Here is a 288,358-nt window from a genome sequence, read left to right on the forward strand (position 1 = left end):
ATTTGGAGCCAGAGGAGGCATGGGAGGCAGTGGGACTTGCCACCTCTTCTGTAAGGGCTTGAAAGGAACTTGGTTCCCAGGATTTTCAAGTATGAGTTGCCTGCAAGAAATTTCCTGAACGAATTCAAATGGACTCTGTCAAAGAAACTCGGCACCGTGGATCTATTAACAGAAAACTGCATGGTTGCACAGAGACTTGGGTAGATTGATGTATAAAAGAAAGTGAAAAGAATCACATGTGTGTCTGAGAAAAAGAGTGTTACACAGTGCTTTAGTTGGTGCTGTGGTGTCAGCTGAAATTAGGTTTTGTATTACCTCGGATGCTAAGAAGCCTCCAGACAGCCTGTGGGGTATCTCGTTAAGAAGCAAGATCTCACAGGGATGTGCAGAAGGACACACAGCAAATTATTATCACTAATTATCTTGCCAAGTGTGGTCACAGGAATACAAACTGGTAGAGGTGATGGCGGCATGATAAATTTAAGCTTTTTCATTTATGCATTTTTAGTAGTCACATATCAAAACAATTAAATATTAAGAATAGTTTAACAGGAAGGTTTTATTTTCTTCCAAGACCTTTAACTATTAAGTCTATGATATGAAGCTTCAACACATGTTCAGTGGCATGTTAAAATGTGCAGACATATGATCACAATGAAAAAAATCATATCAACAGTCATCTTCTCTGTAAGGGGAATAGAGAGGCTTCCAAGCACATACAACAATCATTCTCTCTGTAAGAAGACAGAATCATCCCCAAGTGCATACAACCCTCATCCTGCCTGTAAGAGGAACAGAGTGGTCTCCAAGTGTACACAATCGTCATCTTCTCTATAAAAGAACAGAGTGGTCTTCAAGCGTACACAATAGTCGTCTTCTCTATAAAAGAACAGAGTGATCTCTAAGTGTACACAATAGTCATCTTCTCTATAAAAGAACAGAGTGATATCCAAGTGTACACAATAGTCATCTTCTCTATAAAAGAACAGAGTGGTCTCCAAGTGCTTGCCTTCCAATGAGTTCTGGTGCTTTTTAATTTTCTTTTTAGTTGTTACTATGTCTATGACCATGGTGAAGGGAGCAGGAAATTATGCTTGCTTCCATTTCAGGAGGAAAAGAATCTGAAGATGGAAAATTGCCTAGAGAATACTTGGGTAAATTTTGGAATTGTTGTATGATGCACTGAAAGAGATGGATTGATTCTAGAATGATTCTGCAAGAAGTTGTGTAATGTTAAAAGAACAAAAGAAAAATGAACAAGTTGCAGATACTATAAATATTTGCCTGTAGTGGTAGAAATACTTGTGCTATCAGGAATTTTGTCGATACAAGTAATTTCACTTGCTTTAATTGTATTGTGAAGTTTAACATACAGAAAAGGATAATATATACCCCCCCACACACCACATACTTAAATTACAAAATCTGGTGTGCTCACCCAGTTCTCTAGAACCCTCCAAGGTCTGCATTATGTTTTCCTCCAAGATAGTTGTTCTTGTTCTGCCCTCCTCTTCAGGTAACCAACATCTGTCTTTTGCCTAACTCAGTCCTTTGCTTTTAAAATGTTTTACTTTTTGTATATTCATTCTAAACAATATATTTATTGGTTGGTCGGGAAAAATCACACAGTGTATCAGAATCTGTTTCTTTCAGGTAAAGAGTTTCAGGAAAACATAAAATGAACAGTCTGGTTCATTGGATTCAAACTTCACAGTTCTGCCAGCCCTTCTAGTCTGGTAGCGCCCTGGGAAAGCAGGACTCACAACAGGGCATCTAGCAGAACTGATATTCTACAGAAATGCAGCCAGAAACATGAACTACTTTATCTTTCCTTCATGATTGCTATGGCTTGCTTTGGAAGTCTCAGATTTAGCCAGGACAGAGAACAGTTTTTTGAGAAGAAATTAGAGAGCTGCTTCAGAATTCATGGAATCCATAGGTAGTAGGAGTTCATCAACAGATAGTCAAGGCAGCAAAGAAGACATGAGTCACGGCCAGCTTTGCCTAGGAATCTGTCTTCTGGTACCTAGATATAGTTGCTTTGTGTTAGAAGATATTGCTGGCTGGTCAGAGGTCACAGTCTCCCCATGGCCTGGCAGCTTATATCAACAGCTCTACAACATGGGACTCCCTCTCCCCAGCAGAACTTCATGCTTCTACCTGAAGAATATCCCTGGGCCTGGAGTGCTGACCTTACCTGAAAATTGTCTCTAAACCAAATGCCCGACTTATCTTTAGCTTGAACCCTGGCATAGATCCTTGCTAGAAGGTTCCTTTGCTGCACACATGGTAACTAAGACTTGTATTAGGAGTCTTCTAACGGTAGCATGCCAACTAATACAAATTAGAGTTTATCTCTCAGTTCCTCAATCCCATATATTCCTTATACTTTGGAATAAAGTTGAGCTGATTCATGGAGGTCTGTCTCCTGAAGAGCTGTCTCCATTTGTGCTCGCAGGACACACACAAAGCTTTCTGTCACTGGTACTGCCTTTTGCCCTCTCAACCTGGTGGCTGATAAGATGAGGGAAAATAGGAAGTCCCCTCCCACCATGTCTTTTAACACTTGGGACCTTCTTAAAGGACACTTCTCCAAGCTCTGCTTGCAACCATGGGCATTGAAGAAACTCTGGTCAGCTTGTGTATGCTAAGCATGGATCTGGCAGGTCTTGCCCTTCTCTCCCATTCCCTCTGCCTTGCTAAAACTTGTAAAATTACAGTCCCAAAGCTATCCACCAAGATCTATCCCCTTATTTGACCACTTCCTTTTCCTGAAGCTGACTACCGAGGTTCAGCTATCAAAGTATTGAAGCCCAGATTTCAAAAACCTCCTTTGGCTTACCTAATTAACGTTCCCAATTAAAATTAAACATCTCATCCCAACACAAGGTTTTCCTTTGTACCTTTATAAACTGCCATTTGCCTATGTTTCACGCTTGCCTCCTCTCTATCCAGAGACAGTGCCTTGTCCCTCTGGGACACATATCCTTGCCCTTTCTCACCTTTTCCTTTCCCCTTCTTCTTTATACTCTGTCTCCTGTCTTTGTCTCTTATTCCCTGTCCTTCTGGGGCAAATAAATCTCCGTTGGGCTGAAAACTTGGTCTTGGTTGTCCTGCTTTGGCCTTTTGCAGGGCAGAATAAAGACAGGGGGGAAATCAGAACAGAGTTATATAGAGAGTAGGTGTAGTCAGAGAGGTGCATTGTAGTTACCAAAGGAGAAAGACACCAGTACCACAGCCTTGTGGTGATACATAGATTAATAGAAATAGGTTAATTTAAGATGTAAGAGCTAGTTAGGAATACACCTAAGCCAGTGTCCAAACAGTGTTGTAATTAATATAGTTTTTGTATGATTATTTGGGTCTGAGAGGCCAGGAAACATAAATACAGTCTCCACTTAACATTTGCATGTGTCTTCTTAAATGGCATTAGAATTGGTTGAATAAAATATAAATTTCTCCAATTTTTTTTAGTGTACTAGTTAGGTTTACCTATCAAAAAATTGATAGGTGTAAGTGGCCTGACAGTGAATCCTATTGACTGACATTCAACACACATATGTATAATAGGCATACAACTGCATATATTTACATATAATGCATATATAATATACAGCTAATGCCACAGAATGATGCTTTCTTCAATGATGTACCACATATAATCAAAGTCCCATAAAATTATATTATCTAGTGGCATCAGAGCAATAAGTTTGTTTGAATGTTCATACAGTGATGAAATTGTCTATACATATTTTCAGAAAGTATCTGTTATTAAGTGATATATGACTACATATAAGAGACAGAGGGTATTATGAAAGATTATTTTGCAAAAACATAGTCATGTGGAACAAGCTACCAGGTCACTAAGAGCACTCTCTAGTCTCATGTCAACTTAACACAAACTAGAATCATTTGAGAGAAGGGAACCTCAGTTGGAAAAAATGTCTCCATAAAACTGGACTATAGGCAAGCCTGTAGGATATTTTCTTAATTAGTGAGCAATGAGGGAGGGCCACCCCTGAGCCTGTGGTCCTGGATTCGACAAGAAAACATGATGAGCAAGCCATGAGGAGTGAGTCAGAAGGCAGCACCCCTCCATGGCCTCTCGATCAGCTCCTGCCCCTCACCCCATGTTCCTGCCCTGTTTGCGTTCTTGCCCTGACTTCCTTCAATGATGGGCTACATCATGGAAGTGTAATCCATTTAAGCTCCTTTCTCCCCAACTTTCTTTTGGTCATGGTGTTTTATCACAGCAATAATAAACAGAGAGATTGGTCCCAGGATCATTGGGTATTGCTGTTACACACCTGACCTTGCAGTTTTGGGAGGATTGTGGAAGGTCTTTCAAGGTTTGGGCTAGAAAAGTCATTGAGTGTTCAATGCGTGGTGAACTGTTGTGAGAACTTGGAAGACTAGATGATAATGCTGAGAACAGAGCAGATGATGGAGGCCTGGTTTGTGTAGGTTCCTAGGGAAGCAAAGACTCTACCAGGTCATTTGTGTGAATATCTGGTATCTGGTCAGATAAAGCTGAAGAATCAACTGTCATTAACAAGAGACAAGAACCATTAAAATGAAAACTTTGCTTGGGAGAGACAATGGATGCTGGTCAGCTGGGGATGAAGAATAAGCATGTGATTAAGAAGAGACCAGAATCACTGCGGTGAAATCTCTGGGAAGTGTTTCCTCATGGTCAGCAAATAGAAACTGTGTTTCTGAAGAGGCCAAGGTTTTACCTCCTTCTATCAGCTGTGTTTAATAGTATAAGAATTACCGAGGTGGTACTCATTTTAATGTCATAAAGGGGTCATGAAGAACCATTGAGATTTGACACTGTGTGGCAGAGCTGGAAACTCTGCCAGGAGAGGGTTTTTGTGAAAATGCAGCCCAGTTGCTGCAAGAGACCCCAGTATTTTGGAGATGGGATGACCACATCTCCAAAGAATAGCATCAGGTAGAGTGTAGCCAATCAGCATCCAGAAGACAAGTTGGGTTTTTCTGCAGAAGGTAGAGCCAGAGAAGTAACCAGGCTCTTTGGAAGAGCCCAAAAGAGTTGACTGTGAGTGCTTCTAGACACGGACACTGAGCTATTTACACAGTGGGAGCTTGGTTTTACGTTGTTCAGGTTGTGACCATGCCTGGGATTTTCCCCCTTGATATAAAGTATTTCACATATTTTTAAGTTTATAGAAGGCCATAGTTGAGACTTTGAACTTTAAAAGAGATTTGGGATATTTAAAGAGATTGGATATTTTAAAGAAACTAAACTTTTAATGTATTTGAATTTTTAAAGACTGTGGGACTTTTAAAGTTCTTTATATTTTATATTGTGATATTAATGCTGACATGCCATCTTGGGGATAAATGAGAAAGGAAAGGCTCTAATTGAAAAGTGATGTGTTTGTGTGTTAATTCAACAGAGGCTCAGTGGTGCTGGCTAGTTTTATTTAAACTTGACAGGTTAGAGTCATCTGAGAGGATGGAACCTCAGTTGAGAAAATGCCTCTGTAAGATTGGGCTGCATGCAAGCCTGTGGGGCATTTTCTTCATTAGTGATTGATGGGGGAAGGTCCAGCCCAGCCAATTGTCAGTGGTACTGATAGAAAGCACTTACTGGGTACTGTAAGAAAGCAGCCTGAGCAAGCCATGTGGAGCAAGTCAGTAAGCAGTACTCCTCCAGGGCTTCTGTCTCAGTTTCTGCCCCCATGTTCCTGCACTGTTTGAGTTCCTGCTCTAACTTCAATCAGAGATAAAATACAACATGGAAGTTTAAGCCAAATAAACCCTTTTCCTTCCCAACTTGCTTTTGATCATGGTGTTTGATCACAGCAATATTAACCATAACCGAGACACTGAGTCAGCTGTGGTAACAGATATTCTTCTTGTAGCTCTTGCACAATAGATAGCCTATTACCCATACTTCCTCATAAAACCCCATTTCTCGTTGCCTCAGAATATTTTTTTTGGTTGACCCTTTGGTCATAAACATTGCTAAGATCTCCATTGTTGCCATTTATTTAAGATATTGCTATTCATGTTTCATACGTTTTTTAGTTCACCAGGGATTTTGTGGAAATGATGTTCCAACCTTAAGGGGACCACCAATGGTATTTGTACCAGGAGGTAACATGAGACAGGCTTGCATGGGCTAACTTGATATGCTAAAAGGTTCATTTCAATAGCGTTAGGTTTCTGTACCGCTGCTTTAAGTATCTTAGCATTGCCAATCCCAGTTCAAAGCAGAAAACCGATTTAGAATATTGTTCAGAAATTAAGGGGAGGATTTCAGGAAGGTTGGTATGTTTATGAGCATTTTTAGGCATAAAAAGTTGATAATAGTGAAATTTATGATTTATAGCTGGAAGGCACTAATTTGGAGCCCATGTGAATATTCTATGGTTTATTTATGTATTCTACTGACTATAGACATTTAGTAATTTTTCATCTTGGAGCAGTTAGGAAATTCTTACTTTCAACACTTTAGTATATGCATTTTGGTGAGTTAATGTATATAATTTGGTCACATATGCTTAAGAATAAAAGGTCTTGGTAATAAAATAGACATGTTTTCATCTTTATTATATATCACCAAAGAGTTTCCTGAGATACTTGAGTCAATTTCCATGTTCATGTAGATATTTTTTTTTGTATTTTACAAATTATAACATTTATTCCTTCCCTAAAATGACCTTTCCTGGCTGAAATAGTTGTAGACATAAGTAAATTCCTATCTTGATCTTTCTTTCCCTACATAAAAGTAAACTAATTAATTTAAGCAGAACTTAGCTTAGAACATTTACCTGATGGAAAGCACCATCTTGGTTGGCTCTAGCTTACATGATTTCTCCAACTACTTTTCTTAGTTTAACCTTATAATTAGTGATATCTGTGTCCAAAGTATTTTCATACTTTATTCTTTAAAAATGACACATTAGTTTTTCATCGTTTTGACAGAATACATGAGCCAACTATGAGAGTTCTGTGAACGAATATGAAGTATTGCTCCATAAGGCTCATGTATTTGAATAGTTGGTCCCCAAATGGTGGCTCTATTCTGGAAGTCAGTGCAATCTTTAGGAGATAGTTCAGATAGAGGAAGTTGTGGCTCACTGAGGTTAGGATAGGCCTTACAGATTATGGCCTGGCTCAGTTCCAACCTTAGTATATGATTCCTAATCTGCCAAGGTGTGAACAAACAGCCTCATGGTCTCTTGATCATAGACACTGTCTCTGCCACTACTATGCCTTCCCTGTCATGATGGATACTACCTTTTACAACTCTGAGCCGAAATAAATACTTTCTCCAATTAATGTAATGATATTTCATTTGTATTTTAATAGATGAAGCTTGCCTCAAGTTCAGAGAGTAAAACAGAGGTACTGATTAGCCTTACAGATCAGGCAGTGGTGACACATTTTAATCCCAGTAGCCCACTAGTTTGCCATGAAAAGCAGGCAGTAGTGGTGCACACCTACCTGTAGAGAGGGATACAAGACAGGCGGAGACAGCTCTCCCACATAGTCTCATTCTGAGATTCCCGGAGACAGGATCACCATTTCAAACGGAAGTAGAGGTAAGAGACTGGCTGTTTTGGCTTTCTGATCTTCAGGTTGAACACCAATTTCTGTCTCTGGTTTTTATTAATCATGCTACAGATTAAGTTATATTTTTGTTAGATATTAGGTCACAGTAATAAGAGAAGTAACAAATATGAAGAAAAAAATTATTTGGGCTCAAGGGTTCAGTCTGTCATAGCCGTTTTCAATCTGTAGGTCACGACCCCTTTGGAGGTTGAAGGACCCTGTCACAAGGGTTGCATATCACCTATTTACATTACTATTCATAACAGTAGCAAAAATTATAGTTATGAAGTATCAAAAAATAATTTTATGGTTGGGGATCATTAGGACATGAGGAACTATGTTAAAGGATCACATCATTAGGAAGGTTGATAAGCATTGGTCCATCATGATAGGGTATGGGTGTGTGATGGATGGAATAAGCTAACTTGTACATGGTAACCAGGAGAGAGGAGAGAGGAGAGAGGAGAGGGAGAGAGGGAGAGAGGGAGGGAGAGAGAGAGAGAGAGAGAGAGAGAGAGAGAGAGAGAGAGAAGGAGAGAGGGAGGAAGGGAGGGAGGGAGAGAGGGAGAGAGGGAGGGAGGGAGAGAGGGAGGGAGGGAGAGAGGGAGGGAGGGAGAGAGGGAGGGAGAGAGAGAGAGAGAGAGAGAGAGAGAGAGAGAGAGAGAGAGAGAGAGAGAAGAGAGGGAGGACGGGAGGGAGAGAGGAAAAGAGGGAGAGAGGAAAATAATATGAGTGAGAATGCTTCTTTCTCCTTCTCCCCTCTCTTTGTGCCATTCCAGGTCCCTAGACTAGTAGACGTGCTACCATATTCAGGGCTGTTCTTACCGCCTTAGTAAAACTTCCTGGAGTCAGCTTCACAAACACACCTAGCAGTGTGCTTGATTAATCCCCTGGGTGCTTTGTAATTCAATTGAGTAGACAATCAAGATTAATGTCACATGTCCATGCAAGAAGAACTGCAAATGTTCTTTGCTTGGATCAGAATTAAAATTGGTCATATCCTAATCTATAAGCTATTTGAAACTTTCTGGTTATTACATATTTACAGCTTTAAGGTCTGACATCCTTACATTTCCTGTCCTGAAAATTCCCTTGAGATAAAGCATCCCATTAACTTCTGCAGACACACGGAACCTTTACTTTTCAGAGGAAAGCATGATTAAGCCAAATCATGAAACATGTCTGGTTCATTTAATGAAATCTGGATAAGTATGAGAAACTTTGGAAAATTGGACTTATAGTACATGCCAATTAAATTTAAAGGGGAAGATGACTCATTTGGAATTAAAAATAAATAAATAAAAGGTTTCCCCAAATTGAGAGACTGTCTCACCATCAAGATGCATGATAAGGGCAGATGGGATAAGGCAATTTAATACTAAACATCTTAAAATGATCATTAGCTAAACTCTGTTTTTTTTTTCTAGAAATGAATTTTCCTTTGAAATATCCCAGCACAGTCCAGCTATTAATGCAAATGAGTGTGGTTGATTAAATTTAGTCCTAACAATCTTGTGTGTAGACAGGCTTTAAAGTACCGAGGAAACTTTGGTGAACTTTTACCTCTTCTGACCCTCCATGATCTGCAAGTCATGGGATTTGGCATGGCAAGATAGTAATTCAGAGGCCATGGTTTGTTTGTTTTATGTCTTAAATAATTTATCATAAGAATTTAAATATTCTCAGAAATAAAGTGAATGGTATAATGATTCTGATGTAGCCATCAAGTAGTCTTGGTTTTTCTTTGGCCAGTCCTATTTTAGACATTAGCTCCTTCCCTCACTCCAGCTATGTAAAAGTAAAGCCTAGATACCATAAGTATTTCATTTTGAAGTGTTTTTGTATATCTTATAAGATAAGAACTTTCCTTCCAAAGTCACCTATGACTCATCATCACATCCAGAATAAATTTTCTAGATTTGTGCTTAGCACTTTTTCTGCTATTAAGTAGGGAAGATTTAAACATAAATCATAAACTCAATAATTATGTCTTTTGAAAGTTGCCACTATATTCACTACTAATGAACATGATGCACTATATTCAAACCCATCCAAGTTCATGACTGACTTTTGTTCAATAACTACTTCCTTAATCTTGTATCAATATTTCTCTTATGTCAAAATTTCTCTAAGTAGTTTTTGACTGATAAAAATCTGGATGAGTCCTTTTATTCTTTTTTATGTAGCAAATTTCAAGTTTATTAAGAAAAATTAGAATAAGTTTAAGCATGGGGACAAGAGAGAAGGAAGGGGAGGAGAGGAGAGAGAAGGGAAGGGTAAAGGGGAGAGAGGATGGAAAGGGAGAAAAGTACTTCTCAGGAAGAAAAGTTACTGGGGGCATCCTTCCCTCTCACTGTGTCTTTATGGAAGTTTGACCTGAGAAAGGACAAAATAGCATGGTTGAGACTTCATTTGGCAATTTGAAATTATTTCTCAGTAGTCCTCGGAGAAGGATTCCTAGAGTAGTCTTTCTATGCTTGAGATAAATGCTTGGAAGCCTAGATTATATTTTCTAAGCAGTGGCATTGCCAGAGTCTGTTTAAAAAAACATTAGCCATGGCTCAGTGCCAGCTAGAGCTTTGAAAACTGAGGGTAGCCTCTTCAGTTTCTGCTGAGAGTCAGTGAGTGGTGGTTAAACATTACCCAGTGAAGGGAAGTAGAGACAGCTCCGTGGTGAATGTCACTTCCTGCTATTCCAGAGGACCAGAGATCAGCAATGGTTTGATGGCTCACAACCTCCCATAACACCAGATCCAGGGGGACCCAATGCCTTTTTCTGGCATTTGCAGGTAGGAACCTGCACACATGTGGCATATGCGCACAGACAATGAAAATGGAATAACAGTATTCTTGCTATCAGGGTGCATTCTTCTTCTATGGGTTTATGCTTGATTTACAGGAATCCTGTGGAAGGTTCAGATACATTAGAAACACACAGGCGAAGCATCTGATGAATATAAAATAGGCAATTGAAAGGACAATAAAAAGATCAGTAGCTCTATGAGAACTTATCCTTTCCTCCTAGACCCAGAAAGGTCTACTATCTCATTTAAGAAGCTTTAACTCAAGGTATGATATTGGGTTATGGATCTACACTAGCCAGAGTGACAGGTCACAGGGAATTTTCAAGACACACTGGATGTTTTATGGTGACATTGGTACCTTTGAGAAAATACTGTGCCAAAAATATAAGTGCTTTGTCTTCCACAAAGCAATGGATAAATCTTGCCTTTCTTTATGCATTCCATGTGTAGACAGCCAGTTGCATCTGTCAGCAGAGGTGAGGTTATACTGACATAATACAACCCCCTGTCAGGGAAACTTTTATCTCACTCACATAAAATGTGCTGAGGGCCAAGAATTCTGTATGAGGACAGCTGTCATCCATGTGTTGGCAAAGTTATTCTGATTTACTTTAGATTTCTTTGAATGTTTCTAAAACTCTATACTCAGTATCACTAATTTGGTATAGAGACAAAAATGGCATCATTTGTCCCCTTCTGCTTCTGCCCCCACCCCATGTCCTCTCCACGTCAATATGACCTTCCATGAGGAATTCTGAAGCAAAAGCACAGAGAAAGGTGTGCTACCTGCCTAGTGCCACCACAGGGGAGTGGCATGTATCCCTTCTACTCCCATTTCATCACACATAGTAACTCCTTCCTAGCCACGTCACTGTGAAGGAGACTGAGATGCAGAACAGTGTGTGTCTGGCAGTCTTAGTTGGCCTCACTGATGACTGTCACAACAGCTGAGTCTAACTTGTTTCTTTGAGCATTGCTGAAACTCTCTATTTTTTTGGCCACCATTTTTGATGAGACAGAAAAGAGGCCTTTTTGGCCTCTTTCTTTTTCTTTTTTCCTTTCCTTTTCCTTCTTCTTCTCTTCTTCTTCTTCTTCTTCTTCTTCTTCTTCTTCTTCTTCTTCTTCTTCTTCTTCTTCTTCTTCTTCTTCTTCTTCTTCTTCTTCTTCTTCTCCTTCTCCTTCTCCTCCTCCTCCTCCTCCTCCTCCTCCTCCTCCTCCTCCTCCTCCTCCTCCTCCTCCTCCTCCTCCTCCTCCTCCTCCTTCTCCTCTTGTCTCCTTCTCCTCCTTCTTCTTTTTGGAAGCAGGTGTTTTCCCAAGGGCTATGTATGTCTGTACGAGTTTTGATAGTTTCATATCAAATCTTTCCCAAGCATTTATGTTGGTAGAAACTACCCAAGATCTCATTAAAGTGCAGGTTCTGGTCAGTAGGCCTAAGGTGAGGCTCAGCTGATGAGGACTTCACCAGCATAAAGTGCATACTTTAGAGAGTCAGACGTTAGTTCTATCACACCCTTTACAAGCAAAGCATTGTGATTTCACTTGGATTCACATAGACATTGAGGTTCTTCCTTCCTTCTTCCCTACATCTGGATCAGGGACAGTGATTCAGAGTGATAGTTGTCAAACATGTGGGAAGTCTGTCAACACAACTCAGAGCAAGCTTGTAAAGGATAATTGGCTTTGCATTCTTTCATTTGAAAAGAGGACAGTTAGGGATAAAGGAAACCCAGTTGAACACTCCAAGTGTTCCACAAAATGCCAGCATCTCATTATAGTGCAGCCCACACAGCAGGGACACTGAAGAGGAGAGGAGATACCGAAAACATCTTTAGACTCTTGTCTCTTAAGAGCCCTTCCTCGGATCAAATGTAATTTGTGCTGAGGAGGTAGCGGCTGTCTCAGAGTCTAAGCACTTGTTATCATGTTTCAATTTTGCCTAATTATTAATAGAGCACTTATTTGTTCTGATCCTTTACTAATTAAGATTTTTGCATGTTTTCAGCATCGCACTTACCACTTAGGATTTCGGATGAGTTGCCTTTTGGCTCCAAGATGCAGACTGACTGCCGAGAGCTGTATTAGGGCTGTGTGGATGTGTGTGTGTGTGTGTGGGGGGGGGCACAGAAATGAACCTGGACACCGTGCGAGCACTCACAGGCACTTTTCATTATACCCAGAAGCTGTTTTTTTATTCCTTGCTCATTTATAATGCTGGCCCATGATGGAAGAATTGGGTGTCTCACCATAAATTAAAAGACCTGCTTCCGACTTCTTATTCTGTGGGTGTAATTCAAGGAACTGTCTCAAGGAATACCAAAGCTATATATTCTTCTTTATAGCAACTGTCATAAAAAAAATCCCAATTACTCTAAATTACCACAAAATCACTTTAGAATCCACCCCAGACCCGTGGCCCTTGATTTTCTTGCTATTAGTTCAAAGGGCAGGAGACAGAGTAGTAAGTGTGGGACTTTATTATATAGCAGTTACATTTTTCATGATCAAAGAAGCTTTCGTTTTCTGCTTCCTTCCTTTGAACTAATTCACCATTGGAAACAATAACTCCAGGTCCCTGCCTTATTAGGCTGGCAACCAATTTCTAGAACGCAGGCATATTTCACTTTCCTTCTATATTAAAATATTTAAAACTATAATTTAAATCTTAGGAATTCATGATTTTATGTAATAGACTGAAAGTCATGGGTATGAGCCTAAAGGAACCTACAATGCATGCAGGTAGCCTTTGAGGAAGTCACTCATGAGATGGATGCAAGGACAATGACAAAGGCAAGAAAGCACACCAGAGTCCTCATGACCAACTAACCAAGCGGGAATCCTTGTCATACCAGGCTGCATTGAAAGACATAGTCTGGAGACTTAAAGACATTGCTCTTATCCTATGAAGGTTAAACCCTATTTTCCCCATAAACAGACTGACAGGGGAAGAGCAACCCAAGGACTCAGATCATTCCACTGTGTGTAAGCAAGTTAGGCAAAGACAGACTGAAGATGGTTTAGAAGAAAAGGCTTTAGTGTGGTATTTTCTTATATAGAGGGTGGCTCTACTTTTCCTGGGTTTCAGCAGCTTACATGACCCAAGCGCCTGTTGCCCAGCCTCCTTGTTCACAGAGTGCTGCATTCTAGAGCATCATGCACAGACCCTAGAAAATCTGAGGAAAGGCTAGCTTTAAATCCTAGAATTCTTTAAGGTACAGTCATCCAAGGAGCAGAGAGATTTAAGAACTTGGGGGATTTCAGGTTTCCAGCTCAGTCATAGATCCAGGGGTAGTTGTGAGTCTCAGCTGCCCTTTGCGGTTTGTGGTCTGAATGCTGAGGCAGTAGGTAAATCCTGTGTGTTTAGCAGGGGCTTAAGAACATTTGGAAGGGTCCCTGAGAGGCAAAAACATAAACCTGGAGCTGCTGTAGTAACCCCTGGAACTGTGAGATGGATGGAGCCAAGGATGCTGGAAGCTATATAGGTATAAATTCCAAGCTTAGTGAGAAAGTTCTCTTTTGCCACTTATTGATTGTGGATAAAGACGCATTAAGTTAGACAAAGACAGAAATTCTATCCATGCATCCTTCTAATACAGTGACCTAACCTTGCATCATACATTTCATCTATCAAGAGAACATGGACATTTATGGATTATGTTTTTCATTCTCTCACAAAAGTCTCTATTCTGGTATTTTTTTCTCCAAGGCATAATTACATGTGCAGTAATTGATTTTTTGCCAATTGCAAATGTGCTTTCATTTATAATATGTATTTCGGCTGATATGTAAAACATCAAGTTGGGAATATTAATGGGTATCAGGCAATATGTCATTAAAGGTATGCAATAAATGATGCTTAAATCAAGTTATACATACATGGGCACAAAATTCTTGAATCCATTTTTTCTAGCATTTAAAATTCATATTATATTGTTATCTATAGTCATCCTACTGTGCAAAATAGCCAATCAGAATGTCTTGCTTCCATCCAACTTTGTACCCATTGAGCAGTCTTTCCCCATCTCCCACTTCCCGCTTTTCTTCTTGTAACCACCACTCTATGTCAATTTATGTAAGATGAACATTTTTTTTTAGATTCTATATATGAGTGAGATCATGTGATGATTTCGTGTCTGGATTGTTTTACTTAATATACAATTCCTATTTTCATCTGTGTGGTTACAAAAGATAAGGTTTTATTCATTTTATGCCTGAATAGAATCATATTGGGGATATATTACACATTTTCTTTATCTGTCCATCAGGTGATAGATGCTGAGTTTGTCTCCATTTCTTGGCTGCCGTGAATGTTGCTGTAGTGAGCATGGGCTGGTGAATGTTTCTTCAACACAAGGACTGTATAGTCTTTGGGTATATAAATCATATGATCATCCTATGTTAGCTTATGTGAGGTACCCCCATACTGCTTTGCGTACTGGTTATATTAGTCTACATGTCACCAATAGCATGAATTTAAGAGTTTCTTTTTCTTTCCTTCCTCAACAACACATGCTATCTTTTCTCTTCTGATAAGAGCCGTTCTTACTGGGGTGCTGTAATAGCTCACTATGGTTTCCCCTGACATTTGGTGCCATTGAGCAGTTTTTTATGTGCCTGTTGGGCAAGAGATATGTTTTTGCAAATGTATTTTATGAGGAGGAAGGATAAATAGTGCACAGAACTTGGATCAAATAAACTTTTCAGAGGCTTTGTATTCCCGAACCCCAGTTCACTTGGTTTTCCTCCACACTTGGAGTAACAGGCCTTCCAGTTCCCTGTATTTGTGAAATCAGCCATCCTCAGATCAAAACTATGAAAACAAATGGTAACATATGCGTGCAACATGCACAGATTTCCCTCTGCCGTTACACCCCAAGCTATATTAACAGCCATTTGCTTCCCATTTACACTATGTTAGTCATTATAAGCAATACAGAGAAATTTATTTATTTTTGTGTATCAGCCTGGCCTTGAACTCCTGATACTCCTGCCGCCACCTCCTTAGTATTGTGATCATTGGCATGTACCATGACCAGAGCCGCATTTTAGCCTTTGTATTATGGGTAATATTTCTTGCATATGTTACGGAAGTGCTCTAGCTTAAACTACTTCCCAGCCTCCAGAGATTTTAGAAACACACAAAAGAATGTGACATTACATGTGACTACTATGACATTAAGTAAGGACGTAACCAAAGGGGAATCTAGACCAAATCCATCACAGATACTGAGGAAAGACTGCATTACACAGAACTGCAGTGTTTAAGATTTATTCTCATTTATAATGGATGAAAGTCTAAATCCCCTCAAATTCATGTATAAACTCCTAACACCCAATATAATAGAATTTGACTATTATAGAGATAATTAACATTGAGATCATAGGCATGGGCTGATGGGGGAGGTGATGTATGCTGTGAATATGTTTTATTTCCATTGGATAATAAAGAAGCGGCTTCCCGCCAATGGCTTAACAGAGTAAAGCCAGGCTAACAGAGATATATGAAGAGAGTAAGCAGAGGTAAGGAGAAGCCATGGAGCTGCCACAGGAGACAGACACTGGGGGTGGAACTTTACCTGGTAAGCCACAGCCACATGGCAATACACAGATTAATGAAAATGGGCTAGGTTAGGATATAGGAGTTATCCAGCTATTGGCCAAACAGTATTACAAATAATATGGTTTCTGTGTGATTATTTTGGAGCTGAGCAGCTGGGAACTAATTAGTGGCCTCCTACAACAATAGGCTCTTGGCCTGACAGATGTAGTTCTCTTTCTGTCTGCATCAGGGAGCACTGTCTTCCCACCAACATGTATTCCAAGATAAGGCCATACTGGCATGCATAGGGCTGGGGTCATGGAGAAAGTCTGAGAATGAAACCTGTCTTACCAAATCATTCAGTTTTACTCTGCTTGAGTACCAGCATCATAAATCCCCTATCCTCCAGAACTGTAAGAAACAAATTTCTGTTGTTTAGGCCACTCAGCCTTTGCTCGTTTGTTATGTCAGTCTGAACTGATTAATGTATCACGCTTAACTCTCAAGGCATGAACTACACATGGAAATGGCAGATATTTAAGACTGAGTGCTATTTTTTTCTGAGTAATATCAGAGAACCTCAAAGGAAGTTATTTTTCCTAGATACTCTGAAACAGCCACTTACACTTCAGAAATGATGAGGAAATATTAAATATTGACAGGAGTGAGATAGAGGAAGGTATCAAGAAAGTGAAATGCAGGAAGGCCCCAAGAGTGGATGACATCACGGTGGAGGAGCTGGAGGTGGCTGCAATAGGCTCAGGGGCAGAGGTGCTCCTCAGACTCTGCAGAAAGATATGGGAACACGAAGTGATTCCCACAAAATGGAAGCATTCAGTCATGATTCCCATACATATGAAGGACAAGCTAGACTCTTAAACTACAGTGGCATTAGTTTGTTGTGCCATAGCAGCAAGATCTTCTCCTCTATTATCCTGCAAAGGATCAAGGGCAGACTAGAGGAAATCTTAACAGATGCCCAGTGTAGATCAGATCTTCACTTTGAGGCAACTGGCAGAAAAATATGAAGAATTTGGAAAAGACTCATATGTCTGTTACATCAACTTCAGGAAGGCATTCGATAGCATTTGGAAGAAAGGACTTTGGGAAACAATGAGGCTCCATAAGTATCCAGAGAAAATCATTAAGAATACAAAAAAAAAAAAACCTATGAAGATTCCTTTGCATCAATCAAAATCTGTGGAGACCAAAGTGGTCAGTTTAAGACAATGGTAGGAGTGTTTCAGGGATGCATTCTCTCACCCCTACTCTTTAATATATTCCTAGAATTAATAACAGCAATAGCTCTAGTGGACGAGCAGATAGGTGATGTGTGAATCAGTAACTTACAACGTTTCACCGACAATAAAGCACTACTTGCTGAAAGCTTAAATGAGCTGCAGGCCATGGTAAACAGAGTGGTGGAAGTCAGTGAAAAGCTTGGTATGAAAATAAACATTGAGAAGACTGAGATACAACTCATGGGAAGAGTGCACAAGGATTCTAACACTGTAATAAAGAATCAGAACCTCAAGCAAACAGTCAACTCTGTCTATCCGGGAGGAAACCTCAGTTCAAAGGAAGGAACTGTTTCAGATGTCAAGAGGGTGATAGGGATAGCAAGGGCTGCATGAGATGCTTGTCTTGAGCTGCCTTCTTTGCAACTGGGAAACCTGGACAATGAAACACTCCTCAGAACACCAACTAAATGTATTTGAGATGCCATGTCCCAGGAGGATTCTGGGCGTCACACTAAGAGATAGGCTGTGCAGCGATGACATAAGAAACATCTCCATCTACAGAAGGAAGTAAACTATAGGACACAGCAACGACTCCTGAGATAATTTGGCCATGTTCTGAGAAAGAATGAATGAATGATGGCAGATACGCGAAAATAGCACTGCTTGGAGCAGTGCACAAGATAAGGTGAGGAGGAGTACCCTAAAGATGCTGGATAGCAAAGAGGAAGACTGTGAAATTTTGGATATGACAATAATACAAGCGTCTAGGACTGCCCAGGATAGAAACAACTGGAGAAACGCTATAAATGGGTTGCCCATGCATGCATAAGCATTGCTGGAGCATAAATGATGATTATGATGATGATGACGATGATGATGATGATGATGATGATGATGAGATACTCTAAAACAACCAATTTGATACAAGTTTGACATTCTGAGCAGAGAATTTCTCAGTAGAGAGTGTTTTTGTGGATGCTATGACTTGTTTTTGTTGTTATTATTTGTTCGATTTTTGATATTTTTCTTCATTTTCCTACATGTTTCTTGATGATTTTGTCTACCACATACTTTGATATCTTGAATCTGCCACATGTTTCTGAGGACAGTATTTCTAATATTGATACTACTTGGATAGAATTGAAATTCTTAAGAGGCTTTGAACTTGATCAGCACTTCTCTGTGTTGTTTAGGAAATCTTCTGAATGGCTGAGTGCTTCTCTTTGGCCTTTTTGGTCACTTGTGCCCCTCTAAGCTCTTGTCTAGCTACCATAGTATGTTTCTTCCTGACTGCATGCCACATGGCCATGGTACACTATATACCAACTGTATGCCATGTGTCCACTATATGCTATGTGTCAACTATTGTACCACATTTCCACTATGTGCCTCATGCCACTGCATGACATGCATCCACTAGATGCCATGTGTCATCTCTATGCTATGTGTTTACTATATGCCTTGTGTTCCTTATGGTATGTGTCCACAATATGCTGTGTGTCCACTATAACGTGTCTACTCCTGAATCATGTTTCCACTGTATACCATGTGTGTACTGTATATCACATGTCCACTGTGTAGCATGCATCCACTGTATACCATGAGTTAACTTCATCACTTATTACTTAATCTCGTATACAATTTTGATACTGATAAACCATAAGCATTATTTCCGTTCTCATTTTGTGTGACTTTCGAATTGCACTCAACATGGTCACTGCCTTGAAACAGACTTTACCTTGCTTCCCCTAAGTCTTACCTGTGAGTACCTGTACGTCTCTACATGTGCTTCTCCTCTGCAGACATAGCTGCTCTGTTTCTCTGGGTCAGAAAGATTTCCAAGCTTGTTTCACATCTGGTCCTCCTCTTACTGTGGAGGCTCTGCTCAGGAAATAGCGTTTATGTTAAGACGTTAATCACTTCCCATCAAGGAGTGACTCAGAAATGTCTCTCTACTGACAAGATCTCTTGGGGCGCTACATTGCCCTCTCTCTCTTTTTTCTGAACTGCTATTGACTGACTTCAGGATATATCAAGATCAAAGAGGTACAATTAACTTATGGGCTCTTACTTCAAGCCTGCCTTTCTTTTGGGGCCTTTGGTTTCTTCATGACCTCACTGTTCATCTAAGATAAGCCATGCAGAATCTTAGGAATTCTTCTTACCTCATTTCTCCTCCTTGTTTTTACCAATTCTAAATATTGTTCATTCTGAAGCATTTGAGTGCTGTTATATACCAGGCACCATTCTTAGTGCCCGTCACACTCAATAAATGGAGTCCCAGCTGTATCATCATCTGTTTCATCATTTCCATCTTCATGCAACCTGCCGCCTTATTGCCATCCGTTCTACTCCAAGCCACCATCACCTCTCACTCTAGAGCAATGATCTGCCAGGCTTAGCCACGCGATTACTGGAACAGCCTTTCCAAGAGCTGAAAACCATAGTCCACTTCACCCAGCACAGCATTATCTAAAGCCTCATCAGTATTCTCCTGCTTTAAATGAACGTTTGTATGTTGGATCTTTCCATCCTCAGTATTACCCCTTCCGCTGTCATATCTAAATGTGTTCTGCCTTCCTTTCCTTATGTCCTCCCTACTGGCTCCTTGTTGGCCCCCTTCTATCTTTAGGGTCTTACCCTGGCTCTGGGTAAAAGTGCCCCAGCTGCTCTTCCCCGGCCTTCTTTCTAGCTTCATCTCCAATCACACTCTGTGTGCTCCTTCTGCTCCTGTCTTTCCATCTCATGTGCACAAGTACTTTTAACACTGTTCCTTTCGCTGTACCATGGGTAACACTGCTTCACAGCTCCCCGTGCAGTCATCTCTTGTGAGTAAATGTTCTTCTCATCTTCTTCCCAGACTAGTGCTAACTGTGTTTCTACACAGACTCGTGGAGCAGGGCCAGGCCTTTAATTTCCCTCTGCAGAATCTGCAATGCTACAAGCAAAACCTGATGCATATTAGAAGTTAATTAATATTTATAAATGAACAAATATTTTTCATTTCATTTTTATGAAAATGAATTGTGCAGGACTTTGGTTGCTTGCTTGCCACGAGGACGGGCTCTGGGTTTTGTGAGCCTTCACTGACACTTCTCTGAGGTTCCATCTAGGTGATTGTCTTTGTCCTGAAATGACCTTTTAGCCAGTCTCATGTAGGAACTGTCATTTCCAGTATTTGAGATGCAGCCCAGGGCCTCAGACTGCTTACCTGAAACCAATGATAATCACAGAGGAACATGTAAATTAACATCAATTACTTGCATTTATCAAGATTTTCATTTAAACTCATACTTGAGTTGCATACAACTGCATAAATTATTTTTAAAACTGATTTTCACAGGAGAAAGCCTTGTAATTAGACTGGGGTGAAAAGATGACTGACAGATGGAATTATTTCTGTTCCTTGATTTAGAAAAATGCCCAAACAGTTTGGTTATGGTCGTGTGAGTTTGCCAAAATCAGATGCTAAAATTTGACATGCTTGACATGCGTGAAATTGTACACACACACACACACACACACACACACACACACACACACACACACAGAGACATATACACATGCACACACACATACACACATTGGGTCATATAAGATTGTTGAACCTGGATGATCAATCAAAATAAAAAATTTTCTAAAGATTTTTAGAAATAAAAAATATTCCACCCAGTTGTTTTACTCAGTTCCATGTGTTGGACCCCTGATATTAGAAGTCTTCTCTTCCTGATTAAATTTCATCATATGGGGTGTGAAACAATCAAATAAGACAGTTCTTATACTTTGAAAAATGATATACTACTATTAATTTAGGTGATTAAAATTTCTTATTTTAAATTGTATGCATGTGTGCCTATGAGAGCAGGTGCTCAAGGAGACAAGGGATATCTTTGCAGCTGAAGTTACAGGCAGTTGTTGGTTGTTAGATATTATGACTACCCCATAGCAAGGGAAGGTCAAATAATGTTTGGAAGACAAAAGTTACATGCTTAGGAAGCAATGCCTTATATTGGGGAAATAATGACCTCATTCTAGAAAGTTCTGGCTCTTCCTCTGAACTGTATATTAACTTATCTTTCATTATCACGCACTCTCATGTAAAGCATAGCAGCTAGGGGACAAGATGCTTTCCTGCTCCTTTGAAATGTCCCCCTGTGCATCTCCTGTCAGGCTCAGGATACAAGCTCTTACTTCAAGGTGGGATTTGCTGTGCTGTTTTAATCTCTTTCACGATACCTTGCCAGCGTGCTTTTGAAATTTTGTTTTTCTCTGCATCAATGATTTGTCCTTTGAAACAGAAAAAGAGCATTTGTCATCCTGGCATTTGGAGATTTCGCTCTGCCATGTGTCCCTTCTTAGTCTTATTTTAGGTAGTAAATCAAGCAAAGTATTGGCTTGCCATGCTCAGGGAAGGGTTCTCTCAGTGTTAACTGGCTATGAGCATACAATTATTTTACCCCATGTAGAAATATAATTTTGCTTTTTAAGATTTTTAAGATTTGTTTATTATTTTTTAGTGAGGTTCAATTTGGCATTCTCCATATTTGATATTAGTGCCAATGGTTATGTCTTTACCTCTTCTCAAAGATTAGCAGCAGTGTCTACCTTAATTCAGGTCCATTATGTCACCAAGGTGACTTTGTGGATGAAAGTCCAGATCTAATGATTTGATCTGACATCTAGGTGATGAATTTAGACACTTTTTGCTCAGTTTTTGCTGAGTAGACCACACTTATTTGTGCGCGTGGATTGTCTAGATTTAGTAAACCATTTTTTTTTCACCTTAAAGATTTCACATATTGAAGCAGAGTGCTAGAGGTGTGAATAAAAGAATAATAATCTATTTTTTAATGTTAATTCTGAAACACTTTAAGAATAAATAATATGCCAATGTTTAAGACTTTTTGAAGGTTTGGGCTCAGATTGCCCAGTAGACCAAGGTAGCTAGTCAAATCAGACCTTAGCTAAAGAGCGAATGAATTAAAAACCTCAGTGTGTGCCAGATGCCACATGGTGTAAATTTGTACTGATGCTCTTGCCGTGGACAACTTACATTTTATTTGCTAAATTTGCCAACTCTCTCCCAGCCCTGCTTTGTACAGGTTTTCCCTATGGAACACTGACACCTTAATCATAGCCAAGAATTTTAACATTCCTATTAGTCAAGTGAGCTTAGAAATGGGATTTAATGTACTTATGAAAACTATCAAATAGAGAAATACTTGAAAGGGACTGTGCATGGATCTGGATAAAACCATTTATGTCAAGTTAAGGCCCATAATGAAAAGCAATAAAATCACCTTGTACCAGTTTGCCCTGGAGACAGGCTAGCAGGCCTGGAGGGAAGCCTGAATCATCATCCCAGCAGCTAAAGGAATATTGCATCCCTCACTCCATTCTGTATTCTGTACCTCTCAGACTGAGCTAAGTCTAGAAAAGTTGACAGTAATACAACAAGCTGGGATCGCAGCTCAGAGATACCATATCGCTTCCCGCCAATTCTATGAAGATGCAAGCTCCGCCCTTCCTCTGCCTTGTGCCCCTGACTCCTTTTTTTCCCCCCAAAGCATCCTTTCTCTATCAATCACAAACACTAGGAGGGACTGTTTTCCAAACTCATCCTCAAACTTCGGCATGGGATTTTGGACTTCATAGATATTAAAATATCATGTAGATCAAAAAGCTATAAACCAATAAAGGCAGAAACATCACCTCCCCCTCAAATACTCAAAGCAAACCAAACATTACAGCAAGTATTTAGATTTTACTTGAAATCAGATTTTAAAAGCAGTTTTTGGAACTTCGTATGGATGTGTGGGCCTAACCCAATATCAAAACCAATCTCTACCCTGGGTTTTCAACCTCGATAATAGGCAATGAAAGATACCGTGGGCCTCAAGCTTCTGCTGATGCCTCTGGGAGATCTTTATATCCATGGATTAGACCATCTCTCAATTACCATGGACAGGGTTCTTTTTGCAGTAGAAGGTAAGTAACAGAGAGATCTACAACTGGTCCACATGAAGAGACAGGGACACCTTGGAGGGCTCAGCCCTAAATTCTATATTTATATCACACCCCTTTCCTAAGTCTTGGGGATCGTTACCAAGGAAGGGGTGGAAAGATTATAAGAGCCAAAGGGAGTACACTTCTGCAACATAACAGTGTTCACTGATCATGACAGCAGCTGCGTATAAGATCTCACAGCATCTGTGACTGTGAGACCCGCACAGGATTAAGCCACAATCCCAGCACAGACCAATGAGGGGCTGTGAAGTCCCGTTCCTGTCTGAGAAGCTATTGACAACTGCCGATTGCTGGTGAAGAGAGAGTCTGTTTCTTCAGAGATGTGGTTCCCATGAGGCTGCCCATGCTCCAGGGAATGGTCCTACACCTGTGCACGTACAGACAGCATTCAGTGATCTCTGTGGGTTAAAACAAAGGTCACAGACGGTTGGGAGGGAGAGGTAGAAAGGGTAGGAATTGAAAGAGAGGGCTGGGATGGTGGATTTGATCAAAACACATTATATACATCTATGAAATTCTCAAACAATAAAAATAATTATAAAAAAAGTGTTGTTTGAGAAAATAGTACTTGGAAAGTGCTGTACATTGGGCTTATAATTGTATTTTCAGCGATGAGATTGAATTCTGCTGTGGGAATGGCTCTTTACAGGGACGCTTAAATCAACTCAGCCAGCCCCATGCTAATTTATGTAAGCAGTGGCATTATTAAAAATCTTGATAAACATCCATTTTCCCTCTTAAGTGCAAATTGATGAGAGTGGATGTGTCTCCATTAGGAGGCTACATAATGGGGAAGCTACTTAATTTACTGCCCCTTTTTCCTTTTGTATCACAGCAGAGTTTTCTTAGTTCCATACCTCCAGGCTTTTTCTTTCAACTTCTCTCCTGTTCCCATAAAACCTTTCTATTGAAAAACAAACCACTCTGAAATCAGTCTTGATTAAAAAAAAAAAAGGACCTGTAACTTCATTTGGATATGCACATATAATGTACCTGCATATGCATCCACGCCTCTAAAGGCCAGAGAGTCAATGTCAGGCTCCTTCATTGCTTTCCACATTAGGGTTCAAGACAGGGTCTCTCACTGATCCTGGAGACCCCCCCCCCCCGCCCCTGTTTGTCAGTTAAAATGAATCTTCATTGAGCCTCAGGAAGCTTCCTATCTCTGCCTCGCTAGTACTGGGTTACACATGTACATCACTATTGCAGCTTTCCATGTGAGAATTAGAGATCTAAACTCAAGTCCTCATGAATCAAACTCTTTACCCACTGAGCCCCTGGTCCAAAGCTTTTATACTTTATGAAGTATGCATCTCCTGTAATGAAACAAAATGTCAGTGATCTGAGTTTTAATTCAGAGACATACTCATCGAAACCCCAGGATTTTGTTCCCACGCTAGAAATCAAATGCAGATCTCATAAATTCCAGGCAAGCACTAGCTCACTGACCCACAGCCTCAGCCCACCCCTTCCTTTTGAGCATATGCTGCACAGATTCTAACTTCTAGTTGTCAGACACAAAGGAAAGTGTACTCCAGAAGTTCTGATGCCCATTTCCCTCTACCAATGGAACCATTTTCTTATCAGTCAGAAGGGACAAATGGTTATCTGTGGTACCTATTAACATACCACATCACATCCTGGCCTCCCGGCTCACTAGCACCAGTACCTGGTGCTTCTCAGGTCTTCTCACCTCACCCCTTACCTTCTGTTTCTCCAGCTCAAGGACTTCTTTTCTAGTATTAGCTTCTCCTTCCCATAGAACCTTCCATTTCGGGCATATGCTCTCTTTTGTCTAGCCCTTTGGTCTTCCTCTCGCACCCCCTTCTCTCTTAGGTTTCTCTGTCTGTACTCTGTCTTCCTCCCCCTCTCTCCTCTGAGAACTACCTGTAGTCAGCTGACCAGGTTCAATCTACTACTTTCTATCCTTGCTTTGGACTGTTTTGGGTTTCCCTGACTATACTCTCCTGTAACAGGAGGGATTGCTTGTTGGGGTTTCTGTCTCGCCCAGTCCCCCAGCCATTTTAGTCCCAGAGAAAATCACACAGAGGTCTCCATAAGATTATAAACTGATTGGCCCATTAGCTCAGGCTTCCAGGCTTCTTAATAGCTCTTGTAGCTTATATTAACCCATTATTCTTATCTATGTTAGCCACATGCCTTGGTACCTTTTTCAGCGGGGCAGGTCACATCTTGCTTCTTCCATAATCTGGGCAGGACCGGGGAAAGAGCTTCCTTCTTCCCAGAATACTCCTGTTCTCATTGCCCCACCTCTACTTCTTGTCTGGTTTTCCTGCCTATACTTTCTGCCTGGCTATCAGCCAATCAGCATTTATTTAAAATATAATTGACAGAATATAGACAATTCTCCCATACCACTTTCCCTCATATCTACAACAAAAACCCTTCCCTTCAACCATGCTGTGTTGTCATGCCTCAGTCTACACATCTGGTGCCCAAATCTTCGGTTTGTACACCAGTATCCATACTGTCATCTAAACAGTGATTCCCAGTGTCACACTTAATCATCTTCAAGAATGTCATGGATACAGCTCCTCGAAACATCTATAACCTTTAGGTCAAAACAAACAGGTTGTTGATAAAAGAAACTTCTGAAGAAACTTGATCTCTTTTAGTTCCAGAAATGACTACCCACTTAATGGTAAAAACTGAGCTAAGGAAAATGTATTCAGAACACTGACAACTTCAGTCAAAGTTGTTATTGTAATGGAAAAATATTTGAACTCTAGGCAAGGACTTTGACCTCTGTGCCCTCCCGCCTCAAACATGCTGTCTGGCTGTCAGATACCCAGATAACTTTCTCTACCCCATGACAGCTTCTGCAGTGGGAATGACAGGCTGTCTGCTGTGTGGGACATGTGGCCACTTGATATACTGGAGCAGGAGGGGGAGTCTCTGTTTTCCTACAGCGTTCCTGTGTGACTGGTTAAATTAATAGTGAGAGTCATGTATATCCTATCACTCCCTGAAGCTCTGATGGTTCAAGATGAGATACTTTAGTTCAACTCTGCTGAGGCAAAAGCGGGCAGGGTATTTTTATTACTGTTATTATTGTGGTTAGACTTCAATTTCCGCTCACAGGTTTACCTCGTGCTAGGCACCCCAGTGAGTAGTAGCATTTCCCTCCAGAGGCTGTGGAGAAATAGGAGAAACTCAGAGAATGGCCGGTCATCATGGCCGGTGTTCTCAACTGTGGTTTTTGGAGGCAGCACCATTTAGAAGTTCCTACAACTTTTTCTTCTTTTCCAATTTACTTTTACTTATGGGTATGTCTCTGTGTGTGTCTGTGTGTGTCTGTGGTTTTATACCACACACGTGCTGGTGTCTATGGAGGTTGGATGGTGGCTCCCTTGGAGTTAGTTACAGGTGGTTGTGAGCCCCCTGACTTTGGTACTGGGAGTTAAATGTGGGTCCTATGCTACAGGAGCAAGTGCTGAGGCATCTCTCCAACAGCCAGTATTTTTTTCTTAAGTAAAATATAAAGACATTTTTCTCAGGAGCCTTCATCTATATCCACATGTGCAACTGAGTGATTGGCATTCATGAAAGTATTGTTTGTATAGAAAACATTCTTCCAATTTCTGTGTGCATGCTCCACAGGAAGCCTAGATTACTGCTTACTGGCTGAGCTCTTGTGAGTCTTAAGTGGAGATCCAGTCATGCCGGGATCCTCACCTCATAATAGGTCACTGAAGTTCTTGGTTTTGTCACACAGTTGTTTTAAAGTCTGAAGAAGTTATTTAACACCAGCTCTGAGTTTTCTCATTACTGAACAAGCAAGGTCAACTAATGCTGCCTAGAGACCTCCCAGCGGGGTTGTTTTAACAGTTTCGTCTGACCTTTGATGTTTCCTGTTCACAAGACTCAACTGACCTTCCCTCTGGGCCCTGGTGCTGGGTCTCCTTTTCTCCCACCATAGTCTTTTTTGTTTTGTTTTCCAAGACAGTGTTTCTCTGTAGCTTCGAAGCCTGTCTGGAACAGACCAGGCTGGTCTCAAAGTCATAGAGATCTGCCTGCCTCTGCCTCCCAAATGCTGGGATTAAGGGCATATGCTACCACCACCTGGCTCTCCCACCATAATCTTTAGGGGCTTGTTTAAGGGCCCTTGTAGAGTCACTGTGTTCAAAGCAAAATATTTGTGTCACTTTCCTAAATACCAAAGACTAGCATTATTCAAAATGGTCTACTCAAAAATGGATTAAAATATATGACCTTTATCAAGCATTCTCTGTGCCTATGATGTTCCTAGTGTTATATACTGACTTTTTCTCCTAGAAAGTAGCCAGTATGTTCTTGTTGCTCGTTGGTATAAAAACAGAAGAAGCATTCTTTTCCTTTAGAGGCAAAGGGTTACAGTGAGAAGGGTGAGGAGGTGTGTGTTTGTGTCTGCTCAGGGAGGTTCAGGGAAGGGTTATCATTTTGTGAAATGTTTTCCTGAAGGAGCAGTTTAGAATTTGTTTTGGTGTAAATTGAGCCAGGAGTTTGAAAACAGGATGAGACTCCATAAACACTTGCTCTCCAAGTAACCATCTTGTTAAATAAACGCAGCATTGGGACCAGTTTTAAATAAACACAGCATTGGGACCGGTTCCGTTTTTTTCTAATTCCGTTGTCCACTTGGGAAAGCAGAAGGTGTTTTGCATTATGCAGAGTCTGGTGTTTGGTTATTTGGAGAAGAGGGCTGCTGTTCCCATTGGGTCACAGTGAGTGACTTCAGATGCAGAGGCTGGGTTGATGGTGTCAGCACTGAAACCATCGCCACCCGGATTGTGAAACATTACGGGAGGGCAGGAAATAATTTATTTTGCTAACCCTCTCTGTCCCATGTGCAATTTGTACCTGTTGAAGCTGAAAGTGCTTGCCTTGTTTGAGTCTGTCCTTGCTTCCCCTCTGTGCAGTCTGTCTCCTTTATTTGACAGACGTGCAATGCTTGAAGCCTTAAGTTCAGGTGAACATTATTAACGGCAACCTTTATGGTCCACTGGGGATTAATTTCGTTTTCCTGGTCTGTGTTTCTTACGACAGCTTCAAGATGGTGGAATGTACATACAGTTCTTGTGGAGAAAGAAAAAAATAAAAAAAGAAAGAAAACAGTTTAGACAGGTTGATTCATTTAGCTACCCAGCATGAACTGATCACTTTTCCCCCTCTCTAAATTTAAATTCCAAAGAAAAACAAAACACACACCCATCCACATTTACAGGCACCACTAGCCCACAATACACAAACACATAAAAACAGTGTGGGACCAATTTGCAGACCAGGCAACAGGCACTTTCTTATGTATAAATAGATGGAGTTTTAACAAAATATCTTAAATCCCTTTTGCTTTGGTTAATTGTCCCCTTGATGAGACATATTAAATAGATATTTATACTCCAACATTCTTCCAGCGTTGTAATTTTTCTTTTTTTTATTGATTTTATTGAGCTATATATTTTTCTCTGCTCCCCTCCCTGCCTTTCCCCTCCCCTTCAACCCTCTCCCATGGTCCCCACGCTCCCAATTTACTCAGGAGATCTTGTCTTTCCTACTTCCCATGTAGATTAGATCCATGTATGTCTCTTTTAGGGTCCTCATGATTGTCTAGGTTCCCTGGGATTGTGAATTGTAGACTGGTTTTCTTTATTTTATGTCTAAAGCCACTTTTGAATGAGTACATGTGATATTTGTCTTTCTGAGTCTGGGTTACATCACTCAATATGATCTTTTCTAGACCCTCCATTTGCCCATAAATTTCATGATGTCATTATTTTTTTTCTGCTGTGTAGTACTTTACTGTGTAAATGTACCACATTTCCCCTATCCATTCTTTGGTTGAGGGGCATTTAGATTGTTTCCAGGTTCTGGCTATGACAAACAATGCTGCTATGAACATCGTTGAGCACATGTCCTTGTGGTACAGTGAGCATCCTTTGAGTATATACCCAAAAGTGGTATAATGGTTAAATTATATGGTTAAATCCTCCAAATTCATGGAAATCAGGAGACTGTTTACGCCCTGTGTCTGGCCTGGTTGCTTGCATTTTTGTTTTTTCACAGCATCTGCTGTTGGAAAACTTCCTGCTTGTCTAAGCTGCAAGCCCCTCCCCCTCATTGTTGCAGATATGCTAATAAGAATATGTTCTTTTCTTATGGTCTTTCCAAGAAACCATTTAGAAGGAGAGGCAACATGGAGTGTACCTTGCTGTTTTTAGAGCACACAAAACATCACTGATACCCAGAAGAAAATGAAAATGTTTAATTTTAGCACTTTCACCTCAGCTTGAAATGCAGATGAGAGTTGAAGTTTTACTTAAGGCTTGAAGGCTGGCAGGACTGGATGACACATCATAAAGAAATATGGAAGCCCCAATGGCAAATTTCATCATTTGTCATTTATCAAGTACATAAAAGAGGGAGAAAAGCCTTGAACAGGAGCAACATTGGACGCTAAGCAATACTAGAATGTTTACGTGTTATCTGGATACTTGAGGAGCGCATTGTAAAGCATTGGCTTCTTCAGGATTAAAGAACAGTGCAGGGAAGTTGAGTGTTTGGGACATGTAAAAATTATCAAATCTATTGACATTACAAAGCTCTTCTCTAATACTGAATGTGCCTTTGGACCACATGAGAACCCAAACTTTTCACGGGAGGACAGGGATCAAGAAGAGGGCTAAGGAAATTGAATCACTGTACTCGCTGGTATCAAGGTGAGAGGGCAATGGTCTCAAGCTTTCCCGCGGTCACCTAAGTGGATTAGCGCTCTGTAGCATGAATTCAATTTAGAGTAACTAGACTTGAAGAAGATAGCGAAATAGGGACTTTTTCAACACCTCCTGCCTATCTTGTGTCCTTCTTTCCATCTCACTTTTGACGCTATCCACAAGAACCCAAAGACAGACATGGGCAGACCCCAGTTCCTATTTGTGTTTGGACTTGAGCGCTTCCCCTGCTTCTCCTTCCCAAAGGAGTCACTTGGCATTATTCAGATGTGGAGCCCATTGGTCAGGGTGGCCGCATCACCAAGAGAATGAGGGAGGATAGGACTGACGTTGTGAGCTTGGGGGGCGGTGATCACACACACGGTTACCTTCTCTAGAGCAATGACAACATTGCCACCATCAAAGCGTGGTAGGGATGGAAAAGGTAAAAACATAATGTAGCTTTTCACTTCTTAATATAATCAGTATATTGTAATGCAGGATGGTTTCATTTAATCTTTATTTTTTAATTCTTTTTTTTCAGAAAGCCATACTTTATTTTATGTATATCAGTAGCATTTGCACATTAATTAATACTCCAATGGAATGATTTGATATCATTTTAAACAGGAAATAATTCAGTCTACAGATCATTTTCCCAGAACAATTTATTATTATTAGTTTAAGATCACTTTTCTAATGTAACAAATGTACTCAGTGACTAATCAAATGAAATTTCTACTACACTAATGACCAGTGGGACTAAAAGAAAGCATGATTTTCAGAATCACTTTCTCAAAAATTAGTATATGAATTATGTTTCTTTAAAAGTACATTTTTTGGTCATTTTCTTCAAAGCGTTTAAAAACATTTGAGCAACTAGATGATTACATCTACATTAATAGGATCTTAAATGTTCATTTTTTGGGCTATGATACAATTAATTAATTGAGTGGCACTGACATGGATAACTTGGACTCAGTTTCATTTTTTATTTGTTGGGTGACTATGAGCCACTCACCCAGCCTCTCTGAACATTTTCTTTTTTGATCATTAAATAGAAACACGGTCAAAGTATCCTTATGGCAGATTTGTGTGCAAATCGTACGAGCATGAAAGATGCGCCTGGATGTTAGATATCATTAATAAGTAGTTTCCAGCAGGTTCTCAGGAAGCATCGCTTGTAGGTTAATTAAAAATCTATTAACCATGTTATATATAGTGGGAAACAAAGTGGGCAGGGAGTGGCAAACAGACTCCTGAAAGATGGGGACAATTATGTAAATAGCTTGAGTGTATTGATTTAATGCTACTTATTTTTAGCCTGAGTGAGTTAGTTAGACATTTAATGTCACATTATGTCTTAGCTGGTTGGATCGGTTTAATTTTCCGTGTAATTTTCAAGGCAATATTAAACAGCCAATAGCTATGATATGAGATAGATTTAGTTATTTTACATGAAAGTGTTACCATTTGGGGCAATGGTTTTAGAGTAATGCACTGCAATAAAATAATCCTTAGATTTATATTGTTCCACCCCACTGGGTAAAAAGATGCAGAGGAAAGCAACAGCAGGACCAGCAGCCTTGATGCCATCTACTTTCTGTCTTGATTTGCTAGCGTAACTTCCCCTCTTAACACCATCATGAAAGAGACCAGTATATCCATACTTGGCTGGAGAAGAGGATGACAGTGTACAATGCCCTTGTTTGGAAACAGAAGAATCATTCTGCACTGTAGCCTGGTCATCAGGATATCATTGACTAATATTCACAGACACTAGGGCAGGATTTCATTGCTGAAATATATACATTTTTAACAAAACTTTTAGAAATCACTCGGCTTGTTAGGAGTATCTATGTGGCCTAAGAAATAAGAACAAGGAAGCTGTTTCTTTGGAGGGTTATAAGCTGAGTTTTAGTGGGACTCATGTAAGGCAACAGTGCTTTGTGAAAGACCAAGGAGAGGCCTCTGGGGCTGCTCCTGCTGAACTCCAAAGTGCAGACATGTTTACTTTGTACAGAGGAAATTCCAGTCACTTCCAATGTCAGGGTGCTGAGCCCCAGCAGAAGGGAAATGCCACAGCACCTTTTCCAGCCCAGCAGGGGCTTTGTAAAAGCATCATTCCCTCAGTTCACAGAGTGCTGGGGACATGTCACAGCATCTGCTTCAGCCTCCTTGCTGTTGGTCAATGAAATAAGGAGACTAAAGTAGTTCATCCGAGTTTCACAAATATTTATCATCCCAAATAAGCTCAAAGAAACAGAGTAAGGGTAATGAGCTTCGCCTGAATATTTTTTCTTTCTTATGTTTTTTATATTTTTACAGGAGATTACACATTCTGCCTTGGGTATTATTATATCTACTTAACAGACGAGAGAAAAAAACATTTTAAAAAAATCTCTTGCTAAATATTTGTACCATTTGAGCTTAGAATGATTTTGCCTTTCTGCTAATCACACTCCTTAGAACTATAATAGTTATGGTAAATTCACCTTTAGATCATCATTTTTTTTTTGCATCAAGATTTTCCACTTTTAAAAATGCTGAATATGTCCAGATAAAGGGGTGGGAAGGATCCTTAAGAGAAGGGAAACAGGAGGAAGATTCAAATATAAGTGAAAAGTAATCAGTGCCAGGATGAGAAAATTAATCAACAGATGAACATGTGGGTGGGGCAGGGGAGGCAGTTCTCCTGGGGCTCAGTAAATGTCTGGAAAATGAAGTTGTACTTTTCCTGGATGTTGCAAAATACTTTATAGACTGTAAGAAAAATCCTGATGATGAAGAAGTCATGGGGTAAATATGAAAATGACTACTATGAGTTAAGGATGGCTAGCACCTTAGGATAGGAAAGTCCAGAGGCCGAGAAAACACCAGAACCAAACTGAAGTGCCTATTCAGAAAGAGATCTGGCCAGAGAGCCACAGATCTAAGCCAGAAATGAGGCCTGCGTTGACTCATTAAATCCTAGCAATCCATTTCAGTGGGCACAGGGAACAAGAACATCACAGCATTTCCAACAATGTTTCAAAGAAATATCCAAAAGAAGGGGCAATCACTTCAAAAACCCCTGTGGAAATAATCGCAGACGTTGTCATGGGCTTCGGCTTTGCCCTTGGAGAGTCTCAGCAAAGAGGTCTCGTTAGCTCCTTGGGTAACCCCAAAAGGCTCCAGAGTTTTATCATATCTAGGGGACACCTTTCTAGTAAAATGTGTATTAACATATGAAACAAAGTTCATCAAGCCTTCATGTTTGAATTCCCACTGATTAACTGGCCTATCTTTTGATCTGATATTTATAAAGAAGACAAAGGAAAGAAATACTTTTATTTGTATGTAGTTCACAGAGTTAAGGTAGAAAATTAGTTGCTCAGTACTCTGGAGTGGCCTTGCATTTGTACAATCTCAAATGTGTTGAGAGTTGGAAATTGATCACACAGTGGCCCACACTCAGGGTATCTGAATGAGGTATTTATACATTGTTTCTTATTGCTTAAGTGTTCTAGTTCACACTAGTTTCCACTGTTGTTTCAAATTTTAGCCCACTTCTTAATCATATATTAATGGATAAAAATGTTTGAAAAAAGCAGTAATAAATGCAGGGTAAAAGACTCCCCTAAAATAATATTAATATAGATCATAAATATCTACAGTCTCAGAAAATAATCAACTATGACAACTTCAAATAGGCATACAACCAACCAACAAACAAAAAACTGAGATATTTAGATGAATGGAATATATAAATGTACAAATGATTTTTTTAAAACTTGTATTTTACTTTATTGTCCTGTCCAACCTGGATCTTCTTGGGCTCAGATTCACAGAGATCTGTTGTTCTGTGCTCTTCAAGTGGTGCGATTAAAGACGTGGGTCTTCAGGCGCTGCTACAAATGAATCTTATTTTAACTAATGCGAAAATAACTGTGTATGCTTGAGATTGCATTTTTCAAATTATTTTATAGTATCACTATAAAATAGTGCTGAAGGTAAAGAAATACTAGTGCTGAAGGTAAAGAAAAGGTTATTTGTAAACCCTGGTTTTAAAATCAAACAACACTCTCTAAGATCAAGGCTTATGACTTAGGAAGTGGTTGCCATCTTGTGCTTACTAAATATTCAGCAGCTTTGGTAAGACAAGTCCAAGGAGGCATGGACTGAATGCATTTGTGGAGACTATGCAGAGTGTCTGAGAGAAAAGTGCTCAGAGCCTTGTGCTGGTCACCATTGACCACAGAGAACAAAGTTTTTAGAGAACAGGGCTAATGATTGTTTTCTGAAGTTTCTCTTAACACCAGAGGTGTTCTGGATTAGCATGTATAGGAGCAACAGTGGTACTGGCTGGATCAAAGAGACCTCCCGGAATGCCAGGAGCAAACTGCTTTATTCATAGCATACACTTGACTGGATACAATTTCTCTTCATTCAGTCAATGAAGTGTTGAAAATTATCAAATGCAACAAAGTTACTGTCAGAGTTTGCCCTCTGTTCAGAGTGGGTTGGAAAAATAGAGATAACTTGTAGACTAGTTTTTCTTCGAGATACACTGGCTATCTTTTGGAAACATATTTTCCCTCGTTTTTGAAATGAAAGTGACACAAAATCTTTCTTTTGATATTTGTTATTATATCCACAATTTCAAATGATAAATAATTGTAAAACTCACTGCTTCAAAATGAAATAATTAGTACTTTGTTTTTATGAAACTGTATACCCGAATTTAAACTAAGAACTGTGGAAAAACGGCTCAAATTATGAATATGATTCTTTCTCACTACCTGATGACATAGTTTACCCAATACAATAAGTCATTGATCACCATGATGAGATTTACAGACCTATATTTAAGTGCTGTCATGAGGATGACAGATACTAGATACTTTCGAGGACCAAATGCAATGAGAAAGTAAATCCGTTTCTTATTTTTTTTAAAGTATTTGTAAGTGATGTGATAGACTAATATTGTCTTTAGAATCATGGTAAGCAGTGGTTGGTGTGAACTTTCTTTCTCCTTCCTCCCTCCCTCCCTCCCTCCCTCCCTCCCTCTCTCTCTCTCTCTCTCTCTCTCTCTCTCTCTCTCTCTCGTTCTTTCCTTTTCGAGACTGAGTTTCTCTGTATCTCTGGCTGACCTGGAACTCACTCTGGAGACCACGTTGGCCTAGAACTTAAAAAGATTTGCCTATCTCTGTCTCTCTAAGTGCTGGAATTAAAGGCAAGGGCCACTAACACTTGCTAGTGTGGACTTTTTTAATAGTTTTTTTTCATCAAAGTTTAGTTATTTATCCAAGACTATCTAAATTCTATGCCATTTTGGTTGATCTTTAGATTGAAAAACATAAATCATAAATCAACACAGATGGACACTTAATCTATAGATAACGATTTACCCCTGAAATTACAGAGAGAGTTTGGTGGAGTAGTAGAAATAGTATTGTTCCCACCATTGACACAGAATTAGTGAAAATACTACCTATTAGTGTTTGAATGGGCATAGAAAGCCCTTGGCTTTACTACACCTCTACTATCCACTTCTGCTGACCCTCTTTTCCCTCTTCATCACCATCCTCCTGTACTTCCATCAGTTTCCAAAGTGAGCAAAGATGCAGAAAGCCTCAATAAAATACCTACAAACCAAATTCAAGAACATATGTAAGACCACACACCATGGCCAAGTTTGTTTCATCTCAAGGATATAATGAAGGTGGTTGGATAGATGCAAATGAGCAATTGTATTGCAGCAGACCAATAAGGTTAAGGATAGAAAGTATGCCTTTACCTCAATAGATGCAGAAGAAGCAGTTGATAAAGCTCAATATACCTTCATGACAAAGAGTCCTGAAGAAATTGGAAAGAGAAGGACTAGACCTCAAAATAATGAAAGTTTTATATATAATAAAATGATAATATTTTACTAAGTGGAAAAGACATCATTTCCATTACAATATAAAAATAAAATTTTAACATATGTTTCAATTTTGTAATGTTTAATCATGACACTTAATTCCCAAAATTAGTGAAAATACATTTATGTTGAGTAATTAAAAGTATTTTGTAGACAAAAAGTTTTAGAAATATTTACACTTAATGAGTATGATAAAAAAAATGCTGGAGGAAATCCCTGAACTTGGAGGCACAAAAAATAAAGGTCACTTGCAAGGGAAATACCATGGACTTTAATAACAAAAGTGAAATAAGAAAGAAATCAGGACACTCAGGCAACTGTATAAACAGAGATCTACTTACGAGGGCAGATGTGACAAGGGCAAGGTATCCTGGGGAAAGCACATAAATGAGAAGCAAGAGGGACTGAGAAATAAGGGACTGAGATGAAAACACAACCAGTATTTGTTTTTTCCTCATGCGAAGTACTGAACCTAGTACCTTGTGCTTGTAAGGCGAAATTCTACCACATAGCTATATCCCCAGCCTTTGAATGCTTGAATCATTAATCAAACTAATAATATTCATATTTTTGAATATTTTAAATGTTAAGTAAATGGTTGATATGCCTGTGAGCTAAACCTAGAATCTAGATGTATCTCAGTTATAAACAAATTTTGGGTCCTCATTGATGGTTCCTGACTAGGACTTAATTGTAACACATTTTTAAAGGAAGTGTTACCCGTTACAGTCTTTGTTAAAACAAATGGCTAGGAAATATCTTTCTAGGGTATCAGTTATGCCCTTGAATTTGAATGTCTTATGCTCTAAGGAGTTTCTTAACAGAATGAATCAAAGTTCCTAATCATTGTGTTTCCTTGAGATTACAAGGAGAAAAGAGCCTTCAAAACTACTTAAGAATTTTAATATTTGAAAATTAGAGTAAAACCAAGGAAATACAATTTATAAGGTAAGAAGAATGCCCTGCAGGATATGATGCAATAGAATTTAATGGAAAAGAGTCTAAGACAGGGTAATTCTACTTTGTTGAGAAGTCAAAACAACAAAAACAACAACAAAAACCCAAACCAACCAACCAACCAAACAAACAAACAAAAAAGCAAAACTGGAAAACTCCTGGTGGATTTCCAAGCACAGAGGTGTTCTTCTGATCTCCAGTTGGTGGAGTCCATAATTGCTCACTAGGAGGACGAAGGAGGACTCAATCTACCAGAAGAGGTCCACCGAGTTTCACTATAGGTAGGCCAGAATGAGTCTGTATTGGCACCTAGACCCCCTGGGTCCTGAACGAAGAGTGATAGGAGGGGCATTCTGAGCAGCCAAGGCTTCACCTTTCTTTGTACAATACCACCATTTTTATTCTGGGTGGACAAACCCGAAACCCAGACAAGGTATCCTTAATCTGTCTTTGTCTCTTTGGCCTTTTGCTACTCAGTGTGCCCTAGTCCTGGAAGTTGTCTCTGTCACAGAGAGAAATGTGTGTAGAGGCAGATGGGGCAGACTTCAGCACACTATAGGGGGTATTAATGTTGGAATCCTGAAGTAAGAGGAAATTAACTGGTTTATTTTGTGGGATAGTGGAATGATGAGTAATTTAAAAGCAAATTTTCTTGTTGCATGCTTTATGATCTCATCAATAAAGTTTTTCATTTTTTTCTGATAAAAATCTTTGTAGTATTCTTTTTAAAAATAAATTTTAAATTTCATTCTGAGTGAGTTGCAATTATAATTTTAGGAATATATTTATATACAGTTTTTAATTTTTTTTGAAACTAGGGTGCTTTTATTTTTCCTGAGTTGTAGTTGGACAGTGGGCTATTTAATAAGTATCTTCAAATATTCATTTAAATGGAATTATAGCATTTTCCCTTCCCTTTTGCTCCTCCCATTTCTAGCCCCTCCTACATTCAATAATTTTTAAGATTATAAACTGCAATATCAAGTTCAAATTTCATAAAAATACTGATCTTTAGAAAAAAAGATACTGAAAGTCTGCTTCCTATTTCTGCAAAAAAATATTATGCGTACAAAAGCTTAATTGAATGCAAACCTTCTTGTTGACTGTTTAACTTGATCTGTAGACAAGGATTTATTTAATATTACAGTTGCAGAGGAGACTCTCCAGAGAAGCCAAACCAATACACAACTAGATGGACGAATGGAGGGTGAAGAGGTGTATGAACAATCAAAGTAACAGCGGAGTCTGCCTGTTCAAACATAACTTTCCGCCTTGGTGAAAAGGCTCCGTTCTGTCAATCTTACAGTCCTCACAAAGGCAGAATCCCTTTGACCCAATGAGCCCCTTGAAAGGTTTCTGTACCCTGATATTAAGTCTCCCCACCGATACAGTAATCCAAATCAAGATGAATTAAAAATAAAGACCAGATTTACTGGCCAAACGCTCACAGATGGCATTTTCTGCACCACCTCCCTCCGCCCATCTCCCGCCCCTCCCCCGCCCCACGCGAGATGAAACGTGGAGTGGAGACCTGGAAAAACTACATGGCCATTCTCTAGAAGGCAGTTAAAATACCCTGTAGGTGCTGTCTTGAGACGCCCCTGAGAAGGAGCCACCACTAGGCCGGCTTTCTGAGGTGGGTAGGATTTGGAAGGGGTTGGAATGGGATTTGAGGGAGATGAGGCCAAAGCCAAAGTGGAGCTTCCAACTGAACACCCCTGAAAGTTTTCTTTCAAGGGATTAAGATCAGTGTCAATTTTCAGGAATTACAGACATCTGCACAAGTCCGGGCCCTCCACCTGAGCATTATGGAGCAGGGAGAGGTACTCTTGTGGCTTCATCCCTCTCTGAGGAGGTAGTGACTGCTAATGGTTTGTGCAGGGGAGAGTGTTATTTTCTTTCATGGAGAGTAGTGAGGAAGACAGTGGTCCAAGTGGGAAGGAAGTGAGATATCAGAGGATGATGGGAGACAGCTGAGTATAATCACAAGACACTGCATTTTTGTATGACGCTGTCGAAAATATCAGTGTGAATTTTAGAGGGTCGCATGCATTCAAATGAATCACTAGGTCCCAGTCGGCAGCCCCCTGCACTATGGGGTTTACAGCATACTACGTCACTTTATCCAATATTTCAACAATTTTACTTTTGACACGGTAGATATGATATATAGATTTAATGCATTCATGATTAAGTCTGGGTCACCGGTAATGCACGGGTGTCACACTAAGGGAAGTAATAAAAGAACCTTACCCTTGGAATCATTTAACCAAGAGCAAGTCCAGATCTGAATCCTCTACTTCATGTTCCCGGTGTCTTCTGTTCTCTGTCTGTCTGCTGTATGAGTCTGGATTTGTGTCTGCTTGAAGGCTGTCTTGTGAATCTGTTTGTCCCTGCGTCTGCCTATTGTATGAGTTGTGTGTATCTTTGTGTGAGTGGTGTTTGTGTGTGGTCTGTTATATCTATGTGTGCCTGCGTGTATGTCTCTTCCCAACACAGGACTTTGCTCTCAACAACACAGAAAGCATCATATGGGGAGGGGATGAGACACTTAACAGAAATCTTTAACAGAGTTTTTACAAGGGATTAACTCACTGGCTCCAGCTGACCTCAAGTGACCCAGATAACAAGTATCACTGTTTATCAGCCGATATCCATAATGGATGTTTTCAACTTTTATGGTAGATTTTAGGAAGTTGCCTTCAACTTCTGTGTCTTCTGTTTTAAGTGAATGATTCATATGAATTATCTGGATCAGGGGCATAACTTAAGACCACAGCTGTGCATTAGCTTAGGTTGTAAAAGTTGATTATACAGGAAATCTGAAGCAAGAAAGGTTGACTGTTACACTGTTCTCTTAAAGACAGGTTAAACAAACAGTTTGAGTACTCAGTAGGCTGGAAGTGTTAAATGATCTTAAGGTATGTTATTAACTCTTGCTCTGGGGTCCAGTGAAAGTTCCCGGCTCTTAGAATGTCAAAGATATGTTCATAATAGTGTATTGTCAAAATTGCTTTATATGATATAATTTCCAAGAAATTGAATATAACACATAAGTGTTTTGGTTTCAAAACAAAAAACACATTTGGTTTCATTTGCATAGAAAAGGTGGTTTTGAATAATATATTCATTATTTTGTCCCTTATGTACTTTGCATGTAACATGTCCTAAGTTCCACTTTTGGCTCTGGGGAAGGAACGAGGGACGATGTTCGGCTCTAGCCTTAGGTTGCTTATATTTCTACCAGGAAGATACATTAGACAAATAACTCATCTGCTAAATGGTGAACACACAGGAAGAAAGAAAAGTGAAAGAGTTGATCAAAAGTTCATAAACCAGGTTCATAAGAAGTGACTCAGGGGAGGCTAAGTTAACTCTGGGTAGAACCAAATGGTCTGGGGAGGGGGCTGCTGATTGCACCTTGGAGACTGAGCTTGGGAATTCTTACATTGACTTCTGCTACTGCATCCCTGCTTGTGTAATCACTCCAGCATCACAGCCTGGACCAAGACTAGTGATAGCTCAGTCCAGGTCTCCTGCCCTTCTTGGGCTTTGTAGAAAGATGGCTGCTGTCTCTTGCCATTTCTTGTGAAAGGGGGGAAGGGTAGAAATATCTACCACTATTTGGTTTCCCTTGGAATTAGGGCTGACAGATAAAATGCAGTGCAATCAATCATACTTGAATTTCTTATTAATACAATAAATGTTTCGTATGCTCACATTTAACAGGGTCTCTTGTGTTTAGCTTTTGAAGTCTGACAAACGTTCTTCAAACAGGAAAACCGTCTTGATGCTAGGCATCTCAAAATACCACATTCTCATTTAAACCACTCAAATGTGAAGATTTAAATGAGACCAAATGCACAAGACATTACTAATATTATCCTGCCTATCAGTATTATAATAGGGATATGGATGGAGGTCCTCAGGAGAGCAGCTCCGAGAGCAACTTGATTTTCTATCTAGAAGTGGGATAAATATTTTTACCGAAGCTGTAGAGTGTTGGTGAATTTGTAGCTAAGTTTTAAAAAGACTGGAGGTTGGTAAGTAAGAAAATGGAATTTATTAAAAGAATAGGGTGAATCAAGGAATAGAGGCATGAAGTGACTGACAGGAATCGGGTATGGTTTGCACAAAGCAGTTATTTGTGTGAAATGAGGAGCTTGGAGTGAGACTGAGCAATTCTATGTAGGGGGATAAACAGGGATCTTTCGGATGCTTTTGAATAAGAGTGATATTTTGAAAGCATTCCTTTGCTACAAGGCTGCTATTGATGAACTTAATCCTAGCTGTATTTGTAGTTAAAACATCTTGATTCCCCAAGAGAAGAAAAATTACCATAAGTCAGGAAGTGGAGTTATCTGCATGTCATGGTGTGCGCGTATACTCAGAAGAAACATCTTGATGTGTTTGACAGTTTGGTTGTTAATTTTTTGAGGAAACTTCAAATCATTCCTGTAATATTTTAATTTACGTTCTCATCAATGTGCATAAGCATGCTCATTACACTACAACCTTTCCAGTATCTGCTATTCCCAGCATTTACCCCTCTCTCACACTCGTTACTTTATTTTTATAATGAAAGGTATCTAATAGGTGCCGAACAAACTCTTGCTGGCTTTTAAATTGTTCATTACATTTTTGTTAATTTAGTTTGTGTATATGTAAAGGCCTGAAGAACTCAGTTTTCTCCTTCAACCACGTGAGTCTTGGGAATTGAACACAGCCCACCAGCCTTGGCAGCAGTCATATTTACTAACTAAGCCATTTGACCAGGCCCTCTTTGGAATTTTGATATGTGTTTTTCCCATATCAAAATGGGAACTGAGAACCTTTTCATAGGCTGTTTCTATTTGTTTGATTTCTTTAGAAAAATGTCTGTTGATGTTGATGGAGCATTTAGAATGGACTGTTTAGGTTATTATAGGTTATTTGTAGAATGGACTGTTTAGGTTATTATAGGTTATCTGATTTTTGGCTGCTTATTGGCTTCTTAGGTATTTTAATTTTAGCTCTACATCATAGGCAATACAAGTCTGTCCTCTCAATGTGTGTGTTCTCTTTCATTTGGACGTATCCTTTGCTGGCTGTATGAAGTCTTTGAGTTTGATGATCCAATTGTTCAGTTTTGCTTTTGTTGTGTCTGGGGGCAAAGATGACTGCACAGGAAGTTTTTACCTCTGCCTCTGTCTAGGAGTTTGGAGCTATAGCTAGAGTTCTGTTGCAGTCTTAGGGTTGACCCTGAGGATTGGTTCTGGGGGTACAGAGAGAGGTGAGGTGAGAAGGTCCATGGGCTGTCTACCTTGTCTTTTGGAGGACATGGCCTTCAAGTTTACATCTTCATCTCTAATTCTGAAGAGATAGGAATTATATTTTTCTAAATTGGGCTATGCATTCTTATTCCACTTGGGTAATTACTGCTAGCTACTCAAAACTTGTCAGTATGGTTTACATGTCTAAAAAGGCAAGCATTGTCTACAAGCTCCTTTACAGGTCTAGTAGATATTCCCAAAGCTTTACAGCCTCATTGGAAGAATTAGTATTGGTATTTATCATTTTGATGGACTTTGCTCATAATCTGGTGGTGAGTCCTTTAGATCCTGATATCTGATTTTGTCTGCCTTCTAAGACATTTCTCATCAGAGCAAGGCATAGAACTGATATTTACACCATGTTGTCAGCTGTTTCTTTATATTAATAAATCTTAAATATTACTGTAGTAAAAGAAGAGTTAGCCTACAGATATGTGGATGGTACATTCTTCAGTTTCCTACAGTCAAAAAAACTTATTCAGAGGATATTGCGAGACCTTTCCTAGGTAAGGTAGAACATGTTAATAAACAAGTTTGGTTATTCATTTGCTGAAGACACACTAGAGAATGACATTCATATCCTATGAAACTAACTGCATAGCAATGGAAATTTGAAATGTGTAAGATCCTCACATTGTAGTTCCCTGTGGGCACATCAACATAATCAACTGCTAGTTGGCGTGCTTAGAGTAAAAGGACTTGGCTAATATATCAGCTTTAGACGAATGCATATGCACAGCAATAGGTAGTGCTGTGTAATTTTCTGTTTCTTTTCCTTTGAGCAAGGGCACAAGAATGGTCCCTGCTGACATATAGAATAAGAAGCCCATGCAAATAGACTCTTTCCTTTAGATACATATTGAGTACTCCCCAAGTCCTTTTGACTTTGGAGTTATTCTGTTTCACTCAATTATTTTGAGTTAGATCTATTGTTTTTTTTTTTCCTAGAAGACAATTTTAAATAGTATGATGAGGTCTGTAATATATTCTAATTCATAGTTTCCAAGTTTTTTAAGGGGCCAGGGAAGAGGCTTTACAATTGTGAAATGTAAATTTTGTTTTCTTCTTTATGTCAAAAGTGTTTATGATTTCAACCTAGCTTATATTAAATCTCTTTCAGAGAGTGCTTTTAAAATTTGTTTGTATCATTTTGGTGGTGTGAATGCTTTTTTTGTCTGTCAGTTTAGGATCAGCTGCTAAGAGTATGTGATGTAGTGAGTTCTTGGTGTGCAGTTTAGGAAGAAGTAATTTACAGATAAAATAGTTTTACCTATGGGTGTACCATAGGTGTATTCAGAATTATTATATGCAAATAAATACTTAGTACAATACAATGAAGACATTGAGAATGGTAATCTTAGGAATAATGCTTTACTGATTTTTGTATCCACATTTATTTCTGCATTTTTACTTTAATAGAGTCATGTTTGTTTTCCTTGTGTTCTGTTATTTAAGAGAAAGCTAGGGCAGAGATGGGGCCAGAGCATAGGACTGTGACTGTACCATGTTTTAACATCCGTTTTTCAGTAAGGTGAGAGTATGGACACATTTGGCATACAGCAAGCTTTTATTTCATCCAAATGAAAGCATGCACTAAACTGCACTGGGAGAAAGTCTGAGAGAGTACAAGCGTTGGTTGAACTGGCAGGCTGTCCCTTGACTGTGTGAAACACCTGATGTGTTAGCTGAAACAAGAGCCTCAAGAACACATGAAAACACATACGGCTGAGCCCGAGTTGTCAGAATTTCATGGCTAGACTCATGAGCTTCCAAAGTCACCTGGGATGAAACTCTAATTTTTCCTCCCAAGTGGACTCACCATGCGCATCCAACGTTAGCGGTGGATCCGGAGAAAATGGGCTTATTTCTGCATGAGCATACAAGATATGTGATTTCACGTCACGGGAAATTTTCTGAAAGGGATGAAATTGATATTGGTTCTCCTCATCTGCACTTTCTAGAGAAGCTGTCGGGAAGAGACACAAGGTAAAACAAATGAGTAGGGTCCCCTCAGCCATGAGCTGCTGAGGAAGCAAGGAAGGCCACAGAGCCTCAAAGCTAGACCGTCAGCATCTTCTGTTGGGAGTTAACTCAGTAGCTGATGCCCAGGCCTCAGTTCTGTGTTGATTTATTGGTAAGAAGAGCAAGCATAATTTGGTATAAATGTAATCTCTTCATCAAAATGAGCAGAGCTATGGATGCCATGAAATGCAGAGGCAGACCGACAGACAGGAAACTCATCGCAAACTGCCAAATCTTTTTCCAAGCCAGGCAGTCTAGGGAAGACATGAGTTCTAAATTTGCCACTTTTAAAATGAAGTGTGTGTGTGTGGGGGGGTGTCATATGCTTTATGTGCTAACATAAACCAACAGAGAAATGGCTATAAGGAGAAGCATATAATGTGCACACAAAATTGTAGATCGTTGAAAATATAAATAACAATGAGAGAAACCATTTACATTTCTGTCTTTCAGTAAATACCTGCTTGTTTTCAAGATGAAGGTAATATACGTACATGTGCCCTTCAAATTCCACAGAGATTGAGGTTGTGTGATTTGTGTTTACAAGAAGAGATTTGTGTGTGTGGAAGCCGGGCACTGTGAAAGGAATCTATAACATTCTTCAATCAAGACTGTCCCCTAGTCATTCTGAACCTGAACGACCTGACATTCAGTCATTTACTATCCTAGATTAAGTCTTCAGGGAAAACTGACACCCTGTAATTCATGGCTGCTGTCTATAGGCCTGTCTTCCATCAAATGTGCCTTCTGTAAAACTGGGAGAAAGGTCCCCGTTCAGCCACTCACAATGAGTTCTCTCTGTGCCTTGTAGTTTAGAGAGTTCTAGTTCAGTAATCTTTTGAAGAAGCTATCTTAACCATTCTCCACTTACCGTGGGGAATTCAAGGGTAGAAGACGCATGAGAAGTGTTTGAAAGCAAAGATGAACACCACTTGCTTGCCAGTTCCAGTTTGGGAAGGAACAGAGATGAGACAAATCTAAGAAGTTAGTGAATATATTGGAAGGGAAGAGACAGAATCAATAATTCCTGTTCTTGAGATGGAGGAGGCTATCATGAATCCAGTGACATATGATCTATGAGATGCCAGGGCCACTGAGTGAAAGCAGAATGCCTGAAAAGGAGGAGTAGTAAAAACTGGGGAAGGACTAAGTAGTAGCAGGAGCAGGGTGGGTTTCGGTAATCGGATCATGGGCAAATAGAGACGGCGAGGGAGGGGGGGGGCGCATGTCATTTCCAATATGACAGCCCTCAAGAACTTCCTAAAGATCCATGGAGCCAAGAAATTGGCCTGTGATTACTTTAGGGTGTGGTTGCAGAGCTGCTGCTGGCTCCTTGAGATAGCGGAACAGTTGCAGGCAACTGGGCTGTATATAAGGGACTAGTAAGATGCTGTCAGAGTTCAGAGTTCTAGCACAGATATGGAACGACGGAGGGCTACAGTAACTTGGTTCTCTTATCTCTTGCATCTCTTGGGAACTTTGGACCTGTGTTGAAATTTCACGAGAAGTGTTGACTGGCTTTCTTCAGACACAGCAAATAGTTTTATCACTGGTACTATTATTTGTTTGTAAAGACATTCGTCTATTTTTTCATTCTAAACTAAAGGCAAATTTAATCATAAAATCTGTTGTCATGCCTGTTGAATCAGTTTTTTTCATTGGTAAATTTTAATGAACGTTTTGCAATAACAAAATCATTATGATTGTCTAATTCTACATTTTCTTTTGTTACTGAATAAACCTAGGTGATTTGATAAGATCCCCTTAAAGAGTACATTATCAGTTGAAATTCCTAATAGGAAAGAAGTCAATCTTTTTTGAAACTAATATTTCTATAAGGAAGGTCACCCATGTGCCATGGGTGACAGGGACAGCTTTTATCTCTTGGCTAGGGTGTCCCCAATGTTTATTGTTCAATTACTAACTCCCTGGGGCAGTATGAAGTCTTCCAAATGCAAGATCCCTGATCATTTTTTATAACATCATGTCTGTTACTACTGAAAGCTGGAGAAAGGATAGTAATTGTGATGTTACATCCAGCAAATTGATCAGTTTTCTAGATGCCAGAAGTGTCCTCCTTATCTGTTGACAGCAGCATAGGATAGCTGGACACTGTGTGTCACAGCCTGAGAAGTTCCTTTACCTACTTACCCCATCTTGGGTTGACAAAGATCTGGAGTTAAGCTAGAGAAAAGAATTTCAGGGTGAGTTGGTTGCAAAATTTAGTTTATCTATTTATTCATTTAAAATATAAGACAAAGAGATATTAATGCATATATTTAAACAAGGGTGTTGTGAGGCATACATACATACATATGTGTGTGTCTGTATATATATTATATATATATATATATATATATATATATATATATATATATATATAGATAGATAGATAGAGGGAGGCAGAGAGAGAGACAGAGAGAGACAAAGAGAAAGAGACAGACAGTCACATACAGAGATAGAAAGACAGAGAAAGAGAGAAGGTTGAATAATAGCTATAAATACGATTTTCATAGACTTTAAGTTACATTATTGGAAGGATATAATTTACAACCAGATTCAAAGATTAAGTAAAGTTCAAGTGAGTAAGGTTTAAAAATTAAGTAATAACAAAAACATGAACTGTTTAATCTACTCTTCTGATGCTTAAAGAATTTCCTTTAATCAACACAAGTATAAAGTGCTTCAGGGATGCATTTTTTGTACCTTAGAGATGAAAAAGGAGTGTTCAGAAGACCTAAGAAAAGGGTCACAGGCATGTTAACTGTTTTAACACTCTCATTTGGGATATTGCTCAGGTAAAGCAGCATCGTTGGTTTAGGCAGATTCCATGGTGATTTTTTTTTCAGGTTGTTTTGAAAATAGCTGGTGAGAAATATGTCAGATCTGGAAGCAAGGGCTTCTTTTACTTCACACATCGCCTTTGCTTTCCTTGTCTTTCAGTCCTACCTCGCATGGACCACAGTGCAGAAGTGTGCCTGGTCCCTCAGGCACACTCCAGCAGAATGGCCACATGTCCTCTGAGCTGTGATTTGTCATTGTATCTTTTACCTTTATTTTAGTATTCAGGGATTACTTGATATTTCTGGGTACCTTTCGAGAACTCTTAATTTAAGGGGGCAGACATGGATTTAAGTAATAGATAATGTAATTATTGGGGACTTGATGGCATGTACATTAACTCAGCCTTGTTTTATCTAAATCCTGCAAGCAATGTGGATTTCATTTCTCTCAATAAGTCAATTTTAATGAAATAGGGCTGTATTTCTGACAAAGTCTAAGTGCTCCGTATACACATCAGCTTCTACCCTATTTTCTTTTTTATTATGTTTTGGCATTCTTCTCAAATCTGATTAGAGGCATTATCTGTACTAGCTGTACTTCTCCAAGGCAGGGGGAGGTCCAGTCAAGAAATAGAACAGGGAGAGAGGGACCAGATGGCCATTTACCTTATGAGTCACTTGCATTCTGCTCATTTCTCTTTTCTCCATTTCCTGAATTTCCTGGAGTACACGTGAGCTGAATTGGCATGCCATCAGTAAACAGCCACAGGAATATAGATGCCATTTCCATTTTGGGTCAACAGAAATGAGCGTTCCAGATTAGTAGTTAGCTGGCTGGAATCCGATGCTATGCTGCTTGGTTAGGACTGATTTCGTGGCCTTCAGCGCAAATGATTTCTCCATACACCATTTAGTTTAAATCATTGTGTGACGTTACAGCATGTCCTACTTAATACCCTACCTTAGGGACTGTTTGTGTGTGTGTGTGTGTGTACACATGTGTGCATGTGCCCTATCAAGTGATTGAGTTTGGCCATGACTGGATATTTTATATCCTGGGGAACCCCTCACTCCAGTGGAAATTTGCGTTTAGGTTTAATCTCATATTTAGCTACATTGTGTTTAGCCTTTCACTAGACCAATAAAATATGTGTTTTCTGTAATCTAATTCATTAACATATCTCTGGTAGCAATACAGAAATCACATTATAGAAGCTCAATTCTAGAAATACCTGCTAGTTTAGAGTATTCAAATTCTTTTGCCCAATGCTATATTATATGTGGCAGTTAGATGAACTTTTAGTCTTATAATTCTGACAAAAAAATCTCTAAGATTGGCAAAAAAATGTTCCCAGTTTATTAATTTAAAATTTATGTTGATTTCAAGTTATAACCACCCTCTGCTAAGTTCCTTCTTGTCGAATGTTTGATTTCCTCAACAAGGAGGGGAACCAGTGCTGTGTTTGTGCTGAAGTGAGCCGCTGACATAGAGGGTAAGCACAGGAAACTGTAATCCTGAGGATACCAATAATGTAATATTCAGAAATGAGTCAATAAAATACATATTTCAACTCCATCTCTTATTCCTAAAATGTTTCTAAGATGTTTGCAGCAGCTGCTAGCCCGGAAGAGATGGTTGTAAGATCCCTGGGGCGGGCTGGCGGAGCCGCCACGCGACAAGCGGCTACAGTTTCCTACCAGCGGGAGGGCACGTGCTGCGCAAGCTGTGGCGGTGGGTAACAGACACATAAACACGAAAGATAGGCATAAGGGTCAAATGTTTATTACATAAAAAGGGGAGAGAGAGAGAGAGAGAGAGAGAGAGAGAGAGAGAGAGAGAGGAGGCAAAGCCGTGTGTACACAGGGAGAGAGCAAAAGAGAGAGAGATGGCGGGCGGAGGTCAGAAGTAAAAAAGGAGTGGGCGTGGCTAGGGCAGGGACCAAAAGAATAACATTCCCACATCTTGCTTTTAATAAAAAAGCAAATTAGACACTCCAGTTTGAAGGAATTGGGGTGGCGAATTCTCAAGACTGCTTCCAGCTGATTGTGGGCATTGTCTTTTGTAGAAGGGGAACCCGACAGAAGGCTGGGTGCTGGTCGCATCCTGGCATGGCTGGTCTCCTTTCGACGGTTTTTATGGCATGGGAATGTCTGGTGCCCCTAAGGTATTGGCAGAACAAACAACAAAGTTAAATTAAGGAAAAAAAATTTTAGGGCCAGGGAATTGAGGGGGTATCTGACCTGTTTAAGATGGATTTCTTAATTCGGCTCCCTAGAACTCATGAGAACTTCTTGGGTTTGTGAAAACAGAAGTTTTAGACATATAATGACTGTGGCATAAGATATAAATTTGATTTGAAATTTGTTTGGTGAGGTCACCTTGCAAAACCTCTCAGCTGTCAAACTGTCAGAGATCTTTGAGAAGGATAAGATTTTACTTGAGTTACTGATTAAAAAATGACAGAGAACTTACTTGGTTGGCACCAAGAGCTACTCTTTTTGGATCCCCCATGGTTGTTGAAGGTTGCATTTGACCTTTGCTGTTTAGCGCAGGCTCCAGAAGATCCTGTGGGCTAAGAAATCTGTAGGAAGACAGGCCTACCTTGCCCTGAGCAGCTAGGCTGTCGATTCCAGTGATTCCGTCCACGTCTAGAGGTCTTTACTTTAGACGAAAGGCAGGTTTGCCCAATGGTCAGTGCTCTGCCGTGGAAGCAAAATGCAGAAGGACGTTGTTCTGTGCATGTCTGTCTTCTGTCTTCTTTGGAGGTAGCAGAGAGCTGCTGCTAGGAGCCAACCTGTCTCTTTTGTTGTTGTGAAAAGTTTTTAGTAATTAAATATTTAAATATTACATTCCCCAGATCTCTGAGCAGTTGAGGGCAAAAAACTGTTTGTAATATAAGGTTAGTGGTGGAACCAACAATGATAGAGAACAGCTTCAGAGACTTAAGAGGAATTTAGTGAAAACTGGGTGAGAAGGCAGGGTGAAACTGTGAGTAAAACCGGGAGAGTGTGGTCACGTGACCTGACCCTCAGCCAAGAGGGCGACTGCCGCACGTAGTCTGCTCTGTTGGAGAGCCGCCATGCCATAACAGAAGCCGCAGAGGGGAGGAGCAAAAGGCTGGAACTGAAAAAAAACTGCACTATGCCACAGCTGGAACTGAAAAAGCTGGAACTGAAAAAGCCGGGGAGCTGGTTGCTATCCAGAGCCAAAATCATGAAAACCCGCAGTACGAAGACCCAGGACCACGTGGAAAAGCATCCTTTGTCCACGGTTGGGATGCTATGGCCTAGCTGGATTCTGGCGACCCAGAAACCAGGAAGGCTGGGGGCGCATAACCGTAACCGTCAACAGAAGAGAAAAAGGAAAGAAAGGAAATGGAAAGAAAAGATAAAGAAGCTGAGGACCCGGTCCCCAGTCAAATGCACTGCATGGGAATGTGCTAACGCGTGGGCAAACCGGCCCCCTGGATTGATCCAAACATGGCTCTGGCAAGGGAAAGCAACCACAGCAGAACGAAAGCGACCATAGCAGAACGGGAGACACTCACCGATGGAAGCGCCGATTGAAGCAATTAGGGAAGCGGCGAAGTGGAAAAGAACCCGGTTCAGGAGTCACGTGGCACCAATATTATTCCTAAAAATATGGGAGTTCCCCCCGCCCGGCGGGCTCACAGAGCAGCAGCAAGCTCTGGTGGGTCCCCAGCAGTGCTGGGCACTGGCTCCAGAGTCTGGCACCCGAGCAGTGGCAAAGTTCCCATCAGCGGGAAGCCACGCGGCAGAATTCCCAATGCGCAGTGGTTGTGAGCAGACCCATGGACACAGAAAGTAGCCATAAAAGCAGCTGCTAGCCCGGAAGAGATGGTTGTCAGTCCCCAGGGCGGGCTGGCGGAGCCGCCATGCGACAAGCGGCTATAGTTTCCCACCAGTGGGAGGGCAAGCCACCCGGGCAGTGGCGGTGGGTAACAGACACATAAACACAAAAGATAGGCATAAAGGTAAAATATTTATTACAGAAAAAGGGAAGAGAGAGAGAGAGATAGAGAGAGAGAAGAAGAAGAAGGAGGAGAGAGAGGAGGCAAAGCTGTGTGTACACCAGGAGAGAACAAAAGAGAGAGAGAGATGGGGGGCTGAAAGAAGTGGGCGTGGCTAGGGCAGGTATGGAAAGAATAACACCATCAACTTCCCATTCTAGGAAATCTGCCCTGTGTCTGAGTTTGAAAGCTGATGAATGGATTTGTATGCCTGTAATTTCTTTTCTAGGAAGCACAAACTAATCTTTTGATAATATAAAAAAAGAGCCTTGTTTCTTTAAAATTGTATTGAATTGATATGCTTCTTGACTTGTGGAACTTCAGGACAAAATTTTGTTTTTAGGTTTTTTTTGACATCTCAACTTTATACTTTTTCAACAATTCTATTTTATGTTTTGAGGGGAATGATGGGATTGAAACCAGGCCTTTCTGTATACAGGCTAGTCAAGCACTCTGCCATTGTGCTGTATTTCTAACCCTTAAATTTTAAGTCATTCATTGTTTTGAAATTCTCTTTTCTGTGCTAGGACTCTTAACTAATATTTGTTTGGTAATTATTGCAAGCCACAGAGAAGATTAAAAACTCCATATACTTAATCTATTTTAGTCTTTGCTCATGAACGGAGAAAAAGGGTAGGTAAAATTGAGAATTTGGTCACTGAAATTTGCTATCCTATGGATTCCAGAGCACAACCGATCATGTTAATGCTAAACCCAATTGCCCTTCATTTTGTACATTGCTGTGTAACATGTGGCTATTCACTACCTACTTGATGATGGACAGGTGGGCCTGATGCCCACTTACAAAGTTCAACAGATATCTCAGATAATCTCCTTTCTGCTTTTAAGATTTCATGTGTGTTCCCTTTAGCAGAAGAAATCTAATAAGTCTCCCTGACTTGCCTTGGCAGACCTTGAAAATCAAACTGGACAGCAGAGCTGGAAGATAGGTAGTCCCAGGGTCTTGGGGTGACAGAACAATGATTGTGAGGGATGCTTATCCATATTTCCTACTTACGGTTTGACACTTCTCTAATCTTCATCTCGGGAGAGGTGACTGCTTAACTAATAATTGGTTAGTTCGGTGTTAACCGATCAGTTTGACAGTTTAATTAGCAGGTTTGGCCAATCATCCAATCTTTGATTAATAGTCTACAAATTCAACTGGCCAAGTTAGGCAAGTTGCACCGTTGACAATAAGCACTGCATCACTTTGAGTTGACAGTCACATGATCACCATGGACTTTTCATTAACGTTTATGATACAGACACATTTTGTTCATTATAGATTTATAAAATGAACAAAATTACGGTGTTTCTAAAGTAAATTGGGTTCATCATGTACCTATTTGGTCTTCTCCAAGTGTTCAGAACACAGCCTTGGCAGTAGCTTATTTATCACGACATGCAAGAACAGATCCTCACTAAATCTTATCAAAATAGCATATGTCTTCCAGTCCATGTTTTACCATTCATCTTGAGCTGACAAACACACAAGACAGTATCTGAAGGGTATTTATGCAGCTGTAATTGTGATTATTGTCATCGTTTTCTTCCTATTCCTGCTGAGCAATCAATCTTTCGAAAGAAACTGCAATCACCTCCTGCTTTTTGATCAACACATGCTGCACAATTTGATTTGAAGTTACTGAGGTAAATATACTATTTTCAGTTTAATAATTCACAGGAATCATAATTTCCTATGCTTAATGAAAATGATTTCAAAAGCAAAAAAAAATCAGAAAACAATTAGAAAACAAGGTATATTTTAGAACTTCAGAGCTCTCTCCTTGATGACTGGCCAGCGGTAGACCAGGTTTTGTTAAGTCTAGCCTAATATTCAATAATATTACACAGTACATATGGCATTGGTAATGGAAAGAAAGGAATCAGATTCAGACGCAAGTTTTCTTATGTGTTGTGTTATTTGGAAAATTTCTAAAACTTTCCAAGCAGACATCATGATAGTCAGTGAATCTGTAGCTGATGTAGAAAATTACATTTGGTAGGTCTAAGAATGTTTGGAAGACAATTTGAAAACAAATGGAATTTCTGAATTGCTGGCGAGCTCATTTTCAGTGTAGATTGATGATAATAAATGGTTGCTCAACAGAATCTCAGAAATAAAACATGAAAAACATGCATTGAATCTCCTGTTCTGCACCCCATCATCTGTCATGGAGGTTCTTGAAAGGAGATGGTGCTGTTTTGATAAATTTTGTGGTATTGAAGAGTTTCTTTCTCTGAAAGCATTCTATTCACCTTGTGTTTAGGAGAATTAATTCTAATGGACTCTCAATTCTACAAACTTGGCATACGTTTTGAATCAAAACAACATATCTCAACTCTTATTTTGTAATTGTATACAACAATCATATTGTACTAGCATAAATTCTATATACAGTAGATCATTCACTTGGCATTTTTATTTTATAAGTGTTATTGTAAAAATTTATTGAAAATAAATAACAATGTAACACACCAAAATTATGCAGACCCTGCTTATATACAGTTAGAATTGACATTTGAAATGGAAGTTATGAAGCTTTGTATTGAATTTTACACTTCAGGAATCAAATATATTGAGCTTATACACTCTCACAACAATAGGGCGTGAGACCCACTGCAGCTGGAGTTACAGGTGGCTTTAAGCTGAGCAAGGTGGGTGCTGGACACTGAACATCAGACTGCTACAAGAATAGCACTTTTCAATGGCTGAGCCGACTTTTCAGCTCCTAGCTACCTGGTCTTTATTTACATCTACTTATCTGGAAAACGAGGCTAAAACAGCTTTTGCTTGGCTTATCAGGTTGTTGGGAAAATTGAGATAACTTATTTAAGGTGTTGCTCAGTGGAGTGTACGTCAGAAATAAACTCCCATGGTTGGCCTTGTCTTTGGGCTCACCCATTAGTGTAGGGCTTTCCAGACACTGTCATCTTCTGGTCATGAGGTAAGTGTTTTCACTAAGCTTATAGTAAGGTTATATTAGAATACATTTCAGAGCTCTTCAGATACATTAAGCTGTTTATCCCAAGATTCTGTAGTTGAGGCCACAAGCAATAATAACACTGGGCCATGAACTTATATATTTGGGGGTAAAGCATTAGAAAGCCAATGGTTAAATATTTAGTCTTTCTTTAGACTGGGCACCATGAAGACATAATCAAAATCTTTAACCAGTCACTTGTTATGTTCCAGCTCTTTCCTGTGGTTACTTTATTTTTGTTCTTTATCTCAAGTGACCCTCAAGATTATCTTGAAAGGTAAAGATCTAGGACTGAGAAAGGTGAAATTCCCTATGAAATTATTATGCCCTTAAGTAATGGAGTTTGAGCTCAAACCCATGTCTTACAGATTTTTACAAAGCCTTTTTTTTTTTAAAAAAAAGACTTTTCTGGAAAACACAAGTTATTTATTTAACATATATGCAGCTCTGAGGAGTGATCTGTGAGCCTCTTTGGATGTTTACATTTTGAACAGCATAGAGAGCCAGTTGTAAATCTTAGAAGAGATGTGCTAGCAGTTTAGTTCATTTTCCAATTCTCTTCCCCTGTCTGTCAGAGAATTTGGTATTGTTTGTTGATAAAATCCCACTATTAAAATATCAAAAGTAAGCTGAAAGCGAATCCAAATTTGATCATCCAAGCAATCTATCTAAATTATGGAGTTATTAACCCTGCTTTGAAAGTGATTTTACTCAAGACTGTGGTAATTTTTTTCTTCGTACTTTGGTTGTCCTGGGCTTAATAATAAACATTCCTTTAAGTTATATATAAAAAGATTGAATTTTATTGCAGATGTGTAAGAAATAACTCACATGACATAGATCTCTTTGTGCAAGTGCTCTTTGCTGCCAAGTTTCCAAGTGGAAAGTAGAGCTGGAAGATAGCTTACTCAGTGGGCTGAAGAGCAAATACGTGTTTGTAATTTACAGCAAGGAGGAAGAGGCAGGGGTATTCCTGGAATTTGCTGACCAGCCAGTGGACCCAGTGAGCCCTAGGCCGATGAGGGACCATGTTACAATTAAAATAAAATAAATAAAATGAAGACAGTACTGAGGAACAGAAGCCAAGGTTTTCATCTGGGCTGCATATGCACACACACACACACATGCACACACACATGTGCACACATATAAACTTGCACACATACACATACATAAATCTAAAACAAAATATATACTAATCAATAAGTTCTTAAATTTTAAAGACTAAATGACCTTCTTTCTTTGGACTCTCTTTGTCTCTGTCATTCATGAAAGCAAACTGTCTAAAATAGTTGCAGGTCACCTGGACCATCACAGATTAAAGGAGAGACTCAGGCTGGAAAGAGAATTTTGATCTACCAGTAGGCACTCTTCTAACCCCAGTGCAGCTTCACTCTGAAATACTCTCCAGTGTTGTATCTCACACATGCTTTTACAGCTTTCTTTTGATAGCAGATGCTAAGAAAAAGGTATGATATGAAATTATACTTTCTTGAGCTGATATCCTTCTTGACATCTGATCTGCAATATGATTTTATTCTTTTTTTAAAAAAAAACACAGGGTTTCTCTGTGTAACAGCTTTGACTGTCCTCGAACTCACTCTGTTGACCAGTCTGGTCTCGAATTGACAGAGATCCACCTGCCTCTTCCTCTTGAGTGCTGGAATCAAAGATGTTCATTCACCATCACTTGCTTCCTGAAAGCCCTGCCTAGTTATGGATATATATAATATATATTATATATAATATTAAGTAAGCAATGCTCAAAAGCTACGTGATTTGAAGGATGCCTGTTCAAAGGAAAAGTTTCATACCCTGAAACCCTGAAGAAAATGTAAATTACATTTAAATAAGTTTTTCGCTTTTGTCTTTAATATTAACCTGATGAGTTAAATTGCTTTCAGAAGTTAAAATAGAGATCTAAAGGTTATAATAATATCAATGCAAAAATAGCCCAGAGAGAAGAAGAAATGGAAAGTTCATTTAAATAAGTGAATGATTTGTGGAGATGTAATGGCTCTATTAATATTAATTATGCCATTTTCCTTCACTGCTCTACAAACGGGGGAATTTGCCAGCCTCCACCTCAGTGACAGACATACTGAAGTGTAAATAGAGGTCAGCAACTCTGTCTCTCCTCACCTAGGTTTCTTTTGAAGAAGTTCTCTGTCATTGTTGCAAGGTGTGGAATAGGCTATCTTCTGCCTCTGTGACATGGTCACTAGGATGAACAACTCCAAATCGGAAGTTCTTTATTTAGGGTCTTTGTTTCGGTCATTTTGCTGAGTTCCATTGTAACAGCCTGAGCTAGGGCAGAGGGCCTCCATGTAGCAGCAGCATGCTGTAAACAAAGCTCTTTACCTAATGCAAGCTGGGGAGCAGGGAAGCAGAGGGAGGGGTTGGCTTCTCCATACCCCTTTTTGAGAATGTCCTGATAACCTATGACCTACTTTTTTTTTTCATTAAGTTCTGCCTTCTCAAGGTTCCACAGCCTCTCACAAGCACCAAGAATTAGGCGTCTAGGTTTTACCTGGAGGGTCTTTGCAGGGATAGTCTCTGGCCATCTCAGTTTAGTAGGATACTCTGGAAGCAAAGAATTTTCTTCCAAGCATGGCTTTCCATTGATGTCTGGTTCCTGGCCTCCAACTGGTGTTTACAGGGCTTAACCTGCCTATTCTCAAGTTTTGATAATAATCCCGACGTCTGCACACTCCCTGTGAGAAGGCCAGAAGGAAACAAGAGGGCTCTCTCAGCCTCTGGAGTGGCTCCTTTCAGTCAGCCCAGAGCCAGATGGACTGATAGTATGTTTGGGACTAGCTGGGGCAGAGCGGCCTGCCTTAGTTAAAAGCCATTCCTCAGACTAAGTACTTTCCTTCTTTTAGAAATGGATGGGAGTGGAGAGAATAATTTTATGTCTAAAAATCTATCCCATCAATGAAGGAGATGTCTTTTAACTCTGTACTTTGCTGTCTTCTACTTAAAGCAATTGCCATTTAATGAGGAAGAAAACATTTTGAAGGTTGTATTTATTTTTTTTAATGTTATGACTGCCCTAGTGTTTGGAAGATGATGTTTTTTTATGTGCAGCTTGAAATGTTTGATATCAATTTGAGTCCTAAACAGATACATTTCATTAAATTCTCATGACTTTGGTTTTACCCCATTAAGTTCCATTATCAAAATTACCAGGCGATATCTTAAAGGCTTAAAAGTTGTACCTCTAATAATTGCACAGGTCTCTTCCTTCTTAAATGTAAAATGCTATTACAAATGAATCATAGCACCAGTTTGCTGCCAATTTGAATCCCCACATCTGGGAATCGTCCCAAGATTACATACTTCCTGTCTGTAGGAGGTAGCATTCTCATTATGAGCATCAACAGCAGTGATTTTGTACAGTCATAAAAAGAGGCACCCCGAGTGAGTCCATGTGATAAGACAAAAGAGAAGGGGTATGAATGTCTTGGCTCCTCAACATATGAAGATAATTAAGTTTCCCAACTAATTTCTTCTCTTCTTTTTATAACTATGCCTGGCCTAAAGTATAAATGAAAAAATAACAAAGAACCAAAAGTTCTGAAATATGGGAAGGAGGGCGTGTGGCGCCATATGGTAGCCCAAGCAAAATTACTCACATACTTCAAAACCAAGCAGGGCACATTCATATCCCTCACCAGTAACCATATGTGAACATCAAGAAGCTGACTTCAAGTTGATCTAAAAAACTTGTCATTTTTTAAATAAAAAAAAACAAAAACCAGAAGACTTTCAGAGAGGAACCACAGCAAGCTGCTTCCAGGTTTGAGCTGAACTTTGCCAGGTGTGGTAGAACTCTTTAGAATGAAAGGACTTTCTGGAAAAAGAAGGGAAGTTCTATAAAAGACAGCTTGTCACCAACAAGAGACATTGGGGGTTTCTGGGAGTGGTGGGGTGGGGGTGGGGAGGCATTGCTGGACCCTGGACCCCTCTTTAGACTTGACCTTCCGTTTCCTTCTCCCACCGTCTGTAATCGCTCATTTATTCTTGCTGACTCCCACCATAGCATCTCCTCTGACCTTTTACTTTGAAGTTATCCATTCATCTTATTTAAAACATACGTGTGGCTCTAGGGCCAGGAAGCCTTGTGCCATATGCGGGATTATATACACAGTGCATAAATGAAAGGCATAAAATTTAATTGATAATTTAATATAATTCATAGGAAAGGAAATCCTGATCAAAATTTATTGGAAGTCAAAGCATGAAGGATTTTCTAGAGGTCTAGAAATGAACCTGTGAAGCTGAGCAAGACAGAAATCACATGTCTAAGACATTCTTGTATTCGTTCTAGACTTCGTTTTGCTTGATGGATTTTCAGTTTTTAAACTGTACTGATTTGAATGCTTGGTGAAAGCTTTAAAATGCCACATTAACAAATAACTCCATTAACTCAACAAACATTTTTGTTTATTTAATAACTTAGGAAGCCAGTTTACTTTCAAGTGCTTTCATTATAGCACAATTGAACAGAATAAAAACCATTGGTTGCTGTGTGTTGTTGCTATTATCTGTACTATTACCAAGTCACGTAATCACTTTTGGAGTTTTTTGTGTATCTACTTCACATTCTAAGGTTCTTATATTCAACTTCACAAATTAATATTGATTTCTTTGCACATTTGGACTATATAATGCAAAGTATTTTACTAAAACAATAGTTGGATTGCTCCAATACATTATTTATTAAAAAACCAGGGTATCAGCTATTTGCTTCTACTTAGGTTGTAATAGGTTAAATTTTAAAACATACCTGTACCCACAATATAGCATATGCACTTCGCTCCAAAAACAGCCATATATCAAATATCTTTCATTACTTTAAGCTGACTTCATTTAAAAATTAATAGCAAAGGGCACTTTTATGTCTGGTGGCTTATAAAATTAATTACTGCAATTTTAATCATCAAATGCTTGCTTTCTCTTACAAATTTCTTATCTGTCAGTAGCTTTCAGCAGAAACTCCCAGAAATCCTGTTTTGCAAATCATTTGGGCTTACTAGTGTAACCTAATAACCCCACATGCTGGGGACACAGAATGAAGCCATCTGTGAAGTGACACAAGCTCATATGACTTGGGGTCATTGGTGTGTGGCCTAGGGTGCAGCAGCAGGACTTCCATCCCCTGTCTGTTTGGATGTTCCTTTTTGAAAATCAAAATATGCAACTGCCAAAGTAGTTCAGCAGTTCACTGTGACATAGTTCATCTCAATTGATCTGAGGGTTCAGGAGATTCACTTTCCTAAGTGGCTGGCCCCCATTTACATGTCGGTGCAAATCAGCATAGCTCAGACCAGTGAACCAGACTTCCAAAGCTAAGTCTCCAGATCCCATCTACAATGTTATCGGGGTAGACTTGCCCTTTGGTGAAGATGCACTCGGGTGGAATAATGTCTCCTTTGCCTGCAGACAAGCACTCAAATGTTGTCAGCCGTGTGGAAGAGGGCATTAAAACATCATCTACCTCAACAAATGGAGCAACAGATTCTGTTAGCAGAATAAAGTTGCTCCTTGGAACTCTGATATGCTTTTTGATGCCTTCAACCACTTCCCTCCCCCCACTTACGATTATTTGCTGATAGTTTCTTTAGTATGACTTCAAAATGTTTCATGATCATTATATGATTTTAAAAGTTATGCGTGTTTCGCACATTGATTTTATTTTTGGAAAAGCAATATGTAACAGAGAAAAGATTTTGTACATCAGTGAAGGGTTTGTAGCAATGAAATGATATACTAAATTATGCTTTTAAGTTATAGTTTTAAATAACATCATATTGTAGAATAATAATCACCATGAGCTCTAGGTCATTAGGTGGGTTTACCTAAATGGATAATAATCCTGGTGACATGAATATTATGTATAAACTTCATGTAATTACAATATTTTGTTTGTCACTTTATCTTCAATTTTTTTATCTGAAAGTAATTTTTATTGCCAAGCTAAATCAAAAGAAATTTATCACATGCTTTTCTCAGGTCTTGGCCATGTATTGAGGACTCTGAAAGTTTGACAGGCACTGGCTCCTGGAGAGATCATACTTTATAGTGTTGTGCCTATTTCTGATAATTTTATACAGGCATCACTATATTGGTTGAAACTTAAGAAATATGTTTTGTACTTTTAGATATAATATATTAGACAGGAAAAATATAAAATAAGGATATTATAAATGATACCCAACAAAAGACTTCAGCTCCCAGGACCCCTTTATTCATCTGTCTGCCAAGCTTTAAGATTACAACTCTGTGGTTGGTTTTATGTAATTAGTTTAATATGTCCTGAATTATTCTGACCCTCAGAGCTGTAAGTGTATATTTATGCAAGTGATGGACCACAATCCTTAAGTCTTCCCCCATCGGGAATCCCAGACTTACTGTGAGTTATCTTTAGATTTATAAAATGAGTGTGTCTCCCATAAGCAGCTTCATTGTTGGAGGAGGAAGTTAGCAACATTTCCCTAATTACAGAGTTGAAGGAGATCCCATCAATGAGAATTGGTGAGGGTCAGATTAGAATGGGGATAATAAATTATATGATTTGAGTAAGTACTTATCTTGGATAAAGCCTTTGTTTCTCACTCTCATACTATCATTTGTGGGTGTGTCACAAAAGTATTCTTTCAGTGTTAAACCCCTGTTCATTCTTCCATAAATTTGGAGCTTGTCGAAGCTTCTTTATTAGATTCAACAGAGCCTCCTTTGACCCAGTTGCACAAACCTAAAGCCCAGGAACCATACTGAAGTTCGAAGCATCTAAATATGTTGTAATTTATTTATGGCTCATTCTCTCACCATATCCCTGAGTCTAGGGACACTTTAAGTATAACTTTTAGTGTCTTTGTAATGCATTGAATTCTTTCCAATTCAACTTCTATAAAGCACCAGTAGCTTTTTAAAAGCTATTAAAATGTTCCAACAATTTTTAATATATTTGTGATTAAGAAACGATCACACCTAAGATGGCTGTATTTGCTTTGTGCAATCTGTTCCTTACCTTCTTTTCTGTGCATGTTTTGAGTCTTTCACACCTTTGATTAATTACTCTGGCCTTAACTGACTTTCCTAAAAAGCCTGAGCTCTTTTCACCTAAGAACCTTAACACTTGGATCTTCTTTTGAAGCACTTTGCCCCCTACATTTTATATACTTCTCAGTCTAGGGTTAGTGTTACTTCTTCATTTACAGGCTCTAAGTACCTGCATATAGGTGTGTACATATAGATGTATATATTTGTACATATGAATATGTGAAATATATATGAAAATCAACAATAGGAAGGAACATGGGCAAAGTCATAAAGAAGACGGCAAACACTTACACATGTCTGTCCCAGTGGAGTTACATTAGAAGGAGATAATTCCCTCTGCAATATTTACTCACACTCATACATATATATGTGTGTGTTTGTGTGTATGTGTTTGTATTCTCTTGGTTTATTAAATTAAATTATAAATTTAATGATAAATGTGACATTAAAATACATGCAAAAAGTTTACATGACTATTAGCAAGTGAAGAAACATACCTGAGAATTTTATATAATGAAGGTTTCCAAAAAAAATAATGCTTGGGAAAAGACAAAACTATAGAGAAAAAAGATCAATAATTTCCAGGGATTGGGAATATGGGAGGAATGAGTAATTGGAGGACAGAGGATTTTTAATCAGTAAGGCTACTCTGTAAGATGCTGTCATGGTGAATATGAGCGATTGTTTATTTGCCTAAGTCCATAGGATGCACATCGTCAAGAGCCCACGTAGTTAAAGACTTGGAGAGATTACAGTCAGTAGATACTACCAAGTTGTAACAAATACAAGACTCTGGTGGGGAGATGGTGATAATGCAAAGACTTTGCAGATGTAGAGTAGAAGGGATGTGAGAAATCTCCATATATTCACTTCCATTTTGTTCTGTGTACCTAAGTTTTTCTGAAACACAGAGTATGTTAAAAATTGACTGCCTAGAATTTTGTAAAGGGAAATATCTTTGGAGAAAAGATTTAATTATTTGATAACAATACTTTCAAATCTGACTCCAGTCTTTGTGTTTAGTTTACTTCTCTACATAATTGCATATATTATTGGGGATACAAATTCACATGAATTTGTACAACTGATTTGTAGTAATTCCCAGCAACTGTTTCACCCAGTTCCCTGAGATTACATATATTAGTGCCTCTTTGGTATACAATTTGTATGATAATTGTTGTTGGATCTGGACGGTTCTGTAATTGCTGATAGGGTTAAGCAGGGGAAACTGACAAGAGTGGAATAGCTTAGTTTGGCTAAGTAAAGTGAGGCCATCACTGGGAAGAAATTTCTATTGCTTAAAGCACATAATTCATTGAAAGGATTTGTAATGTGCTCTTGACCCACATTTTGAATTGCAGAGCATAAGTAAACCAGGACTACAATTCCCCAAAGATATAAAATGGAATAGACAATAGCTTTACTTATAAATAGGAAGGGAGTAATGAAAATTTAATCTAGGAGATTCTGCACCATGAGTGCTAAGTGGTGTCCAGCTGTGATGTGCATGCCTCTATGTTTGTCTGTGTTCTCAGCAACTTGAAGTCATTCTTCTTTTATTGGTTGGTTCAGTCTCCAATTGATGGAAACTAAATGGGAGGTAGTGGAGGACAGAAGCAAAGGGGCTACTAGAAACGAGTGACAATATCAAATTGGCCACAGAAAAGTATGCACTTATTTCCAAACTCCTTAGTCCTGAAAACTCAGAATACACCATCCTAAGACATTACAGTCACTTGCCTTTCTAATTCTCTCCTGGACATACTTCGTTTCATGGTAGAAACGCTTATTTTCCGTCTATAAAGGATGAAGTCACTAGGATGTTTTGGGTTTTGTTTTTAACCTGGTTGGCACTATTCTTTTGGTAGTATCAAGGTTTCCCATTGAAGAGCTATCCTCTCCTTGCCACAGTTAGACTTGTACTGAAAATTCAATTCCTGAGTATAAATACTGGCCTGGAACTGTTGGTTGCATGTCCTAAACCCTGAGAGGACAAGTTCTAAGTGCTAAAGGCTCTGTTCTCAGGAATGCCATCCTCCTCTGTCTCTTCTGAGGAAAAATTAGTTCTCTGAGTCTATGCAAAATCAAATACCTATAGATAAGGTTAAGAAGTGTTCATCTTCTGTTTTTAAGAAGACTCGTTCATAGCTTTGGAAACCTTTGCACACAGAATGAGATTATTTTTCTTATTTTAAAAATATTTTTTTCTATATTTGAGATTATAATATAATTATATCATTTCCCCCTTCCCTTTCTTCCATCCAAACCCTTACATGTACTGCTTTGCTCTCTTCCTAATTCCTGGCCTCTTTTTAAAAAAATTGTTATTACGCATGTATGCGCTTAGTTTATATATATATGCAATTTGCTTACTCCTCACAGTGATGCTTCTATGTACATATTTTCAGGGCTGAGCATTTTGTATCAGATAACCATTTGGTATGCTCTTTCTTGGGGAGGACTACTTCTCTCTTACTCTGGCTTGTTATCATCCCTTTCTTTCGCTAATTTATTCCTCTAAGTCCCTCTCCCTCTTATTCTCTGAATTTCATAATCGTCAGTAGGTCTTTGTTACTCTGATACCCAAGCTACACAAATATACAACTAGGATAGAGAAGTACAGTCCAATCTCCCTCAAGAACATCAATGCACAAATACTCAATAAAATACTGGCAAACCGAATCCAAGAATATATCGGAAAATTATCCACCATGACCAAGTAGGCTTCATCCCAGAGATTCAGGCATGGTTCAACATACAAAAATCTATCAATGTGGTACACCATATAAACAAACTGAAAAAAAAAACCATGATCATCTCATTAGATGCTAATTAAGGTCTTAGAGAGAATATGGATACTAGGAACACACCTAAACATAATATAGGCAATATACATCAAGCTAACAGCTAACATCAAACCAAATGGAGAGACAGTCAAAGCAATACCACTGAAATCAGAAACAAGACAAGGATACCCACTCTCTCCATATTTATTAAATTTATATTTAGAGAAATAAAACAACACAAGGAGATCAAGGGAATACAAATTGGACAAGAAGAAGTCAAACTTTCACCATTTACTGATGGTATAATAGTATACATAAGTGACCCCCAAAATTCTGTCAGGTAACTACTACAAATGATAAATACTTTCAGTAAAGTAGCAGGATACAAGATGAACTCAAAAAATAGTAGATTTCCTATATACAGATGATAAATGAACTGAGAAAGAAATCAGAGAAACATCATTCTTTGCAATAGTCACAAATAGCATAAAATATCTTGGGGTAACTCTAACCAAAAAAGTAAAAGACCTATATGACAAAAACTGTAAATCTTTCAAAAAAATTTTGAAGAAGACATCAGAAAATAGAAATATCTCCCATGCTCTTATAATAAAGCTGGCTTGGCCAATGGCTTTGCAGAATAGAGCAAGGCAGAAATTCTAAGCAGATAGAGGAGCAAAGAAGGTGGAGTAAAAAAGAGATGCCCTGTAGTTGCTGGAGGAGAAAGATGCCTGCCCACATACCAGTACCAGTAAACCACGAGCCTCATTGTAAAATATAAAATAATAGAAATGGGTTGATTTAAGATGTAAGAGCTAGCTAGGTATATGATTAAGTTGTTGGGCAAACAATATAGTTTTTGTGTGAATATTTTGGGTCTGAGTGGTCAGAAACAAAGAAGCAGCCTATGCCTAAAATATGGGGGGAAAACCCAGGATAACAAAAACAATCCTGTAAAATAAAGAAACTTATGGAGGTTGCAACTATCCCTAACTTAAAACTCTACTGTAGAGGTATAGTAATGAAAATAGCTTGGTATTGGCACAAAAAGAGACAGGTAGACCAACGGAATTGAATCAAAGACCCTGATATCAATCCACACACTTATGAACATCTGATTTTTGACAAAGAAGCTAACATTATACAATTGAAAAAAGAAAACATCTCAACAAAAGGTGCTGGTATAACTGGATGTTGACTTGTAGAAAAATGCAGATAGATCCATATCTATTGCCATCCACAAAGCTCAAGTCCAAATGGATCAAAGACCTCACCATAAAACCAACCACACTGAACTTCATAGAAGAAAAAGTGGGAAATAGTATTGAACACATTGGCACAAGAGACCACTTCTTAAATATAACACCAGTAGCACAGACACTGAGAGCATTAATTAATTAATGGTACCTGAAACTTAGAGGGTTTTGTAAAGCAAAGGACATAGTCAACAAGACAAAATGGCAGCCTACAGAATGAAAAAATATCTTCAAATTAGCAAAGAACTCCAGAAACTAGACATCAAAAGATCAAGTAATCCAATAAAGAAATGGGACATTGATAGAAACAGAGAACTCTCAACAGAGGAATCTCAAATGGCCAAAAGAAACTTAAGGAAATGCTCAACATTCTTAATAATCAGAGAAATGTAAATCAAAACAACTCTGAGATGGTAATCTTACACCTGCAAGAATGGCAATGATCAAAAATATTCTGGAGAGGATGTGGAGCTAAGTGAACACTTCTCCATTGCTGGTGGGAGTGCAGTCTTGTAAAATTGTTTTGGAAATCAGTATGGCAGTTTCTTAGAAAATTATGGATCAATCTACCTCTAGACCCAGCAATACCACTCTTAGACATATATCTAAAAGATGTACACTCATACTACAAGGATGTTTGTTCAATTATATTCATTAAGGCATTATTCATAATAGTCAAAACCTGGAAACAACCTAGATGCCACTTAACTGAAGAAGGGATAAAGAAAACATGGTACATGTACACAATGGAATGCTACTTGGTGGTAGAAAACAATGACATCTTGAAATTTTCAGACAAATGGACAGAGCTAGAGAAAGCTATCATGAGTGAGGTAACCCAGACCCAGAAAGACAAATATAATATATACTCACTCAGAAGTCGATAATTGGCATAAAGTACAGGACAACCAGCCTTCAGGCCACAACCGCAGGGAACCTAGGTAACAAAAAAAAATTCGTAAGACTTACATGCATCTGCCTAGGAAGGGGAAAAGAGACAAGATCTCCTGAATAAATTGGGAGCATGGAGGGACAGGGGGCAGGCAGAAAGGGAGAGGGGACAATGGAAGGAGAGTAGGGAAAAATATATAGCACATTCTATCCAAACAATTAAAACGAGAAAGATTAAAAAAGATGTAAAAAAGAAGTAGGATCGTCCCTTATAATTTTCTTGGCTTGTTGCCATGTGATAGAAAAGTATTTTTTTAAACCTTTGCTATTGATGTGATGTTTTTTATAAAATTCTGAGACCTTCAGCACATTTCCAATCAATAATTGATTGATTTTTGAATTACCTTGGCTTGAGGACCAGGCAGAGCTGTATGGGATCAGATGTGGGTTATGTATATGGGATGATTCCTATTCCTGATTGTATCTTGTAACTGAACAAATAATAAAGTAAAAAAAAATAGAAGGGTTTAATCACAATCACTGAATTATCCCCCAATTAAGCCAAGTGCCTGGCCAAGATGATCATGGTTAGTGGCCTCGATAGAGTCAGAGGTTTCACATTGTGTGTTATTCTGTGCTGCAAATTCCCATCTGGCTGTGGCCTGCACGCAACAAATGAAAACAGCACAAGGATACTGAGCAGCTCACTGGGACGTGATGCTTGAGTGGATGACTCAAGAGAGGGATGAATCATTCCATGCTGATCTGAAGAACTCGAGAGTACATGACACTGTGTTTTGAAATTGTGGACTAGAACATCAGCCTCTGAATCCAACAGATTTGAGTGTGATATCTGCTCTGTGATAACACGGTCTTAGAACCTTAAGGCTAGGATTCTGCTTGCATTTCTCTGTCCCCATGTCTCCTTCCCTCTGGTGGCTGGGAAAAGAGTGCTGGCCCAGCTTCATTGTCATTTACCATCTCACCACAACCTGGGCAAGTGTTAGTTGTCAGCCTCTCTTTGGTTTTACTTCATCTATGTAACTATCATTTGAAGTAACAGGTGGAATTTAACACACTTGCTTGATAACTTGGATAAAATACACATCCAGAGGAACTCATTGCCCCTCAGTGCCATGTTAACCACCTTTTAAACATCCTCATCTATGCCCTCTCTAAAACTTTAAATAGGGAGGATTAAGATTATTCCAATGGTGCCAAGCTTCCCTCATGGTTGGCATATATATGGAATTGACTGGGAATTTGTATCAGTAGCTAAATGACCTCTCAGCTTCAACACTTTCTGGGGCTACTGTCCTGGCAATTTGATATCTTAAGGCTCAAGACTAGGGTGTGTCAAGGGAAATATCAGGATGCAAAATTTAAGGAGCCCTCACCCCTTTTATTCTTCAGTGCCCTATTCTTATCTGATTTTGTTTCTCTTCTTTTAACTTATTCCGTTATTATGGCCTCAATTTTGTTTCTTTCAAACGTCTATGTTAAAATAATAATGCCTCACTCATACTTCAGAATGTCAACATAGGGTCTTTGAAGATGGTAAGTTTTAAAGCAAACCATATGGTAGGCTTTAATTCACTATGGTTGGTGACATCCTAATGAGAAAAGATACAAGTCATGGTCAGAGAAAAGGCCATGTGATACGTCCAGAATGTGGTTTTCTGCAGACATCAGGAGAGAGGGGTGGAGATTAGTCTTACTTGCTAACACCCTGGTCTGAGACTCAGCCTCAGAGAACTAAGAAAATGTTTCTGTTGGTTGAGCCATCCAGGCTGTGAAATTTTGTTGTTGCAGTCCAGTAAATTAATATAATTGTGTCAGGGTATGCTAGCCCTGACCATAACCTTTGGAGTTACTCACATATAAAAACTTAGTTTGTGTTATTTTATTCTTATCCCTTTAACTTCAGAGAAACTATTTTTGGTTTAAGAATTCACTTTTAGTATTATATTAGAATTCTATGACAAGTAAAGATATCTCTGGAAGTTATAGAAATAGATCTGAGAATTTTACTTTTTTGTTCAAGTTTAAGGCTATGGTCAGGCCCTGCTATTATTACCTATGGTTGAAAATATTGACTGAATGACCTTTTTAGATAGACTATGCTTTTTGTTTTTTAAAGCAAAGCCTGGTTAATTTTCATAATTTGTATTTCATGATCGGAACTATCTGTCTTCTCAATCCTTTTAGGTTAAACCACATTTTCATCTTCCTTCTTAACTACACATTCACATACACAAAATATGTATATCCCATAAATTCAAAAACCAACAAAATATTTTAGAATGGACAAAAGGGGACTTTTTAAAGACAGAAATGACTCTAAACAGCCATTCCAAACACTTATGATTGTTGAAAGCCAAAGATGTATGATGAAATCAAAAGTCTCTAGTGACAGGAACTCCCTTGTGCCACCTAACTCAAGAATCCATATTTATAAGGAGAGATTGACCCAGATCATCTCTAGTTCTGTCATGGAAGCATGATAAAGACAAAGAAAAGTAATTTAAAACCACATGTTCAACATTTGACTGATTATCTGTATTATTTGAACCTCTACTTTCTCACAATTGAATTGAAATTTCAAAGCAAACTTGTTTTGATATAGTAATGGTCTCAACCACTCTTCTTCATGGTTTTTATTTAACATTTTAAATATGCCTACTAAGTCATTCTTTTTAAAACTCCTATTCTGTTGGGCAAGAAAATAGATGAGCGGGGATGGTCATGAACTAGAGAACAGAGCAAGTAGACCATGTGAAGGGCATGTGATTTATGTGACAGGTCAGTCAGATATGACTCCACCTAGTTTCTAGACCCTCTCATGTTCTGAAAAGACAAACATTATACTTTTTTTTTCTTTCTGAGATAAGGTTTCTCTTTGTATCTTTGGCTGTCCTGTAACTTACTCTATTGTTCAGGCTGGTCTCAAACTCACAGAGATCCTCATGCCTCTGTCTCCCGAGTACTGGGATTAAAGGTGAGTGCCATCATCACCTGTCCTGATATCCCAACTTTAACACGGAGTCTCCTCGGTTATCAAGCAATCGTTTTTAGAACTATACAAGGCAAGTAAACTTATCTGTTAACATTCTACAATAGTCCCACAGCTCCCTAGGAAGAGTTGTGCTAATATTCGCTATCATTGGGTTTGTGATTTCCACTATAGGAAATCTGTAATAGTGGTTTTTCAAAATATTTTTTTCAGATCCAAGCTGATAGATTATCCATGGTTCTTCATCCTTCTTATCAATTTGGTTGTTTGGTTGTTTTGGGAGTCAAAATATTTCATTTGAACATACATTTATTTTGATAAATATCTGTTAAATTGTTTAAAATAATATTTGGCACACAGCAAGCACAATTTAAATGCCAGTTATTATTTTTAAAATGTCTATAAGATATTTTCTGTAGGAATTGTAAATTAATGTCCTGACAATTCTATCGTGTTATGTCAAAGAAAGATCACCCTTCATTTTCAAAAAATTCAAAAGCATTTGAACACATCTTTAAAGTGTTCATTCTTATGTTATCCAGAAATAGCTATATCTTATTTAAGGCTTTAGTGTGCAAAAATCTAAAGAGAACTTTGCTAGTTTGAAAACTTATTTTTTTTTACCTAATTTTGCATTTATATGAACAAACCTGCATAGCTTCATTTCTTATCTCGGTCGCTCACAGCAGGGCCGACTTGAGGGATTTTACCTTTGCCTCTGAGAGCACAAATATATCCATCAATATTCTAGTTCCCAAAGGCATGTAATCCTCATGAATAATCACAGCAATCACAGAAATGTTTAGAGGTTATAACTGAGCCATGCCTCTGCTACTGCTGTCAAGAAGGTTGTGTCAGAAAGTACGGAGCTTGATAACCACAGGCTAGCCCTTGGCCCACCTTTCCCATCATGGACCCCAGCACTAAAGTGCTTTGCTTCCTACCTTCTATTTACATCCATTCTGTTTTCCAGATTCCTCTTGTCTCTCTTGAACATCAATCTTTTCCAGGGTTCAGTGCTGTTTTCAAATCCTTTTTCCTCCGGAAAGCTTTTCTGCTCCTTTAAAGTTGCCATCATTCGGTGTTAGTCTTAGTGTTTTCTTCCTTGAAGTTCTCAAATACTTTAAGCCTTCATTGGCACATATTAGTTATGCAAGCTAATTGAGCTTCATTGTGAACTTTTCATGCATTTCTATAGTACAGTTTGACGGCAGTCACCTGTTGTGCTAGTTCATCTGTATTTATAAAATAAAACTTGCCTGAAGTTCAGAGAGTACAACAGCCGCACTGATCAGCCTTACAGACAGGGCAGTAGTGACACACAACTTTAATCCCAGGAGCGAGACTAATTTGCCATAGAAACTGGGGTGTAGTGGGGACACGCCTTTAATCCCAGCCCTAGAGAGCAATATAAGACGGAAGGAGACAGTTCTCAAACACAGTCTCATTCTGAGGTTCCTGGGGGCAGAATTGCCATTTAGTACTGAGGTAGAGGCAAAAACCAATGACAGGCTGATTTGCTTTTCAGATCTTCAGGTCGAACCCCAATTTCTAACTCTGGGCTTTTGTTAATTGTGCTAGAGTCACCCCACTATCTTCTCTTCCTCTTGTATTTTTGAATCTACTCACCAAGGCCATATTATGCGTAAACATATACCTTTGATAACTCTCTCCTGTGCCTTTAGGATGCTCTCTAGTTAGCCATGCATTATGAAGTAACATTCCCCACATAAATAAATCATCTCTGTGCTTTGATTTAACACTTGCTACCTGCTTAATTTTATTAAACAAGCTCTCCTAAAACCCTTAGCTGCATGGTTGCCTCCTAGGTTTTCCTTTTGTTACATCTGAGTTTCACGTGAAAAAGGTACTTAATGAGTGATTCTTCAATTAATCTAATCAGTTTAACATGAAGTTTTATTACTTATGATCTCATAAAATGTCCTGTCTATTTAGCTACGTTCCAAGTAATACGTTGAATTCTTGATTAGGTAATAATGTGCCACAGATTTTTTTTTGGGGGGGGTTACAGGAAATTCAGATTGTGAAATTTACCATTGCCATAGTTTCTCATAGAAGGCTGTCATAGTTACTGTTATAGTGCTATGATTAAAAACACAATGGCCCAGGAAATGTATAAAAGAAAGGGTTTATTTAGGGCTTACAGTTTCAGAGGGTTAGAGTCCATGGTCCATAAGCATCATAGCAGGGAGCATGGCAACAGTCATGGAGGTATGGTACTGGAGCAGTAGCTGAGAGCTCACATATTGGGACACAACTATGAGAAAGAGGTGGGGGGCATATATTGGGAATAATGAGTCTTTTGAAACCTTAAGGCTACCTTCAGTGACATATCTTCTCCGATAAGGCCACACCTTCTAATCCTAAAACAGTTCCATCAATTGGGGACCAAGCATTAAAGCATATGAACCCACAGAGAGCCATTATCATTGAAACCACCACAAAGACTATGTAAATCTTGATCTCCACTTTGCCTATGGACATTTGGGAAGACATTTCGGGAGTAAATTGATTGAAGACTGACTTTCAAATGCTATTCCCCTCTGAGGACTTACGGGGGAGTGATATGTAGACAAACAGCCCTAAAGCCAGTGCTCATGTTGTGCTGAACTGACATGTATCCTCCTGCCTTGCCACGCATGTGCTCACACATCCCTGTTTGTCTGTTGTTGCACTTACCTATGTTTGTTGTCCCTGTGTGATTATTAACAGTGATCCATTTACCATTTAAAAGTGTCCCAGTTTAGATATTAAATAGTCTCTCTGCTTTTGATGTCGTTGTATCTATTATAGTAGAATGTTAGTGTGATATTGGAAACCTATGAACTGAGTACTTGTAACTGAATCAAAATGAAGAGCAGACTTATTCCCTAGAGCTAAAACTTCTTTGATGTTGCACTTAGTGGCATTTAATAGAATAACTTCCAAGCAGAGTGTGTCATTGTCTTTGTAAAGTATGCTTAATGACTCCACTAAGGTTATAGCAGTGTATATGAAGTGATCGGATGATTGGTAGGTGTTCAGACTGATGCTATTATGGGAATGGTACAATAATAACTTTTAGCCCAGGGAATCAAAAGTCTTTGGAAGCTTTAGCTAACAATGAGAAATTCCTCAATAAAATATCCTAGTGGAATGGGTCTCTTCAGAAATTTTCCGTCTCCTTATAGTAAAGCATCTTGGCATTCTGTTGTAGGAGGCCACTTGTTTGTTTCTGACTTGTCAGCCCCGAAATAATCACACAGAAACCATATTATTTGCAATATTGTTTGGCCAATAGCGTAAGTGTATTTCCACCTAACTCATATCTTAAATTAACCCATCTTCATTAATCTGTGTATCACCATGAGGCTGTGGCTTACTGGGTAAAGTTCCAGTGTCTGTCTCTGGGGAGCTACATGGCCTATCCCTGACTCCACCTTCTTTTTCCCAGCATTCGGTTTAGCTTTACCCACCTAGCGAAGTTCTGCTTTGTTATAGGCCAAAGCAGTTTCTTTATTCATTAACCAATACAAGCAACACGTAGACATAAGGACCTCCCACACCAGCATTCCTTTTGAGGTGAACCCTGAAATTGACTTTGCTCTGATCATCTTGTAAATAACCAAGAAATTCATGATTTAGTCCATTTTTTTTCTGAGCTTCACATGACAGCACTTTAATGTCAGCTATTTATCCTTTCAATGCTCTTTTATTGCTTTATCTATCTCAGGACCCGATACCAAAACACTGCAGAGGGTTGTCATGTCCCATTCCTGATGACATTATTTAAAGTAGCCAATATGAGTCTGTTTAGCATCCCTCCTGACTCCTTCACCTGAATACCATAGTAAATGCCCATCACTGCAAGATCACAGCTCCCACTTCAAAATCAATAAGAACATTTATTCTGGAGTGAAATATAAATGAACATGTACTGAGAACATGGACTTAGGGTACTCTAAATACCACCTTTTGTTGTGTTAACAATTCCACAAGTTTTCATAGTTTCAGAAAAAACAACAAAAGTCATAAATACATTTGAGGGACATAAGTTTGGCAGGTTACAACAAAATAGGGAAGTATCTATTGTAGTCAGCTGCTATCTGATGGCATTCCTAGCATTTGGGTTGGGGCTCTGTGAGTAGATTTAGGTCAAACCAAGGGTGACCAAAAATAAGTTGACTTTCCATCTGTTAACACTCTAGTACTCCACAGTCTCTGATGTTCTAGTCGGTTAATCACCCTCAAATAGGTATGGCATATTTCCTGTGGGATGTTTGGATCACAGTCTACACTTGTTCCCTCTGCCTCCTTGAATGACCCAAGTGTTTACCTACATGGCCCTTCTTTTTGTCATATTAGTAGGGATGAATTTAAAATTGATTCAGTAATCCTATAGCTTAAAGAATGTACACTAATATTTTCATGTTGATCATCAGAAAATTGCAGCACTTAGAAGCCAGATTTAAATTCTAGATTTCAGAATATTACTATATTTCACATGAGCAAATCAGTTTTTTGATATTATGAATTCCTTGCTTTTAATATAAATTAAATATTATTAGTAGGTCGGTAAAACATGATTATTAGGAGTTTAAAATGGCAAGTTTATGGAAGGGTTTTGAAGTGTTTTTATGCTACATAGAGAAATTAGGGACCCACTTTGTAAAAAGAACCCTCCTCTATCCATCAAAAAGAAATATATATCTTCATCACTTAATACATGGAAATAGTGAAACAGAGCTAATACAGAACCACATTTAGAGAAGTGAATGCTGAAGTACAAATGAACAATGCATATGATGAATTATGCATGATTTTAAATTAGTTAATCAAATAGATTCATATTAGATGATAATGAAGGATGTCTAGTCTTAGTTTTGAATTCAATACTCAAATAAATCACTGTGCTAGAGTTCCCGGAGACAGCATCACAGTGTAAATCTTTCTAGGTCTTATTCCACGTATCCTCCCTAATGAGGAGGGAGGAGTAGGCTGCTGCTAGTATTACAACATGTCAGACAGAAGGTAAACTTTAGGTGCTAGAGAGAGAGATCATATCAAATGACAACATTTAACAGCAGTCCAGTCTCTGCAGGGCCCTGCACAATCTGAGCTCTCTTTTCTCCCTAGATGATCTGAGCCCTCTATAGCTAAGACTCTTCTACTTTCTTCATCATTTCTGTAGGAATCTGATACTTTGGCCCGAAGGTTTCCTAGATTCTGTGGTATATAATCATTTAGACCTGCTTACGGCAATGTGGTTTTGGTTCATACTAAATGTGGTAGGAAGAATTGTTTGGCATTATGCTTTTCTCTTTATTATTTTTTTTCTGTTTCCTTTTTAGTAGTTAAATCCTGCCTTCAGACTTGATCCAAAAAGAAACATCTAGTTTTTAAATAAACTTGTTAAACATCAGGTGTTTCATGTGAACTATCTACTTGGGTACTCATAATTGCCATCTGCCATGCCAAAGGAGCAGCGAGTTGCAACGGAAGTTCCAGGTGTCAGTCAACCAGAAGGGAACCTTCTGATAGGAGAATCTCATTTAGGCAAGGCCACAGGACTGCAGACCCTGGAATGCCTTTTGCTTTTGCTGTGCCTTTATGTGTTTGCTGCAGCTCTTTTTCTCTGGTATCTAGCATGGTGTGAGTGGATATAGAGAGATCCCTACTGCCTGTAATATAGTATGTTATCTCTTGGGAACTTCTTGGAAATGAGAGCAATATTGAATGTTTTAACCTGTGGATTATCAAGAAGATGATCACTCCCTAGGCTGTACTGTCTGAATTGATAATAATATTCATAGCTTATACAGGATTTTGATGAATAGAAATAAATACGAGGATATGGTTCACAGCCAGGGTCTGTGAGTCTCACCTAAGGAGCCACATGGATTTTAGCTCAAGTTAATGACTAACAGTTGAGTCCCAGTAGCCCAGTTAGTTTAAATTTTTTTAACCTTTATATTGGAAGATGTGTTCACAGGTCTCAGAGTGCATCACAGATAAAGCAAAATTTTGAAAATAACAAAGTGAAACTAAAATGTTTTTGTTACAGAGCTTTGAGCTGAAAAACTTAAGAAGGCAATCTAAAGTTTTAGAAAGGCATGTAGTTGAACGCAGAACTCTTTAAGGTCAGGGCAAAAGAACAAAGCAGCCCAATTATCACTGGCTGCCGTACTCTCCTTACAAAATTTGGTTGATTACCAAACGTTATGATCCATTCCTTATACCCATTTCTGCCCTCAATCTCCTGATATAAAAAAAAATTAATGAATGGATATGTACCCTAAAGATTTAAGGCAGAGCTGATTGATTCTTTTTCATATTTAAAAGTTTAGGTTTACTATTTCTTTAAGATTCCTTATAAGATTATCTTTTAAGAAAAGTAGTAATGAAATTGGTCATTTTGTTGTAACTACAATATGTGGCCTGACAGTAAAAGACTTGACAAGAATACCTTGCTTGCCACATGGTTAATCTATAATAAGTTGTTTGTGTATGGATGTATGTGAGTTCTTGGGATAATTTTTTTTACCTGCAATCATGTTTAGTCATGTAACGGAGATGAAAAATATGTTTTTACCTATAATCATTCACTTGAGAAATGGAATGCAACCATTTTGACTCTTGTACTGCCTAAAAAAAAATCTGTTGGAGTATAAAAGAAGTTTGTGACAAACAGAGAGAGAGAATAAAGAATAAAACCATCAAGAGAGTTTATGAGCGTGTTTTTTTTTTTAACTAACACCTTTCAGATAGAAAGTTTAGTTTCACCAACTCTGTGGATTTCCATCAGAGTTCTATGCTGCTGGAAGCTGCCCCCAGACAGCAGTACACAATTCTCCTTTGAGTTTTATTTACCCTTCAGATTTTATTAAACAGCATGACACATAGAGGAGAATGATTTTGTCAAGGTCTCATGACTAGGAATGACTGAGCTAGAATACGAGATACGACATGAATTACTCAAAAGCTTGTGCAACTAAACAACAACATTCCCCAGATGTTGGCCTGGTCACAAGGAATGATGAGAAAAACAGAACTAAATAGATCAGAAACAGGTGTCACTACTTGGATAAAAAAATAACTGATCTACTTAAAGATATTTTATTTTATACATATGTTTTGCTTACATATGTGTATTATGCAGCATGTGTACTTGTGCCCACAAAAACATTAGAAAAGTATATTGAATATACTGGAATTGGAGTTACAGATACTTGTGCGCCATATTATGGGTGCTAGGAATAAAATTCATGTCCTCTGCAAGAACAGTTAATTGTTTTAACCACCGAGTCATCTTTTCATCCCCCTAAAGTTTAATTTTATACATAGCATGTGCTTTATTCTCATTTGTCTCCATGTACTGATATTTAATTGACATTTTTAAGTTAATTTTTATTATTTATTTGGTGTAGGAGTTCCTTCTGTTTGTGTGTTGCTTTTGTTGGATAAGCAATAAAGAAACTGCCTTGGCCTAGTTGATAGGGTGGAACTTAGGTAGGTGGAGAAGACAGAACTGAATTCTGGGAGAAAGAAAGCAGAGTGAGAAAACCACCATGGAGCTGCCAGAATAAGACATGCTAAATATTTCCCGGTAAGCCATGACCTCATGGTGGTATACAGATGAATAGAAATGGGTTAAATCGAGATGTGAGAATTAGCCACTAAGAGGCTAGAGATAATGGGCCAGGCAGTGATTTAATTAATACAATTTCTGTGTAGTTGTTTCAGGTGTAAGCTAGCTGGGAGGCCAGGACAAACAAAGGGCTACCACCTCCTCATGTAGCATTTATTTACTTATTTATTATCTTGGTGTTTGTGTACATGTGATAAGTCTGTGTGTGTGTGGTCACATGTGCATGTGAGAGAAAAACTTTGAAGAATCCGTTCCCTTGTTGCACAATGTGTTCCTGGAATCGAACACAGGTCATCAGTCTTGCTTACAGATGTGGTTCTACAGTAGAGTGCTCTTGCTATTTTATAAATAGCTTTCAAGATCTTTTGGATCCCAAAAGACAGAACAACAACAACAAAATGCCAATAACAACAGGTCACAAAAACTTCTGTAAGGAAGACAAGTGTCTCAAACGCATCAGAGTTTGTTTCTTGTCAGAATTGGAAAATTACATACATTTTCAAGAATGATTGCTTCTGTGCCCAAAACTTTCTTTCAGATCATAAACCAGGGAATACTGAATTATACCTTCAGATACTCTCTAGGACCAAGTTCAATGTGTTAACCTATTCTCCTAACTGAAGTTGTGGTCTGTAAGTAGAATTCCTGGGACATCAATTTTCTGTACCATATATTTGACACTCAATATTTAGGGAAGCACATTGCTAGCCATTACTGTCTGTGCGTTGTGTGCTGAGAGTGCTTTGAGGACAGCATTATCTCATATTCCTTCCCATCCCAATGAATTTTTATTTATTCTCCAGTTGTGTGTATAATGAGTTTTGATCATAGGTACCACATCTTATCCATCTCTCTTATCCCACTTACACTTCCTCTGGAATCCTTCCTCTCAACATATTCTCCTATGGCTTTCAATGTCCTTTTTATTTTTTTAGCCCATTGGGTTTAATTAGGATTGCTTGCATGTGCACAGTGGAGGAGTTATGAATCAAAGGCAACTTATCAGTGGCTAGATCACCGAGTTAAACTGACTTCTTTCCCATGAGAACCATTAACTGGCAAGAGCTCTTTAGGTAGCACTGGGGTATGGTGTGACCTGCCCCACCCATACTGGAATCTTGAAGGGCTTGACTTGCTTAAGCCCTGGCCTTCAACCACAGCCCTTGTTAGTTCCTGTGGGCAACAGCCGCCCTGCACCCAGAAAACAGTGTTTCATAGCACTTTTCCCCATTGTCGAGCTGTTATATTATTCTCGTACCCTCTACTATAAAATCTCAGTCTCGGGGAAGGGAGTATGATATAATATCCTGTTTAGAGTTGAGACCTCAGTAACCAATTATTCTCAGCAGTTTGACCCAATATGAATTTCTATATTAACTGCTGCCCACGGCGAAGCTTCTCTGATTAGGGGTGAGATCAACTCTAATCTACGGATTTAAACATAAATATGTAGAATGCAGTTCAAAAGTATATCCATTTATTAAAAACAACAAAATAAAGTTCCCTATTATGACCTATGGTCTCCCCAGCTGTGGCTTTTTAACCAGGCTTACAGTACACAGAATGAACTCCTCCTGCGGAGGGCCCTAAAATCCAACCGGAAACTGGCCGTCTATCCTTACAACATTCATAATACTATTGGACCAGAGGCAGAGTTTATCTGGAAGGTCATCATCATAGCAAGCAGGGTCCATCCCTGAGCAAATTCTTTAATGATTTTTCTCCCCTAGTAGTCTGTGTATCACCTTCTAGCATTATGGAGACCAACTAACAGGGAAGAATTTTTGTTTAATCTCTTTCACCTCCTCCGCGCCTCATCCCCACTTGAACCCATTGCATCCCAGTATGTCCTCCTGTACTTTCACATCACATGCATTCTGGTCTTCTCTTCCACCCTTAAAGCCTCTGTCCCTCCTTGTCTCATGTGCCCTTCCTACTTTTTGGTATCTGCAACATATTATGCAATGGCTAGTGATAGATGGCGATATGCACTGATGCTTTTGGTCAATCGGAAACCCAGTGGGGAGACGGGAGTAATTCTCTAAGCTCATCCATCAGTTGATAGATGTCTAATTCTTAACTGCTGATCTGACATAGAAACATGTCTTATATTATGGTCAGTTTAGGATTTCCAGCACAATTGTATGATTGATGGGAATGAACAAGCTGTTTCTGTTAAAGCTCAAAAAAAAGCCCTTATGTTTAAGTTACAAAAACTAATAAGAGTTGAATAAAAGAATGAAAAAGAATGTTTGTGTTGATAATCCAAAAATCTCTGTCTAGTGTGTCCCCATATGAACTCTATGTCTTGCATGTCCAACATGTTAAGTGTCCTGGGGGATTAAGCAAAGTGCCTTTGTCTGCATGGGCTTAAATACTTGATAGTCTGAAAAATCAATATTTATTGTGTAGTGAGTGCTTTTAGCTCTTCATTGCTTGTATAAACAAACAGTATCCAAGTAGTAAATGACTTTCCCACTTTCTTTCTATTTTAAAAATAATCACGTTCTTTGAAGATTATGCTACAAATTCAATGACCTCAAGCTTATATTACTATAATTAAAATGTGAACCAAAATATAACTTCTATTTTTTACCTATAGGTCTTTGAATTCAAGGGAAAGTCTGTCTTGAAGGTCCTGACTCGGTCATTAATTTGTTCCCTTGATTTATCATACATATGCTTCTAGGTTATTTCCACAGGCTTTCTGAATGAGGCCTCATGAGATAGAAGTCAGATTTTCTCTTTTACTTTATGACTATGTTGACTGTGTGCTTCTTTTTTCCCTTCAAAATGTCTCACAAACATCTATTAACAGATTCCCATTATGTCCTGGTGAAAGAATGTAATTGAAGTAATTTAAAATTTAATGGAACAGAAACACTGACTATACCGCTCTTTTTTTTTTAACCTCCTCATACTTTTCAGTTATAAATCCATTTTCCATGCATTATTTCTGGAATCATACATTGTGAAACTTTATGATTTCATCTTAGGATGATTTCTTAAAAGATGTTATGTTAGAAGCATCCGAAAAATGCCTCTGAGAATAATGCTTTCACACAGCATGTCGTATTAATTCTTGAAAATGCCACCTTAGAATCTATTGCGTTTGTCACATAGTGATGAAAATGTTTATCCTGGAAATGTTGATAGGGCCATCAAAGTGAGAATCTTCAGAAGCTGAGCCCTTGTCATTTCTTTACCTGTATAAATATCTTTTCCTGCCTGCCACTGACTTTTGTCATGTGACTGATACATGGTGTGGTGATTTGAATGACATACATGTTCCTATAGTCTGGGCATTTGACTATGTGGTGGTGCTGTTTGGGGGAGGCTTAGGAGGTATGGCCTTACTGGAGGAAGTATGTCACTAGGGGTAGGCTTTGAGGTTTCAACAGTCGCATGCTATTCCCAGTTTGGTCTCTGTTTTCTTGCTGTTTGAGACAGGAGGTCTCAGCTGTTATTGCTGCCACACTTCTGTTTGACCATGATGTGCTCTTATCCCGCTGGAACTGTAAGCCCAAACAGACCCTTTCTTTTTTTTTAAGATTTATTTATTTATTATGTATACAATGTTCTGCCTGCATGTGTCTTTGCAGACAGATGTTGGCATAAGATCTTATTACAGGTGGTTGTGAGCCACCATACGGTTGCTGGAAATTGAACTCAGGACCTCTAGAAGAGCAGTCGATGCTCTTAACCACTGAGCCATCTCTCCAGCCCCCCAAACAGACTCTTTCTTCTGTAGATTGCCTTGTCATGGTGTCTATCACAACAAGAGAGAATTAACTAATATCCATGAGTATGTCAATGGCAACTATAGGTTTTGCTTTGCTCTGTTTGGAATATAGCATTTTTCATGAACCTACAACTACTCTAGCTATTACAGCTAAGACACAGAACCAGTATTTCAAAGAAGCATGACTATGTAGCCAACTTTATCTTTCCTCCACGCTTGGCCTCCTTAGGTCTTTATCATCCATCTTTCTATAATCTAAATGGTCTCAACCTGTGCTTAGTCTGTTCCCTTTATTGACTGCTTCCAACCCTTCTTGCGGTCGTGTTCACATTTTGCATGCCATTCAACACACCTTTGAAATGCCTCCCCCGAGGTGATTTCTGATCCTCACAATCAGAAACCACTTATTTATACTCTGCTGTCTCTGATATTTTTAAGTTGAAATTGATATCATCACTACTTGATTTCAACTATGTGATATCATCACATACTTGATACTTGGTATGTAGCCCTTGTTTTAGCTAGGTGTGCAATACACACAGACATAGAAATTATTATGACGTTAGATTTCATTGCATGTATAGTCTGTAAAGGTAGAGCCATCCTGCCATGCAGGGTTTCGTGGGGAAGCAGGAATGATGAGTGGGCAGAGAGATGGGACCAGTAAACTGGTCAGCCGAAGTGTTTTGGTTTGTGATGTAAGGGTGTTTGTGCAGGTGAATATTCACGTGTGAGCACATGTGGAGTTCAGATGTTGACTCTGGATGTCTTCCTCTGCTATCTCCGTGTGTGTGTGTGTGTGTGTGTGTGTGTGTGTGTCAGTGTCAGGCTCTCTCACTGAAACTGTTGTTCACTGGCTATGCTAGACTAGCTAGCTGTCAGGCCTTCAGCATTTCCTTGTCTTTGCCTTCCAGTCTCGGGATTAAAGACACATAGTCTTCTGTGAGGGTGGGGGATTCACACTGGGGTCTTCATGTTTGCACAGCAATTATTGTACCCACTGAGTCCTCTGGCCAATTCAAGCTGAATTCTTTAGTGTTCTTGAAGGAAGCAGAGGTAAAGTCAACTAAAGACCTTTAAAGTTGGATAGTTTAAGTACTTGTCCTGGGTTCTGGGCTGTAGGTTATATGACTATAGATATTGGACAATGCCATGCTTTAAGTTACTCCATATTGTTTAGAACTGTAGTTTCCCAAGACATGTGTTAGTTCAGGACTCCATTTTACAAGCAGCTTTGGCTTCCACTTTGAGGCAGAAAGCTCACCACATCCTGTGGGGGGACCCGTTCCTATGACTAGAAAGGGAGCCGTTCTTTGAGTTTATTGAGGTCGATTGAAACTGTGGGGACACATGGGTATACTAAAATAATATCAGGGAAAGCAGGCTAAGAACTTATTGAACATATTAGAGCAAAGAAGAAATAATTACCTCACCTGGACCCTAAAAAGTGTTGGACACCCGACACCGAAATGGCATAGCCCCACAAATCTGTCATGTGATACCTGGTGTACCCATCAAGGACCAATAAGCAGAAACCTCCCTTGGTGTCCCTGGAGCTTTGTCAAGGCTTAGTTCCCACTATTGACACAACCTACTTGACATGCTCTCTGTCCACCTGTTTGCCTGTCTGGACCTGAGCCTGAATCAGAATCTGCTATTTCCTGTTCTCTCAACCTGGTTCAGCTTTTAACTGACAGCTACAACCGCTTTGCTCTCGAACCCGGACTCCAATAGCCTCAGCAGCAGCTTCCGCCCAACACTTGCCCCATTCATTTTTTAATTCGTATGTCTCTTTATCAGCCTACTCTACTGAAACCTCTTGAACTTGTATTCATTCTGTTTGCTATGTATCTAAATACACTTTGTGCTATGTTATAAAAGTTAATATTAATTGTTAAGTCTGCAATAAAAAAAAGACTACATTGCCTTGGCCAGTTACCAATGTAGGCAGACTTATATGATAAAATGCTGTCATTGAAACAGCTAAACTTTGAGAATCTATAGCTGTCCAATAAATTCTGTCATTGTGGAGAGACACAAATAAGCACATCTATTTCTGACATACTTTACTCATAATAATTTTTTTCCTTGGGGGTGATTAAGTCACTTAGTCTTAGTTCAGAGAATGCGTTACATGAAAAGTAGTTCACATTGTGGGATCTGAGCTGCTTAGTGTGGGTATGACTGGCAAGCCACAGGCCAGCTATTTACTCCCTGGAAGCAGCCATAGGATGCTCAATCTTTCCTGCTCCACAGGATCCCAGGAGTCAGAGTATCAAGAATAGAACTAAGAAACCATAGTTACTATAGTTTGTCAGAAATCCCTCATAAGTATAATCCATTAATTAGAATGTTTACTGTGAAGATTAGGAATGAGGATGTTCTACACTATGACATATTAAAGAAAACAAAATGTCAAGTCTTGGTGGGTGGGGTGGGAAACCCATTCTTGGGCCCTGTCTTTTGCTTTCTTACAATGCCGCCGCTCCCACTTGCAACAGGTTTGCTCTGCCTTCTACTTTTTTTTTTTTAACTTGTGCTTCCTTCTCTTCATACATGTCTTATATTCCTATTCAGACAGCCATACTCCAAACTCTCGGTGTCGTGTACAATCCCTATACCACCCTTCAGCAGCTGCTGATCTGATTCTCTTTCTGTCACACCGCTTCATTTCTTAGAAGAGCAGCCATGCTTAGTTTCACAATCTTAGTTCAAAGACGCAGGACTGAGTGGGCTGAGGAGTGTCTCTAGAGGAGTCTGTGTTACTTCTTGTCCCAGGTCCCGTGGGTGATTGGTATAAGTTTAAGGACAGAGAAGACACACACCTTGACTGTCTGGGAGCTCACAATCCTGAAGAGAGGAAATGGGTCAGAGGAACAGCATTATTTATGTAAAATGGCTCCATGCAAGTAGAAAGTTGGTATGTCAATAAAATCCAACAAAAACATATTACTAAAAGCCAGGAAGTTGTTCCAAGTGTTTTACACATGTCTTATGACTTACTTCTCAAAACAACAACTCCTTTGTCACCAACAGAACTGGGGTTTCCTTTTTGTACTTTCTTAATCTCATTAATAATAGAATTTCAAGCACAAACAATAGGAGGATTAGGAACTAATTTTTTGGAGTTGGAGTGAAGAGCGACAGGACAGGCAAGCTGTAAATCCCAACAGCTGCCAGGAGAAGGGTGTTGACCAAGAGGCAGACTGTGCTGTGCTGTGCTTTTTGACAGAAAGCAAATGGGCTGCAGAGGAGTGGGCAGGGTCCTTGGGGGGGGGCGAGGGGCGGGACCCAGAGTGGTGGAGTAAGCACCCTTAGACTTTTGACTGCTGTAGGAGAAAGGATTAAAGAGAAGCAAAAGAAAAGCTGTGCTTCTTGAGTTCGAACTCAGTGGAGCAGGCAGGTTTGAAGGACAACTTGCCAACAGTTGCATTAAAGAATGTGTGGCTAGAGGAGTCTATTAATCTCATTAAGGGGATAATTGTTCCCCCATTGCCTTAGCATGTTTTCAGGTGAATTAGATTTTCTGAGCTCCACTCTCCTGGTCAGGTGATTAGCTGGTCCAGCTGAATTACTCTTAAGGAACAATACTATGTGATGCTCTAGTCTTTGGGGCAAATCAGGATCTTGTTTCTACTCAGGCATTTTGTAGAACTTCTATTTTTTGGCCAGGAGAGAAAAAGCTTTTATTAATGGGCATTTTTTAAGGCCCTGATACCTCCAATTTTCCCATATCATATTATCTAAGTAGAATGTTTTTTGAGAATTACATAAATGACGACTGTGTTGACTTTATTTCTATCCACTTTTTTCCCCTCTAACTTCTTTCACATCCTCCTTACTCTTTCTTGTACTCAAGACCTCCCCTCCAGTGCTTAACATTAAGAGAGCCTATTCCATTGGTTCTGTGCTCTGTAATCGGAATGTAGCTTCTCCCCAACATTCCTATATTGGAACTTTAATCTGAAACAAGATAATATTTAGTGAGCGGACTTTAGAAAGCAGTTTAAGGCATGAATGTGTGGTCTCTTGATGTGATTTCTGAGAATAAACAAAGATCCCTTTTCCCACATCATGCTCACCTAATCAGGAAGGGAGCTCTCACAAGATAGTCTACTGACTTCTTGGTCTTAAAGTTCTACCCTTCAGATATGTTAAAAAAATAAATGTTTTGTTGCTAGTCAGGGGTATTTGATATTTGTTATAGTAACCTGACACGACCAGGACTACATGTAATCATGTAGTCTTATGAAATAACGTAAACCTTTAGGAAATGAACATTTGAGATATAGTGTTTCTGGAGAGTTGGGCTGACTCTTCCCCAGGGAGAATTCATAATGCCAAGGAACTAGGATTTGTTCACTTCTTCTTAGGAAGCAACATAGCTTTCCATACAGGGGAAATATTATGGTAATATGTAATGGAACATTTTTGCGTTGTGAGCTTTGTTGAATGAGGGAGAAATCTTAGTCCTTCATAGTTCAAACAAAAGAACTCTCGCCAGCATTCAACTCAAACAGCCAGATGGTAAACCTTTGCTTCTTATACAAGTTGTTGCTCAAGTATGTTTTCCAACATCTCGGCTGTCAGGGGATGCCAATGCTAGTGTAAATATGCCACTGATAATTTGTCAGTGTGCCCACTAATGACAGAAACTGTGATCATCAAAATGACTTCAAAAGTTCTTGGAGAAGTAGCTGACAAGCCAGACATTTTGAATGCTATCCTTGCAAAGGAGAGACATGAAGATGGTTAATAAGAACTGAACCCTTCTGGACCTAAGCAGACATTCATTCTTAATTTATATGGAAGCAAAAGAAGGGACTTCCACCAGAAATGCCATGTGTTCAGTGCTTCTTGCTTCTTTATATTCTTTTACATGTGTTAGAAAAGGGTGAAAAAGAAGACTTCCATCAACATTTAAAATATTCTAGGAGTACATTCTCACTCTTATAACTTTTTTCTAATATACAGAGATCAATTATTTAAAGTCAGAATTATTTTTATTGTTATTGAACCTGTTATAAGAGGGCCCTGTCCCACATTTCATAAAAAATATTCTTCTTATTGTATGTGTGCACATATGTGTACCATTACACATATATGAAGAAAAGTATTTTGCGGTGTCTGTTATTTCCATCAGTGTTCATTTGGGTTCTGAGAATTGAGCTTAAATCTTCAAGCTTGCACTGACAGCATCTTTCCCCATTGAGCAACCGCGTCAGCTTACATTCCATGTTTTGGTTGTGGGCTTCTTTTGTGGGATAGATGCAATTGTGTGCCTTGAAGAAAGCCAGAGACATATGACATTGCCTCAAGAAACAGACTATGTTGAATCACAAGCAGAAAGTAACCCAAGGAAAGATGCATTGTTTGACAAGCAATTTTGGAAGCTGAACAAAAAGGGGTATGGAAGAGAAAAAGATGTGCATTTGTAGCAAATAATAATCAGAAATGTCTTCCCATTCAAAATCACTTTCAGCATCCAGTGGAGTGGATGGAAATCTCCTTGACGGGGCCTTCAATGTTTTGGAGACATCTGACATGTCCTCAGAACACTACTGAGTTCTACTAGGCAAGCAATGCCATATAACTATATGCTATAACTTCTTGCCTGCTCTAACAGATCTCTCGGCCTTATTCATGGGCTTGATTATAATGGCAATAACAACCCCAACAAAACCCAAATAATATGCTAGCCTGTAAATAAGGCATTCAACCTGCAAATAGATGTACTTAGTAGGATATTATTATTTTGAATCAGAAGTACATGTTATAATATGACTGCACTGCCCCTTTGATGAAGAAGTTGGTTTTGTTACTTTATTTACCTATTAGGTTCTATTGAAGGCCATTTTATATTTTGACAGTTCTATAGTGAAAATGTATGCTGATCCCACTTAGGACTACAGAACGGTACTAAATTTTCAGATGATGGGATAGAACTGCTTGGGGAACATATGCTTAAGTCAAGTGTGCTTTATCGAGCTTGCTTTATCCAGAGACTTTGCCTCGAAAGGAGGCAGTGCCATTCCATGGAAGAGCCGGCTGCAGTTTTGTCATTGCTTTGTTTAGTTTTTCCAGTGGGGCGGTGGTTCAAAACAATAAGTCTACCTTTCAGAAAGAAAGGCAATCAAAATGAGAAACCAAAGACTGGAAGGCAGTAGTTTCCTGTAGGAACAGCAGGGTGGAGAGCAGAGTGACCAGCAGGGAATGTGATGTCTTAACACAACCCTCCTGTTGACTTTGGGGAAGGTCCCAAGAATGTACAAAAATACCCCACTTCTCAAATCCCAGCTTGTATGCTGCCAGTACAAATCCAGAGGACTCCTGACGTTATACTTTTAAGGCCTTGATAGACTTCAATATCTTAGGATGTTGAATGTGGGTTAGGGGTCTTGGATGCTGGTCTCTCACTCTCTTATCTATTACACATTAGTCTCTTGGTCCTGGTCTTAAGTTTTTCAGATCTGAGAAGCAAGTGTTCATCTCCAGTTCTTTAATCTCCTCTCCCTAAAAAAGGACGTAGAAATATCACTAGAATGTCCTCTTACAAGTCCTATGATGAAATGAAAAGTCAGCAGTAGCATATAAGATCCTTGTCTCTTATTCCAATTTTTTATTCCAGTGTCAAACCCTTGCTCTGAAATTTAACAACTGTAATTTTCATGAACCCGTGAAAGCCAAGTGTTATCACTTACTGACAAGAAGTGCTAACTATAAATTGAGTAAGTCGAAATTAGTTTAAAAATAAATTTATTTGACAATGAATATATAAGTGCGATACAAGTGACTAAGATTTCTAGTCATTATGCTTGATTTTATAGGTATGGGGATTCTTCTGAGAGAGGCTTGGTAAGAAAGTGATGAAATAACGCCCTGAAATGTACTGTGAATGTCTTTCTCTGAAACCATACCTAGAGTTTCAACGCATTTAAAAGCACCACTAGAGTCAAATTAAGCTGCCTGGTTAAAATAGAAATAAAGCCTCAATGATTATAGCTTGGAATCAGTCATATATTGGAATATATGACTGATAGTTTCTGTTTCTAACTAACATTTTTTACTTCAGTTCACTGTTTTAGATGTGAGGGATGATGAGTTTTCAGTCATACAGTATGGTTGTATTGTAATTATATTGGCAAACTTCCCTGCTTCTAGATGTACGGTGTTCTTATTCGATGCCTTATTAGTTGCTCCGTGTGCATATGACCTTGAAAAGTATTTGATAGTAGAATGTGGCAGGTGAGAAGGCATTGAAGGGTAGGTTAAGTATGCAAATGCAGTGGATTCCACAGTGATTAGTGATAGGGGCAGCAAAGGCTCCAATGCACAACTGTCGAGAAGTCATCAAATCTATTTATTTCCTGGAGTATTAGCACAATGAGGAGTTGAAGAGCAGGAACAATTTCCTAGAGAAGGCTTATGACACAGCAAGGACTTAGGAAAAATAGGATGCCTTCATTATTTTAGAAAAGTTTGTAAAAGATATTCCTGCACTCTCAACTACTCAAGAGGAAGAAGCGAAAGAGAGATATGAAAGATAGAATAAAATATAAAATTACTGCACTATATTGGTTGATTCAGCCAAGCTCCGAGCAACTCGTGTCAGGTGCATAAATGAAGGACATTGTGGTTTTCTGCAAAGAAGCTCCCCAAGTGTGTATGTCACATCCTATAAGAACCTGGTCATTATAGGTCATGAAACAGAACATAGGATGGTTTTGTCTCTTGACTAACACTAGGAGACAGATTGTTCTTACCACCATTGATAACGATGGGTGGTAAGCCCATGCCAGTTCACCAGAGTCACCGTTCTGCGGATTGTATGCACTTCAGGTATCATCTAGAAGGAGAAACCATGTGATTTTAATCTGTAAATTTAAAAATACATTTTGAAAAAAGTGGGAAGAAGATAAGTGATTCCTTGCTTTGCCAAATTTTGGTGGGCTTTTGTTGTCAGGCCGACTCTATAAGATCTTGCTCATCTTTCGATGTTAGACTTGGAGGATGGGCACACATCCTGTAAAACAAAGGACAAGAAGGTAAACATCCAGTGGTGATGCAAAAGTAGTTCTGGAATTCTCAGGCAACATAGGCTCTTCTGAGTTTGTGCAAATGAACCTACATTAATTAAAAGTCTGGCTGGTAAGCAGTTCTGCCTGGATCCCCTGAGTTTTCTTATGCTCTACAGAACATGAACTGTCCACATGTACTATGGGCAGTGAAAGCAATGTTGAAAGCTCCTAGGAAAAGCTTACTGTAGTGCTGGGAAGGCCGAAGAAGAAACAAAGTGCAGGTTGATGTCAAGATCAATGGGAGCAGGGGACAGGAAAGAAGTGATGTCTTTATATATGGCTACATATATGAACTCTACTGGGACATAATCTTGGGCCCTTGACTGCTTCAGAGAAGATAGAATGAAACAGCTATAAGGCAGTAAGGGATGATATAGCTAGTCTGGAGCATTGATGTAACTAAGCAGAGAAGATTTTTACATAGTCAGTGGCTTAAACAGTGTCAAGTGTTCTGCTGCGACGTGTGCCCGGCAATAACCGCATCATGAGAAAGCATTTATGAGAAATAAGGCAACTGGCATGTGCTTATAGCCAATTTATGAAAAACTGTAACAGGGCAAAGATATTTGAGAGGATTTGAGAATTTTATTGTTTAAGCTGACTGTAAAGAATTGAATGAGAATTTTCCCTGACAGCATTGGTCAGCAGAGACTTGATTTCCAGCTGATGGTTTGGGGAAGTCTAGGAGGAGTGGCCTTGCTGCAGGAAGTATGTCACTAGAGGCGGGCTTTGAGCATTTAAAGAGTCTGCACCATGTCCAGTTGGCTCTCCCTACTTTGTTCTGTGGTTCAAGATGTGAACTCTTAGTTCATTGTTCTGTTATGCCTACTGCTTACGGCTATGATGGACTCCTTCCTTTTGGCATTTTATCACAGCAACAGAAAATATGGCCTCTTCCACAACTTACAGGAAATTACAGAAAATTGTTTTAAATTAAATTTATTCACATTTATGCATAGTTACTATTAATGCTCTAATGTATTTTCTTCTTTTAAAAAAGTACATATTTGAGTTCTTTTTTTTTGGGGGGGGGGATTTTTCGAGACAAGTTTTCTCCGTAGCTTTTTGGTTCCTGTCCTGAAACTAGCTCTTGTAGACCAGGCTGGCCTCGAACTCACAGAGATCCGCCTGCCTCTGCCTCCCGAGTGCTGGGATTAAAGGCGTGCACCACGACAGTCCGGCTCATATTTGAGTTCTTTTCTTGACATTCCACCATGCATGTAATTTTATAGCTCACATAATAGCATTCATTGGTTTTCACATTCTTTCAATTATTTGTGAATTATTGTTTTAGGTGTGAGTTACATTTTGTCACATGAATAGAAAACATGTAGCTGTGATATCTATATTACTTTAATTTTATTCTATTATCATTAATGCCACGACAAATATCTTTGATTAACTAGAAGTGATATTGGAATTATTTCTTGGATGTGGCTTCTTGACATGGAATATTCAGTCAAAAAATCTGTTAAAGAGACTCTCAGTTTATATGACAATTTACATACGTTTTTACTCTTTTTCTTCAGAGACATCTTTCCACAGATTTTTAGAAGAACCTGCATCTCCTTTTTTCTTTAACCATATTGAATATTTAAATTTCAAAGACTGTTATTTAATAGGAGAAAAATGCTATTATTTCTTTGAAGTATTGTCTTTGAACATTCTTCATATATTTTTTTCATATCTTAGCATACACTTCTAAAGGTTTATTCCTTTTGGATAATGACTCAATCAGGGTCTAATTCTATGACTCATACTCTGTAGAATGCAGACAACACAGAAACATGAAGCAGGGGTAAGGAACAATGGCAATGGCTAATTTTGGAAGACTGGTCAGCCTTCTGGGGTCCCAGCCTAATCTAGAGTATATTATCTTTTGACACCATCCTAAGCAGACTCAAGGTCATTATCTAAAGACTCAACTTTAGCCCCAGTTTTCAAATTTATGTAAATGCCTCCAGAGAAAAGCAACAAGGGTTCTCTGAGGGCTAGATCTTTTAGGCAGAAGATGACAGAGAGCATTTTCTGCTATCCAGGGAACTGCAAAGGCTTTTAGATACACTGATGCATTGTTAAGTATTTTCAAATGACTTTAATAAAAAGAAAAGGGGGGGTTCAAAATGTAAGCTGTAAAATAAACAAGGAGGGCTGCTGTCAGACCAAAAACAGCAACAATATACTTTGCAAGTTAATGGGAGACCAAAACAGGAAAAATATCTCTTGCAGATTAATGCTTCTGTTTGCAGTTAAGACAGTTAAGAATAAATTCCTGTTTGCCCTGTGTGAGTTAAGGTTTCTGTTTATGGTTAAAGAATAAGTTCTTGTTTGACCTGTGTTATGCCCTTGCAAGTTAAGGTTTCTTTTTGTAATTAAGAATATGTTCCTGTTTCTTAGACCTGATGTAAACTGCTAGACACGTTTTTCAGCTTACACTAAACCTGCAACTGTTTTCCGGTGATGAATATCCTTATGCTTGTTCCTTCCCTTTCATTGTATTTTTCTAACAACTGTAACAACCAACTCTCTTACCCCTGTAAGCACCTTATCTCTCTTATTAAAAGGACCTCAAGAGGTCAGCAGGGGTTGTGCTCCTGAATTCTGACTTTGAGTGAGATGGCTATCTAGCCAGTCCTAGGTTGCAACACAAAATACAGTTTGCTTTAACTGGGCAATCATAAATTTGGTTGATTTGGCTATAATGACTCTCAAGTTTAATACTACCTTTTACTTCTTAATTTTAAAGCTAGTTCTGGTGGAATCTTTTGCAATTTTTGCTTAATATTTTTATCTTCAAGGAATCTATCTTTCCATGTGTGCTTATGATAGCAAAGTTAACTTATGTTCATATTTCTTTAAATTTTGTATTTTGTTTTGGCTTATTTTTACAGTAATTTATTTTGTCTTTTTTTATGTGCAATGCATATACTGAAGAATAAAATGAATCTTTCTCCTAAAGGAGCTCAAAATGTCATTGGGATGGTTGAAATTTTTTTCCAATGCTCTATTAAGTTTTAATTACGTCTTATATTTCTGTCACTTTTTCCCATCGATGTTTGTATTAGAAGAATATCAGCTTAACTTCTGCATTTTTGGAGCCTACTTTACTCTCTAAGACCAGCTTCTGTGTATTTCTCTTAAGCTAGAAGCTAGTATGAGTTGTTTAAAATCTCTAACTTTTAAATATTAATTTAATAAGAAACATTAAGAGCATATTTATTTATAATTTTGAAAGAATGCCCTTTGGCAAACAGTCTTGAAATATTAAAATATAACTGATATTCTAAAACTCCTTTTGCTCATTCATGCTTATTAAAAAGTGAAAACAGCAACACATTTTAATGCTTCTAGGGCATATTATTAAATTATTGCTCTAATTAATGTTGACATAAACAAAATAGAAACACACACTGAAGCACACACATAAAGTGCACTGACTCCTTTTTCATTTCCACTCAGCATTCTAAAATAAGAATATGAAGAACAAGGTCCCTGTTTTTCTTGATGTTTGGATACATGAAAACAGAAAAAAAATATGTTCATACAAATGCTGTTTTAGGTAAATTATTTTAGCTGTTATCCTACCTGTAAAGAATGGTTCTGTTGCCTGGCATGGTGGTGTATACCTTTAACACATGCAGGTGGTTCATTGTGAGTTCAAGGCCAGCTTGGTCTATATAGTGAGTTCAGCCACAGTCAGGGCTGTATAAAAAGATTCTGTCTAAAGACAAAATGAAACAAAACATTGCTACTGCCATTTAATTTTAGGATTAACACTAGGATGCATTTTCTTATTTCTCATAATTTTTCAGTAAATGTGATTGTTACTCAGAAATTGTTTGCTTTGTCATGGTAAATAAAGAAATATTAAGAAATAAATATTAATATAGATACCTATAAGACACCACTGCCTGCTTTTTTGATGAAACAGAGAAAGATATATTAATGCTTTTGTGATTAAAACAAGATAAATTCTTTTTATTGAGGCTGACAACCCCGACATGATAATAAACTTTAAAAGATATAATTACACAAAGCACAAAGCCCATTCTGTACAATAATCTTTAATTCAAAAGGATCATATTTTAGGTAGCTTTAGATGTTTTCTGATTTGAAAAAGAATCTAGTAAAATTTACGGTAAATCTGTGGTCAAGTTACACCATCTTTTAATATATGCTCCATCAGGATATTTGTTTCCCTTTTGTCTCAGATTTTTGACCAGTTTAAGAGTTCTATTAGGAAAATCAGAATTTTTTTTAAATGTTAAATTTATATTCTGTATTTGTAAGAGAGTCGTTTCAAGGAAGGCTTCCTGTCCTGACCCTGCGGTGAGCACAGAGTGACTTCTGGGGAAAAGTTAGACTGTAACCTAAGAACTTGGGGTTGTGTAATCTAAGTATTGGGGTTCAGAATCTCACTTGGAAGAGTTATGACTAGGAGATGGATCATAATAGCTGGTAGACAAAAGTTCTGGCTCTGTCTTTTCATTTCCCACATGTATACTGGCAGCACCTTCATCTTTAGCAGAGGCCAAATACAGAGTTAATGTCTTTGGACAGGTTTGTTTCATTTGCGCTAAACTCCACCAATGCATTCCACGATAGTATTCTATCTCTGCCTATAAAATATAGTTCATTAAATTCTACTGGCACAATAAAAGTGCAACAATAGAGTGAGAACAATAGAAGAAATAACACTTTTTAAAAATAACTTTTCCTTGAATTCAGTCCAAATTGGGCCGGGTAGGCATCAGTTTCTAAAAGGACTCCTGTAAAAATATTTTTATGGCCTCCTGTTAGCGTGTGGCAAGGCAGAACTTTGTGACACTGAATGAAAAAACTAAATCACTCTAAAATATTTACCAAAGTTCATGGTCACCTGTGACAATGAGAATGGGGTACGAGTCTATCCATACATTAGGGGTTGCAAACATGACTCATGACAGGAACCAGGCAGGTAATTAAAGAACCGAAGTTGGGCGGATGGTGATTTAATTTAAATTGTTGGCAACTAATTAGAATGTTGAAAATGTAACATGTAAGTCAAACAAAACACATCTGTGAACCACATGTTCACGGGTGACCCTAGAGCAATCTCTGAAATACCACTTATTCTCAAGGCTTGCATTGTGGGCCTGCCCTTCCAAGAATTCTATTACAGCAAACTTAGTTTTAGCAGATATGACATCTTCAAGCCTTTCATGAAGTAAGCAATCAGAATTATAAGCTAAAGCTCTTGTACTCTCTCATCATTCCTCAGAGAGGCTTTTATTCCTTTGAGACTTAGCATCCTTGGGGATGGACACCATGTTTCCTTTTGTCCTTCAGGTGAGACACGCTTTGTGAGAACTCAGCAAGCACTGAGGCTATTGATTATGAGAAGGTAGCTGATGTTTATATGACTTAGATGCCTTCAGGGTTCTCTAAATATTTGCTAATCATTTAGGAGGGTGAGTTGCTCTATACTGAGTATAAAAGTAAGTTTTTACTCTTCTTTGATTGCGTGATAATAGTTCTGATGGTGTACTATCCAATGACTGTATTTTTCGTCTCTGAGCTTAACGGTGAGAATTGGTTGCTCTTGCTGTATTTGTTCATATATTCTGACACCATTTGAGAATTGGCTGGTTCTATGACTTTTGAGAGGTCCTGTCTACTCCACTACCTTTCTCGGCCCCATAACCTCATGGGTACAGCTGCAGACACTTGAGGCATATAGTATTAGGACACAGCCTTTGTCATGGATGCAAGCACATGGAAGCAGCTACTTGATGTTTTTAGTCAAGGTTTCCCACTGTTGCTAAGGCAAAAATTCTACCCCTGCTCCCAACTGCATATCTCCACCCAACATTTTAACATCATACCATGTGTTGTGGCCTTTAGCTGGCAATCCACACTTTGTCTGTTTTAAGACCTGTTTCTTCAAGAACATGCTTTTTTTAAAAAAAAAATAGTAATAGAAACTAATGGAAGTAGTTTGATAGACTAACCTCTGACAATGATACTCTTCTCAGGCAAAAGTCAGTATCAGGCTAGTTACAGTGTACAGCACCCTTTAGAGGGTCTTTTAAGAGTGAGGGGTTGGTGAAGATCTTTTTCATTCTGTAGGCTGACATTTTGTACTGTTGACCATGTCCTTTTCTGTACAGAAACATCTCAGTTTCAGGAGGTCCCATTTATTACTTGTTTCTCTCAGTGTCTGTGCCAACCCAACATCGGACAGAGGGCTGATCTCCAAGATATACAAAAAATTCAAAAGAACAAATAATCCAAAAAGGGGATCCAGACATAACCAGAGAACTTTCAATAGAGGAATCTAAAGTGACTGAAAGATACTTAAGGAAATGCTCAACATTCTTAGCCATCAAAGAAATGCAATCAGAACAACTGTGAGATTTCACCTTATACCTGTAAGAATGGCCAAAAACATTAATGACAACGTATGTATGCTGGAGACGTTGTGGGGTAAAGGGAACACTCCTGCATTGCTTGTGGGAGTGCAAACTGGTACAGCCCCTTTGGATAGCAGTAGGGCAATTTCTCAGAAAATTAGGAAACAACCTTCCTCAAGACCCAGCAATACCATTTTTGGGTATTTTGAGTGAGGTAACCCAGACCCAGAAAGACAAATATCATATATATTCACTGATAAGTGGCTTTTAGACATGAGGCAAAGAAAAAACAGTGTACAATTTACAATCCCAGAAAACCTAGACAACAATGAGAACCCTAAGAGAGACATACATGGATCTAAACTACATAGGAAGTAGAAAAGGACAAGATCTCCTGAGTAATTTGGAAGCATGGGGACCCTGGGAGAGGGTAGAAGAAGGGGAGAGGAAGGGAGGGGAGTGGAGAAAAATATATAGATCAATAAAAACAATAAAAAAAGAGAAAAAAGGGTGAGGGAAAAATTAGACATTTCTGAATGGCAAGTCAAGAGGGAAAAGTTCAGCGAGGTCTTTGCAGACCTCTTACTCAAGACTACTGTGCAGAAAGTGGCTTCCTCAAACTCTTAACTGTGTACTCTTGCTGTTATCACATGTGCACACACAAAACCAATCGAGGGTGTGTAAACATTAATTTATGTCAACTCAACTAACCAAGAACATATCAACAGAAACATCAATAACAGAATGGAAAATGGACATAATATCATCATGTTGAATTTACTCATCATCTGTGGCATTGAGTTCTCCCCTGTACCCAGACTGTTCTGAAAATTGCTTGTGGTTCCATCTGGCTTTGAACTTGCAATCAAATCCTCTTTTTTCCATCTCCTAAACTACTGATATCATATTGGTGCACTGCTATAACCAGTTTAAAAAAAAACTCCTGAAAACACCTCCATTGAAAACCTGTTAAAGCTAGTGCATAGATTATGAAGGAATACTCATAGAATTCAAAATGTGTAAATACAGAGTAGGTGGTCCGAGGAGAGTGACTAGCAGGCACTGTGCTCCTACTGTGTGTAATGCTTTGTGAAAGAACCTGTCATTAACTTGTATGCAGTTTCACATATTGATTTAGTCAGGAAGGTGTTATTTTATACATTCCAGATGAGTTTGAGGTTCATAGAAGCCTAGTAGCACACATGGGGTTATATAAAAGTAAGTGTTTAATATTAGGACGTGGGTGGTTCTCCCTATAAAATCAGGTTTCTGGAGAATAAATGGTATTTCAAAATAGGTGAACTTTAGAATTTTAGTAGTTAAGGAACTTGGGCATATTTATAACATGGACATCTGTCTTCATATTGAAAATATAAATGACTTATAGATGGATAAAACATTACAATTCAAAGAAGGAAGCAAAGACACAGGAGGAATGAATCACACCGTAAATTAACCAATATTTAAGGTACAGACTCTAATTTAATAGTTATAAAAATCCACATAGCGATGAATCACAGTTTAACCACTCTAAGTGATAGAGACTCTAAAAATAATATAATATTGAAGTCTGGAAGGAATGTCATGAGGTATTTATAAACACTAATGGGCAATTTAGTAGGTACAGAAAGCAAGAAAATGTGCCCATGACTCATGATCAAATTGTCTCTCTTAAGTATCCAACTTCTTTAGCAAATAAGAATAATAATATAAATCATATTGGTAAATAATTAGAAGCTCACACAAGTTTTGTATAAAGGCAATTTGAGGAAGCCCGAAAAAGTCTTAAATTGCTAGTACTTGGATGATTGAGGACTCACTAAATATATTTTGATGATCATTCATAAATGTTCCAGAATGCAGTTGTTTTAAATGTGTTACAAAGCAAAGTAAAAAAAGATTCAACGCTCTATGTAGGCACGTGTACACGATAAAACCATGCACAATCTGAATAAGATTAGAAGCCTCTAGTATATTTGAATAATTTTTATTAGTATGAAGATACTTATATTTACTTGAATTTTGGATAAATTGCTTGGATATAGGTCCAGCAGAGCAGGTTGTGCTGAAACATAGCTTTGGAGAGCTCCTGAGACGGGGGTCTCTTAGTATCCAGGCATCTGTACTGGCCTGCCCTTGGGGTTCTGACAGGTTCTTCCTCAGCTGTAGTCACTAACAACACCTCTTGTTAGTATTCACTAAGTTTTAAAAGGGCCCTGCCCACCTCCCATCTCTCTCTTTTTCTCGCTCTCTGTTTCTGCCTGCCTGTCTCCTCTCCTATCCTCTCCTGTCCTCTACTCTCCTGTCCTCCCCTCCCCTCCCCTCTTCACTTCTCCCCTCCCCTCCCCTCCTCTCCTCTCTTCTGCCATTCCTGTCCCCAGGGACGGATTTCCCCACTCCCCTTCCCTCTTTTTACTTCCCTCTTTCCCCTAATAAAAAGCCCTCTATGTGAAGTCTGTGGCATGGCAACTTTCTCTATCATGCTGCTTTCCCCCCCTAAATTATAACATTGGTTCCCTGATGGGGAAAGGCTTTCCCAGAGCTTCTTCCGGTCCACATGCAGTTTGAGGCATTCCAGAATCCTGGAACTTGGTCCACATATGGCAGCCTTGCTTCTCCAGGTTACTGGGTCTCTTCATCCAAAACCAGTGTGTTTGTTGAGCCCCTCCCTTTCCCCCACCTCTGGCTACTTTCCTAAGTGAGTGCTTGTCTCTTGAGGATGTGGTTTATTTATTGTTTTTTGTTTTTTGCCTTTTGGGTTCATTAAGTCCTGGTACCAGGCAACCACGAATTTCCCAGGCTCAGGATCCTTGGGCTCAGAGCCTTGGCTCCCCAGTTTTCACGAGGACTCACTCTGTGACCTGTGCCCTTCTGAGACCCTTGGGTCCTTCAGGCTTTGCTCTATGGCCCAGGCTCCTTGAGTGATAACTCCCTAGGGCGGCTTATGCTTTTCTCGTTCGATCCTTGCTTGATAAAACATATTGGATCTCATTCTGCCACACTCATGGGGAACAAGCCTACCAAAAATCTGCTTCCCGGCACTTTATATCCTAATATTTTACAGGACCTTTGCAACATTCTGCCAGTTTCCCTGATAGATAGGGGGGAGGGATTACCCTTTCACCTTTTCAGTCTCCTGCTTTCCCCCTCCCCCAATAAGCCTCTTACTCTAACTCTGTTGCATGTGGCATGTCTGCTCAGTGCCAGGGCCCACTACAATGTAATCACTTCACACTGGGACCCTACCCGCCTGCTCAGCCCTCAACAGATCCACTCTCTTCCATCTGCAGTAAATCTGCTTGCTCTTCACTGGCAGCTTTGCCTTCCATTCAATATTGGCAATTGGGTCTCCTGCGGGTCTATCCGCTTCTGACCATTCCCAGAGATGAGAGGTTCATTTTCGGAGCACAGTCCTCTCCTCGCCTTCTGGCTTTTCTCAAAGTCCTGGTACCAGGAGACTATGTCTTTCCAGCTCAGAGCCCTTGGCCCCTGCCCTTGCATGGACTCACAGGGTGGCTTGTGCCTATCTCAAAATTGACTCTCTCTAAATTCCTGGGATGCTAGAGCACTTCCTGTGCATATTAACTACATTACCTTATAAAAGGGCCCTGCCCACCTCCTATCTCTCTTTCTCTAGCTCCCTGTTTCTGCTTTCTTGTCCCCTCCCCTCCCCTCCCCTCCCCTCCCCTCCCCTCCCCTCCCCTCCCCTCCCCTCCCTTCTCTTCTCTTCTCTTCTCTTCTCTTCTCTTCTCTTCTCTTCTCTTCTCTCTCCCCTCTCCTTCCCTCCCCTTCCCTCCTCTCCTCTTTTCTCCTCTCCTCTCTCTTTTCTTCTGCCACTCTTGTTCCCAGAGGCTAGTCTCTCCCTTCCTTCTTATTATGTTCCCCTTTCCCCTAATAAAAATTCCTCTATGTGAACTCCATTGTTTGGTGTCTTTCTTGCTTGTGCTGCTTTTTTTTCTCAATTATAACAGGGTCCAAACATGCTGTGTCCTGAATAAAGGTGCAGCAGAGCAGGCTGTGTTTCTGGATGGGAACGGTGGCAAGCCTGCATGGACCTGAAAGTTGCTCTGAAACAAAGTTGTTTTTTTTTTCTTAAAATATATAAGAGATTTTGAATAAAAATGACCAGAATTTTTCCAGATTTGATAAAACGATAAGCATTAATGTTCTCATATATACACAAACGAGACTATACTGTGAGAAACCCCAGGGAAATTGTTTATATCCAGTAAGGAGGAAACATCTGAAAACAGAGGAAACTGTATAAGACAGAGACCAGGCATTTGATCATCAATAATGCCAAGTGTAAGAAGTGGAGCATTTCTACAATGCTAAAAGGAACAACACCCTGCCCAATCTAGAGTTCGACATGCCCTGAAAAGATATTTCAAAAATAAAAATGGGAGGGAGAGGGAATGAAATACAACTTCCTTCAGGAATAAAACAAAAATGCTAGAAGAATTTATTACTAGCAGACTTGCACTCCAAGAAATGATAAAACAGGTGCTTTGGGCAAAGGGAAAGTGATACCAGATACACATTTGGATCTCCACAAAGGCCAGAAGACCACTGGAAATGATAGAATCTATGGAGGGGGAAAGTCTTATCTTTCTTACTCCAGAATTTCATTTTGAGATATAATTGCTTTTAGTCAGTAACACTGTTCTGCGCAGCATTGTGCCATGCAGAAGTAGGTGGAAGATGTATATTAGGAAAACTACTTCAAGTGATGAGGGCAGGTTTTTAGCATGGGAAGTGGGTGGGTTTCCACTGAAGGGAGCCTATGGAAAGCTGGAAAAATACACCTTAAAAACACATTTGGCAAACTGCTTGGATCTTAACTTTAAGCAGAGCTCTAATAACTCAGTTAGATAAGCAACTTAATTTGAAAATGAAAAAAAAAATCAAAGATTCTTTACCAGATAAGATATATGGGCACGATGTTAGTACTATAGAAGTTGCTCAATACCAATAGATTTCTTTTTGGTGGAAAGGTAATTGAAAACCACAAGGAGGTATCCACATTCACCTCTAAAATCATTACTAAATTCTATTTTAAATGCTGGCCAGGGCACAGAGGAGGTGGTATTCATATATGCTCCTGTATCTTAGTTTGGGTTTCTGTTGTTATAAAACAGTGTAACCAAAAGCAACTTGTGGAGGAGAGGATTTATTTCAGCTTATACTTCCATGTTACAGTCTATCGCTGAGGAGAGTCAGGGCAGGAACTAAAAGCAGGAACTTGGAGGCAGGAGATGAAGCAGAGGTCATGGAGGGGTGCTGCTTCCTGGCTTACTTCCCATGGCTTGCTCAGCCTGGTTTCTTTTGAAACCCAAGACTATCAGCCCAGGGATGGCACCATCACACTGTGGGCTGGGCTTTACCACATCAATCATCAATCAAGAAAAAATGTACCCTAGGCTTGCCCACCGACCCATCTTACAGAAAGAAGCATTTTCTCGATTGAGGTTCCTGCTCCCCAAAGAACTCCAGCTTGTAGCAAGTTAACAAAAAAAACTGATCAGCATTTCCTGGTAGAATGTAAAGGGCTGAACCACACTGGAAAAGTTTGCCATCATTCATAAGCAAAACCACATACTTACAAAATGACTTTGACATTGTGTTCCTAAATATTTATCCAAGAGAAAGGAGAGCATTTTTCTACACTAAGTTGTGCTTATGCATCTGTTGCAGCTTTGTTTGTAGTAGTTAAAAGTGGAAACATCCCCAGCACCCATCAAGAGCTGAATAAATAAGTGCTTCATACAATGCAAATCTAACCATACAAAGAATAAATTTTAAAAAGTACAAACTCTATGTTAATCTAAAAAATAATTATGTTGGGGGCAAGAAGCCATGTGCTTCTTTATAAAGAGAATAGACTGCCTGATTTCGCTTCCACGACACTCTAGATGATGAAAATTTCTAGAACATAAAGCACATTAGTGGGTTGCCTGGAGAAGGGTTTGTGGAGTGGCGGGAGAGATGGATGGTGATCACAGGACTTCAGGATGGCGTACAGGCTTCGCATGCCAACTTAGATGATGCTTTCAGCACATAAGCCTTTGCCAAAGTTCACCAAACTATACTCCCATTTGCTTTTAGGCAGTGCTAAGAATAGACACCAAGGTTCTGCACATTCTAGAAAAAATCTGCTAAAAAAAAAAATCTGCTCTACTACTGAACTACCCATGCCCCGCACCTCAAATTCGTATTATTCAAGGAAGTGCAGGCTTTTATGTAGCAGTTATACCTTAGTGAATCTGTATCGTTTTTAAGGTGTCAAATGAGACTTTTTTTTAGAACGTGGAGGGTCTCCCATTATGTGGTTACCAGATTCCAAAGCATTAATTCTCCTAAAGCAGATTGGCCTCCACACTGGGTTGTAGAACCAAGGTTTGTAGACCCAAGGCAAGAGATGCGAGGTGAGAGAGCTTTCTTACAGGAAGGCTCAGGATTTCTGCCCTTGGGAATCCTGATACACATATGTGAGACATGCGTCCGAGAGCATGTGCAGAAGCCGGAGGAGGGCTTCAGGGTTCTAAGATGTCATTCTTAACCTTATTTCCTTGACATGGTGCCTCTCACTGAACCTGAAGCAAGCTGGTGACTATCAAGCTGTAGCAATTCTCCTGTCTCTCCCTCCCATAACACAGGCATACACAAAGTCACATCCAACCTTGTATACAGATTCTTAGATTTGAACTCATGTCTTCATACTTGCTCACTAAGTGCTGTTACTTACTGAGCCACTTCCCCAGCCCCAGCGCTTGACAATTTTTAGTAGTGTATTGTACTACTCTCGTGCATTGTTTACAAACAGAAATAAATCATGTGGAATGACTTGTTGGGGAATTTTGACACTGTGTATATAACATATTCTTCCCCAATGCTTTATTTATGTATCTGATTGCTTTATATTTTTATCTAGAATATAATTATGAATACATAAGACTTGTATACATATAGACTTGCAAACACATGAATGCATATTTTTTAAGAAGTGTGAGAAATGGGGAAATGATCATAACTCATGTTGACTGGGTGTAAAAATTAAGCTTATTTAAAAATATCCTAAGGTACACAACATAGCTTAGTGGATAAAGTCACATGCTGACAAAACGATGCTATGACTTCAGTTACTGGAGCTCACATGATGGAGAGAACTGGCTTCTGCATACATGCTGTAGTACATGCACACATCCACCACACACACACACACACACACACACGTAAACACGTAAATAAACAAATAATGCCCATCTAACTATGACCATAAGAAACTGGAGTATACTACTTGACCTGAGGGTGGGGAAAAGACAAGTATTCTTCAGTTTGAAATGGATTAATTTTATACAAAAAAATCAGCAAAATTTATATTTTACATATCAATTACACTATATTATATGATCCTGAGACTGTAATGTAGCAGCTACCCACTTGCAGGTATGTCCAACCTGCAGCTCACAGGCTACATTCATTACAGGATTGCTAAGAAGGTGGCCTAATAGATCTGTTAATGAAAATGTCATGTCACAATGTCAAAAGATTGGAGAGGGGTATGAGGGAGGGAATAAGGGGAGGAACAGAGAGAAATACTATAATTATAATTCAGTCTCAAAACTAAGCGAAACTTACACTGTATTTAAATATATTAATGAAAAAAAAGAGATTTGACACCCCTGCACAGATATTTTGACATTTTATTTGAATGAGTTTATGGAGGAACATGTTCAGCAACTAAGATTTTTACAATGTATTTTCTGTGTTGTCGACTATGCCCATGTTTGCAGAGTCTTCAGAGTGGCACATTAAATCATCGCGTGGAGGCTTGTATTATGAACACCCAAGACCATGGTGAAAACTATAGGAAAAATAGATGGCATATGAGCTTAAAGAGTATGACGGAAATTGTTGTAATGAAAACGCTAGGCCGGGTGTGAGTCATGGGTGTGCCTAAGGCTGTAGGGAATGTTTACAATGGCCTCGAACACTAGGGAATGTGCAGTTCTTTATGGTACAGTTTGTTCTATAACATTATAGAAATTAAAAATTTTCACTCATTAGTAAAAACTCAAAAACAGTTCCATACACAAACCCCAAATAATTTGGATATAGTCCACCTCTGTAGTGTATGCGCCATGTGTTGATCTGTGGGTTTATAGCAACTGAAAACAGCCACTTCTGTTCAAAATGCAGTTTGTGTTGACTTTATTAATTTTGGCATGCGATCAAATATTTGTTTTTAATGCAGAAAAAATATGTTGCGAATGTGTGAGTAGAAGTCTCATTTCTTCTTTGGAAATTCTATGTTCAAGTTAGTAGTAAAACTTCCAAGTACAGAAATAACTTCATATCGAGTCATATTTTTGGTGAAAGTCTATGTGCAGTGACTTTGTATAGCTGAAATTCACAGATCTGATCTCATTTGCCACAGAAAGAATTTGAACTACTTTGCATCAAAGGTTCAATGGAGGTTTTTCTTTCTAAAATTTTTGCTCAATTAAAGTAAACTAAGTCTAACAGACTGGAATTTTAATAAGGGATATTTTCAGAGGATTTTTCTGTTTCATAATATTATATTCTTATGATCCACTTATAATTGTGAAAATACACTCAAATATTCAAAATGAGCTCTTTAGAAAGTTAAAACAATAAAATTAAACTTCAAGGTATAAACTGTATTATTATGTAAAGGGTACCTGCCTACCATGTTATTGAGTCCAATACTATCGTTGTGTATCGATGGCTACAGGGCCAATTTGTTGGCTTTGACATGGGGAATTATATTTGGTGTTCTAATTATTTATCACCTTCTGGTATATCTTTAGAAATAATGGCTAATTGAACAATATATTCACACAGAATATTGTAGAAGATTTTAATGAGGCAGAGAAATGTCAACATTTCAATGGGTGTTAGGTTTTGCTGAGAGCAGCTGGAAGTTATGAACTGCCAATTAGAAAAACTCTGGAAACACGGCTCATCTCTGTTGGCTGTCCAGAGTGTATCTGAGTCTGGCAGCCATGACTTGGAAACAGGAAGATTTAGAGCAGTCCCTGTGCTGTATAATACATTAGAATTTTCAAGTGTATTTGAAAATTTCCAATTTCTGGTCTTATAGATTGAACTAGTATATAATTCAGCATTAAAAAGTCGATCTTAATTTAAATAGCTGACTATATTTTGCTTTACTGACCTTTTGTTGTCTCTGTGTTGCATGGTGGGAAATGAATGAGAATTACAGGGAACACATAACCGTTTGGTCTGCTCGACATGAACAACTTGCATAGGTAATTCAGTTCTAGAGCAGATGCTTTTCTCAAAATGATTTATATGAGAAATGGACAAAATGACCTTAAAATAACTTGTTCAAACTGCGTTGCTTGAACTTAATTTTACCATCCGTCCATTGAACAATGGATTTGTCAGTAGTACACAAGAAAATGCTCATTGAAGATTTTATAATAGGATGTTTGTAATTATAACATATGTATGGATAACTGAAACCTTTTGTGTTCACTTTTGTTTCTATAATGGCTCTTTAGATTATCAGTTGTTAAATTACAAATAAAGCAGTACCGTTGTTTTCAAGTCTGAGAATTTTCTATTAGATGGTCTGATCTTAGATGAGCAGAAGATAAAGATAAAGAGAGTGGATGAGTGTTTGGTCAGAAGGTACATTTATTCATCATAATGTGTGAAAGACAGTGTATTCTGTTCAGCTAAATTGCCTTCATTAAAATGTACAAACTCTGACATGAAAACCCTGCTAGCTTCGTGGAAAGTATTTCTGTCCTTGGCCCTTGTTATAGTTATTATAAAGGAGTATTGTAAAAAGAAAAATAACATATTGCATTTTGTCACAGGGTCCATTTTTTCCCTTGTATATCTAAGAGTCACCTGAAGGGAGAACCTTTATTATTTACCATTAATGCATACGTTTTCCTTTTCTGTGGCTCCCTATATGTATGTGGGGCCCTCACTGTTCTGCTATGAGTAACAATAGTGATTAAATCTAATTAGAAAAGATTAAAATGTCGCAACACAGAGAAAGAGTGTTTTATACAAAGCATATACCCCAGGCCTACATTTTACACGTGAAATTAGCTCACAACCTGCTCAGCAGCATCATGACAGAGGTGTGAATGTCCACCGTGCTGCTGTTTTGCACTTTCTAATGTGCAGTGTCTCTTCTTTGAGGCACAGGAAAACGAGCTCAAGGCTTTAAACAACATTTGGTTTTATAATATATTAATTTTATTTATTTTAAGTATAGCAGTTCAGAGGGAAAAGTGAGAACTCTATGGCATTTGTGGTTAAATGAAGAACAAACAGGATCCTCGATTTTGTTCTTTAACAGGTTCAGAAATAATACATTGTTTTCAATTTTAGTAAAATATTTTAAAGTGAAACACCAGCTAGATGTGATTTAGCTTTTCTTTTAAACAATAAGGAACTGTTTTCTTTCTGTATATGCCAGACTCAGCATGAATGTTTTCAGCGATGGTCTGTCTCATAATGGTCTCCTTTACACACAGGGATTGTTCACTAACATGCAGTTTTATAGTGGGGCAGAGGGAGCCATTACACAGAAATAGATTTGTGCTATAAACCCGTACAGGCATAAGGGAGTGCGTAGATGGAAACAGAAAGAGAAGCCTCCATAAAAACTTCAAAAGGACTGAGCTGTAACTGTAGACTGTAGTAATTTCTTACTTACCTGGTTACCTCTCAGACGTGGCAATCGTAACTTTCTAAATATAACACATTGTAATGTAAGTCTGATGATCAGAGACTTTTGATGGTACCCAGGAACATTGGGCCATTTAATCAGAAACTCTCTTGAGGGGTAAACTGGTGGGTGAGGATGGTATGCAGCTCGGTCATGTGGATCCAAGTCTATGGTTGTGATAATGAAGATGAATAACAAGACTAGATGTCATGGGGTGTATTTATATGACTGCAATGTTACTGTGTGCTCAGCATTGAATAGAATAAGTTATTGAATCTTCTATAGATAACTTTGTGAGCAAACATCAGAAGCATGAAAATGAAATATGTATTAAGAATTGAGCTACTTTTAGAGTCAAACCTGAATGACACTACTTCCTTCTGAATAAAGAGAAGGCAAATATCATGCCTTCAAGCAGGTGGGATGACATGTTTAAAATAAGTGATTTTTTTCATGAAATATTGTCACGTATACTTACTTTTGTTTCTTTTCCATATACTTTCACTGGGAAAATGCATAAGCCAAGGGTAACATTTCCAAAATGATTCTGTGGAGATCATAATAAAAGTTATGTTAGAAATAAAAATAGTCACTACTTGCTCTCAAGTACCATTTAATGTATATGTGGGCGGAGTTTGTGTACTCCTTCCGAGTGTATTCATTCGCTTGCCCTAACTCAATGCTCCATCATGAAAATTGCACATATATTTTGAAATTGATTGTTATGACCATCTCTGTGTAATCACCTCTTTATGTCACATTATTTAGACAAAAATATACCCTGAGAAAACCCAACTTCTGTCCTTTGGCACTGCACATAGTGTAAGAAAACTCGAATACAGCAACACAACTTGGCCATCTTCCTCAGTGTACAGAGCTCAGGGCTTATGTGGGGTTCTCTCTCTTCCCATTCTCTTCCAGCTCTTCACCCTGCCTGCAAATTCTTCCCAGCTTATACAACCTTGATACTTATTTTCTTGTGAAAAGTGAAATGAAGAGAGACCCCACAGTTTTCCTGATCACACACGCTGATTCTATGTTTCATAGAATGAAATCTGAGTTATTCTTTAAAACCCATTCCTCAAGGCTTTTAAGAGAATTGCTCCCCACTTCACCTGTTCCAGGAGGCTGCTCCATCAGTGCTGCTGGCTCCTGTGTCATAAAGATTCTCCTCACCACTGGGTCATTTTTAAAGAATATCTGAACCTAGTAATGTTATGATTCTTTGGGGTTTTTTTTTTGTTGTTTTTATTGTTTCTTCGAGACAGCATTTCTCTATAGCTTTGGAGCATGTTACGATTTCTTACAAAACCACTTCACTTCAGTTTTGGTCTGTGCATATGACCATGTTCAGCTTTTTCCCACTCATCCCTGTCAAATTCTCACTTCTCCTTCTCTATAAAAAAAAATGTTACTATAAAAAATGACTAGGGCTTACACACAGAAAAAAATTGTTATCATTTCTTAGTTTTTATAGTTTGGTGTTGTGGAATGTTAGTTTAAAATGTGTAAATTTGTTTATTCTGTGGAATATTTGTTTAATGACGCAAAGATATGTTGCATTCCTCTATTTGCTTTTGTTTAACTCTGTAAGGCTGGGTTACTTTGCCTGCCTGAAACACCTGATTGGTCTAAGAAACAGCTGAATGGTCAATAGCAAGAGAGGAGAGAGAACTAGGTGAGGCTGGCAAGCAGAAAGAAGAAATAGGAACAGAGGAGAGCAAGGAGCAAGAAAATGAGGAGAGGAGGACAGTGGGGACAGTCACCCAGCCACACAGCCAGCCAGGGAGCAAGAAGAAAAGAAAGATACACAGAATAAAGAAAGGTAAAAAGCCCAGAGGCAAAACATAGTTAAGGAGAAATGGGATAATTTAAGTTAAAAAAGCTGGCTAGAAATAAACACAGCTAAGTCTGGGCATTTATAAGTAAGACTTAGTCTCTGTGTATTCATTTGGGAGCTGTGTGGTAGAGTAAAAAACAAACAACAGCAACAATAAAGCAGCCAACTACAGTTTGGCCTATCCAAATCTGTTAATGGTTTTTCTTGAATTGGCCCCTATGATGATACATATTCACAGATTTTTTTCTATGTATAATTCTCCGTTTCTAGATCATATCTGTAACTTTTTTATAGGATAGATTTCAAAAGAAATGAGAAGTAGACTAGTGAAGATGGGACTTCATCTAGGTGCAGGGGGAGGGAGATAGTTCAATATAGATGAGAAACAAATAGTACCAAGGTTGTTAGATAAAGCCTCAAAAATATTCTTATTTTATGTTTACCTAATATTATACACAATGCACATAAATGTCTGCCTACATACACATACACACAAACACCATACACACACACACACAAAGTTAAGCCACTTGAGCTGAGAATGCTGCCTACAACAATCATAGACCAGCAAAGCCCCAGTACCAGGCATAAACATCCTCCCTTTGAGTGGTTGGTAGGGGTATTCCAAATCACTCTCCAAACAGTATAGTTTATCAATGTAGCCCTTGGTTGCCTCTTACCAGTTGGGAATTAGCCCTCTTGTTGAAGACACTGTACATCCAGGACGTGTCAGATTCAAGCTGAATCTGACCTGAAGTCCTCTTTCCTAAAGCCTAACTTCCATGATTCCAGAAACTATTATGCCAGTTGCCAAGGGAGAGAAATAAACAGCCCTGTCCAGCGGCAGTAACTCTGAACTTTGACAATGACCAGCATGACAGGACATGCACAAAGGTGCACTAAGTGGCACTCATGACCAGCAGCTGCCTAATAGGACTCAGGTCCATGCAACAGGAGGAATGTCATTCCTAGTACTGGAAACCACAGCAGCTTCCTGAGCTAGTGAGGTCATGTCCTTAGAAAATAATCTATTGCTGCAATTTTGCTCTGTCAGCACTACTCTTCACTAAATTTTAAATCTTTCCTTGTACCCAAAGGTAAGTGTAGCTATCATCCTTCATGAAGGATGCCTCTCTTTACAGCAAATATTGACCATCCCAGAAAATCACAATTGGATACAGTGTGGGATCCACAGATGACAGGGAGCCCAGTCCCGTGGGATCCATCTATATCACAGCATCTACAAAAATGGCTCAGCGAACACAGCGGAAGTAGTGCAGAAAGATCTTAAGTGCGAGAACACCAGGGAGTCTGTTGTTAACCCATTTCCTCTAGAAATATCTGCATAATGGAATAATGGCAATATCAATAAACATGTTAACATTGAAGTGGGGATATCTCAAAGGGCTGTCTCCCCCAGACAGAAAACTACAGGCAACTAATGCCTGGTAGGAGGAGAATTGACTGTTCCCAGGGAAGAGCCTCCTTGTTGGTTACCAAATGAGTGGCCAGTACTGAATACACACATAAAGAAAAACAGACTCGGCAGGTTTATTTGTGTGTATTTGTGGATGCACATGCCCATATACCCGCTGTGCGTGTGCAACAATAAAAACTCTAAAAAGAAGCTTAAAGAGAGTGAGGGGGTAAATGGGAGGGACTCAAGGAAGCTGGAAGGGGTTGGAGAGGAGGGAAAGTGATATAATTCTAAAAAAAAAAAAACAAATGTACATAGACCACTTAATACTAGCTTTGCAAACTAGAGAAACAACAACCAAGAGTAACCCATTTTAAAAGTTAATAGTAAGGCACAGTCACTGGATATGTTTAAATGTCCACGAATCTTTGCAGCAAGGCAAATGTGCTTTTGCTCAAGGCATCCTCCTCCATCCTTTCTAGAAACAAAACAATACAAAACAAAGGGAAATATTCCAACTTATTTTACTTTTAGATTTAAAAATGTAATAGACCAAATCCAGCCTATTCACCATCCTTTCCCCTCTCCTCCATTTCCTCCCATGTGACTCACCTATTCCCATATAACTTCATGGGCTCTATTTTTTAAGCTGTTCATTTAGAGTTGTTAATATGCACCTGAGTGCAGGGCCATTGGCTGCAGCAAGAGCAGCCTCCCAGGGTCTCCTGCATGAATAAAACCTGATTGTCCTTCCCCAGGAGCCACCAATTGCTAATAGATCCCCAGCTAAAACTTGCAACATTCTTTGTTTAGTCTTGTGAAATGTGTAGTGTATTTTTGCTGCCTGTACTCATCATGCAGCCGCACAACAGAACCTCTTCTCTCACGTGTGTGTGTGTGTGTGTGTGTGTGTGTGTGTGTGGTGTACACAGGTGGTGCATCCACATGATGTGCAGGTGCATGGACATCTTTCTTCTCTCAAGTTGCTTTTGATCAGTGTTTTACTGATGCAATAGAAGACAAAACCAGTACAGTCCCCCTACGTTTAATTTCATATTATCATGCAGCGTGTGGCATCACCATTTCGAGTCACTCACCAGAGAATGGAAGTAAAAATGGACATCGTTTGCTAGAGCCCTGTTGTGAATGAGCTGTAGAAGAAGTTGACTGACATGTTAGAATGGGCGAATAAGTGTTAGAAATGCTGAAATAAGAACATAAAGGAGAGCATGTAAGAAAGAGAATGGGGGTAATATAGGTGGGTACAAATGTATCCTGTCGTATCATACCCCCTGCTATTCTTGCCTGGAAATTTATGTGTGTGCTGTGCCACGGTTGATGTCTTCTGGGAACGGTAGCATTGCTTTTAAAGAGGAACACAGAACCCATTATGACCACCCAGCTCACCAAAGGTATCATGGAGCTTTCCAGATGTGCTTTTAAATAAAGTATTGGATTAAAATCATTATCATGGATAGGAAACATAGGACAGCCCTAATATTCTTCTGATAACCTATTTGTGCTACACACAATTTATAGCAGGTATTAATTATCCACATTTTGCAGGTGAGAAAAATTATTTATAAAAAAGAGTAACTTGCGGAAGTTCTACTATTCTGTTAGTCTTTCAGTTCCTTCTAAATATGCTTGAGCAAGAAATCAATATTGGGCATTTGGCCTGAGAAGACTGCTTGACTAATGTTCTCTATTAACACACCTCATGTTAGTAGACCACTGATGTTAAGAGCGGAGAGAAAGGCTTTGTATCTTTGTAGCAGTTCATACCCACATTAATGAGCTGCAACCCAGAGAGCTGGATTCCAGGTGTTTGAATATTTTACATATATGATTTATTTTCTTCTCTCTTTCTTCTTGTACCTCAGAGGTTCCAGGTACACTTTCAAATGCAGACTATTATCTGCAAATCAAAAGACTCTGAAGTGCAAAGCCTTCTTCTATTCCATAAACCAGGAAAGATAATGAAGCTTCATTGGGAGGCTTGGCAAAACACTAGCTCTCACTCGGCCAGGAACATCTGGGTGACTAATTGCTGTGATCCTCAGCCTGCCTTCTACTTAGTACCGGTGATTGCAGAAGGTCGTGGGATGTGCTGACACAGAGTGAGCAAAGGACCTCTGAGCTTAAATTTCATGAAGATGGCTTATACTCTGTGGTACATGTCACCCCATCTAGCTTCCCTGGGTGTCAGGTTCCTCTCCTGGTGTCAGGTAGCAATTCTTTAGACACCTTCTAGAAGGATCAAATGAAGCTGCAGTCTAGAGTCTCTGCACACATGAGTTTTTTTTTCTGGAAAGTAGAAACCCCACCTGACTTAAGGTCCAAGCATTTTGTTTTCAATGATAAATTATGCATTAGTTTTTATTCTCCTGCAGCTATAATATCCAGTCATTATATTCTTAGAGAAACACATTTTCTTGTATAGACTTTAATGGTTATCTCTCAAACTGCCAGATGGTTCCTTAAACAACTTAAGAAATTTATGAAATTAATCCCTTCTAAACTTCACATGTAATTCTGTTTCAGTGGCTTCAAACCACGGCTTTCATTTGAATTCTGAGTAAATTAAAGAACAATTTTCCTCATAAACTCTAAAATGCTGTTTTGCTAGCCTCCTTTGAGCAGAGCCTGATATTGCTACAAAGGGATAAACAAGGCAGTGCACAGCGCCGTTGTGCAGCCTCAAATGCTTGCCTCTTTCTTCATAATCCTAATAGAACTGGCATTCCGGGCAGCAAAGAGCTGCTCATATTTTTCCTGAAACCTTCTTATCCAGTTTACTCTTAGATTAGTTTTTGTTAGTATTCATCAAGTAGGAACTAGGAAGAAATAGAAAGCTTTGACGTTTGCTCCACTTAGAAGTCATTTCAGTACTAATTTAGGCCAACGATAGCAGTTGTACGCTACAGGAGTCCTAGGGATTCAGGTAGATTGGATGGAGTCCTAGCCCATACCATCATATATCAGACAGACCCTCAGAGTGAAAGGATTCTGTCCTGGATATTTTATAAAAATCTGACTGAAGGTGATGGTTCCCCTTTTTTGTATTTTACATAAATGGGTCACAGTTACCATTGGATCTTTTGCTTACTTTGAAGAACTATTACAGACTTGGAAAACTAAGACAGAGTTCTATTCTTAGTTTTAAGAATTACATCTAAGAAACTTAAAACTCAAGAGTCTTCAATCATTCCAGAATATCATTCTTCAGAATTCATTTGTTTCCCTGATAATGGAATTTGTTCAATGTAATACCAATGTAAGCTTTTAATTAGACTTCTGATGTCTCAGACTCCTTACTGGAAAGTTGCAGGCTGGCTGGAAGTTACCTGCAGTTCTGTGCAAATGCCGAGTGGCAAATCAGCTCCTATTTAAGAGCGACCAGGCACTGGAGATAAGGGGGTAAGACAGTGAATAGATGCTTGTTTACTGCAACGGATGCAATCATAACAGGGGGTGCAACTGCAGAATCAGTTTGGGGTCTTCTTCCCCTACTGAGGACCACGAACCCACCACATTCCTTCCAACATTCTTATTCAAGGCTTTCCCCCTCTGCCGTTCCTGCAACAGTGCGACCTAAATAAAATAAATAAATAAATAAAGTCACCTGAGTTGACTTCAAGCTTTGTTCTGCAGCTCTTTCTCCTGTTTTCTCACCTATCTTATGAGATGAACCAAGAACAAGATGCTATCTGTTCTTTGAGCTTATCTGCCATAGGCTATGGGGCATTTCTCTAGAAACCTTTACCTCCTCATTTGCTGTTGACAGCTTCCAAATGTGTTTGTGTTTTTGATACTTTTTAAACCAATAAAAAATGAGAAATTATTATCTTTTTCTTCCAACTATCTTTGCTGCTGTTTAAAAGTCAGGCACTCCTCAAGAGAGTGGAACTCGTGATTTAGTTTTTCTGGTTCTCCTCCTCTGCTTTATTAGCATGCCATGGTCTGACACGCTGAGTTCTATACCACAGAATCTGTTGTCTCATGAATCACAGTTGATTTCCAAGACACAGCTTCCCAGTTCATGTCAGTCTTCACCCACCCACTGTAATTTATTTTCCCTGGAGACTTTTTTCCTTTGAAACACCTTCCCCATATGACTTTTCTATTAGGTTTTCTGTGACATCATGAATATTTTGCTCCTTACTGACTGGCTCCTTTTCTCTTCATATTCCTTTCAAATACGTACCTTCCATGGAATTTTTTTTTTGGTTTTTAATTCTACTTATTAGTTTTTGTCACCTTGACAGAACCTAGAGTCACCTGGGAAGAGGGGTTCTCAACTAAGGAGCTGACTCCATCAGACTGGTCTCTCAGAATGACTGTGGGACATTTGCTTTTATCCCTTCCAGTACACAATACCATCTCTGGACAGGTGGGGTGGGCTGTCTGTCTGAGAAAGGTAGTTGAGCCACCCAAGGGAAGTAAGCCAGATAGTGCCATTACCCTGTGGTCTCTGCTTCAGTTCTTACATCCAGGTTCCTCCCTTGCCCTCCATTGATAATGGACCATGTAACCTGTAAGCTAAAATAAATGATTTCTTCCCTCAACTTGCCCTTTGCCAGTATATTATCATAGGCATTGAAAGCAAGCTGAAATAATAGGAATGAAAGTTTGTATCTATTTTTTTTAATCTCTAAGCCCATCACAAAGTAACTGGATCTTTTATTTTATTTTTTTTTAGAACAACCTTTTTTAATTTATGTACCAATCACAGCTCTCTAACCTTCCCCCTCCTACTGCTTCCCCCACCTTCTCCCCACCTCACCCCCCCCCATCCATTCTGGGCACGTGAACTTTTTCTTCTCAAATTTTGCCTTCGTCAGATTGGACCAATTTAGGAGCTGCATGATCTGAGTTGGGCCAGGTAAAGATGGCAGATGAAGTGCTTGACTAGACCAGGCAAAGATGGCTCTCGAACCCTGCGTCTAGAGGGTTAAGAAATGTCAACGGACAGAGGAAAGATAGGAGAGCAACGAGTATCTCACCAGTCAAAGCTGGCTCTTGAGCAAAGCAAGTTTGAAGGTCACGTGTAGGGGGCCCACAGATGTGAGCCTGTTTCACCTTGATTAAAGTCAGAGAGTTTGAGCTTACTTTTACTCTTTCAAAGCTGTTGATAACAGGTGTGGCTACAAGCAAGAGATCCTGAGTTAGGGTGTGGTTAATTTAGTATTTTGAGTATAGAAGTGGATGCACTCCACTTTGCTGTTCCTGTTCCCACAAAGGAATTTTGCAGGAGATTCCAGAAAGTAGCTGCCTGCAGTATACTTGACCTATTCCTTATATCGTGTTAATGAAGTCTATTGTCTTCCCCTGCCCTTTGGAATGAAGTATATAAGCATGTGGAAAATAAATGCAGGCAAATTTATCATTCACTGAATTTCCCTCCCGTTTCTGTTCTGTGAATCTGCATTTTATTTTTCTCATGTCTTTGTTCCTTTTGCTGAATAATTCTAATCCTTATATTTCTACCCTGGAATATGTGAGTTTCATCGAAGTTGGACCCAGACAGCCACACATCTGGACTTAGACCGTGGGAATAAAAATGGCCACAGGACTGTAAGATGCTGATACAGAAAAGGGAAGAAAGAACTCAACCAGCAAAGATATTTACACAATGGATACTACATAGCAGAAAAAAATAATGACATCTTGAAACTTTCAGGCAAATGGATGGATCTAGAAAACATCATATTGATTGAGGTAACCCAGATCCAGAAAGACAAATATCATATGTACTCACTCATAAGTGCCTTTTAGACATAAAGCAAAGAAAAACCAGCCTACAATTCACAATTCCAGCGAACCTAGACAACAATGAGGACCCTAAGAGACATACGTGGATCTAAACTACATGGGACATAGAAAAAGACAAGATCTGAGTAAATTTGAAGCATGGGGACCATGGGAGAGAGTAGAAAGGAAGGGGAACAGAGGAAAATGTACAGCTCAATAAATTAAAAAATTGAGTCTCATAAACTGCTCTGAACGAAGTTGGAACATGCAAAAAGAGAAGTAACAATTCTTAATTCTTCTTTTAGTTTAGAGATATTATTTGTCCTTATGAACAACAGAAGTTGATCTGGACTTTTCTTAGGCAGAGAAGTCAAAGCACTGAAGAGACACTCTTCCTGGTTGCCCACTGACTGGCCTCTTTCTCTGCTGTCCTCACAAGCCTAAAGGACTGGGACAGCTCTCCAGCCTTTAGTAAGGACATCAATCCCACCCACAAATGTTCTGCTTTCCTTGACTAAGTCACCTTCCAAAGGTCTTATCCCTACTATCCTCATGTTGAAAATAGGGTTCAACAGATGAATTTTAAGGTAACAGGAAAAAAAATCAGATCAGCATATAGCATTAGTTGTTCTCCAAAATCTATATGCCCCATTCATGAATAATTTGTTGTTGCCTTTTGTTGTTGGAGACAGGGTTATGTGTATAGCACTGGCTGTCCTGAAACTCTGTTTGTTGACCACGCCGTCCTTAAACTCAGACATCCATCTGCCTCTGTCTCCCAAGTACTGGGATTAAATTCATGGGCCCAGTTTACCATCCAGTTCATTCATGGATAATTTGTTATGAGAGATTTCTTACCAATATTACATACTTATCTGAAGACTTCTAGTGTGTGAGAAAAATGTTTTGATTTCTGCCATGACATCTTTGCAAAGCCAGCCAACACCTTCTTTCAGCTTTGGTTCTCCATAAAGATCATGAATTCATGTTGAGGGGAGATATTTACAGAATAACTTTAAAAAATGATTTAGCTAACCTGGTAATGGACATTAATTGCTATTTAATGGTTATTCAGAAATTTCTGGGTGAGTTATTAAGTAGTGTTTACAGCCTGTGTCTTTTCCCACCTAATTTTGTGTTACCTCCAAGTTGATTTTCCTGTTTTTTATCTTCAAGTCTAAGAAATTCCAACTTCGACTTGCAAATCAGGCTGAACTTCTGAAATATGAACAGAAAATATGAAAGATTGGGCAGAAAGGAGAACTTTGATTATGTTTTAGATGGCTCTCTGCTTAGCAAACCATTTTGTAGCTAGATATGATTTTCCTGCAAGATTACCACGCTACTCAATTACAATACCAAGTTCAAGCCGTTGCATGCATTCTTTAAAAAAAAAAAAGAGTTGTTTTTCAGCTTGACTTCTGAATAGTTGGCCGTGCTCACAATTGCTCAATTCTTTGATATATGAAAAAAAATTAATTTCTTATTCTTCTTACGTACACAAAAGACTTAAGGCAAAATTAAATTGAATAGCTATGACTGGCTAACCTCTCTTCACTACTCACTGATAGAAGTCTCAGAAAATCTGCTTCCTGTTTTTTTTTTTTTTTATTTCCACATGGAAATGATGGAGGAAGGTCATTGGTTAAATAATAAAGAAACTGCTTGGCCCTGATAGGTTAAAACATAGGTGGGTGGAGTAAACAGAACAGAATGCTGGGAAGAAGAGAAAGTGAGCTCTTACGCCTTAGCTCTGCTCTCTGGGGCAGACACGATGAAGCTCCGACTCAGGATGGACATAGGCTAGAATCTTCCCGGTAAGCGCACCTTGGGGTGCTACACACATTATTAGAAATGGGCTAGTCCAGATGCAAGAGTTAGCCGATATGAGGCTAGATACAATGGGCCAAGCAGTGTTTAAAAGAATACAGTTTGTGTGTTGTTATTTCGGAGCATAAGATAGCCAGGCAGCTGGGAGCTGGGGCAGCAAGAATGCAGCCTGCAGCTCCTACAACATGGGAACACCTATTATTCATTGTATCATTGACAGCTGTCACAGGTGAGTCCTGTGATATCCCAATAATAGTTGTGAAAATTGCTGTCATGAAATTTGTTTCTGTTCTTAGTAGTTGAAATCAGTAGGACCTGAGATCAGCCGTTACTGGGTCAGTGGTTATTAATTCAAAAGGAAGTCTTAGCATTCTATCTTTGCCCACTTAGTAATAGAGTAAAAAAAAACATAGGTTAAAAAATTTCTATTGTTTCTGGTATTTACTTATTTGTTATCATTTTCTTATCATTTCTCTATAATTCATCCAACATTTCACTTGTTTCTGTGGGAGTAAGAGTGACTGCTGTTAGCACATTATGCATTTGAAGTCACTTTTTCTTATGCTGACAAATGGGATATGCATTGTTTTACTTAGAATGATAAAACTATTAGAGCAGCACTGTTCATATCACACAGGACCTTTTAGTCCTAGTGGTTGCTGCTGACTCTATGGACCATATGCTATTGCAGAATGGTCTTAAAATAAAATGCTATGTATGCCTAACTGCTTTCACGTTTGCCTATGGAAAGTGGTGGCATGATGAATCAAAGCAAGCTACCTTGATGTCACTGATATTACATATCTAAACATAGAAATAAAGCTGGATCTCATTCCAAGCTACTAGTTAAAGCCATAGTCACAAAAATACTTAGCTTTAAGCATTTAATTTATCATTCAAGTTCATTTTGCATCTGGGGTTACAGGTTTATTAGCTATCAATAGTTTCCAATGGACAAGCCAACATAAGAATTCTTTAAAAGCAAAAGCCCAAACTGCCTTCAGGTGAACTGTCTCCAATCAGCTATCTCTCTATCCATCTTTGGCAGGGCATTGTGCAAGTTCTAACTGCTTCACATGAATTTAGTTTTGCCTGAACTCCATTACTATCCAGATTGTGCTTTTAAAGAAATAATTGTCTTTTTAAACTACATTCAAATAAACATTATTTTTTGCATTCACTACAACCTGATTCTGATTACACAGCGTACAAAATTCAAGGGATCAAATCACCAGCAATTTGCTTTCCCAAGTTGCTTTCTTAAATCAACTTTTAATAGATTTATGTTGCCTGTGGATACAAAGCGGTGGAGTAAAACTAAACCTTTCTGATTTCCAAATCAGCATTTAAAGAGCTATAATTCATATTTAATGAAGAAAAACAGCTAAATAAGCATCCACAAGCATTTAAATAGAGACTTTATGCTTGTAAAGTTTTTATCCTCTGCTAAAAGCCCCTTCACCATATATTTTTATTATACTTTGATTCAAAGCGCTAAAAGGAAGTTGGATATTGTTAAATCGCTATTAAATTATAGGAGAACAAATATTACGAATAAATTTCAACTCGGTTAACTAGGACAAGATTGGCATTTTTCCTAACGCGAGCTCAGCATTTAGTTTTCAACCAGAAAATGTTTCATTGCCAACTGAACACGAAACAATATTGAGGCCAGATGTCTCTGACCTTTTGTGTAAGAATGAAGCGCTTTATAGTTCAAGGGTAGGCGTCCTGTTTATAAATGACTCCATTGTGGTGAAAACTGACTTTGTTTTACCTGGGAAATTGAGTTTGTTCCTTTTCCCTGGAATAAAGATGGGCTGTTGAGATTTTTTCTTTCCTGAAGGCAAAGTCATATAAAGTTCTAGTATAGTGCATGAGTGTTTGGGACTTCAGCGCTGCTCAAGCAGAAATGTCTTGAGTCTCCACCGTCAAATGCATCACATCCGTGCTCAAGCCAAAGGCACGACCAGCCAAAATGACTGCTGAGATACTCGCTGACCACCAAAGGCAATTTCCCTTTGCTTTATAGGTCTCAACTTTACTTCATACTTGATCTTATTTCTTACCTTTGATTGATACTGAGAGGGGATGGTAAATCAACTGAGAATGTGCTTTGAATACCAAGAACTTAGCATTTCTCTCGGGGTACTGTTCTGACTACATGTATGAAAGGCACATCTCATCTTCTGGGCAGTAGTGTATTGTCTTCCACATTCCATTATTCTAGACCAAGAAAATAATATTATTGACCTCAAATTCTCCAAGTTTAATCAGCTTTGAGATACAATCTTGGTATAATAATAAATTGGCACATTTAGCTTCTTTTGTATTTTCAAATTTTATCAAGTTCCTGATTATAGAAATTTGTTAGTTTAATCTCACTAAATAGAAGAAATAGAAATAAATGTTTGTCTTTATTTCAGTTGTTTGATAGTATTTGTCTTTCCAGAAAAGATACCAGTATCCTCACTTGTACTTTTATTTTGTTCTATTTTGGTCTAAAGCATAATTTTGATCAGTGCCCAGAGAGCAGATGGTTGGATGGGATGGTTCTCCGTATTCGGTTCCCACAAACTGACTGTGACTCAAAGTCTCATGCAAGGAAAGGTAACTTTTTATTTGTTCAGATTGAATAACATTTTATTGATTTCTGGAATAAAGCATAAGAGGCACCCAAATGGACTGCCTGTTATAATAAAGCAGAAAAAATTAAATGAATTGAACAATTTTCTGGGGTCCTATAGAAAGCTACCCAGAACATGGTTTTAATGGAGAAAATGGCCTAAGAAAATTAAGTACAGGGCCTCCTATAACTCATCCATTAAGGCCATGACATGTCAATCATTGCGTCCGGAATAGTCAAGGTCCTAACAGAAAAATATAAGACTGGAGTATGCTCTAGCATCCAGGCCTAGTGTTTGAAGAGAATGAGTCACTCAGCATCTGGAGGACAGCTGCATCCATTGACCTGGATATTTGTTTTTAAAGACAAAAAGCATCCTGTTAATATTGAAGTTCTCTGTAGAAAAGAACTGAGTATTTGGCCATTGCCAAAAGCATCCCCTGCATATGTTAAGTTAGTTTTAAGGGGTTTTCTTGTCATTGGTACAGTGCTCATTATTGGCTTCGGGTGGACCTTCCCTATAACGAGAAGGGGTGCCATTGTAACAAATCAGTTGGTTTTGGTCTCCCATTCTTGAGGAAGCATTTTAAAAATCTTGAAGATCATGTATAGGAGCCCACATAGTACATTTTTATCTGGGAAATTGACATTCTTAGAGCAATAACATACTATTTAGGCTTTGAAAACTATACACTTTCTTTGTAGACATTTTAAATTTATTTGCAAATATGAGACAATAATCATACTACTCTGAATGTGCCTGAGTTTTTTTGTAAAAATATGAAAAGTTGCCCTACAGATTATTTATTTCATATATATATATATCATATTTATAAATAATGCGCAAATAATTCTGAGTTTTCAATGAGTTTTTCATGGTTTATATTTACATCTGTGTCATTTTAATTGCTTCATATTCTATACCATGATTCATTTAATCAGTCATCAATTATGGGTATTTAGATCATTTCCAAATTTGAAGCATAATAAGTTTGCTGTGGTCATAAAATAACCCTTTAGAGATGATGTGCAAACTGCGCTGCTTCCTTCGGATAAATTTTCAGAGTAGGGGTAGTGTAACAGCATAGTTGTTCATTATGATGATTCTTGCACGGAATTCTAGGAAGGCCATATCAAATTTCATTCAAACACATCAGAAAAATTTGGTGTTTCATTTCACTCAGCACTAAGAATGCTTTTATTAGACAAATAGTCTTCACCAGCCATTTGACGAAAAACACCACCTAATTTTGAAATGTAGATTTTTAATTATTTTCACATCTGGTGCTCTGCTGTCTGATCAAGGCTTTCTTAGGAGATTTTGCTTAATTCTTAATGATTTTGTGACTGTTTTGGGTGTCAGTTATATAACACATGCTTGTTACATAACTAACCCTAACTTTTTGGTTTTAGAAAGGACTCTTTCCATTTGATTTTTATTTTTATATTTTAATCACATTAATCTTAAAGTTAATAGACACACTCCCTTAGTTCTTGGGCAAAGCAAGTCAGGCAATGTGTTACACTCTGGGAGTAGTGGACTGAAGCCAGGCAAACTGCAGTTCACATCCCATGCTGTGAGCTCAAATACAAAGGCAGCAAACTTGGTGTGAATTCACACACAGTTTATTAAGAACGTGTGTTTAGATGGAGCAACAATGAAGTTATAGGTGAGGCCAAGGTGAATGAGCCATTCTCTGTGATGACTGCAGAAGCACATTAACTGCCAAGGTCATTAAGGTCACAAGTGGCTCAGTGCAGATTTAATTTACTAGTGACCTTTTAAGAGTTGTTACCTTTTCAAATACATTTTCCCCCCAGGGAGGTTTATTTCAGGGAGTCCATCTACTGGGGCTTGACTTGTGTTCACACACATTTTTTCCCCCAGGGAGGTTTATTCCAGGGAGTCCACCTACTGGGGCTTGACTTGTGTTCTGGCCTCCCTCCACACTCATATTTGATCACCTAGCCTAGGCTGACACCGTTAATAATGGTTAGGTTATTAAGATAGTGCCTTTGGCTAGGAGCATTGTCCATCTGGTGTGCATTTAGGACTTGCATTTCTCCAGGGCTTTTCTGACTCTACATGACAAATATTCCTCCTGCTTAGGAGTCTTGTTTGTTTCTTTTTGTTGCCCCCTCTGTTATACCAAGTCATCTAACAGCATTAGGGAGACAGATATGGCGTGTTCTCCAGTAGCAAATAAATTAATTATAATCAGAATGATGTCACTTTTTATCACACATATTGAAGGCTTAAATGTTGAATTGATGTCTCTGATGGCTTTCATAGAATCTTAGCCTGGTAGAAAGGATAGAATGAATTCTTTTACTAAAAAGGGGTTTATTTCTCACCATTGCTTAACATCCATAACATCCTTGAATTTATCATGTTAAGAACATACATGTTTACTCTAGGTGGTTAAAATAAGATACATTATGATATTTTTCTAGTAGAATTTTTGTAGGCATTGAATCCCTTCTTTTTTTCTCCCTTATTATGGTATACTTGATTTTTGATCACAACATTTAATTATGAAAAACAGCCTTAGTAACTAAATTATGGAGGCGATAGAAGTGTTATGAGACTTGAACATAATATAGCTTGGGGCCAGACTTTGAAAAGAATTGCAAAGCCCTTCATAAATCCTATGTACAGACGTGGTTATTTCCAAGAAAGGTACAATATCTTCTCCCTTGCCCCAGCTTTGGCAGCAATCACTTCAGCTGACAGATAGGATGAATGATAACACTGGCTCGGGCGAAGATAAAGGATGGAAACCACAGGACAGGGGACTATCTGCTAAGATCGTTAAGTATGGAGAAGGAAATGTTTTTCTTGGAAGGAGGGCAATGGAGTTGCTTTGTTTGTGCTTAGACATATGCGTAGACCCTTAATCACTCTGTGGAGCCAAGGAGCGCAATGCATTTGTAATGCTGCTGCATTTGTCACACCCCTCCCTCCCGCCGTTGAGTCAGCATGGTGCAAGCATATCAGCCTGCACTGCAAGCTGCACAATTAAGAGTAAGTTGCAGCCATACTGCTGTCTGGATTAATGACACTGGGGAATCCACAAATTTCATTTGTTTTTCCATCCACAGATGGGTACTAGAAAAAATATATAAATGTCTAAGTTGAGATATGGATATGGTCATGAAGTTGAGATGATTTAAGGGGACTGTGAAGCATGTTATATAATATGCACTTAGTTGAATCAATGAATATTAAAATAAATATAGTTTGCATATAAAGCACATAACTGTAGGATGTTAATTCTAAGTAAAGAATAATGAGGAGTAAAAAAGATATTGATCAGAATAGTGTTGATGTACTATGAATATGGCAAAAATATTGATATAAACATATTCAGAAAATGGATGGCTGGATGGTCTATACCATTACTTTGAGCTGTAATAATTAAAAATTTAATTTCTTAGGTAGAAAAAGAAGTTCAATGGCAAGCTTGACAATGGCATCTCTCTGTTATTGGTAATAGACTTCTGGACGAGAATGGGGTTTAGAGGCTCTTATATGTAAGCATTGCTCTCCCAACGAACTGCAAATCAGGGAGGAACTAGCCACTGATAAGCCAAAAAGTGCAAAACTTTACATATACAAAGTGCTCTAGTCATTCTGTCATATCTATCACATTATCTCTGCAGATAAATTTGCCTTTTATATTTGTGTAATTTCCCCCATGCAGAGATCTCAAAAAGCAAATTATCCCATACCTTTGCCTTCTTTTGCTTATTTTACTAAACTCAACATTTTAGAGAGAATCTGTCTAAAAGAGATGACTCTTTGTGGTACCTGTTGCTTCTAGCAAGCCTTCAAGTGGCCATTAAGATTGCCTCACGATACCAGATCTTCTGAGATTGCTTTAATATTCTGTAAGGAAAAGACACTGACACCGTACTGGTTCCTGATGTGCCTCTGAAAGAAATAAGAAGCAGCACATACTGGGTTGCTACCTGTTCAGAAATCATCAGGTACATTGTACAACTCTGACCCAAGAAAGAGGGTTACTCGTACCCAGTGAGTACTTGTTGTGGGAAATAGAATTATAATCGAACCCTTTCTAGTTTGTTTTACTCATTCTATTGGATGTATCAGGCCCACTAGTAGCAATTAGTGTCAGTTTCTAAAATACCGGTGCACTGAAGTGTAGCAGGATATCGTTGAGGTTTTTCAGAACTCCAGCAGCATCTGCACACAGGTTAGTGACCTCTGTTGGGCTTTGGGAGAAGAGGATGGCTGCAGTACAGCTATTCTGCTTGTTATCTCAGAACCTGCTAAGAATAAGGAGGCATCCGCCATCCCTTCTAGTTTGGCGGTAAGACAAGCAAATGCTTTGTTGTTGAGGAAAGCCTTTTCATGACCAGCACGCTCGACTGCTTGTCTTTACCTATTTGGAAACTGACCATGCTGGAAAGCTTGTTAGACTTGTGGTGAAGAGCCACACATCAAACAGACATGCCTTTAGCTCTTGGATCTGCTAGTTATACTGTGTTTGGGCTAGATATAGTTCTGGGAATTTGCTTCTTCAATGTAAGATGAGGTAATCAGAGGGCCCAATATAGTAGGCTGCCTGTGAAGATTGCATGAAGAGTCAGACACCTCTTACACACCGCTTTTGATTCTATTAAAATCATGTCATCATATTCCTTCTGGGAAGGTTTAGTCCTGATAACTTTTCTTTCCTATTTAGGTTTCATCTGATACCTCTGGAAACCTGTGGAAGTCACATAATGTGCATATTATAACAACATGCGATTATGACTTCATAGTCATGAGAATATTATTGAGTGACATGCTGCTCTGACATAGATAAATGCAGTTCAGATTTTTTTCTGTGTAAATATCTTTGAGCCCCATTTCATTAGACCATTCAGAATGTCTTGAAGGGGATCAAGTTAACAACACAGTACCATTTTGACTTTTCCTCAGTTTCCTGTTTTGCTTTCTCTAACTTCACTTTTTATTCCTATGATAAGGTGCACAAATGAGCTATCTTAGCATGACTTTAAGATCTCTTCTCAAGATAACCCACGTCCTTGAACCAGGACTGATAGAAATATCAAGCTTTGTGAGTTTGCAGCTGAATCATTAGACATCATAGTTGGGAGCATCACTTGCTAAGATTCCCGGAGAGTGGATTAGGGTGAGCGTCTGTGAAAGGTGAGGTGTTGAGGTTCATGATGACTATGATACCTCAGGAGTGTGAGAATAAGGTAACTATCAAGAGCATTGAGTTAATTGTCTTTTTAAAGATACTCTGGAAAGTTTAAAAATAGAAACAGCACACATATCATTAAGTTATCAAATAAAGGTCAGCTGTAAAAGAAGCCCTCTATGGCAGAAATAAAGCAGGGTGTTGTCTAAGTACCAAGTTATGTGTCTTCTTTTTAAGAATCACAAAATGAATGATTTTTATTATATTATTTATCATTTTAAACAATTTTTAAATATAAATATACATTGATCATATTTTCCCCTCCTTCAGGTACTTTCAGATCCTCCCCCCACCCATCTTTTAGGTTCTTTCTTGAAAAAAAAAGCATAAAGCAAATCCCCCAAACCAAGAAAACAAAATAAAAGACTACAAAACAATAACAACACCAAAAACAAAGCACCAAACTGTGACCAAATGAAATCATAAAATATACATGTGGATGGAGTCCATTATATGTTGGTTAACTACTCCTAAACATCAATCCCTCTCTGGAGTGATTGATATACCCAGTGTTACTCCATTGGAGAAAACTGATTTTTCCCTCTCTCAGAAGATATAAATGATAGTTCAGTTGTTAACCTCTACTGTAGTGCCAAGTTTTCATTCATTCATTGATTTTTTTATATAGCAAAGTATAAGATAAAACAAAAACTATCACATTGAAGTTGGGCAAGAACAACCAAAGGATGGAAAAGAGCCCAAGAGAAGGCACAAGAATCAGAGACCTGATGGAGGAAGTTCATTGGTTAAAAAAATAAAGAAACTGCTTGGCTGGCCCTCATAGGTTAGAACACAGGTGGGTGGAGAAAACAGAACAGAATGCTCTGAGGAAGAGGAAGTGAGCTCAGACTCGACAGCTCTCCTCGGGAGCAGACGCCTCAGAGAGACACCATGCTCCCTGCTCCTGGGAAGACACACGCGATGAAGCTCCGACCCACGATGAACGTAGGCTAGAATCTTCCCGGTAAGACCGGTGCTTACAGATTATTAGAGATGGGTTGATCCGGATATCAGAATTAGCCAGTAAGGGCTAGAGCTAAAGGGCCAAGCAGTGTTTAAAAGAATACAGTTTCCGTGTAATTATTTCGGGGCATAAGCTAGCAGGCGGCTGGGGTGCTGGGGACGCAGCCCAGCCGCCCTTATTACTACAGAGACCAGCTCTTTCACACAGTTATAAAGGAATCAAAAAATCCACTAAACTGAAAGCCATGATATATTCACAGAGGGCATGGGGTAGACCTGGGTGGGCCCTGTGCATTCTGCTTCAGTCTCTGTAAGTTCATATGAACTTTGATCATGTTGACTTGGGGATCTGTTCTTGGTGTCCTCCAACCCCTCTTTTTCTTGCATCCTTTCTGCATCATCTTTCACGGTATTCGCCAAGCTCTAAGGGGAAGTATTTAATGGAGACATCCCATTTAGAGTGATGTGTTCTAAGGTATGAATACTGTCTGGCTATGGGTCCCTGTATTTGTTCCCATTTGCTGCACCTAGCAGATTTTCTAATGGTGGTTGAGTGAGGCACTGATCTATGAGTATAAACACAATATTATTAGATGTCATTTTATCATATGCCTTTTTGTTTTTAGACCAATATGATTTTGTTTTGCCCAGTTCCCTGGCCTATCTAATCTCAGGTTCTTGGTCATCCAAGTATTGTCAAGTATTGGTTCCATCTTATGGCATGGGCCTTAAATCAGATTGATTATTGGCTGGTTACTTTTACAAGCTTTGTGTCATCATCATCCTAGCATGTCTTATAGGCATAATGTCATTGGAGATAAAGAATTTGTGGCTTTCTTGGTTTTACATTTCTCTTTTGATAGCATACAGACTTTCTTATACTAAAGATGCTACAACATAGGGCTGAAGACTCTTTGTTTGATATCTCAGTGTTCAGTGAGATGTTTAGATTTTTTTCTTCAGCAACAGATCTTTGCTGTCAGTTTGTCGAGAGCAACCTATAGTTTTGGCAACAGCCTAGGGTTTATTTGGGGTGGGGGGTGTCATGAGGCCCCTTTGGCCAACAACTCAATTAGATACAGCCCAATCAGGATACTGGAAGCTTCCTTTGATTACAAAAACTGCCAGTTGGTCCCTCCCTGTAAGAATCATTGGGCTTATAAAGAAATAATGGGGCATGGAGAAACAGGGAAAATAAATTCTTTTACAGAAAAGCCCAAGAATATCTGATGAGGAAATAACTCTGAATCCTGGTAGACAATCTAGTCGATCTTACTTGATAGAGAAGTGTATCTCCCCCCCCCCCACCATTTCATGGATGCTGCAGAAACACCTATCAGGTAAGGATCCTGACATTTATAACTCATTTTCTTGAGTACCCATTCTTGTTACCCACCCTGTTTGACTTGAGGCCAATTGAGACTCAGCAGAGCCATGCAGAAAAGTGAAGTTCCTGCTTAGGAAAACATTTTGCTTAAACGCTGAAGGAAATTAAAGGTTAGCTCCTATGTAGCACTAAGACGTGGAAATACTTGTGTACCAATGGATTGTGAGGATCTTATGTCATGTGCTACAAATCACATGGGTAAATTATGGAGAAAGCTCACATGATAACCCTATTCCATACATTAGGATCAATTAACTTGGTAAAGTTGAATGGTTGGGTGGATTCTTGAAGTTTAGAATAATATGGGAAGAAGTTTAGAATAATATGGTGACTGTTAGTAGAAGTACTTGGCAATGACAACCTGGCTTCTTGAGCAAAGCTTTCCCTTCTGAAGGCAGACATTGCTTACCTCAAAACATAGGACCTGGTAGATGCTGGATTGACCCTGACCATGCGACAAGAGCTTGTCTTGTGAGTTGGACATACTCTGAAATATAAGGCTGAATAGACACAGCAGCAGTAACTGTGAAAGAGAAATGATGTATTTGGGGGATTGGGCTAAGCAGGCCTGGATGTCATAAAAACATTGTTGATGAGTGCCAAGTAGGTTCATCTTCTTTACCTCCACTTTCCATTGTAAAGATTAATAATTAATTAATTAAGTGATCCTTTAATAATAGTGATTTTTAAAAAAATGTGAAATGCGTAGAAAAAATGATTTATTTTATTTATTTATTTATTAAAGATTTCTGTCTCTTCCCCGTCACCGCCTCCCATTTCCCTCCCCCTCCCCCAATTAAGTCCCCCCTCCCTCATCAGCCCAAAGAGCAATCAGGGTTCCCTGACCTGTGGGAAGTCTAAGGACCATCCACCTCCATCCAGGTCTAGTAAGGTGAGCATCCAAACTGCCTAAGCTCCCACAAAGCCAATACGTGCAGTAGGATCAAAAACCCACTGCCATTGTTCTTGGGTTCTCAGTAGTCCTCATTGTCCACTATGTTCAGCGAGTCCTGTTTTATCCCAGGCCTTTTCAGACCCAGGCCAGCTGGCTTTGGTGAGTTCCCAATAGAACATCCCCATTGTCTCAGTGTGTGGGTGCACCCCTCGCGGTCCTAAGTTCCTTGCTCATGCTCTCTCTCCTTCTGCTCCTGATTTGGACCTTGAGATTTCTGTCTGGTGCTCCAATGTGGGTCTCTGTCTCTGCCTCCTTTTACCACCCAATGAAGGTTAATATTCAGGAGGATGCCTATATTTTTTTCTTTGGTTTCTCCTTATTTAGCTTCTCCAGGATCACTAATTATAGGCTCAATGTCCTTTATTTATGGCTAGAAACCAAATATGAGTGAGTAGCTTACCTCACTCAGGATAGTGTTTTCTATTTCCATCAATTTGTATGCAAAATTCAAGAAGTCCTTCTTTTTTACTGCTGAGTACTACTCTAATATATATATATATATATATATATATATATATATATATATATATATATATATATATATTCCATACTTTCTTCATCCATTCTTCCATTGAAGGGCATCTAGGTTGTTTCCAGGTTCTGGCTATTACAAACAATGCTGCTATGAACATAGTTGAGCATATACTTTTGTTGTATGATAGGGCATCTCTTGGGTATATTCCCAAGAGTGGTATTGTTGGGTCCAGGGGTAGGTTGATCCCAAATTTCCTGAGAAACTGCCGCACTGCTTTCCAGAGTGGTTGCACAAGTTTGCAATCCCACCAGCAATGGATGAGTGTACCCCTAAAAAATTCCTTTTGACATATAAAAGGGAGTAAAACATTTTCACAGCAAAATTTAAATCACAGTGAAACAAAGATATGAAATGATAAAAACTGTTCTTTTTAACCCATTCCTTTTCTCTAAAGATAATCCTTTAATAATGTCTAACAGCTTATGCATTTTGATCAGAAATAAATATACATATTAATATCTCCATTGTGTATGTGTCTTTTAAGAAAAAATTACTAAGAAACCAGTTATACCACACAGTGTTTACTTTGCCTTTTTCCATAGGCTATATTATAGGTGATACTGTTATTCCAGTTTAATCATTAGAAGGAAACAGAACAAAGCTGAAGTGTAGCTCGTTCATAACATACTGTCTAGACTGCTTGAAACACTAGGTTCAGACTTTCAGCAAAAATACACAAAAACACTTTCCAGACTCCATTTCCACTCCTGTAATTTCTCTCTAGATAGGTCTTTTGGCTAGTTGAGGCCCCTTACCTTTTCTTTCTAATTCTACAATAAAAATTCGTACACTAGTATTGTAATTTCTGACTTTGAGCCAGTGGATAGATACATTTTTAATCTATATAGGTATTGAGCACTGCTTGACCAATAATGCCTTGTAAGGTGACCCCTAATTTATATCTTTCATATTGAGTCCTTTTCAATTATGAATAAGTTTTAACAATGCTTTTCATATTCTAAGTCCAAATAATTTGCCTTATGTGTTTGTTGAAAATAATTTCTTCAAGTCTATGGATGTTGTTCTTAAAGACATTTTTCAAAGTACAAAAAAAATTAAATTTGGCACAATATAGCTTGTTATTATTTCTTTTATGCTGTATGTTTTCCATGTGCTGTAACAAATATATTTTTGTTAGCATTACAATTATTTCTCCCTTTTCTTTTTAACTTTTGTTTTTATATCTTTTGAGGTCTTCTCTTTTTTTTTCATAGAATCAGCCAGAGGCAATGCAGTTCTGTTGATTTATCCTCACTGAATAATAAAGCAGTTATCAGACGCTCAAATAAAGTAAAGCTCTGTTGATGAAGTTTTGTTGTATATCATTCTAAAGATTTAAGAATCCTCTTTCTTAGAGAGATAGCCTCACTTGCTACTACAGGGTGGTTGTTCATCTATGACTTTATATCTAGTTGTGCATTTTTAATTTGTGGCCCCAGAGTTTTATGCATATATATTTAGAATAGTAATGTCTTCTTGGTTGACCCTTACCCTAATGAGAACATTTGCTTTAAGTTTGAAGTCTATTTTGTCAGATTTTAGGATAACAGTAACTGCTTGATTCCTGGTCCTACTTGACTACTTTTGTTCATCCTTTACTTAAGCAGAAAATATCTTAATATTTCTTGTAGACAAAGATAGATGGATCTTTTTTCTTGATATATTTAGATAGTCTGCATCTTTTGATGGGAATATTAAGGCCATTAACATTTAAAGGTATTATTGAAATGAGCGTGTTAATTACAATCATTTTTGTTGATTTTTGGTGTTAATTGTGTTCTCAGAGGTACATTGTGTTTTAGTAATTATGGCTTCATTTGTATTTTCACAGTCTCTTGACTGTAATCATTCCTCTCTTTAACCTGAAATATTACTTCTTGCATTTTCTTTACATTTTACTTGTTAGATAAAAGTTTTTAGGATGTTTATATCATAGAGGTTTTCTTTTTCTTCAAGTATGGTGGATAGTCTTAGCAGGCATAGTAGTCTAGGCTGACCCTCATGGTATTTAAGACTTCAAATGCATTATTCCCAGTTCTTCCAGATTTAAGAGGTTCTATTAAGAAATCAGCTGCTCTTCTGATGAATTCTTCTTTATATATGTCTGTTCCTTTTCTCTTACAGCTTTAACTACATTTGCTTTGTTCTGTATACTTACTCTTTTAAGTATGACATGCCATGCTGATTTTCTTCCCTGGTTTTGTCTATTTGATGTGTGGTATGCTTCATTTATCTGTATGGGTGTATCTTTTTTTAGTTAGGCAAAGTTTTATTTTACAATCTTGTTGAAGATCTGATCTATGAACTGGAACTAAGATTCTTCTATGTGTATCATTTGAAACACAGCCTGTTTCGTTGGCCTGTCTTGTGGATTTTCTAAATTTTTCATATTCTTTGTTTATTGCATCTATAGTCTCTACTTTAATGAATCCTATTTAAAAATTCTGGATTCTAAATTTTGTGTATGGTCTGACTCAAGAGTTGATCTTAATTTTTTTTTCAAATCATCAGCATGATTTTTATAGTCTTTCTTTTTCTTATGGATAAAGCTTGTCAAACATCCAGTAACCAAAGGTACATAGGTCTATTTTTTTGACATACCATGTAAAAGCATGAATACCTGATCATCACACTAATTAATAAAAAAAATGGGATCAGTTCTTCCTTTGTAATACTGGTATCACAGTTCCCTTGCCGGCTGTATTTGCTGTAGTTGATATCTTGAAACCAGGTGTGAAAAATCCTCCTAATCTCTCTTTCTTTCATTCTCCCTTATTCCTTTCTTTCCTTTCTTTCTTTCCTTTCTTCCTCCCTTCCTTCCCTCCTTCCTTTCTTTCTTTTCTTTCTTCCCTCCTTTCTTTTTTCTTTCTCTCTTTCCTCCTTTTCCATCTATCTTTATCTTTTCCTCCTTTCCTTCTTGCTTCCTTCCCTCCTTTCTTTATTCTTGCCTTCCTTCTTGACTTTCTCTTTCTTTTGTTTGCTTCTTTTTCCTGTCTGTCTTTTTTCTTCAAAATGCCCCAATTATTTCAGAACCTTTTGCCTTCCATTCTAAATTTTAGAATATTTTACCAATTTCTTCAAAAGGCACTCACTAACAGCAGTGCTAATTATAATGTTCATAATCTGAGAAGCCTTTGCCTCTAAACGAGAAGTACTTTATGTGGAACACACCTCCACAAACCTAGAGTGACTTCACGGTTGTCCCCCACCATATCATACATTTGAAGAGCCAACCTTTGTTAAAGTAAAATAAGAAAGGAAGGAATCGAACCCCCTAAGACTGGTTTCAAGCCAGCACCATAACCTCTATGTCTTTCTCAATGAGATATTAGTAAATAAATTACATAACTTTGTCAAAGTTAAATTATAGACTAACCTCTATATATCTTATATGGCTTATCCTTTCCAACTAGGCTTACAAGATGCATCTTCACCCATTATAGAAGAACTAATAAACTTTCACGACCATACACTTATAATCGTATTCCTAATTAGCTCCTTAGTTCTTTACATCATTACCCTCATACTTACAACAAAATTAACCCATACTAGTACCATAGACGCTCAAGAAGTAGAGACTATCTGAACCATCTTACCCGCTGTTATTCTTATCCTAATTGCTCTCCCCTCCTTACGGATCTTGTACATGATAGATGAGATTAACAACCCAGCTCTTACAGTAAAAACAATAGGCCACCAATGGTATTGAAGCTACGAGTATACAGATTATGAAGATCTCTGCTTCGACTCGTACATGATTCCAACCACTGACTTAAAACCTGGAGAACTTCGCCTCCTAGAAGTAGACAACCGAGTAGTCCTACCCATAGAATTACCAATCCGCATATTAATCTCATCCGAAGACGTACTTCACTCTTGAGCCGTTCCCTCATTAGGACTAAAAACAGACGCTATCCCTGGGCGACTAAACCAAGCAACCATTTCATCCAACCGTCCCGGATTGTTCTACGGCCAATGTTCAGAAATCTGTGGATCTAACCACAGCTTTATGCCTATTGTACTTGAAATAGTTCCCCTAAAAAACTTCGAGGACTGATCTCTATCAATAATCTAGTTACATTACGAAGCTTAGAGCGTTAACCTTTTAAGTTAAAGTTAGAGATAGTTAGTCTCCGTAGTGAATGCCACAACTGGACACATCCACATGATTTACTACTGTACTATCAACTACAATTACACTATTTATTCTTATACAACTAAAAATTTCACTTCATAACTTCCCTCAGACTCCGTCAGTAAAATCAATTAAATACATAAAAACAGACAACCCCTGAGAATCAAAATGAACGAAAATTTATTCGCCTCTTTCATTACCCCTACAATAATAGGTCTACCTATCGTTGTCCTTATCATTATACTCCCATCAATACTTATGACTTCCTCCAAACGATTAGTCTCAAACCGCTTCCACTCATTCCAACAATGACTTATCAAACTTATTATCAAACAAATAATGCTAATTCATTCGCCCAAAGGACGAACATGGGCTCTCATACTAGTGTCCCTGATTATATTCATTGGCTCAACTAATCTCCTGGGACTCCTACCTCATACATTTACCCCAACAACACAATTATCAACAAACCTAGGTATAGCAATCCCTCTATGAGCTGGAGCTGTAATCCTAGGATTTCGCCATAAACTAAAAGCTTCATTAGCCCATTTTCTACCCCAAGGTACCCCTATTTCCCTTATTCCAATACTAATCATTATCGAAACAATTAGCTTATTTATCCAGCCTATAGCCCTAGCAGTCCGTTTAACAGCTAACATCACCGCAGGTCACTTACTAATTCACCTAATCGGCGGCGCAACACTAGTTCTCACAAGCATCAGCCCACCAACAGCCACAATCACATAAATTTTATGTTATCCAGTTTGTATACTTCCTACAATGCTGCAGGTTGAATTTCATCTAAGAAATCTACATTTTGAAAAGAAATAAAAATAACATGTATATAGTTCTAAATGTTTATCTCATTGTTTCAATGTTATTTAGGATAGTCCTCTCTTCTTTAGTGTTGAAATGCTCCATCAATTGAGTTTCAGCAGATGTTTGTTTTTCAGTTGCCTGATGACCAAAAATTCTTCAATGTTTAAAATTATATATGATTCATAGTGTATGGTTTGACATGAGGTTGTACTTATGATTGGTTACACATTTGTTTCTTTAGTGTTTTATCTGCTTATTGTATACTTAGTTTGAGTGTTGAGACTTCATTAACGATCAGAAAATGGTTTTATTTATAACTTAGATCTAGATACAACTCAAGGTTTACAGTGGGGTGGTACAAAGTTTGTTACATCAAAACCACAAATAATAGCCACTAGTTACATACCACGTCCTGATTATAAACAATCACATGCAGTATTGCCAGTTAATTAGAGTTTGCTGAAAAGCTAAGGAATGTTTTATGTAGGCAATTTTACTTAGGGTACTGGGATGTTAATGTTAAAAGAGAAAAAGCAAACTATAATTTGTAAGCCTTTGTAGTGTTAGGCAAAATGCCAGGTACTTTGTAGGTTTATTTGATTTAATTCTTTGAAGAAATCTATAAATTGGCAATATTAGCAGCATTTTATAGATAGCGTACGTAAAAAGATGTACTTTGAAGAGCATGGCTGGCATCTAAACAAGCTCTTATTTTTAGAGTAGAATGCACTTTTACTATTCCAGATGCCACTGGGAATCTAAACACTTTCATTATTAGAGAGGGGTGAATACGGAGCAGTTGAGTTTCTCCTTCAACCTTGCAGCCAATATGTGACAGCCAGAGGTCAGAAACCACATTTCTACTGCTTAGGTTCTACTACCTAGAAAGTTACACACTAGATTCTCTCTTTGATTTGCCTAGGAAGCTACAGAATAGATTCTTTCTTTGGTTTTCGATGTATAGTTTTTGGACATGTACAAAATGGATACTTTATGGTGCTGGAAATAAATACCTATAAGGTGCTTACAAATAGTGAATGCTCAGCCATAGCATAGATGCCACCACTGAAGACAGTGCTGGGACCTTCATCTCCCTCTCCTATCAATGCCTTATCATTAGCATGAATCGCTCATCACTCTTTAATACAATGCTGTGAATTCAGTTCTACTGATTATCATTTCTTCAGAGTATTTTTATATTTTGTACTTCATGATTCTGCTGATATTTATAAGCTGAATGAATAAGAAGGGAACAATATGTAAAACCCATATTGGTACCAAGAGTACATAGATAAACATTCTAGGAAATTTAGGGAGTGGTGTTATTTGACACAAAACTATCTACCAAGTCAAAACCAAGTATAAAATTGACAGTCAGATGAGGAAAGGTATTGTTTAAAGGTCATGGTTTCTAGATATGGCCACAGATCTTGGCCACCTGCTGTAATAATTGCATAAAGAATGATAGATTATTAAGGTACCTGGGAAAGATAGGGACACATTATTGGAGTTATTACAGAGAGCCATGGCACTGGGGAAAACAGATGTTACTCTCTCTATGACTATCAGGACCAGTGCCAATTTTGTTCACATTTTAAAGAAACTGAAGCTCAGATTTAAGCAAATTACTTCTGACTGTTGAATTTGATACTAAGTAGTTTAATGCCTTTGGAAATAAAGTTGTTTAACATACTAGCTACTTGTCACATGTGAAACTTAAATTGAAAGTAAATTAAATGAAAATGCAGTTCTCAGTTGCATAACCCATAAGTGATAATTAGTCCTATGTACCCAATCGCTACTATGTTGAACAGTGAAGAAGAGGATTTTTATGGTGGTTGAAATTTCTAATTGATTACAAGTATTAGTTAATTCTTCCTGGCTTCGCTTTCTACCTTTGTAAAGTAAGAGTACTCTTATACTTCTCTACTATCCTGAGCTTTGAAGGGATGACAGTGTATACCGAGATGGGTAAAATTAGGTTGTAATAATTTCAAATTGCCATAAAAATCCCAGTGAAATGTGGTCTCTGCTTTGCAGCATGCTCGGTCTTTGATGAAGAAGCTCTTCACTGCAGCAAAGGAGAAGGAGGAGTATGAAACTCATCCAGGCATATGGTGCTCCTTTGCCAGGATACTGCATGCCATATATGTGTACATGCCTTGACCAAGGGGAATTCACAGCCACACACAACCTCAGAGTATTGGTAACTACAAAGCTATAATAGCCCTGGGATGCAAAATGGAAACCTTGGATGGACAGTAGGAACTACATCTATAGTGCTCACATTGTATTCACATAAGTAAGAATTAGGTATTTTAGTAATCATGCCTTTCATAGGACTATACATAGCTAGGGCAACATATATTAAGCACATATTTACATACACTGGAGATGCTTAAGGAGCCAATTAGGGAAGGCCAAATGCTAGTGCTATATCCGAGTGTCACTACAATAACTTCATGCATGTTATCCCCCAGATTACTCTGTACAGAAAGGCTTGATCATGTCTTCCAGAGCTCAGAGTTCTCCCTCCATTGCCTCCTTGTTTGTTTTTTTAAGAGACTAGCTCCACATTTGCATTATTAAATGAAGTCTCTTATTGTTTATAAGATTCATACAGATGAAAACCAGCAGTTCATATCCCCTATTACCTGGAATCTTCATTATGACCACCTTCATACATTCCAGGAAGTTTCTACTACACTAGTTTTCTACACTAATCCCCAAATGCCCCCCTCCATTCCAGATGTCTCTTCCTCCATAATGTGGGATTCCTCTCTGCATTCTGTGAATACCATTGGTTAATAAAGAACTGCTTTGAGCCCATAGCAGAGCAGGGCAGAAAGAGCTAAGCAGGGAAAACTAAACAGAATGCTGGGAGAAAGGAGGAGGAGTCAGAGAGATACCATGTAGCCCCACAAGAGATACATGCTGGAACTTTAGCCAGTAAGCCACAGATTAATAGAAATGGGTTAAATCCATATGTAAGAGTTAGCCAATAAGAAGCTAGAGCTAATGGGCGAAGGAATAATTTAATTAACACAGTTTCTGTATGATTATTTCAGGGCTGAACAACTGGGAACAAACAAGCAGCCTTTTTTACTACATCCCCACACACTCTCTCTTTACCCTATCTCATGTCATACCCAATCTCCTGCTCCAATTCACACCCTAGCACTGTCTTCCTATAAAATTTATTCTATTTCCCTCTTCCAGAGAGATCCATGTGTCTCCCATAGACCCATCCTCCTTACTCAACCACTCTGTGTCTACAGATTGTAGCTTGGTTATCATCTACTTAATATTTATATCTATTCGTAGGCAAATTTATACCATAATTTTCTTTTTGGGTCTGGATTACCCTACTTAGAATGATTTTTCCCTAGTTGCTTCCATTTGCCTGCATATTTCATGATGCCATTTTTAACAGTTGAGTAATATTCACTGCATAAATGTACTACATTTTCTTTATCTAGTCTTCAGTTGAGAGGCATTTATATTATTTTCTAGCTTCTAGATATTTTTAATAAAACCATAGTGAACATGGTTAAAAAAGTGTCCTTGTAGTCAGATGGAACCTTCTTGGGTATATGCCCAAGAGTGGTATAGTTGGGTCTTGAGATAGTTGAATTCCCAACTTTCTGACAGGTTTCCATATTGATTTCCATAGTGTCTGTACAAGTTTACAGTCTTATCTTGTTGCCATGTGAGATTACCAGTGGCATAACTAGGTTGCATTGAACAGAGTTGTTGGCTAAGGGAGTCTCATGGAAATTGCCAAACAACCTAGGCTGATGTGAATCGAAGACAAAGGGTTGCTCTCGAAAACTGACAGCAAGGCCCCTTTGGGGAGGACAACACCCACACAACTCATTGAACATGGAGAAGTCCAGCTAGTACGTACAAGGAACTTTCACCCTGACAGTCTAGTCTTGGGTGCAGGAAGGTACTGTGTAGAAAAGAGAAATGTGGACACAAACCTAACCATAAACTGTTTGACCTACAATCTGTCCTGCATGCAAAATATACTAGGGCAATCGTGATAGAGAACTGTGGGAGCAGCCAATCAATCTGGTTTGACTTAAAGACCATTCCATAAAAAGAAACCCATACCCAACACTATTTGTGTAACCAAGGACCAGACAGTAGAGAGCCCCAGCGGTCTGGTGTAAAAACCAAATACTACTTCAAAAACAAAAACAAAGCATATCAATAAAATGACTTCCAGTGATATTCTTCTATAGTCATAAACCAATGCCTTATCCAGTCATCATCAGAGAGGATTTCTCTGTCATTCGATGTGAAAAAATGGAGAGGCATACTGCAAGACATTATATGAAGAGAGAGAGTCTAGGCTGAAGATCTCTATCCAATCTATTCCCGCTGAACTCAGTGAATCCCACAGAAGAGGAGGTAGAATGTAGGAGCCAGAGGGGGTGGAGGATGCCAGAACAGCAAGGGCTTTTGAATCAACTAAGCAAGGCTTATATGAACTCACAGAGATTGAATTGGGAGGCACAGGGTCTACATTGGTCTGCACCAGGTCCTTTTAGGATATATTATGCTATTAGCTGATTATTTTTTATGAAACTCTTTACTGTGAGAAAGACTGGGTCTGTGACTCTTGTGCCTGATTCTAGTACATTTTCCCTTCTGTTGGGTTGCTATGTCTAACTTCAATATGGTCCTTCTTGCTTCATCATATTATGTTTTATTTTGTTATGTTTGGTTATTATCTCTTAGAAGCTACTTTTATTCTGCAAAGAGTCTGAAAGGGAATGGATCCAAAGGGAGTGGAGGTTGGGACAAACTGAAAGGAGTAGAGGGAAGAGAAACTATAATTAGGATATATTATATGAGAAAAGAATATATTTTCAATAAAAGGGAAAAATAAAACATATGTAACACCATTAATATGTTTCTGAAGACAAAAGGCAGAAAGAAAAATCACAATTCAGAAGGCTTTTGGAATGGAATGCAAATGATTATGAATAACCCAAGTTTAATAGTTGGGGGTCATAGGTGTCTGGAATGTACATCCTAATAATTGGAGAAACTATATAATATTTAGTGTACTGAGCCATCTGTTTCCATCTGTACAGTTGATAGATTTACAAGATCAATGACAAGGCTGTGTATTTGGCTGGTAATTCAGCTGGTGCAGAAGTAACCTGGTCTATAAGCTAGTTCTCCATTCTCTTGCTTGTGGTCATGTGAATTTTATAAATCTTAGATTATATTTATTTATTCTATTTTGCTGAGATGTGGGATAGAGACCAGTGATATGATAGGAGATTTGAGTTTCTCAGTAACAGTTGTTAACCATAGCTGGTCTAGGATAATATTAACTCTAAAGTCCCTGCCTTTTTATAGGGAAGAGCTTAGGTAGGCATGGAAAAGAGAACTGAATGCTGGGAGGAAGAAAGCAGCAGAGAGAGCCGCTATGGAGCTGCCAGGTCAGACATGCTGAATCTTTCCCAGTAAGCCACCACCTCGTGGTGACATACAGATTATTAGAAATGGGTTGAATCAAGATGTGAGAGTTAGCCAATAAGAGGCTAGAGCTAATGGCCACGCAGTGATTTAATTAACACAATTTATGTGTGATTATTTTGGGGGTTAAGCTAGCCAGATGGCTACATCCTCCTACTACAAGGCCCAATATACAGAAACTAGTGGAAATATATAGACCCTATTCTATCAAATATCTTGAAAGAAATGGTGGCTACCATGCATAACTTGAACTGAAATCTAAGACAAAAGTCAATGATTTTAGCCTACTGGTGACCCTAGCTTTCTGAAGTCAATTTCTTCATTTATGAAGTGGGAGTGATAAATAATTGTATTTATCCCCTAAAGCTGTTGAGAATGCCAAACAGTAATATAATGTGCAATGACTAGTAAAATCTGCAAGTTACTTCTCTACCTGACTTCAGTTCTTATCTTTCCCATCCACATGATTTTTCTGAAAGATAGACATGTAATCTCATTTCTGTAGCCAAAATTGAATTAAATGCTTGTCAAAAGATGTTGAGTTTATCATATCTTCATGTCTTGTTTATTTTATATATATTTTTAATTCATTTTACATACTAACCAGTTTCCTCCCCCCACTCCTCCTCCCCCTCTGTTCCACCTATGCCCAACCCACCCCTAGCCACTCCTTATAAAGGGTAACACTTCCCATGGGGAGTCAACAAAGCCTGGAACACTCAGCTGAGGCAGAACCAAGCCCCTCCTCCTGTCCCTATCAAGACTGAGCAAGGATTCCCACTGTAGCAGATTAAAATAAAGTAGTCCCTCACTAGCTCAGGATGGAGTCTAATAAAGTTTCTTTATTTAAGAGTAGACCACAGATCATGTCTGCATTTATAATACATGAGATCACTCTCAAAGGGGATAGTATCTTCAAGGCTATTAGCTGAAGGAGTTCCCACTGTATCCTACTATATGGAATGGGTTTCAAAAAGCCAGCTCATTCATTAGGGATAGATCTTGGTCCTACTGTCAGGGGTCCCACAAACATAACAGGTTACAGAACTGTCGCCTACATGCAGAGGGCCTAGTTTGGTCCCATGCAGGATCCCCAGTTGTGGGCCTAGAGTCCCTGAGCTTCTGCAAGTTTGGGTAAACAGTCTCAGTGGATTTCTGCATTGTGATCTTGCCTTTCCCCTTGCTTATATATTCCCTCCTCCCTTTCTTTGACTGGACTGCAGTAGCTCAGTCTGGTGTTTGTCTGTGGATCTCTGCTTCTGCTTCCATCAGTTACCAACCTATGCATGAAGGTTCTAGCTCCTCTGAAGCTGTGGATTGTAGTCTGATTATCCTTTGCTTTACTTTTTTTCCCTAATCTGATTTTGGTAAATGTAACAATGTGCCTAAAGAATTGGGAATACAAAAAAAAAATGACTTACTTTGCAAGAACATGGTAAAAAAATGATCACATATGCATTAACCAGGGAGGCTTCTCAGAGTATGTGAAGTCTGGGAGCAACCTGAAATAACTGCTTGAAGCTTTCAATGCAGCTGGCATACATAATTAAGGTCAACAAAATCGTTCCTATGCCCTCTGTCTCCCAGTAAGTAATTCTAAAACATGTTGCAAATCAACAAAGTAAATATTTTTGAAGTTTATTGAGGTTGTATTTTCCTTGAGAAGAATTTAGAGACCTCTTGCAACCAAGGTTAATTGGACTCATTTTAACTTCAAAGTGCACTAGCTTTGATTTGAAGTTTTCAAAACTCTCTGAAATCCCAGAAATTGTGGCATTGTTTTATTGGGTGTTTATCTATGCTATCACTATGGGGATCAGAGCTGATCATTGTACAATCAAGTGCTCAGGAAATGATTAATGATTTTACATTTGTGAGGCTCAGGAAAAAAAGATACATTCTTACTGAAAAAGGCTCATTGTACATGAAGAGCTTCAGAAAAACCTCTCCAACTAACTGACTCTGAAGTCACTTAAAGATGTTTTTTGGTTCTTGTACAATTTTTTTTATTATGAATGTTCTACTGTTCTGTTAAAACTTTTGCCTTTTATTATTCTCATTTTGTCAGTTGAAAAAACTTGATTTACTTTTTATAGAAGAAATTGAACAGCTTTTCTCTCTTTTTTTTTCAAGTAGACCCTGTCATAAATGGCAGCCTTTAAATTAAAAAGAACATACCTCCTCAGAATCTAGGAGAGTTTTGGTTCCACTGCTGGAAATCTCCCCAAAACAGAATCCATGTATATCTTTCTGGAGAAAACAATACATTGGTTAAAAGATAAACATTCTCACTGCTTAATCTAAATTCACACATTCTCATTGTAAATATGTAGATATGTCAGAAAACCCTACTACCCATAAATAACACTGTGACTTTCTAAAATGATTGTCAATTTTCTCTTTGTCTACAGCCTCAAATTATCCCAAACTTCTTATAACTGCTTTAAATTGGTCTGTTCTATTTTTAATGTAGCCAAATTTTGTTTCACTTATTCAAACATTGAGATTGCTAGTTACAAAACACATTTTGAAAGTAATTTCTCTATAATTGTTCAGGGATCAAAGCAAGGTGATGAATGTTATTTCCTTCTGTATTCTTTTCCCAAGTGTACTGGACTGGGTTTACCTGGGGGTAATCAGTTAGAGAGGAAAGGAAGAAAGCAAAGAAGAAAGGAAGGAAGGAAGGAAGGAAGGAAGGAAGGAAGGAAGGAAGGAAGGAAGGAAGGAAGGAATGAAGGAAGGAAGAAAAAGAAAGAAAGAAAGAATCTGAAACTCAATGTTAGCTTGTTACTTGTAAAGAGACCAGAAGTGAAGAATATTGGGCACATCTTTGAAACTCAGTTTAACAAAATTTCAATTACAAACTATAAAGATGCTAAGAAAAGTAAATAAAATCTGTGATGTGTTTTCTAAATTTCTATCACCTCCAACTCCTAAAACCAATGAAGTATTTATTGTATTTTAGTTGGAATGGATGCAGCTAGTCATATTAAAAATGAAGACTTGAGCCAGGCGGTGGTGGCGCACGCTTTTAATCCCAGCACTCGGGTGGCAGAGGCAGGCGGATCTCTGTGAGTTCCAGGACAGGAACCAAAAAAAAAAAAAAAAAAAAAAAAAAGCTACAGAGAAACCCTGTCTTGAAAAGTCAAAAAAAAAATGAAGACTTGAATACGAGTTTGTTCAAAGTATTGTCCTTTGCAGATTCATTTTACTTTAAAAGTTTGTCATAGATTATTGTCTTCTGTGGGCTAAACCCATCATCTCAAAGGAAGTCCACCTCTTTTGGAATCAAGTAGTTTACTCCATATTAAAAGCAGGAGGAGAGAGAGGCTGTTGCCTTTTGTCCAGAGACTAGCAATCTGTAAGTCTAGCTTACTAGACTCATAGAAAATGAAACCCAGAGAATGCAGGGTATCACACAAGACATCACTAAACTCATGTGGGAACAAGAAAACATATTCTTGTCCTTGGGGGTGGCCATGCAATTTTCCCATTTTTTAACTTGCTGCCTTGAGTAGCTTTAGCCCTGAAGCGTGGGAAACTGGTTGATTGCTTTACTCCTTAGGGCTTGTCTCATGAGGGTCACATAGATGTTCATGCTTTTCGGTGTTCAGGCATAAAAGATTCAGAAATGAAGACCAAGACCGAGTTTATATTATTCAAATGTATTTAATCATATTTTCATAGAAGATCTTGCAGCCTGCTGGGCAACCTTCCCAGTCCCCAAAGCTTGGTTTCCAAATTACTGAAGGATGGGTTGTCTTTGTTCTGGTAATCAGCTAATGAGTCCTTGTGTAGTATGAGCTGCGGGCCTGCTTTTAGTCCCGCCCGGCTCCAGCACGCCTAGCTTTACACCAGAAATAACAACACACAAACTGTATTCTTTTAAACACTGCTTGGCCCGTTAACTTTAGCTCTTACAGGCTAATTCTCATATCCCGATCAACCCATTTCTAATAATCTGTGTAGCATCAGTCTTACTGGGAAGATTCTAGCCTACATCCATCCTGGGTCGGAGTTCATTGCATCTGCTTGGGAGAGGGGAGCATGGCCTCTGCTCCAGAGAGCAGAGCTGTCGAGTCTGAGCTCACTTCCTCTTCCTCCCAGCATTCTGTTCTGTTTACTCCTCCCACCTAGGTTTTAACCTATGAGGCCAAGCAGTTTCTTTATTACTTAACCAATGACCTTCCTCCATCATCCTTGTCTCATCTTTCCCACAGCCTTATGCTTAGTACAAGTGATTAAAATACCTCAAGATTCATGCAGTCAAAGGGCCTGATGCTCACGTCTTTATTTTGGTCAAGTTGAAATGCGTTGGGATCATCCCTACTCTCCAGTTTCATACAGTATTTCTTTAAAAACACAGGAAAAAAACTCCCTTTTAAATTTCTCTGTTATTTTATGCTCCCAATGCAATTATTCTTGTGAAATGAACAAATGAGTGACTTTAAGTATCTTGATCTCTAAATTAAATCACGTTTCCTGATGGCTTTTGAGACTATTGTGAACGGGAGTGTTTCATCATTTCTTTCGCAGTGTTTTTGTTAGTGTAAGAAAAGGCTATTAATTTTTTTCCTTATACATAACCATATGTTTAATTATGGGAAGAAACAGTTGTACAGAAGAAATAAATGTTCACAGACAGTTTTATTGTATAAGGCATAGATGACAATATGGCATTTTTGGTCATATTTTTAATTTATTTTGAATAAATTCTTTTTTCATATTTTAATTAGTTCTTTAAGTGTTTCATATAATGTGTTTGATTATTTATATTCATACTCTCCTTTCCCAGTTTCCCCACAAAGGCTGACTTTTATATATTAAAAAGTGTCCTGCTACTTAAATTGGCACATGGTTTTATATACTTTGACTAGAACTTTATTTTCTTTAATCTAAGAATAAATGTTACTATGAAAAATAAAAAAATGAATCACATTCATTACCTGGAAAGTCTAGGAAATTGAAACATAGACACAAAGCCACAGAAAACTGTGTGTGTGTTCACACCTGTAAAGACTGGAGGTTGTTGTTGAGTATCTGCAGGTATTGTGGTCTTCATTTATTATTGGAGACAAAAACTTTCATTGAGCCTGTACTTTCCTGATTGGTAAGACTGAGTAGCCAAAGGGCCCCTTGGATCCTCATGTCACCGCAGTGATGGATTGCAGCTGTGGGCTATCACAACTGAATTTTTATGTGGATATTTAGGATCTAAACTCAGGTCCTCATACTCTTACAGCAATCACTTTATCTGCTGAACCATCTCCCCAGGCCTTTGCAGGATAATTTTCACACAGCAAAGTGTACCATCTCTGTGAGGCACGGTTCTATGCTCCATTGTACTGTATTTTACTATAGTATATTGTACTATATCATGTGTATGTATGTGCGAAATAGTATAGCATCAACAATAAAAACATCAGATTTTTAAGTCAGTGGTCAACTTAACTTCTTATAATTCCTAGAACACTCACTTCTAAACATTCATATGGTTTCATTTGATTCTGTGTGAAAGAATTTTCTTTTTCCTTCGTGTCTCTCTTGCACTGAGCTCAATGCTCCTTGGTTCCCCTCCTACTATTCTCTCTACCTCCCAACTTGATCAGTTTATTCTAGGGTTCATTTTATCCTCTAGGAATATTAAGATAACCTCCCTCCTCCATTTCTGAGGTTATAAAAGGTGCACCATGAATCTTCTGCACTTAGCTAATTCTCCCCAGTAGAAAAGATTCAGAGAAAGCAATTACTGCTTTTCTTGTCACATAAACAATTGCTAATTAAGAATAATGTGCTGTAATGGAAATCACATTTTTTTATCAGTAGACCAAGGCTCAAGTCCTAATTTTAATTCTTACTAGCTATGTTACCTTGCTCAAATAAATTTAATCACTAATAATTGAGGTCTTCATGAGTTAAATAGGATGATCATTACGGTAACTTTACAATAACAAGTGTGTGTGTGTGTGTGTGTGTGTGTGCATGTGTATGAGTGTGTGTATCTCTCTCTCTCTCTCTCTCTCTCTCTCTCTCTGTGTGTGTGTGTGTGTGTGTGTGTGTGTGGTTTTCAATTACAAGGAGCCATCTGAATGCCATTAGTGGTTTTTCAATTCTTACTAGCTGTGTTTCCTTGTAAAAATACATTAACTACCAATAATTGGGGTCTTCCTCTGTTAAATGGGGTTGATAATTATTCTGACCTAACAATAAGGAGTGTGTATGTATGCATCTAATTGCAAGGAGCTTCATGAATGATAGTTATTAGTGCTTTTCTTTGGGATGCTTTGGAGTCAGTTCATCAAGCTCAATGAAGAAGAAAATTATGTTTGCATTTTCTTGCAAAATCCTATGCTTACATTGTCAGTGTTTTCCCAGAAATCCTATCCAGTCCTGAGAGAGTGTGGGAGGGTGCCAGGCTGCTGAAACACTTCCCCTCTTTAGAGGCTCTATTCAGACTTTGACTTTTAGTTCCTTTATCTTTCTTCCTTTCTCTAAAAACCTACCAGTGTGCCTCTCTTTCAAATCAGTTGTATGCCACCCAAATAGTAACCAACCAAAACAAAACCAATTTAAAAAAAAACCTCTATAAACATTGCCTGAAGAAAGTGCTAGCAAGACTAGGCAGATTGTACAGTGTATTGCTATTACACTACTATGAGAGAAAGGCCATTTAAGTTAAAGAGTTATGTTTTAATGCCACATGGAATATATATGTACCCTCTGACATCTGTACTCACAAGGTCAACATCAAACTAGTAGCCAGGAAATGCTCATTATGGGGCTAAAAGTGATTTGTTCTCTGACCTTAGGCATTAATTATTATTAACTACCTTAGTAGTAGTTTTATGTGCTATTATTTCCCCAGGAAAAGAACTGTTTTAAGTCAATAAAATGATTAAATCCATAACTCTGATGTCATTATTCTCCAATGATGGGGATTCTAATTTAATTTATGTACTACTTTAATACAGGAAATTTACTGATGAGTCAATTTGTTTTAGGCAAATAATTGTTAAGCACTGATGTGTAGCAAGGCTTTTGAATGAAAAAGAACATTATTTTACTTCATGTCCTTTTGAGTCTTGGCATTCTATGAATATAATAGATGTAGAGTTTGATTACTTGAGATTACCAGTACAGAAGCCACATTAAGTGAACAGCGCTTGCTTCATAGGTCTTGGGGACCTATTCATTAGGTCATAGAGAGGGGAAGGCAAGTCCTGATCTCTCTTGATAAGTGGTAAAATGGTCTTTCCAAGACTGCCTTCAGAGGGGTGGAATTGCCAGGGCTTGATGACTACGGGTTGTGTGAAACTCTTATTTGCTTACTGAGTGCAATTTTTGTCTTTCTTGAACCTCTATCCTAAATATATCTTTCTTCTCTCTTCCAGTCTTTCAGCACTGGATGGCAGGGGAGCAGTGCGAAGAGAGTCCAGGCATGTCTGACACTTTTATTCACGAAGAAGGAACAGCATTACTTGTGGATTGACTTAATTACTCTAGTTGTCTGGAATCTAGGAGATACAAGAAATAAAAATATTTGTAGAAAACTGTTTCTACAACCTAAAGCTTTTATTCCTTCTTCTAAATCATTGTTTTAGTGTCAGTCTGACATTTGCTTGTATTCTGGTTCAGTCCAATAGCAATTGTGTAAGCCCAGGGATTGTGTGTGAATCCTTGTTTAATTTATTGATTTTTAAAAATTATTGTCTTACCAATTGTGTGTGTGTTAGTGTGTGCATGTGCAGGTGCACCAAGACTATTTCAGAACCCGACTTACAGGAAATTTCAATCTATCCAATTCTTTTCTTTTTCTAAATAATCTTATCTTTAGTGGGTATCTTGAGCTTGGCCCTGAAAAATTGTAACAACTTTTCACTAAGCAAATAGTGGGGTTTCCTTGATACAGGCATCTTCTGAGTTTCTAGACTGTCATGTGAGAGAAGCAGCATTTGCAGGGTCTCACAGAAAGGTGATGGGAAGAGTGAAGGATCGCATCAATGGATCTGCGACGACTAACTGGAGTCACAGTGATTCCTGCTCAGAGAGGTGTGAGGCTCACAGGGAGACATGACAAGCCTGCGGTAGATGACACGCATGAAAATGTTTCAGCAAATGCTCTGATTCTCCTTTGAGCGAACCGGAAGGAGCTTGTTGTCGATATAATTCTAGGTGTGACTCTCAGATGCACTTTCTGGGTTCAGCTGTGAAGGAAAGACTGTGTATGAGTTTTTTTTTTTCTCAAGAAAATTTGTCAGAAAAAGGATCCACAACAGGCCTGAAACCGATAAAGAGAATTTTTCCCAGTTGCAAAATTTTCTTCCTTTATGAGTTGTGGGGGGAATATTTAGGTACACACTTCAAAGAATGCTTTTCTTTTTAAAAAATCTTTTTCAGTATTAAAGTATAATTTCCCTTTTCCCCTTTCTTACCTCAAAACCTTCCCATATACACCTCTTTACTAATTTTAAAATTCATGGTCTCGTTTTTCTCATGTAGGAAAATTAGTCCTACCCACGAAAGAGTTTTCCAATTAGTAATCCAATACCAAATGGTTAACCCTGAAAACATAAATTCACATGACATTATACAGACTTAAAAGAATATTCTTATGTATTTGGAAATATATGTATTATGTATCTATCTATACATTTGATTGTATATATTCAGGAGTACACACACATATATATTAATTTCTTATGGTTACATATGAGTTTTCATTGGATGAGTTCCTGTTGATAAAATATTCTAAACCTATTGATCTGGTAAGTGATCAAAAGTTTTGCCTTCTCTTATCGGACAGAAAATCAAACTGTGTGCCTTGTTCTGGAATCTTCCTTCAGGTGAACTCATTCTCAGTACTACCCTGTAAAGTAAGCATTCTTATTTTCTTCTTCTGGATGGGAAAGCGGAAACTCATTGAAATTAAACTACTCTTGTATTTGCTTCCTGACACTATAATGAAATACCCTAGCTCATTAGATATATTAACAAAAGACGTACTTTGGTTCACAGTTTTGGATATTCTAGTACATGACTTGTGGCTTAGTTGCTGTCGAGCCTGAAGTAAGGCATTAGGACATGCCATCGAACAATACTACTTATCTTATTACTATAAAGCAATAGAAAGGTAGAAGAAGATCTGAACTCCCACAATCCTCTTCCGGGACATACCCTTGCTCATGTGTGGGCTTTGCCACCTTCTCCCAATGTGTACCATTCTGGTATTCAAGGCCCTAACATTGGTTCTTTGAGGGACATGCAAGATCCAAACAATGCAAATTGTCCAACGTGCTACCTGGTAACTTAGAAAACAATACTTCTGTTATTGTCCCTATTGTCTCCAGTTCCTTAAAACTGAAGGTGCAGCAGTGTTTATTCTGAAACACTGTCTTGTGATATTGTGAGGAAAAGCTGATCAGTCAGGAATTAATGTAGACACCCAGATGTTCTGATAGCGGGAGCTATGACTAAGGAAGGATTTGTATTGATTTCTTACTGGAGTTTTAAGATTTGGATTAACGGTAATTCTGGGGCTTATTCTTTGTTTTCAGATGTGAGAAATACGCTTAACTGCTTCTGTTAAAATATGGTCACTGCTGTCTCCTAATCAAAACTGATCTTAAAATAGTTTCATGTTTTATTTCTCAAACACATTTTGAGGCAATTTAAAAAATCTAGAATCACAATTTTTAAGGTAAGCTAGTATTTACTGTATAAACGAGCTATATTGGAGTAGTAATCATTCAAATGGGCATTAATAGTGGGATGACTAAATATGTCAAGTTTGTAGAAAAGAATACCGCTTGGTCATTAGAATGACGTAGGAGAACCTACTGCATATTAACCATGGCATTTCATTTCCGTGGAGAAAGTTCAGAGAAAATAAAGGAAATGAACGAAGTGTGGCTGGCCCTCGGGCTGTCACTTTCGGTATGTGTCAAGGATTACACATGAATGACAGACTGATTGTATCTAAGAATCAGCTTGTGACAGGCTGGTCTGTCAGCCTCCTGGTGTAAAGATAACCGCCTCTGTTTGCCTGGGAGCCATTTTTGTTTCCTATCACCACAAGGCTGGAAAAGGAAGTGGTTCATCATATGAAAAGCATTGAGACTGAAGAAGCTTAAAACAATCACAGTTGTCCTATAAGGTTGTTTAGTGTCTGTATGTCTTTCTATTACTCCCCCCCCCCCACCCCGTTATGGAGTGGGTTATTGGATTTAAAAATGCAATAACTTACCCAGTCAAAAAAAAAGTCAATGGGTGATGTCTAATAATATTCTGCTATATGCATAGACTGTTGCTTAGCCCAGTTGTTATCAGAAAGGCTGCATTCAGCAACTGATGGAAACAGATGCAGACTCACAGCCACTATCAGGTGGAGCTTGGGGAATCCCATGGAAGAGGTCCAGAGGAACAATTGTGGGAGCTAGAGGGGTCAAGGACACCATATGAAACCCCTCAGAATCAACTATTCTTGGCTCATAGGGGCTCACAGAGACTGAACTGACAACCAGGGAGCTGTCATGGGACAGCTGAACCTAGGCACTCTGTATATATGTTACACCATGTAGCTTGGTCAACTTGTGGGACTCCTAACAGTGGAAACAGGAAATGTCTTTGACTCTTTTGCCTGTTTGGTGGACCCTTTTCCTCATACTGGGTTGCCTGGCCCAGCCTAAGTATTAGGGGAGATGCCTAGTCTTACTACAACTTAATATACCATGTTTGATTGATATTCATGAAAGACCTTTCCTCTTCTGGAGAGAAACAAAGGAGTGGATAGGGGGTGGGCAGCAGAGGGAAGTTTGTGAGGAAGGCCTGGGAGGTGAGGAGGAAGGGGGAAAAATGTGATTGAACTGGAAATATTAATTGATTAATAATTAATTGAAATAAATAACCCCCAAATGCATAACTTGTTAAGCGAACATGTTAGAAAAGTTCTTCCCCCCCCCCCAAAAAGAAACCATTTCTCATTAACAGAGTGTATGAGATGCACAGGACACTGCCCCGATTGCACTTTAGACTTTTATTTTTCTTTAACATTAGGTCAGGAGGCAAAAAGAAAAAAAAATTTCAATTACATTTGCAGCAGCAGCTGAAGGGGAACAAAATCAATGTCAGGAGCGCATGTATTAGAGACCTGAAGTTGCCATAAAGCCGAAGCTAAATCACAGTGTCAGTGTCTGAACCCTAGATAAATTGCTTTGAATTCAGAATGGGAGCCTGGAGAACTAATGGAAATGATATTGCAGTTGGCGGGAACTTTTTATAGCCATTGCCTCTCTGGATCTTGTAGGTATTGGCAGGTTCAAACACTGGTGTTTTATTTATTTATTTACTTATTTATTTGAAAAAAAGATAGATTTTGCTGTTTCTCCAACAGATAATTCCATCTTCCAAGTTGCACTGTCCTCAAAGGATGGAGAATTACGATGCTCCGGATAGAAGCAGAGTTTGCTGGGAAGCCACAGCAAGATGACCACATGGGAGAAGAGAAGCAAGGTGAGTAAGAAAAAGGAGCCATGTCCATACGAGGTGGCTACACAGCTCACCTTACTCCAGAGGATGATCTTGGGTTCCTTCCTGGGGTAAGGAGTTACGAGTCACTTTCTTACCCATTAGACCCTTTCTCTGCTTATATTTGTACTGTTACAAGCTACCTGTTTTTGCATGTGATGGCAAGAGAGTAAAGAAATCTTATCTCTGATTTTATTGAACACATGTGGATTAGTACTAACAGAAGAATAGCTCTGTGGGTTTTCACATCACAGGACTAAAGAAGCTACAAACAGGTAGATGAGATTGTTAATCTAGCAACCTACAAGTGTCGACCCTTCTAGAATGTATTTCCATGGAGAATGTCATGATCTTGTAGGATATGTCTAGGATTCTTCTTTGAGGTTTACTCTCTTCACTTCTTATTTAGGGAAAGAAAATGATAAGGTGATAAATAGAGGAAGAAAGCACACAGGATTTTTCTCTTTCTACATATATTCTTATATGCAAAGCAAATGAATCATGATAGAGCTGAACATGTGAAGAGGATCTTGTGATTGGTTAGGTGAACAGAAGATCCGGGGACACCAGAGAGAGGGCAAGATCTGAAAAATCAAAAGCCAATTGGTCTTCATGGGAAGTGACCAGGAGAGAAGATGAAACCTGAAAGAAAGATGCAGAAGCCAAGAGGTTCTCACAAGACAGGCTCACTGTTTGCGGTGTAGAAAGAGGAAAGGCTGCTAAGGGCAAGACATTGAGAAGTAGGTAACTGAAGTAAGAGGAAACATGTCGGATATGGGACAGAAAGCTCTTTCAAAATGATTCTTATTTAAATTCTGCATGGAAGCAAGGATGGAAATAATGTATTTCTACTGACATTGGACATATCTGGTGTGTCACTTACTTTTCCTTTTGTCAGGATGAAATTGCAGTATAGGACACCAGAGAAGAAGGTTTGATTTATAAACCAGCTAGTTTCAGAGGACAGAGAGAGCAACTTGATTTCATTTGCTGTTCTTCAGCCAGTGTGAAGGTCAAGGGCAGTGTCTGTATATGGCAAATGTTTAGTATTCATCCAGTGATGTAGTAAATGAATGGATGGGTGAATGCATAGAACAAAAAGAGTAAAAATTGAGGGAAATATTGCTTTAGCATGGGTTACAGCGGGACCAGAATTGGAAGGAAAGATATGATAGGTTGGGAGAAAATGATACAGAAGCCAAGTTTGAATGATATGAAAGGACTGACCAACATAAAACAGTGTCAAGATAGGAGTTTTACATCTAAGAGTAGAATGAGGGAATTTATGATGGCAGAGATAGAAGATTTCAAGGGTACCATTTTATTATCTTCAATTTTTAAATATATTTTGTCTTCTCTACTAAGTTATGAGTTCTTTGAAAGTGGGGGCTACTTCTTTTATTTCATATCACCATAACATATAGTCAATAAAGAATGAAAACACATAAAACTGAACTCCAACATCATAGCTGATTGGGTTTCAATTTCATGTAATTCCCTTATCACTCCTCTACCCAAGTGCATTGCCAATAAAGCAGATAAGATATCTCTTATCATCTATATTCTGTGAAGAATAATTCAATAACATTGGTAAATAATTCCATATTTCTAGCTTTTGCAAAAATATTTGAATATGAAAGCTTCCATTAAGTTATTGAATATTCTTTAACTTGATCACTATCATTTTATATTTTTACACTTTTATACCACTTTTCAAATATGCATCTATTTAGATTCTATTTTGAAAAATATTCTAAAAATGTGTTGATAATCATTCAATAAGCATAATTTATTGATCTTCTATAATACTATCAATATATGTAAGAATTGCCAACATCAGAGGCATGTAGAAGTACAAAGTTTGGTGTGGTTGCTCTGTTAGTATTCAGGCACACAAGTCTGCCCTTGAGGTCCTGACAGGCTATGTCCTCAGCTGCAGCCACTTAGAGCACCTCTTGTACACATTTGTTACATCTGCTTTTAGAAGGTGTGCTTTGCCCACCTCCCGTCTCTTCCTCCCTCTCTGTCTGCTTCTCTGCCTGTCTCTCTCTCCCTCTGTCTTTCTCTTCTCTTCTGCCACTTTTATCTCCAGAGGCCAATCTCCTTCTCCCCTACCTTCCATTCCTACTCACTTCCTTCCAATAAAAAAACCTTTCCCCTTGAACACTGCTGCATGGCATCTTTCTTTCATGCTTTATTTATTTATTTATTTATTTATTTATTTAATTTTTAAATTATAACAGAACTCACTAGTTATTTCAAAACTTAGGAGGTAAGACAGGAGGATTTCCTAAGTTTGAGGTCAGCCTGGGATACATAGTGATAACCTATCTCGTAACACCCCCAAACACACAAACACAGAGCACAGACACAGAGAAAGGTTGGTCATCATTTCTGAGCCAACACAAATTCAAGTAAAATCATAGTGAACCATGAACCATAGTTGGCAATGCATCATGGCTGGTTACTTTGCACTGTTATGGTGGGAATCTCAATGAACTGAGATCAATGAAGACAAACAATAACATGTAGTGCCATGCCAGCACGGCAACTGTCGTTCTTCTGAGCGACAGACGTTAGGATTAACACACAGCACAGCTTCAGGTTCTACAGACAAGCCTTTATTCCACTTTCTCACACAGTATATATAGCCCTAAGCAGGGGAGGCCAAGCCAGCAAAAGCAGGAAGCTCATCACCGTAACTCAATGGCTTAGGGGTTAACATCCTTAGAAACATTGCTGAAAACAACAGATTGTTCCTGTTTTCAACCAACCGCAAGAGTGCAAAACAAATCAAGTGGGGGTGCAAAGGCCTGTCCTCAAGGGATGCAACAATTCCCCCTTTTTGTTTTAAAAGCATGACAGCCCCTGTCTTAGGACTCCCCCAGAGAGAGATCTTACCCATCTACTGGAGGCCTTAATCCCTGTCCTCTAGGGACGCAACAATGTAGAAAGATATTCAAGAAGAAGGTGGGTCTGATTCATTTTTAAAGAATGGATAAAATCAGAAAATATGAAAGAAGATAAATAGGAATGGCAAGCGATAAAAGCCCAATTTCACCATAGTCTAATTTCCTTGACAGCAAAGATACAATGAACTTCTCAGTGTATTTTAGAATGTTTGTCCAGTCTAACAGTGCAAACCCCTTAGCTCTGAGCAAAGTGGATTCTCTCAGCTCTGTGAATCCCAGGGGCTCACACCTATCATAAACCAGGCTTTAATTGATTTAATAAAGTCAGGCATCTGAAACAAACTGAGTGATTGCTCCTGTGATTTTGAAATAAGAATGGAAGTTTCAAGTTTGATGATAGGAAAATACTTCTTTTTATTTTTGGAAAAGATTATGTAATATTGGTGCTAACTCTTCAAGTATTTGATGGAATACTCCACTGAGATCATCAGACTTAGACATTTTTTTTGAAGGAACTTAAAAGTTATAGGTACATCTGGAGGTACGACTTCGCAGTGGACCTATGTGGCTGTTGCAGAGGACCAGACTTATAGCACTCATGTGAATCAGCACAAAACCACCTGTAACTTCATCTCTGGGAGATCTGACACCATCTCTGACCTCTGAGAGCACCTGCATTCACATACAGTACCACCACACATAATTATGAAGATCCAACTAAATTACCAGCCCCTGCCTCCAGTAGGCACTACCTGCTCACCCAAAGATTATTCCTTTTAGGGAAGTGGGTAGGCTCACTGCATGTCATCGCCTCTCCTGTTCTTCTATTTCCACTCCCCGACTCTCATCCCCAGCTCTGTAGTAGGATACCCGTTGTGGTCTCCTTTTCTTCTCTGACTCCCAATTGATCACAAAGATCTTCTTCTGCAATCTTCCTTCTCCCAACACATCCCATTATTCCAGCCTCCAAATTCAGGAGGGTTTCCCTGGAAATATACCAGCCGAAGGCTAGGGAAGCAGGTAAACAAACTGAAGTCTTCACTACTCTCTTCTCTTCTCCAGATCCAAATCCCTAATCTCATACCAAGTGCCACAACAGAAGACCTGCTGAAGCCTCCTCTACAACACCTCCTGTATATCCCACAGACCTCCTCCTAACCTCCCAGGCCCTACTCCTTGCTTTATTTCAGCCTTCAACCCTAACAGACACTCCCTGATAACATCCACAGACCACTCCTACCAGGGAAGCAGTTAGGCTGAGAGATTTTCCTTTTCCTTCTGTTTCCCCAGATCCAATCCTCCAGTCTTGTCCCTAGCTCTATAGGAGACCTGCAGGATTATCCTCTCTCCGGACTCTATCCCATTCCATGGAGACTAAATAAGAACACCCTGATGGAACACTATTTTCCTTCTTCTTGTGAATCCTCTCTCACACCTCATAAAATAATATATCCTTTGCACATAATAATCAAAAACACTAAACATAGAGAACGAAGAAAGGATATTAAAAGTTGCAAGGGGAAATGGCCAAGTAGCATATATAGGCAGACCTATTAGAATTACTCCTGACTTCTCAATAGAGACTCTAAAATCCAGAAGACATATGGACAGATGTGCTGCAGACTCTAATAGATGCTGATCCAGACTACTTATCCAGCAAAACTATCAGTCACCATAGATGGAGAAAATACGATATTCTATGATAAAACCTGAAGCCGCAAAACAATTCCACACCAGTTAAGAATTATGGATAATAAAAGGGGTTATTTATTTAAGGGGAAAAACTTATAGATCACCGTCCCAAACAACAGTCCTCTCGTCCAAACAGGAAAGAGAGAGTCTAGCCGCCAAAACAGGAGCTGCAAGCAAGAGAGAAAAAGTGCCCCATTCTGGCTGCTTCTTAAAAGTATAACAGACTGTGCTGCAGTGAGCTGGTATCTTAAAGACTATTGGCTAAAGGAGCAGAAGTTTCTGCACGAAACTAAAATAATATGTATCTACAAATTTAGCCCTATAGAAAGTACTAGTAGGAAAATTCCAACCTAACATGTTAACCACAACTGCGAAAACGCTGGAAATAAATAATACCAGGTCATCAAGAAAAAAGGGAAGCATACATATCACTACCAACACAACCAACAAAAGAAATGGAATCAGCCATAATTGGTCATTTATGTCTCTCAACAACAATAATCTCACTCTCCCCCCAAAGACACAGACTAACATAAGAGGTGAGAAAACAGGATGCATTCTGCTTCATCATCCAAGAAATACACCTCTTCATCAAAGATAAACATTACCTTAGAGTAAAGGGTTAGAAAAAGATATTTCAAAATGTACCTACAAAGCAAGCTGGTGTAGTCATTTTGATATCTAACAATATAATCTTCAAACAAAAACTAATCAGAAGAGATAGGGAAGAGATCTACATACTTATTAGAGGAAAAAAAATCCATCAAGAAAACATTTCAATTCTCAACCCCTATGCCCCAAACATAAGGGCACGCAAGTATTGTAAAAGAAATCCTACTATAACTTAAATCACATACCACCCCTCACATCCTTATAGTAGAAGCTTAAATACCCAACTCTCATCAATAGACAGGTCATCTAGACAAAAATTAAACAGAATCACTGGAGCTAGTGGATGTTATAAACCAAATGGGTCTAATAGATGTTTCTAGAACATTTCACCTAAACACAAAGGAATAAACCTCCCTATTTTCACCTAATGGAACTTTCTCCAAAATTGACCTTATATTCAGACACAAAACAACAGTCTCAACAGATAAAAGAAAACTGAAATAACTTCCTGCATCCTATCAGAACACCATAGATTAAAGCTGGTTATCAACAACAGCAGAAAGCTTACAAATGCATGGAAACTGAACAATTCTCTACTGAATGAAAATATGGTTCAAGACAGAAATTCTGAAAGACATTAAAGACTTTTAAAAATTGAATGGAATATATACACATTAGAGTACTACGCTGCGGTAAAAAACAATGACTTCTCGAATTTTGCATGCAAATGGGTGGAAATAGAAAACACTATACTGAGTGAGGTAACCCAGACCCAAAAAGATGAACATGGGATGTACTCACTCATAATTGGTGTCTAGCCATAAATAAAGGTCAGTGAGTCTATAATTGGTGAACCTAAAGAAGCTAAGTAAGAAGGTGAACCCAAGGAAAAACATATAGTTATCCTCTTGGCTATGGGAAGTAGACAAAATTGCCGGGGAGAAAATTGGGATCTTGGGGGTGGGGTGGGATGGGGGAAAAATAAAATTGAATGAAAATGAATACACATAATACCTAAGTTTATGGGACAAAATGAAAGCAGTTCTCATAGTAGCTAATGCTTCTTTCAAAACAAAAAAAGCAAAACATTCTGACAGGTGTAAGATGGTATCTTAAAGTTGTCTTGATTTGCATTTCCCTGATCGCTAAGGAAGTTGAGCATGACCTTAAGTGTTTTTTGGCCATTTGAAGTTCTTCTGTTGAGAATTCTCTGTTCAGCTCAATGCCCCATTTTATAATTGGGTTGATTAGCCTTTTACGGTCTAGTTTCCTGAGTTCTTTATATATTTTGGAGATCAGACCTTTGTCAGTTGCGGGGTTGGTGAAGATCTTCTCCCAGTTGTTGGGTTGCCTTTGTGTCTTAGTGAGCATGGAACTCAGGACCGCGAGGGGTGCACCCACACATTGAGACAATGGGGATGTTCTATTGGGAACTCACCAAGGCCAGCTGGCCTGGGTCTGGAAAAGCCTGGGATAAAACCGGACTCTCTGAACATAGCGGACAATGAGGACTACTGAGAACTCAAGAACAATGGCAATGGGTTTCTGATCCTACTGCACGCACTGGCTTTGTGGGAGCCTAGGCAGTTTGGATGCTCAACCTACTAGACCTGGATGGAGGTGGGGGTTCCTTGGACTTCCCACAGGACAGGGAACCCTGATTGCTTTTCGGGCTGGGGGGGAGACTTAATTGGGGGAGGGGGAGGGAAATGGGAAGCGGTGGCGGGGAAGAGACAGAAATCTTTAATAAATAAATAAATTTAAAAAAAAAAAAGCAAAACACTTAAACAACAAACAAACAGAACTTCAGGGATCTCATTCTAGCAATTTAACAGCACACCTGAAAGCTCTAGATCAAAGAGAAGAAATTACACTCAAAAGGAGTAGATGCAAGAAATCAACTCTGTGGGCCGCCACTTTGTTCAGAGGACAGTGTTGTCATAGGTCTTCCAGAAGCTTTTCAGTTTCATGAGGTCCCATTTACTAATTCTTAGTTTTAGTGACTGTAGAAGTTGGATATGGGTTTGCTATAAACTGCTTTTGTTACAGTTAAGGATATCACTTGTATTCTTAAAGTTTTCCAGGATTTTTGTCACAAAGTAGTGTTAAATATTGTCAAAGGTCTTTTAGGCATGTAATGAGATGACCATGCCTTTTGTTTTTGTATTTCCTTCAATTTTTTTATATAGTGGATTACATTTATGGATTTCTGTGTATTGAAACATCCCTACATTGTTGGATCTTTATGTGGTTTGGGTATTGGGTAACTGTGGACTCATAAAATGAACTGGGCAATGTTCCTTCTGTTTCTATTTTATGGCATAATTTCAAGAGTTTTACATTAACTCTTCTTTGAAAGTCTGGTAGCAGTCTCTTCTAAAACTAACTGGTCCTGGGCTTTTAGAAGTAGGAAGTTATATTGACAACTTCTGTTCTTCAACATTTCTTTATTGATATTTTCAAGGAGTCAACTCTTTCATTTTACATATATATTCTTTCCTTTTTGTTGTTTTATGTATATTTTGCTCTTTTAATGTAGGTTCTGAAGGCGATAACTTGTTCTATTATTTTAAATATTCCTCCTTTTCTAATGAATGTATTTAGTACAATGGGCTCTCGGCACGGCTTTAGCTGTGACCCATCAAATTTTAAGTGCTATCTTTTTATTTTCATTCATTTCAGCATACCTTTCCTTTTTCTGTTTTTCTGAGTTTTCCTTTTGAAGTAATGAATTAAACTGTGTTTCTTACTCTCTGTGGTGGTTTGGAAAAAAATTGTCCCCAAAGGAAGTAGCACTATTAGTAGGCATGGTCTTGTTGGAGGAAGTATGTCACTGTGGGGGCAGGCTTTGATGTCTCTTTTGCTCAAGCTTCCATTGAGCAGTGAGTTGACTTCCTGTTGCCTTCAAGATGAATGGTTCTCAGTTCTAGTAGCATGTCTTGTTGATAATGGACTGAACCTCAGAAACAGTAAGCGAGATGCCCCAATTAATTATTTTCTTTATAACTGCTGTCATGGTCATGATGCCTCTTCATAGCAATGAAAACCCAATGAAGACAGTTTCCAAATACTCAGATATATTTTTCTTTTATCTTTTATTGTTTATTTATAGTTTGACTCTTCTTGTCAGATAACATTCTATAATTTTAACAACTTAGAAGTTATACATGCCTTCATTAAATTTTACATTTCTGACTACTTATACTGTATGAAGTGTATTGTGAGCACATTCACTCCTAATCGCCATAACTGCCTCTGACTCCTCTTACCTCCTGCTGCCCACCCTTTCTTTTTCCTATTTGCCTACTACTTTCATTGTTTGTTTGTTTAAATCTCATGGTATTCACTGCCCCTCTGTGTTTATGATGGTCACCCAAGATGCCACTTATTTCAGTTTCTGTCTCATGGGCACTTTAGCAGAAGGTGGGTAGTGCTGCTTCATGGCACATTGTGTAATGGAAAATTAGGTTGTTAAATTCTCTTATATTCATTAGAATTTTATGTTTGTTTGTTCTAAGTTTTGTTGAAAACAGTGAATTAATTTCTTCAGACATTTCTGGATTTGACCATTTCCCAGTTCATATTTGTCTTGCATTTGCAGACTGCAACCGTTTTATATATATCAAGATAATTCTTTTTAGTGGACTGATTCTTTTAACAATCTATAATGCTCTTTTCTACCATGGCTAGTTTTCTTTGATCTAGATTGACCTCATCTGGTATCATTAATATCATCTTATAGATGTTTATTCCTATTTACCTTTGATTAGTGTATGCATAATGTGTCTTCTTTCCCTGTTTACTTTCTAGTTGTCTGAATGCCTCATAGACATTATAAATTTGAATCAAGCTTCATAATCTATTCTAAACTTTGTCTTTAATTTGCACATTTAGACTACTTAGATTAAACATAAATATTGTGCAATTTGAGTTGAACTACTATTTGTTATTTTTTCTTGGTATTTGTTTCTGTTCTCTCTTTTTTAATATTTCTATCAATTACTTGAACATTTGTTTTAGAACTCTAGTTTTGTGGATTTATAGTAATATTTGGTGTTTCTTTTTAAAATTTTAATTTATTTTAATTATTTTCAAAGTAAATTATGAAATCTATCCATCATGCTAGATTTTTTTTTGTAATTGCTATGGGTAATTCATTAACCATGAAACTTATTAGGAGATCACTCATTTTACTTTTATTTTTTTCTCTAAAACGGATGAGGGTTACATTTTCCTGTGTCACTTTACCTCTCCCATTAATGTCATGTGTTATGAGTACTTTACCTATGCATTTTTATAGCCTTGTTAGACAGACTGTAACATTTTGTGTCAACAAACAACTTAGACATCTCAGAAAGAGGTTAAAGCCCAATACATTTTAATGACAATTGTTAATGTGTAAGATAACAGAGAATAATACATATATTTTTATTCACATATATGAATGATATTAATGGGAAATTTTCAGCAAACCAAAGACAATGTAAATTATAACTGTAAAGAAAATCTCAAAAAGACAAACTATTGCATTTATAGATACTTTTTTCCATTATTTTTTTTTTTTGGTTTTTTTCGAGACAGGGTTTCTCTGTGGCTTTGGAGCCTGTCCTGGAACTAGCTCTGTAGACCAGGCTGGTCTTGAACTCACAGAGATCCGCCTGCCTCTGCCTCCCGAGTGCTGGGATTAAAGGCATGTGCCACCATCGCCCGGCTCCATTCCGTTTTTACTTACAGATGTTTTTCTTCCTTTCAAAACTATTTTTATTATTTTCATTGTTAATTGACCATTACTTTAGGGTAGGCATACTGGCAACAATTTACTTAGTTACCCATAATTTTAAAATATTTCCCCTTTTACTGAACAACATTTATACTGGATAAGGATCTGTGTTGGCAATGATTTTTCTTTCATCACTTCGGAAATACTGTGTTATTTTCTTTGACTACTCTGCTTTTTAAGGAGAAATCCATTGTTCAAATACATTTTCCTTAAAGTTGAAGCTTCTATTTTCCCTGCCTGCTTTTAAGTATTTTTCCATTGTCTAATTTTCTAAAGTTAAATTATGGTTTGTTTTGGTATAGGCTCTTCTCCTTCATGTTATTTAGATGTCTAACAGCTTATAGAATCTTTTATGTTTCTTGTTCAGTTTAAGAAGTTTTCAGACATTATTTCTTTGGGTATATTTCAGTCCTTCTTCTTGACATGAATGCTGTATCTTTGCATAAATCCCAGAAGGCTCTGACACTCTTGTTTTTCTTACCTCAGTATTATGTGTGTCTCACTCAGACTGTGCATTTCCTTATTTGCTCACACAGCTGGCTCTTCTATTTCAATGTGGCATGGTGAGATTTTTATTTTTAAATTTTAGTTATTTCAATTCTAAAATTTCCATTTATTTTTTTTTTTGCTGGTGTTTTCTGTTTCTGAATATTCATCTCATTGGCTCACTGGAGTAGTTTTATGCTGGTGCTTCACAACGTTCATTAGATAATTCTAATATTTTATATCTTAATATTGACCTTTGTTGAATTTCTTTGTGATTGAGCGATTCATTATTCTTCAGTTGATGGGTGATTTTGTTTTTGCTCAAATTTCAATGTTTTCTAATTGTTACTAACCCCAGGTCTTTAAACGCTCCATTTGAACCAGGCTAAGTTTAACTATGATGTTATTCTGATCTGGGATGGGCTATCACTGTGCTATATTCTATACTCCAGTATTTCTGCTCAGCCCCTGCTGATTGCAAGGATAAGCAGGTCCTCACTAATGCTAAACAGCAGTGGAAGTCTAGTGTTCACTACTAGTCTCCACTGATATTCTTGTCAATAAACTTACTAACTCCCAAAGGAAATCAAGTGTCCAAATCCTTCCCTACTGTCATCTGATAGTGTCCTGTCTGGTGGAAATGGCAAAGAATTTTCTGTGGTATTTTGTTGTACTGGATATTAGCTAAAGATTTTTATTTTATCTTGCTAGGCTACCAGAAAATTTACCAGAAAAAAAATTACTTGTCTAGAGAGGGTGGCAGGCTTTATCTTATCTGTCCTTCCTTGTTTAATGTTTTTTTTCAATACCAATCTGAAATACATGAAGTTAAAACAAAACGAAATCAGAAAACAAAACAGGAAAGTTATCACTGTGACAATCCTTGGACCAACTGTGACAGTCTTATGCTTGCCTTATTTTGTATGGGAATCATGTTTTAAATTTATATTTAGCAATGGGAGTAGGAAAACTATTTCCAGGACACATTTCCTTTTAAATATATTTTCATTCAATTTTCTTTGGCAATTTATAAACTTTTCCTTTGTATCTTAACAATTACACACTGAATTTGTGCTGCTGCCCATATGGAAAATGCCACTAACACAGATATCATCGTGTTGTGTAACAGCTTACTCCATGATCCCAACATTCCATCCTGTAGGAAGCTTCTTAAGCAGGAAGCCGTACAACTCAAAATAGCCTTAGGAAGTCCCTGAAACTGATCAGATTCATTAGGCCTCTCCCTGTCAGAATAAACAATAAATGGTGACCATTCCTTTGAGATAGAATGAATCTGAACTGCAAATAAGACTCTCAGACAAGCAAATCTGCAAAGGAGATTCTGAGATAAGACCAGTTGCTTTGAATGATGCAGAAACTAGCCAAGCTGCCTGGAAGAGGCTTCTGCCAACTGAATAACTTTGAAAAGACCCTCTCAAACCTGTTGAGCTGCCTACATGCTGGGCAGTGCGCTCCAGGTCTTTTACCTTTTATAAACTGTCATCTATTCTGAGGTGAGCCTTGGTGATGTAGCTGACTTTGAGTGACTTCTGCTCCTGTATGTAACCCTTCTCCCATACACCTGTGAATAACCCCAATAAAACTCATTGATTCATGAAGTTGGACTTTGGTGGTATCCATACTTTGGTTTATTGTGGAATCTAAGATGAATAGATATGTGTTATATATCCTGTGAAAATTTTTGTCATACAACACACTGATAAATTACTTTTGAGTACAAATTCATTTTTAGCATCTTGCCAAATGAAAATGCAGATAACTATTTCATGGGTCCCTGATATACATATGTGTTAAATAGAGAACACATAAAAGGATGTGCAGAGAACAGCATGTCCCTGATAACTTATAAAAGAGTTTCTTTATTTGAACTGGACAGCTGTTGGTATTGACATTTAGCAGTAGCTTATTAGGATGTTTATCCCAAGTCCCTTGTTAATGGTGCCCATTGCTTTGCATTATTTCTCTAGAACCTCCTTGGAGTGAATGTCTTATTTTAGTACATCTTTTTCCATGTTCCTAGGATCATTCTCTATGACGTTAGTTCTCTGATGCATTTCTGAAGGTTTAAGATAATTCCCAGTTTTATGCACTTTATTTTAAATATTTTCCATCTTCTCAGATTCTTCTGAAGAAAAGAAAAAAATATACATGTTTGTTTTTTTTAGAGTTAGGTTTTTTTTTCCCACCAGTTAACTCATATAACTTATTTGAAAACTTGCTCTTTTGGGCTGTAACCCTAGAGGAAGATTGCTTGAATGTGCTTAAGATCATTGAGCTTGCCTGCTTGAGTCTCACTCGGGCTTCCTTGAATTGCTAGTGACACGTGCAATGACTTTTCTCAAGAGGAACTATGCTTAAGCAAAGCTACATAACTGAGAGAGCAAAAAATTTCCTGTTAGCACTTTTCTCTGGAGATGATTCTGAATTCATTTTCCATCTGGAAGACTTTGCTGAGATGGAGTTTATAGCAGTGCATCCTTATGGCATATATCAGTGTCCTGGCACATAACCTGCCCGAGGATAGATTTCATCTGAACTAATGGGAAGATGAATGTGTTTACCTCTGAAGCCAGTGCTGTTCCTTCCTCCAAATTGCCCTGTCATTTAGACACAAGGCTCAACTTGTAAAATTGCACCATGGACTGACTGAGAGCAACAAACATATAATTTTATTAATCATGTCTTCACTAATTAAAATGGTATGTCAGGAAAGTATCCCCTATCTTATACCATAATAAACAACCCCTTCATATTGCAATTTGTTTTCTGAAATGTTGGCCACTTCTCAGGGATAGATAGATTGATGGCTTTACTAGTTGTATCCCAAGTGCTATGTAGAAAAATAATTATTTTGGACTTCATGCAAGCCTCTCAGTGCCCCATACTACTAACGGTGTCCTTTGTGAGTCACAGTGAGATTTACTGCTGAGAGTCCAGGAGCAGAATAAACATCACTAAAAGACAGACAATACTGTGACTTCAGGTAGTCCAGAGCATCATCCAGAGCAGGTTAGCCCTGTAGAACTCACTAAAAGAGAGACATTGTCACTGCATCAACTTGTGCGTTTGGAGTAGACCAAGTATGTAGTGGATAAAACAGTGATACTCAATAAAAATAGCTGTTTGGGGATATCTTTGTAGACGTATTAAATGTTAGGTTAATAGTTTCAGATTTCAAGAACAGAAAGCAGGATGCACTCCAGTGGTCCATTTGAGACCAAAGTTTGTCATAATTGACAAAGCCAACTGAGAACCTCTCCAACTTTGGAGGTTGGAAGTTTTCAATGCCTTTCTTAGCACATGAAAATGCCTCAGATCATCTGTTTCTGAGTATCAGGACAGTGTCATATTAGTCCCCATTTCCGATGCAGTCTCACTTCAGGCATAGACTGGCTTTATAGGGTAATGTTTATTTACTTATTGTTCTGCTCATTGTTAAAGCAAAAGCTAATGTATGATGAATTTGATTTTTTTGTCAGGCAGACACGAGTAAGTACTTAACATGGATTAGCTACCTTATCTTTTATGCTTTTAAGAAAGCATTAAATTAACCTAACCTACACATGGGGGAACTGTAATCCAAAGAGTTTAGATACTTGCTCAAATTCTGACAGCTAATAATGACAACATGACCTGTATTTGATGAGTTGTATGAAGAAACAGATGATAAAAATTTACAAGGATAACAAAATGGTATTCAGAGACACAGAAGTATGAAATTAAGCAAAGCGATGTTCTAGATTAGAGTTTTTACTCTTCTAAAACTGGAGTTTTATTGTTTCAGGTGTCAAGTACATTCAGTTTAGAAATAGCACAGAGTTTGGGGTATGAGTATTGTGAATTTAGGTGTTACAGCTCTAAGGGGAAAGCTATCCTAACTGCTGGAAGTGAAGGAATACCACAAAGTAACACCACACAACAAACCTCAGACAAGAAATTTATTGGGAAGGACAAAAGGTGCTGGCTGCCTCTGAAGAGAAGCAGCATGGAACTGAGCAGGAGACAGACTTATATAGGGCTTCTTGTGAAAGGAGGTTTTCAGGTTGCATATTTCTTGGGTGGGCAAAGGGTAGGTTTTGAGATGTGAGGATAGGTAGGATTTCAGAAATTGGTGGGTTTGGGAGCTCAGGGATTGATGGATTTGTGTCCTCATGGACTGGTGGGTTTTGGGGCTCAGAGATTGGTGGGTTTTGGAAGGATTTTAAACCTGGAAATAATCTCAGATTCTTTACCCTACAGTAAAGATTTTCATGTTATAAGAAACATAAAGGTCCTCAGGCCTTAAAAAGACAAAGATGAGTAAAGAAGAAGCCACGATAAGCAGAGGAACTGTACAGTGGTGAGCAGTGAGGGAGAAAAGGAGGAGGGTAAGGTTATGATTCAGCAAGGGCTTTACATTTTCGTTGAAACCAACATCTACATGGCATTTTCCACAAAACAAAAACTCTCATAACACTTCTGTATATAATCTTCCCATCTTCACAACTCACGAATGAGATAGTGTTTTCAGTGATAACTCCAGTTTACAGATAGAAAATCTGAAATCAAGAGCATGAGATTAACAAGTAATAAGGGCAAATGACAGGAAAGAGTTTAATACAATCTGATATATAACTGTAGGAAATGTCACAGGACTGATGTTTTTGTGACAAAAGCAACTGCTTTAAAGTTGTGTAGGAAATACAAAGGGTGAGTGTAAGAGTAACAAACAAGAATTTCGCTAAGCAATGCAGTGTTGTCTGCCTCCTAGGGCTGCTGTGGATAAAGTGGAAAATGAAACTCAAGGGCTTGTAGCTTCTAAAGTGGATGGAGGAGGCAGAGTAAGAGGAAAAATCAACAGAGGTCTCTAGACTTCTACTGGAACATCAACTAAGAAGCTCATAGTGTTATTCATGGCAGTGAACAAGAGGGAAGACTGAGGAAGCAAATTATGTTAAGTCAGCTTGGCTGTGTGAAGAGTGGGGTGATTACTCAGCTCCTAAGGGGACATACCGGGTAGAAGATGAACCTGTGACACTTGGACCTTACTGGAGAGCTCGTGGAATGTTTTGTGTGTCAAAGTCAAAGGTTTTTGGGAAAGTATCTCTGTTTTCATAAGTAAGTCTTGACCCAAAATCTGGGTGTGTTTTGGTAGAGGCTTGAACAAGGATTTTCTGTTCTCTCTTTAAAAATTTGTTAGATGTTCTTGCACTTTTGCTGGAGAGAAAAACAGTTTACATTTTTGATAAAGTACGATTGCCAGTGTGAGCAGAAATGAATCTGTTATTTGGCATTTTTCTTTTGTCCTAAAATTTCAGGATCTTGGGATTCGTCACATCTGATATTATTGGGTACATTTCTGCAGAAGTTCAGGAGAACTGTCAATTTCAAATTCAATTTACCATGCCCACGAGATCAGAAAGGGTGTAAGGTGAGTACAGACTTCTAAAAGATGGCAGCTGTTGGTGCAAAAGTATCGCTTTCCAAGAAGGTTCAAGCCTAACATATTGAAAATATACAGGTTTATCCTGGGACCATCTGTGTGTTTCTGGTATCAATAATTTGATGATCCTTTTTGATACTTCCCAATGTGTAGTGTGTTTGTGCCTGTGCAGTTTTTCCCCTTCAACCTGAATTTGTTCTCCAAGAATTTAACCAAATCCCAGCACAATGTACGTGGGATTGCTGGGCCTGCCTTACATTACAGGATCTCTATGAGAAGTAGAAGTTGGATTGACTTCTCTTCCGGAGCTCCAAATAAAAATGCACTTTGAAAGGAAAGCCAAGGGCAGAACACCTTTGTTTCCTTACAGCTCTTTTGTTTAACTAGAAATTCCCCGTGGACAATCAGCTGGTTTCGTGACTTATAAGCTGTATATATTTGAATATGGTAATGTCTCTAAAATCAGAATGCTTCTTACAGTTATAATTGACAGTACATTTTGTTTCCTGATGATATATAAAATAACAGTGGGCTTTACAATTGATCGCATTTTATGTTAGTGGAAATCCCTAGTTAACAAGGTTAACGTGACAAGTGATAAGGAACCAATGAACAGAAAGACAGTGGACAATCTCAAGTCAATATTGAAATTAATGATATAAATGAGACTGGTGGCTGGATATCCCTTGATTGGGATGCCTTTTTAGGTAGGTAACACACTAATTATGTTAGTGATTTCAAAGCAATATTTATACCATGACATGTATATTATTTTCTTAAATACTTATATTAATTATGCTTAAATATAAACTTTGAAGAGATCTAATTTATATTACATGTTGTACAACTTATTCTTTATTCTAATTTAGTTTAAGGAACCCCTAGTGACTTTCCAAAGGAAAGAAAAAATACAAACAAAATGTCTTAACCAAAATATGTGGAGCCAGGATCATCTTTGCTAATTAGACATTCAAGAATTAGAGCTATATTTGAAGATGCTAAAACACAAAATTAAGACATATTCTTTTTTTAATGTTTTAAATACTCATTTATGAACATTTTTCTCTAAACACTCCATTTCTGAAACCTTGCTAATAAACTTTAGTGTTCTTCTCCTTTAGGTATAGCTTAGCAAAGACAATTTGACAAATAGAAGCATTTGGGCAAGGTAGGACATTTGTCAATATCAGGTCTAAGGGTTATACTATTTGCCCCAACAACCATGCCACTGCTCTAAAAACCTTGACACATAGTCCATCAATCTGCTCATAAAAGGACAGTCCTATTTCTAAGGTGACAGTCTATTTGTGCCAGTCCAGTCAGTTAGCAAAGCTGCCTGTGAAATACACCAAAAAGGAAGAGGTGAGAGGCAGGGTATAAATTTCTAAAGATCTCAAGAAGCTAGACTTGTGGGCCAAGTGAGATATCATTCTGCCTTTTTAAGATAACAAAAGCACCTGGTGGACATGCTTCTCACAACACCAAGTCATCAACAAAGGCAACTTATTAACAGATGTCCTCTTGTCACCACTTGAGTAGAGAATACCCTGGCAGGGACTGGACTACCAGCTCTTTCTGATGTTCTTCCCATATTGCCCTGGATGGTATGGTTGATGGATTTCACAAATGCTGTAGAACTACTTTAAGAAAGCAAACATTTTTCTATTTACCAATTACTGCTTAGATTAAGACAGTTTTTCACTCCATGCTGGGGTCACTAGGAGCATCACGATGGGATAATACAACGAACTTTGGCAAGTGGGGAAAAAATCATTCAGCATGATATGTTAGTTTTATGAAATGATGATAGCAAGATGAAGGTTATTTTCCCTACTTACTATATTCCTCCTACGTTGAATCCCAAAGGAGGTGATTGGTGAACCACACTCCCCATCAGTAGCACTGATAAAAGGCAAGTGTGGGCTTGATAACCCTGTGCCCATTCTGCCCAGCAGCCTCATTCCCAAAGTGCAATAAATTACCATGGACGAAAATGCCATATTTATCTACAGAATGCTGGCTGTATAAATGAAGCTTTAAACCAGCGGTTTGCAACCTGTGGTTATCAACCCCTTGGCAAACCTCTGTCCCCAAAATGATTTACATTATGGTTCATAACAGTAGCAAAATTGCAGTTATGAAGTAGCAACAAAATAATTGGATTGTTGGGTTCATCACACATGAAGAACTGAATTAAAGGGTCGCAGCATTAGGAAGGTTGAGAACCATGGCTTTAAACTCTTAACTAGCCTCTAATTTCATCTCATCAATTGTGTATGTGGGAATTCTGCCATAGCCTCATCTCCTGGCAGCTGAAAACCTGGTATTAATGGTAGCCTGGGAAATAGTCAAGAAAAAAGAAGAACTGAGACCCTTTGGGATATGCTGGAGAGTGTTTTGTCTAAAACACTATGAAGTAGAGAGATCTTGGCTGAGATCTTAGAGGAACTTCTCTTCTGCCAGAATAACAGCTGAGCAGCTGAGTTTAGTTCTATATAATGGAGGGTTGACTAAGAACGCAATAATAATACTGTTTTGTTCTGTGTTGACTTGGTGGTCTAAGAATTTGTAACAACAATAATAATGAATATAACCACCTCCTCATTTTTTTTTTACAAATACTAATGGAATGGGTAAGGGGTCACATGTCAGAGATTAAATGGTACATAATGTTTATGTGATTTATACATAGGCATTGAGTTGAATAAAATGAAACAATAACCTTCTACTTCTGGAACTCCAAGTTAGTAAATGCCTAGTGACCTATTTTTTTTTTCCAAATTTAACTCAGGAGTTTAGAGCAGGTGACTCCTACAGTTTCAGTAAATACTTAGAATGTACTATTCTCAGATTTGAGTTTCAGGCAAAATATATTTGTCATTGGTTAGTTTTGCAAAGCAGTGGTTTGCTTCTTTATATATGACTCTGAGTTGTCTTAAAATATGCCACTGAGGTATTAATAGTTTCTTTCACAGTTAGGAGATATGTGGCATGTGTTGAAAGATGGTAGTTGCTTAGAGGAGAGCTGCTATGAGCGATGGTACGTTATTTCCATGTTTTCCTTCAACTTGTAGGTTTTCAGAACTGAAATTATATGAGCATTTTTGCTGAAGTTGTACAAATTGCTAATTTTGCTGAGCCTTATCTTTTAGTATAATTAATAATGATAGAAGTAATTTTAGAATGTACATTTTATTCATATTCATTCTGATTGCCTTTAGCCTATTACTTCTTATCATTGACTTAAACGTAATACTGAAGTGTTAAGCACACTCACAGATTTAGTGGATTAGATGATAAGCAAATAACTTGTAAATAAAACATGGTTGTTTCTCTCCCTAAGTATAATGGTAACTTTTATGGCACCATGGATAAATAGGAGGCCATATTTATGTTGACGTGTAGACCCTGGGTGCTGTTTTAGGTCAGTCTCACATATTCCTAAGTTCATAAATGGAGGTATTTAACCAGAGGAATGTTTATCAAATAGATAAAGGGTGGGAGAAATTAAAGGAAATGTGTATCACCTGGAAAAGGAAGACTTCAAAAGAAAGGAGAGGTAGTTATTATGGGAAGGGAAACTAGTGCCCTGGGATCTGTTGGAATTAAATTTCTTCAGCAGCTCGTTCAAAATCTAGGGTTTCTTGTGATGATCATTTTCCTGCTTTTTTTTTTTTTTTTTTTTTTTTTATGGTGAGATTCATTCTACGAATCCTGTTCATGTAGAGAATCTTTTTTTTTTAAATTTATTTATTTATTTATTTATTTATTTTAATTTATTTATTTATTAAAGATTTCTGTCTCTTCCCCGCCACCGCCTCCCATTTCCCTCCCCCTCCCCCAATTAAGTCTCCCCCCCAGCCCGAAAAGCAATCAGGGTTCCCTGTCCTGTGGGAAGTCCAAGGAACCCCCACCTCCATCCAGGTCTAGTAAGTTGAGCATCCAAACTGCCTCGGCTCCCACAAAGCCAGTGCGTGCAGTAGGATCAGAAACCCATTGCCATTGTTCTTGAGTTCTCAGTAGTCCTCATTGTCCGCTATGTTCAGAGAGTCCGGTTTTATCTCAGGCTTTTCCAGACCCAGGCCAGCTGGCCTTGGTGAGTTCCCAATAGAACATCCCCATTGTCTCAGCACAGACATTTTCCTGCTTTTATAGTTAACTGAAGATGGAGTCACTAGGACCCCTTAGAATCAATATCTAAAATTTGGACAGAAAGCTAAAACAAAGGTTGAACTTTGTAAGAACAAATGTTTTATTTTTCTTTTTTCCTCATGACTTTAATGGGTTTGGGATGAGTTATTACTCCTTCCTGAATACATACAATTCTTCAAAATCATTCATTGCCAATTGGTTGTTCAAGTCAATCACCAACACGATGGTATGCTATAGTGCCTTTAGGTTATTTGGTCATGAAAATAGAGCCCTCATAGTTAAAAGTAGAGGTTACAGATGTCTCTTCTGCCTTTTCTATTTGGGGACATAATATAAATTGTAACCTTGACCAGGAAGAACTGGTATATTGCTAGATGCTACATGGGTACTGAGAATCAAACCCTGGTCCTCTGTAACAGTAGCAAGTTCTCTTATCCACTGAGATGTGTCTCTAGCCTTACCCAGAGTGTTATTTTTAAAATGATTTTGTGTGTATGTATATGTTTCTGAGTGTTTGTGAGTATACTACATGCCTGAATGAGCCAGCAGAAGGTGTCAGATTGTCTGGAATGGGAGTTTGAGATATTTGTAAGCTGCCATGTGGAAACACAGGTTCTCCACAAGAGAAGTAAGTAGCTCCTAGTGACTGAGCCATCTCTCTAGCCCCATTCAGCATTTTAAAATATGAGACTTGCTGTATTGCAAAAAACCTTGAATAAGAATTGTATTGTGTGCATGCCCTCACTTCTGAGTTCCAGCTCAATGCATGATCTCCCAAGGGGACATTGTGCAGGCAAAGTCTGAAGAGAGAAAGCACCTTGATACATAGTTTCTTTTGTGAATGGAGTTTTGGCATTTCACCTTACCCATCTCTACATACAGAGCTAATAGTTATTCTGTCTCAATCCCTTTGCTTCCATATTCCTACTCCAACATAATAAGAAGAGGCATATTTTATCCATCAAGCCTAAGAAAAAGAGTCTCTTGAGGTGAGATTGTTAAATTTTTAAATCAAATTCCGAGTGACCCGCTGATGAAGCTAGCATTTTTCTGTGTTTGCGTGTCATAGATTTAATTTCCTCTTGCTATTAGTTTTAGTCTTTAGTATTTAACTTTTGTCGAGGACACAGTTTTAGTTTGTAGCTGAACAGAATGGCACTGGAAGCTAAGCCCCTTTGGATTTACAATACTGGAGAGCTTTCTTTTCATTTTGCTCTTCCACAAATGGACAAAGAAGCCAAAGTGAGCTCCTGTGGAAGTCAGTTGATTGCTTTAGTCAGTTATGGCATATAGGGTGTGAGCAGAGAGAAAACGAAGCTGCAATAAACCCTACCCTCATCGTCACCTCTCTCAGACAGTGCTGCCTGGCTCATGTTGCTCCATATTGGTTGAGTTGTTCTTCAAAGTACGTCAGTAACTGCTAGAAGGCGCTCATCTCATTTCACTGCTCTCTCAGGTCTTCATTTTAATCTTGGGTCCGTGTTATTCTTTTATCAAGCTGTTTCCTTTATCTCTGAATTTATAGTTATCAGATTTATAAAAGTGACCCAGAGGACTGGCCACTGTAATACAACTGTAAGATTTGGTGCCGAGTTCACGAACAGCTTTCTCTGTAAAATTTTCTTCCACCTCAAGTCTCAAATAAATTTAGCTATAAATATTAAATATTAAACATTCCTTCAGCTATAGGCAAATTTAATGTTAGGATATAGGATCCTGAGAGGTGTTCTAGGGACATTTATATATAGAAACTTTTTACAGTAATGACTTTTTTAACCTTTAATATTTCAGAGAAAGGCACAAACCGAGCTCCAGCAGAGAAGAGCATAAAAACAGTATAAACAGAAGATGAGAAAACAATTAGGAGGGATCTTTTATTCTCTCAACATTTTTCCTACTATTGAAATAGATTTTTTTAAAAAAAATGCAATGTATTGTGATTACAGCTTCCCCTACCTCCTTCTCAGTTTCTCCTACCCCTCCTCCATCCAGATCTACCCTCTTTCTGTCTCTCATTAAAAAGCAAAAAAAAAAAAAGGCTTCTATGTGATAATAATAAAATAAGACAAAATAAAAACAAATTGGAATAGGACAAACAAACAATTTAGTAGGAAAAGATTTTTTTAAAAAAAAAAAAGGTACAAGAAACAGATATAGGTGCAGGGACCCACTGACATAATCCAGAAATCTCATAAAAACACCAAGAGGAAGCCATATTATATACACAAAACCTATAGGGGAGAAAAAGGGAAAACCAAATAAAATAAAAATAAAACATTAAAAAAAAGTCCAGACACAACATTTTGAGATAAGAAACCTCCAAAGATGCCTTTGAGTCCATTTTCAGTTGGCCCTCTACTGCTCGGCATGTAGCCAACCCTTAAAAGTAGTTTGTTTTTCCAGTGAGACTAGGAAAAAAGACAAAACAAAACGATTTTTCACTTGCAAGTGACTATCAATTGGAAACAACTTCTGAGTCAAGGATGGGGCCCTGTGTTCAGTTATCCTTTCAGCTCTAGGACCTCCTGTGGGTCTGGTGCATGTTGCCTCAGTTTCTTTGAGTTATATACTTCTTTCCTGTTGTCTCTAGAAGGCCTTGTTTCCTTGGTGTCCTCTCTCTGCTCTGTTTCTTACACTCTTTCTATCCCCATTTCCTGTAGGGTTTAGGACTGCGCATTCTGAGGTCTCCCGCTTTCTGCATATTGTCTACCTCTACAGCTCCGTATTTGTTTGAGTTTGCTGCAGCTTCTCTGATGATGGTTGAGTAAGGCACTGATCAATGAGTATGTGGGAGAGTCGCTGCAGGCTTTACAACAGTCAGGGAAAAATCGGCAGCATGAGGTAAGAAACACTCAGGTCAGCCTGGTTTTCATAACCAGTGCTGGGCTGAGACTTTTTGGATTACGACGTAGGTCATTTTAATTTAGCCATAGTTAAGCACAGTACAAGTTTTAAAACAACAAAACACAAACAAAACAAAACAACAACAATGAAAAAACTTTTCCTGATGACAATTAACTCAGCCCCAAGAAAACAACATTTACAGACACATTTACATTGAGATTCTTACAAAGTACACCCGGCATCTCTCAGGAGAATGGTACTGGTGACTCAGAGATAGTATACCACGATTATGGTATAGGAAGAGTGACCGAGGTAAACATCATGCCTGTGGGTATCATGACTGGTCAGGCCCTATGATAACAAAAAAGACACTTAGGCTGCTGGAAAGTAAAACTAGTATCTCGCAAGGTTGAGTTTTATGGCCCAAAAGTGATGCTCAGGTTTGAAGGGAAAAGGGTTTGGGATGACTAAAGGTAACAAAGGATTATCAGATGTTAAACTGCATTTCCCTCAGCATCCTGGGAAAACAGTTAAGCACCTCATTTTATTGGAGGAATAAGCTGTGTGTTTAACTTTCTTTTGGCTTCTCCAGTGCTTATCTTTGTGCACAAGGCCTTTCATGCCCTTTATATGAGTATAGCAGAATATCATTAGAAGCCATTTTATTGTTGCATTCCTTTAGCATCTGGTTTTCTCTTCCATCCCTGGGCTACCTACTTTCAATTTCTTTGTCACCTGAAAACTGTGGGGTATGGGTTTAATCTCATGGAGTGGTCCTTAAAACAAATAAGATATTGGTTAGTTACTCCCACAAGCTTTGTGCCAAATTGTACTAGCAGATCTTGTAGGCAGGACACCATAAATCAAAGGGTTGTAACTGGGTTGGTGTTTACTTCCTCCTTTGGTAGTGTGCAGAGTACCTTCTGGATAGAATGCAGTAGAGGGGAAGGTTTATGGTAGTTACTAGCTCAAATTCCCCATTCTCAATGAATTGTACAGGTGTTATTTTTAGCAATAGTGCCCTGCCATCACTTTGTGGAGTGGAAAGTATAGCATTTGCAACAGCCTGGGTTGTTTGGGTATTCCCATGGTACTCCCTTGTCCACCATCTCCATTAGATACAATCCACTCCTGTACTGAAGCTTCATTTGATGCTGAGAGATGTCCAATTGCAGCTCTGGCTTCCCTATTATTTGACGGTTTTGGATGTGAAGTTGGGGAAAATCTTTTCCAGTTCAGGAGTCTACTGCCTTGTCCGAATGATGGTGTCCTTTGGCATACAGAAGCGTTTCTGTTTCAGAAAGTTCAACTTATTGTTTTTTTTAAAATATTTATTTATTTATTATGTATACAATATTCTGTCTGTGTGTCTGCCTGCAGGCCAAAAGAGGGCACCAGACCTCATTACAGATGGTTGTGAGCCACCATGTGGTTGCTGGGAATTGAACTCAGGACCTTTGGAAGAGCAGGCAATGCTCTTAACCTCTGAACCATCTCTCCAGCCCCCCAACTTATTAATTGTTGATCTTAGTTCCTATACTAATGATGTTCTTTCTCTCAATATCAATTTCCTGATTAGAATGATAAGCCCATGCCTTCATTTTACTAGGCGAGCATTGGTACGGCTGCTATCTGTGCTTTGAGGTCCCCCATTTCTTCCAGCCTTATCTTGGTCATGTGAAGGAGGAAAAGGTAATTAATCCACACATTGTGCTTAACATTTCATCAAAAGAACTCTAATCTTCCTTTGTTTGAGAAAACACTTATGTCTTGGGCTTATGTAATTACACCCGACAATCTTCAGCTTACAAAGGAAACTGGCGGGGAACATCAGAGTGAAAATAATGACGTGGTGAGAGCCCCGGCTTTAAGGACACCGTAAACAAAACAGGGAAGCATCTAAAAAAGTAATCAAAATTTCATCTACTCTGCATAATAACTAATGGTGACAAGCATGTTGGTCATCCTAGCCAGCCTATTTTCTCCACCCAGTCTAGTTTCTCTACTGCTGGACGGTCACCTTCAAGGTCAAATGAAGGTAAGAACCCACAGGGACTTATTTTGTGCTGTAAAGGGCACAATTATGTCCTGTCGTGGCTGTTGCTGCTGGCAGCACGGTGGCTTTGTAGCTTTGCACAGTTTGAGTATTTTAAAACTTGTAATTGTGTCATAACAGTCCTGCAATTTTGTGCGTTTTGTGGCCCTAGGGAGAAATTGTTGTCAGTTATCCAGTCACCGCGTTTCACAAGTCCATGGTTCTCTATTGTATGGGCTTAGACTTCTGCAGACTGGACTGGAGTTTTTCTGCCTGTTGACATTTGCTGGGAGGATTCATTGCTCAAGGACTGATGAAAGGCCATGCACAATGCCCTAAGAACCTTATTTTGAACAGGAACGTTTAGAGATCACTCTTCCCAACAACACAATTTCTATTGTTTATAAAAATGATAGCAAATTAAACACTGGATAGTGTCACGACCAATATCTAGAGGTTCTGAGTGAGGTCAAGGTGTTATTAATGTGAAAAATTTGCAGCCTTATGACAGGCATCATTATACTTTAAATATCTATTAAAATTTTACTCTACCTGTCTTACAGACATCCCAGTTAACTCGTGATATAGCACAACAACTAAAAGTGTAGGCATGAAGCGTTTTCACCAAAAATAGAGACTGTGAGGTAATGTGCTAGCTACCTAATTTACTCAATCTACATTGCATATATACATCACAAGAATTCTGTTGTATATAATAAGCACAGTAATTTTACCTGGCAGTTCAAAATAAGTAAAAGACAAAACTCTAACTTCCATGTGTAAAAGCATTGCTTAGGCCAGACACACAATTTCATTCTCTTTCTTTGTAATTTTCTCTGTGATTTACCAGAAGATCAGGATCCACAGATTGGAAGCTACTGAGATAAGTTATCAAGTGAACACAGAGCACTCTTCGTAGGCAGAATTATGTTTTGTATGCCTTCATTCCAAAAAAAATAGAGGAAATTCTCACATGTTACGTGCTGGATTAAGAAAGCATGTGAGGCTAAACTGAAAATCTGCCTGTAAATGCTCCATGTCTCCGTAAGAATGATGCCACTTGAGAAATGAGCACGGTAGATGTTCATGTAAGCTGACTATCCTCCTGCCTACAGTTTTTTACCATATTTGCATAATCATGCATTGACTTGTAGTTATAGAAGGCAGATATGTTTGCAATCATTTGATACAAAAATATTAACATGGAAAATTTTGCAAATACAAAAATAAGTAGCCCGATAGGGCACAACTTCATCATAGATAACTTCTAATAACCAAGAGTTGGAAGTCTTTTCTCAACTCTCATTCATTTATTTCTTATCCATTTTGTCAAGAAATCTCAGGTACCCTGAGTTCCAAGGAATTTGTTTCCAATACTTACTGACTTTGTTAAAATTTATGTCACTTTTAATCACAAACTGTTAATATTAAATATATCTGAAAACCACCATTTTTAAAATTTGATTAATTGTCTAAAATATCCCTACCTTAAAATTCGTTCAAATACAAACATGAACCATACAGAGAACTTAGTAGAACTTGTAAATTCATTTTCCACTGTAGTATTTACCACATATTGGTTGAAAAATAGACCAGGTTTACAGATTTAGTTTTTTTAGATTTCGGTTTTGGCTGCTTGTCATGGTCTGCCCTTGATTCATCTAACTAATTTATCCATTTTCCTATAAATTATAAACCTGACATCTTAATTGATTCAGTCTCACTTTTAAAGCAAACTCTTCAAATGACACCAGAAGAGATTCTATGGACCTCCCAGGTCATCAGGATAGGAGAATGGTTCGCTTTCACACCGGAGTGGCGCATACCACCAGAGCCTCAGCAGCCTTTCCCTACTGAGTTCCAAGTCTCTTTCTTTTCTGTGAAGTTACAGTGTCATGATTTTTAATTTTTAAATAATTTGTTGCTAAATTTGTTTGATAAAGAATAACTCAGTTTAGCAATACTGCTATTGCCCAAAGCAGTGGTAGTAAAAGGGTATAACCCAGCTTTTATAACCTACCTTTATCTATTTATTTTCAGAATGAAGAATTGTTATTGATGTGATTTCAAAGTTGATCAATTATTTGTGAAGAAATATTTGGTACATTTTAATCAGTCAAGATGAAAGATTTTCTGATTTGCAAATCCCCTAGTTACTGACCAGAACTGGTGAGTTTACTCCTGTGACTCCATATTCCTTTTACTTTTTATTAGTTTTATTGTTGTTGTTTGGTTCTTAGCATAAAATATGCCAGACCCATTTGGAATATACTGTAACCTAGGAACATGCATTTCCTTAAGGTTCTTTTGTTATTTTAATATTAAATGACAATTTAATTTTTTCTTTTTTTTTTTTGGTTTTTCGAGACAGGGTTTCTCTGTAACTTTGGTACCCATCCCGGAACTCGCTCTTGTAGAACAGGCTGGCCTCAAACTCCCAGAGATCCGCCTGCCTCTGCCTCCCGAGTGCTGGGATTAAAGGCGTGTGCCACCACCACCCAGCTTGACAATTTAATTTTAAATGAGGCTCTAAGGTTGCCAATTGTTACTGAAGCATCATGTCTTTCAGAGATTCTCAGGGGACAGAACTTGACAGTTCATACTTCTTTCTTCTTTTTTTTTCTTTTTTCAAGACAGGACTTTATTGTAGCTTTGGAACCTGTTCTGGAACTAGCTCTTGTAGACCAGGCTGGCCTAGAACTCATAGAGTTCCACGTGCCTCTGCCTCCTGAGTGCTGGGATTAAAGGCGTGCGCCATCACTGCCCAGTTTAGTTCATAGTTCTTTATGGTGAGAAAATGTTTCAGGAATTGATAGTGGTAATAACATTTTTACATTTCAGATTGTAAGGTAGGTACTTAAGTTCTCTAACTTTTAATTTGCAAATATTAAAAAACTGGAAATTCAATACATGATGTATTTTGATAGTATCCTCTCAATGCTCTCCACCCTCTGCCTTTAACATTTCTCACCCTCTCTAACATCTCTCCATCTCTACTTTATGTCCTCTTCTTTAAAAAAAATTGTATGTATTTATTTATTTTTATAACCCACCAAGTCAGGGTTTTATGAGTTCAGACTATATTGGACCTCCATGTGTGGATGACGATGACTTTGACTTCCTGATGCTCTTATCTCTGCCTTCCAAGTGCCAGGACTATATGTAAGCTGTGCTACCATGCCCAGACAAATTATCTGATTGTCGTGTTGAGATTTCTTTCCCTTATTTTGAGAACTTTGATTCCTAATATTCTTAGCATGCTACTCAGTTTTATTTTCTGCACATTCATAATGCCCTCTAAAAACAAAGCCAGGGGTTCTTCGACTACCAATAGCATTGAAAAGACTAACATTAAAATACAGGTTTTAGTTTTGATTCATTTTGTTCTTAGAACATATTTCAGAGGGATATATGTTCTAAACACCTTAACACTCATTATCCTATAGAGGGCCACACTTCTAACAGAAGCCCCTGCTCCATCAGAGGCCATGCCAACTCCCAGATCCCCATGTAAGCCCCAACTCATGAACTACCAATACACCCCCAGAATCCACCTAGCCTGACTCCAACATTCCCTTCTCCCCTTGTCACCTGATCCCACCCATCCTCCAACAGAAGATCCCTGCTCCACCAGAGGTCATGTCATCAATCAGATCCCCATAGGACCTCCAAATAAACCAGAGGCTGCTCCAGCTTCCAAAGCCCCAGCCCTCAACTTAGGCAGAACCTCCCTTGCTTGACCAAAGGTCATTCCAGTCATCAGAAGCCCAGTCCCCAACTCAGGAGAAGACCTTTTACTCAACCAGAGGCCACTCTGTCAAGAAGATCAGAAAGGAAATAGAAACCAAGGAATAAAGTATGCATTCAACAAAGATAAACTCAGAAATCAACATATTAGGTTTATCCTTCAGCATATTATAGATTGTCTGACTGATTTATGCCTTCCTTATAAAAAAGGCACACAAATTATGTACACATAAAAGTTATCAGTACTTTTCCTTATTACTTCTGTGTGATAATTTACATTATAATTAGCAAGTTATCTCTAGCCTTATTGCTAAATGAATTTATCCATTCTAAGTATATGTTGACTATATTTTCTATATCCGAGCTTTTGATATATATATATATATATATATATATATATATATATATATTTAATCCTGTTATATCACATGAGCAATGAACGCAATTTATATTATACCAATGACTACCATTTTACCAGCACAGATTTTACATATTGTGTTTACTATGTTCTAAATTTTTTATATATTAGAAGCATTATGTATTTTCTATTTAGCTGAACTAATATAGATAGAAAGATAGTTTGGTTGATTATTTGTCCATATAAGCATTAAAAAATCTCTGGAGATGATTCTTTAATAATTTTATTGATAGACTAAATTGGATAAGACCATGTTTATTCATGAAAAAGTATGAATTTACTCTTCCTCAATTCCATTCTTAAAACTTTCTAAAATTCTCACAGAAAAAATACTATTTCAAGTAATGTGTTGCGAAGCATAGTGTTTTAAACAATTATAGCTGCACTTACAGTGAGCTACAGTTTCTGGCTTTGAATTTGGATATAGATATTACCATGATTCCTTATGGTAAGCTTTTACTACAAAACATACATCACTCAGGAAACTTTATGAATGATCATGCACTAATAGATAACTATGAAGGTAGTATGTTAATTGGAGTATTCAGAAGGTTTCTATAATATAATATGTTTCATTTAAACATAAGGTGTCTCACCATTAGATAACGTTTAACCCTTGTATTAGATTTTCATTTTAATTTGATTGCAAATGTTGTTAGATTAAATACAAATACATATTAATGATACTTTATTGGTATAGCTTCTGATATTACTAGAAGACAAAATCTCCTAGCAAACTCCCTTTTGCTCTGGCTCTAACAACCTTTATCTCTCCCTTTTCACAGTGGCTCCTGAGTCTTAGATGGGAGTTGTTTTGTAAATCTCACCAATATGGCTTCCTAAACAATAGCTGTACAAACACCATAGACATGCTAAAGCAGACAGGAGAAAGCTCACAAGGCCTCAAGCACACACACAGGTACAGGAGACTAAAGAATGCTGAGAGCAGCAGAAACAGTCTTCCCTAGGGAAAAAAATACCAACTGGTTATCCAATACCAATTTTTCATTAATTCAAGCATACATACAAGTAACATTATATAGACTTTGCAGGGTGTATTTATGTATTTAGGGATATATAGGTGCACACACACGTATATGTAAGTAATAACAATTAATGAAAAACAGAGGCCACGAGTTTGAAAGAATACAAAGAGGAGTATATGGAAAGTTTTGGAGGGAAGAAAGAAAAGGAGAAAATGATGCAAATGTATTATAATCTTGAAAAATAAAGAAAAGAAATAGTGATTGTATACCTATGGAAGCATCCTAAAACCAAGGAACAATAAATAAATACTTTTATGAGTTTTATTACTATGTATTATTGCCTGTATAATTCTTTTATTATTTAGAGTAAATAAATTAAATACTTAAGTAACACAAATGATCAAACACTATACTTTCAGTATTTGCCTGAAGAATACACAGCCCTTGTGATTAAATGTCTATGTGTAACAGACTTGTCTTGTCATTGGTGTTCTAGCTTATCAGAACTTCCAAACCTGTATTATGATTATAGTAGTTTTTAAATATGGATGGTATCTTGTTCTCCAGGGACAATTGGCAATTGTGCAGTATTTTCTTTATTCTGGTGTATCAACTTGGGGGTAAAGCTATTGAATTTTTGTAGTTAGAACTAGTGAGGCCAATGTCCTACTGAAAAATGGAGTCCTCAGTGGCAATAAGTTGTTTTCCCGTAATTCTGGGAGAAATGTTGGAAATCTCCAGGGGTATATAGAATCCTTGCTCATGTTCTTCTCACGATTCCTGTTGAGTGAAGGTGTTATGTTTAGGGCCATGGGAAGATTGGTCCCAGGAATTTACTTATTTGTCATATCACTTACATGTAACTTGGAGCAAAATTGTGAAATTTTCCACAATAGAACCATAAATCAGTAAGACACTCTAATATAAGCTAGAGGATAAAACAATATGTTCATACAATGTAATAATTGTATCAATGAACTGTGTGATTTATTGGTTTGCTTTTCTTGTGCTAGGGGCTTATCCACTTTCGTCTTGGGCTTTTAATTTGGAGACATTAATTTCAATTATAATTCCATATTTCAACATTTTTTATGAGAGTATAAAAACATAATCAAGGGAAACTGAGGCACCAAGGAAACTTATTGTTACCAATTTTCCAGTGAAATTGTATATGTTTATATATGTACTCTCTTGGCTTACAATATTTGGCCCTAAATGTGAGCTTTGTGGGTGGCAACATTTTTATTCTGAAAAGACTATCTAAGTTTGAGCTATTGTATCAAGATATCTGAAGTGATTGCTTCATATTTATAGAAATAATTTCTAGAAACAATTGAGAGAGCAATTCTTGATATTCTAGTGGTAATTCTTTGTACAATTTGAAAATAACCCATTATTATGTGTATTTATACAAGGGACAAGAAGGAAACTAAAATAAAACCTTGGGAAATAATTTGGCTCTCCTAAAATGAAGGGAATGTTAACTTCAAAGGTAAATGGAGTGTCAGAATATACCAAAATAGAAAACAAATGCAAGAAGATTCTTGCAAAATACTCACAGATATTTTCCCCTTAAATTCCAGCAAGCAGAGCCTACTCAAACCAGCAATTTTCTAGCCCTTCATGTCAATCCCACAGTCTCGCCTAAATATGTCAAAAGTAGGTACAGGAAATAGGAGCTGGCAGTTTTCCCACCTGTTATAAAAAGGACGGAAGCCCATCATGAATGAAAGCACACAACACTCTATCTGCCATCTGCATAGCTTCCAAATCTCTTGTATTTTATAGCAGTTGCCTGCCAAAAACCCAGAAAGCCAAAACCAGAATAAAACCCACAGTCTGAAAGAAAGAATATGGTAAATAATAAAACCATCCAGACGGCAGAGAAGTAAAACTGCCGAGAAGCCGACTGAAATAACAAAACTGTCAAGCAGTGTTGAGAGAGCTAAGAAATGCTGGCGAGAGAGGATTTGGAGGAGAACTGAAGGCTGAGGATAATACAAACCATTGTTCAATCGGAAGATTTTGCAAAGCAGTGTGCTTGCTGGTAATAAAATGTTAAGCCTTTCCAAAGAATGTTACTTCTTCCTCATTTCTAATACTCTAGCTATGTTTGTTTGAGATAAAGAAAACCTTCTGTCTCTGAGCAGTTGGGTCCTGCCTTATTTCGATAAAGCATGTACTTCTAAGAGCGACTCAAACCCAGCCAAGGTTTAATAGCTTTTAATTTGTCATTTGGGCTACGTTCAAAATTAGAAGTCAAATAAACATAGCTTTGCAAGAATTAAAGCCAATAACTTGCAAGGCGTTTCTAGGCATTTTTCAGAAATTTGAGACTGACATTTTTCACATAGGTTCATAGGAAAACTGTCTCTAGAAAGTAAAACGCAGTTCAACTCTTCCAGTGTTAGTAATTAATCAGATAGAAACAGAGTTTCTATCGGATAGAAATTGAGTTCTCTAGTGTTCTGACCTATATCTGAGAGGTTAAAGAGGTAAATCAAGTGAATTCTTGTTTTAGGTGTGTGTTATCTATCTCTGTTCCCAGTCCCTGCCCAACACTACGTCCTAATGTGTGTGTGTGTGCGTGTGTGTGTGCACGTGTATATGTGTGCATATGTAATTGTACATCTGTGAGTCTGTTTTTCACTAAAAACTTGACCATAGAAATGTGGCTAGAACCACTGAGCTGCTTCAGCAGTTAGAGGTGCTCCTGCCAAACCTGAAGGTTTGTTTGATTTTGGTGTCCAATATCCACATGATAGAAAAAAAAAACCAACACCGGAAAGCTGTCCTCTGGCCTTCACATGAGTACTGTCACACACACACACACACTTGAGTAAATGTAATAATCACATGACAATAACATGAATTATGAATTATAATGTACACGGTGTCCTGCAGGATGGAGTGCAGTTATAATGCCAGGATATGTAGCACGGGGGCGGGGGAAGGAGCACTGCCGTGAGCTGGTTACCTGTTCTAGGTAACAAATACCAGGTTTCACACACACACACACACACACACACACACACACACACACACACACACACACAATGCACTCCACATATCAATCACTCAATCAATAAAAGGTTTCTTTTCTATTGTATCCAATTTATGCTATATTTTCTTTTAAGCCCGGATAAGGATTTTTTTTTTTTTACTCAGGACAATATGGTATACTAAAGACTATCTGTCTCACTGATGACAGCACTGCAGGGAAAAGTCTTGCAGAAATGCTACCACTCCTCAAAACCGAGAGGCATATCCATATTTATCAGTCCATCCTGGGTCCTGCAGATGCTCTCCTCTCAGAGCCCAAAGTTGATTGACAGGTTTTATTTGAGAGGCTGGGAAACCACTTAAGACATGGGAGGCCTGCTTATCCACTAATTTTCCTGTGAATTGAGGAGTTCCCACAGTCAGGGAGACAGTGAGTGCTGCAGTTGTAGAAAATGGATGGCTTTTCTGCTTTTGAATCCCTGGCGATGTGGTCAGTTTGCCTCCCATGTTAACACAACAACCGAAACGAAAATAAAGGGTAGAGGTTAATGTATTTTTAGGCATGCAGAGGAAGTATTCCTAAAATTTACAGTGGGGGATTTTACTAAATCCTTGCTTTCAAGGGTGTACTTTAGCATTTCCTTCCAGCTAGGAACTTCTTTAGATATGATTCTAAGCAATCTTGGTTTAATTCTTATCTGAAAGTGGGGAATTCATCTGTCAAAGCGTAATTAGTGGAAAACAGGGGGACAGCAGTTTAAAGTCATCCATAGGAACTCATGTGAATAGTTTCAATGTTTACAATACACGCATGCCCACACGCACACACATGTGTGTGTGTATATATATATATATATATATACACACACACATATATATACACATATACATAAGAACACTGAGGAGTGGAAAGGATATATGAGGGAGCAGTGAGACTATTGGCTGGAAGCTCAGCTTCCTTACTCACCCACAATGCCCAATAGACTGTTTAAAGAGAGTGAGTGATGTGTCTCTGTTTTTAATTGTGTCTGACACCCAGTGAGCGCTCAATAAATATGTATGTATAAATTTCTATCTCAGTAGGATATGGATCTGAATACATTTAGGCTAAAGTATGAAGCTTCTTCTATTAGTTCTAGAACATTGGACAAAGTAATAATTAACCCACTTAAACCTTAGTTTCTGCATCTGTAAGTTGTGGCAGCACTAAATACCTCATGTGAAGTCTGAGTTTTTCTCTCTTTCCTCTTCTCTGTCCTATACTGGACTCTTTCACAGGACTACTTCTTTGTTCCTTTTATTTTGTTTTCTTATTCATTTTCCAAGGGTGATGTCAAACATAGATTTAATTGTAAATATTTTTCTCCTTCCCTTATTTTCTTCTTTCCTCCATTTAATTGGCTATTTCTTTGAACTCAGGGGTTATTCTATTTTAAATATTAATCAAAGTCAACATAATGATACCTTTTCATGATTCTATTATTATTACTGTTATTACAGTATGTCATTAACACACACATATATTCCAGACACTCTGTGAAGGTCAGGTGAAATTTTCATAGAATCATATTTTTTCCACCACTGTATATGATCTCTAGGGATTAAATATAGGTTGTTTGTCTTTTTTTTCAAATGACATGAACTTTGCCATTTGAACCAGGTCTACAAGGGCTTTATTTCAAAATCTGTTGTGGGCTAAATTTTTATTAAAGTATTTTTTGTATTTGACATAATATGTAAGAAAAATATATTGCAAACAAATTGTTGCTAGGCTATGATAGGCCTTAAATTATAACCTTTAGAACTTTACTTTGGTCAAATGGCAAAATGGTAGCCACTAATAATGTTTTTTTTTTTAAAATTTAGTCTCTCATATAATACATCCTGACCTCACTGATCATTTTTAAGGAGAAGATCAATATACCAGCATTCTAGTTTTGTTCAGAAACTGTCATTCTAAGAGTGGAATGGAACAACCAAAAACATTGCCAATGACAAGTTATTTTAGTAGACATAAGTAAGAGATGATGATAACATAGACATGGTTGGGGGTAAGGAGGGTGCAGACAGAAGAGGGCGTTTAGAGTTATCTGTAACTGGTGAGACACTCATTGAACGGATACTGACAGAACGTAGAAAGGACAAGTCAGACATTCCTGGCCTGTTTCACAGGTTTATGTTGGGAAAGATCAGATAATTCCCTGCTTTCCCTCAGCATGGACTATACAGCCATTGTTTCAGTATGTGGTCACACTGGAAGACTGGCATATTTTGAATCACTTGTGCATACATTCTGGCCCTTTTGTCCTGGAAATTCAACCTTTTCAACAAATGATGGGTTTGGGGTGTGAAACCCACCTGGAAATGCGAATATATATATATGCCAGAATTGCTACTTTCCATTGCGTATCTGGTCTCGGTCCCATTTATTTTGGTCTCTATAGTAAATAGTTATTAGGACGACTTGAAAAAAAAAAGCTAGTATCTTTTTTTTCCTTCATTAAACTCTTTTTTTCTCACATAATATACCCTAATTATGATTTTCCCTCTCACTGCTCCTTCCAGTTCCTTCCCATCTTTCTCCCATCCCTATCTATCCCCTCTCTGTGTCTTTCATTAGATAAAAAAGCTTCTAAGGGAAAGTAAAAACACTAAACTGGAGCCATAATATGTATGCAAACATATGTGAGGTAAAGTGAGAGAAAATATATAAGGAAAGTAAAATTAAAATTAAAAATAAGATTAAAAAGGCCCTGAAATGAAATTATATGATGAAGTAGTTCCAGTAATGCCGTTGAGGTCATTTTCTCTTGGCCATCTACAGCTGCGCTTGCAGCCTACCCTTAAGAAGAGTTTTTAACTTCCTTGCTCATCTTCTCCCTCCTTCCGCTCCTCATTGGGACCTTGGGAGCTCAGTCCAGTGCTCTAGTGTGGGTCTCTGTCTCTATCTCCATCCATCACCAGATGAAGGTTCTATGGTGATATGCAAGATATTCGTCAGTATTGCTATAGGATAGGGTCGTTTCAGGTTCCCTATCCTCATCTGCCCAAGGAACTAACTGGGGACATTGCCTTGGGCTCCTGGGAGCCACTCTAGGTTCAAGTCTCTTGCCAGCCCTAAGGTGGCTCCCTTAACTAAGAATTGTGCTTCCGTGCTCCCCTATCCAGCCTTCATTTATCCCAATCATCCTGTTTCCCCAAGTTCCCCCCATCATCCCCTTCTCAGTTTTCTCTCCCCATCTCCCCTTACCTCCATCCCACCCCACCCCCAAGATCCCACTTTCCTCCCTGGCAATTTTGTCTACTTCCCATAGGCAAGAGGATAACTATATGATTTTCCTTGGGTTCACCTTCTTATTTAGCTTCTTTAGGTTCACCAATTGTAGACTCCGTGACCCTTATTTATGGCTAGAAAACAATTATGAGTGAGTACATCCCATATTCATCTTTTTGGGTCTGGGTTACCTCACTCAGGATAGTGTTTTCTATTTCCATCCATTTGCATGCAAAATTCGAGAAGTCATTGTTTTTTACCGCAGTGTAGTATTCTAATGTGTATATATTCCACACTTTCTTCATCCATTCTTCCATTGGAGGGCATCTAGGTTGTTTCCAGGTTCTGGCTATTACAAATAATACTGCTATGAACATAGCTGAACAAATGCTTTTGTCATATGATAGGGCATCTCTTGGGTATATTCCCAAGAGTGGTATTGCTGGGTCCTAGAGTGGCTCCCAGGAGCCCAAGGCAATGTCCCCAGTTAGTTCCTTGGGCAGATGAGGATAGGAAGCCTGAAATGACCCTATAGCAATACTGACGAATATCTTGCATATCACCATAGAACCTTCATCTGGTGATGGATGGAGATAGAGACAGAGACTCACACTGGAGCACTGGACTGAGCTCCCAAGGTCCCAATGAGGAGCAGAAGGAGGGAGAAGGATGAGCAAGGAAGTCAAGACCATGAGGGGTGCAACCACCCACTGAGACAGTGGGGCTGATCTACTGGGAGCTCACCAAGGCCAGCTGGACTGTGACTGAAAAAGCATGGGATAAAACCAGACTCTCTGAACATGGCGAACAATGAGGGCTGATGAGAAGCCAAGGACAATGGCACTGGGTTTTGATCCTACTTCATGTTCTGGCTTTGTGAAAGCCTAGCCAGTTTGGATGTTCACCTTCCTAGACATGGACAGAGGGGGGGAGGACCTTGGACTTTCCACAGGGCAGGGAACCCTGACTGCTCTTTGGACTGGAGAGGGAGGAGGAGAGGAGTGAAGGGAGGGGGAGAAGGGTGGGAGGAGGGAGAGGGAAATGGGAGGCTGGGAGGAGGCGGAAACTTTTTTTCTTTTTTTTCCTTTTCTCAATAAAAAAATTAAATAAATAAAAAAATTAAGAAACTGAAAAAAAAAGAGTTTTTGTCCCTAGTGAGACTCCCTTGGTGAAAACTATTTTTTACTTTGTCTTTCTCAATTGGAATAGCTCTGGATTAGAGATGTAGGCATGTGTCCACTTCTCCTTTCAGCTCTAGGGCCCCATTTGGTGCAGATCTGTGCAGGTCCTGTACTTGTTGCACCAGTTTCCGATGGTTTATATGCACTGATTTTGCTTATTTAAAGGGCCACGTTTTCTAAGTGTCTTTCGCTCCCTCTAGCTCTTACACTCTTTCTGCCTCCTCTTCCACGGGTTTCTCTTAACCATGAAGAGATGGCTTTGACGGAAACATCCCATTTAGGGATGAGTGTTTCCTAGATCTCTCTTTCTCTGCAATATATCTGGCTGTGAATGTCTGTATTTATTCCTATCTGCAGCCGAGGAAACTTTTCTGATGATTGTTGAAGAAGGCATTGATGTTTAGATGAGTTCCCTTATTCCATATTTTCACCAGCATAAGCTTTTACTTGTGTTATTGATCTTAACCTTAAAACCTATTGATGGGTGTAAAATGGAAAGTCAAAGTAATTTTGATTTGCATTTTCTTGATCACTAAGAATGTTGAACACTCTAAGTGTTTCTTAGCCATTTGAATTTCATCTATTGAGAACTGTCTATTTTCATCTGTACCCAAATTTTAAATTAGGGTATTTATTTTAATGATATCTGACTTATTGAGTTCTTTATATATTTTGAATATCAGCCTTCTTTGGATGTGGAGTTGATAAAAATCCTTTCCTATTCTGTAGGCTGCTACTTTGTTTGAATGATGATGTCCTTTGTCATGGAGAAGCTTCCCAGTTTCATCAGGTCCCATTTGTTAATTGTTGATATCAGTGCCTGTACCAACAACATTCTAATCAGAAAGTTTTTAGGTATGCCAATGAGTTCAAGGCTATTCTTCATTTTCTCTTCTATCAGGTTCAGTGTATCTGCTTTTATGTTTAGATTTTTGACCTATCTGGAATTGAGTTTTGTGCAGCATAATACATATGGATCTATTTACACTCTTCTACATGAAGCCATCCAGTTTGTCCAGCACCACTCATTAAAATACTGTCTTTTATCCCCCAAGTGTGCTTATGGTTTCTTTATATTAAAAGAATCCTCATTGTTCTGAGGATTTATGTCTGGGTCTTGATTTTTTATTAACATGCTTGTTTGTGCTAATACCATGTCTTTTTTTTATTACTATAGCTCTGTGGGACAGCTTAACGTTGGGGATGGTGATACCTGCAGCATTTATTTAACTGTTCAGGACTGTTTTAGCTATCCTGGGTCTTTTGTGCTTCCATATGAAGCTAAAAATTATCTTTCCAAAGTCTGTGAAGGATTGTGTTGAAATTTTGATAGGTATTTCTTTGAATTTGTACATTGATTTTGTTAGGATGGCTAATTTTGCTATAGTAATCCCACCAATCCATGAGCATGGAAGATCTTTCCATCTTCTGATATCTTCTCCAATTTTTTCTTTCAATGTCTTAAAGCTTATGTCATACAAGCCTTTCATTTGCTTGGTAAAGTTACTTTAAAATATTTTATGTTTTGAGGCTATTTTAATGTTAAAGGTTGTGATTTCTGTCTTAGTTCATTTGTCATTTGTATAAAGGAAGATTACTTATTTTGGTGCCTGCAGTATTTTAGATTTCACATTTATTTTTTCATTGAGGTATCTCTTTTTTTCTTCAGTTATGTCTTTAGTACCTTAAATTCTCTCTTCCACCTCTTGTAGTCTGTTGATGAGGCTTGCCTCTGAGGTTTCTCTTTAAGTTCCTAAATTTTTAATTTCCAGATTTCCCTCAGTTTGGGTTTTCTTTCTTGATTCTGTTTCCACTTTCAGATCTTGAACCATTTTATTTATTTCCTTCCATTGTTTGCCTGTGTCTCACCAAGGGATTTATCCATCTCCTTGTTAAGGACCTATATCATGTCCATAAAGGCTATTTTCAGATCTTTGTCTGGTGCTTCGGCTATGTTGGCATACTGAGGACCTGCTGTGTGATAGTGTTGCTGGTCTCTAGAGGAGATATATTGACCTGGCTGTGATTAATTGTGTCTAGGCATCTGGATTTGGGATGACTGTAATTCTAGATGCTGACATCTGGTTTTGTCTTTGTTGGATGGGTGTTTTGTTCCTTGGTTTCTGTTACCCTTTCAGATTCTTAGGATATTGTGGTGACTGTGTGTTGCCTGGGAGGGAATTCTTCAGGGATTGTGCTAGGTGTGGCCTCTGTGGGTTCTGAGTAATATGTGTTTCTAGGTATTGGGGCCTGACACTTAAGAATTGGGACCAATTAGGGGGTTCACTGGTTGGCAGAAAGCAGGTTATTTCATTAGGATCTGCTTAGTCCACTGGGAACGGGAACAGAGAGTGAGGAGAGGTCACAACAGGTACTCTGCCGTAGTGCTGGGGTGAGACCGTAGATTGGAAGTGGATGTGAGCTGGGAGAGAGATCTCAAGCTTGCTGACTTGCTGTGCTAGTCTACTTGTGTCTCTGGCAGAGTCAAGGATGGTGGTAACAGGATGAGTGGGAAGGAATATTGATGGATAGAATCTGTGTGACTCACTGGAGATGAGGTCATATAGGAGGGAAAGACCCCAGAAGAAGGTATAGTACAGATTTGGGGGTATGATTTGGGAGACTTAGAGGAGGGGGCTATATCTGCTATTAGGCTATCTGCTTCCCTTGCTTGATTTTCCCACAAGTTTCCAGGGAATGTCTGCTGGATTTGGAGACTGGGATGAAACAATGAGTGAGGGGAAGGAATTTGGCGGGGAAGATCTCTGTGATCCACTGGAGATGAGGGAAAGGGAGGAGGGGAGGCTGCAGCAGATGCTCTGCTACAGAGATGGGAGTGTTTTGGAAGGGAAATAGAAGTGAAGATCCACAGTTTGCCTACTTATTTCTCTGGCTGGAATGATTGAATCATTTTTTTAAACAATAATAATAATAACAACAATAATAATAATAAACCAAGCATGGTATTTGTTGGTTAGCCACTACTCCCTGGGTTTAGGTCCTGAACTGAGCAAAGAGAAGAAAGCGAGACAAGCACGAGTTTTTGTTTTCTCTGTTCTTGATAACGCAATATTTAAGCTGCTGCCGCTTTGACTTCCCCACCACAACAGACTGTGTGCTTGAGCAGTGAGCTGAGATCAAATCTTGCTCCCAGGAGTCGCTCTCATCACAGTGTTTTACCACCACCACAAGGAAAGAAACGGTGGCATTTAGGTAGGAAACATGTAATCAAGAAAGATGTCCTGCCCAGCTGTGTGAACTTTGGCTCCTAGCTACACAGTTCTGCTGTAGGAGAAAATATATTAGGAGGATGGACTTGAAGGTACTGTCATTTTAAAGTTTATCTCCCCCTGCCTGTGACCACATGCAACTTTTGTTAACATGCTCTTATACTGTGTATCATTCAATATGCAATGGCTAGATGATGAAGAATCTTACATGAAAGCCCAAACCAAGAGTTGATAAAGTTTCTGTCCTGTGGCTGAGTCAGTCCAACACCACATTCGCGTTAGTGCTTCAAGGTGAGCTTGTGCCAACTTCCCCAGTGGAGCGTCTTTTGTTGTCATTTAAGAAAAGTACTGCTTACTTGAAAATACCTTTGCAAAGATTTATTTAACTCAGTGCCGACACCTGTTTCATAGGGGGAAATAGCACATCCACAGAAGGGGCTTGCCTAAATTCCAGAGCTAGGGAATGTCAACAGGCAGAAAAGAGTTCAGCTCGAGATCTCTTTTCTCAAGATCATCCATTATTACATATTAATTTCTTACCCTCAAAGCCATTATCCCTAGCTGTTCTATTAGGATTTTCCAATGACCTAATTTAATTATGGCAGCTTAGCTTACGCCTTGTGTCTTATGTATTCAGGCTGCTTAAATACTTTGGTAGATTGGGTGGCTTGGTCCATATGTATTTACTTTCCCATGGACCACAAGGCCAGAGATTAGAAAGACAGTTCTGGGGAGGATTTTTGTCCCTCGGATTGCCATCCCCTCGCTGTGTTCTCACAAGATAAAGATGGGAGTCGAAAATGGTGCTGTCTTGTGTCTCTTCTTACAAGGGCACTAATTTCATCACTATGTTTTGCTCTCATCAATAGATGATCTCAAAATTGTCTTCTCCAAATAGAGTGACTTCTCCATCAGTGTTTCAGCACATGAATTTGAGATAGGAATGCAAACATATGATTCATAATGAGAAGAAGAGTTGATCATGCTTTTTTGAGGGGGTCATTCTTCTTAATGAATTGTTTGGGTTATGGGCAGTGCAATCAAAATCCCTGCCTTCAGAGAAATGCATGAAGCAGCATTTGGAGAGCTAATATTTGTATAAAGTCCTTATTGTGTGGTATGTTCACAGTAGAAGAGGCTATTATTTCATGGAATAGAAATTGGAGGGCAAGAGTGTATCTAAATTGCAAATAAGGTATTTTATCCATTTTCTAAAATATTGCATAATTCAGGGTCATTACTCTCCTCCTATGGGGGAAAGATTCTCAACATTTCTTTATTAGCTTTAGTTTCTGGTAATCGATCAGTAATTACATAATAAAGAGGGAGATTAGGTGTTTAGCATAGAAATGTGTAGAGCTACTCTATTCCACTATTGCAATCAGCTCTTGATTGTGATTTCAGCACAGGGAAGTTAGAATGCTGTCTCTCTGGGACCTCCTCCAGAGCTCAGCTGAGCAGGTCCTGGGATATCTGCCCTGTCTTTTCCCTTTATCTGGTGGTAAGGAAATGGATGCCATTGTTCTAAATCATCACGGTTACAAATACTTGGCACAATTATTTGTAACCATCGAAACCTCTATCTTTCATTCTAAAGAGCAAAGCGTTTAGTTGCGAAAAATGAGGAGACGTTTTACCTTCTTTCTTTCCTGAGATAAGTGCAAGTGCTGAAAGTTTAAAAAGCATTTGGGAAAAAAATGAACATTGACAATATTGATAATGTTACAAAATTACTAAGGCACTTGTAGATGTGATAATGGTTTCGTGATTATATTTTAAAATAGAGCTTCTAGCATTTGCGCAGACATTCAGAGTCATAATTATGGCTAAATAACGACATCTGGTCAAAAGTGACAGTTATTGAAAAAAGGCATTCATGACAATTTACTCGTTACTTCTCTTAATGATTGTATGCTTACAAATTGCAGTAGGAATTGACTGGGATGTTTTATCATAGATGTAAGCTTGCCTCTCTGTGGAGGTGTGTAGGAACAGGAGAGTACACACCTGAGTGTGACCATGGGCTTCTTAAAAGAGAATTCTGTTGAAAATATAATACTAAAAATAACAATAGATAGGCAAGAGGTCTTTCATGGTCAGAGGGGTGGGAAGGTTATGTAGCTGAAGATACTCTTTGCAGGATGTGAGTTCAGCAGGTAAACTGTGGATGGTCTGTTTTGGGCCTTCATTTACGGCATTAGAAGCTCTTGTTTTGATGCATGGTGAAATGGAGAAGATCAATAGACCAGTTTTCTAATTTTAAGAAACTTTTCTACTGAGAGTGGAATGGAGCAACCAAAACATTGTCAACAACAAGTTATTTAGTAGATACAAGTAAAAGATGATGATGCAATAGGCGTCATTGAGAACAAGGAAGACACAGATAAAAGAGAGCATTTGGAGTGATCTGAAATTGGTGAGACAGTCATTGAACAGATGCCAGCAAAATGGAGAAAGGACAATTCTAATTAGGCAGATATGGACTGGCCTGCACAGGTGAATGGTAGGCCAGGTCAGATAAGCCCCTGGATTCTATTGGTCAGGACTATGTACAGCAAGTGCTTTAGTATGTGACCATTTGAATAACAAGCCATGTATAATTTGAGGGAGGCCTGGAAGGTTTTATATCATTTGTGCCTGCTTTCTGGTCCTTTTTTCTTGAGAACGCAAACATTCAGACAAATGATGAGTGTATGACATGTATCTGGAAATGGAAATAGATGTCAGGATTATTACTTTCCTCTGGGTATCTAGCCTCTGTCTCATTCACTTTTGGTCTCTGTGCTAGATATTAAGTCAACTTGACAAAGTCTAGAGTCATTTTGGAAGGGAGACTCATTATTAAGAAAATTTCCCACCAGTTTTGCCTTTGGCAAGCCTGTGGTACATTTTCTTGATGTAGGTGAGCCCAGCTCAATCTGCGTGGGGCCACCCCTGAGATGGAGGACCTGACTGTTTAAGGAAGGAAGCTGAGCAAGTCAAAAGGAGCAAGCCAGTAGTCATCTACAAACTTAGCATCACTTTCTGTCTCCAGATTCCTGCTTGGAGTTTCTGTCCTGGGTTCCCTCTGTGATAGAGTGTGCCTCCAGAATTGTAAGTTGAAGCAAACCCTTTCCCTCCCCAGTTGCTTTTGGCCATGCTTTATTATTGTAATAGAAACACTAGGACCTTCTCTTTACAATGGGCTACTATATTAAACTATACTTCAGTTGGTTGAATATCTATCTACCTTTCTCCTGAATGCCAAGTTGTATTAGCCAGTTGCATGCCTTCTGACAGACAGATTTTAGACAGATTTTCCTGTTTTTAATTCCAATATCCTTCCCTATTTCATGTTATATTTGACTTTTTTGGCTATGTGATGCCTTTGTTCTGAGATTCCATTGTTCTACTTGCTGTTTGCTGTTCTGTTTCATACCCTAGTGTCCTTCCACTCTGCAGAGGACAGTTGTATGAGATTCTCCACAAACACACTTTTATCTTTCACCAACGTGTTCCTTATGTCTTAAAAGTTGGAATGTTTTCCTTTATGTATTCCCACAGACTATAGTTATTTCTATATTTTTTGTTCTTAGGTGATCTTTCTACTGTCATATTTTCAATGTCTCTATCAATACCCTCCATAATACATCGTAACAATTACTTTTCTCTATGCAATGTACGATGGTCTATGACTTTTCCATACATCCAAATTATCTCAAGAGCATCACAGATTTCTTCAGGGTGTTGCCAATAATAAGTTTCCTGTTTTATATTACACTATTTAAACATGGCAAGCCTTCATTTCTGCCTCTAGCTTCACTCTAGACCCAGGGTGCTCAAGATCAACTCTTGGTCAACATGCTATATACCTCTCATTACTATTGGTAATTCCCTACAGGCCATTCAACATGCATTTCCTTTATTAGAAAAAGCAGGTTTTGTAATTTGGAGTATGAAGGCATACAGCCTCTTTATTGATGGCCAAGAAAAACATATGTGACAAATCCAGCAAGTACAATGATTGTCTATAGAAAAATCCTGCCACATTTGAGATGTTGGATATTCTTCAAGGAGGGGTGGATTGGAAATATAATTTCCTCCACCAGGAATGTTGACCCAAGCAAGAGGTTTGGAAGAAAATCAGTTTAATTTTCCCAAGTGCACCTACCCAGGTACCCTTTATCTATATCTCAGAGTCCCACTGCTTAGCTATGAGGGATCCAGGAGCCATTAGGAGAAGGAAAGTAGGTGAGTATATGACGGTATTGAGTTGCCATTTGAAACCCAGCTTTAGGCAAATTTCTTGCAGATCTCTAGAACACAAATCATACTTCAGAGTTGTCTTGATGTACAGGCTGGCTGGGCTTCCATCATGAATACCCCAGGGTTAGAAAAGTCATTTCTTGGAAAAGAGAATTCTCTTGTAGTCAAGGTTCCTCTCTAAAAAAGGGAAAACTATAAGTTGTTAACCATACATGTGCAACCAATATGCACCATGCTTGAGAGATAAGCTCATGGGCTTGGTAAAGGGAGTCAGGATGCACAGTACATAATCCACTAAAAAAGTCATTCTGGGTTACATTTGCCCATTCTTCTTCTTACTAAAACACAAATATCTTTTATGTTTTTGTAAGTGATCTCTCTCATCTATTCAACAACAATAAGGAATCTAATACCTATTAGAAAAATAGGAGAGACATGACCATCGTCCTCATAAAATGGACATTCTAGTGCATAATGAGATGAAGAAATATATAATTTCAGATAGTTATAATTACTACTGAGAACCAAAGATATAATGGTAACTATGAGCTGACAATGAGCATAAATTTTTATATTGAATTATAAATGAATCTTTCCTAAATCTACTTTTCAAAAAGTTTGCATAGTAAGGGATGCATGGATAAAGAATACAAAAACAGAACGTGCAAACTTTTAAAGAGATAGGTCTTGGATAGATTATATTATCATCATGTTGAATTACATCTGAAGTTCCTTAAATGTGGGTGATTGAGTATTGCAAGGCATGTGGGAATGTTCACAGTGTTCTAATTAATTTATTGCTTTTCCTCTGAGATAATGAGAAAAGACTATTGTCTTTGAGCAGTAAATGAATGCCTGTGAATCTAAGTATATACACACAAAAATGCTGTCTGTGCATGTGTGTATATGTGCATCTACTTCTATGCATGGATTAATACATATTAATATTACATGTTTCAATAAACCGATGTGTATGTTTTTACAGTATATCCAGTACAAAATGTTAAGTGCAAACATTTCTGATTTTTTTTATTTTCAGACCATAATACTGTTCTTTTGTGGAACTGTTTAGATTTTTTGCCATCAACTGGCATATACAACTCTTTAGTAGTGTAAAGAGTTCTGTCATGAATATTCTTGAACACATGAACACTACAATCATGCAAATGTATTTACATTATCCTTCCCTGGAAGTGAGACCTAAGGTCAAATTTGTAGTCATCACAGTTTTCACTAAATGGTTCTCTGAGATATGAGACTATTCCTCTTGTCACATAATAAGTGATCTTATCAGATATTTTGATGAAAACTGAAGTTGATGGTCAGATAGCAGATGTTCTGGTCTTCTAGCTCTTACAGTCAGCCCTCTCCCTTTCCATGTTGTTTCCTGAACCTTAGGTGTGGTGTTGTGTTGTAGATGTACTAGCTGGCATCTATTGTGGCTGCTCTCATCCCATGGTCATTTGTTCTCTGCATTTTGACCAGTTGTGGATTTCTGTAATGGTCTCTGTCTGCTGCAAAGAGAAGTTTCTTTGATGACGGGTGAGGGCTATGGATATTAGTGTGGAGAACTGTTAAAACCTAAGACATGGATCTACCATATGTCCTAAATATGCTAATCCATGGCCTATACCCAAAAGACTCAACCTCTTACCCTGCAGATACTTCCTCAGAAATTTCATGGCTGCACGCTTCATAAAGTTAGGAAGTACAAACAACCTAATGTCCTTCAACTGATGGATGTTCTTGATTTTGTACATTTATAAGTCATTTTTTTTCTTTGAGAATGGACACTTTAAAGTAGAATTAACCTTTGACAGGAAATATTTTGAAATTAATGAGAGAATCATGCTTGGATCCTATATTTCCCCTATTATTAAGCAAAGGTACTTTTATTTCTGGATTTTTGCTACAGTTTTGCTAGAAGTCCATGTTCTACATGGTGACTCTCTGCTAAAAAATAGAACAAAACAAACAAACAAAAACCCCAAATCACTCTTTTCTGTGCTCCATTATCTTCCTGGATGCACATTGGCTCAAGTTCCATCATATTTTGTGTACTATATGAAATTAATTTTAAGGTATGCATTCTTAGTAAAAATCCAAAAGATATAGGCATATCATAGATGGATTTTTATCTTGTCTTCTGTTCTCATGTCTCTAATGCCTCTAATCCTATAGGTAGCATTTGTATGAAGTACAATCCAAAAGGTATAGGAATAACATTGATGGATTTTATCTTGTGTTCAAGTCTCATGTCTCTAAGTCTCTAGCCCTATAGGTTGCATTTGTATGATGTACTAAACTTCCCCTTTTAATAATCTTTGCCTATAGAAAAGCTATATTTACTTATATATCACTAAGTTAATATTGTGACAATGGATACTATCAGTTAACTTGTTTTTATCAATAATTTATTAAAATATCTTTCTCAAATGCATGTGTAAGAGTATTTTTAAGAGCTTTAGAAGATTGTATCAAATGTGCACAACACAATTAAAATTCTCATACAAGTGGGTACTAAGTGCTTCTTTTGCAAACAGTGCTGTGATATATGTACATATTTGTATGTATTTGGACATACTTGAATATTTATTTAAAATGGACACTTTGAAAGTATATAATGAAGGGGTTAAAGTTACATATTTTAAAGTGTAGTATATATTTGATAGAGACTTTTCTTCCTAAAATGTCTGATCTTACAAACACTGATCGAAAGTAAATATTTTTATGCTCTCATCAGTGCCAAATGCTGCCAGTTTTTAAAGACTTTGTAACACTATGGAACAAATGTTAAAAGTGTCCCACTTTCTTCATTTTAAATTTTGCATTCTCTATTACTGGCATTGTGTTTGTTTTGCATATTCCAACATGTGAAATATCTTTTTATGCTGTTTGGTCACATTTATAATACAAAATTTACCCCTTTTAGAAGTTTTCTGATCATTTTCTGTATTCGATGTTGTACAAATATGTTTTCTCAATTTTCATCTTTTTACTTGGGTATTGGTTTTGGTGGCCATATCTTTTATCTCTACTAAAATCAAATACACCTATATTTCTTTTTCTGACTTTTCAGGGTCTTTTCTTAAGATCTTCATATTCACAAAATTATAATATTTTTTCAGCTTTTCTTTCTGAAAGGTTTATGATTTTCCTCTTTATATTTAGGTCTTTGGTGAACTTACAGAGACACTTTTAGTGTATTGATGTCATATTTTCCCATCTAATGATGCGCTTGACTAAAGTAACTCCTAAATATGGCCTGGGAAGACTGAGACTCTGAAACAACATGATTTTTCTAAGAGCATCACAATTCCATGTGTGTTTACATTTATTTTTTTTTCTCTCTCTAGATGTTAAGCTTAGTCAGGCACATGCACTAAATTTATATGGACATTTAACTGCCACTGTAACAGTATCAAGAAGTGAGACATTACGAGGCAATTAGCTATGGGGACTCAGTCTTTTAAATAGACTGATGCCATTGTTACAGGTGTAGGTTCTTCGAGAAAGACAAGCTAAGCCTTCTTTTGTCTTTCTTTTACCCTTTAATCATGGGATGATTCTTCAGGAAAGGCCTTGAAACCTGCTTGGTCCTCTGTCTTGTAAGTCTCCATTTCAGAACCCCAAGAGAGTAAATGACTGGTCAATATAAATTACCCATTTACATTGTGTGATATTTGCACATTGTGTGAAGATGCATCGCTGTGATTGGTGCAATAAAAAAGCTGCAAGTCCTAAGTAGGAGGTATAGGCAGGACTTCCATGCAGGGAGAGAACTCTGGAAAGAAGAAGGCAGGTTACCAGTTAAATGTGGAGGGAGCAGAATATGCAGGAGGAGAGGTAACAGTCACGAGCCACGTGGTAGGACATAGATGAATTGAAATGGGTTAATTTAAAAGAACACGTTAAGAAGCCTATGCTATAGTTCAAGCTTTCATAATTAATAAGAAGTCTCCTTGTCATTATTTGGTACCTGGCTGGCGGGACAGAAAAAGACTTGTTATGAGTTATCTAAATGCAGCACAGAATCGACTAAGATATAAGCGAAGATATTGTCTGTTCTATTCATTTCTTTGTCACTGGCATCTGAGAGTCCCAATGAATATGAAGTTTCCCTTTTCACTCACATGGCTATGTCTGCCTTTTTTCTTACAGCGTCTGTCATGGTGGTGCTGAGTTACACTATACACAGGAGAGTTTCCCACTGTGGGATGCCTAGGGAAGGAAAACAACATCAGTGTTTCCGAATAGCATCTGGTGTTGCTCTTGCTGGTACAGCATCTTAAGATTCCTTGTGTGGAAAAGAGCATCCAAGAGAAACAGAAAGAGAGGAAGTAACACAGAGTTAGCCAACTGTTATGGCTGAGTAGGAGTTGCACCAGCCTCGTGTCATGTAAACTAAATATACTGTGCGAAGTCGGGGTTTCTGTTGCTGTGGCAAATCCTTGAAAGAAGCCGTTGAAAGGAGCTGAGACCTTTGGTTCTGTCTCACTGTTTCAAAGCCCATGGTCAATTGTCTTCTTTGGTCCTGGGCTTTTGATGGCGTAGACCATTGTTGTAGTGAGAATATGGTGAAGCATAGATGGGTACCTCATCACAGGCAGGAAACAAACAAAAGGCCTGAGAGGAGTTAGGGATAAGATAGAGCATGACGAACACATTCCCAGTGACCTATCTCCTTCAACCAAGCCACATTGCTGTAAATGTTAATCATCTCCCAATATCACCAAATTATGGCTCTATTGGTGAATTGGCTTATTGATTAATTTGAGCCCTAATGATCCAGTGACCTTTACATGACAGATCTCGTTGGTGTTGAAATATTTAAGACATGACCTTTCATCAAACACAATTCATATCCAAACCCCATCCCCTCACTGTCAGAGAAGTGGTTGTATATCAATACACTACAGATGAGACGACACTCTTAACAGCAGGGGTTATGGCTCCATCCCTATGTCTTATTTAATTTGCATTGGGCCTGAATTTTTTGTTTATAATTAACCTAATAGAAGGCAACATAACCCCATTCAATGAATGTTCTTTGTATAGAAAAGTTTCACTCCTCGGGCTATTTTATATTCACCATATCACAAAATTTTCAAAACAACTTCAAAAGGTAAAAAAAAAATACCTTTTACCTACATTTTGCAAGTGATAAAACTGTGTCTTTGGTTAATAGTTTGCATGCTTAGGATAACTTAACTAGTGAGTGGCAGAATCAGGAAGTTTTTGGAGGCATCTAATTACCTAGGGTTTATAATCTCTCTAGGCCTGATTCACGAAGTTGGCATGGGATATGTGGGGGAAAAAAACCCGTAAAGTTTTCATTACCTTTAAGTTTTTAAGAACAGTTTCAGTATGGTAGCCTTTTTGTGGTTCAGATTTCCCTGAAGATATCTTTTCTCCCAGTTTCTTTGGTTTGGTCTTGGGACACTAGAAACCATAGCCAATTCTAGTATAACCAAGGTATATGAAGTTAAGAAAACTAGTGGTTTGTTGGCAGGGGCCTTTCCGGTAATAATTTTTCTTCCACCCCTCAATTACAGAGGACACTGCAGTAGCCGTAAGTGACTAAGAGAGTTAAGGGTTCGTGTTTTTCACCATTGTTCTTGGAGTGCAAAGTAGGCAGCTTCAGGGTCAAAGCATAAAACCTGCAAATATTTCCACAGACTCACTCATATTCCCAGGTTGTAGTGAGGGAGGAAGAAAAATCTAAATGTAACAGTTCATTGATCATATTTAGATGTTATGAAAATAAGGAAACTGAGACATTGGGGAACGTTCACACGCACTCACGGAATTTGGCTCTGCCTTCAGGTGTGGTTCTACTTTGCACACACCCCTCCTGTGAAGGCCCCAAGCGTTGTGGGGGGTTCTGGTATAGGACTTCAGCCACCCATCTCATCTGCTGTCAGATGCTACTGTGAAATGCTGATCTGAAACAGTAGCCAAAGGGGACCGTCATCAGTCATCTGGCCTGGAGGACACAGAGATGAATATGCAGCATTTCCTTACCTAAACCTACAGCTTTGTGTCCTCACTGCAGCTGAACTCTGCTCAGTCAGAAATTAACCATTTGTGTTTTTACTTTGTTCAGGATTCAAGTCAAGGGTCATATTTTTCCGCTGTTCAGATGAATTGGACTGGATAATATTTGTTTCTAAAGAATTATCTGCCTTGTCCTCCCCTCCAGCTCTCTCTAGCACCTTTCTGATTAAGCTGTATGCAGGAAAAAGACTCTGATTTCCTGGGTAGATAGATAACTGAACTAGTTATGATACATATTTTTCACTGAAATTTGATTCTTTCTTTAGTGAATGTTCTTTGTCTACTTAATCTTCAAAATATCCTTATAACAAGATGGGCGGTGGCGGCACATGCTTTTAAGTCCAACACTTGGAGGCAGAAACAGGCGAATCTGTGAGTTGGAGGTCAGTTTACAAGAGTTGCAGTCTACACGAGTTCGTTACAGGATAGCCAGGGCTGTTACACAGAGAAACTCTGTCTTGAAAAACCAGAAAAAGAATCCTTATAACATTAAGAGTAAAAGCAACAACAATGAAAACCAAACTCAGAAAAAACTGTGATGGTAAAAATTCACCCAAGTGTCACATAGATCTTAACTGGAGACAGATCATCGGTCCTCCTGACTCCCTGTTTCCCACCTTCTCATGGAATCATGGAAAACAGCTGCTGGGCCTTTCTGTGGTTGGGTCCTCCTCTTCTCATCAGTCTGTCTCCATAGTGGTCATTCCTTTTGTCAGGACAGGACTAGTTTTGCAAACAAAAGCTGATCCCATGCAGATAGAGAACTGCCCAACCAAGCTGGACAGGATGCTAAGAAGTGCATCAAGGCCTTCCTCATCTGCTACAGTGTAAAGCAGGTGACCAGTGGAGCATCACTGGGCTTATTTAGGGGTTGTTCTCCATTTTGACAATAGAGCCCCATTTAGTAGGTAAGAGAAATTAAGCTATTGGCCTTAGTGATTAAGGAAAATGGGAATACTTAGTAAAATGCATCCTTGAACATCTTATTGTCTCCCTATGCCCTATTTTCCTTTTAGTCTGTCATAAAAGGTTTGAATGATTTTTTTTAAAAAAAAACTAACACTAAAATAATAAACTGGATTTGAGGTTTATGTAAATTTATTGCTTGACTGTGCAAATACATTATCAAAATGCCTATTTGTTCTAAGTACACTTGAGTAATTCCCATTAATGGCAATGGAAGGAATTGTGGATGCACAGAAAATTGTGAACAACGTGTATTTAAAGTCCTCAGACTGCTCACTGCACAGCCCTATTTTTGTATGCATATTGTGGTGTGATGAAATTTACTCCTATTCTTTTCTCAAGCTGAAGGAATGTGCATCAGTGTTCATTTCTCTAAATGCCACGACTGTATATTTCCTGCATAAAAAAATTAATCAGAGATGGAAATTTAGCCAAAAGTATGTGCTATTCCAGGCCAAGCTTTGTGGTATAGGCAGGATGAATTTCTAATACTGTTTTCATTGTGGTGCTTGTGGTGATGACTTTTTCAAAACTGTGCAGTTTTAAAATTGACAATGCATCTTCACAAGCCTTTTCCATTTAGGAAACACCCACTTAAAACATTTCTTTTTTATCTGAGGATTCCTGTAGGCAGACACTTTTCACAATCAAGTTGCATAGAAACTCTTCGTTCATAAAGGGTAATGTCTGAATCATATCAATGGAGCAGGCATGACCTTTGTTAAGCGGCAGGCAGCAACACTGAAGTTTTCTATTCCATTTCTTTGGAACATTCCTGGAAACTGCACCTGCATTGAGGTGTGTGTGTGTGTGTGTGTGTGTGTGTGTGTGTGTTTGTTAGTGCGTATTCACATAGTGATGGCCTCAAATCTTGGAGGGAGAGTCTGCGTCAATTAATCAGCATTGTCATTGTGATGGCAGAGGAGACTCCTCAAAACTATAGGAGGGAAGGGCCCTTAGTGACAATCTGCATCTCTATGGAAGCCATTTAAAAGTAACAGACTTACCTATCAGCTGGTCACAGATTGTAGCTGAGTGAAGTTATTGCTGTCTCTGTGCCTGATTGCCCAAGAACATTCTTGCACAGAGAATGCAAGTAAGTGGAATTTTATTTATAGATTCTCTTGTTGTTTCTGTATATTAGAAGTGAAATTGTGTAAATCTAATAATAACGTGCATTACTGTTTGACAATGTAGTAAGAAAGGTCAAAAAAAGAAGACACAATGGGAATGTAACTCAGGGTAGACCAATTAGCATGTGCAAGCCCCTGGATCTAACCCTTAGCAGCAAAAACAGACAAACATTATCATCAACAAACAAATAAACAAACAATAAAAAGAGCTGCATAGACTATGAAAATAATGCTTTGCAGTAATTTTAAAGATGAATTCCAAAAGTATTATTTTTTTACATGAGATTATACAATGAGACGTGGAATGATTAAGATCTGGGGCCCATAATTACATAATTCCCTGTAAAATGACTATGGAATTAATTCGCCATGGGGCTGTTTGTTGATGCGTGCCTGTATAACTGCCGCGTGTGCTTGCTACCTGACACTTGCAGAACAAAATCTACTTGGTCTCCTTTTCTAGTGAGGGTTCTGTTATAAATTCCACTCTAATAGAAAGGTCTCCCGCTGACTGGGAGAGGACACGAGGATTGAGAAATGTCAGTATTTTAAGTTCCATCTAAGTTTTAGCTTTTAGATATTCCTGCCTCTTCTTTAAAAACATTTTTTTATGAGAGCTTGGCATTTTATAGTCTGGAAACTTTCCTAAAGTACTTGAACAAAACTTTTTATTCATGTTCCAGAACTAGAGCACATAGACTTATTATTATAAAAATTAGAATACGGAAAAACAGCAATTTAGGAAGAAACACACATTGAATATGGATAGTATTCAAATTCCCTGGTTCGATATTTTAAGTAGATACAAATTAGTATGGAAAACATGGGAATTTATTTCCTTTTTATTACCTTGAATATAAGAAATTGTAATGTACTAGGTGATTAGATGAATATTTTGTACGTTATATAGAATTAGAAAATGCTTCCTATAAGAGCATTTGGGGATTTTAAAGATTGATCTCCTTCTAAATATTTCAGTTTTAACAAATTCATAGTTTTCTAAAAAGAAAAAAGAAAAAGTTCATAAGCATAGTTGTTTTAAATACAGATGAGAAGGAAATTCTGCAGTGGGTGATTTTGTGGGTCTCTTATTTCCCCCTTGTCTTAGCTGCTAGTGTTGAGGCAGCTTTGTGCTGGCTAAGCAGGTACCAGGAAGAGGTTGCCTCAGCTGCCTGCTGTGATGAGAACAATAACACCTCATGGTGGTTCTGGATGTTTTCTCCTAGGGCAGAGGATGACTGTGAGCATTAAAATGAAATAATAAAAGTTCTCAGCCTGGTCTATAAAGGGAGTTCCAGGACAGGCTCCAAAGCTACAGAGAAACCCTGTCTCGAAAAACCAAAATAATAATAATAATAATAATAGTTCTCCAAATAAGAGCTGTTTGGGTTCTGAAAGGCTGTAAATCCGCACTTCCAGATTTCTTACTTCTAGGGAGAGTGTGTAAGGTGAACTCACTTTCAGCCCTTTCACATGTTGCATTCAACCACTGTGCCTTTAATACAAATTCTGCATATCTACTTTTACTTGGTCTTATTATGGTTGCAGGTAGCAGAGCAATAATAATACAGAAATAGATACATATTAATATATAATAGCAATGTTAGTAAATAAGGAGTCCTACTGGGCATAAAGAATAAGGGCAACTATTTTTGTGTGTGTTGGGTTTTCAGGTTTGTTAAAACGAAACAAAACCATGAATGACTTAGTGAAAGTAGTGAGGATGCAATCCACGTGTGCATCTGCCTATGTGCATTATATTTCCAAGGGGGGGTGTGTGTGAGCACCAACAGCCTGAATCTCAGGTTGCTCATTATGTTGACAGGGAAGAACAGAGTGCTCAGGGTGTTGGAAGGAGGCACATGCTGTGCTATAAGGGCAGAAGTGTAGCCAGGTTCATGCTGCATAAAGTACAACAGATGTAGTGAGGGTTTAGGGTTCTGCTTTAAATATGAAGGTCACTGTGGCTGTAGTAGCCTACCTAGGCACAGGGATGCAAAAACAAAGTTCAGATCCTCTGCTGGAGCTTAATGCAGATCTCAGCTACAGACAAGTCTCCAGAGGAAGATGGGGCCCCACAATGATTCCACCTGGATTCTCATAATGCCCCTAAGCTTTCAAACATTACCCAAAGATTAGATTTGGAGTACAAACTGTTCAGGACAATTTCAACATGGCTAGCGGACATGCTCCAGTCTCATGTAGTATACCAGCCAGTACTTCAGATACAAACTGTTCAGGACAATTTCAACATGGCTGGCGGACATGCTCCAGTCTCATGTAGTATACCAGCCAGTACTTCAGATACAAACTGTTCAGGACAATTTCAACATGGCTAGCGGACATGCTCCAGTCTCATGTAGTATACCAGCCAGTACTTCAGATACAAACTGTTCAGGACAATTTCAACATGGCTAGCGGACATGCTCCAGTCTCATGTAGTATACCAGCCAGTACTTCAGATACAAACTGTTCAGGACAATTTCAACATGGCTAGCGGACATGCTCCAGTCTCATGTAGTATACCAGCCAGTACTTCAGATACAAACTGTTCAGGACAATTTCAACATGGCTGGCTGACATGCTCCAGTCTCATGTAGTATACCAGCCAGTACTTCAGATACAAACTGTTCAGGACAATTTCAACATGGCTGGCTGACATGCTCCAGTCTCATGTAGTATACCAGCCAGTACTTCAGATAAGTCCATGCTTTTCCATTACATAGAGACTGGCAAAAAATCAAAATCAAAGGTACAGCTAGCTCTCCCAGGACTTGACCATTATTTCAGTTTTATCAAGATCTCCTACAGATTGCATCATCACCTCCAAGACAGCACATTCCAAAGAGGTGGAGTAGATAGTTTTTGGTCCTTTGGTGGGTTATGGATATTTGTCATTGCGTAGGGGGTTGATTACAAGTTACTGTTGGTAATGGAAAAAAACAACAACAAAGGAGATTATATTTAAGGATCTCATTTTGAAAAGAAAAAGGAGAATATAGAAATGGTAAGATAATAGGGTAGATTATTGAGTGTACTTATAAACCATAAAATTACCAGTCTTAAATATTTTTATTGGTATAGAATTTTATATATTGATACAAATTTGAGGGGTTTATTATATATATATATATATACATATATATGTGTGTGTTTTTTACTCTAGTTAAAGATATTTTTGTATATTGATACAAATTTAAGGTTATTTTGTTAAAACATACTGTATATATGTTTCTACTCTTGTTTAAGGTATTGTACTTATGAGCTCAGTTAACAATGTAATGTAAATTTCTAGTTCTTGAAAGTTATTATTATGAACTATTTATGGTAATTAAAAATGCAGGCTAGTACTTAGTCATGTATTATAATCAAGCTTGTAGCCATAATAGGTATGTTTTCAAGGTCAAACAGAGATATATTTTGGCTAGACAGAGATATTTTAGAGATCGACAGAATATGGTGCTCAGATGTTTTACTAGCATAAGGTTTTCTGACAATGAGACATGTCTGCTCCTGGCATCACCAATATGCTTCAGAGAAGATGATGGTCATTGAATAAACTCCATATGGAGTTTATTTTATCTGTGGAAAATGTTAGCCATTGGGCAAGAAACTACCTGTGCCTTGATGTCCAAATTGGACAAGGAGAACACAAAAGAAAATAATGGTAGAACCTTGCCAATACAAGGTCAGGCATTCCTTCAGAATATACTGCTTCACAGAAAAGTCAAATATTCTAGACCTATAGGTGGAAAATGGATGCCCCAATATTATAGAATATCCTTGGGTAACTGTTCAGGCAGCCAGCAGTTTCTGTCATTTCTTAGTCTTGAAAATTGTTGACCTTGTACTTCCTGTTTGCTCAGGTAATATTATACCCTTCTCAGTTCTTCAATGGAGTTAAAGTCTAGATAGTTATATTATAGTTTTTCTTATTATCAAATTCAGAAAAGAAACTCACCAAAGAAGTATAAACTATACAAGGTTGAGAGATATAAAAAGATAATTTTGGGTTGGTAATGCAAGTTAAGATAGAAAGAAAGCTAGGTCAAAAAATCTTTAGACTCACCAAGATAGAATAGATAATGGAATATTTTCTCTAAATTTGCCAAATGAAAATTCTCTGGATATTGTTAGCATAATTCTTACTTGCGTATATTTGTATATAGTTATTGTATTTATTATATATAGTTTTACTTTGTTAGTTAAAACTTTCTCTTTTATTTAAACAAAGGGGGAAATGTTGCATAATATTTTGATTTCATTCTGAAAATAAGGCTTTGTTTAAGTCAGAGTGTGGTGCTAACCACTGGCTGACCAAAATTAACCATAGCGGTTTGGAGAACAGTGAAAGGAATGGAAGAGACAGGAGGTCCAACTTCTCTGATCATTCAGGTTCTTACCCCAATGTCTGATTCTCTGTTGTTTTTATCCATAAAGAATAATTAGTTAAATACTTCACATTTGGACTCGTGGAATGTGGTAAGATTAAGTTGGGCTTCTAGATGACATGAACTGAAGTTCTCAGTAAAAAGTTACACCTAAAATGATCACTTAATAATGATCAACTGATTAGAACCCTGTGATTTTGAAGACTTGGAACATTATAGATTTGGATCCAAGTTATCTTTCTTCAACTCTGCGTCTGACCTGAAATTCTTCTGTCACATGAAACCTTTGCAGAGCATCACCTGATCAGATCACCACAACTAAGTTCTACAAATGTCACCAGATAAACATCTGAGACAAATAGCAGAAGCTATAACCCGCCTTTCTGATGTTTCCATCAATGTACATATAAGAGTGTTGATATGTGACTTTATTTTTAATTTATTTATTTATTAAAGATTTCTGTCTCTTCCCTGCCACTGCCTCCCATTTTCCTCCCCCTCCCCCAACCAAGTCCCCCTCCCTCGTCAGCCCAAAGAGCAATCAGGGTTCCCTGCCCTGTGGGAAGTCCAAGGACCACCCACCTTCATCCTGGTCTGGTAAGGTGAGCATCCAAACTGCCTAGGCTCCTACAAAGCCAGTACGTGCAGTAGGATCAAAAACCCATTGCCATTGTTCTTGAGTTCTCAGCAGTCCTAGTCCGGTTTTATCCCATGCTTTTTCAGACCCAGGCCAGCTGGCCTTGGTGAGTTCCCAATAGAACATCCCCATTGTCTCAGTGTGTGGGTGCACCCCTCGCGGTCCTGAGTTTCTTGCTCGTGCTCTCTCTCCTTCTACAAAAGCCACATTACTGTTGTGGGAAATGGTGTTTGGCATAATCTGCATCTGTGTTTCTGAACCATAGTAACTCTTGGCCCCAGAATAGACTATCTCGTTCTCTTTGAGGTGAGAGCTGTGGTGTTGCATCAGAGGACTGGGTACTGGTTAGAGTGAATGACACTAATGAAAGCTTGAGACTCTAAACTTGGCGAATAAGGCTGTTTACCTAGGCTTAATATATTTATATATTCTTACTCTGGAATAAATTCGTTTTAAAAGCCTTAGGAAACAGAACATGCTTTGTCTGCTCTGAAAAACTGTGAAGTTTGTTAAACCCCTTTTCAATTGTCTCTGTGTGATCTTTCATCCTTGTGACTCGGCTTCCTTTTTAGTGGGACCCCGATTTAAGCTAGCCGCTGGATCAACTCATGAAGCTAGTAGCTGCTGAAAAGGATCATATTCTAGCTGTACTTTTAGAATCCAAGTCACAATCAACTCTTTTCCCTCATGAAATTATTGATTCCTTCTCTTTAATCCAGTAATTGTTTACTTATGTATTTATCTAATATTTATTAAATACTGTTACTAAGTATCCCAGGGCTAAACCAAATAGGAAATCCTTAAATGGAGCACAGAAGATAAGTAGGTGAGTAAATACAAGTGGAGTGTTATCTTTTAGTGAACACCTGGACAGTCTATAGCAGGAAGGGGAAGATGGTGAAGTGAGGGGATCTAACAGTTTTGAGCCTATCCAAAGGAAGCCCTACTTGGAAAGGACAGCATCGATAAAATACTGAGGGGAGGAGGGGGAACAAGTCCTGTGTATGCCCGGGAGGAAACTGGTACAAGGAAAGGTAATGGCTGATTCAAAGGCATGGTGTGGGGGTCTCTCTAATGAATTCCTCTGCAAGCAGAGAAACCATGGATCTTTGAAGATAGGAAATCCACCACCACACAAGTATAAAGAAGGGATTACACAAAATGACCAAACGGCATTCGTCCAGGAAATACAAAATTGGTAGAACAGACGAATACTACAATTTACTTCAGTAGAGAAAAGGAAAGCATGTAATTTAAAAAACAGACCAGTGGAATTACAACAGCTTAAGTAAGAGACAGGAGAAGAAAGGGAATAAGAGGTGCAACCATGGGTCAAGGGCAGACTATGGGGTAGTTGAGTGAGAAAGAGAGGCCTTAACATTTTGAGTAGATAAGAAGTTGTTAGTATTTGTGTTACAATGGCACTGTGATTTTTTTTTTTCCTGTGCTTAAGATGAGAATGAAGTAGGGTGCATAAAGGAAGGAAGGCTTGGTGTCTTGTCAATGTTTCTAGTGTTTTTTTGTGCCCAAATTGTGCTCCACAGTTGTTCCAAGCCTATCTGCATTCCTTAAGATTACTTTTTTCTCTATTGATGACTCATCCTATATACACAGGGGAGCCAAATTTCACTTTCTAACAATGTTCAGTTCATAAATACAATTTACTTTTTCAGTATTTTATTTTAAGTTTTAGACTTGTTGATTTTATTTTATGTGTATAAGTTTTTTGTCTGCATGTATGCATTAGCATCACATATGTAACTAGTACCCATGGGAGGTCATAAAAGGGAGTTTTATACTCTGGAAGTGAAGTTATAGATGGTTGTGAGTAGCCATGTGGATTCTGGAAATAGAACCCAGACCATCTTCTGGAGTCACAAGTGCTTTTAACCACTGATCCCTCTCTCTAGTCCATATGTGTGTGTGTGTGTGTGTGTGTGTGTGTGTGTATGTGTGTGTGTTAAATTATATTTGTTTTCTTCACTGTTGAGGTTATATCTTATTTTTCATAGCAATGTAAGCATTTCTTTTTCTTTTCTCTTTTCTTTCTGAGCTACTAAGGAAAACAACAGACCGTGCTTGCACATCTCAAAACCAAGTCAAGCAGGCTAAGTGCTTTCCAGATGAGGTGAATACAAAAATCCACCTTGATTCTAAAACTAGAAAATACTACCTCTGAGGGCTGACCTGCTTTTCCTGTGCAGTCAAGTCAACATAATTTGGTCTGTATGTATAGTTTAAAAATTCATAAGCAGAAAAACAATTGAGAAGCCTTTTTCCAAGGTTGCACTAATTAGAAGTCACTAGTATTTATATTTGATTTTAAGGTATATTAATTTTGAGGTGCTGTGCTGTCCCCTCTTTGCATGCACGGGCTTAAAGAAATGACTATGGATGCTGGCTTTTTCTCATCTTGTACAAGTAACTCAATTTCTCTGGGGTCGTTTAGTATTGGACCTGCATGCCTGACTGAAGGGCTCCTGTCAGCCTTCCCTGCCAAAGTGCCATGAGAGCTGGAAACACAGCAGTAAGCGAAGCATCTGCTTCCCCTCAAAGGACTGTTTATCTCCACTTTCAAGTAGAAAAAGAGAAGAATAAGCAAGTTTTCGACTATAATTTTTGCAAGAAAATCCTAACTATCTCATGGTGTCAAAAGAAGATTTGAAATACAGTATTATATAAAGCAGTAAGACAAAGCCACAATCAAAAGTTATAGTCCAATTTTTGTATCTACGGGATAATATAAGTAGTATGTCTCATGTCTTCGCAATTATTTGGATTTACGTCTTAAAGTTTAAATGACCTTAAGATTCTACAGATTCTAGCGGAGTCACAAGTGGACAGTCAAAACCACTGCCAGGCTCATTAGTTCTTCCTGACTGGAGTTTCTTAGCTCTGTTCACTTAGCATTCTTTCTCCCCAGGCTGGGAGCTGCCCCCATGTTTGCTGTCCTTAGCAAAACTCTACTGGATTCTGTCTGAATGCCCTGGAAAGCTACTCCAAGCAGAGATAGAAAAGTAGCAAAATGAAATCTGGTCAGAAACAAAGATTGTAATTCAACCATCTCAGGAAATGCTGAACCTGAAATAAAAGAAACATGGTGTGTGTGTGTGTGTGTGTGTGTGTGTGTGTGTGTTTATGTGTATTTCTTATTCCATTTCCATTTAATCTCACCTAATGTCAGCATGCATGGTGACTGTTGAAATATATAGACAGAAGAAACATGCTGACATTAGTTGAGATGCTCTTCTTCATTTCACACAGAACACAAACAGACATTCTAAAAATATTGTATAAGATTACTTTCACCCTGCATTCATAATTTGCATGGAAAGAGTATAATTTTATATTTACATTTGGAATCTCACTAAAGTATGTCTATGTGTATTTGCCTATATTCCCAATTAATAATATCTAAAATCCAAACATTTTGATTTTAACTATTTTAATATGTTTATATATGTGTTCATATATGCAATTTCTATTTAGATTAAATTTAGAGAATATGTGTGTTTAATTTGGATGCAAGTTTTTATATTACCCTCTAAAATATTGTAAATTTTGTTATTTCCAGAAGATCACTCATGATTGTATCTTTTATTTAAATATAAAAATTGACATTGAGATATATTATTATTTTCCTGATTTTAAAAACGAAAATGATTGAAATGTTATTGCTATTATAGTAATCAATTCATTTTTAGTGAGATTAAAGCATATTTTTATTGTTCACTGACCATTGAACACCTTTTTTTTTAAAAAAGGACTTATTACTTTATTCGTCTTCCAATTTAAACTTATGTATTCATTATATATTCAGTGTTGTAGAAATTTTAATCAGTCAATCATTACTTTTTTTCCTTTATGTTTCTTAATGGTTTTGAGGGGAATTTTCTCACTTGAGTTTATAAGCAAATCAGTTTTCTCTGGCATTCTTGTGGTCAAATTTTATGCTTATTGTTGTACAGAGTACGTCAATATTTCTATCCAGGCTTTGCTCATTTCCCAGAGAGAACTCCAGTATTTGCACAGAGTTTTTATAAGCCCTTTTGTACACACATCTAGTTTGGCTTATGCAATATAAAAGACAATAACTAATTTACCTTCACTTGTAAATATCAATCCTCACCAGGTTCCAGAAAACCGATGACATAATATACTTATACCAAAAGTATCAAAAGGAAACAATTCAAGACAAGGAAAGAATATTGAATGGCTATATGCACCCGGGAGCCTGGCTCCTAGGTCTGTCCAGGAAGAATAGGAGCCATGATCCAGCCCGGGAGCCTGGCACCTGTCCTAGGTCTGTCCAGGAAGAATAGGAGCCATGATCCAGCCACCAGCCTTTCCTGGCAGAAGAGAACAGGAGAAAAATGATGAAAACAAGACATTTGGAAATTCTCCCAAAAGATCAGAGTTGATTATTCCCTTATTTTTGCCAGAATCTTGACAAGTATAAGTGAAAAGCCGAGAAAATGGATGCCTGGATTTTCTCACGAGTGAAGAATCTTCCTGTTTTGGTGACACAGAATGGAATTTATTCTGTTAATAAACTTCACCAAAATTCTGAGTAAGTGTTGTTCTGGGTACTATGTGCTGGGAGAGTAAACGGAAGGCAGAGTTTCACACATATAGAGCTTATATCCTCACAGAGCAGACTGGAATTAACTGTGAGTAAATCTAAGATAACCTGTTAGTGGCATTCTGTGGAGATGGACATAAGTGTCACCATGGGTCCCGGTGTGATCAGGTAGCAAGGGTAGCATGGATGCTATTTCAGAGAAGATGACAAGAAAGAGCTGATCCCTCTTCAGCCTGATACTTCTGCAGATGGAAATCAGTGTGCTTCCTTCTGACCCTTTGTAGCCAAGGATGCTCAGGAACACATGTTTCCACAATCTTTCCTTTCACTGACATAGTACTCTGTCTATTATGTGGATTATTCAGACAGAATATTTATCCAGCTACAAACGGTAATATTTTTGAGCTATTTATACAAAAATGAATACAGCAGGGCTGATGTTAACTTACAGAATTTTAATTGGTGGCTAGTGACCTATCAACTGCTTCAATTGGGAGGTCAAACTTACATTGCAAACTATGAAAACTCCATCTTTATCTATATAAAGACATTAGTAAAATACATATTGAAGAAATTTGCTTGTACTTTCACATTATTTAAAATCATTTTGTTAAGGAATATATGTGTCTCAAAACATAAATAAAACTGAAGTACGCCCAAAAGTTATTATGTTCTAGTAGATATGCTGTTGAGATGTATCTCAATGTACATTGAAAAATTTAACATGCTGTAGGGAGAGAGTTACTTCAGCCACAGATCATGACAAAAGTAATCTGTCTTTAGGATTTAACTTTCCACTGTGACCATATGCTCAAAAGCATTCTTGCTGCTATGGTTAGATATTGGCTCTTGATATATGTATGATATTATATACAATATCTAACGAAGGGAAACTTTTGTGCACATATAAAGACACACATATGTATATATACCATTTGTACAGATTTTATACATTATGCATCTATAACCTTATCAGATATAATCATGAGAGTCAACTTGTGGCAGAATGCAGAGAAAAGAAAAAAAATTACATAAAAAACTTATAAGTACATGTGCAAAAAATACCTTTATGTTTCGTGAGAGACCCGAGGCAACAGTTATATCTTATTTCAGAGGCATGAAAACTGCCAGTTTTTCTTAGGAAATGTATTAAAAGCAATGTATTCTCACGGCCAATACAGAAATCATCCACGCAGGTAGAATTATATGGACTGAACGTGATATATATATATATATATATATATATATATATATATATATATATATATACATCCAACAATAATTAGTGAAAAAGGAGGTCGTAAATTTGAAGGAGAGTTGGGAGGCTTATATGGAAGGATTTAGCAAGAGGAAAGGGGAGAGAGAAAAGTTTAAATTAAATTATAATATCAAAATAAAATATTCTCCATCTGTCCTGCAGCAAAGGAGCTATGTTGAAGCCAGAGAGAAAAAAAATTGTAGAAAGGGAAAGAAAGGACAAAGGGACATTTGCAATCACAAGAAAATATGGAAGTTGAGATGACAATAAAGTTTTCTATAGTACGTGGTTGTATACATGGAAATTTCAGTGATGGTGCTGATTGAAACAATGGTTTTAGACAGAAAGATCTTTATTCAATTTTTTAAAAAGTATTTCTAATTAAAGGATATTACTTAGGCCCAAATCCCCCAGTAAAAGACGCAAATTATTATTTTTTTAATTTGGCTTCTTCATATCCTATCAACTTATTCTTGTTTTCAAAATATTTGCTAATATATTATATTATTATAATATAATATTATTCTATCACTTAGACGGGGATATACAAATCACATAAATGTAGATACCTATGTGTATACACTCTATGATCTTTCAAACTGTCAGTCCAAATTAAGTTAATCATCTGATTTTCTTTTTTGTTCATTAATTTTATTTTTTAAAAAAGAAAGCAAAAACTGTCTTTTTCATTATACATACCAATCCAAGTTCCCACTGCCTCCCCTGCTCCAATCGCCTCCACATACTCTCCCACCCCACTGCATTCACTCCTCAGAGAGGGTAAGACACATTGCTTTGGGGAAGGTCTAAGGTCCTCCCTACTATATCTAGGCTGAGCAAGATATCCCTCCAAAGAGAATAGGTTTGCAAAAATCCAGTACATGCAGTAGGGGATAAATCCTCTTGCCACTGCCAGTGGCCTCTTAGTCTACCCCAGCCATGCAACTGTCAACCACATTCAGAGGGACTAGTTTGGTCTTATGCTTGCATCATCTTGTTTTCAATCAAAATCTTTCAAATATTAATGCTTTGTTATATATTAGTAATGAAAACACATACCGTGTTATTTGGCCAGTGTGCCAGTGTCATGAGGAAATTGAACTTCGGGAGACAATGCAGTGTCACCAGGGATGTCAGACTGGTGTAACAGATGTACTGATTCTCGACCACGTTTGAGGTCTCTGTACCGACATAGAAAACCTTCTGAATGGCTTCTTCCTTGGACCTTGTATTTCAAGAAGTCCATGGACGTCTAGCTTGAGAAGCAGCATTGTGAATGAGAAAGACTTTAACACCAACATTTCTTGTCCATCCCCTTCTACCTGAGCCATCACCATCTGTAATTTCTAGGCCTATCTCTGTGAAATAGCTTTTTTTTGGCAAAACTTGACACTCTTAAGTGGGAGAAAAACACATACCAATCATTGCCTGTGTGTTACAAGTCCTACTCTTCAATAATTTCTTTGACACTGAGGAAAAAAAAAAAACATAAAATGAGAAGATGCTGTTCTCTATGAAATCCTTAAACTCAGGGAGGTAAAACTGAATCTGGGATCAGAGCTACTGATATCTAGGCTCAGACTCTTTGAGGCTTTCCTTTCTCTTTCCCCTCCTTCTGTCTGGTCACAGTCCAGTAACCGTAGGTTTCTGTGCAGAGAGAGAGCCATGATTATCCATGAGAATGTTGGGAACTTTGAATGTGTGTGTGGTGTGTAAAATGTGATGGTGCTCAGGGACAGGTATATCAGAGGACTCAACTCATTAAAAAAGTAAATTTTATGTTTATTTTGAGTTTTCAAAGAGTTTGAAGAAATTTGATTGGCTATTCTCTTGACCCAGAATAATTGAAGGCTTGTATTTCTTCCTATTTACGTACCGATTCAGTAATCTGAAACACTACAGATAAGACAGAACTTTTCCTGTTGTTTTACTCAATATTTTACCTTTGATTTAGAAAGTTCACATTTTAAAAGCAAATGTGATCATGGGGATGTCAACTCTTAAGCATTATGTTCATGGTTTTCCCACTTGCAACTTCTATACTGCTTCCTGTTGCTTTGGGTGGACTTGACGTAGCGTGCTAACTCACACTTAACTGAGAGCTATATTCCAATTGTAGGCCCAGAAGCAACTGATACCATCATTTATATTCATACATATGAATGTGGGTTCACAAGCAAACTCAGTGCCCAGTCTTACTGGGTAAGTATGTAGTTTTACTGCAAGTTGATATGCCATGTTTTGTTACACATGGGAGATCTGCTCTTTTCTAAACGGAAACAGAAGAGGAATGGATTGGGGAATGGGAACAGAGGAGGATAGTGGGGAGAGACTGGGAGGAGAGGAGGGAGGGGAAACTGGTCAGTATGTAAAATAAAATAAATAAGTACAATGTTTTAATTTTACAGTTACTTTTCTTTGCCTAAAATATCTCCCCATAACACTGTTTTCATCTTTTTTGTGCAGTGTTGTAGCAACCATTTCTATGCAAGTTTGCACTTATCCCAGGTACTCATGAAAGAGTCACTTCTAAAAGCCTTAGCAAACCTATTGAGTATTTGTTTTAGAAATGCTTGAACTAGTTCTTATACGCATTTGTTGGATTTTAACTGACTGAATATTTTCCCTAGGAATTTTATTAGTATTATGCTATTTTAATCTCCTGTCAGAGTTACCTGTTATTCTTCTATTCATGTGATTGGTGAATATTCTGTATTTGTGTTTATCTATTGCTTCAGTATTCATAGTAGCAAGGAGATAGGTGTCCATCAACAGAAGAATGAATAAAGAAAACATTGTATTTTCACAACATAAAATGAAACTATAATATTTAGGTAAAATGGAAGAACTCAGAAATTATTGTAGGAAATATTATTATATGAAACAATCTGGGCTCCTGAGAAAAGATATTGTATGTTTTGTATCATATATGGATCATAGATTTTAGTTTGTTTGCTTGTGTATATATGAGTGTATGAGTGTAGGTATAGGCAATGAAACAATACAGGTGACCATGGGAGGGGGAACAGAAGTCATAAGGAAGGATTAATGAGGGCAGCCGATATTTGTAACAGGAAAGTAGAATGGGGGCTACTGGGAATAGAAAGAGCACAAGCAGAGGTAGGAGTGATGGTGAAAGGGAGCAAGGGAAGTGGATCACCCAAAAATATCTGTGAAAATATGATGCTAAAATCCATCACTCTGTGTGCTCATTAACAAATAAAAATATTTGATAAAAAAGAAGTCAAGATGCTGGTAGTATGAAGAAAGACATTTTCAAATAGAGAAAAATATCTATCCTGTTATCTAAGTATTTCTCTACCCAGTTTTCTGTGATTCTTCCCTTCTTTGTATAAAATATGCATGGTGTGTGTGTGCGTGGGGGGGGTTAGTATTTCTAGTGCTTGTGAGTGTGCATTGTGTGGAGGAATTCAGAATCCAGAGAGAGATGTTGAATGTCTGCTTTCTACCTTATTGATCTGAGTTGCTCTTCCACCAACTAGCAGCTTGTGGTTTCAGTTAGGCTGGTTGGTCATGGTGCTTCCAAGAGCCTAGTGTCTCTGTCCCCTCAAAATTCTGGAGGAAGAGGCATGAAAACCTATGTTGAGTTTTACAATATAGATGCTGGAGATTCAAACTCAGCTTCTCATATTTACATATATGGTGACCTTACACACTGATCTATTTGCTCTGACTCTTCCCTTCTTTATGGCAGGCTGTATCTCTACTATTTTTATCTTATACTTTAAAACTTTAGATTTCTTGATCCATCAGTTATTCATTCTTCTAAATTCTGTAAATTTTGTGTTATTTCAGTGATTGCATTTCCCTTGATTATTTTTGGTATGTATCTTTCCTTCACATCATTCTCTTTTTAGGAATTCAAGCATTCTACCTTCTTGTACATTATTTTTAAAATTGAAATTGCTCTATGATCTCACTCTTGATTGTGAATCTTTGTGTTTACCAGATTATAGCCTCTGTATTGTAGTTCTCTGAAGTCCTCTGAAGCCAAGTATGCCTGGCAAATTTGCTTCTTTTCCTTTCACATGGCCCTCCAAGCTTCATTGACTCTACATTAATATTTCGACATGGTTCTTATTTCCTTAGTTCTATAACTGAATGGGGATACCAATATATGAGCTTGGCTCTGGCTGCTAAGAAGTGAAATTCAAAGTTTCCGTTGATCCAAGTCCCAGACTTTTGTGAGACACTAGCCCTATGCCATGAGCCAGATGCTTCTCCTCTGACTGTTGACAGTATCTCCCGTACTGTTTCTTTTCCAAGGTCAGCTAGTACCTTAGTCCACAAGGCATGCATCTCATGACCTTTCCCCAGGTTCTTGGCTTCTCTTCTGAGGATTTTCCTTTGGTTCCTGGCACAGGGATGTTTCTTCCTTGGCCTTCTAGCTCAGTTATGCTTATTTCCACAAAGTCTCATTTAGGAAGAAAGTGATATACTATTGTATATTCAATTCATCATCTTGAGTGGAAGTCTAAAAGATGATTGTTTTCTGAAAAAAAAATATCTTTCTTCGGGAAGCTTAAGTGCCTAATTGGCAGTTACTGGAGTTCTCAGGTGTCATCGAAGTCAACCTCCTTGTGATTCTTAGTTGATGTTTTTAAACTTTCTCTTTTTCCTACTGATTGCTCTTCCTGTTCTTAGCTATGTGAAATGAGGATACCCTGAGTTCCTTCTGCCAGTTTTTTTTTTATGAGTCGAAACAGAATATTTAAGCATGGTTTCTTCCTTAATTCTTGTTTCCCTTTAAACATTTTTTTTTCTGCTCAAAGGACTATTAGGGCAAATGTACTAATTACTTAAATCTCTGTGCTCTCTGTTTGTCTGGGAATCGCAGTCCTATCAACCACAAATTTGGTCCTTGAAGAGTATGCTCCTTGGTCACACAGCTGTTCCTTTATTCCTGTCTTTTAAATTAGAATTATAGCAGCAAATACAGAAATATCCTTACAATTGATTAATATTGATTCAAAATTTTACTTAGTTGTAAATACACTAATTCATCTGTCCAGAAAGTACATCTTGGATACACCTTGCATGTCAGATATTAGCAATGGGAATCAAGTACAGCAGTAATGTTTCAAAGCATGCCCAGTGACTTCGTGGAGTATGTCATCCAAGGAAAGAACAGATGGTCCATGGCCTATAGTAGACTGCTGGAGCACCCACTCACCCACTTACTGCCTATGGCTGCTTTCTCCCTAAGGGCAATCTTGGATAGTTTTAAAAAGGGGCTATGCACCCCACAAAGCATAAAATGTATACTATCTTATCCATTACAAGAAAAGACATGCTGATTCTTGGTTTAACAGATGCCAGAGATTCTAAACAATTAAATACAAAAATTAGTGAAATAGAAAGGAATAGAGGGTGTGGAGTACAAATCACAAAGACATGTCCTGTCTGTGGGTACAAGGTATTTCTATGAGTGGTCATCCAAGAAGGTGAAAAGTCGAGGGGAGGGTCATATCTTGAGAAAAGGAGAAATCATGCATGAAAGTGTGACTTTAGATGAAGAAATAATATAGGAAGGGCCAATCACATGAACTTTCAAGTTTTACAAAACATTTATATGTTTTCTTAGTACTAGGAAAGAGTTATAGGGGCTGCTCATGCAAGACATGGGCAAGTAGAAGTCTGTTATAGCTTTGTAGGTGAGGGAATGGAGATCTGGACTCTTGGTGAGCAAGATGAAATAGCAAGCAGGTGGACTGAGTTTCGTGTGGATAGTAAATTGCTCATTCACAAATCCTCTCCTTCTCCCTAATGCTGCCAGGTACAGTAAACACAACAGAAATCATGAACTGGAAGAGATTTTTGTGTGTTATATTTAGAAGTGTGTTGAGTTTTAAGCTGATGCCTGGGAATGGTGGCTTTCAACCAGGAAGATAGACAGGTGTGATACCTTTTCAACTGCTAATCGTTTTTTCTAGAATAAAAAAATTCATGAACATTAGAAATAATAAATACTAATAAATACTTCTCAGCATTTGCAATGTATGGCAAAGCCTCTTGTGACATTGATGTCTATGACTTTTGACATCAAAGACCCATGTGGATGACTTCATTCTGCAACTCTGTGATAAAATCGTTTCAAGAATGATGTTAAAGGAGAATATTGGCATTATATACCCCTACATATTACAGCTCTCTCTCAAACTCCCCATAGTTCCCCGTATAGAAAACACACAAAATTAAAAGTGTTGTAGATGTCTTAATGAGTACAATAGTATCTATTTAAGTTATGATCAAAATAGGACATGATGCAAAGGGATAAAGATATTGCATATGTCACATTTGAAGCGATTAATTCTGGTACAACTGAAAAACCATATTGCTGCGAGGTAGAGCAGCTCATCAGGGGAGGTTCTTATCTACTTCCTTGACCTTTTATGAGTCCCGATCTTGAGTTCTCCCTAATAAAGAGCATATAATTTCATCATATGATATAACTTTTATAAAAATATGAACCTATGTGTGTGTATGTATCTTTAGCTGAACATTTATATCTCTTGTTATAGAAGAAAAGAATGGTGTCAAGCCACCAGTGTTTAAGGAAATTTATTGTGTCATTAACAGGATTGGTTTTGAAATGCGATTTGCTTACCATTGTTTGCATAAATTATGGAAATTTATACAATAGCTCCAGGCATCAATCAAACACAAAACTAACAAATGGAAAAATATTGGCAGGCTAATTCGCCAGCATTTTCCTGAGATTGCATTTTGTTCAAACAACATTTTGCACTTGGGGATATGAGAGATTCTTAGAAATATTCCCAAAGTCCTCAGGGAAGTTCCCTCTCTAGATAGAAATATCAGTGCTGTTCCCATAGACAAGAATCCTATCAGTGAGAGAAACATCAAATATGGACATCACAACCTTAAACCCAAGGCTGGCAGATATATTAGATGATTCTTTATCTGCTGGTTAAAAGAGTGACAAAATTCTTTTAATGGAAAAGTTACGGGACATTATAACTTTGCTTTAAAACAATGGCTATCAGAATAAGAGTACAAAGAAGCTCTTTATAAATGACCTGCAAATTAAAATGGGGTTTTAATGGTGAGACCTGTTTGTTGTTTTTTTTTCTTCTTTTTTTTGTTTTTATTGTGTTAAGCTCTTTTAAATTTGCAGTTAAATCAGAACACTTTAAAGATAAAAAGCAAATGTAATTGTTAATAATACTCAGATATATTCTCAAGTTTAAAGATCCTAAAAATCCTAAATCATAATTCAGCCTTTAAAGACACACAGCAGGTACTTAGAATTCTGCTTCATGCTTAATATGGATGGTTTGGAGGCTTAATCAAGCTAAATTAACTTCCACGAACGTGGCCTGTGGTAGGCTGCTGATTATCTTTCTCAATTAGAGAGTCCTCTGTTCTTCTGTTTCATGGTCAAATTTGAATCTATCCAGGCAAGGACAGCTGAGGATGATTCCAGTCCAAGCTACTCAGTGCTGTTGTCCCTGCCAAGATCTCCCTAGTGTCAGACCATCAACCCCAATGTTGGTGTTTTTAAAAGACTGCATGAAGATTCTTCCCCAAGGGCAGATATTTTGAGTCCCCCACTTGAAAGTTTTATGTTTGTGTTAAATACTTAAAAAGATATTTTTAGAAAATACAACAAAATTTAAGCCCTAGTACCCTCCAGGGGCAGGTGTATAGGAATAATTTTATTTTTTATGTGGTGTAAATTTCTGAAATTGCTTTCATTATTTTTGCATAATTGTGCAATGAAGACATACAAGTAGCTAAATCCTAAAGCAGCCCTAAATTGTTTGTGTGAACAGCTAGCACTCTGCCCCTTCCAATTGCCACTCCGTGATGACCCTCTCTTTGACCCGTCCTGCCCTGGTATTTACCTCCATGGTAGACTGCATGAAAATTCTTCATAACAACTTACTGTTTTGCATATGAAATTTCAATAACAAAATGGCAAATGAAACAGAAATGCTTCTCTTAAACACAAACTAAATATATGAAAATGTATTTCTACCGCAATGTTTATAGTACAGGTTTATTATTATTATTAAATAGGTTTGACCTTCTGACCTGAATTTTTCTTCCACCCTCCCACCTATCTCAAAATCTCAACACTCTCCCTGTTTCCCAGGCGCCCTCTCTCTCCCCTCCCTGCTGTCTGACGGATCATCCTCCAAAGGCTTGGTACAGTGCTCGTCTTTTCATGTCCCTGGGATCTTTTTTTCTCCTGATATCTATTTCCTGGTAAGGAGGACCCACACTCTGACCCAGGAGTAAACTTCTCCTTGTAGTGGATGAGGGAGGAAAGAAACTGCTCCGTTGATGTCTTTGTGCCATATTTGCTTACGTCTTGTTCTTGAGGTGGGTTACATTTTTGGGGGCCTGAAGTGGGTGAAGACGCCTCTGTGCTCCCTTGGGCTTGGCTGATAGCCTCACTAGTGTGGAACCCTATGTAGTCAGGAATGCTAGAGCTATGGCTTAATTGTCTTAAGCTTCTAGATGAGAATCATGATGCCATTTGATCCCCAGTCTTTCCTACATGACCTGCGGCTTCTATTGTAAGTTGTTTTAGAATCCAGCATTTCTTTTTAGTCTTTCTGAAAATGCAGAACAGTGAGCCTGGCTCTGGGCTTTTTTATTCAATGTTGAAAACATTCATCTATAACTTCCAAAACCTCACTCTTCATTTCTGAAAGTGAATTTAGTAAATTTGCTTCAAATTTGGCTCAAAGAGTGCATAATGGTCTTATTCTTGTTCAGTGGGATTAACACTTTTGTATCTTTGTGTATCATATGAGCCTGGTGTCTATAGAGGCTGGTAAAGAAAACTGGAGGCTCTAAGATCAGAGTACAGAAGGTTGTCAGCCACCAAATTGATGCTGGGAATCCATCTTAGGTGACCAGCCAGTGCTCTGAACTGCTGAGTCATCTCTCCAGTTCTAATTAATTCATTACTTTGGTGCAGAGTCATACTGTATCCCAGAGACTCACTATGCAATCCACATTGTGCTTGTAAGTGAAAAGTAGCCCTCCCTGGCTTGGAACCGTGAATTTCTCCATTCCAGTCTACAGAATGCTGGAGTTATGGGTAGGCCCTGCCCCCAGCAGCAGAATTTGTCTTTAAATTCTGATATCACATCTGTCACTGTAAGGACAGATGTCTTTTTTCATAACATGCTTTTTAGATTTTTCTTTATCTTATTATACAAATTACTGTAAAACATAGTGCTTCTTCATAGATCTCTCTGCTCTCTGCTCATATTTTCCTCCCATTTACTCCCCATCCCACCCTCTCCTCTTCGTCCTGCTTTGCTCCTTAATTAAACATTGATTCCTCTTTGCTCCCCAAATCAGTGAATAGGCAGATGAATTGAGCACGTGGTTCTTAAAGAAGAAGTGCAAATGGGTGAGCATTCTCTTTATGTAGCCCTGTATATTTGGTTTTATTTGAAAATTTCTAATACATTTACTATAATTGCTAAGGGGAAAAATGGGTAGTTCTTATTCACCTTTTCCAGTGTGTTCCAATTGCTATAATTTGTTAATTTATATTACAATATCACAGTTGTGATATTGACATTAATATAACTCACTGAACTAACTCAGATTTCTCTAGTCACGCACATGCGTGGGTGTATGTGTGTCTATCTCTGCTTCTGAGTTTGTATAGTTTTTATCACATGTATAGCCTTGTGCTTCCACCATAGTAATGGCATATTTTTTCTGAAAACACCTCATTTTTGAAAAAAATTCATAAACATGTTTCAATTTTTAAATTTTACTTCTAACACAAGAGAGAAAGCTAACATAAATTGAGGATAAATACACATAATTTGCAGTGATTTGCAAAAAGCAAGAGTAGCAGCACTCACACAAATGGGTGAAACTTACCAGCTCTTTGAAAGTTCACTAAACTATGAATGGGGTGGGGGTGGTGTAACTTGACTCACATCCACTGGGTACATTGAAAATGTTTGCCAACATAAATGAGCAGAACTAAACTTTTTAGCTTCTAAAATGAATAGCATAGAAATCAAGGTACAATGAAGGAGAAGCCCAATGTTATGATAGAGAAGGCATGTGAAAGGGAAGAAAACACACAGTACTTCACACAGTGAAATTCTTTTCTGAAGATACCTCTTTCCTTTAAAAGAGAACTAACTTCTGCCAGACCTTGGAGCCAAGTTAATAATATGATTTGAAATCAGTTCTAACTATGTCTGCAATCTACCGTCCTACTGTGTGCTCAGCCTAGTTAAGTTTAATGTGGCTTCAAGAGAACAACATAACCAAGCATCTATGCTTTGCCAAAGACAGAAGACTGATGTGAATAAGGGTTAGTGACAGATTTAGCCCTATGGATAGTACTGGCCCTTAGAGAATGTGCTGAAGGAATATTGACTTGGGTATTTCACTGGGACTCTGGCTCCTGCCTTTGTCCTGTTGGTCTCATTTAGATATCTACTCCATATCTTCCAATTACTTCTCCTTGGAATATATTGAGACCAACAAGTCACCATTCTAGAGAGTCCATTTCCACACTCCTTTCCTATCTTTGTCCCTCTAAGTCTCCTTCACTTTTGACATGATCTTATGTTGTTAGAGATGCCTGTAATATTTTGGGAAGAAACAGCATCCTGCTTAGATTGACTTTGGGGATTCCTGGTTTAAGTTGTCTTCTGGGAGGCCTGGGATTAAGAAAAGTAACAAAATATGACTGATGCTGTGTGCTTCTGTAATCCTTCCTTGATATGTTTAGAAGGAACTAACAAGATGTACTTTGTTGGACTAAGTGATAATGATATCTTTGTTTCCTCTTTATGAGTAAGTATATAATGCTTCAAGTACACTATACATTTGATAAATTTTCTGTATAATATTCAAAACAGTTATTCCTTATTGATACTTAAATGAAATATTCAGTTGACATGTAGTACATTTTCAATGCTAAGCAAGCATCATTGCTTTTCTAGAATATCTTGATGTATGATTCCCCTCTGTATTCTGTGAATATGTTTTATTAGCATTGGTTTATAAAGAAGCCGGTTTGGTCTGTGGCAGGGTAGAATATAGGAAGTCAGGAAATCTAAGCAGAGATAGAGGAGTAAAGAAGGCAGAGTCAGAGAGATGCCATGTAGCTACCAAAGGAGAAAAACAGCAGAACCTTATCAGTAAACCATGAGCCTTGTGATAAAATATATAAAATAATAGAAATGGGTTAATTTAAGAGGTAAGAGCTAGCTAGGAATATGCCTGAACTATTGGCCAAGCAGTGTTGTGATTAATATAGTTTTGTGTGATTATCTGGGTCTGGGTGGCCAGAAAATGAAACCAGTCTCTGATAACAATATCTGCACCATTTGCATAAAAGTTTGGTACATTTGCCATTATCCTTAGCTACTAGTTGTGACTATTCTACTTTCTCTCTGTAAATTTGTCTGAAATATTTCAGGTGAACAAAATTAGAGAATAGTTGTCATTTTGTCTAACTCATTTCACTTTGTAGAATGGTCACAAGACTGACCCATGCCAAACGGTGTCAAAATTTCATTTTTGAATAATGAATAAGAACATTTCTTGCTGTGTATACATTAATCTTCTCTTTTTATTCACCTGTTCATACCATTTGCTGTGTGTTTGTGTGTGTGTAAGCTGTAATTTAATTACAGTAGTAGTAACATATAATCACTATCATTCGCTTTTAGTCTCCCAGGAGAGGTCAAAGCATAGGAGATAGTTATGCAAACATGAAGGTAATTTGAATGGGTTGGGATATATGTGTGTCTCATACTGAAGTGAGATTGTACTTTAGATGAATGTCCTTTTGAATTGCAGTTGAAGAGCAAGAGATGAGCAAATGCTGTTGGGAGAGGCTCCTGACATCACACTGTTAGATGAATTACTTTTCTATCCTTCTTTCCAACTGGATTATGTGTTTCAAGAGTTCAGAGATTGTGTTGCATAATCTTAGTTGTTTTGGGGGAAGTACATTGCATGTCTCCTTGGTAAATTGGTAATATACAGTAATAATGTGGGCAATAGTGCTGGATGACTCACTGTAAATATTTTCCTTACTTGGACGTTAATATTCATATTTCAGCAGACATGTGGCATGATGTGTGTGTGTGTGTGTGTGTGTGTACATGAATGTAAGTAAGCATATGTATAGTTGGCAGATTCATGCCCTTTCTGGAATTCTGTTCAACCAGGAACTTATTATGTTGTTTCTGTGTTCTCATAATCCCAGGACAACAGCAGTCACAATACAGATGTGTATATGTCTTTGTTGGATTGTTTAAACAATTAATTTACAACAGAGATAATTGGGACAATTCAGCTTTATGAAGAAAGATAATGTTCTCATTTTAAAATGCACAGTTTGTAATGGAGAGCACAAAAAATGGAACAGAAAAAAAATGGATTCTACATACAAGTTGAGATATTGCACATTTTCCTCCACATGTGTTGGAAGATGAGGGTAAAGGAGCTCTGTGAGTGACTCATTTCTTCAGGAAAATGAAAGAGAAAATGATAGATGGGAAAATGACTCTAGAAAGATAGAAAAACCTAAGTGTCAAAGAGAAAAATAGATTTCAACAAAGCAAATTGGAGAAGGGACTGGTTAGTTGCCAGCTGGATAATTAATCAAAAGACAAAGCAGGAAGGAGAACTGCCCTGTGAAGACTGGAAAGAAGAGGACAACTCCTGACAGCCCGAGTCAGGGCTGTAAACGGGAGAGACCTGGTGTTTAAAGGAGAGATTTATCATACTCCCCATCTTAAGGACGAGGAGCAGAACCCAGGGGCTGGGAAGCATGTCTTGAGTTCTGTTTTCGAGGAAAATGTAAAAAGGACAGTCTGACCTGTCCCCTGTAATTTTGTGTGTGTGTGTGTGTGGTGTTCTTGGGTGCACAGGAGAACACACGCAGACACATACAGCTCCGGAGGCAGAGGCGGGTGTGGATCTCTGTGAGTTCAAGGTCAGCCTGGTCTACAAAGTGAGTTCCAGGAGAGCCAGAGCTGTTAAAGAGAGAAACTTTGTCTCAAAAAAGAAAAAGACAATAAGCTGTTTCTTCAGATCTTCTGCTCTTTAATACTATGTTGAAAATGGGGTTTCTGAGTATCCAAAAATAATTAAAAATAAAATCATTAGTATAATGCATCTCATTAACCATTCAGAAATACGAAATCATTGGACTAACCATGTGTAGAGTTTGTGAAGGGTACTATAGAAAAAGAATTGATATGAAATCAATAGTTCTTCCCCTGCTGCTCTTTTGTTCAAGGATAAAGAAAACACCAGAGTCAGAGGAGGAGGTTCCCGGCGGAGGAATCGGCAGGTGCGAGTGTCTAGGGAACTGAAGAGTGATTTCGTTTGTTTGCTTTGTGTCCAGTACTGCAGAAGGTTTCAGGACCTGACCATGCTGATAAAGAACCAGCAAAGCCATGGCTTCCACAGCATTTGGATCTTGGTGACCTGATCCCAGACGATACAAGCCGACTTTGTTCTGAGGGCAACAGAACACTGTTGGAAAGGAAAATGGAGAGCTATGAACCTTTGTTCTCTTTTTCCTTGACAATCAGCACCAAGAATAAAATTAGCAGAGGGCTATCTGTGGGAAACCTATGCATTTGAGTCCATTAGAAAAACACCTGTTGTAAATGTCTTCATAGCGCGTGCAAACCAGATTCAGGCCAATCTGCTTCTTTATGTTGCTGATACCTAGAGACAAAATGTCCAGATATTTAGAATAATTTTTACTGCAAGAAATTGTGTTTCTTTTTGGTGGTGGTGGGGGGAGTGAGTAGACCTTTGCTGGGTCCGAATCTGTAAGTCATTGGATCTGTCACTCTCAAGATGTGCATTTTGAATTGTCTTAGTGTTTGGTCTGGAACAGAATGTCCCATGACACTGCTTCCTGATCTACTATAATATGAAATGATAGGGCAGATGGATAGACCCATTCTACGTGGGTGCCTTCTCTTCTTTCTATTTTATAGACTCAAAATTTGGTATAAAGCAGTACAGTATATCTCCAAAATGATATAATTTGGTCATTTTTAAAGTGCTATTTCTCATCTTGTTTTGAGTAATATTTTATAAAATCAAGTCTGATATCCTGGTTGCATATTATCGATACACATTAAGATAAGCAACAGCATTGCCTAGCACTTGCCAAATAAAATCATAAAATATACAGTAGAGAAATAAATAGCCTTGAGAGAGATCACTTCTTTACCGAGGTCAGCCAGACACCAGAACCATCACCTGGGTGGCCAGATACAGATTCTGTGACTCCTGAAGAAAACAGTAGCAACAGACTGTGACAAAAACATAAGCAAAAACCAAGTCACAATTCTTTTCTAATTATCCGCGCTCCCTGAAACCGCTGAGGCATGGAACTCCCCGACAGCTTGGGTTGACGGATCTTGAATTGCATGCAGGGAAGGAGCCTCTAACTTTCAGTTCTGCTCTGGGTCACCAGCAACATGCCTTCAGCCTATTGATCAGAAGTCAGTGCCAAAAGAAAGCCAGAGAAGAATAGCAACAGGGTTACTCACATGCCAGGGCCCCTTTCCTCTCTCGCTCCTCAATTCAAAACACGTTTGTTATACAGAGATCTATAACTGTGCAGCAATTAAGATATTAGAGCAAATGAGAATGTAGGAATTAAATTCACAATTAAAAGCGAAAGTAGCATTCAACCTAATTTGGAAGAAGGAAAGTCTTGGCCAGGGATGATCATGCCAAACAGTAATGAAAATGAATTTCGGCACGTTCTATTTTAACTCCCTCCTCAAAGAGTGGATATAGAGTTTGTCATCTTAAAAGGGAGAAATTCGCTTGTTAAGACTCATTTAACCTTCAGGAACATGCTTTAAAACAAACTGCTCAGGAGATCGATAGCTTTACAAATGAGAGTCTGAGGTAAAGGTTAGAAGTAGAATTTGCCATGCTACATTCTAATGGGATTTTCTGGTAATTTACTGTTTTCTTCGCCTTTTAGTTAGAATCGTATTTCAAAGCCCTTGCTTGCTATTAGACTATATTTTAACCTAAATCTTTGGGGGATTGTAATGATGCATTATTAACACAAAAAGAAAGTAACAGGATGACAGAATGCCACGTAAGAACAGGGCTCACACCTGTGAGCCCTGCACTTGGGAGACTGAGGAAGGAGAATCACCATGAGTCCAAGACCTTTTTGAGTTACATACTAAGCCTCAGGTCAACTTGGTTTACAAAGAACGACATCTGGGCATCCTCAGTCACGTAGAGCGTTGGCTGGCATATGTACTGTGCACCTTCAAGGGTTCTTATGCGGCTAGACTACGATTTGCCTGTTCTGACTCAGAAGCAGCTTCACTGAGCAGACGGAATATCTGGTTCTCTTTGTTACCCTGTGGGAGCTAGAGAAATCCTTTACAGTTCAGATAAAGTCTTTACAGAACTTACATGCTTATGAGCATGAGCACATGTCAAGGACTGACTCTGGCTCTCTCCTCGCCCCTTTCATGAGATGAAGCTATGAGTGAGCCTCTGCTTCCCTGTGTGTAAGTTTCTCTGCTTCGGGGCATTGAGACCCCGAAGATAAGCTCCTCGATATAATGTCTTGTTCAGTGTTCAGAGTCATTTTGTGCACAACTCATGGTGTTTAGTAGAAGAATAGCCAAGTTGGAAGCACAGGGCAGTAAAGCCTGACACCTTTGGTAAGGAGCAAGGAAGTGACCCTGAAAAACCATTCCTAGAAACTCACTATTCATCATCTGATCAGTTTGGTTCCTGTCATCAAGATGAAATTATCTTCCCCAAGGAAAAGCAAATGGTTATCCAAAACAAAATTGTCAACTCTGAAAATATTCATGCAAGCAACAGTTACAAATTGATAAGCTTATGTTTAGGAATATACATGTGTGTACATATAGGTATATGCATGTGGTAATAAAAGAGAAGTCATGAAATTGAAGTTAGCAAGGAGGAGTATATGGAAAGGTCCAGAGGGGAAAAACGTAGGGGAGAAATGATGTAATTATATTTTAGTCTCAAAAATAATCTCAAAAACTAAGACTCTGAATAAATAGTTCAGTGTTTCCCTCATCATATGCTGTTCATGTATGAATATGATATTGCTGAAACTAAATGAAAAATAAGTTTGTTTTAAATGCATTCTAAATAAAAACCTGATGTGATGACTGCAAAACAGCAACACAGATGAACTAGGGCTTCCTGTGTAAACACCTAGCAGCTTCAGTAACTCATGCACTTCATCCTACTTGATTTCATAAACATGTGTATCTAAATTGTGAGTGACTTAAGAGTTTTGAATATTTGCCTCAAAAAAGACCAGAACAAGTAAAGCTCAAAACCAGGGCAAGAGTTAAGATTCTGTCCTTTTGTTCTATGTCCCTATTGATAAAACCACAAACAACTTTATGGTAGAAAGTGTATCATTCCAGCCCTGAAGGCTAGGCCCTCCCAACACTGTCCTTGTGAACAGTGAAGACCGAATCGTATCACATAAAAAGCTGCCCGTGGACAAGCTCTGAGCTTCTTCCTGCCCATTGTTTCCAAGAGGCTTGAGTGATTTGTTTGATTAATCCAAAAGGAGCAAAGCCAGCCATCAAACTCTGAGTCTGCTTAATTGCCTTTGCCCTGGTGTGGGATCTATTTTTATTGATTATGCTTCTGTACTTTTCACTATTATGTTGTCAAATATTGTAATATTAAGTGGTTTGGCTTCATGCTGTGATTTAAGCTGTACTGAAAGGAGCTGCATTAGTCAGGAATCTGTCATGATTAGTGAAAAGATGAAATGTTGAATGTCATCCCGAGGAGTCTTTATAATCCATTGTACTGTGCGGCGGCCTCTTATCAGCATTGGGGGAGAGGTAACCCTGGCTTTTCTCCCACTTTTCAGTGGTTTATATGCATGTGTTCTTAAATATTGTCCTAGCCAGTTAATTACATTGACTTGATGCAAATTGGAGTAATTGGGAAAGGAAACTCTCAGTTGAGAAGATTCCTCCTCATGACTGACCTGAAGAAAAGTCTGTAGAGCATTTTCTTAATTAGTGATTGATGGGGGAGAGCAAAACCCACTGTGGGTGATGTCACTGCTGGGCAAATGGTCCTGGGATGTAGAAGAAAACAGACTAAAGAAGCCATGGAGAACAAGCCAGTAAACAACACTCTTTCTTGGCCTTTGTACCAGTTTCTACCTCTGGGTTACTGCCTTGAGTTTGTGCCCTGACATCCTGGACCATAAACTGTAGGATGAAATAACCCTCTTCCTCTTTAAGTTGCTTTTGGTAATGGTGTACCACAGCAACGGAAACCTTGACTAAGAAGCAAATTAGGCCTGCTGATTTGATTTTTCAGTTGATTTGATACTGCTAAAATACTCGGTGAAATGGTATTATTGTAACCAAAAAAAAAAAAAATGTTGAATGGGAAAAGAAATCCCAGGTGGCTTGAAACAGAGAACTAAGAAGGTTCCTTGACGTTTCTGGTGCAACAAAAGGAGCAGCATGTTTATAATCAATAGGAAGAGAAGGAATATAAAGCATTAGATAGGGGAGTATTAAAACAAGTTCCTAAGATTTTCTTTGAGATGTTTAAATATCTCATTTAAAAACTGTCAAAGTTAGTCAACTCCTGCCAATTATAATTGAATGATATCAATGGGGTAGGAATATCTTATCATTTCAAAAGTCTGCTCTCATCTCCAGAAGATCACACAGAGCTTCCCTTTCAACTTCCTTCCTCCTACTCATAGATTTATCCCAGCCCCCAACTCCAGCAAGCTTTACTGGGAAGCCTGCTGGCCACTCCAGTCTGGGAAGCAGGCAGCCTATCTGTGGGTCTTCACCTTCCCCTCCTTTTCTCCTAATCAAACCTCAGTCTCACCCTAGCTTTATAGATGAACACTGGATATAGCTTCTCCTTTATCTCTGTCCCATCACCAGTAAATCACTAATTTTTTTTCTCCTCAAACCTTTCCCCCTGCTCATCACATTGTCTCAGCTCCCAACCTAAGCAGGCAATTCCACGGGAACACTCAGAACACACTAGCAACGGAAACACGTAGACCAGTCCCACCTCCCCTCTAAATTCGCTGCCTAACAATCTTACCGCACCACTCCATATCAGATCACCCACTGCACCCTTCCTCTGCACCCTGTCCCCATCTCCAGTTCCTCCCGTTATCTTGTCCCCCACCTGCAGCAGGCGTTCCCTGGGAACCCAACATTCAAGCCTGCCAGAGAAGAAAATAGTCCATCTAAGTAGACAGGATAACTTCAGATCTTTACTCTTTTCGCTCTCTCCATAGCCCATCTCCCAGTCACATCCCCAGCTCATTGCTCATTGCTACCAGGATGAATGAAGAGTTATTAGAGAAGCAGGAAAGGAGAAGAAGCAAAGAGATTTTTCTGTTTTGTGGGTTATTTATTTTGTGTTTGTTTGTTTGTTTTGCTTTTGTTTGCTTGCTTGCTTGCTTGCTTGCTTACTTTGATTTGTTTCCATATGGTGGGCATGACAGGGATGAGGGGGTGATAGGAGGGACTGGGAGGTGAACGGAATTGGGGTGCATTATGTGAAACTTCCAAAGAGTCGTTAAAAAAGCAAGTAAATGTAATAAAATAAAAGGAGAGAAATGGCAAGTTGATAATCACTTTATATTATCATTATAATTTGCATGGTTTTTTGTGTATTCCTGGTGGGGAGCCAATGATTTCCATTCTTGGCTGTAGGGTAGATCAATTTGAAAGAAGTATGATGAATTCAAGGGCACACTTTTGGATGATCTATGTGGATGGCAGGTATCAGCATTTGACCATAAAAACTATGCAGATACACACGCTTATGTCTACTGTTTTATATTGCAGGTGCTTTCAGAAATAGTGTCTATTGTTCAAGTGTTTAGGAAAGGTTAGTAAAATCAGCACCATACCTCCATGAAGTATGAGCTTCATTGCTAAGCTAAGTTCAGAGAAGTGTCTCTACTTCTGCATAAAACTTTGCTAGTGCGACACAAGTCATGACATGGCTTATTGATGTTGAAATGATAGAGATAGATGGAATATGAAAGTCTAATAATTTAGTGAATAAGTATTTGTATAAATAAGGAAATTTGTGTATCTATTTGTATCAGCAGTATTTCATCTTTAAAACATATACTCTCTTAAAAAGGAGTGACAAAACTGGAGATATCTGATATCAGAACAAATATTATATGTTTTATCTCTATTTTATAATTGTCAGTAGAATGCTAAGATGTGATTTGGCAACTAAAATGGCAAGTAGAGGAAGAGAAGTCTGCCCAGTGAACAAAAGTTTAGGTTTAGCTTCTTTAGTATCCTTATTTAGAGCAGTACGTTCCATGACTTATTATCGTGTTCTATTTTTTAGTGGTGGGGTTAAAATGATGCTGTGTGTGTGTGTGTGTGTGTGTGTGTGTGATCAATCTTATAAACACTATTTGCAATACAAAATCCATTTTCTGTCTGATATTTACAGTTACCCCCTTTCCTTTTGCCCAGAGGCATAGAAAACAATGGCAGCTTAACAAAGTATAACCTTCATGTCTCAGTGTACTATTTGTTTTGAGCTCACATTTGAATCAGCATATAAATTGATAAATGAAGTTTGTTTGTCAATAGCCTACTCTTGGGGAAGTTTATTTCCCAACCCTCTATGACTTAAAAGAGATCATATTTTACTCAATTAATTTGTTTAGTAACACTTAAATATATCTACTAGTTAATAAGATCCTGTCTCCAAAGAAAGAAAAAAAAATTGAAATCATTTCTAATCACATTTCTAATGCGAAAGCAGAGATACTTCTGTCTAACTATGACAAGTTAAATTTCTCTATTAACCTTACCTTGTTTTATCATCATTATGACTTATTACCTCATAGCAGTTACTAGAAAATATTATTTGCAAAGCATAGCAGTATTTATATCATGATTGACTTGTCTCTCTCCATTATTTCAAAGTTATTCACCTTGCATATTAGTGCCACAGCTGACTCATGTTCTTTCGATGGGATGCTATAAGACATATTATCCTTACAGTGAACTAAGTTGGTCTCACTGAAGATCCAGTTAATACAAATATTCTACTATGTAAGAATCTGTTATTACAGCATTGTTTTAAAGCTGGAATCCTCCAGATTGTAGAAATGATCTCTGGGTACTTTGAGGGATGTTTTTACTTCTTCAGTTGAGCTAGATCATTTCTGCCTTCTTATTATCCTTGGGGAGAACACTGCAACCTACTGGGGTACCTATATTATGATTATTGTGCAAAGGGACATGAAATAATGGTTGTGATGTATTTTGGAGCCAAGCTATGAAAGGAGACAAAAGAAGGAACTTTACATAGAGTCTTTTGGTTAAGATATGTGAATTCTGCATCTTATCAGGTTTCTCAATTAAATATCAGATACTGATACCTATAGTTACCCAGACTTACATGTGATTTTTTTTGTGATCTTTTCTTCTCCATAATACTGGGAAAGACTCCCTGGATTGTTAGAAACAGAATTTTCTTGGTGTTAGTTTCATTCTAATGAGAGCAGAAAAGACCTGGGGACTGACAAAGAAATTTTATCTGTGGGTAAAGCCATGTTGGTTTAAGCTTTGAAATCTTTTCCAGAATAAGATGTTGTTAAGACTGCTGCCTCTCTGACTTGTGGTTTTATCATGTGTACGAATTTTCTTTTTTTAAAAAAAAATATTTATTTTGTATACATTTATGTATTTAATATATATATACAATATTTATGTATTTATTATGTATACAGTATTCTCAGTATTCTGTCTGCATGCAGGCCAGAAGAGGGCACCAGATCTCATTACAGATGGTTATGAGCCACTATGTGGTTGTTGGGAATTGAACTCGGGACCTTTGGAAGAGCAGGCTGTGCTCTTTACCACTGAGCCATCTCTCCAGCCCCGTACAAATTTCCTGAAAGCTAATCTGTAATATCACTATCTGGACAGAGACACAAGGGGGATTGGCTGTAAATAGGTGTTTCACAGCTAAATTCTCTGAGAAATTTCAGACAGAAAGCTTTAGGATTCCTTCACAGATAGAAAAACATGGCTTAGATGATTTTAGGACAAGCATTTCTTACCTTAGCTTTGCAGCTCACCTGCTTCTCATGTTCCTTCTTTGTCCACATTCACAAGAAATAAACTGAAGACTTACTTCACTTCCCAAGACAATATCGATGAAACCAAGAAAATTCGTTGCATAACATTCCAAAAAATCCGAAGACTCATGAAAATTCATGTCAAATTCATCATTAAGCACACAAAAATTAGCTATTGTTTTCTTAAATAGCATCTGTCAAAATATGTGACTTGCTCTAATATGCAGAATTTTTTCCTCCTCCCATCTCACTCCCCTTACTCACTTTTTCCTCTTTTCTTTTTCAGCAATTCTTATCTCACCAAAGGTTTCGTCTGAAAAGTTGATATACTTTCATATTTCATTTTAGCTGTGCTTTCTATGAATTATCAAAATGCATTTAAATTGCAAGGTCTACATCAAGTTATCACTTTTATTCCAGGTTGATATTTTCATAGTGTTCTGACATAGTTTTCCCTCAATTTTGTAAATAGATTGAAAGTAGTGTATAAGTTCAAGCTCGTTCATAATTTTAAAAAATGTTAATATCAAACTGATTCACTTTTAGAGATGAGACTTTTAAAAACAATAATGGATTAAAATTTTTTTCTTTCTTTTTCCTTTCCTCCTCTTTCTTTTTTTTTGTCCTCAAACAACATTTATTTATTTTTCCATTCAAATACTTACACTTCCTTCCCTCCTCCCAATACCCTCCCGCTTGCCCACACCACCACCTCCCTCTCCCTCCCTGCTTGAGAGAGGGCAGGGAACCCTGCCCTATGGGAAGTCCAAGGCCCTCCCCCCTACATCCAGGCCTAGGGATCTATGTATCCATATAGACTAGGGTCCCAAAAAGCCAGACAATCCTGTAAAAACAAGTCCCAGTGCCTTTATCAATGGCTTCTCAGTCAGCCCCATTGTCAGCCACAATCAGAGAGTCTGGTTTGATCACATGCTCATTCAGACCTGGTCCAGCTGGATTTGGTAAGCTCCCATTAGAACAGGAACACTGCCTCAGTTGGTGGACCAACCCCTCGTAGTCTTGATTTCCTTGCTCGTCTTCTCCCTCCTTCTGCCTTTCAACTGGACCTTGGGGGCTCAGTCCTTTGCTCTGATGAGGGTCTCTGTCTCTATCTCCATCCATCTCCTGACGAAGATTCTATGGTGATATTCGAGATAATCATCAGTGTGATAGTGAGGCAAGGACAGTTCAGGCACCCTCTTCTCTGCTGTCCAAGGACCTATCTGGGGACATCCCCGTGGACACCTAAGATCCCCTCTAGAGTCAAGTCCCTTGCCAATCCTAAAATGGATCCCTTAATGTAGGTATCTTCTTCCCTGCTCCTATATCTGTCCTTCCTCCATCTCCACTCTCTCACTCCCCCAAGCTCTTTCCAGTCTTTCCCTTCTCCCCTCTCCCCCTCTCCCCTTCCCTCAACCTCACCCCCACCCCTGCCCCCACCCCCATGCTCAGAACTTTTGCCTGGCAATCTTGTTTGCTTCCAATTTCCAGGAGGATCTACAAATGTTTATTTTTTGGGGGTTCACTTGTTATTTGGCTTCTCTGGGCTTGTGGACTATAGACTTAATGTCCTTGGTTTATGGCTAGAGTCCACAAATGAGTGAGTACATACCATATTCATATTTTTGGGTCTGGGTTATTTCACTCAGGATAGTTTTTTCTATTTCCATCCATTTGCATGCAAAATTCAAGATGCCATTGTTTTTCACTGCTGAGTAGTACTCTAACGTGTATATATTCCACACTTTCTTTATCCATTCTTTCATTGAGGGGTATCTAGGTTGTTTCCAGGTTCTGGCTATTACAAATAATGCTGCTATGAACATAGTTGAACAAATGCTTTTGTAGTATGATTGGGCATTTCTTGGGTATATTCCCAAGAGTGGTACTGCTGGATCCTGCGGTAGGTTGATTCCCAATTTCCTGAGAAACTACCACACTGATTTCCAAAGTGGTTGCACAAGTTTGCATTCCCACCAGCAATGGATGAGTGTTCCCCTTACTCCACATCCTCTCCAGCAAAGACTATCATTGGTGTTTTCGATTTTAGCCATTCTGACAGGTATAAGATGGTATCCCAAAGCTGTTTTGATTTGCATTTCCCTGATCACTAAGGAAGTTGAACATGACCTTAAGTGTTTCTTGGCCATTTGAACTTCTTGATATTTTCATAGTGTTCTGACATAGTTTTTTCTCAATTTTGTAAATAGATTGAAAGTAGTGTATAAGTTCAAACTTGTTCATTGATTTAAAAAATGTTAATATCAAACTGATTCACTTTTAGAAATGAGACTTTTAAAAACAATAATGTATTAAAATTCTTTCCTTCTTCTTCTTCTTCTTCTTCTTCTTCTTCTTTTTCTTCTTCTTCTTCTTCTTCTTCTTCTTCTTCTTCTTCTTCTTCTTCTTCTTCTTCTTCTTCTTCTTCTTCTTCTTCTTCTTCTTCTTCTTCTTCTTCTTCTTTTCATGACAGAGTTTCTCTCTACCACCATGCTCAGACCTGGAATAAGATTCACTAGAGTAGTAATTTTGTTTCATTTTTTTAATCCATGAAAGAAATTATTTGATAAACAAATATATATATATATATATGTAGTATACTTCCTATACCACATGATTTGATTTTATAGTTTTTCCTAGTATTTACTTATTTTAATAAAAATTTTGACTTTAATTATAACCAAAAAAACTGAAATCTCTGAACAGTAGAACAGCACTCACAAAAATGATCCTTTTGATTTTACGGCCCTCAAGTTTTTGTCATCTAGGCCAAGGATAATTGACTTCTGCTGCACCTTCTTCAAACTCCTCACCACGGTGGGAGAACTATTGATAATAAGGACCCCCGGCTTCCTTCCCAATATTATGCGAGCTCTTAGTCATTGATGAGTGAGCTTCTCCAAGGCCACATACTATTCAAGGTTATTAGATGTTAGAAGTGGCATCTAAAAATTAAGGGAGAGTCAAGATTGCAAGCCAGCTCCCCTTCTGGTTCTCAGAGGCAATGCTGAACTCTGGTCCACTTGCCTTATAGTTCTTAGTGTTCAGGATGGGGCAGTGATCATATTCTGGAGGAAAATAAATCTCAAACGCCTCATCATGTCCACCATATGAGTCACATGACCTAAGAAATAGTCTCCCACAAGCCCTAAGGAGGAACAACACTGATATTGGTCTTAGTAGATATGTTCAGAGTCCATCTGGCTAACAGTGGTCAAGTGTTTCCTCTGATTGTAGGCTTGTAGATAATTTGGCTGCCTTTCTAGTGTATCCATGCCAGGTACATGAATATAGTCATCAAGTGAACAGACAACATGTCTTTGAGGGCTGAGAGTGTGGAGTATTTCCAAAAGAAGTCTTGGTTGAGAGCATCCTTATTGTCAATGCTCTGTGTGGATCTGGTCCCAGCAGCATGCTAATGCAGTCCAGACTACAGCAATCAGGTTCTATGGGACTTCATGCCACCCTTCGTCTTCTGTTTCTGGGTTTTTGCAGGTTTACCTCCTCAGTCAGCTCATACCTGTTCAAATTTGATCATGCTCCAGGGATGATGGCACAGTAGAGCTGGGTCATTAATGAAACTGCTACTGGTTCAAGTTACCTGCAAGATAGAACTGTGAATTCACATCTCCACCATAATATACAGCACTAGACAAGTCAATGGCTGAGTAGAAGTCACACTCCCGTGGCAGCAGCTCTAGAGACTGTTACCACAGTTTCACCACGTTTGCTACAGAGACTGGGCTAACAGGTTTCTGACCAGACTGAAGACAGAGGCCAGCCCAAAATCTGTTACCTTCATGACCTCTCCCAGGTGAAGAATATTTTTCCTTGGCATATTTGTATCCTGTCCAGGATGCTATTCCTATCTATGGCTGTAGTAGAGGTTAGCTAGGATATAGTAGATGTATCTGCATTACCCTCTTGCTCTCAGGTGTGTGACTTAGTGAGAGACAGTTAGATGGGGAAACATTGGTTCAACAAATCTATATCTGGTTGGTCACAATACAGTATTTTAGTATTGGGATCTTCATTTCCCACAAGGCAATATGAGAAACTCTTCCTTGCCATCTATTAAAACTTCTTCAGAGGTTCCTTATGGCTGATCTGGCAGTGCCTTGACCAATCTTGGCATTTTTCTCATGTTTGAAGACCTCATAACAAAAGGGGATACCACTAAGTTGCACTGCTTTGTCATGGATGTGTAGTATGCTGTTACTAACCCCTGCTTCAGCTGCTGGCTCTCAAGTCAGGCTACTCTAGGCTCCCTGAAGCTAGACTGCTTTCTATCCTAATATATTTTAGCATAAATTTTAAACATAAATGTCAATAAAGAAAGAAATAACAAACTTCCAAAATTACACACACGTTTACCCCCTCCTTCACACATACAATGGAAGAACTCCATATGAAAACTTGTGAGTAGAAATTTAATGGGAAACCATTAAGTCTATACTGAGAAAAAAAAGTGACTAGGTTTTCAGGTCCATTTTTCAAATCCAGTGTTAGTCAGAGAGGCCCCATAAGTTCAAAGCCCCATAAGTCCCCCTCACAATAAAGGCTATTGTCATAGATGGCACTTGTAGCTGAATGCACTATAAACTTTGTTGGCAAGACATATACATCAAGTCAGAATTGACCTGGAAAATCCCTCCCTGGTAGCTACGTTCCACAGTTCTGGAAGGTGTTATGACCTGGAAAATCCCTCCCTGGTACTACGTTCCCCAGTTCTGGAAAGTGTTATGTAGCCTCCTCAGAAAGAAAAGACTTGGTTTTAACCTTTTGCGAAAACCACGTTACAGTACCAGCTTGCCAGATAGTATATGCCCACTGGTGCAACAGAACCATGGCAGTTTGGGGGGTAACCAACTATTTTAGAATTGGATTTTTGACCTAATCCACAGGAGAGATTCATATTCATACTGGGTGTTATGTATGTGGCTTAGATTTCCATTGCTGGGGAGGTCATAGGTCTTATGGAGAAACCTACTACTATTACTTTGCTAAACAAATATTCTGTGAAACTAATTTCTAAATATTTATGTTTCTGAACATTGACTAGTGCTGCTGGTTGCCTTGGCTAGAGAACACTGTTAAGTGGAATGCATACAGTTGCAGTGGAATACAGTTAAGATGGGGAACTCCTAGGTAGTCTAAGTGCTGAGAATCAGTGACTATTGAGTTCTTAGTGAAAAAAAGACATATATTAACCCCGTCACAGCTCAGTGAACACCACAGAGAGAATATTAAAGAGGATGGGGAGGGGTATTGAACAACCATGTCTTCTAGGCATGACATGGCTATTGTACCCAGTAATTAACTCACAGCACTTGAAGTTACCTTCAGAAGACCTGCACAGGAATGGGCCCATCAATGCTCGGTCATGGATAGAAGATAAACCATATGATCCTTGATCCCCAGGAGTTGCAGATAGCTATATGTAGAAAACTCATATTCGGGCTGGAGAGATGGCTCAGAGGTTAAGAGCATTGTCTGCTCTTCCAAAGGTCCTGAGTTCAATTTCCAGCAACCACATGGTGGCTCACAACCATCTGTAATGGGGTCTGGTGCCCTCTTCTGGCCTTCAGGCATTCACACAGACAGAATATTGTATACATAATAAATAAATAAATATTTTTTAAAAAAAAGAAAACTCATATTCCTCAGTCATGTAGCCACTGGTAAAAGGCTCCTGCTCAGGTAGATAGCCTATAATCAATGCACATGTAGGCAAACTTAATTATACACTGTGGGCGACAAAAGTCATGGAATGTGGGAGGAAAGGTTGTGGAGAGCAAGCAGAGGTAGAGTGGGAAGGGTCAAGGGAAGAAAACAGGTAAGGTAATATGTCAAAGTACATTCTAAGGATACATCAAAAATTTTGGAAAAAAGTTAAAAAGGATAAAAAAAAAGAGTCCACCATTTTCAAGGGAGAGGTCACAAAACAAGATAAAAAGGCCAACCTTGCAGTCTTTTGATTGCTGTATCTGCAACTATCCTTTAAATGGTCCTTGCCTTCACTGTCAGCTCACTAGATAGGTTTCTAAGGTATACTTTCCTGCGAAGAGTGACAAACAAGGATGCTGTGAATCATACACTGCTTTCTCTTCTTTCACAAAAAAAACCATCTCTAACTGTACAATGAGTTTCTGCAAGATGGCTTTGGACACTTGAGAAAGATAGGAAAAAGAAAATGTCTTACCACTTGAAAATTCCAGTAAAGCAAGCCAAGGAGACAACTGGAGCTAGTTCAAATTTGAGCAAACTTTGTGAAAGGCCATGGTAGAGACAAGTGTGGCACATTTTTATGCAGCACAAAATACATAGAATATGCAATACAAAAAGACAAAAAGGCAAAAAGGCAAATTACAGATTTACCTAGAGTATTAATATCAGTATATGAACATATTACTATTTTCTTCTGGAAAATGCCAAGAAGGGGAACGGGTATGATTTGAGAATAAAGTGTGTGAGGAACTAATCATAATTGCTTGATGGGTTTATCAAAACTTTAAAAACTCAAAATAAACTGTATCTCATGGAAATGATTTCTAATCCATACCATTGTATTATTATAAAAGTCTTCTGTGATACATTAAAATCTATAAATGCTTATATATTCTGGTTCTTCTAACCTGAAGAATTATCACTCCACCAGGTACAAAAATATAAACAAAACTTTTGGAGAACCAAAGTACCTAATGAAATATTGTATTTAACCTTTGCTGTCTGGCACAAATGTAGTTATACCTGCTAAGCCCTGGAGTGGAAAACTTAAGAAACTTACGAACACTGTGATTAAGCTTGAAGTGCTTTATTAAGGTCCAAGGGTAATGGTCTTAGCACAACTGTACTCTGAAAGATAGCTTGTTTGACCCACACTTGTGTTAGTTCATTTTACCTGTTTTTAAAGTCCTACTCGTGATGGTCTTTTTTTACTATAATAAAGCCTGATTGGAATCATTTTATGAAAAATCAAGAAATAAAACAATTTCCCCTCCCCTAATTTCCATCAGAATGCTAAAATGAATTTGAAAGAAAAAACTGTAACAAAATTGGTCCTGTGCTGAGGAATTCCCCTGTACACCCATTTTTGCCCTTGGGCCGTACATTTGTTAATGAGGATCCAGGCATTTGATCACACAGGTCGTTTAGATTTCTGTTGAGAGTAATGGTTAGTGCAGTTACAGTCCACCAGCAACAGCAGGAAACCCTGTCTCTTGTTGACTGTGCTTCACGAAACTTTGAAGTAAGTAGGAGCTCATGATTATAGCATAAACTTCCTAGGGGACACCGTGGAGATAGAGTTGAAAACCACCATCTGGATCCTTTAACTGCTATGCTGAGGCGTGCCTAATGACGGTAGCTCCGGTAATGCGCCCCATACTGTCTGGCAACGGCGTAGTAATTGTTTTTAATACGCAGTATGTAGGTCACATAGCTTTATTCACCCGCGCTGTAAAGGTTTGCATTCTCTCACTTTATTAAAAAACATTGAAATTGCTTGCATTTTGCGGGAATCGTGACCCAGAAAATGCACATTGCCAAACAGTTAAACTAAAAAGCATGCTTGTTTTATACATTAATACACTCTTTGCTATAAAGAACCAGCCCTTATAAAGTTTTAAGTGAACTGTGAAAAGTTTATGCCATTATTATCCAAGGGTAGTTTAGCCCAAGGTTAACCATAGTAATGTGAGAACAGGCGCCACGGAGCCCTAATGGGAAGCAGCGAGGCTCCGTCTGAGCAGGCTGGTCCCCTGCCTGCCCCTGATGTGCCAATGTCAATGCACTCAGCACAGATGCATGATTCAGAAACACACTTCCAGTGCCTTTGATGTAAAAGCTGAAAGCATGCTGGAGCTGTTTGGGGCTGTACACGACTCTTGGTTACTTGACGTCCTCCATAATATTTAATGGGATGAGTTCTCACCTTGTCCTTTCAGGCTAAAGACCTAATTGAACTGTGATGCTGGAACTGAGTTTGAGCTATAGTCCCAGATGAGCTTTGAAAAGCCGCTGAGCAATAGAGGGATTTATTTCACTGTGTGCACAGACATCCATGTTTAATTTTACTTTTTTTGAGGGTAGCTGTTTAGGGATGTCATGAACTGAACATGTAGCAAAGGGTAGTAACACTTTCATCTCTTTGAGCATAGATGAGCTGCAGGGTTGAATGGAAACCTTCGAAGGGCCATGGGAAATCAGATCAGGGTACCTCCCCACATCCAGCTTAGCTGCCCCACTTTACCTAAATGTTCTTGACTAAAAACTTCTGATATGAAAGTATCTTCATCTAATGGGCATCTAGCACCTCTTATGCTGTCCTGGGTGAGAGAAATAGTTAAGATTTCCTGGCCCATATGATTTGTTGACACTTCCCATGTGTCTGGAAGGGTATGCACTGCTTTACATTGTCTCAGTGAATCCTTATGGCAATGTTAAGATAAGACTGTCCTTATTTGAATGTTGACAACAGAGGGTTTTCACTAAGGTGTTCAGAGCTCACAGACATAAAAGATAACTGTCTAGCAGTAAAGACTGGGATTAACTCTCATCAGCACTGTTTCTGCTGCCCGCCTGCCTTGCATCCTAAAGGAAGAGAGTGAGGCAAAAGAAACTGAAAAGTGAAGTTTCCATTAAAAATGACACTTTAAATATACACATACTATAAATGTACAATACAAAAATTTAGATATTAAACTAGTAATGTACTTCTCGCCTTCTATTAAATTTTTCAACTATAATGAGTTTGCAACCCATCTACAACTACTGTATAAAAATAGAATTGATGTCTAATAATTGCAAATCATACCATAATTCTTTTGAACAATAATAAAAATATATTGTATAGCTGCTCTAGTGTTTATATTTGGAATCATTTTCTATTATATGATGTACATAATTTGGATGAAATGGTAAAATTTGTTTCATGTGAATAATATTAAATATTCAATGCAGACATGATATATGCATATATGTGTGTGTGTTTTACCTGCATTATATATGCGTACAACATGCATACCTGGTGACCAGAGAGGTCAGAAGAGGGTGTGAAATCACCTGGCACAGGAATTACAGATGCCTGTGACCCATCATTTAGGTGTTGGAAATTGGATTCAGTTGTCTAGATGAGCAGTAAATGCTCTTAACAACTGGACTATCTCTACAACTTTGGATATATGTGCACGTAAAGTATTTTCTCATAAAGTAGGAAGTTACATGAAGCAGAGTACTATATCATGTGTCACAAGCTGGCACGGATGGGAAATGCCATAAGTAGAAACAGCAGGTCCTCCCAGTAAATCTAATTCTGTTCTTCCAACCAGCCTACTAGACCCCACAGCCCATCATCTATGTTTTCAGAGAGAAAAATATTACAATATTACACATACACACAGCACCCATGATGGAAACAAAACAGTTCCTAAGTCATTAGATTGCAAGGAATATTTTCTTAAGAAGTATTATAAAAATGCCCTTCACGGAAAACATGCTATTCATAACTTATATGTAAAAGATTATAAAGTTCAGAAGTCTTTCAAAATTTCCAAATTGTTGAATATAATTAAATAAATTTATCTGAGCCAAGGATATAAAGTCAGGTTATGTTGATAATGGGTAGATATATTTTAAAGGTACTTTCTAAGATACAATAGCATAAATGTGCATTTTGATATTAAGAATAAATTAGCAATTTCATAAAAGTGAGATTTTGACATGAGGAAAATCCCATTCATCCTCTTCCTTGGTATCTTAGAGATTTGACTGGATTCTCAATTGATCTGTTGCTCAGCTTCCTATTGCTTGAACTTATTAGAACTCTATCTTGGTAGGCTGTGTTTATCCGTGGCAGGTCTCAGACTGTCTTCAACATGGATCAGGTTCAGTCTGCTTTACCTAGTATGTAATAACATTATACCAACATAAATGTACATTAGGCTTACCTAAAAGTAAGGAATGACTACTCATGAATTCCTGTCACATAGAATAAATACCTCTAAATGTATCTATATGCCACTCAATATTAAAGCTGACTGGCTCATAGACTGTCTGAATTTGTGGTTGTTAAAATGACCTGTGCAGATAGCTGTTAGCACTGTGATAACAGAACAAGAATTCAGATAGCCAAGGGCCTGACTCGGAATACAGCATTAATTAACTTCCTTGCTGAGAAAAAAAAAATGCTTGACAAAAGCAGCTTAAGAAAGTAATGAATTCTTTTGTTTCCTGGTTTTGAGACTATTGTCCATCATGGAGAGTAAGCCATGGGAATGGCAAGTTGAGATGTCCCATTAAATCCAGTCAAAAAACAGAAAGATATGAATGGTAGTGTACAGGCTAGTGATCCCTTTTCCATTTGTAAGAAGGCTGGAACCCCAGTTTATTGGGTGTGCGGCTCATAGGTAGAGCAATATTTCTGCTTTAGTTAAACCTCTCTGGAAACAATCTCAAAATCAGAGTATCTCCTAGGTGACTGTTAATCTAGTCAAGTTGACAATGGAGATTAAGTGTCATGAAGACACCTCATTTAACCTAACTTTCGTTCACCCTTGTGTCTGTAGGATCTCCTCCACAGTCATAGGATTTTTTCATAAATGTGTTCTCCTTAAATCTTAACCACACAGTTTTCTTATGTTGTCTTTAGATTCCTGTTGCCTTTGCTATCTTGTGATTTGACTTCTGTTCTGTGTCTGAGATACAAACTAAAAGACTATTAAGATGTAAAGCCAAGAATGACTTCACTATGAGTAGTTCTTCATCAACGGGGAATGTCCCAAAGATGCTGATCAAAATATTAAAACAGTGGCCAAAGCTACAAAACTCCTCTAAAGGAGCTTAGAGATTAGTATAATGTTCTAGGACTTGAATAGTTTTGTCTTTTTAGAATCATTTTAAGTAATATGGCCTTTACATACATACATACAAGTCATTAGACTTTTTAATATTTATTGTCTCTCTTGGTACATGCTCATTGCTTACTGCCTAACTGAAGCAGACCTTCCCCTTCCTGCTTCCAAGTCATTGTCACATGTATTCTGTTGCTCTATCTTTTAAAATACTGACATCATTTATCCTACCTCCTCTGTGTTTGTTATCACTCATCTGCTTATATTGTGGTTAATATCTAATTTCAGATCTTGAAATAATCTGTTGCTGAAGATGTTTGCAAAGGTTAGAACATGTGGAAAAAAGAGGAGTATTTTTCATTTAGAGAGAGGGAGGAAGTGTTACAGTTAGAATACAAATATGTGATGCTTATCTAGAAAATAAAATTACAATACTTTTCTTGGTGTTTACAGAAGTAAATGGCCAATCTTGTAACTATTTGAAACATAGCCCAGGAAATGAATGTGTTTGTGTTCTTCCACTGATACTCTGTAGAGTCTATTTCAATTTTTTTGCTTACTATAAAATATTCTTGAGTATAACTATTCATGATTATGTCTTCTACAAGTAATATGGAAACTACTTACTAAAAGTAATGAGGTGTATAATTTTCTACAAAGATTCCAATTTTTAATAGTAAAATATGGAAGGTAGAATACATGAGTAATAATTACTGTTACATCAATCTCCAGTTCTGTCATTGTTTCCTTTGAAGTTGACACTTTTGTATTTTATTTATTTTTAAATTTTATATATACTTTTAACTGGCATATGAAAGCATAGTAGACATTATGAATATCTGTAAAGTAATATTACATTTTAATGAATACATTATACTGCATTATACTATGTTAAATGCATGTATAATATTCAAATCACATTAAACATATCTGGTGCCTCAAGCATTTGCCACTTCTTCCTTCTTTTTGAAATATATAACATATTGTCATTATCCACATTTGACTTCTTCTAGGTTTTAATGTAGAGAGGTCTAGAGGTTTTAAATTATTTATAAATTTTGAATATCCCCAACTTTCTCAATGGTCATAATTTTAAAATTATTACTTTTCTCATTTACTTTTTAGCCTTTCTGGATACAAGTGTGAAAGTCTGTGCTCACTGGCTGCATTTTCCTCCTTTTGTATACCTCTGCTTTTCTGTAAAGCCAATTCTCACTTGCTCTCTTCCCCTAGAAGCATCAGACTGATTTTCTACTGGCAATACTACTTTCAAAAATTGCTTGATTGTTTCAGCTGTATTATTCTGAATGGTTTTCAGCCATAGAACTCTACTTTCTACTAAAATATAGTCTCAACTGCTGACTTCATCATGGTATGAAATGAAGTCAGAGATGAGAAGATGTGGAAAAAAGCAAATGTTTATATATGAATAGTATATAAAGTCACTCTTTATTTAAATGCATTATTTTTAATGGTGCCCAGTTATTGCTTTCATCCTTCATTAGACATGATTTTTCAGTATTCCTTCATTTTCAGATAGATTGTATTAAATTTCTAATGTTTAACCTTTGTCTTTTTTAATGTCCTTCTCTATATTTTATTTATGTCTCTTTATTTCTTTGTTTAAAACAAAAAAATCAATTTTTCTACTTTATTTACTGTAGTATTAAGCCATATTCCTTATTCAATCAATGAGTCTGAATTAAAACATTGTTATTTAGAATAATATATTATAATCTAGATAAACAGGAAATGGTGGGGATCACAAACAAAATATTTTATTCAGCTTTATTAGCCAAATATTTTGTTTCTAAGTATTTTGATGAATTAATTGACTAAGTAATGTTTCATATTTAACCTACTTATAAGTGGCAGTGGAAATGGAAACAAAATTGAATTTGCTATAAAACTAGCTAGATTTGTGGGGTGCTGAGATAATTTCTTTCATAATCTTGGTGAGCAGGGGAAGTACTTCCTTATATTTATCTAGTATCTTTGGACTCTCATCCTATAATTTAACGAATAAGTTAAATTATCTTCCATATTAAACCAGGTCTTATAATACCTGCTTGGATATAATATACCCCCTGGAAGACAATTACTTTATATAGCACTGTTGAACACAGTGAATGGCTCTTGGGGATGAAATGATATATGCATGGCTCTCTAAACCCAGCTCTAACCTAGAGCTTGAATGCATTTGCACATCATCATCGTTTATTCTTTATATGAGCTGTTTTTGGAAAATAATTATTGTAGATTCTATTGCTCACATTTACTAGCAGTTGTCTTTGACTTCAGTTACAAATGAACTTCAGACATCATAGACACATTGTGTCTTTTAAAATTTATCTATTAAAGATATTCAATTAAATGTAATTAGAAGACCAAACCAAAAAAATTATTCTCGTGTTTTCTATAAACATCCTGTTTTTTTTTTAGCATTACTAAGGGTTCCGCTTTCTCATTTCCCTCAGATCATTCTTTAATTTCTCTTATTTCCTCATTTGATTTGTCTTGCTTAGTTATATAACTTTTTTCTGACATTTTCTGTTGATTTTGACCTTTCAGTTTAATTTGTCTACTATTTATGAAAATGTCACTATTTTTTTTTCTGAATTTTTAGTACTATTTCACATGTGGAGTTTTAAATTTCTACACTTGCTAAATATTTTAGTTTTATTTCTCTGTCATGTCAGGCTTTCTCCAGAACTGTCACTCCTGTGCTCTGTTGTTAGGATTTTATGTACAACCTTGGCACTTGGCTCATTCCTCCGCCCCTCTGCAATGGTCATGTCTAACTCAGACTTTTTTTTTGCAAGTAAGAATATTGATTTAATAAACAAACAAGAGCAAACAAACAAACAAACAAAAACTCCACTTGGTTCCTTTATCTTTCCCACTTTTCCATAAATTCTTCATTTGTCTTGCTGGCCTTGGTACCTGCTGTGTATCATGCAGTATAGCAGCACTATTTTTAATAGCCAGAACCTGGAAACAACCTAGATTCCCCTTAATGGAAGAATGGATAAAGAAAGTGTGGAACATATACACATTAGAGTACTACTCAGCGGTAAAAAAACAATGACATCTTGAATTTTGCATGCAAATGGATGGAAATAGAAAACACCATCCTGAGTGAAATAACCCAGACCCAAAAAGATGAATATGATATATACTCACTCATTAGGGGACTCTAGCCATAAACAAAGGACATTAAGCCTACAGTTCACAAGCCTACAGACTTTTTTCTAAGTACTGTTACTTCACTCCTCTCTCCTCACTTTTGAAGAAGCCATTCCAATAATTTCGTCCTCATTTTCACTTACAGTAAATAATGTTCACAACCACACAAAGGGTAATACACTGTTTCAGTTAAGTTTGCTTTTCCAAGCGATTCTCTATAGACACATTTGAGAACTCTACCAAATTACGTATTCTGACATTCTGAATGACCTGCAGAATATGCATACAGCGTACTTCTTTGCTGTTATTGTTTTCTTTGTTTTGTCTTACAGCAATCTGACAATTACGCTGATTATTTTTTTCTGATTATGTTCTTTTTATGGCCACTGAGAGCTCTAATGGGTTAAAAGCTTTCATGAGATAAAAGTCATGGCTATCTACATTCATGAGGGAAATAGAACGTGAGCATGCTCCCTGGTTTCGGATTTCTCAGATATTCATGTTCTTCAACACATAGGATCCCATTCCATGATTATGTCATGATCCATACCAACGACACCACAATTTCTCCCCACACAAAATTTCATGCAATAATTTCTCACAAATATTCATTGTTTTGTCAATTAGAAATGTTCTCACCATGTTATGATGGTGGATACCCAAGGGCAGTTCAATATCCTTTGTTATTTTGGAGACCTCTGATCCTTCCCGACAAGACAGGGTAAGACTCTTGCTGAGGACACCACAGACTTTGACTACAGCATATAGAGAAATCAAGATCACACAAACGAGAAAGTTTCTCTTTGCTTGCTGATTTTTATAGTGCCAGAAAGTGATGTGTTGGGAGTGTAGGATCAGGCTAAAGCTGTCAATGATCTTAACTAGTGTCAGACCATGAATGCTATAATGCTGACCAGTAAGGTAAGATGGGCCTACTGTACCAACAGTGGCAAGACTATTTTTAATAACTATCTGCTTTCTGTTTGGGTTTGAGGCACATTCTGCAATATTATATCTGATATTGAATTCTAGTCTGCTGAGTTCTCTGGCAGAAAGAGCAGGGGCAGAGCTGGACCACTGGACTCTCCCTTGGGCTGAACAGGATGGTGAGTGTGGTGACCCAGTCCTCCTCCCTGGGTACCAAGAAGAAACACAGCCACTGAATCAGGAGTCTGTCAAAGCAGGAACCTTACTGGTATCAAGCAAGTGTGGCGGGGGCAGAGAAGCCTGGGATGGGCCAAGGCAGAGCAAGGAACAAGAGCCAATAATATTCTGCCATGCTACAGGTGGCTGGGCAGAGGGGTCTAGGTCAAGTAGCCAGAGACCTGTCTCCAAACTCTAGCTAGGCTAAGGAAGTTATGCTAGGCCTCATACCAACTCAAGTTAAGATCAGGAAATTACACTGGGCCTCATGAGGTCCAACACTAGTCAAAAAACAATGACCAGGGAGGACTTAGGCCCATAGAATGTGCTATTGTTACTTTGGTAAACCATGATGCTAACAAATTGCTTCCTTAATGTTTATGGTTATACCCATAAACCTGAGCTGCTTACTTACTTACTGGATCACATACTTACTGCAGAGGATACCGATATATACAGGGACTCATTAACATTCGAAACTCAGAGAATAAATGACTTTAGTGCTCAGATACAAATGTGATATCTTTGTCTACTCCATCACTAATTACAGATTAGGGATAACTCAGAAGAGCAAGTAAAAAGAACGTAAGAGAAAGAGTCAGATGAGAAAGAGCGCTAAGGAATGCTGTCTTCCGCTCATGACTTGACTATCACATTTATGAACACATAGCAACTGTGGTTATCTATACACAATCCATATAAGATCAAGTCAGCCTCCAGTCACGCTTAGGCAGGGTAGTGTTCTATAGGATTTGCTTTCTACTGGCGAGCTGTTGAAATGGACAGTTGGAGGTAGAAGAATCACTTCTGTGACTTTAGTCCCTTCATGAAAGGAGAACTCTCTCACCTAATCAACTCTTCTTTCTCTCTCTCTTTCTTATTCATTCTCTGAGAATCCCAGAGTACACACATTGTGTTTTGATTACCTAATCACTTCCTATGGTTCCCACTTTTCAATGCTATTTTAATATGGATTAAGTTTCAAACAGGAGTTTTAGGAAACACACACCAAACAATGTGTTGATCTATTTCTTTTCTCTGGGCCCTCTCTTAATGCACGGTGTGGTACTGAAATGCTAAGTTATTTTGAAAACCTCTCCTCAGTGCTACTTATATCCCTGATAGTTTCTAAACAGTAACTGAGCATTAGTAGAATGTCTTGATGTTGCCAACCATTTATTTGTCAATCCAATATTTATGGAATAACTGTTCAATTTGTAAGCTTCTACTTTTATGGTTTTCTCAGAAAATTCTGGAGATCTTTGCCTGAATCTCCCTCTGCATCCTAATGCCCTTCCAGTTTTCATCACTGGTATACAAAATGGGTTTTGCAGCAATTGTGTGACCAGCACAATATCTACTACAGGTGCAGACAGCAATAAGTAAATGAATATAAAGTGATTGACTCTCATATCTTGTACATTGCATTAAAGACTTCAACTAGCTTTCATTCTCATTTTCTTTTTCATTTATTTCTCATATTTAGTCTGTTGCAGACTGGAAACTTAGAAAATAGTAAAAAGAAATGACCTTTCATAAAAGGTATTTTTAGAAGTGACCAATAACAGAATATTCACCAGCCGGCTTTTAAAATTCTTTATTGCATTTGTTGATTCTCTGTGCAGTGGTGGGGCACATGCATTTGGAGGTCACAGGCAGTTTTCAGGATATTGCTCTCTTCTACCATGCGTGTGTCAAGGATGGAGTGCAGGCTCTCCGTCTTGGTGGCAAGTGCTTTTACCTGTTGAGGAGTTACTTTTTAAAGCGTGGTTTTAGAACTCTGTGCTTCTTTATCAAAACTTTAAATGATTGTTGTAAATTTTAAATGGCTGAAGGAAGGTTAATAGAAACAAGAGGTAGGAAAATGATTGAGAATTTAGCTGTTTCAATAGTTGAATTATATGAATTTGAAAAATAACTATATCTTAGATACTTCTACAGAGACCTATAATTTAATTATGAATCTAATGTATTTCTTTTTTGTATGAACTATGTGGTACATGTTTGTCTTGCAACTTCCATATCTTGTTAAAATAGTAGTTTTCAAAATATTCTCATTGATGATGAACTATCATCTTATATTTGCTGAGAAATTTGGTAAATGTAATTTTTCTGTATTGCTTTTGTTTCTAGATGTTTTCTTGCTATTTTAAATATGTGCTTGGCTTAACAGATACTTTTCTAGGACAGCAGGCTTTTAAACTGTTAACCCAGTGCCTTGGTTTCATGGCAAACATCTTGTTGTATATTTGCTTTTGCTTTAGTCATGAAGAAAAAATAGTCCATCTTGTGTACTTTATTTATGTGTGCTTTTTGAGAGATATATTGAAGTTACAGAAGGGATCATTTTTTTCCTCTTAGAGAGATTCCTAGAATGGAGACAGCTCTGTTAAGAGAAACTAATGATATATTGATTTATGTGAGTTGAGGTTCGGGTTATCATTTTTATTCTTCTCTCATTTACCATCTAATTCTGACACTTTTGGTTCTTTGGTATCGAATTTCTGCTTCGGAGCAACATTCTACCCCATAATAGTCATCTCTGCTCTATTTATCTGACATAGATAAGCTGCAGCCCCTGTTGGATCGTGATCTTTGTCATCCATGGTAATCCCCAGGATGACCCAGCTCCAGCAACAGATAACCTCAGCCATTATGGTGTAGCTTGAGAAATACCCAATTGCCTTTACAAAATGTAAGCCTTTCCTGAGCATAAATAAGAGCTTCCTGGAGATATACCACCTGGCGTGGAAATAGGCCCAGCTGAAGCTCTGGAACAAGTTTGGAGTTGGGACAGTGGCTGTGAAAGGATGGAACCTGAAAATGCGGGACCTGAGGAAACTGATCCCCTCACCCACGCTTCCGTTTCTCCTGGGGAAGGAGACCTTCCTTTACTGTCACTGAAACAGTCACTCAGCATACCTGCCTTCTCTTGCTCCCAAACCCGGATACAATTAAATACTAATATTGTATGGGTGATAATTTGTCAACCTATCTAAAAAAAAAAGAATGTTTTGACTTTTGAGCATTTCCCAGCATTTTAAATGCCACAAATATTTGAAATAATAATAATAATTGCCCCTACATCTAAGTATCTGTCTCCAGTTGTATCCAAAACTGTCTTTTTTGATCTGTTGCTAAATGTTTCAATATCAATCCCTATGCAACTCATGAATGGCGATGCAAACTTTCAACTTTTGTAGGTAATGCAATAAAAAAGTGACAAGTGGTAAAAAGAAAACGGTGTCTGAAGGAAGAGTGAATTCCATCTGTGTTGAAAACTTTTGGTAGCTGATGTGGGATGTAGCTTCGTAATTACAAACGAAGGAGTTGTGAAGTGAAAATAGCCCGAAATGCATAGAAATTATTCATCCACTTTTGCGAATATGCTTTAATTTTTTTCTGTGAATACATTAAAAGGCATTTTGAAAATAAATCTAATAGTATGATATCTTATTTGAATAATAATTAGTAGATATTAATTACAGTTTGCTACTGCTGTCTAGTGGGCCACTCTCCGCAGCACAGGGTTTTATAAAAATCCACAGAGTCGGTGAAACTATGCTTTTCTATTTGAGGGGGGTTAGGGAAAAAGGCACTCACAAACTCTTGATGATTTTCGTCTTTATTCTCCCTCTTTTTTTTTAACTCTCTCTTCTTTCTCTCGTTTTTTTTTTCACAGCTTTTGCACCTGAACCGCATCTTCTCGGCAGTACAAGAGTCTATAGGGTTGCTTTCCTCTCAAGTAACCACGTTTTGCATCTCTCTCACATGTTTAAGCATTTTATGTATTACAGGTGAAAAACAAATTATTCCCAATAACCCACATACATTCACACCCAAGCAACTTGTAGATTAACCATGTGGGAAAGCAAGGTGTTCTTGTCAGGTCTTTTACTGGCAGGATGCATTATTCAGTTACAAAGAAAGGGCCAATTACTTTACTAGTTATCTTAAAAGGTAATCTTATAAGGAATCTTAAGGCAATTACAAACCTAAACATTTATACATGAAAGAAAAACTAGTCAGTCAGCTGAACCTCTAGTCTCAGGGTGCACACCTATTCATCAATAACAAAAAGTTGAGGTCAGGAATTGGTGCAAGAAATTAATTGTCACCTTTGATTATTAACCAGGTTTAGGAAGGGCAGCTAGCAACAATCATGTCATTTTGTATTTTTGATCCTGACCTAATGGGTCAGACAGCCCAGCTATGTGTCTTTGTTGACTTTAGCTTGTTTTCTGGGGGTATTTATCGTAAAACTATTAGCAAGGCATCTGGTCTAGTCTGAAGCTGCTTTGAAGCTTTGTTTCAGTTAAGGCCACATCACTGCCTCTTTTCAGCATTAAGAGAATTAGAGCCAGCCTGACTCCTGTACTGGGGGCTTTCCTTTTCATCATTAACCCAAGCATTCTCTGAAAGTGGAACTTATGGACTTTAGCTATAAAACATGTCATTGTATTTATTTTCATTCATCAAAACTCTTTATAGGGTATCATTATTATCAAATTAGACAGTACAGTTTAGGGAGGGGTCATCTTCTTGACAATCCACAGGTAAAAATGCCCAGTAGAACAGGATCTTTCCGAAAGATAAACACACTATATCACAGGCAGTAGAGATCTCCCCACGTACACTTACAATTCCAGATACCAGAGAAAGAGAGCTGCAGCAAATATGTAAAAGGCACAGCAGAAGCAAAAGACATTCTAAGGTCTGCAGTCCCGTGGCCTTGCCTAAACGAGATTGGCCCATCAGAGAATTCCCTTCTGCTGGGCCGACAGGAGGAACTTCCATTGGAACTCGTTGCTCCTCTGGCATGGCCAACGGCAGTTTAGTAAGATATTTTAACTGAAATTATGTTAGCTTTTTTACAGCTCTAGCTCTAACACAAAACTTGCGTTTAAGGTAAGCAGAACTACAGCGAGGAACGAAGACCTGAGGGTGTCTGTCATCTAATATTAGCTCAAAGCATTTTCATGTCAGCTAAAGTAGGCCCTATGATGTTGTTAGAGTATATTGGTAATCTTCAGTGCACCCGAGGAGACTCCTAACATGTATGAACAACCCTGTGCCCCATGTGGCATCAAACATGAGGAAGGGAGGCTTCCGTCCTGCCAAATACATTGCCTTTCTAATTCAATCAAGTGGATAGGGGTGGGATGGGGGAAGTGAGAGTTGGGAGGAGGGGAAGGAGGAGGAACTGGGGTTGGTATGAAAAAAGAAAAAAAATTAATAAAGACATTGTTGATTCAAGTAAGTGAGACAGCTACAGGCTCTCATCAGCTTTGTTGGTCTTCAACCTTTTTGAGCCTGAACGTTGTGAATAGAAGCTTCAGAGCATGTTAGCTGCCAGGCTAAAGTCAGAAAGAGGAACTGAGTTACATATTGAAACCTGGCTGTTTATGTAGCCCTTCAGTCCATTCTTGTATCCTTTCTCTTTGCAAGGTTTGCAGTCTTTCTTTTTGTTTGTTTGTTTTGTTCTGTTTTGTCAGGACAGGGTTTCTCTGTAGCTTAGGAGCCTGTCCTGGAACTAGCTCCTGTAGACCAGGTTGGTCTCAAAACTCACAGAGCTCTACCTGCCTCCGCCTCCCAAGTGCTCCCAAGTGGGATTAAAGGCGTGCACCACGTGGTTTGCACTCTTGATGAATCTTTTGCTCACCACTACTACCACTACTAGCTGGCAAATTTTCTCACGATAGTGATGACTTTTGTGAATGTCTATGAAATGCAAGACACCCCTCCCACTCCAAGTGAGGATCTGTGTATTTCTCTTTCTTCAAAGGCAGTCTTGTGATTTAGCTAGCAGTGTGGTTGCAGATTATTTGCTTTTATTCTCTGATGCTATTTATTTATTTGGAGCTTTTTTATATTAGGTATTGTTGTGCACATATGTGCCTTGTGTAAATGTGAGTGTGAATGTCTGAGTGAGCCAGAAGAAGCCCTCAGATCCCCTGATGTAACAGGAGGTTTGAGCTACCCAACATGGACGCTGGGAGATCAACTCCAGTTCTCTGCAAGAGCAATTCATGTTCTTACACACGGAATCATTTCTTCACTGCTCCGGCATTATTCTAATTAAAATCACAAGTCAGCATTCCAGGTCCCGATACCAGTTCTACATCCAGAAACATGGGCTGTTTGGGGTTTGTTTTTAGCTTAATTTTAAAACCAGCTCAATGTACTTCTCATTCCTTTCTTCTGTACTCCTAATCAGCATGATAGCCACGGGCTTTCTGTAATGTCGGCAGAGACAGTCTTAGCAATCAGTTACCAAGCAATTTTAACTCAGGCGAAATACATTCTTCTGAAGTGATCCACATTGGCACTGCTCCTGTGTTCTTTTCGGCGTCCTTTGAATAAATGCATGTGTGGAATCACAAATCTTACATTAGCCTCGCATTTCCATCTCGAAAGCGTGCTTTACATTTTATTCTGAACTAAACTTGTAGACCTTAGCAGAGAGTAGTTTCTTGCTCAGAATGCACACACCAAGAAACTCAAAAGAGCAGAGTATCCAGAAACATTCATTCTGTCATGAAATATGGAATCTAGAAAATACCTTAGGAATAAAAGTGTAGATTAGACGCACCTTTGACTTATTGATTATCAATACTCGATAGCCAAGACTGATTGCCTTTGGTTGAGTTTTACCCACAGTTTATTTTAGTTATCGATTTTCCATCTTCCTAACTAGTTGTTAAATATTTATTAAATATATATTAAATGTATCATCTGAGATACACTTTTGCTATGTCAAATATGTTTTCAAATAAGGAAGAGAACTCTGTTAGGAATATAGCCAGTAAGGTGATGTTGTTTAGGAGGTGGCTAATGTTGAGGAAATGATTTTATGACATATGACATTTTTAGTCATAAATTTTGTTAACAAAGAACACATGGGGATATATATATCCAGGAATAAAGCTTCATGTTTAAAAATCTTAGGTTGTAATTTTTAGCAGTTTTTTAACCTCCATAGAAACTAAACCATATGTAGCTGTTGGGTACTATTAGAGTCTTGGGAACCATACTGAATTAAAAATGTAGCTGAAGTTACTTACAAAATCCACAGCAGCACCATCAATCTGTCACTTTTGGCAGTATCTCACTGTAAGTGTCCAGTTTGCACTGCTATTCCCTACAGACATGGAGGTGAAAGATTTCTTCTTTGTTTGACCCTATTAGATAAGTAAGAAAATAAATTTTAGAGCTGACACCTCTCAGAGAAAGTACACAGTGGATGCAATTGGTTAACAGGGGGAGCAGTCAAAGGTTCCTAGCAGCTAGTCTGGTTCCTTTTTATGTGATTTTGCAAGTAAGAACTACTCGAATTAGGTTCAATCTGAATAAAAGTAACATATTCTATTTTATGTGTATGAATGTATTTTTGTGTGCCACGTATGTGCTTGGTGTCCCTGGAGGCCAGAAGATAGCCTTGGATCCCCAATGCAGTCTTGCTGTTAATCATACTTAAGGTCAGGTCCCATGCCCCACAGTAACTGGCCAACACAAAACGAACTCAGTGGTATTTTTGTAGACATTTTGTCTCATATTTTCTCGATTGAAAGATGGTTTCTGATTTTGTTGTTTTATGGGCTTTTTTGTGTGTATACATTTTTAAAATGTTTTTAGTTATTTTTAATATTTTTTTTGTTTATTTTCATATTTGTTTGTTTTCTAAAGAAAGAAAGAGAAGGCATGGAGTTAGGTGGGTAGGAAGGTGGAGAGGATCTGGGAGCTGGGAGGAGCTGGGGAACCATATCCAACTATATTGCATGAAAAGTATTTACTTTCAATAAAAATATATTTAAAGACAAACATTTCATGGGAGGCACAGTAAAAAAATGAATTCAGTAAAAATCATAATTTTTCCGGAAAATATAATATACCTATGTGGAAGGGGAACGTTTCAAAGCTCCATACAAATGTAAGACATATTTTGTAGGGATACTTTATTGATCATTTGTTTTAGGCTACACAAAGAACGGTTAGGGAAGTAATTACCACACCTGCCCTGCCTAGTGAAGCTTCATGACTTGGGATCTGAAAAAAAATGTAAGAAATTATCTAAACTGCTGCATAGAAGCTTATTTATTCTTTATATTGCATGTGATCATATAATTTCAAATATTATTTTTTTCATTTTCATTGTTTACTGGACATGACTATAAAACAATGAAATCTGATGAATTTTCTTCTTTACATACTTCTGCCGGTCCTTTCATAAAATCTAGCTAAATGATATTATATAAACAATCAAACTTTTTGAGGGTCATATTTCCAAACAATCAAGAATATTTTCCAGACACAAATACTTTAGCATTCTAATCCCAAGTGAAGTACGAGATGATTATTTTTACCTTTGTATAGTTATTTTAAGTTTTGCATTTAAAAATTTAAATACATTTGATTATAGGTTCAAATTATCAATCAGTTTCTGAAAATTTTCTTAGTTGAAATAAAAAAGTACTAGGAGTTTTACCTGGGAATATAAGACATTAAAGGGTCACTACATTCTTTTATTAAAATAAAACTAAGTTTGAAGATTCTGGGGGAAGTTTCTTCTGTCTTTAAGTTAGAAACAAATGAGTTAGAATACATTACGATTATAATTTAATATCACATTCAACTTTTAAAATGTGTGCAAATGTGATAGTTATTTTTTAGTTAAGCCCTGAAATTGTTTTCTAAATTCTTCAAACAAACAAAGAAAATAAGTCACAATTGAAAGAAATACTTAGCTATATTGAGTGTTAAACTTTCACCTCAGTAATTTTTCTTTAGATTTATTTATTCTCCAATGACGAGTGTGAATTAATCTTAACTTGAAAAGTTTAGTGGCTCTTTCTGCAGATATCAACGGAGATGTCCATATTAATTAACATACAAGTTTTTAATTAGACACAGGGAGCTGTTTAAATTAATCAGAACATGTTGAGAAAAGGCAGATATATAATTAGAAGACAAAACTGAATTCCTTTAAGCACAACTGTCAGCTCAAATTTAAGTGTGATGGAAAACAGAGGAGGGTAAATTTGTATCCACTTGAAGTACGTAGCACAATGTTGTGACATTTTGTTGTAGTCTTCTCCATCCGGTAATAGACTGGGTTCTGCTAAGTTCTCAATCAGACTGCCAAGCTTATTAAGCAAGCTTTCTACTCTCAGACACTCTGAGGTGTGTGGTTATAGTTACTTACGCAGAATAAGGATTCCTTCCTAAGAAATGGGGGTGGGCAGAGTCTGACTGAGGTTTCGAGCTGTAGTAGTTTGAAATCAGTGGTCATATGCTGGATTGAGTTGTAAGATGAATCCCGAAGACCAAGCATATTTTTTAAATAAACCTAATTGGTCAATCTACTGCTGTGCAAAGGAGCTGCTTTGCTATGTGAATCATTTATTGGTTTGATAAATGTATTTTAAATACATCTCTAAAACATGTAAAATTGTGTGTGTGATTTTATCTTCCTACCTTAGACCTCCCTGAAATAACAGTAACTCAATTGTGTAATTCTAGACATAGTTTTGTGCCTGGACATGGTTTCACATCCGAGATAATCATTGTCATAGATATCATTAAACGCGCTATGATTTTCTTGCAGTAAATAGCTGAGTACTGATAATTGTTGCTAACTACACAAGCTCTATAGCACGAACTGCATGGACTATGCCTGTTCAACCCTGATAACAAAATAAAAGTCTGAGAAGAATCCTGTAGCTGCCTAGATTTGTCCCTCTAAATTTGTCATAGTTACACCTGTAGCTGCAGATTTCTCACCTTTATGGAACAAAGTCAGGAAACGGTTCACAAGTTGTAGAACCCATGGGTTTAACCACCCCACTAGAACCTTTCAGTGTATGAAAAATGAAAAAATTAAGGATCATCTTTGTTCCCAGCTTTAAGAAATTGATTTTCCTTTCCCAAACCTGATAACCTGAAGATGGGTGGGTGGCAGGAGACGGAGTGACATGAGGAAAATCTTCAGCTTTTATTCTAGGCCAGTGAAGAGCAGGAATCCAGCAATGAGATGCAAGGCTCTGGACAGTGCTACCTATACCAATAGAGACAACATTTGTTTAATGGCTGATAGATAGCTGCGACCCCTTTTCTTCTTGTCCTCCACTCAAAGTTACCATGATGGATTAGGACTCCTCGGCAAAGCTAAAGCTTCCCAAGAGCTGGCTGGATTTTGTTGCTCTTGTCAGAGTATGAATGCCTTTATAAAACAAAACTAAAAATTCCCCTTGGCCATTTATCTTCCTGCAGGTTGAATTGCACAGTTCCTTCCCAATTTCTGTCTGTGGTCTGCTTTTGACAACACAGGAAGGTAGCACATATTTCTCCCAAATTATTAATATATGTGTCTGTTATCTAGAGTATATACCCTGAGAATACCAGCAGTTTAAATTCATGAACTATATTTACACAGAAACAAATTGAAACTTTGGGAGAATGTTTCAGATGAAATATTTAATAATTTAAATATACAGTAATGTAAACCAATATGTACCTCCTTTCTCCCAACATTTATTCCTTAATTGTATTGAAACTTCAAAACCTAATTGGAGAAAATGATTATAAATTTAAAAAAAAAGTTACCGGGAAACTGAATTGTTCACATCCTTTCTTCCCCTCTCCTTTATCTTCCTTTGTCTCCCACCCTCTTTTTGTTCATTCATTCATGCGTTTCTTTATTCTGTACAAAAGCAAAAAGCATTTTCATATTACTAAAAGACCAGGAGTAAAACTCAGTATAAACAAATAGATTTATAATAAACAGTGGAATTTTATTGCATCCCCTTAATTCAGTTTTTAAAACTATAGAGAGGAAATGCCCTATTTGTTTCAGGCTCACAGAAGTATGGCTTCCTGGCATCTTTTTTTCAATGAAAGGCTTAGACAACTCACATAATGTCGGGTTCAGGAGACCTGCATTTTTATGCCACTTCTATAACTTACCAAACATCAAGACCCTTCTCCTCTGGACACCACAACCCTGGTATCTACTTAGCAAGTGGTTGTGAGTAAAAACAGGCACCACTAATGCCTCATTCAGCTCTCTGGCTTGCGCTTGTTTGGTCCACTGTGGGCACTAAGTTAATATTAAACAGCAAATGATGAAGCGGAGACTTCTAGACTTGGAAGCTTCTCAAGTTCAGATGGACTGAATGCTACAAAGGAGCAGCATTTCAAAGCTTGCTTTACATGGTTCTTCCATTTCACTGGTGAAATTACTTGGCGCGAATGAGAAGGAAACACAGAAAATGCAACAAGCCCACTTAGGAGTTTATGGGGCGAGGGGAGTGTACAGGCCTGGTGGAGGTTGGTGTGGAGAGAGAGAGAGAGAGAGAGAGAGAGAGAGAGAGAGAGAGAGAGAGAGAGAGAGAGAAGAGCGAGCTTGAAGATGGTGCATCCAGCTTTTAAAGACTGCCTAGCATATGCACACAGGTGGATGATGTGGCTGCATCATACGCAGATGATGGAGTTCACACATGCTTGCAAGGGCTCATGCAGCTGTGTCATATGTAGATAATGCAACCATGCTGCACATGGGTTCTTTAAGATTCTCAGGTCTATTAGGCACCTGAGGGCTTGTTTGCACATGCTTGGCCCTGGAACCCAGAAGTGTCAGCCATGTCGTGTGGCTGAATCATTACAACCTGTGTTAAACATTAAGTCTAAAGGACCAAGATCTGACTCAGGGCAGTTCTCTTGGAAAGGGTGGGTCTGGAAGAAGAAATTGTCTCTTGACATCCGTCAGATAATTATAGTGAATGGAGACTCCATACATCATCTTCTCTCGGGGACCAGCCATGACAAAAACACCTCTCACCAGGGAAAAGGCTTGGGGTTATAAATCTAGTAAAGAATATGAAGACGCAAATGAAAGTAATAAAACTGAGAAACATAGGATAGCATTGGGCGGGAATTCCAGTGAGTACTGAAGATTCACTGGCATTTAATTTCCAACTGTTTAAAATACCCCTAACCCAAAAGGTAGGAAACAAAAGACTCTATTACCATGATAAAAGGAAATGAACATACTATTGAAAGTTGTGGGCTGCGTTCAACATTCATAGTTAAACATTCTGTGGCAAAAACAAAACAAGTCATGCTTACACCCTAGACCAAAATATTCTTAAGCAAACCCACTCCCTGGGTGGAATCCCAAGTTACCTCCACAAAGTGAGCTGGAACTCAGTTGCAGCCTTAGATTTTTGTTTGAGGTAGGAACAATCTACTTCCCTATTCCTGGAGCACAAGACTTGGCTATTAGCCACACCCGTTGACAAAAACCTTGAGAGCACAGAATTGTCTGACCAACTTCTAGGTGGGGCCTTTGTTTCTGGTAGAAGCACAATAAACTTGAAGGAACTTGAGGAAAGTTCCATCTCTCTAACCTTTGATTAACATGGAAATAGGCTCATAATTTCAGGCCTCCACAATCTTCTTTGGTTGTGAGTCAGATGCACTTGCTGAGTGGGAGCTATGAGGCCATCACAAAATCCCAGAAGGAAACATAATACCAAGGAGGACAGGCAGCAAAAAACTCAGCAGCCCAGTTATCTCTGAAACAGTGGGGACCAGACAGGAAGGCCTCTGTCACTGACTCAGACTGTGGAAAGACGAATGGCAGTCTCCGTGAGTAAAGTCATGGCAGTTTTCCGGTGAGAAGCAGGAGGAAAAGGCAAGAAACCATGTCAGGTTGCAACATTACATACGTGCAGCTGGAGACCCTCCTGTTAGTGAACCAAGTCCCAAAGAAATAGTGTAGTTTTTCTCCCACTTTTGGTTCCTAAATTTGATAGACAGACACAAAATCACATATGTTTATATTTTAGTTAGGGTTTCTATTGTGATGAAACACGATGACCAAAAACAACTTGCACAGGCATGGTGATTTGAATGAGAATGGCCTATGTTTGAACGGTTTGCTACTGCTGGGTAGAACTGTTTGGGAAGGAATAGGCCTGTTGCTTGGTAGGAATGTGTGTGTCACTGGGTGCTGGCTGACTTTTCAAGACTTTTGCCATTCCCAGTGTGCTATCTGCTTCCTATCTGAGGCTTGAGATATGAGCTCCCAGATGTTCCTGCTGCCATTAACTTTGCTCTACTACCATCATATTCTCTAAGCTCATGAAATGAAACCTTATTAAATGTTTTCTTTCATCAGATGCCTTGGCCATGATGTTTTGCCACAGTGGTAGAAAAGTAATACAGGGGCAAACGGTTTATTTCAAGTTACACTTCCACATCCGAGTCCTTTGTTGAAGGAAGTCAGGGCAGGAAGTTTGGGAATCAGGAGCTTAAGCAGAGTCCGTGAGAGACCACTGTGTACTTGCTTGATTCCTATGACTTGCTCAGCCTGCTTTCTTATAGCATCCAGGACCACAAATTCATGGTTAGCACCCCCTACAGAATGCTGGGTCATCCCATTTCAATAATCAGTCAAGAAAATCCACAACCCAAAGCCTATCCACAGGCTAATCTGGTGGGGCATTTTGTCAATGGAGGTTCCCTCTTCTGAATTAATCCTAGCCAATGTCATGTTGACTTAAAACTAGCCATCTGAGTATATATGACAGTCTGCACTTATTTATGGTGCATCTGTCAGATAACTTGAAGAAAATGTTTTGAATGAATGTGAAAGGATTCATAAGGGTCAATAACCAGTCTGAAGATACAAATGTTGAGAAATTATCTTTTAAGATATGAACCTTCATATATGATCACCACCACTGGTCACTGTGAGAACTCCTGCCAAATAGATATAATATAATCATATTATATAATTTTATGGAAATATTGTTCAAAGGAATATGACAATGTAAGAATGAAATTTTTTCATTGGTAAGACTTTTATCTAAACAATCAATGTATTCTTCTTGAGGTAAAAAGAAAAAGATTGTCTCTATAATGGTCTGTCCTGTCCCTTTAAGAGACAAGCCACTCAATCCCTCCCCTGTCTGCAAGCTGATCTTCAGCTTCCTTCCTGAGTCACTTTCCTTTTCTTCTTTCTTGAAGAGGCAGCTTCTGTCCCTCCCTTCTCCCCACTTCACCTTCCCCCATTTCTCTCTCTCTCTCTGTCGCTGTCTCTCTCTCTCTCTCTCTCTCTCTCTCTCTCTCTCTCTCTCTCTGTGTGTGTGTGTGTGTATGTGTCTTTCTTTCTGCTCTTCTCCCCTTTACCCTCCATAACCCACTAAATAATATCCAACCTCACTCTGCATGGCTTGCCTATCCATGTCTATGTCTCTGTCTCTTGTCCACCACATGGCTCCCTGCCCAGGGCCATCTGCCTTTAGAGACCTGTGGCTTGGTCTCATGGTGTGCCTATCTATCTTTTCATGGTACTGTCTGCCTCATCAAGGTCTCTCACCTACCACTGTAGCCACTTGGGTAACTGTGCTGTCCCTGCCTGGTACTGGCTGCTCTCAGGACTGGCTGCCTGCAGCCACTTTGGGGACCTGCAGCATTTCACTTTTACCATAACAGTCTCTGCATTTATCATTCCCTGAGTGTATTCACATATGACTACGGCATTGCAAACTGGAAAGAAAAGAACCCGAGGAAAGTGAAACAAGGAAGTTGCACTCTCCTAAACCTGCACTGCAGTGGGTTTTCTTTTTGTCCACACTCTGGAGAGATTACACAGACCAATTTTCTGCCATTACTTAAATTAATATTCATTTCTAGTATGTAGTTAAAGTGGCACTCAGAAGTTATCTGCCTAAGGAAAAGGGGAAAACTTCTGAAAATTAATGATCTCTTTGTCTAGCATGAAGGTAACTGGAAAGCAAACTGTTACATAAAACCCAGCATTTTCAAGAAGGAGAAAAACAGTAAGCATTGCTAAAAACAAAACAGAGCTGCAGCTTCTCTTTATTGTTCTATTTGAGTATGTTCTCTCCACCAATTAGAGAGAGAGAGCTAAAGAGAGAGAGAAAGAGAGAGAGAATTTCCAAGTATGTTTTCCTTTTTTAGACAAGATTTTAAACTGGCAACAGGTAGAAGCTCTGACAGCAGGAAAGATAATTTAAAATTATTGGGTTTCAAAACACATGAGAAACCTGAAGTATGTGCTTATATGGTCTTTTAAAAAGCTGATTTTCAATTAATATTGACTAGATAAATTTAAATAAGTGATGTTTAGTGCAAGGTCTGGGTTCTGTGTCATCACAGAAACTCAACTTAAAAGGAAAATAAAATTGGACAATTTCAAATGTGGATTAGGGTAATTGATAGTGATGTGCAAACAATATAAGATATTGATTTTTTAAAGCTATGAATCATCAAAACAGTGTAATTTAGCATAGATTCAGATTTAACATCCTATCAGTTTCTGTCTCAAGCCAGCATCTCAAAACAGCACTTATTTGTGATTTGTTTTCCTCTTCTTTATTTCTGGGTTTGTTTTTCAAGTCCTTTATTACCATAGATTTTTTTCTGAAGATGGCAGTAGAGGTACAGGAGCCTGTTGGCACCGATACAGTTGCTTCCCCCACAGGAAACAAGATGCTCCATCATGTTTCTACATGGGAGGGAGGGACAGTGACTTGTCCATTCAGAGCCCTCCAGCCTATGCAGTTGAGAAACCACCGGTGTCATTCTCTATCTTTCCATAATTAGTTTCTCTTATTCGAGGTTCATCCTAGCTATTTCTGTACAGTATTGTACAGCTCCTCCTGCATAATAGGAGGAGCTGAGCTATTCTTGGGAATGCATTCTTTTATGTAGAATTACTGTAAAAGAAAATGACCATCACAGTATTTCCCAAGGACACGAAGAGTGTGCTCCAGGGCTCCAGGGTTGATAGGCCAGAAGTGATTGTCAGTAAACAGTGAGCCCAACTGTTGAGTTACAGGAGTCCAGACTTAGTTCTCTGGTGTGGTCTCATGGCATTGCTATGAGATGATTTCTCATTTTAGAAACCGTCTGTGCTCAGGGAGTCGACAACTTTCTTTATTGTCATAGGCTTCAAGGTTCTAACCAGGCTTCAGCACAGGAGCAGATAGCCTGGGAAGGTGGTTTTATTTTGCCTTTGAGTGAGAAATAGTTATGCTTTGCTTAAATGTGTGCCTTATTATGCTTCTTTGTCACATTTCTGTCACTAACTTGAGGTTCGCAGGATGAAGGCTTGAGAAACGCACTGCCTTCTCACTGTGTTAGGGTGAGGCTGGGGCCCTGAGGATTTTCTGGTGTGCCACACTGTCTTTCGTATAGACTCTTTATACTCACACACTCATATAATAAATTCTCCAACATCATGCATTTTAGAAACAGAGTGGTGGGGAATAGAAGGCAGAAGACATGGAGGTAGGTTAAGTTGTAACTAAATTAAAATGCAGCGAAAACACCAGTTGTTATTCTGATTTATCTAATTTGGTCCATGCCTCAACTTTTGTCAAACACTCAGTGGAAAGTTTCCATCAGTGCTGAGGGGTGAAAGAAGAGGAAATGGCTACCTACCAACTGGGAAGCACATTTTTCTTGGTGCTGAATTTTATCCTGGAATGAATTTTTATGACCATATTATGAACCTCCGAAAATAGAGCTTAGCGGAGTGCTGAAACTGTCTTAAATATATTTTACAGGCAAATGTGCTCTCGGAATGATTTCTGTGAAGGTAAAGATATTAATTTTATGCAATCCATATGTATGTGTGTTTAAAAACATTTGAAGAGACTCTTATTTTCCACACAAGCATGTAATCAAAGGGAGAACAGAACGATTTGGAGAGTTTTTGAAGAAATTACACAGGCTGTCTGTCAAAGAAGCTGCATAATTCATCTCACTCTAATACTTCAGTGCATTTAATGCCTTACATTCTAAGCACCGAGAAAGATGGATCAGTCTGGGCTAATTCCAGAATTTCTCTCTCAGAGAACAATGCCCATTTCTATTTTGATGAAAGTTTCCAAAAGTGTGAAAAAAGTATCCTCTCCCCATTTAGAAGTATGTGGTTCTAAATCAAACAATTTATTAAAAAATTTAGAAACAAAGGCATAGTCTTTTTCCCTATTTAAACTATATGATCTTTACTGAGTAAAATTTGAAAGAATTATAAAAAGTGATGATATGTGATTGCTGTATTTAAGTGTAGTAGTCTCAGATCACAGACATATTCTCAAAATAAGATTCAACTAAACTCCAAAGACAAACCACACTCTCAAAAAATATTGCATTTTTCTCCCTTTTAGGTAGTTTTGGCTAGTTTCACTTTACCACTATGGAGGAAAAATACAAAGATTTCTTTTAAGTTTTTGTCTATTACTGTCAAGATGAGAAACAAAACTGAAAAAAAAATATGGTTGGAAAAATCATAACCAACACTTGTAGAAAGACTTAAAGCAGAGTTCATTTTGGAGATTTCTGAATTTGAAATGCAAAGGAAAAGAGTGGAGAAAAAGGTGGGGAAAGGGAAGGAGGAGGGACCAGCCCAAGTATGAAGAATGTGTACTTGCATGCAAGTTCCTTGGGAAAAGCAAACTCATATGTCCCACAATTTTTGCTTGACAGGTCGTCATTACTATTCCACAACTGTACCATGAGTATGTGAGATACAAACTAAAAGTATAGATGGTAAGAGTTTCTGTGCGTGTATCTGAGTCTACATGTGTGTGGTTGTGTGTATATGTGTGTATGCAGGAGCTGTGCCCACATGTGTGCACACAAGCATGTGCAGGCTGGAGGACAACCTCGAGTGGTGTTCCACAGGGGCCATCCATCTTGTTTTCTTGACTCAGGTTCTCTCTCTGGCTCTGAACTCTCCACACTAGTTCAGTGATCCCAGGGAACCCTTGTATGTCAGGTTTCCTGGAACTTCCTTAGAAGCATATAATCAAAGGTAGCTTTTTATGAGTTCTGGTGGTAGAACTAGACAGATGAAGCATGGTGACATGAGACTACTCTTATCATACCACATTTTGTTTTGGTTTTATTATAGATAGCACACTGGTACGGTTTATGAAGCCTTCTTCCAAGACAGTGATCCATAGTAATCAATGTCTGAAGCCTGTACCTGAGCCATAAAAGAAGTTATTAGTGATTGCAAAGTGAAGAATTAATAATTAAATATGATGCCATTAAGTATTATTTGAAATAGGATATATTCTGGTTGGTTCTGAATTGTATGGGAACCTGTGGGTTTAGTTAGGCCAAGTATATTTTTTTTTCTCAAATAACCAATAGCTAAGAGTTCTTTGAAGGTGGTACAGCTTATTAAATTACAGACACTAATGAATTAGTTTCTTATCCCTGGGGACATTAAAGAGAGGCTAAGTGATTTGATGAGAGTTGTTCATGTAGTAGGTTCTCTTCCAAGATTTATGACTTCACTAGTCCTGGGTGGTTAGTTATGTTTCTACTACCAGGCATGATTTCCATCTTGTTGAGTGGATCTTAAATTCCATTTGAGAGCTCTTGGTTGCTGTCAATGTACGCTTGCCTTTATTGTACCATTAGGACTATCATGCAGTACTGTTTATTGCTGTGGTTCCCGGGTGTCACATGTCACAGCCAGGTAGAAATGTTGCTTGTTTTTCACCCTTGGGAGCTTGCTGGGGAACCCAAAAGAGCCTACTGGTGGTTTATATAGTACCAAATGGTCAGCACTGAAAATATGTACATAGAACATCAGACACACTGAGTAGGCTGTATTCATGCATTTAGGAATATTTAGGTATGCATGTAATAATGAATGAAAATAGATGCCATGAACTTTAACGAGAGCAAGGAGAGTTACATGGGTGAGTTTGGAGGAAGGAAAAAGGGGGAGATGATGTAATTATATTAAACTCAAAAATTAAAGAAAATTTCAAACAACCATAAAGAATTAGTCATGAGGACTATAGATCTGTGTATTTCCTCATTGTGACAATTTATATGCCTTTAGGGTAGGTGTGTGTATAGACTCACTCTTTCCTGGGGCAATTGAATCAGTGAAATATGTTAACACTGAAACATTCTGAATTGTTTCCTCTCCCATGCTAAACGCTTGAGCCTTGTGTGAAGTTGACATATCCCTGGAGTATAAGAACACGGGCATTTTGCCCTTTACAAAAAAAAAAGCACTGAAAGAAATCTAAAAATATCTTCGCACCTCTGCTTGTGCTCGGCTTTGCTTTGGGAGGAAAGTGAACATTAAGCAAAATACCAGTAGGAAGAGCAGAAGTGCTGTTATGACTAAGAATAAATGATCTTTGAAGCCCAGGACCAGCCTAGCTCACACTGTTTTAGGTATTATCTGACTTTCCCCACATCAGACTTACTCAATGTAAACCTGTGGTTCAGTAGGTCAAACCGGCATTGACGGCATTCTCTCCAATGTGTGGACAGCAGATCTTCAGCGGTCTTTTGACCATTTCATAGGAAGAGATGGTTCAAAACCTCAGTTTGATGATGGAGATCAAGTATTCTCTTCTGATTTATGACAGTTGCTTACTAATTTATATTTCTTTTGCTGTCAAAAGCATCTTTATCATATACTGGCCAGGCAGCAAGCCAGTGTCCTTTTGTTGAGCTGAATGTGAACACTGACTGTGTTTCCTTCTAACTTTGGTGCTTAGAAAATATTTTAGGGAGGGTGACTTGATTGGGGGAGGGGGAGGGAAATGGGAGGCGGTTGCGGGGAGGAGGCAGAAATCCTTAATAAATAAATAAATAAATAAAATAAATAAAAACAAAAACAAAAAAAAAAAAGAAAGATAGACAAAAAAAAAAAAGAAAATATTTTGATACCTGTTTCCTACCCTAAACCATTAGTCATTGCTATACCAGGCAAGGAACTGTTCTGGGTTGTTAATGTGCTGTAAAGAAAGTCGAGTACTTACTTATATAAAAAAGAAGAGTTGTTTCTTTTAACATGGCGTTATAATAAAAATCAATTCAAATCAATACAAGACCATTAATTTAGGGCAGTGTAAAAAAAATAAAGAAAAATGACCTTACAGCCTCTTATTTTTTCCTATGACAATTACAATTAAGAAGGACTCTCAAGGGTGACCTTCTGGCCTTGAACTTTATAGAGAAAAGCAGACTGTTTCCATGTCAGAGGTCAACACAGCTAGACTCTGTAGAGTGTTCAGGGACAAGAAACAAATTGATCTGTTTCTGATGGAGTGGAGGTCATCTTCGAAGAGCTATTACTTTCTTTGAGCTCAAATCAACCTATTTACAAGTAGGGTGAAGAGAAGATGAGTCACAGTGTGGTGTCATATCCTCTAAAATGTACAAAATATGTGAGAAATAACTCAGAGTTATTCATTAATGTGTTGTGGAAAGGGATCTTGAGGCAGGTGACTACTTCTTGCCAGTCATTAAAACTAATCCTTATCTTGTTCCCCCAATGTTTTGTAAAGTGGTTGTAATATAACAGAATCTCCAGGCTAATGCAAAACAGTGATTTCCTGAAAACAAAGATACTTTGACAGCCTCAAACTGGCATATTTTATATTTAAGTGTGTGCTAGTACAGAATTACTTATTTATCAGTTTATAGTATCAATAGAAAAGCAGTTCAGATGGGAGATGAAAATGCTATGTGTGATTTTGTGATGATTAAAATAAGTTCATTATTTTATGGCATGCAATTTTACATCAGAATTGTGAAAATTCCTTTGTAGTTTATATATTTTTCTTTATTTCTCCTCTCCAAATATCCCTTTAAATATAAGGAGTCTTCTTATTCTGCATCTGTGTACTCTTGTCCTCCCCCAGGCCAAATGGTGGACCTTGCTACTAGACATGGGTAATGAATGGTAGGGATGCTGTGGTTTGCAGCAGGCTCCCTGTGGAATTTCTTTGAACTGCAGAAACCCCACTACTTTCTGTGTCTTTTTGTTTTTACCACTTTAGCACAAACATTGCCTTTCGGTGCAACTACACGTTCAAAGCAAAACATAAAACTGTATTAGTTTAAAGACCTCATTAATTTTCTTTGTACTCAAATCCCCCACATTAATAAGGGCAAAGTGCTGATTCCATTTTCAAACATATTTCATTTTAGTTGCTATTAACTTCAAAGGAAACCCGAGAAAAGGGTGTAAAAGAATTAAATTCTTATGTTGAAAAATTAATACTTTACTGACAACTGACCCACTTTTCAGTTTCTTTTGTTTTATGAATTTTTAAAGTTTTTCTATTTGTAAGACAGATCTATGGTTAATCTCATCCCAAAGCATTTCACCTCTAAAGATTAAACTGTCCACCCAATCCATCAATATCGGTGTCTAAATTCTTACAGTAGAATGATTTTAATATTTCTTTAAAATCTGATTATTCTGCAATAGTTTCCAGTCTATGATCATTAAACTTTTGCTGTTTTGACCATGACAAATGCTGAAACAGATGAACAAAAGTATAGTTTCCACGTGAAGGCAATGGCCCTCCCATTTGATACTCAAAATTATTTAAACACTAAAAATAGAAGACAGGTTTTATACAATAACCTCATCCCACACAAAGCACACATCAATTTCTCAGGATGTTTTTCCTGTACCAGTTTTAGAAAAGTTCTTTATCTTGTTTTTGTTTTTTTCCTTTTCTAATTTTAAGAATCAATTCTAGGGACTCATGCATGCTAGTAAAACTTTTTTGATTGTTTCTCTCTCTCTCTCTCTCTCTCTCTCTCTCTCTCTCTCTCTCTCTCTCTTTTTTTTTTTTGAGACAGGATTTCTCTGTAGCTCTGGGGCCTGTCCTGGAACTAGTTCTGGTAGATCAGGCTGGCCTTGAACTCACAGAGATCTGCCTGCCTCTGCCTGATCATAAGTGAAACTTTTTATCCCCTTTCCCTGGCTTTGTCACAGTCCTTGTTTGTCTTCTTTAATTTCCTTATTTAATTTGCTTTTTTCAAGTTCTATGTTTGAGCAAATGAGCAAACCACATGTAAAAAAAATATTCTAATCTTCTTGATTTCCTCTACTGTTATTTCTCATGTTGCCCGAAGAGAACTTGTATATCAAAACTGTGCTGGCATAATCGTTTCAGTTGAAAACTGACACCTCTCTTGGAAGTCTAGGTGTCTGGGGGATTATTTTTGGGGTGTCTCTGTGGGATGTATTCTGAAATCTTTGTCTCTTTGGTGTTTTCCTATCTTAATACAACAACTGAAGCAAACCTTTGCCATGTGGTCTGCTAAGAAAACAGTTCTCTTAGCAGGTCCATACATCTGCATCAATAATGGGGTCTATTTGTACCAGGCAATCTGTAGAGTCTTGTAGAATTACATCTTATTTGGAGTTTTCTTATATCACTTGCCTACCCACGTAGACATTCACTGAGACGTTGATATAGATGATGCAGTTGGAGTCCATCAAGAACTTTCGAGACATTATATCCAAAGATGGTACATGAGAGTGACCGACATCAGCATCACAGAGTCTGGGCAAGTAAGCTGAGATGAGGACGAGAGTGTAGTCTGTGTTGATGGCAAAGCAGCTGTTTTGATGAAAATGATGGTAGAGAAGTGCCAGCTTTGAGTGGCAAGACCTAATATTTCAATAGCAACTCTTTCTCTGGACCTTTATGTAAAATTTCTCAACATTGATGTTTTAGCTTTTTTTTTTTTAATTTAGGAAAAAAAAAGTAGTAGACAGTTTTGATTGGAACATTTAAATTGCTTCTTTCATCAAGAAGCATTTCTTTACATTTTTATTTGATCAACCAATATTTGATAATTGGTGAAGATGTTCACACGCATAAATTAGGATGCATAATAGCTGGCACCCCCTTACGATGTTTCTTACATTTCCTCTGAATTAAGCAAGTATCCTAGAAGGATACATACATAGGATATAGAGCAGTTTCTATCATCTAGGGTGGTCTGGGTTCTGTTTTACAGCTGAATGATCCCAGCCAAGTTTGTATATTCTCTTACTCTTGATTTCTTTGTGTGTAGGTGTGATGAGGATGTAGCCAATAGAATGTCAGTTGCCTTCACACAATGTCTTTCATGTAAATGCTCATTACCAGTTGTTAAAGATTCTTGTCATTGCTCTTCAATAGCAGTAAAAATTTGATAGATTTCTTCATTTCTGCTTGACTACTTAAGTCTCAATTTGTGAACAGTAAATATGATGTTCTGTGGGGCTGTAACATAGTCAGAGCTCTTTCTGAGAGGGATTGATTTTAGTAATACAAACTCTAGGCAGGCTCAAGTTTTCATTATTTTGTGTTCTAGGCAGACCTTGGCTTTTTAACTTTTATATTTTTTGCTAAATGCTCCAGTAAGTGGGACAGCATTTTATGACCTTGAAGCCTCAGGAAGGATTTCCAGGTATGTTACCTAATCAGGTTTCCAGCTGTATGTTAAAAGAATTGGTGTGTGCTAGGCAATATGAATTCAGGAGCAGTTAAGTGGTCACTGCTGTTGTGTTCTAACATTTTCATCAGACCATTTAATATTCTTATTTGCCTCTTAGTAATACCCGTCTGTTCCTAATAGCTGAAAACAGCTGGATTTCCTGTGGGAACAGATTTCCCTTAACAGCATTCTCAAGGAAGTAGTAATTCCATCAGTTGGTAGGACTACTAAGACCACCACAGCAGCCTCTCCTAAGAACTTCACAAATAATTGGAAATATTTTTTTTCCAAAGTAAAATGTGATATTTTCATTTCTATTAAAGACAACCTGGTATTCCCCAAACTGTAAATGTTCTTTGCATGATTTTGATCATTTTTGTTCCTACTATTCTCCATTTTCTGACTTACCATTTTAATAATTCATAAGACAGTTAAGCAAAGAGTTAGTCTCTATCCTAACTCAATTCTATCTTATTCTAAACCATTCTATAAGACACTTAGCCACAGGAAAGCTTGTATATTGTTGTCATACTAGGGCTTACTTAAATGTGAGAGGTAAAGTTAAATCACATGGAATCAATAACAAGGGCCATAGAGAGTAGATGCCTTGGATTATCACAAGTAATATCCAAAGCTCCTTTCATATTACCAGCTAATTTTTGAAAGGGAAAAATGACTGTCTCTTCTATTTTGCCGCCCAAAGAAGCAATGGCAGATATGATTGTGTATATTAGAACAACAACACACCAATGTGTGCCGGGTACATTTGCTTGTCATTTAAAGAACAAATGTTTGGCTCGTTTTCCCTTTTCTTCCATCCAGAATGCTTTCCAGGCTATGTTGCATAGGGGTTGTAGATAAACTCTAGGTTATTAGTGCAAGTAAAAGGTGATTATTTCCTAAACTAAAGCATCATTGAGAGAGGGTGGATGGATTGTTGGGAAATAATGGAGAGATGTAAGAGGTAAATTATGCTTAAGTATGTTAAGGATGATTGTTGTGGGATGTTTGTACATGGTGTAAAGAAGTATTGCTATGATTGTTGTAATAAAAAGTTGAATGGTCAATGGCAAGGCAAGAGGTCTAGGTGAGACTTCTGGGTAGAGAGAACTCTGGGAAAAGGAAAGGCAAAATCACTAGAGAGAGACACAGAGAAGAAACAAGAGGTGCATGATGGAAGAATGGTAATGCCAAATGGCACAACATAGATTAATATAAATGGGTTATAAATTATAAGAGCTAATTAGAAATAAGTTCAAGCTATAGGATGAGCTTGTGTAATTAATAAGAAGTCTCTGTGTTACAGTCTCTGGCTGTTGTGACAGAATAAGATTCCTTACAATAGATTACATGGGATACCTCTAGGATCTTGACTTCAGAGATGAGGTGATGAGTTGTACAGTCTTGACATGGCTGACATAGGCTTGCAAGGAACAAATGAACTGAGTTTGAATGTATTAAATTGCACTTTCTATGGAGCTTCATCCACGTAGGATAATTCAGGAATCATTGTAATTTGGAGATGAAAACCTTAGAAAAGTAACCTAATTGAACATGGACTGTGGAATTACCAGAAGTGAGCATGAAAATGAACATCAAAGCTTAAGTAGTGAATAAGAACCTGTGTGGAAATTAATCAGAAACAGTGAGATTAAAAAACCATAATTGCAAAATGCCTTTGTTGAAGCCAGAAAAATTACCTGACATTTTTTAAGGATTTATTTTTCATTTATGTGTATGTATAAACTTTTTTCTCTCTGTGTGTGCCTGTGTCCTCCAGAGACATTTGCACTGGAGTTAATAGGAGGCTGTGAATGTCCAAAGTGAGTGCTGGGTATTGAACTCGGGTTCTCTGGAAGAGCAGCAAATGCTCTTAACTGCTGAGCACCATTTCTTCACATTTTTCAGTATGAAATAAAAGAAAAAATTAAATTAAATTAAAAAGCAAAGAGTAAATTTCTCTACAGATTGATCAGTGAATAAATGGATGGCAGTAATTACACATTTACATTGGAAACATTTTTGGAGATAAGTGAAGACAGAAATATAATTTCAGGTGCTCTAAGAAGGAATTTTAAAATTTAAACTTTTATTATGAGAGACTATTCATATGCATTTTATGTTATCTTGTAACATTTTATGCTATCTTGTAAGATAGAAGAAACACGCATGTGGTTATGGGCTATAGGGAATTGAGAGTAGGAAAATGATCATGAGAAAGCATGACGTGGGGAGATGGCACCAAGAGAAAGCCAATCTCTGAGAATATGGACTGCGGGAAGTGCCTGTTGCTGAGGGATAAACTGACTTGAGAGGGAGGATTTACTGCAAGAAGACAGAAAGCTGTGCTGGTGCAATGGGGAAAAGACGGAGGAACTCGGGGCTCCATGTTTTTTGCTTAACTTATTTTTTTGATAAATAGAAAGTTTTCTAGTTGGACAGGCATGTAGGGATTAGCAGGAAGTTGAACAGCTATTACGGAAAATGGGAGAAGGTGTGAATTGGAGGGTGGAAAGGGGTTAATGATTTCCCACTCTTAGTACTGTGGTTTAGAGAGATTAGATAAGGGCTGAAAAGATAAAAGGATAGGAGCCCTTTGGTGATAAGCACAGTGGTGTGAAACGCTGAATAACCTTGGATCTGCCAAGGCCAGTGGTCTGCAACACCCAGGCTGAAGGACCTCTAACTTCTCAGACAGAAGATGGAGATCTGTTCTAAGAATTTGTCCCAGACGGTAATTTTCTGATGTTAAAAGCTCTTTGATCCCGGGGTACATTTTGAAAGGTTCACAAATAATAAGTAAAGCTTTTCAGCAAGGGGGGAAATGGGGAAAATCATTTCGATCAACAAAATGGGAAACCCATCCCTCCAACGTATCCATTAACTAATCTGATACAATTGCCGCACAAGGAATTTATCTCAGTGCCTTTTTTTCTTACTTGGAACTGATAAAAAGTGTTTTTATTCTGTTTGCATCCAACTTCAGCTAGTCACCTTTTTTTCTGGGTACTCAACCACATCTTTCGAGCTCACTCATCTGTGGCTGGATTTAATGAGACCTACGTCTTACTGGGAAGTAGGTTGTGGAAGTTATTGTAATGATTATTAAATCATTCTCTCAAGTCTTTTTAATCTTGAAATGTTTAATTTCCCAAATCCCAAGCCGCCTAGGAAAATGAAAACACAGCAAAAGCAGCACTCGCTCTCCCACTCCTGCCTAAAGTGAACATTTCCTTCCCGACCCTGCGGTATTTACGGGCAGGCATTGTGAAAATTAACCTTCTCCCATTACAAGTCCCTCACTATTGGCCTGTAATTCAGACTGAAGTTTGGGGAAAAGAACCAAATCCAAGACTATGTTGTTGATTTTTTTTTAAAAAAAGTAAAGTATGCTTATAGTATGAGAAGAAATACTCTTTGAAAGTTCACAGTCGGACTGTTTGAAAATGCATTTGTGAGGAAAACATCTTAGCTTGGCTAAACTTGGAAATGAATTTATGACATGATTGACAGGTTGTGAGTTGTTACGAATACACATTGGGAACTTCTTCAGGGCTGGGAAAGCCAAGGTGAGCATAAAAACAGTGTCTTCGTTGTTGCTGTTATTTTTTTTGTTTGTTTGTTTTTGTCTTTTTCCCCAGGATGCTCAGTTTGCACCTGAACTTTATTTAACAATTAATTGTGACCACCTTTTCTGTCTTGAAAGATGGAATTTATACCCACCCTAGATCTAGAAAAAGCATCACTTCTGATGTAGGACACTCTGAAACAAACCCCTATGGAAATTTGAGTAAGTCCATTCAGTGTAATTTTCCTTGAAGGCAAAGATGAGAAGTGGCTCCTGACACAAACCTTTCTGCTCTTAGAAGGGATGAAAATGCCTCTACACACACGGCTGTTCAGAATCCAGAAATGATGTATGTGCTACCCCTCTCGTGCCATTTTGCAGCTAATTAGCAAGGTTCTGTTTCACTTATGTGTAATATTTGAAAACACTGTTAAAAGCATATCTTGGAAATGCTCAAATTTTCTTTCATAAGTTGTGGAGGGTGAACCGTTTCTACCTGGAATATTCAGAAAAATAAATTTTTGATAAAATTACATTTGCCTTGAAAAAGTAGTCTGCTTTGGAGATATTAATTATAGTCTTTTATCATTTTTACTTAGAGAATATTGAAACTACCATGGAAATAATCAATGTGTGTTACCCAAGTTAGGGGGATGTGTTACATCAACGTGAAACCGAGAGGCAATTAAGGTTTAAGGCTTTGTATATAATTTAATAACTTTTCTTTGCTTTTAAGAAAATTGGTCACTACCACGGCAATTTTGAGGACTTCAGGAAGTAAATTAAAAGTGATTTTATGGTTGTGTCTTTTCCTGCCGCTGCTGAGTCTCTGCTCTTTAACACCTTTGGAGAATGAGGGTGATGGCAGGAAGTCTTGCTTTTCCAGCATTCTCTTAACACCTGGCCCCAACTGAATAAACTTATGTGGATGGATAAATCTTCCCTTCTCTCTGTATGGAAATGGCTATAGCCTGAATAACCTTTTTTCTTAAAATGGCTTTTAATTGAACCTTTTCTGGTTCCTTTTAGACTCAGTGGGTCTCTTCCACAAAGATGACCCCATAATCCCATTGCACTTCAGTTAAGATACCTGGGGAGGGAATGAGTCACTTTTCTCTTATCTGTTTCTTCCTTGCCTCTTCTTTCCTGAAATTCTCGAAGGAAAAGATGGAATTAAGAGGTACTCACAGAAATAAATCTGACATTTGTTTTCTCTTAAATTGAAAGATATTTACTGTGTCTCATGGGATACATTTAGGTCTTTAAATAATACTCCTCAGATGGAATTCTGATGGAGGCTCCTTGAGTCAGGAAATTTATCCGATCTGGTCTCCTGTGGCTTCCATGTTCAACCCATTAACTTCCAGGATAGACTTCACTGTGTGTTATTTTGTTATTTATCTTGGGTAGAGTAGTGGTTTTTGCCCTATGTAGAAATCTTCTTTGGCAGACTCCTTTAGAGCATGCATTTAGCTCAGATGCCCCTTTTGGGTCAAGTGAAAACCCAGATATCCTGTGATAAATGGGTGGAGGCTGATCACCTGGAGTGGCAATGCTCCTCTCTGCCACCTCAAGCCAAAGACCAGTACAAACACCCTGACCACTGTGTCTACATCTGCGTGTTAGGTAGCCCCCTGCCCTGCTTGTCAGTGGTAGTGCTGCAGGAAAGTGGAGTCACATCGTACTGAAAACTCTCCAAGTGCTTTTAGAGAGTTCTCCATTTGCAACCCAGTTTGCATCAAGGTTTGGAGAAAAGAAATGCCACAACATTCCAATATTTTCTCCCATCCAAGAAAAAGCACACATTTTCAGGCTTGCCAGACCACTTTAGTATATATAGTCTGGAAAAAGGAGGGGATAAGTGTTATTAAAATAGTTTTATAATCTAGCCTGCCCTACATAGGTGGTCTAATACCTCACTACAGAGCAGAGGTTGATCTGATGACCAAATGTAGCTTGTTGCTTATTCCGAATGACTTAGGTTTATGAAATGATTTTTATATTTTTCATTGGTTAAAAAATTTTTTAAATGTGAAAATGATATGAAAACCAAATATTTCTGTCTATAAAGCTTTGCTAGGACACAGCCAAGCCTATCACTTATGCATTTCTACGTCTGATTTCCCCTAGAATGATGGAGAAGAATGAATAAAGTCTGATGAGTTGCAATTCCTAAATATCTACTATATGAATATTTTAAAAGTCTTTGCTGATCTCTGCTGCAGAATGTGATATACTTGGCATCTGCTTTATTGTTCTTGGCTATTAGTATTTCAGTTAAGATTTAAATAGTAAACTTTTAACATCATGTTATTACATTGGGAAACTATTAAGATATTATTACTTTCTTAATTTCATGATTCTTGATTGAGTCCAAAAATGTTACTGTGGCTTATGAGTTCACCATTATATGTTTCAAGGGAGAATTATAAAGACCCAGGGATGATGTTTTCTCACCTGTGTGTTGCCATTCTTATTGGGCATTCCCTCAACAGGACCAAATGCCTGTGGATGTGTAAAGGGCATGGAGATGAATCACTGCTGAGATGGTTTCAGGGAACGGGGTCTGCTTTATTGCATATGAACAAGTATTTTTACAGAGGAAGTCTGTGGTTGGTTACCACATTCATTACCTTGGATGGGACAGTGAGGAATCATCCTACCAGAGTCTCTATGTGGAAGAAGCTCATAATAGGAGATACGGAGAGCACAGACTCCTCAACAAGCCAGCTGTAGGCTACTTCAGAATTCTGTGTTCTGACTTCTGGGAAAACTCAGGAGCATGGTGAGCCATATTTCGTATTTAGCAACACAATTTGCCAGGTAGGGCTGTGTTCATGCCTAGTTTTCTACTATAATGAGAGAAGTTTTCTCCCTGTAACTGTTTGAGGCTAGAAGTGGGCATGATATACTCACACACATTTTCATGACATTGGACCTGACAGCTTTGCATGAGAACATAGGACACCATGAACATCGGAATGTTGGTGGTTTTCAGACAGTGCCTGGTGGTATGAACACTCTAGATCTATATGACTGTTTGTGTTGTTTTTGTTATCTTTTTGAAAATTATAAGAAATAAAAAATTAGCCATAATATTTCAAATACCAGATAAGAATTATTAATTTGGAGGATCATAATTAAGACATGAATGAAAATTCCCAGCCACCTTTTCTCTACGGAATCTCACAGAACAAATTTAGTGATGGTTCCCAGAACGGGAAGCTCAGCATACCTGGATTTTCACCGGCATATAAACTCTTTTGTGATTCAGATTAATGAAATATAAATTTTCAACAGACCCTGCTGGGCTTCGGGATGGGTTCAGAGCTTAGCCTTCATTTGACATTCTTCATGCATTTTGTCAGAATGCTTCCTTGGGCCTGAAGCATATTAGCCACCCTTGGTTTTGCTTGTTAAGATCCCACCTAGCCTTTGGGACTCAGCTCCAATGTTACTTCAGCTGAGACATTAATTATGCTTTCTCTTCTGCTCATAGTATCTCATTATTGGCTCCGTTGTATGAAAGTCACATTTTAATTTGGCATATAGCTCTTTGTGCTCACATCTTTCTATTTTACTTCTGAGGACAAGGATTATGTCTTGATTGTTTTTGTATTCACCACAATACTTTTATTTAGCAGATTTCACAAAAGCTAGCTACTAAAAAGGCAGAATTCTAAACTTTGTAAGTTTAAAAAATTTAATAGTAATCAAGCCTAAACTAGAATAGTGACTACACGTGTATCTTTTTTTCACATTAAGCCTTTTTATTAATTTGTTTCAAGAAAAATAAATCTCACAATAAACATATATTTTTAAAATTATGCACATAGTATATAGCAAGAACTTTAAAATCCCAGTGCTATTCATAGTCATTGCTTACTTGTATGTAATAATTTTAGATGATATACTTAAGGTACAGCAGTGGACATTAAAGGGTTTGTAGGGAAAAGTATATTGCGTGCCTTTTTGTAAGATGAGCTGAATCAGAATATTGTTCATCTCAATCTAATGTATAAGCTAAGTGCTTAAATCAGATGACACAGTGTCTTTGGAAGTGATATAACTAGCTACTGTCAGTAAGTTGACTTACCAATAGGGTTAGCAATTTTAGCTTTTATGGAGTACTCTGAGCCTGTGGAGCTTCCTTTATAGTGTTCCTTCAGGTTTCATACACCAAAAATTTTATTAGGATTGTTCCAAGCCTGTAGACTCATGTAAAAGGAGTACATTGGCTGTGTGGGTTTCATGTGGATTCCATTTAACATATGCTTGCCTTCTGACTTGATTTTATTGGGAATCTTTATTCAGAAAGTAGTTCTATTAAAATACTGTCATGTTTTTATACAAAGACACAGATTCTAAAAAAAAATATGTTGAGGGTGTTTTGTAAGTGAACCTGTATAGTATTTTTAGAATAGGCATTTAAGAGTGCTTTTTGACTAGTCTCATGCTAGTTGAATAAGCAAAATGACAATGTGAGCAGGAAATAACAGCATTGTAGAAGTTCAAAATGCTTGTACCAAGATCTATTCATTTGTATCTATGCATATAAAATGATCCACATTTGTATATTGCTTTTCTCTTAAAAATTGAATGCAAAAAAATCAAAACAAAACAAGAAAAGGTCTAAGATATCATTGGCTTCTTCCATTTACTTCATGGTGGGTGTTGGTGTTGTGCAGCCTCTCTGTGGAATGTCTATAGATTCTGTCCCAGGAATAGCCAGCAGAGTAATAAAAAGCTTCCTGGGGTGTAATAGTCCAGGTTTTGAATTGTTACATTCATCACTGTTCACTAGACCTAACATTTTCCCTTCTGATCACCATGTTTACAGTTATTCCTTAAGAGTATTTGAAACTTCATGAAACTTTATTGAAATTGTCTATGGTTTTTGAATAGAAAGCGCCATTATTTCATTATATAACAATGCATTACAATGTGGCAATACAGCACTGTGTTTGTGTATGTGTGTATACTTTAGAGTATAATCATATTACTATTTGTACAAGGTCCAGAAAGGAAATATGTGCTTCAGCATCTAGCCGTGTTTGCTTGATTTGGGATTAGAATCAAACTGTTACTCAGAGGAACAGCAAGTAAATATGAAAGGCCAATCCTTCAATATGCCCTTTAATCTAAAGTCAAATCATAATTGTGAATGAAACCCGAGAAAGGGTGCAAGAAAATTAGGTTTCTTTATTGTTACAAAGCCGAAATTATTTTCTGCTCAGAAGCTTTATACTTCCAGAAGTGTGTGTGTGTTTTGATTTAAACCTGAAATTGATCCCTTCAGATTGAACTAGGCATGCTTAGATTTTGTTTCCTGCCATTTCCCTCTCTGCACAGAATCATTTATTTTGGATTCCCAGAAACAGAAAGAAGAATAATCAGACAGGTGCATACTGACTTTGTATGAATTGACTTTTGATTTTTGATTCCTTTTATTTTTTTTCCGAGACCGGGTTTCTCTGTGGTTTTGGAGACTGTCCTGGAACTAGCTCTTGTAGACCAGGCTGGTCTTGAACTCACAGAGATCCGCCTGTCTCTGCCTCCCGAGTGCTGGGATTAAAGGCGTGCGCCACCACCGCCTGGCTTCTGAATTGACTTTTGAAAGTGTAGATTGTAGGTGAGGACATTGAAGGAGAACAGAGAACATCTGTGTCTCTTTTATGATTTCCTTAGTGAGATTAAAGAAGCCAGTGTAATAATAATAATGTGAGTTGTTTTACAGATTTTTTGGAGTGCTTTAAAAAAACTTTTTAATTAGTGTATACACTTTGTAAAAAAATAATGGGTTCCTTTGTAGCAATTTCTCACATGGGCCCAACATTTGAACATTTTCAACTCTATTCCTTTTGCCTGTTGACTCTTCCTCTTCCCCTCCTTCCCTTCTCCCAAATAGTTCCCATTCCATTTTTATACTTAAAAAGTTGATTCTTCATATAAAAGAAAACACGATTCTTTTCTCTCTGAGTTTGTCTTATTTTGCTTCATATGGTGACCTCTGGCTCCATACACTTTTTCCTGCACACAAAATGCTGTCATCCTTACTAGTCACTGACTAATGTTCCATTGCGTACACATTCCCTTTTCTGTATGTGCCGAGAACCTAGGATGGTGCATAATTTGGCTACTGTGAAGAACGAGTTGATTATTGAAGAGTAAACATGAGTGACCAGGGGTCTATCTTGTATATTGATTTGAATTTATTCAGGCGTATACCCATGAGTGGCCCTATTTTCTGAGTACCTCCATGCTAATTTTCACAAAGGCTAGACTAATTGACTTTCTCACAAAGGGACTACATCCTTGCCAGTTTTTATTAGTGTCTCTTCTTTGTTAAAATGCATTCTGATTTGTTCTTTAGTCTTTCCCTATTCTGAATATTACACATGAGTAACCCTTGATTTTAGGAAAGCTGATTATTGTGGATCTGGAAGATAAGTTGTCACATTTTAGAATTTTTGTTTTGTTGTTTTGTTTTAAAATCGTGGTCCATGGTAAGACAGAAAGAACCTCTGCAAATAGCAAAAGTTCCTAAGCCCTTGGGAGAAGAGGTCTTCAGAAACAGTATAGGAGAGAACAGGTTATAATGAAAAGTATATAAGATACAAAGAAAAGATTTTGAGGTAGGACTTGCAAAAGGAATGAATGATACTGTATGGTGGCCATGGAACATTCTTCCCCAAGGCAGGGAAAGCTCCCAAATAGAGATGTTATTCTGAGAGAAGAAGACTAAAACAGGAAACTGGAATGAGCCAGTCTACTCTGAACAATGGCTTTAGCCTTAGTTAGGAAGACAATAGTTCATACGTTTAAAAGGAACAGAACTTCTAAGAAGACAGTAATTTTACCTTTTAATAAGTGTATAAAATCAATCCTCTTGCTCCTTTCTTGCTCTTCACTTGTTATTAAGATTTAAGTATCGGCCAGGCGGTGGTGGCGCACGCCTTTAATCCCAGCACTCGGGAGGCAGAGACAGGCGGATCTCTGGGAGTTCGAGGCCAGCCTGGTCTACAAGAGCTAGTTCCAGGACAGGAACCAAAAGCTACAGAGAAACCCTGTCTCGAAAAATCAAAAAAAAAAAAAAAAAAGATTTAAGTATCGGAGTCAAGTTAACGATAGACGATAAGAATTTTTTTCACATCTTCTCGCCTTTCCTTTGAGTGGCATGTTGCCATTATTCCTCTTTACCTGGTTCACTAGCTGAAACATTGATCTTTACATGTAGCTGGCATGCCAATATCACCAACATGTCACCCCACCAGCATCTTTGCCATGTGTTTTTCTTTCTTGGCAATGGCATTTGTTTATCTTTCCATGTATGGTTCCCTTGGAGCTGTGAGCTGGTTCACAAAGCCAAAGGTTGTTTACATGCTTTGATATACATGAGCCATAATAGATTTTTTGTCTCCAGTAAGCTCTCACTTCAATATAATTGTTTTAAAGCAAAGTCTTCTTATGGAGTATAACATGGACTTGAACTCACTGTGTAGCCCAGGCTGGCTTCAAACTTGTGATTTTCCTCTAGATGCCTTGGATTTTAGACACTCCCAACCCACCTATACAGTTATGCTTCTTTTTTCGAAATGAAGAAGGGTATATAAAATTCATGGATCAGGGAGTGGTGAAACATGCCTTTATTCCCAGAACTCAGGAAGATCTCTGTGAGTCTGAGGTCAGCTTTTTCTATAGAGCAATTTCCAGTGCTACATAGTGAGACCCTGTCTCAAAAACAAACAAATAACAACCCCCAAATTTATGGAATGGCAGTGCTGGATGTAATTAGGAAGAAATGATGTTCACACTTAATTTTCATACTGCGCAGTAGCATTGTAACCTGTGGTTCACACCCCAGTTCATTAAGAAGCTATTTCTTACTATGGAATGCATTGTGAACAATTATGTTTCAGAAAAAAATATTTTAGTATTTGCATTTTTATGTTAAATCTTTTAGTAATTTTTTGCAATTTGTGGAAAAATATTATTTTCCATTATATAAAAACACAAGACATCTGCTCAATGATACTCAGTTAACAAATAAAGAGCCAAACAAAAGGAGATTTGTTTGAAATGGGGAAGAATGTCTCTGCAAGACGTTTATTACAGTTGCATGCATGACGTTCATTCTATTCATTCCCCCTCCTCTGTCTTTTCCCAATGTACTAAATAGATTAGGCTTTAAAATTTTTTGAAAGGCTTTTTAGACATGACCACACTGTTTTTTTTTTATTATTATGTTTTAAATCTTTTCTACCCTTCTCTCTTCCCTCTTCCCTTTTCTCCCTTTTGGGTTCATGAACTTGCCTTGTATAATTATTTCTGGTAGTGTCATGCTTCTTATATGTAATATGTACATGGGTTTAGGGATGGCCAAATAGGGTTTATGATGTATCAGGAGACGCAGCCCCGGAGAAAACTCATTCTCCCTCCTTCATCAGTCATTCATTACATATAAGTCTTCCTCTAGCTATTGTTTCTTATGAACCTCCCCGATTCTCTTTCCCATTTCAGATGGTATGATCCTTATTCAGAAATTATTTGGAGAAAATTATGGTTGACCTTTTTAAGGGTTAGTATCCCTGACATAGCTAGAATATACTATCTCACAAATAGGTGTCCTATTCCTCTGACCCTTATGTCTCTGCCCCTTTTCATGGTGTTGACTAAATCTGAGGTACAGGATTGGCATTGTAGACGTGCTATTGTGCCCGTGTACCCGTGTACCTTCTGACCACTTGTTCCTTGTCACTTGACTTCCATATATGCAATGTGGCATGCATACCTACAAATATACAAACATGCAGAAACATACACACAAAGTAAGTAAAAATAGAAACTATACAGACACTATAAACAGATGTGTATACTATATACATTAGACATTCTCTCCAATGCTATTGTATATACTGTATATACACTACAATATGTACACTGTATACGCATGCTTGCATGTGCACAAATACTTTTTTTCTTACTCTCTTCCTTAAGATCTTTGCTTTCATCTGTAGTGCCATTCCACATTTTATTTCACTCTTTATTTTGTTAAAATCCTTATTTTGTTGTTTTTCTTAGATAAACATATGATATACTAGCTGACCAGGTAAATTTTAACTTGGAGCCTATCAAAATCATTTTTAGGGTTATTTATTCTTCTAGCTTCATGGACCCCTATAAAATAGTTTGATAGCATGTTTTCTTCAGTGAAAGTCAAAATGTCCTTAAATAAGTTTTGATATTTGTTGCCAGATATACAAGTTTATCAAGGTGGATATTATGAAGAGTGATTTCAAATATTCCATGCATGCACATATCCCACTAGTGCCTCCTTCAAGGTTTTATTTCCAGGGCCACAAGCCTGGCTTCAAGTGACATTCATAAAATCAAGTCATGCCTTTGTCCCACAGCCATTGAACTTAGGCAAAAAATAAAAGGAATGAAACTTTTAGTGGATGGAAATAGAACTCTATATTATTGTAATTTGACAGAACCTCTTAATACATCTATATCTTTATGAATTCTTGAGTAAATATGCTAGCAGAATTCAGATAATCTTTAGGTCTAAGAAAGTTCCTTTATGGAAGTGACACTTTAGCCAGTTTTTCAAAAAGTAAACTGGGATTAGCAGATGGGGAAAGACTGGGGATAAAAGTAATATATAAACTGCAGCAGTCTTAGTTCAGGCTGAAAAACTTGGGGCCTCCCAGAACAAGTTAATGACTCAGTGTTGATCTAAAGAGCAACTAGAGACATTTTAAGGATTTAGGTAGGAGAGCAACATGATCAGATTTAAATTTTAAGATCCCTCTGGGTGGTGTGGAGAGACCAGATTAGAGTTAGGCAAGACTTGGCGAGCAGATACCAATTCAGTGACTATTTTTCCAGTTCCAGGAGACAGTGGTATCTGAATGAAGGTGACGTTCTGGGGAAGGCATTTCTTCTAATAGATTCAAAACCATCTAGGACAAGCTGGTAAAATGGTAGGTAAATCAGTCCCACGTGCTTTTCCTTTCCTCCCTTCTCTCTTTTTCTTTCCTTTTATCCTTCCTTTCTTTTTTCCTTCTTTCCTCCCTTCCTTCCTTTCTTCCCTCCCTGCCTTTCTTCCTTCCTTCCTTTTTTCTCTTCCCCTTCCCACCTGTAAATGCATAGCTACTAACCATCATTCACCCATCAAATAGTTATAGGTGGTACCAGACGGAGGATCTAACTTGGCTGCTTTAATGCCCCCATCCTGTGCTCTCGTTTAAAGTCAACTTTCAATCTCCATAAATTGTCACTGTGCTTCTCAGCTACACTATTTGCTATCCCAAGAGCTCTGGATAAGATCTCTTTATATACTAAAACGTTTGAATGGATGTACAGTCTGCTCTCTGGGACTTGAAAAATGTGGCTTTTTCAAACCAAAGAATGTCCCTTGTGGTCTTTTCCAAAGCCAAGCCAATTCAATCATTTTCGTTCATTTGCTAAATATGTAATGAGGTTATTTTATTCATATTGTTTTTAGCAAGAGCCAATTTTGCATGCAAAATTTCTTTTGGTCATATGTAGAAGAGGTTTAATTACCCATACTGGTGTCTTCACTCTTCAATTTGTGAAAATTACTTTAGGGTCAGAGTATGACATTAAAACTAATCTATAGCGAACCTTATGTGATATGATTTGAGGGTAGGAATAGCCTAAAAGTACACTACAGAGGAATAGTTTGGGGAATAGGAAAGAAATGGTCAAGACTACATGAATTTGTATTTGAATCATGCCTAAATAGTTTATATTTGAGAGTCCAATATCTGTCTCAAAATAAGATTAAGTGAATTTGGGCAATACTATATTCTATTTGCATTCTTTACAACATTAATTCTAGTGTGTGAGATTTGAATTAGGGATCTTTTGCAGGTCACCTTTTGAGCATAATGATAAAATTATGTAGACAGAATTAGACTCTTTGTAAAGGGTCTAAAGGGGTCCCACATAGCTTCCTTACTCCTTTTACTACATGTAGTCACAGTGAAAAAATGGCCAGCTTTGAGGAAGTGGGCTCTCACAAGGTATCACTTG

The sequence above is a fragment of the Microtus pennsylvanicus genome, chromosome 4 (assembly GCF_037038515.1).
Source record: "Microtus pennsylvanicus isolate mMicPen1 chromosome 4, mMicPen1.hap1, whole genome shotgun sequence".
Taxonomy (NCBI): Eukaryota; Metazoa; Chordata; class Mammalia; order Rodentia; family Cricetidae; genus Microtus; species Microtus pennsylvanicus.